This window comes from Schistocerca americana, chromosome 1, assembly GCF_021461395.2.
Source record: "Schistocerca americana isolate TAMUIC-IGC-003095 chromosome 1, iqSchAmer2.1, whole genome shotgun sequence".
Lineage (NCBI taxonomy): Eukaryota > Metazoa > Arthropoda > Insecta > Orthoptera > Acrididae > Schistocerca > Schistocerca americana.
In genome coordinates, this window is record NC_060119.1 from 83,974,158 (window position 1) to 84,262,515 (window position 288,358).

A 288,358-nucleotide genomic window follows, 5' to 3' on the forward strand; every position below is an offset into this window, starting at 1 on the left:
GCGCCTTGGCTTCACTGGACTTTAGCCAGGCTTTCGACCGTGTTGACCACTTCTATTTACGGACAGTTCTTCAGCATATGGGTTTTCCTGGCGGTATTGTAACAGTGGTTATGCGCCTGTTGAGTAGTGCAACCTCTAAAATCATGTACAATGGTCGTCTCACACCGTCCCTGGTCATCGCACGATCTGTACGGCAGGGATGCCCTCTTTCCACGATTTTGTATGCTTTCGCCTTGGAACCCCTGCTCCAGGGCATGCGCCAACGTTTGGAAGGCATGGCTGTGCAAGGCCACCGTTTTTGTTGTACAGCCTACGCAGACGACATAGTACTATATCTGCGCAGTGAAGATGAAGTACGAGCAGCACTGACATGGGTGGCGATTTACGGCGAAGCGTCGGGGAGCTGCCTCAACGTGTCAAAATCCAAGGTCCTGCTCATTGGTGAGGGCTTGCCGGAGAGATGCGCTGCCCCCCTTAGTGTCGCCGCCACCATACGGTGTCTTGGACTTGATTTCACAGCAGACCTGCGCCGCTCAGCGGCTATCAATGGTAGACGCTTGCTACAGACAATCAGAGCAAATCTCGCATATCACCGGCTACGAGCTCTCGACGTTATCCAACGCGCGCAATACGTGAACATGTATCATGCTTCCCGTATACCACACGTGGCTCAAGTACTACCAGTCCCAAATCTCCTGGCGCGACGACTGTTGATGGCTTTCGGCTCCTTCGTCAGCTCGGGGATGTTATTCAAGGTGCAGTATGAATCCCTTGCACTGCCACGAGATCGTGGCGGGGTGGGACTCATCCACGTGCCGACTCGTGTCAAGGCACTATACGTCAGCTCCCAACTCAAACTTTGGCATCGTTGCCCACAGAGCCTTACTAGCCTCCTGTTTCACAACTTTGCACCGGCCTCCTTGTCCGCCCCAGTACTGATATCGACCATTCCAACCCCCTTTTATTACATCCAACGATTTTTCCTGGAGTTCAGTTATATCTACCGGTCCTTACCACTTACACGTTTGTACCTCACGAAAACAGTCTCCGAATTGTTACAACAGTGCCGCCCGTCCAACCCCATCGAACGTAAGTATCCACAGTACGCGTGGCGACACATATGGAAGGCGATCCATGCGCGTTTTCTCGAATCAGACGTTCAATCAGCGTGGTACATCACCGCGAATGGCAAATAAGTTAACCGAGATCGTCTGCACCGCATCCATCTCGCCGATTCATCCCTCTGCACCCACTGTGGCGTGGATGACACGGATGTCCACCGGTTCCACTGTGGCACAGCGCTAGACGTCTGGACACTTGCGCGGCAAATTTTGGCGTTTCTTACTCGCCAGACACCGGCTCAGATCGACGTCCACATGCTTTTGTACCCCGATAAGACTTTCTACCCCTCCGCCAAAACTAACTCTGTGAATTAGATCTGTGGCCACACGATCCGCCATCTTTTTACTTCAGGCGACAAGTCTACGCTAGGATATTGGACTTATCTCAACGAACGACACTGCGTCCTGATGCGCAACCCACGCTACAAACAATATTTTTCTAATTTCTTACGGAGCACTTTCGATGACCCACCTAGTAGCTGGAACGTCCAAGCCCTGAGAAGCTGAAAACTGTATAAAACGAACCGAACTGAATAGATCTGCTACCCAGAACTCACGCCTACGCCAAGAGAAGACACGTTTGGACGAGCTGGCATGCTGTAGGCGGATACACTTCAGGAGCTCCTGTAAGAACTGGACTTTAACTACAAGTCGCATGACGACTTAAAAAGCTTTTCCTTATTTCTTCCTCATAGTTTGTTCTTAAAGGAAAAAGAAATTTGATTTTGACTTTGAGAAACTTTTTTTGTTCCAAAGGATTGCTTCTTCGCCAACAAGACGAAGGAGACTCATTTTTGTTTACTGGAAGGAGAAACCAGTATAATCGGAGTCTTTGTTTTCTCTCGAAAAAAAAAAAAACTTTTCCTTATTATTCCTCACAATTTGTTCTTAAAGGAAAAAGAAATTTGAGTTTGGCTTCGAAAAAAAAAAAAAGAAAAAAAAAGAAAAAAGATGTTTAGGTCTCGGAGACTTATGGCAGAGGTCTCGGGTTCGATTCCGCCTCTGGCACTTTTTTTTCATTTGCTTTTGTTATTCCACCAATTATTCAGAAAGTTATACAAACCTAATAAAAAAATGGATAGAGCGTCTGCCATGTAAAAAACATAAAATAAAGAAAAATAAAATAAAAAAAAGCAAAAAAAAATGGTCAGCGCAACAGAATGTCAATCCTAAGGGCCCGGAAAAAAAAAGCGGTAGCCTGCGCTGTTTCTGTTCGTAATGTCAGTGGATCGAGAGCAGCTGGCATAAATTTTTTTTATAGCCTCTTCTGTCTGAATGCTGAAGACGGGAATGTAATGGTAGCGCAGATTCAATCTATTTCGCTTTCTGACACACCGATACCAAAATTTTATCCAGTAACGATTTTGCGGCAGATTTCCTGCAGACTGTCCTCCTCTGGACGCCGTATGCGGCAAAGCTCCGGGATCCATTTGCTGGCTACCGGCAGCGGCCGTGGCGACAGCAGCGGCGCTGCACTCCCCCGTTCTTTATCGAAAGCGCCTGCTCCCGCTCATCGCTTTTGAAGATTTAAAACGCTTTATTATTAAATGTTGCTCCACAGAAAATTTCTACGATTTCCATTCACGCTCAAAAGCAACGGAGACAGACGCCCTGATTAGTAGGCGGGTATTATATTACATTAATCGGCAAGAGCTGAGTATGGCCCGAAATTAATTTTATAGACTGGGACGAAATTAAACCACTTCGCTACATTCGATGAATTTATAAATGCTTCATACCTCGTTTCTTTTCCTTTCAAACTCAATTATTTGTGCAACTTTTGGTCAATGTTCGGATGTTTTCGTCAAGCCGGGGTGAGCGTCTGTGGTGTAAAGTGTATTACAGTTCTTGTTTCATTCCTTATGGTAACTCTATGCGATAAACTGTGTGAATACCTTGCAATGCATCTTATGGTAACTCTATGCGATAAACTGTGTGAATACCTTGCAATGCATGCTCTGTAGCAGTGCAGGGACACTGCACATTTGGAGTTCCATGTATGCGTTCATGAAGTATTTAATGTTGATCGGAAGTGATAGTTAAGGTCATCAGATTTAGACCAGAACAATTTGTCGTTTTGGAGGTTTCAGAGAACGGAAAGGAATTGCTAACGCCGGTGTTAGGAAACGTCTACAGTTAAATGCTATTGCAAAAATTTAGAAGAGGGGTACTATATTAATCAACATGTGCACTTCATAAACAACCTTCTGACATGTTAGGCCTATATGACGAACAAAACTCAAATTTATATCGTTGACAGTCGCTTTGAATCTTTTCAGGATCTATTTTACAGTGAAGCACCTTGGCATTTGCAAAGCAGACATCCATGATATTAACTTAATTTACTAAGTCGAATCGGACGAAGATTGATGTTTAAAGGCATTCTTCAGATTTCGTATAAAGAATTTTTACTAGCCGTTTGCAACTCCATTAATTAAAATGGAAGATAAAAGGTTGTAGCCAGCGGCTTCCACCGAGATTGGAACTGCTATGTCATACAGTACGACCACCGCAATGCACAAGGGAACCTCTTTTTTTTAATTTTGCTTTTTTTCTTTTACTTTTTTTGATGATTACCCCTTTTTTTCTCTCTTATTTTAAAGCCCCTTAGGAAAATGCCAATAAAAAAAGAAACTAAGTGCCACCGCCACTTTTCATCCTATAACAAAAAAAAAACAAAAAAAAACTGGTCCACTTCAGGCGTTGGCTCCTGACTAAACCTACCCCAAGAGCTGCCTATATACCAGGGGAAATATGGGAATTCAAGGTTAGGGCTATCATTACAAACAAAACAAAATCTTCCTTTTTCTGAATTTTACTTTTATTTTGATTTTTGTTTTGTTTATTTTTGTTGTGTAATTGATCAGACGCCTTCTGCGCCCCGCTGGTAATATGTTGAGTCACGTCTTCTCGAAATTGGTGTGTTCCGTTCGGTAGTTCAGAAATGTTCATTGGTTCAAACTGGAAACCTTCTTCACTCTTGGCTTAACACATTCCAGCTGCGAGGCGGGTCGTGGAAAGCACTCCCAAGGAAGTTCGAGAATAATTGTCTGTATTTTGGGTGGCGGACAACGACATAATGACGGTCGTTGAGGTATGTCCAAAAATCGAGTACAGAGTCTACAGTTTGTCCAACTAGGTAGTGAATGGCATGTCCGCGAATCCAATTCACAGCATTGGTCTTTGTCCGAGGAAAATAGTCACGTCCCGGAACTAATAATGAAAGGGGAGTATTCCGATTCAGAATGTCCCGCGTTAGAAAAGCCACAATATGACGAATAACCTCTGAGCTAACGACACACTGGCGACCACAGACGGACTATAGTCACTGCGATGTTGCCTGAGCCTCAAAACGCAACCTTAAAACACACAAACAGGTGTTACTTATGTGAAGAACGCCGTTCTTGGAGTCCAGAAATTAATTATACTTTCTAAGTGTCTCATTTTACAGTGGATTCCATCGTACGAGTCTTCGATGTGGAAAACGAATGTCAAGTGAATTTAGCGAGGTAACGCCGGCCTACACCCGGAAGTAAATGCACCATCAGAGTGTTGACAAATACTTGCTACGACGCTGCAATTTCTCGGTTCTCTTACGAGGCAGCTCTTCAGCGAAATGCTTGCCGTGATTCTCCGATACGGTCCTTCAGAGTGGAGGCGCGCGCGGCCGTTTTGTTTTTATGCGGCGTTCTCCCCTGATGGTTTCTGACGTCGCCTTGTGGGCTATGTCTACATTTGAGACATTCAATTATCATTAATCCAGAATGATACAAGTTTCAGCTTCCGGCGTGGAAGAAGGCTGTTGACGCCGACATTATATCATTTCAACGTAGGGAAAGCAAAACGGGTCATTCAATGTTTCTCATTCAACATAAAGCATGTGATATAATTTTCCGTAACGTTCATAATCATCTAAAAATACAAACGAAGTAAAAATACATCTGAAGCTTATTCGAATTGAATATAATGTAAGATACCAAACGCTTTGCACCTCGATGTCGAATTTGCCCACGTGAAATCTTTTGCAGCATACAAAAAGAATGTCATGATTACCACGAGAATGAAGAAATATGTTGGTACGGATGGAAGCAATGTCGCGAGTTCGAATACATTCAGTGTTACATTTTTTAAAACGCAATTCTGCTGAAGTTGTCAATCTAATGGAACTTTGAACATACTTCCCTTCACTTCTCAACCCAAAGTAGTCGCATGTGGAAAAAGGGCTAACTACTGTGACATTTTGTTCTGTTCAGGTTTAATAGACAGCAGGCAGCAGATGCATCTCGAAGATGTGTAGGGAGAGCGCATCGTGCCATAATATGTCAGAAAAGTATTTTCTACATTAGCTGTCGTGTGGTAGTGATATTTTATTCTTCTTCAAACTTTGTTTGACAGCTTTAACTCAGAACAAGTTTTCTACATGCATGTAATCAATAAACTGCACGTGCATTGTTATACTGTCATAGATAACAGAGAATTCGCATATATCGTTGATGATTAATTTCTCTCTCATGTTTACTATTGTTTTAACAACACTAAAGGAAACCTTACGAAAATTGTGCACTGTATTATAAGAAATGAAATAAAACTAACCACGATAACCTTACGACGAAAGTATGTTTTAATAAAACCGAGTATCTGTACACAAATGTGCCTCTATCGACACGAATTAGTAAAATACTACTCACTTAGATTTTGATTGGGTCTGTGTTTCATTGGTATGCTGTGTCGTACTCAAGAGGTATGCAAATGTGGCATTTCATAAATATAGTTACGTATTCTTAAAAACCCAAAATTCGCTTGTCAGCAGCGGAAAGAGGGGTTACCTGTTGTGCAGCATTGTAAGTTTTTCAACATTGCTCTATGAGCCGAAAGTATTTTCTTGCGATTTCCTTATTGATGTTTGATCCGACTCCTTGTAGCTCTTTCACAGAAGAGATAAAAACGTTGCAGTCAGTGAGACTGGAACTGCAAACCATAACAGACGCTTTTCTACAGGTCACCATGTTACCACAGAGCTGGCGAAGAGGTATGGGTCTGAGCGTCCTCTTACGACGGCAATAGTGCCTAGAACTCGTAAACCGCTATTTAAAGGTCGAGATTAGTTGCGGTTTCCACCTGCAACGACTTTCCTGGGCTGAAAACCGTAAATTTACAATCTTTTGTTACCCTTCAAGCGATAATAACTCAGATTATTCAATGGAAATGACAGGTAAAATCAAGTGAACTTTGAGGCTTAATTCCGTGCACACCAGGAAGTAATCGTCGATCACAGAGTTGCCAAACATACGTTGCCTTGTTGCCAAATCTCAGTTACAGTACCAGCAGGAAGAAGACGAACCGATGTGATCCTACAGCGGGCTGGGAAGTGACCATAACTGGTGTCTCCCAGTCGCGGCTGCTACGGCCTGGAATACGTAATGCGTCTGACTCGCTTACTGTAACTAGGTTTGGGGACTGGAGCGTAGTTACTAATAATACTCAGAACTGACTGCAAACTAAGCATCATAAATCAGTAACTCTCATTGTTGTTTTTATATTTCTTTAGTAAGTGTACTCAAAACTAAGAAACTCATTCACAGGCGTTTTCGTGCCTCGCCGATAGTCGAGCACAACAAACAAATAAAAATAAAAAAGAATGTTTATATGTGTGTGTGTGTGTGTGTGTGTGTGTGTGTGTATGTGTGTGTGTGTGTGAGAGAGAGAGAGAGAGAGAGAGAGAGAGAGAGAGGGAGAGAGATAAAAAAGAATGAGAGTGTAAAAAATTGTTGTAAAGAAATTGAATCATGGTATTTAAAGAAATCTTTCATTGTAATGACACGTTCCACACCATTACGAAATGTCGTATTCATGATCTACGGAACAAGAAGTAATCTAATGTAATGTAATCTAATCTAAATACATCATTCGATGACAAGCCATAAAGAGTCATGAATTACCGAAATTTTTGCCAATACCAGTAACCAAATCTAAACTTGAAAATAAAAGACGACAAGTTTTGTAATAAACCGTGACTCCTATCAAGACCCTTTCGTCCCTGTTATCTAACCACGAAAGATGTCTGATATATCTCCATTCTGATGTAACAAAGTGTCATGCATTTAAAGATGAAGTGCATGATGTGAAGTTCTGTGACGGAGATACAAACCCAACACGTAATCGGATTGTTAACTAAGAAAAATCTAATGTTACGTAGCGGTTTTTCTTACGAGCCGCTAGGTGTCTGAATCTAAAATAAGGATACAAACTTTTGTGCCTAAGAGACAATCGAACTGCACACCTACCGTGCATCCACGAACGTAGCTTAAGTATCAGTTTCTTACTCACGAACAGTAAGATGTGTGCGTGTTTGACCAGAAATAACGACACCTATTGCGATTGTTGGCAACACATGAACAGACATTAAAAATGCGCGTTAATTTTCACTAGCAGGTGGGTGTGCACTTGATAGAGCTGGAAATGAAATTATGAATATTTTTGTACTGGATCAGGATTCGGACCCATATATTTACCTTTGGAAGAGACCTAGAGAAGACTGCAGTCTTGGGAAAAGGAACGAAATGATTGAACTATACTGTTCGGAGAGATTCAGATCCTCGAAAGAGGAGATACGAATGCGAATCACAGTCCAGCACCAAATTTTTCAACGTCTCTAGTTCAATCAAGTACAAGTAAACTAAAAGCCCTGTCCCTTTAAATGGCTATCGGTTCATCAAATAAAATAAAATTTGCTAATGTAAGTAAGCTTACTGGCGACTGTATTTCTGTTTACAATGACTTCCGCTATGTCATTTCCCAACGTAAACTGGCTCTGCCCAGTTGGTAATGAAGGAACGTGATGCTTAATGCTGATTCTGGATTATAACGTCTTTCTCTTGAGGTTACCAGAGGTAAAATAAATCTGTTTGTGCCTCTTAAAAGCAAATGCCTGAACCCACGAATTGCACCTGTGATAGTTCGTTCCACCAGACCATTGTGGCCACATTTCCCAGCCGCTAGAGTGTGCTGTAACGGATGATGTGCTTAGCTTACAAAATTAATCACGGTGGAAAAAATGCGAGTCTATTAAATGGTTAAGTAGAAGCATGCTTCTGACGCAGAGATTATGCTATTCTCATGTCAGCAGAATGTAAAGACTCTTCTAGGCATGATAGGCTGGATGTGAAGCCCTTTTTGATTTTTCACAAATTCACCAAATTTCTTAGTTCGAGGAAATCCACTGTGAAGTGTGAAGTTGCCGGATAATTAGATTATTACTGTTATTATTACTATCATTTTATTCATACCGCTGCTGGAACACAAGTGCTTGAAGATCATTTAATGCCTTTTGGCTACTATAGAAGTAGTTTCCCAAGAACAGGTTCTTTCCCTGTCTACGGAATCCTTTTCATTTATGAAATGCCACATTTGCATACCTCTTGAATACGACACAGCATACCAATGAAACACAGACCCAATCAAAATCTAAGTGAGTAGTATTTTACTAATTCGTGTCGATAGAGGCACATTTGTGTACAGATACTCGGTTTTATTAAAACATACTTTCGTCGTAAGGTTATCGTGGTTAGTTTTATTTCATTTCTTATAATACAGTGCACAATTTTCGTAAGGTTTCCTTTAGTGTTGTTAAAACAATAGTAAACATGAGAGAGAAATTAATCATCAACGATATATGCGAATTCTCTGTTATCTATGACAGTATAACAATGCACGTGCAGTTTATTGATTACATGCATGTAGAAAACTTGTTCTGAGTTAAAGCTGTCAAACAAAGTTTGAAGAAGAATAAAATATCACTACCACACGACAGCTAATGTAGAAAATACTTTTCTGACATATTATGGCACGATGCGCTCTCCCTACACATCTTCGAGATGCATCTGCTGCCTGCTGTCTATTAAACCTGAACAGAACAAAATGTCACAGTAGTTAGCCCTTTTTCCACATGCGACTACTTTGGGTTGAGAAGTGAAGGGAAGTATGTTCAAAGTTCCATTAGATTGACAACTTCAGCAGAATTGCGTTTTAAAAAATGTAACACTGAATGTATTCGAACTCGCGACATTGCTTCCATCCGTACCAACATATTTCTTCATTCTCGTGGTAATCATGACATTCTTTTTGTATGCTGCAAAAGATTTCACGTGGGCAAATTCGACATCGAGGTGCAAAGCGTTTGGTATCTTACATTATATTCAGTTCGAATAAGCTTCAGATGTATTTTTACTTCGTTTGTATTTTTAGATGATTATGAACGTTACGGAAAATTATATCACATGCTTTATGTTGAATGAGAAACATTGAATGACCCGTTTTGCTTTCCCTACGTTGAAATGATATAATGTCGGCGTCAACAGCCTTCTTCCACGCCGGAAGCTGAAACTTGTATCATTCTGGATTAATGATAATTGAATGTCTCAAATGTAGACATAGCCCACAAGGCGACGTCAGAAACCATCAGGGGAGAACGCCGCATAAAAACAAAACGGCCGCGCGCGCCTCCACTCTGAAGGACCGTATCGGAGAATCACGGCAAGCATTTCGCTGAAGAGCTGCCTCGTAAGAGAACCGAGAAATGGCAGCGTCGTAGCAAGTATTTGTCAACACTCTGATGGTGCATTTACTTCCGGGTGTAGGCCGGCGTTACCTCGCTAAATTCACTTGACATTCGTTTTCCACATCGAAGACTCGTACGATAGAATCCACTGTAAAATGAGACACTTAGAAAGTATAATTAATTTCTGGACTCCAAGAACGGCGTTCTTCACATAAGTAACACCTGTTTGTGTGTTTTAAGGTTGCGTTTTGAGGCTCAGGCAACATCGCAGTGACTATAGTCCGTCTGTGGTCGCCAGTGTGTCGTTAGCTCAGAGGTTATTCGTCATATTGTGGCTTTTCTAACGCGGGACATTCTGAATCGGAGTACTCCCCTTTCATTATTAGTTCCGGGACGTGACTATTTTCCTCGGACAAAGACCAATGCTGTGAATTGGATTCGCGGACATGCCATTCACTACCTAGTTGGACAAACTGTAGACTCTGTACTCGATTTTTGGACATACCTCAACGACCGTCATTATGTCGTTGTCCGCCACCCAAAATACAGACAATTATTCTCGAACTTCCTTGGGAGTGCTTTCCACGACCCGCCTCGCAGCTGGAATGTGTTAAGCCAAGAGTGAAGAAGGTTTCCAGTTTGAACCAATGAACATTTCTGAACTACCGAACGGAACACACCAATTTCGAGAAGACGTGACTCAACATATTACCAGCGGGGCGCAGAAGGCGTCTGATCAATTACACAACAAAAATAAACAAAACAAAAATCAAAATAAAAGTAAAATTCAGAAAAAGGAAGATTTTGTTTTGTTTGTAATGATAGCCCTAACCTTGAATTCCCATATTTCCCCTGGTATATAGGCAGCTCTTGGGGTAGGTTTAGTCAGGAGCCAACGCCTGAAGTGGACCAGTTTTTTTTTGTTTTTTTTTTTGTTATAGGATGAAAAGTGGCGGTGGCACTTAGTTTCTTTTTTTATTGGCATTTTCCTAAGGGGCTTTAAAATAAGAGAGAAAAAAAGGGGTAATCATCAAAAAAAGTAAAAGAAAAAAAGCAAAATTAAAAAAAAGAGGTTCCCTTGTGCATTGCGGTGGTCGTACTGTATGACATAGCAGTTCCAATCTCGGTGGAAGCCGCTGGCTACAACCTTTTATCTTCCATTTTAATTAATGGAGTTGCAAACGGCTAGTAAAAATTCTTTATACGAAATCTGAAGAATGCCTTTAAACATCAATCTTCGTCCGATTCGACTTAGTAAATTAAGTTAATATCATGGATGTCTGCTTTGCAAATGCCAAGGTGCTTCACTGTAAAATAGATCCTGAAAAGATTCAAAGCGACTGTCAACGATATAAATTTGAGTTTTGTTCGTCATATAGGTCTAACATGTCAGAAGGTTGTTTATGAAGTGCACATGTTGATTAATATAGTACCCCTCTTCTAAATTTTTGCAATAGCATTTAACTGTAGACGTTTCCTAACACCGGCGTTAGCAATTCCTTTCCGTTCTCTGAAACCTCCAAAACGACAAATTGTTCTGGTCTAAATCTGATGACCTTAACTATCACTTCCGATCAACATTAAATACTTCATGAACGCATACATGGAACTCCAAATGTGCAGTGTTCCTGCACTGCTACAGAGCATGCATTGCAAGGTATTCACACAGTTTATCGCATAGAGTTGCCATAAGGAATGAAACAAGAACTGTAATACACTTTACACCACAGACGCTCACCCCGGCTTGACGAAAACATCCGAACATTGACCAAAAGTTGCACAAATAATTGAGTTTGAAAGGAAAAGAAACGAGGTATGAAGCATTTATAAATTCATCGAATGTAGCGAGGTGGTTTAATTTCGTCCCAGTCTATAAAATTAATTTCGGGCCATACTCAGCTCTTGCCGATTAATGTAATATAATACCCGCCTACTAATCAGGGCGTCTGTCTCCGTTGCTTTTGAGCGTGAATGGAAATCGTAGAAATTTTCTGTGGAGCAACATTTAATAATAAAGCGTTTTAAATCTTCAAAAGCGATGAGCGGGAGCAGGCGCTTTCGATAAAGAACGGGGGAGTGCAGCGCCGCTGCTGTCGCCACGGCCGCTGCCGGTAGCCAGCAAATGGATCCCGGAGCTTTGCCGCATACGGCGTCCAGAGGAGGACAGTCTGCAGGAAATCTGCCGCAAAATCGTTACTGGATAAAATTTTGGTATCGGTGTGTCAGAAAGCGAAATAGATTGAATCTGCGCTACCATTACATTCACGTCTTCATCATTCAGACAGAAGAGGCTATGAAAAAATTTTATGCCAGCTGCTCTTGATCCACTGACATTACGAAAAGAAACAACGCACGCTACCGCTAGACCACAGGCGTAATCAGCCTAGTGTTTCTCTATTATGGGACAAGTTTTCCTCCAGGAAGTGTCGCAGTCTACAGTGTTGCCAGATTGTGCAGATAACCGGACTTAGAGAATTAGCGAGTTGGCCAGTTTTATTGTCCCATGTCGCGATCGGCGCGGACTTAGCCTCTGAAGCGGCCGGCCGCCGGTCGAGTTTTATGTCAAAGAGTGTACATGGTGGGCCGAATAAAAGTGCCCCGGAGAACAGAGATCATCTGCTAAATTGGAAGATATATCAGGCGACAGCTGTAGACGGACGCGTAACGAAGTAAAATAGGGGCACTCAAGTAAAAGGTGTCTCACCGTCCACAGTTGAGAGCAGTGGCGACAGAGTGAGGGAGGATCGCCGCTTAAAAGATGTCGATGGCTAAAAAGACAGTGCCTTATCCGGAGTCTGGTTAAAATTACCTCCTCCCGACGACGAGTTCGGGAGGATGAGGTCCAAGCACAGGGAAGAGCTTTCACGTCCCGCAGTTGTTGAAGACTATGAGGGTTGCTGCGATACACTTTACACTTGAGAGTTACCTAAAAAAGCAATCGCACACTCACAGATCAGGTGACCTGGGTGGCCAGCAAGGGCCGCGACAACTCTGTCAGGCTTGAAGACTTCGTAAATGTGCTCCAAGGTTCGGCAGGCTGTATGGGTGGTTGCTCCAATCTGTTGGAATTAATTGTAGATCTGTTATTCCTCTGTTAATGCTGCCACATATGGTTTCAAAATGTCGGCAATGTAGCGTGCGGAAGTTAGATCTGATGAAAGAAGATGGGACCAATAATGCGACGTATAGACACTGCACTCCAAATCCCTACTTTCTGACCATGCAGCTGTGTTTCGTGGAAGTTATGCAGATTCTCCGCTGCCCAGAACCTGTGATTCTGTTGGATGGCATAATCACTCAATTGAAAGCGGGCTTCAACAGACATAAAGAATAGATACATGGCCATGTCTTTCATTGTTGTCTCACAGAACAACCACTCACGAAACTGGAGGACTGGGTAGCGTTTGCTGATTTTATTGCGTGAACGACAGACACCCGGTAGGGATACATTTGCAGGTCTAGGTGGAGTATTCGTTCGCATTATCGACGTGATATTCCTGTCTCTTGCTGCTGAAATACAGCCACATTTTTCGCAGTGCCGCCACGTTGCGTTTTCTGACTTATTCAAAACAGAACATGTTTGACATTATTTTTGGACTAAGCGTTGCATGTCACCATTAAACTTCTCAGCAAGCAACTGACCATGCCGTTTCCACGACCCTGTTTCACTTAACACAACAGACACCCGCTACTCCGCTGTGAGTAACGTCATCCCCTTTGCACCGCTTCATTCACACCCTGAACCGGTGTGGATCACGTGACGGCCATACGCGTCACGGTGTGTGATTAAATACATACATTCATGTCCAGTCGTATCCAGTCGTCCGGGCCACTTCTATTTGCCCCAGCCTGTATCTGTTCATGCTTTTCCGAGGCCTTTTTTAAATTCATTAACTTTTTCCGCAAACATTGCTCATCTTCGCCATAGGGTTTTATATAGTTTCTCTCAAGTGTCCATCTATCTGTGCCAATGCTATAGTACATAATTGCAATCCGTTCTTCGTTTGATAATTGATTGTACTCTTGATTCAACGGCTAAAGCATTTTTGATGTCTTTTAGCAGTCAGTCAGGTTGTTATAGTGATCCTTAGTTTCCTTTCGTAGTTTGGTGGATCCTGTTATCAATACGTCCATGTGAGGTGCGGTATCCAAACTTTCATGTTTAATTGGGTCACCCCTGGTAATTTCATTAGATGAGCCGTTATCCGTTTGCGTGACTTTGCTTTACTTTAATTCGCATGGTCTTATGGGGACTTTTCTGCCACGGTATGTCACCAGTGACAGAAACTGTAGCATCTAAGGGGTATGCTAATCTGCTTAACTGGCACCTCACAATTCGTCATTTCTCTCGTTATTATATTTCCTATACACCTTCCATACAAATGTAATATGAAAATTGAAAGGTTTATTTATGAGCAACCCTCGTAGAGAAATATCACAGGAAATTTTAGATTGAAATTTGTATCAATATAAAAGTCGTGATGTTTTTAAGATAAGTGCCATTGTTAGGAGTGAAAGATGGTTGTATCAAATATCCACATTTCCGTGATTTGTGAGAGTCAATCCAGAGAACTGATAATTCTAGGAAGGACTGACTCACTAAATAATACTGTATAGATTATGAGTAGCAACTGACATATGTACATACGTCTCTCTCTCTCTCTGTCTCTCTCTCTCTCTCTCTCTCTCTCTCTCTCTCTCTCTCTCTCTGTGTGTGTGTGTGTGTGTGTGTGTGTGTGTGTGTGTGTGTGTGTGAGAGAGAGAGAGAGAGAGAGAGAGAGAGAGAGAGAGAGAGATGTTGAAGTACACCTCCAGTAATTTCCTCCAGTTTGTGCCACATCTTCGCCTCTTCTCTGACAGCCAAGTCCAATAGCTTTCCATATCTTGTCTCATCAGTTCAGCAGCCCCACCCCCTCCTACCCCTTAGGCTCACTGCTAATTTTTGGACCACAATATAGTGCCAGGTTTGCTTCTGGTATCAGAATCAGTTCACTGTCGTCTCAGAGAAACTGCCTACTCCAGAAACTCACTCAGCAACAAATTCTTAAAGCCTGGTATAGTCTTTTTCGCCGCTCTTTGCGCTGTTCAGAGTTGTTCTTTGGTGAATTTTTTGAGTATCGAGATCATAACTCAGTGCTGGTAGATTACATTGTCTGTAACTTCTTGTCTTCCCTTGATTTTCATCTTTAGTCAGACCACTAAATGATTCTCAAAAACTAGACAAATACTTTACATGTCGCATGCATATGTGAATGTTAATAAACCGTTGATGATAAATGTTTGTGCCAAATGACAATGCAGAAGAGCTGTATAACATAAGAACGTAGCTTTGCAATACCTTAAAAGATTTCAAGATACCACAAACAGAACAGAATTCTAGACAAATAACACAAAAATTTCATGAAATGTTCTAATGGCTCTAAGCACTATGGGACTTAACTACTGTGGTCATCAGTCCCCTAGAACTTAGAACTACTTAAACCTAACTAACCTAAGGACATCATACACATCCACGCCCGAGGCAGGATTCGAACCTGCGAATGTAGCAGCAGCGTGGTTCCGGACTGAAGCGCTTAGAACCGCTTGGCCACAGCGGCCGGCCTTCACGTTTCAAGATACCACAAACAGAACAGAATCCTAGACAAATAACACAAAAATTTCACGAAATGTTCTAATGGCTTTAAGCACTATGGGACTTAACATATATGAGGTCATCAGTTCCCTAGACTTAGAACTACTTAAATCTAACTAACCTAAGGACATCACACACATCCATGCCCGAGGCAGGATTCGAACCTGCGAATGTAGCAGCAGCGTGGTTCCGGACTGAAACGCTTAGAACCGCTTGGCCACAGCGGCCGGCCTTCACGAGATGTAATACATTTGTCTAAGCTGCTGCAAAGACTTAATATATTGTAGCGATGTCATCTCATGTGGCTCCTGTAGGATTATGTGTAGGAAAAGAAAGTGCCAATGACTGGAATTACGACTAGCAGGAGAAAAGGCCACAAAAAACAATGTTGTATTCCTTTTTGTTGCATATAATACATATCGGAAAAAGTTTGCAACACAATTTTATTTGTACTTCCTGAAAATAACTTCCACTAATGCCCATAAAATTCTTCAGGAATGTAGAGCCCATCATATTGTTAAATGAACTGTTGCTTCAGCCACTGCTGTGTACTTCCTATGCTATAAGGTCCTCAGCAGTGAACTTCATATACTACTGGTTCAATGCTGCTTGAACTCTAACATACTTCCAATTATCACATGACAATGATGTAACAAAGTCATCATGTGACTGAACATTGGGAAGATGGAGAAGTTTTATGATCGCTTACTGATTTTATTTTTGTTTGCGTCTTTTTGATCAACATTAACAAATAAGAAATAGACTGGCTAGTTTGTTAGTGTTCAACGTATGCCTGGTGGGGACTAAAGTGGTCAGTTCGTTCAATGTTGCTATTTTCTTTGGATCCAAGCGGGAGAACTTTTGTTTTGAAAAAGTGGTTTAATCTCTTTCAATAATCCTTTTTGCTAGTGACAAAGAACAAAATTATTTCGGTATAATGTTCTCTTGCAGAATGGTGTGAAATATTCAAGCAAATAACCTCTATTCTGTTGCCTAGCCATCTTGCATTTAGAAGAGTGTTACCTCATACCAGAACGAAAGTTTCTGAAACACTGGTAGCACTACAGGAGAACTCTGCTCAGAACAGAGCTAATGTTTCATTCGAACACTGACAAGCTATCTCGTACACCTGGTCCCTACTCATGTTTCTTCCATTTCAACATCTCTTCTATTTTACAACAACATTCCGCAAACCACTGAAGTGCATGGCAGAGGGTGCTCCTCATTGCACTATGTATTTTTGTTTAATTCCGTTCGGTTGGCGTGCGGAATGACTAAGTGGTCCATTGTGTGCTGTAATTAGTCCAGTTTTGTCTCTGCAGTCTCTACCGGGAAGAAACACAGGGTGCTCTAATGTACTCCCAGTGTCTTCACTCAGTACCAGTTCTTCAAACTTTGAAAGTGGACTTTCACGGCGTGGTTGGTGTCTACCATCAAGATTCACGTGTTTCAGCATTTCTGTGGCACTTTCCGTGAGTCTAATAAATATGTGACCAGGCGTGTTTTCCTTCTTTGGATACTTTCCGTGACCCATGTCATTTCTGTTTGGTAGTTTGCTGAACACTTGGACAACGTTCTAGGGTGGGGTACAGGAGTGTTTTGAAAGCTATCTCCCTTGCAAATTGATAATTTTTCCTGTATCTTACCAATGAACCAAATCCATCCACGTGCTTTACCTATAATTCAACCTATGCAATCATATGTCCACAATTTTTACTCTCAGATAGTAGAATGAATTAAGCAGTTCTAGTTGTCAGTGATGGATGTTTTAGTCATAGGATACTACTGTTCTACTGTTCTGCATTTTGTGAAATGCTCCTTTTCTTTAAATTTCTGAACCATTAAAGCAAGTTACCATTCTATTAAAATTCTGAATTCTTATCAGAATTAGACTGGATGTTTGCGGAGACTTTGTCAAATGTAGGCGTACTGCATGATAGTAAATGGGCCATCTATGAAAAATCTGCCGTTGCTACTGACATAAGTTGACAGACCATTAGTGATCAGACTCTTGAGTACAATGCATGCTTAGACAGATTTAAAAATAGGTGCAAGAAGTTTGTAACTTATTCGTCTGAAGACTCATACTGTAAATGTTTCGTGTTATCCATTTCATAACTGCGCATCTACAGTTGTCTCAAAGCGAACATCAAGAAAACTCAGTCATAGTTTTCCCATTTACGAGCCAAGAATGTGTAACGGTACTATCGTAGTATGTGCATAGTCGGAGTACTTGTTGAGCTGCGTGATCGGGATCAGAACCTTCCCAATTTCTTCTGCTCTCTTACTGTCTTAACGTTAAGATGCGTCCATACGATGCCTTTTTTCTGTTCAACATGAGCTTCTATTTCCAACAATGCAAGCACGCATGCGTATTTGTGCGTGTGTAATGTGCTGGTACTGGAGGGCGTGCGCTGTAGCGCATTGCTTCCCGTATTAGGTGAGAATCACTTTCGTTGTTTAGCAGACGACAGGCAGCTGGTTTCCAATGTGTATTTCGCTGTGTACCGCGTTGTGGTTATGCTCTAATGCGACTTACTTGCATTGATGACTGTTGACTGCAAAGGAAGCACACTGACATTTATAGATAACTGGTTGACAAACCCGGCGTTGCCCGAGTATTCATTTTACCAGTTTCCTGTTGGGAACGAAAACAAATGTGAACTCTGTTTGTAGTATTACATACCGGACAGTTTCTGCACGCTGGGATCAGCTGCTTCGCTTGTCTACAACACGATTCTGTCTCTGTGGCAACGTTTCTTCATAGCTGTATAAATGACGACTGTTCCCGCCTACAGCCGTTTACGTTTCGCAGTTGAAAGCTGTCAAAAGCGCTGTCAAGTGTCAGGAATTTCCTTACGCTGCCTCGACTGCAGGAGTGTCTTATCAGTAAACTATAAACGTATTAAAACTTCATACATGATGTGGCATTTTTTACGCATCTCAGTGACCATGACATCACACCTCTTGAGCTATGTGTCGTTGAATGATATATTTGTGCAGATACATGGAGCGACATTTGTGGATACTTTCTGCAAAACGTGTTGCGAATATGGTAGGAAAGAGGTAATAAATTTAAATGTCGTGCATCATGAGGTAATTTTGAAGGTTAGTTAGGTTTAAGTAGTTCTAAGTTCTAGGGGACTGAAGACCACAGATGTTAAGTCCCACAGTGCTCAGAGCCATTTGAACCATTTTTTTGTACCCTCCGCCACACATCACACGGTGGATGTGCGGAGTATGTATGTAGATGTAGATGAACAAAAGTAGGGACGGGATACGTGGAGCTCATCAACAAATTACTAAAAATTGAAATGAAGGCCATTGATGACATAAAAAATACTAAACGAAAAAACGCAACCCCCATTCTAGTGTGAACTCCGTGATCTACGCTATTCCAGAATTAGTCTAGTTTGAGAATATTGTAAGTGGGCTACTTCTGTGTTGGCAGCGCTGTGTAACGCTTTGCATTGGATCTCTGACTGCGCTTTCTTTGTAAGAGACTCTGTGGCTGGCTGGACTCGTTGTTGGAAGTTAATCACCAGTACTGTTGGGCAGTTGGAGGTGAACAGCCAGCAGTGATGGATGTTAGATGTGAGAAGTTAGCATTGATGGAGGGTAGAGGCCTGAAGTGTTAGCGTAGGCTAACGATCTGTGCATGATCGACCTGGAGATTGAATATTATTCATGATTATATACCTTTGTACTAGATGTCAATGACGATTTATACTCGTGTTTGAACTGGATGTCACATTATTAAGGTAAAAAATACATTATTTGGTTTGCAACAAAACCTTTTCTTTGCTAACAACATGCCTATTAGTAGTTAGTGGCTTTAGTAGTTAGAATCTTTCATTTATCTGGTAGTATTGACGCTCATTGTATTGCAGTAATTCGCGTAATGAAGATTTTTGTGAGGTAGTGTGCTTAATGAAATGTATAGGTTATTGTTAAGATTTCTTTTTAGTCAGGGCCATTCTTTTGAATTAATTATTTGAGGTGAGGTTGTAATTTTTTTGGCAGTCAGATTTTGTTGCACTTGAATATTGTGGGTCAGTGTTGACATGATAAGAAAAAGTAAAGAGAAAATAGGCTCAGTACGTTCAGTTTTACTCAGCTGTTTCAGAATCAAATAACGTAGAAGTTTCATCTTCTCAGTCATTCTGCAATGTAAGTACAGACACACGCATTTAAAGAAAAAAGTTTCAATATTAATGTATGTATAATCTTTTGTGATTGAAGTATACAAAAAACTTTGTTGTAAAATAAAATACAAATGACGGATAGAAAGTCAGTTAACCTTCACATAAAGGCTAAGAACACCAATCACATATTACTCATTTTCACGAATAATCACTGAAATCCTTTGTTCTGAAATACGAAATAAATAGCTCAAAATGTTTTATAAGTGGCCGGTTCCCAGCAGCTTTATCGCTGCAGTTTCCCAAGCATAAAATCTAGAACATTAATGTGACCTCCTCCTGAAATCTGCACAGAAGGCTTCGGCGTCATTTGGTATCTCTCTTCTTTTATTTAGATACAGCTTTACCAGTAGTGCCCCTCGCGTTTTCTTTGTCTGACACCTTTAGCCACAATAAACGCGGCACAGATTGTCCAGTAGGGAAATGGATGCATAACAGTATCCCTGAACAATGAGGCAGCTTGTGTACACGATAGGTCGCTTGCGTTTGATTACATTCGGTACTCTAGTTTCTGTACAAGCTTTTCTTCGTGTGCGTCTGAACTACCGAAAGAGCGAAGAGGCATCGTGAGCACATACCTTTTCACCGTCCGTAGTGTGCAATTTCCTTTCAGTTTGTGCTCTCGCTCTCTATCTATATGATCCCTTCTTTCTCCACCCACTGTACACACACACACACACACACACACACACACACACACACACACACTGCATTGCACTGCACTGAATTTGCGAAGTAATATGCCTGTGTCATACCTATGACCTCTACCTAAACAAGATGTCGAACTATAGCTGCCTGCTTCTGCCCAAGATCCTCCAATTGCTTTGCGTCCATGTGGCCAATTAGATGCATGAATAAATACAAAACGAGCTGTTTAAAAATTGATGCAGTGGTGACATTCGAATGGCTATTGTGATAAGGACATGGACAATCTAATCAGAAAATTAATGATGTTTCATTTAACTTATGCTTCACTGGTACAGTCTGTTGTTATGCACAACAACGTCATGAAATGATACAGAAATCTATAAACTAAGAATCCTATTCGCCAAAAAGTTTTAGTTTTTGTAATTCATATACGGGAATGAAGTACCGTAAAAAAAGCAGGTGTCTCTTGAACAGCTGACGTCATTTGCTGAGACTTTACACAATTAATTATAAAAATTACAAACTGTGACGTATGGGCCACTCACCGGCCAGACCTGCATCCCCTCTGATACCTTTGCTACGTGAGTGGCTTAACGTGAAAGAGCTTACATCAGCAGACGACAGAACTGCATTCACACGCGCTCGCTTGGCTAGCAAGCGGCAGCAGACCTCTGCTAGATGTCGTCAGCCCTGCGGACCTGTTGGCCTCCATGGGTTACATCATCGCAGATAATTCCTGTAGGATCTCTGCTTGGCTTGGGTATTCACGGCGGTGCAATACCGCTCCAAGCTAGTCTTCTGCCAAGCTCTGGCCAGGCGCCGAGTGCACCAGCACGTTTTCAGTCAGAGTCCCTGTCGGGACCTTTGCTACGTACAAAGCCGTGCTGCATCAGCAATTGCCCACCGAGAGAGCCACGCTTGTCTGCCTTCACAATCATCTGAATTTGGCCTCTGCGTTGGAGACGACCAGGAACTTCATACCGACTGCCGATCTTCACAACCTTAATCTGTTCTTCTTCCGAGTGAATATTAAACTTCGACCATTTTCATCATTACGGCCCTCGGGTTATGTTCGACTTCCGCAAGTATAGTGTTAATTGTACTGTAACAGTTAAATTTTCTCCGAAAGAGGAGCTGTTGGTCGATGAATTTATTAATAAAACTATTCTACGTTGTTTCCTGGCCTTTGTTCTCATTGCGCCTCAAATGGCGAAAGACTTATCAGTTTTCAACAAGTATTTCTCGAGCCCCATTGCCTCCGTTGACTGCAGTGCTACCTCTAAGTGCCGTCTCATATCAGTTAGCAATGAGGGTTTTTTGGGTCCCTTCATCTCCATCGGCTCCATTGCAAAGTTTCGCCCCATAGCAAGAAACAACGTGCTACTTTTCTGTCAATTAAAACTTTCACGCGTATTCTTCACCCATATACACAGTGTGTGTGTGTGTGTGTGTGTGTGTGTGTGAGTGAGTGAGTGAGAGAGAGAGAGAGAGAGAGAGAGAGAGTGTGTGTGTGTGTGTGTGTGTGTGTGTGTGTGTGTGTGAGACCCACACCATGAAGATGTTGATAGTGAGTTTTTTCTCCAACAAGCGAAATGCCCCGTTCGTCCTCAACATGGAAGAGGCACCTCAAGTCCTGTGTTTGCTCTCCGACTTACCACAGATACAGAGAGCCTTACGGAACAGCTGGAGGCACCCAGCCACCATCCCAGACGCTCCTCCTCTGGACACGTCCGGCACAGCTTTCTTTTTGTAGATCCACAATGGAATCCCTCGCCAGTATCATCAAGGCTCTGGACGATCACAGGCACTATCCTAGACGCTCCTCCGTTGTCAAGCACCACCAGACTGAACCGCAGCTATTCCCTTCTTTCCCGGGTCCTTAATCTGCATCCCAATCTGTCCTCATGTATAGATCTTACGAAATCTCTTACCAGCAAACTTTCGTAGTTGCTCCAATTTTCTCGTGCCTGTCCCATCATGTTCCTTATCTACACGTGAGATGTCAATTCCAGTCGTCGGTGTCTATCCTCAGAAAACTTTTATTTTTCCCCCCCTTTACAGGCACGATCACTGCACTCGTTTCCTTCTTCTTCCGATACATCGACAGCCAAATATGTCCTCCAGACACAATCATTTTCTCACCCAAGAGTTCCCACACTTATCTATGCCTTCCAGCACACTACAGTTTCAAATCCTTCCGCTCTCTCTGCACTCCCATCACACTCTTCTGCCCTCTGCGAATAAAGATTTTACTTTGAAGAGCTACCGCACCCATCTCAACCCTCACAGCACAATCATTTTCCACTACCCATGCTTCCACACTCATTTATGTCCCCCAAGCCCAACAGGTTAACTTTTAATGTGCTCGCACACTCACGTCCGCCCTCTCAGTTGCGCAGTTTCCCTTTCCAAGCACTCCAGCCCTCACACCCGCCCTCTGGGTACAGTTTGTCCATATCCTTTTCAGAGTGCTTTCGCATCACATTGAACCACATATGTCCCATATGTGGGTCCGCCCACACCGTTCCGCGTCTCCACACTCCAGCCTCGTGGGGGGCCAGTTTCCAAGCCTAGCAACATTGGCGCGGGACATCTCGGATGGTTCCGTTCCTCGACACTGCCCCCACTGGACGCCAGCCTTCGTCATCCTCCTCTTGGGCCTGTCTGTGTGAGAAGTGACACTACACACTAGATCCACATGCCTCCAGCAGAATCAACATGGTGTACCCCCAACAAACACTGACATCTTTCCAAAGGATTTTCATGATCTTTGGTTCCACACTCAGACATCCTCGCTTCCAGCGCAAGCGACAGCATCAACATGCCACCTCTTCAACAGGATTGCAGCCCCCCGCTTTCATGGACATCAAACTGTCTCCACTCCCGGATCCCACACTGACGGACGTCGCCCAGTCTCCTGGGTCACCAGTTCCATGGGGGGGGGGGGGGGGGGGGAGCATGTTTCCTGACCTTCTGAGATGGTGGCGTGGCGGGTGGGGGGGGGGGGGGGGAGGGAAGGCGTGGTGTATGGGCTAATCGCCAGGCTTATCTGCAACCCCAGTCACATCGTGCTATGTCAGTGAAGGAGGTACGTCAACAGATGACACAACATCAATTACGCGCGCGACTTGAGGTCGTCGTCTATGTGGACCTGTTTACCTCTGCGGCCACGTGATCACATATAGATCCTTTGGTATCCCTATACGGCTTAGATCGCTCCAAGCTAGTCTTACATCGAGCTCTGGTACAGGCTCTGAGAGCACCCGCAGTTCTACATGCAGTCTCGATTGGAGCCTTCGCCACGAACCATTCCATACTGTACTGGCCACCACCGGCTGAGGGACCTTTCATTGACCACCTCTGCCGTCACCAGAAATTAGTCTCTGCATCAGAAACAACCAGGAACTTGGTATCACCCACCGACCTTCACTACTTTACTCTGTTCTTCTTCCACGTGAATATTAAACTTTGTCTGTTTTCATCATTACGGCCGTCGCCTAAGTTCGGACATGTGTAAATTCAGTGGTAACCACCAGCTTTCACAAGCTCTTGTAGTGAGTAACTTTTCTCCGAAGTAGGGGCATTTATTAATAAAACTGTCCTGCATTTTTTGCTTGGGCTGTGGTCCCATTGCATCTCGACAGATGTAACACATGCTACTAATGACCTAAACAAATATTAAGATGTGAAAGAGTCGCTGCTTCTCTGTCTAAAGCTAAATTAGTTCTTACACACGTATCGAAACTTGTACATCTTGAGTTCAAAAATGGCTCTGAGCACTATGGGACTCAACTTCTAAGGTCGTAAGTCCCCTAGAACTTAGAACTACTTAAACCTCACTAACCTAAGGACACCACACACGTCCATGCCCGAGGCAGGATTCGAACCTGCGACCGTAGCCGTCGCGCAGTTCCAGACTGTAGCGCCTAGAACCGCTCGGCCACCCCGGCAGGCACATCTTGAGTGATGTATTTCTTGCCAGCATTTATATCGCAACTAAGTGTCATTGAAACAATTACTGCAAATGCGACAGAACATTAAATAGCTAGTTATCAGGAACCTTATCTGCACTTCAGGGGACTGCATGTGGTCTGTTTCGACGAGAAAGATACTTGTGCAAGCTTACCGACAATGAATTTAGGGAATAGTGTCGCAAATGCTTGTCGATTTCCTAGAAGATTTACAATCATAGAAAAGAAAGAAAGCATACAAAATATTTCAAAAGCATTAAATTCTTTGTTACCATTCTCAGGAGCAAAACTACAAGAGAGGTTGTAAATTATATTCCTTAAGCGAATAGAGGTAGTGTTATGGTTATGTGGGCATTTGCAATTTTGTGTTGACCTCAAAGTTCCCTCCGTCACACAGTAACAATAAATTGCATAAGCTTCACAACCAGAAATAAGTAAATAATTGTTAATCACGTACAAACCGATCGAAACCTTTTGCCTAAAGTATACATAGCGTGAGATACATGCAGCTGTCTGCAGGCATGCCTAATTTCTTTGTTCCAAAGCCAGAATTCTCCACCCATGTGTTACAGGAATCCTTGCTGAAAATTGTGGAATGGCTGTAAATAAAACACACAAGATTTTTTCAAAAATTAACTTTATAGTTTATTTTGAAGAAAACTTTTAAAGACTACAAGGATAAAGATTTGAGATTTCAGAATTTAGTCTTAAGTACTTCAGCGTACAGTACAACACTTACTAAAGTACACATATTTACACAAGCAGTTAGAAAGCACATTGAAAGAGCTCTGTTAGGAGAGAAGGTGGAAAAATGTGAGTGCTGAGGGACGAACACAGGAAGCGCATACGAAGAGTCTGAGAAAGGCGACAGGTGGAGAGACAACAAAGACGGAGAGCCGGCGAGCGAGACAGCTGCCGACAGGGGGGATGGAGGGAGGGATGGAGGAGCCGGGGACGCGCCAGAAACATTGTGTTCCGTGCTGTCTGTCACCGCGCCAGCACCTCGACGGGTATGCTGTCTTAAATTTAACGGCTATTTTAAGTGTTGTCGCGACTACGTGCTAATTTACTAAACTCCCCACTTAGTTTTGTTACAATTTTGCAGACTTCTCTCTTCTTCAGTTCAGTTCTGGTTGAATAACTGCACCATTTTTTTAATACTGCAAAATTCCTTTCAGTTGTATTCAGTTAGTGATATTACTCTTTAGTTTTTCTCTGTGTAGTGGCTGACGATAATGCTAGTTTTGGTGTAACTTACTGAAGTCCTCCTTCATTAATGTGAACTTTTTTTTTGTCTTTGTGGACACATCTGATATGAAAAAACAAGGGACCTGCAAAGCTAAAGTGATGTAACGCAGACATGTGAAAGAGAGATACAGCAGACCTATTTCTGCCTGCACTATGTAAATTACTGGGCCGTGGAATTTATAACATAAAAATCTCCGTACATGAATGCAGGAGACCGAGAGAAAGAAATTTAAAAATCTGCATCTGCGTTGTTCAAAAATTTGGAGTAGCTGACTCATGTATGTGGACGAAAGCAAAAGAAAAATTTGAATGAAAAGAGGAGGCGGCTACAGTATGGTTATGGGCTGAAGACAGTGAGTAAAGACTGGAATGTTAGATCTGTTAGCCAAACCCCATGCGACATCGAAGTATTAGATAATTTTTACTTACACACAGTTCGTTAAAATGGCTAATGCGAGACGAGAAAGCAGAGAGAGAGAGATGCTAGGTAAGGGTGACGATTAGAAGATACGGATAAATGATACTTGTTGACTCAGATGCGTGATTGACAAAGGCAGGCTGCGTTCAATTTTGCTTCGTTCTAGACACAAAGGTATCAATGAAGAACTGAAACCACCGATGCAATGAAAATCTTTTGCTGTCCGTAACTACTAGGCTTCGCTACTACTGCTAATATCAGTTTCGAAAATACATGTTTTGACATAACTGTTTCCAGCAAAACGAAGTAGTCTCATTAAGACAAAAAAGAACGAAATGAAATATTTGAATATAGGGCTGTGAATATTTTCTTCGGCGTTGCCCCACGATGTGTTTATGCCTGAATAAGCTCACTTGCGATATTTCTTGTGATGGAGAGAGTACGTAATGTAACAATCATTGTTGTCACAAGAATTACTTATGAATGTTCATTGTGAAAGGCATAATCTCTCTTCCTCAACTAAAATGGGTGCCTTTTATCAACAGTGGTAAAATAATACAGTAAATTTGTAGCAGTCTCTTTTAGTTCACACGCAGAAGCGAAAAATTTGTACCCTATGTTAGAGCTCCTTTTTACAAGGCGTTATTCCGTACAGTACTTCTCTTTGCTGTCGTTTCACGTTTCTTACTCTTAAGGTATATTACACGCAAAGCGGCATCGAGGTGGCAGTCTACAAAATCCTCCTTGTTTATAATGTGTTAGTTTATACTTACCATGAAGATGACGCGATAATGCATTTCATTCATTGCTCTCATTATCATTTTCCCTACAATACACTGTTTTGTTAACGCTCTGAATTCACCAATTCTAGATTAACTGCGAGAAAATGCTCGATGCTCTTAGATGCTGCTTCACACGTAATCGTTTCTAATATTTCGTGTCCCAGATACTTTGCAGCTGCAGGAGAAGAAATAGAAAATTATAGGGTACTAGAGGTCATCAACTGTTGTTGGAAACAAGATAACCATATAAATATCCTCCTCGAAAGAGCGCACCAGAACTAGAATGCAGCATTCTTAATACCTTCATAGTCGGACAACACCTTGTTATTTCTACGTTTGTTACGTTCTACACTAAAAAAAAAAAAAAAAAAAAAAAAAAAAAGTGAGACCTTGAGATTTTAATACCCACAGCTGTTTGAAGAACATCTCTGTATATATCAGCGGCTCCGTAGGGCGATTTTTTCCCTTTCTACCAGGTATAGGGTTCCTGTCGTGTTCTCTTAGAAAGGAATTCCCCAGAATTTGAAGTGGCTGCAGATGTTTCCATCAAGAACTCCAATCGGAAGTACATTAGCTTTAATTAATAGGTACCTGCAGAAGAGGAGGGAAGTCTGGTTTTATTTCTGTTTAGTGATACTTTCTCGGACAGAAGGGCTTGATTTTACTGATGTCGGGCGAACTCAACAAGTTTTGGGCAAATTTCGGTCGACCCTATTACAGCCAACAGATAAAACAGCTCATACGCGAAGAGCAGCTAATCTATCTCGTGTAGTAGTCAGGCAGTCCAAAGTCCCTCAGTTTTGTCTGGAGGGAAATCAATATGTAGCGGAAGTAAATGTTGCCTGCTTGCCTCTTGTAGATAACGAATGTGTGAGCCTATGGCATCTAGCGTGGAGAACGGCAGTACTGCGGTGAGAGGCGACATTTGGTCAAGGGACACGGATTGGGATAGGTCAGGAAACCAATTTAATTCACAGAGTAAAGTCCCTATAAGCAGTTGCTTGCATTCTAGTCTTCTAAGACAATCTGAAGAATGTCTATCGCTGAATCTTTTGTTATAAACCACTACATGTATCTGCCTCTCCAAAAATATGAATTCAAATACATTTACAAACTAAATCTAACTTTATATTTCTCAATTGCCTATGTACTTTACCAATTAACACATTGAGGACTGAAATGTAAACTAAATATCAATATATCCAACAGTTCAAATAAATCGGTGTCTTTAAACATCAGAAAATTTTTGTGATGGTATCCGAAAAGAGAAACATGATATTTTGTGCTGGTATCGCCCCCAATGCGTTAATCACCTCTAGCTGAAGTATTCTAATTCAGGTATAGTAGGCCCAACAAATACTATTTTTCTGGACCAATATGCGGTGAAAATAATAATAAATTCTGCTTAACTTTTACAAAAGATATACATATTTATAAAATTAGTAAACATTTTTTTTCTTGCACAGCGATTACGCTTAGCCATTGACGATATTTATACAAAATTTGAAATTTGATCCTTCGCTACTAATAAACTCATTTTTTGATGTCTCTCTTGACGTCAAAAAATGAGATTTCCTCGAGAATATCTGTACATCGTTAATCAAACCGTGTTCCATTTCAGTGCCAGACAACGCCGCCGGGGCTTTGTAAGAATAAGCGGGTCTTAAGCAAAGGTGCCGGCCTGTGTCGTCTGTCATCATCAGAGAAGATAAGCCATGATTTTGTGAAGGATCAAACTCCAGATTTTTTTTTTTTTATTTGTGGCAAAATGTTGCTACCCTCAAATTACTTTTGAAAATAGAACTCATCTCTAAAATTAATACGGCTAGGTTGCTGAAAACAGTAATTTAAAACTCTGTGTAGCATCAGAGAAGATAACTGCTTTTGTTCTACAATTTCATCCTATGTCTTAATTTTAGAAACAGCTGTCTCCCTCGTCAGCCTTTCATTATATCAAAACAGTAGAGCTTTTAACAAAAATAAAATATCACAGTAACTACATTAAATATTCGCGTCTAATGACAGAAAATGACGTGAGATAATAAAGATCTGACATCAAAAGTTTCTATAATACAGAATATGTTAAATGTTGAATGGATATGTCTATCATGATATGTACGGGTTTTCTTTTCTGATCATTCTCGTAGGTGAATGTATTTTATAATTTTTAGTTCCTGAGACCACAAATTGAAAGTACAATAAACATCTGAACTCTTGTACCCTTAATAATATTTGTGGTAATAATTTTATTCCCACTTTGCTTAATAGTATTGCTTCTTAATCTCTCTGTACTTCCTACATACAATATATTTAACTCTATACACTTTGACAGTCAATAATGATATGTTTCGTATTAATTACAGCATATTGCTCTTTAGTCTTAATAATGATATGCATAGTTTCATTTTTGTTTTATTTCTGATAAGTAACTTCTTAATTATAGATAGTTAAATACATAAAATTGATATAAACATGTCAGGGAGGTGCCTCTTCAGGGATATCAAAGGGTAAATGCGGTATTGCTTTTCCAGTTACTTGATTATATATTTAATGATGTTACATGAAAACAATAGTATATATTTTTATCATATAAAACACTGTTAACGGAATTAAATCTATCAAAAATAACATAGTTTTCACTGCACATCTCTTAATCAATCATCTTGGCACACTCGCCGCTGACGCGGCTTCTCACTCACACACAACATGCGCAATCTCTCGCAACACTCAGGCACGTTGTTGGTGTTCCTTAAGCTAAGTACTGGGTCGAGGAAATTGTGCGGGAAAATCAGTTACCTCTGTGGTCAGCGCCGGAACTTACGTTCTAGGTTAAGGAGGTAAATGGTCGGAACAATAATTTAAAGCTCTCGTCAAGATTAATCGTGTTTCAACGACAGAATAGATTTAGGATATAAATTTACGCTAAACTGGCGCCAATCGTGCCAGCATTCTCTCAGGATATCATCACAACCTGCGTTTCACGTGTAGATTTATAACTGTCATTCACATTTCTTTTAGTTTAATATCCCACATCTGCTCAAAACTACTAAGCCGTAAAGTGCTCATGGCGATAACTAGATGAATATGAAGTTCAGGCTCCAGGAACATTTAGGAATACGTAAAGATTTGCTAGCAATACCGGCATGGAACTTATGCGTAAATAATTATCTGACAGTTACATTCTTTTCGTATTTTCGGTGAAAAAGTCTATTAACATTTTAACTGGCAAACATAATTGTAAAAATGGCTGAAGCCAGAGAGCTTGCGTGCAGAGGGGCCATAACGTAGATGCGTCGTGCAAATGTTTCATTTAGAATTAAACACTTTTGGTTGTAGGAGAAGAAGTGGTTGTAATATGCGATACGATTCGTCTCGGTGAGCAAACGATTTTGAGAATTGTGCATCACGGTTAAAACGACTTGCTGTAATACAACTGAACCTATTGCATGCTTCCCTTAATTACTGGTAGTTGATGTATTTGCGACAGGCTAAAGTAAACAAGGAATTATACTTAAAATACAAAAGCGTCATTTATTGAGGCTACAGCCAAAGCGATTGTAGGCGATTGTATGTAACTGCCATGTTCAAAGTGAAGAGACTTATGATTTTCTGCCAGACAGAATATTTTGGCTTCATTGGACAAGCGTACAAGGAATTATCAGGCGGCAATCTACCATTGTTTTCACTGACTGCAGAATACATCATTATCAACCTGAAACTTACTGTTGCGGTAGGACGTGTAGCCAGTGAAATGTCCAACGAAATGCGAAGTACATGTAGATAATCTAGCTAAATAAATTGAATGGCTACCGAATCTTATCTTACAAATAGTTACGAAAGCGTAGCCACGCTAGAGAAACAATGCCGCGACAGCTGAGATGCACTCATGTAGATCACCTGCTCAGCCCATTCGGTTTGCATAGTGGCGTCAAGACGCTCTGTGAAGACATATATGTATGTATATATATATTTAAATAAAAGAGTGATATGTATGTGTATCAGAACGACAACCATCTGGCAGAGGGTCATCTCCGCTTCTTTCGTTTGTCTCCTGCACAGCACGAGCGCGTCTCTAACTCATCGTACTTGACGTAATATCGGGGCTCTAGCGTCAACAATGGAGAGCAACTACATACACTCACGCGCGCGCGCACACACACATACTGTACTATAGTCTACGGCGAACCGAACAGCAGCGGCGGGAAACTCGCAGCCGCCGTGCGGTCAGCTCTGTCGTTAACACCGTGAAACTGGTGGAAGGATTTTGCGCGGTCAGGCTACGTGGCGGCGCATCGGAGCCTCGAGGCCCACCCAGAGACACCTCCCTTGCAGGCGTGGCACGGGACGGGGGCCCAGGCGAACGCCTCAGGTAGCCCGGGCTGGAAGCACGCTTACCCTACTGCCACAGCCGTGGTCTCTCGCCTCAACCATCTGTAATCAGCCTAGGGGAGAAAGGGTGGATCATTACATTACTGCGTCCCTCAGATTCTGCTTCTAGGTCTTCAGAAACCTGACATTCGAGGAAACTGACGCAGTGTACAAAACTGTTGGGAAACACAGAACACCTTTTCACAACAAATACAGTCGACTTTAACCAGTATGGTGCAACTCTCGGAGTAGAATTTGAAGCACGATTGGGAGAGAAAAAAAATCAATGAAAGCTTTGGGATGTGACGTCCTGAATGTGAAACGTGTCAGATATTGAACCTAGAAACGAACAGTATTGTTGTTACAGATAAAATACGTATGAAACTCTGGGAAGACCACAGAGAGAGATGAAAAGAAGGAAAGATAATCAACACACAGAAGACAGATGACAAAAAACGTTCGAAGTAGTTACAGAGGAAACCCATGGCTGAACCCCGCACATAAGATATACCTCACAATAATTGAAAAAAAAATGCATTATTTAGCTGAAATGATACTGCTGAAGCCCCAGAGCAACTGTATAAAAGACGAATGTGTATAGATGCAATGTGTGCAGCTAAAACTGATGGTAGACAACCAGAGGATGCAACCTTTTTCCTGTAGGCTATGTTCATATTACGAAAACGTTCACGACCCAATAAGGCAAAATACGGTGGTATATAATAGAAAAAGCCTATGTAATACTATTTATTTCAATTTATTACATCCCAGTAAGATAAAACAAGTAGAGTATTTAGAAACATAAGTTGCAGAAAGTCCCTAGTAGTCAGTCAAGTAATACGACAAGGCTGTGGACTGTCACTTTTATTATTTGACATGAAAATAGCAAATGTTCTACAGAAGTGGCAAGAGCCGAATCCAAATTGAATGTACTTGGGGCATTGGAATGGTATTATGACAAACTTACTCGCAGGGGATCATGTGCTAATAGTGGTTTTAAAAGGCGGAATGAATAAAATTCTAAGGATATATTACGTGAACATGTCGACTACAATGATCATGTAAAGAAAATATGTGAAAAGGGCTAGTATAATAGAAAATAGGTACGTTATATAGCACACAAATTCATTTAAATATTTGGGTTGCAATGTGTTTGTCAATAGGTGAAACGCTCGCGTAGAAGATAATACACAGAAAAGCAACGAACTAAATATATCCATTAATAGGCACTGTGAGAAATATTTTATAAACGTAATGCGCATTATATCCAAACTTACTCTGTTTTATGGAAGCAAGGTTAGGAAAACATTAAGAAACGTGATAACACAGGGCAAGGAATATTAGAACTGAAGTTTTTATCAGGTACCATTGTAAGTGAAGAGATCCATATATTAATAAAATTAGCGATGAAATACGAACCTACCAAAGGCACCATGTGACCCAAGATCGTCTCCTGCGGCAACACATAGAGGAATGAGCTATTAGCTGACCGCATTCAAGGTGGAGCGTGCAGTTCCGTTTTGAAACGCTCTCTTTTCAACCCAAGGTTGTTTAAAATAAGACGATATTGCTATAATTTCCCGATGAATATCGGGAAGGATGTGTTCTTCCTGAATGAATACGTGAGATTGGGAGACTGATAAATCGTTCAAGTACAGCACGCCTGATCTTGATGAAGGCAAATTTCAAAAACAAACCACAGGAAGGAGACCAGAAGGTCACGAAATAAGAACAATTCACAAAGAGGATCAGAACCAACACGCTACTGTGAAGAAACCCTAGTCGCGCTATAGAATGCACTCCCTAAAGCGACTGTCAAATTTTTTCCAAGTTATCTTCGCTGTGTCTTATTTCCATTACGATGAACACAAGAATGTAGCGTAACCTGTCAAAATTGTAAACATCAATATGGAACGTGGAACATCTTCACCGGTCCAACATTCATCTAATAGGTTCTAATGAGGAAAAGACAGCTGTATTTTGGGCTATATAATAAAGGGAGGAAAATCCACGTCCAAATCAATGCTGAATACTGTACTTGCACGTACTTGTACGAAACTTGGAATGATTCACAGCACCTGCTCAAAAAAAATTGTGATGAAGGGCGATCCGAAGGTAGAAAAGGGTGAACTGGCCTTAAACAGTCACGGTTTCATTGTTTCGTAACTATATTCCAAGCAATTTAAATATCAGGCAGTGACGGAAGCCAAACTGAAATTCAGAACAGTAGAGAAACCATAAGTGGAAACAGATATCAGTATTAACGTTTGCAAATGAAATTCTCCTCCGGCACAAAGTCAGTAAATAGTAATAATTAGTTTTGAATTGAACGACAGCTTGCTTAGCACTGAGTTTAAGTGCACAAAACGAAGGCATAAGCATTGAAGAGAAGTACAACTGTAGTAACGAGTTATCATTCTTGGGTGCAATACAGCAGTATTTATCTGCCATAGAAGTACGAACACTAAAGCGACCAGAAGAACAACGACAGAAAGTAGCATAGGCGAGGAGGACTGCTTTCTTCAAGAGAAACCTGATTCTGACAGCACGTTGGTCTAGTAATAAAGATGATTTTCTGACGTATGCGGTAGGAAGGAGAGGGAAATGAACTGAAAATTTTTCAAATGCCTTGCTAAAGAATGGGTATTCGTTACCATATGGTGGGGAATAAATGTTAAGTGGACCACAGTCACTTACCTGGGCAGTAGAAGAAGCACTAGAGAGGAGAAATCGTGGGGGACTAGAATACATGTTACAAACTGTTGAGGAGAGTTGCAATTCCATAACAAAATGGAAAGGAAGTAACTCTTCTGTAATAAGTGACTTCTGGTTATTCGGGTCTCTTGCCCGTACTGCTGTGTTCATTGGGAATTATATTAACGCAAGTACAATCGTTTTCGGAAGAATTAAACCCAATCTTGCGCACCTTCCAGATAGGATGGGATGTAAGTTTTGCGAAATCGATTGCATATTATGTGATAAAGCTCCAAAAGAACAGAACTGTACGAGCAAGCTAACTGAATGAACGGAAGTCAGTTGTCGGGGGGAGTTGGATCCGAGAGGTATTGAGATATGAGGAAGTGGAATGAACCAGAAGCAGTGTTGCTCAACGTAATTGAGGACTTTCGTGACCTGGTTTGTTCCGCGGTGCTGCGGAAATTGTAGACTTGGGGGAGCGTCACTTGCTACGCCCTTCCTGCGGTGACAATTTCCGGCGGCAGGGGAAACGCGAGCTTCCACCAAAGGCTGAGAATTCGGCGGAGCCTGCTGGGCCATTGCTAACCACGACCCGTGCCAGCGCACCCTATACTTATCAACAGCTTCCAATATGGACTATAAAAAATATGGTATCTTATATTAACAGCCGTACTTCATCATGGACCAATATGATCCACACGTTGGGACCAGGTTCTGCTGCGCCGAGCTGTCGTGCTGCGTTCCCGGCCACGTGGGCCCCTACCTCGCATGTCGGCCTGTCACGTGACACTCCTGACGCCGTTCCTGCCTATGGGAGTTGTCGTCTCCAAACAAATGACACTCTGGTACTCGCATCGGGGGCAGCGAGTGGGTCTGTCGTCGTTTGGTATCTCCAACAGCTACCTGCGCTCTGTGCTGCGAACGTGTCATGAGGAAACGTAAACAAACTCGTGCTCTGAAATAGTAATTGACTGCTGCATCCCGATGTACTTTGAGGTCGGACACTCGCTTTAAAAACTGTTGGGCTGTAGTAGGGTAGGCTTCTTACTGTCACTATCACTAGTTCGAATACATCCATTAGTACTCTGTTGTCTGAATTAAGCAGCAGATCTGTAGGTTACAAAATACTGTACATTCACGTTGAGTAATGGCCAATATAGTCCTAATTTGGGAGAATTAGGATTTCTGCTGCTATTTTCCAACGAATATAATTCAGAAACAACTGTATCGAGTGTTACTTTTGAGCTGTATGGCAGTGCTCCAGATAGGTTGCTGAGTCTTGCAAAATAATCTGTTTTCCCCAATGTCCTGTCTCGAGGTACTGTTTGACTGCTATTTTTACTAAAGCATCGAGAGCGGAAACGGAAGGTCCAGTGCTTTGACGTCGTCACAGCCGTTTGTCGTTTCAGATTGCCGTGCGTCTCGGCGGGTGTAAACTTTTGTGATAGTTTACCTCAGCAAGGCGTGCGTCTTTGGTGTCGATCGCATCTCGTGGTGGGATAACCGTGACAGCTACTGTATTAGAAGCGATAAAATCTCCTCGCATACACGTATTATGTGGTTTCTTTGTTTTAAGTTTTGCTTCGTGTGAGCGAAACATTCCTTTTGCGGAGAAAACTGCAATTGGCTGCATTCTGCAGCAGTGGCTTCAGCCAGAGGAATTTAGTCAGGATTTCCTTCTTCAGCAAAACCGAGCACACTTTTTTTTTTACTCGCCGTTGAACTGATAACCGATTCACTTAGACACCTTTTTGCACTTCGACGCCGCCCTCGCTGCCAACTCTCAACTTCAAACAATGTTACGGTATTGCCAATGTTACAACAAACAACGTTTGATTACGAGTATCATTTGATTGCGATTAAGATTTCTATTACGTGCCGTCATCATCCCATGCTTCCCACTCTTGTGTAATTGCTAGCGCGTAGGGTTTACCGTGTTCGGCGTGAGAATGAGTACGGAGGGTTTTATTTGCGTGCTGTTCCCCGTAAATTTCGTCAGCAACTCCTTTGTCACAACTCTTAACAAGTTATTTAGCGGCAGACGTCAGCAATTATCTGGACCAAACATCCATCTACGAAGGTGGTACAAGTACAAGCACTCTCAGCTGAAGGACTCGATATGTTTTGTGATGTTCAAAGCAACACTAGCGATATGCGAAACATTTTGTACTAACTTCAAGGGCCGTGCTGTTCATGGGGTGGTGTGCGGTGTAGCTTTCACTTTCTGCGCGAAATGGTGCACGGAATTTGTGTTGACGAGTGACATCGTCGGTGCTTCGTTCCTCTAGTGTGCCACGGCAAGCGCATACATTTAAGAAATGCAGAATTCGTGACAAAAGTCTGTGTAAGAGCGACAGCTTTTCGTTAAGAGGATTAGAGCGTCGGACGACCTTTGTTTTGGAACTGTAACAGTTTTCACGCCAGTTGTCTGAAAAACTAGATGTGAACATGAAGTGGTAACAGCTGCCGACCGACAGACGGAAGAACTTGTTGCGTGAGGTTCATGAGGTTTTTGTGCAATGTTGTCATCTTCAGAGCCACGGCGTTTTATCTCCAGCTTCGTTTTGGCGCTCAGGGCAGCAGATTTAGAATCGCCAACAGTTCCTTGTGCACGTAGTGGCATACTAATGTTTCATTTCCTCTCGTGATGCTCCGCAAACATATTTTTTTTCCAGAGGTACGTGTGACTATAGCAATTTGAATGGAACGGTGCGGGAGTGGCTCAGACTGTTTAGAGGTCTGAGCGAGTGTCTCCGCCAGCTGGGACACGCCCCAGACCGTCTGTCTCTATAGTAGTCACGCGCAGTCTTCAGAGGCGAACGACGCCAGGGCGGCGGCAGAACCTGGTACCACGCCCACGCACGCCGGGCACCTCCCCCACAGCCCCCTCGGCGGAGGCAGCCGGGGCGCCGGCGGGGGTGCATCCCGGCTGCATCCGCCCTTGCCTCCTACTTACTACCTACCCACCCAACTCACATCGTCTTCCTTCCCATAGTTCCGGCGACCATCACCAGGCAACCAAATACGCGCTTCTGGTCGCAGTCGGAAACGAGCTACCTTTACGCGAGAAACAAACGCCAAGAAGTGAAAAATTTTGAAGGGGGAGAAACGGGGCCGCTTTTCCCCGGCAGTTTCTTCCCCTTCGTCTCTGACACTCTTAGAAACAGTACAACATTCCTAGAATAATCCAGCAGCACGTTCAAAGTCAATGCGTACGACAGAAAGCTCAAGTACTCGTAAGACTTCACCGTCTCATTTGTGCCGTGCCTGATGTTACCTAAAGTTTTAATTTTAGCTATAAACGCGGGAATTAAATTCGCATTACAATTTCCAGCGGCAGTCTGCACGTATTATTGCTTTGGTATTGCATCACAGAACATGGGAAACCTAATAATCGCGTATTCCGTGGTGCCATTTGGTGAAACGAATCAACGCGCTAATTGGTGACTACCGTAGGAAAGAAAGCAACTTTACAATTAATTTTTTTTTCCTTAAAAACAGTGAGCACATGAACCTGAGGGCTCAAAACTATAATAGTTATTACACTTTTTTTTTAGCAGTGTTCTTTTTCCACCTGTTCCGCAGTCACATAAAGCATCGGTGGCGAATTGTTCGGCTCTTTCTTGTTGTACAGTCTGTGGTAACTGAAGGTTAAAGAGTGTGGAGGAATGTACAAAACGAAAAACGACGTCTCCCTTACGACTGGTAGCATAGACTCTGCTGTCGCCTGAACACTGAGCTCTCGGTTGCTCAGTATCTGACCGTCAGTACTGTGCTGTGTGTTTGCAGAGTCTGCGGGTCCAGCAGTGGTAGATTCTACGCGCGACTGCCAGATGGCGACAACCTCGTCCACGGCCCGGGGCGCCGTCCGTTCTTTTCTCGCGGCCGTCTCCGGAACGCTCGGTGACTGCCGTCGCGCAGGGCCGCCTCAGCTCGAGAGCGCCGCAGGTGCCTCCGCGGGCCGCTGGCGCGTGCGCAGTGCCGGGTGCTGGCGGCGGGCGGGCGCTCACTCCTCGGGCCAGCCCAGGTCTTCGCCCACGAGCTCGTAGAAGCGCTGGTTGTGCTCGCTGAAGAAGCGCCTCAGCTTGGCGACGACCCGCGGGTCGACTCGCGGGTGGCGGCGCCCCTTGCTGTCGCGCAGGCACTTGTCGGCCGTCTCGTTGCGCAGGCAGTAGAAGCCCTTGGTGCGGTTGAAGTAGAAGTTGTGGTGGCCGATGCGCGGCTCCAGGCCCAGGAAGCGCTCGATGCGCCGCAGCTGCGACACCGGGTCCTCTATCAGCTGGTCGCCGTTCACCACCAGGATCTGGCCGCGGTCGAACACCTGCGGAACCAAAAAAAAGCCGTGTCTTACTCAGTACCTCCCAGAATAGAATTAGCCATCATTTTGATTTGCAGCTCCTTGTATTGGCCGTGTTTGCAGTTAAAATTGTTGGACGTGAGGTCCGCCAGTTGTGCACTCACAGATGTTCTTTTGGCGACTCCCACAAATTCAGAATCAGAAGAAAAAGCTATTTAGGTGGAGACTGGTCCACTTGTATGTGTGAAGCAAGAGATCGAGTATGTATGCGTTAAGCGAGAATCGCCGGATGTGCCCGACGATCGGAATGATGCGCAGGATCCACTAAGCGACGACAAAGAGGGTTATTCGTCAGGGAACTTCATCGGATGTAGCACATTCTATATTGAGAAGACTGAGGACGAGGAAAATAAGCAGTGAGAGAGGACCAAGTGGAGGACCTCAACCATGCAGTAGACTCGACAAGTAGTGGCAGTGAACCCAAAAGAATAAATAAAAACGAAAACCCACTGATGATGGCACAGTGGTGCCGAAACATGTTTGGGTACTGAGAAAAACGGTGTTATGCATAAATGACGGACCTCACATCCAACATAATAGAATTACTCATTAATGAATGATGGCGCAGTTTAGAATAGCCCGCCTCACCCACAGTCTAATAAATACAGTCACAACACTGGTTCGAAAATTGTTACAGTTTGACAGCTGGAGCGACACTAGCGCTCCAAGCGGTCAGAAAGCGGTCATAAATCGTAAGGATTATCTTTGGTTTTAACTACTTTCTACTTATTATTTATTCCAAGTTTCTGCTACCAGTCACTTTTTATTTTATGCTTAATCTAACATAATGCAACGCGTTTCGAACATGTTCTGTTCATCTTCAGCCGTTTATACATACATACATACGTATAGAGAAATGTTACTTAAAAATAAACCGTCTTAAACTAGATTAATCTAGAACTCTTCGTCCATTGTTTTTTACTGTAGTGCTGGTGTGGCATTTGGGGGAAAGGAAGGAGGCAGTGTATGGCTAGAACTCGAAATCAGTGATGTCTTCTGCTAGTTTTCTTCCTTGTGGTTGACTATGTATATCACAGCATGTATAGGATGCAGACAGATTTGCATCTGTTATAGAAACCATAACATATTGATTGGCGACTCCATGGAGTGCTGTGTGCACAACGACCATATATGTTAAATTAAAGCTAAGGTCAGCGTTGGCCGTAATATTGATGTTTTATTGATGGCAGAATCGATTTTCGATCACATAGTGATCATCTTCAGTGCTGATATGTACAAATTAAACTCATACACTGATTATCAAGTTATCAATAACCAAAACTGAGAAGTGATCACAGTTGTGATTTGTACATATCAGCACTGAAGATGATCACTATGTGATCGAAAATCGATTCTGTCATCAATAAAACATCTATATTACGGCCAACGCTGACTTTCCTATTAATTAAACCATAACATATAACGCAATAAAAAATGAACATGACCCTTCTCTAACTAATACCATGTCACAACAGATAAAAAATAAACTGCACAAACAACATCAAACTACACTCACAACTGACAGTGCCCCAGCAGTCAAATATGTAAAAATGCCATATCTTGGAATAGTATCTGACAAATTAGCAAAGACTATTCAAAAACACAGAAGTAAAAATTAGCTTCAGCACCAACAACAACCTAAGTAGGAAGCTTACTCACAATATAAAACCACCAGATACAAGTCTTGATGCATCTGGCATTTACAAAATTACCTGCAGCCAATGTAATAAATATTATATCGTCCAAACAGGCAGAAATTTCAGAACCCGATTCAAACAACATTTACACTGCTACAGGCTTGATAAATGTAACATATCAGCAGTAACAACTCACATTAAAGACACAGGCCACCCTTTGAAAATCGAAGACAACCTCGAAATTTTACACAAAATAGGAAAAAGTAAAAGAATGGATATCATGGAAGAAATGGAAATTTTCATACATAACACAAAGCATGGAGATAACATTCTTAATGAAATAACCGAATTCAAAAACTCAGAATTCTTCAACAGTCTTAAGCCAGTTCTAGCTCAATACATTCAAGATAGTCAATGTAAATAATTGACTACAAATCTGTCAGTACCAAGAAAGTCGATACAAAACCTTGATAATCGATACAGACTCAAATGCTACAGTCCGCCATCTTGTGTTGTGTGTATAACATCGAAGCAATTTGTGCAATGAATTACGTTGTCAATCAGTAACAAAATATAATGTGGAATACTGTAATGTCAATCTACACCTCCGCCATTACACCAGTGATGCAAGTGAAACAGCAAGACGATGAAATTGTAAGTGATCAACTGTCATATAAAAGCCTTTCACACTATTTTCGTAACACATAACAGATGGAAATCTATCTGCATCATATACAGGCTGTAATATACATAGTCAACCACAAGGAAGAAAACCAGCAGAAGACATCACTGATTTCGATTTCTAGCCATACACTGCCCCCCCCTCCTTCCCCCCCCCCAAATGCCACACCAGTAGCTACAGTAAAAAACAATGGATATAGAGTTCTATATTAATTTAGTTTAAGACGGTTTATTTTTAAGTAACGTTTCTCTATATGTATGTATGTATGTATAAACGGCTGCATTGCATTATGTTAGATTAAACATACAGTAAAATGTGACTGGTAGCAGAAACTTGAAGTACATAATTATCCCACACAGTCATGGGGCACAAAAATAGCCATTATGGCTGAAAATAATTACTTTCTACTTAATTAACAGAATAGCTGTTATATTTTTGCGTTCCCGTGCATTAGTAAGTTATCGAGAGACATGAATTATCGTAAAATACATGTAAAAATAGCCGAATCACACTTATTCAATGACATAAGCTACAACTCATTCATGAAGAAGTGCAGGGTCACATTTATTGACCTATATGAAATAAAATAGTCGTAACTTCTGAATGGTTTGCATTAGGACGCTGAAACTGCACGGCTGCCCGCCAAGCATGATGGGAATGATAAGACGCGTTGATGACATTACGTGAGGATGACAGTCAGATTACTGTACGTGGCTACTGCGTAACGTCAACGATGGTTTGTTGGCTCCTTTCCATTACATCATGAGTGATGAAGCATGGTTTCATCTTTCCGTTGATGTGAATTCACAGAACACGAGGTACTGGGCAACGTAGAACGCTAACACTGTGTGTCAGCAACCACTCCATGATGAAAAAAAATCTGCGTCTGGTGCGGTATAACAGTTGTCCATTCGCTCCAGTACCACTTCACATATTAGTGTAGTCCATGTCGCGTCGTGTTGCGGCACTTCTGCGTGCTCACGGGGGCCCTACACAATATTAGGCAGGTGTACCAGTTTCTTTTGCTCTGCATCTCACATGCATCCGACGTCTTTTTAAGAGCTAAAGCCACTGATCCGTGGTAAAATTTGCTGTTTTGAAGAGCGCGCCGCAGCGCGTAGTGTAAAGCAGTCGTCCTCCGTTTCTGGCGGTGACGCCGCTGTGGCAATCGCAGCTTTGGTGTCTCCCTCGGGTGGGAAAAGGGGAAAAGTTGCCTGTTCACGTGCGTTTAAGGGGAGCTATGAGCTCGGCAGTTGGTCAACGGTGGCGAGTCTGGTCAGCTGGTCAGCCGGGTCAGTGTGTGTCTGTCGTCCGGAGTGCTAGTATGTGTTAGGTTCAAATGGCTCTGAGCACTATGGGGCTTAACATCTGAGGTCATGAGTCCCCTAGAACTTAGAACTACTTAAACCTAACCAACCTAAGGACATCACACACATCCATGCCCGAGGCAGGATTCGAACCTGCGACCGTAGCTGTCGCGCGGTTTCAGACTGAAGCGCCTAGAACCGCTCGGCCACACCGGCCGGCAGTATGTGTTAGGCCGCCAGTCTGCTCGAGTTTGCTCAGGCAATGGTCATTGGCGGTTGGATCGATCGGTTGGTCGGTCGCGCACTGAGACACAAGAGGACTTGTCCGTCTTGAACGTCGGCGCGTGTGAGGTCGACACGTCGGTCCAGTGGGCCGCGCCGTATAGCGAGGGGTAGTGGCTTCGCGGTCGACTCGAGAGCAACAGGAGCCAACCCACAACATCGGTCTGGCCGGTGCGAGCTGCGACGCCGTGAGACGGGAGATCGGCGCGCCTTCCTGCGTCCGTTGAAGCGGCTGGCAGCGGACGGTTCGGGAGAGCGTTTTGGGGGTGCCGCGCCAGGTCTTCGCCTGAAATCGCAGTTTATTAGAAGTTAAGTGATTCGTGATATGTTGTTTCATTTACTTGTTAAATTCTACTTGTTTTCTTGGTCAATCTCTCGTCCCCAGCTTGCTCGTCTGTCTCTCGTCCGCATTTGTTAGGCAGTTAGTGTCTGTCTGTCTGTCGGTCTGCCAAACGTTAATAGCTGCCTCTTTCATGTTTGTCGGATTCGATGTTAACGAATTTATTGCTTAAGGTGTAAAGGCCGAATTCCTGAAATATGTTTTTATCTTGCCTATCATCTTGCGAGGTGCTATATGTGTAATGTAGAGCATGTTGGTACAAAAAATGGCTCTGAGCACTATGGGACTTAACAGCTGTGGTCATCAGTCCCCTAGAACTGAGAACTACTCAAACCTGACTAACCTAAGGACATCACACACATCCATGACCGAGGCAGGATTCGAACCTGCGACCGTAGCAGTCGCGCGGTTCCGGACTGCGCGCCTAGAACCGCGAGACCACCGCGGCCGGCCATGTTGGTACATTTTATGTAAAACTGCGTTTCATGGATTTTTATTTAAATGGTAATTTTAGTATATAAACTTGCCACCCTTCCACCGTAAGAGTTCTTTTAAAAACAAGTTGCACTTTCGGTGGCAAATTATTTTAATGTGAGTGTTTTGTACCAGTTCCATCCCTTTCAAGGGGTGCATAGTTTATGTGTTTATGTGAGTTGTTAAAATTTTTAGTTTAAAGTAATCTGGTGTGTTGCAGATTTGCACCAGTGTAGTCTTTCAGAGGTTGTTGTGAACGGTCGTGACTACGGCCGTGTTAAAAGGGACCGGCAAGGTTCTCAGCCCGAAAGCTCATACTACAAAAAAAAAAAAAATTGTTATTTCTTCCTCTGAATAAATTGTAACTTGGTATTTACAGGGTGCTTTCTGATTATAATTTTAAATCTGTTTTTTAAAAAAAGGGCTTTTAGGAATAAAATTTCCATTTATTGAAAAAGTTTTTTTTATTTGGTTCATCACTTACCAATTGGCAACTACTTCCACGCTCACACAGTGTGATTAAATGTGTTAATGATCGTGATGAATCGCTAGTGAATAAAGTAAATTCTTAAGAAAAGGTTCTGAAAGTAAATTCACGGTTCAGCCACATTGCAGCGCTGTTCACCAAGGACAAAAGTCGGTCGTGGTGGCCGAGCGGTTCTAGGCACTTCAGTCCGAAACCGCGCGACTGCTACGGTCGCAGGTTCGAATCCTGCCACGGGAATGGAGGAGACTGATGGCCTCAAATGTTAAGTCTCATAGTGCTCAGAGCCATTTATTCCAAGGACAGAAGTGTTGTAGTACCCGGTCCATTCCTGTAGGTCAAAATGTAATCTACTTCATACAAAGAATTGACTGTAACCTAACCAAACATAACCTCTTTGAACCCGCCAAAACGTGACGAAGGAGGTGGGGCGCACCGTCACCAAACTGTGGGGCCATGTTGTCGGGCTACTGGCGACGGTGTCTGTCGGTGCCACTGTGAACGCAGTCTGTATCGCGCCCAGAGCAGCGGTGAAAATACTGCATCGTAATACATTTATGCTTGACCCTGTATATTGCTTAAATTAAGTGCTTTCCGTAATGCATCCTGCTCCTGGAAGGGAAGTTACCGAATCTGAATTTTAGTCATTACCGTGTAAGAAGGCTATTTACAATTTGTACAGAAAGCAGATGGCAGTTATAAGAGTCGAGGGACATGAAAGGGAAGCAGTGGTTGGGAAGGGAATGAGACAGGGTTGTAGCCTATCCCCGATGTTATTCAATCTGTATATTGAGCAAGCAGTAAAGAAAACAAAAGGAAAATTGGGAGTAGGTATTAAAATCCATGGAGAAGAAATAAAAAGTTTGAGGTTCGCCGATGACATTGTAATTCTGTCAGAGACAGCAAAGGACTTGAAAGAGCAATTGAACGGAATGGACATTGTCTTGAAAGGAGGATATAAGATGAACATCAACAAAACCAAAATGAGGATAACGGAATGTAGTCGAATTAAGTCGGGTGATGCTGAGGGAATTAGATTAGGAAATGAGACATTTAAAGTAGTAAAGGAGTTTTGCTATTTGGGGAGCAAAATAACTGATGATGATCGAAGTAGAGACGATATAAAATGTAGACAGGCAATGGCAAGGAAAGCGTTTCTGAAGAAGAGAAATTTGTTAACATCGAGTATAGATTTAAGTGTCAGGAAGTCGTTTCTGAAAGTATTTGAATGGAGTGTAGCCATGTATGGAAGTAAAACATGGACGATAAATAGTTTGGACAAGAAGAGAAGCTTTCGAAATGTGGTGCTATAGAAGAATGCTGAAGATTAGATGGGTAGGTCACATAACTAATGAGGGGGTATTGAATAGAACTGGGGAGGAGTTTGTGGCACAACTTAACCAGAAGAAGGGATCGGTTGGTAGGACATGTTCTGAGGCATCAAGGGATCACCAGTTTAGTATTGGAGGGCGGCGTGGAGAGTAAAAATCGTAGAGGGAGACCAGGAGATGAATACACTAAGCAGATTCAAAAGGGTGTAGGTTGCAGTAGGTACTGGGAGATGAAGAAGCTTGCACAGGATAGAGTGGCATGGAGAGCTGCATCAAACCAGTCTCAGGACTGAAGACCACAACATCAACAAATATGTAAGACTTCCGTCGCTGCGCGGGTCTATTACGTGTTGGATTTGTGGTGGAAGACAGGATGAGGCGGTTGGTGAGTGCTGGAAGAGCAGAAGGCGAACTCACCTCGAGCCAGCGCGGCACGAACGTGTGGTAGAGCGAGATGGCGAGCGGCCGGTAGGCGACGTTGACGGAGCCGTCGGGCCGCAGCGCCAGCTGCTCGAAGGAGCGCGCGGGCGGCGGCGGCTGTCCCGCCGTGGCGGCCGTGGCGGCCGCGTGGCTGCGCAGCTGCGTGTAGTCCGAGATGGCGCGCGTCACCGGCTCGCGCACGATCACCAGCAGCTTGACGCTCGCGTTCATCGCCCGGATGCGCTCCGGCACCTGCCGGCACGCGAACACCCGTCACCCTGGAAACCTCTCCGCGCAACGGGCGTTACACACTGCACAACCGAGTACACCGTCCTCGAGGGACAGCACAGTGAAGGCTGCGACTGTTAATAAATACAAACGTTCAAGTGTGTGTGAAATCTAATGGGACTTAACTGCTAAGGTCATCAGTCCCTAAGCTTACACACTACTTAATCTAAATTATACTAAGGACAAACACACACACACATGCCCGAGGGAGGACTCGAACTTCCCCTGGGACCAGAGGCACAGTCCATGACTGCAGCGCCTTATCCCGCGAGGCTAAATACAAATAAAACAGTTCTTGCGTCAGCCACTCGTTTATTTTGCCACTATGCGATTAGATGCTTCATACCATCATATTCAGGTGGTGAGCTGTTTGTTTTTTGTTTTTTTTTTTTTTTTTTTTTTTACATAGATGGTGTTGGTGAAGAGTACAGACGTCACTTCACATGAGCAGCTGTGTAGTTATTTTGCGTCTTTTGCTGATGATAAAAATTGTTCAATTGTCTAACTACAATAATACAAGAAATGTATGTGGATACATATCTCAAGTGAAAATTGGTAGTACACTTTCACAGAAATTTAGAACAAGCAAGGGTCTGTTACCACGTTGCCCCATGTCACCAACATTATTTAAAATCTATTGTTGTGGTCTTCAGCCCTGAGACTGGTTTGATGCAGCTCTCCATGCTACTCTATCCTGTGCAAGCTTCTTCATCTCACAGTACCTACTGTAACCTACATCCTTCTGAATCTGTTTAGTGTATTCATCTCCTGGTCCACGATTTTTACCCTCCACGCTGCCCTCCAATACTAAATTGGAGATCGCTTGATGCCTCAGAATATGCCCTACCAACCGATCCCTTCTTCTAGTCATGTTGTGCCACAAATTTCTCTTCTCTCCAATTCTATTCAGTACGTCCTCATTAGTTATGTGTTCTACCCATCTAATCTTCAGCATTCTTCTGTAGCACCACATTTCGAAAGCTTCTATTCTCCTTTTGTCTAAACTATTTATCGTCCACGTTTCACTTCCATACATGGCTACACTCCACACAAATACTTTCAGAAAAGGCTTCCTGACACTTAAATCTATATTCGATTTTAACAAATTTCTCTTCTTCAGAAACGCTTTCCTGTATAGATATTAGTCTTAAGACATGGTCTCGTAAATGAGATGTGACTGGGCTAGAAATTAAAGATGGAGGTTATTTACATCACCTACTTTTGCCGATGATCGAGTAGTTATAGCATAAAACGTGGAGGATGCAGACTGTATATGTGTAACCAATTAGCAATGGAATGCAAAAACTGCGGACTCGGGATTAATTTCCAAAAAAAAAAAGAGTACCTCCCTAATGATCCGGATCACTCATACATACAGGGGAAGAAAATTAAGAAGGTCAATTCCTTCTATTATTTGGGATCCATTTTGAAGTTGCAGGGAAAATCAGAGGTAGAAATTAATGAAAGCATCAGCAGTGAAAAGAAGGTCATTGGGATGCTCAATTAAATCTTATGGAGGAGAAATGTAATAAATCGAACCAAAAAAATCATATATAAATCGACACTAGGGAGCGTAGTTATGTATGGAGTGGACACTTTGACTAAAAATCTGAAACACCTAAAAAAACTGAAAACGACAGAAATGGGCTTCTGGAGAAGACCAGCAAGAATTTCTAGAAAAGAAAAAGAAAGGAACGACGAAATAATGAAGAGAATGGAAATAAGAGAAAGACTACATGACGTGATGGATAGAAGGAAGTTACAGTGGTACGCGCATGTAAGAAGAATGGAGGAAGCCAGAATTCCGAAAATGATCCTGGAACGGGAACCAGAGGGAAAGAAGAGAAGAGGACGCCCTATGCCAACCTGACACCAAAATGTAAGATTAACAGTGAGAAGACCTGGCGCAGAGGAAGAAAGTACATAAGATCGAAACACCTTGAGGGACATCCAGACGAGATTAAGATCTTACGTATAAGATGTAATAATTTCCTGCTATTTGTTATGTTGGAGAAATACCTTTGTATAGAGGAAAATCTCAATAAACAAATAAAAAAATAACAGAAATTGTTTATTAAGAAAGGGCACTTTAGACATTAAAGAAATTGAATTTCTGACCGTGAATTGCACTTACAGGCACGGTAACGCTGTTTATAGTCTGCGTACTGTTGCCAGATGTGTGTCCCCTCCAACGCACATTATCCGGGGTGAAGAAAAATTCGCGTGCTCGTACTTCGCAGTGCGATTGCTCACATGCTGGAACTTCAAAAATGGCTCTCACATACAATTGGGGGAGGGTACACAGAAAACAAGTTTGGGATCCAGTAGATGCAGTGGTGTGAAGTAATTCGCGTCCACTACATGCAAAATGTTTCTTCAAAAGTTAACCAGTGAAACTTCCATTTCTGTGTTCGTAGTACGTAACTGTAAATGTTTTGTAGGAGATCCACTGTAATCGCTGTATGAGGCCCGTACCACGCGGGCTACTTTTAGCAAATAGAACCAAATAAGCCTCGACGCAGATTCGAACCCTCGACCTCCTGCATGCTGACTTAAAACGCTATCCACTGTAGTAACTGCACACCGCTAGTGAGGTATCGTGACAGATGTAGTTACTGTACACGTGATTACAGTGTTCTCAGACTGCCAATCTTTAATGTCCATTTAATGCCCGAAATATGGCCAGGACGAAATTTTGTGATGGATATTTTTATATCGCCAGTATGTGAGGAATCTCACTACTAAGTCAGAGTGCGCAAATTTTTCTTTACCTTGTACAATACACTGTCACTTCAGAGACGCGTAAATATAATGTGCAGAGGAGCAGATATACATCTGCCAAAAACATGCAGACTTTTAATAGCACTACCGTGCCTGTTAGAAATTCATGTTTTTTAACCTCTAAAGTGCATTTTCTAAATAAACAATTTTTATCATTAGCAAAAAATGCAAAATGACCTACACAGCCCGTGGTCTGCTCCTGCGAAAATCCGTGTGTACTCTTCACCAGCACCAGCCAAGTAAATAAGTAGTTCTCCACCGGCAGGTTATGGTATGCACCACCGGATCGTATATCGGCAAAATAAACAAGTGACTTACACAGAAACTGTTTGTACTGCATAAGTTGTTGAAGTGACTTAACACCACCAGAAACTGATATAAATCATATTCTGTCTTCGTGTGAGTCACATAGCGCTCAGCAAGCAAGCTTGTGCAAAAAACTGAGCAAACTGCAACACCAGCTTACTCTTAACAATGCCACTACCCCACATTTTTAACGAAGAAAATGTCCCACACAGTTGATGTAAACGCATTATTAAAGATATACGGGGCTATGAATCAATTCATCAAAATATACCTTCAATAATTTATCTACTTTACTGGTCGTTGAGCTCCATGCCGTGTATTACGAGGGTTATTCCAAAAGTAAGGTCCGATCGGTCGCGAAATGGAAACGACTATGAAAATCCGATAAAGCTTTGCACAGATGTGTTGGGTAGTGTCTCTAGTGTAACCCCAGTTAGCATCACGTCGCTCTTCTCATTTCTGAGCTCGCAGTGAGTGCGTAAAGATGTCTAGAAAATAGTGTCTGCCGCCAAGTACGAGGGCCTGGTGAGAAATTTCGCCTGAAGCTATGCAGCCAACATTACATAACTGTCGTGCTGTTTCGTCTTCACGACAATTCTCAGCCGCATTCTGCAGGGGCAATGAAGATGCTCCTGCATCGTTTTCAAATGGAAATGTGAGATTACCCACAATATAGTCCGCAATTGTCTCCCCCTGAGTTTCATCTCTGGTCACATGAACCGCTGTCTTTGAAGACAACATTTTGACACAGACAACGAGGTGTAGGCCAGCGTGGAGAATTGGCGGAAAGCACTGGCGGCTGCCTTCTATGATGAGGCTATTGAAAAGTTGGTACAACGCTATGACAAAAGTCTAAGTCAGAACGGCGACTACGTAGAGAAGTAGCTGAAATGTGTAGCTAATTGTTACAAGTAAAACATTTCTGATGTTCACTGTGGTTTCAATTTGGCAATCAATCGGACCTTACTTTTGGAATAACCCTCGTATATTGCTTTAAGAAGTACAGCAACCAGCCACTTTTTTATGTATTTTTATTTAATCTAATACGCGTTTCGGGCTTTCATCTAACTTCAGTTAGCGTAATACATATCTGAATCTTCAGTTTTATCGATGTAGTTGCTGATGTTTCAAATATGTATTACGCTAACTGAAGACTGGTGAAAGTCCGAACGCGTATTATATAAGATACAAATACGTAATAAATGTCTGGTTGCTGTATTTCTTAAAATGACATTTACTGTGCTGTGTAATAATATAGAGTAGGACAGCAGAATAAACAAACTGCTGAACCTGCAATAAAAAAAAAGCCAATCAGATGTATTGGAAGGCTGGCGCCAAGAGGCAAGAAAGAAATTTATGACACAACCTGGCTGAATGTAGGGGCCGGTCGGTAACGTACATCCTAAGACTTCGAGAGATCGTCAGTTTCGCAATGGGGGGAAATGTGGGTCGTAAAAATTGTGGAGGGAGATTCGCCTCGAATACGGTAGGCAGCCTAAAGTGGATGTACGTTGGTGCGGTTCAGCAGAGACAAGAGTCTTGCACGAGATAGAGCAGCGTGGAAATATTCATCAAACCAGCCGTCGAACTGAAAACAACGACAGGAAAAGCAAGACAGCGCTGCAAAATCAAACAATTTGAAATACTGAAACAGTCATGTACATCAAAATAAATTATGCGCCATTGCTATGTAGACAACTGTACAATTTCAGTATAAGAATCAAAGATGATTATTAAATCAACAATAAGTAACAAAAACTGGCTGATAAATATTCAGCTGAAGCCGAATCCTTGTTATACAACAGACTCCCTGGCAGGTTTTTTATTTAAAAAAAAGTGAAGCAACACCAATCTTCGAAGTATAAAAATAAATAAAAATAAAACTATAAGAGAGTACTTGAAAGCGTCAAGTTTGTATTGTTTCAAGTAATATTTTGAAGTTAGTCCAAAAGAACTTGAAAAAAGTTGTGGTACGCTACTAGAGCAATATGCTGAGATATACTGTATACACTGTGCCAGTGAGAACAGTGAGAAACGGACATGGCGCTTTTCATATTTGACTAATATCCAGGAAAGGTAGCGGAAAATAAAATTTAGCGCTTATATCTACACTACTAGCCATTAAAATTGCTACATCACGAAAATGACGTGCTACAGACGCGAAATTTAACCGACAGGAAGAAGATGCTGTGATATGCAAATGATTAGCTTTTCAGAGCATTCACACAAGGTTGGAGCCGGTGGCGACACCTGACATGAGGAAAGTTTCCAACCGATTTCTCATACACAAACAGCAGTTGACCGGCGTTGCCTTACCATCACGTTTCCATCAAGGATTGTAGCCTATCGCCATTGTGGTTTATCGTATCGCGACATTGCTGCTCGTGTTGGTCGAGATCCAATGACTGTTAGCAGAATATGGAATCGGTGGGTTCAGGAGGGTAATACGGAACGCCGTGCTGGATCCCAACGGCCTCGTATCACTAGCAGTCGACATGACAGGCATCTTATCCGCATGGCTGTAACGGATCGTGCAGCCACGTCTCGATCCCTGAGTCAACAGATGGGGACGTCTGCAAGACAACAACCATTTGCACGAACAGTTCGACGACGTTTGCAGCAGCATGGACTATCAGCTCGGAGACCATGGCTGCGGTTACCCTTGACGCTGCATCACAGACAGGAGCGTCTGCGATGGTGTACTCAACGACGAACCTGTGTGCACGAATGGCAAAACGTCATTTCTTCGGATGAATCCAGGTTCTGTTTACAGCATCATGATGGTCGCATCCGTGTTTGGCGACATCGCGGTGAACGCACATTGGAAGCGTGTATTCGTCGTCGCCATACTGGCGTATCACCCGGCGTGATGGTGTCGGGTGCCATTGGTTACACGTCTCGGTCACCTCTTGTTCGCATTGACGGCACTTTGAACAGTGGACGTTACATTTCAGATGTGTTACAACCCGTGGCTCTATCCTCCATTCAATCCCTCCGAAACCCGAAACCCTACATTTCAGCAGGATAATGGACGACCGCATGTTGCAGGTCCTGTACAGGCCTTTTTGGATACGGAAATTGTTCGACTGCTGTCCTGGCCAGCACATTCTCTAGATCTCTCACTAATTGAAAACGTCTGGTCAATGGTGGCCGAGCAACTGGCTCGTCATAATACGTCAATCACTACTCTTGATGAACTGTGGTATCGTGTGAAGTGCATGAGCAGCTGTACCTGTACACGCCATCTCTGTTTGACTTAAATCCTAGGCGTATCAAGGCCGTTATTACGGCCAGAGGTGGTTGTTCTGGGTACTGATTTCTCAGGATCTATGCACCCAAATTGCGTGAAAATGTGATCAAAAAATGGTTCAAATGGCTCTGAGTACTATGGGACTTAACTACTGTGGTCATCAGTTCCCTAAAGCTTAGAACTACTTAAACCTAACTAACCTAAGGACATCACACACATCCATGCCCGAGGCAGGATTCGAACCTGCAACCGTAGCGGTCACGCGGTTCCAGACTGTAGCGCCTACAACCGCACGGCCACTCCGGCCAGCCGAAAATGTGATCACATGTCAGTTTTAGTATAATATATTAGTCCAATGAATACCGTTTATCATATGAATTTGAAGTTAAACTTGATCACATGCCTGAAATTATATCGGGTTTTGTTGAAACCAAATACCGTTTGCAAAAACCGTCCAACACATCACACTGGACAGCAACACGTCAGTGACACCGTATGAGCATTGCATATACGAGGGCTATTCGGAAAGTAAGCTACGATCGGTCGCAGAAATGGAAACCACCGAGAAATTAAAAAAATGTTTTATTTGCAACTGTTAGCTACACATTACAGCTACTTCTCTACATAGTCGTCACTCCGACTTAGACAACTGTTGCAGCGTTGTGCCAACTTTCCAATAGTCTCGTCATAGACGGCAGCCGTCTTTCCTTTCCGCCAATACTCTACTCTGCTCTACAGGTCGTTGGCTGCGCCAAAATGTTGGCCTCAAAGGCAGCAATTCATTGCAGCAGAGATGAAACTCAAGGACAGCCAGTTACGGGCTGTGTTGTGGGTGATCAAATACTTCCCATCGAAATCGCTGCAGAGCGCCTTCATTGCCCCTGCACAGTGCCGCCGAAAATTGTCATGGAGGAGGAACTGCATGACAGTTGTGTTATGTGGGCTGCATGACATCAGGCGCCATCTGTCCCCAGGCCCCCATACTTGACGATAGATGCTATTCCCTAGACATCTTGACGTGCTCACTGTGCTCTCATAAATGAAAAGATAGACGTGCCGCGATCGATGGGCGTACTACAGACACTGCCCAACCCAGCTGGTTTCCATCTCGCTACTGATCGGAACTTACTTTCCGAATAGACCTCGTAGAATGAACTGAAGTGGGAGAGCGATTCAGATGAGCCAGCAATCGCGTCATGTTGACTTTACCAGAAAAAGCACTGTTAGTGAAGCTTTAGTGTCAGAATGGAGAACCCGCTAGTGCTGCTTCACGATCCTATCGCCATAAGAAGGGTACTCGAACGTATAAAGGCCGAGTGACAAGTGTCGCTATGAAGAAAATGATCACGAAGTTCGAAGCCACGGGTCGTTTAGACGATCGGATCCGTAGTGGGCGAATAGACGTAACTGTGCTACTGCTGCTCGGCCAGTTCAGGAAGCAATGGAGACTTTAGCGGCTTCGCCTCTGCATGGTGAGGTCAGGGCTCGTGAAGTCGCACCGGCATTTCACGGACCACTGTTTGGAGAGCACCACTGTTTACCCTCTAGTGCTACCCATCGTGAACTGCTGAGCTGTTCCATTTAATAGGGTTGTTACATTTAATAGGGTAGTAAGCCAGTTGTGACTGGTACTCTAGACTGATCGCCGATAGAACGATATTAGGTATTAATATTTTACCATCTTCAACAACTGTAGTTGCATATACCAAAATAATCAGCAACCAGTTGCATGAAAGTAATTTAATTCCTTAATAGGCTCCAGGCACTTAGGTGATCGTGTGAGCTACTTAGTATGGGTAGAAGTTATACTTGACAACTTAAATAAATTAATAATTGGTTTCTTTTAACGACCTCCCCATACTCTCCCCACTCCCCCCCCCCCCCCCGCCCCCCACTCCCCCCGCCCTCGACCCCGGCTGATATAACTGCTGAAAGGGTCAAGGAAAATTTGAGTCTCTTTTTGAATGGATACCCGACTCATAGATATTATAGTTTGCGGTGACTTCAATCCACTCCAGATAGGTTGGCGAAAATACGTTTAAAGTCGATGGATAGTAGACATAAAACTTCATTCGGGACTGTATTAAATGTTCTCTCCCAAAATTATTTTGATCCTTTGATTCCAAAGTCCACACAGGTATGATTGCGACAATATACTATACCTCTTAGCGAGAAACAGTCCTGAACAAATAGAGAGCGTCATGACGGATACAAGGATTAGCGATCAAATGGTCGCTATAATTAGACAATACCGTAACGCCCAAATCCACCAAAAATAAACGGGAAATATTCGTATATCTATTTTAAAAAGCAGATCAAAATTCGCTTCACGGCTTCCTAAGAGACAGTCTCCATTCCTTCTATACTAAATATGTAAATATGCAAGCGTCGACCAAATATGGCTCAAATTCGAAGAAATTGAGAGGTTTATATCCACTTCATTAATAATGCACGAAAAAAAGCCCGCATTGTACATAAAACAAGACAGGACGCTGCCAAAGAAGGAACAAAACAGAATTTCAGATTTAAAATAATGCAAAATTTCAAGGACTGGCGGCAGTCTGCAAATGATCGAAACTTATTGTGGACTTAAATGCAAGATGCTTCTAACAGTTTCCACAACGAAACTATGTCTCGAAATCTGACAGAAAATCCAAAGAGTCTTCGGTCCTACGTAAGTTCTCTTAGCAGCAAGACACTATCAATATCTTCACTGCACTATAGCAATGGTTATGACACTGGTGACAGCGCCGCTAAAGTGGGGTTACTGAGTACATTTTGCGGAATTTTTTTCAACAAAGATGGTGCAATAAATACGCCAAAAGTCGAATTAAGAAAAACTTTCAACACTAGTAATTTATAAGTATATACCTCAGGTCACTGAATAATGGTCAGCTTTCCAGCTCATGTTTTATACCAGTTAGGTTCCTTTCGGAGTACATTGATGAAATGACACTGTTTTTAGCAGTCATACTAAACCGCTCGTTGGACGAAAGATCCGTACCTGAAAACTGCAAATTGTACAGGTCACAGCAATGTACGCGTACAAGAAAGAAATCTGCTGAATTATAGGCTGATGTCATTGAAATAGATTTCTAGTAGGATTTCCTAACACGTACTGTGTTCAACATCGTGAAATATCTCGAAGAAAACGATGTATCGAAACATAACCACCACGGATTCAGAAAGTGTCCTTCTGTGAAACGCAACTAGTTCTTTATACAAACTAAGCAATGAGTTCTGTCGACAGAGGATCTCAAGTTGATTCCGTATTTATAGATTTACAGAAGGATTTTGACACAATTCTTCACAAACGGCTTGTGATCAAATTTAGTGCCATCGTCTCAGCTGTGCGACTGTATTCCTGATTTCCTGCCGTAAGGATCACAATTCACAGTAACTGACAGTTATTCAGTGAAGGTTCAGGTCCTCCATTGGAGTACTAAAAGTGTTTCGTTAACTTTCGGTTACACGATAAATCACACAAATTTAAAAGTTCTCTATTCACCTAACCATCTCGGAATTACAGTCACAAACAATTTAAATTATAACCATTACATAAAGAATGTTGTGGGGAAGGCGAAACAAATAGTTCGTTTTATTGACCGAACATTTAGAAGAAGCAACAAATCTACTAAAGAGACTGCCTAAATTACGCCTGTCCATCGTCTTTTCTAGTACTGCTGCACGGTATGGAATCTTTCCCAGATGGAGGACATCGGAAACGTTTATTAGTGTCATGAAATAGAGGAGAGTGTGTCTTGGATACGATAAGGGAGTGCGAGTGGCAATCATTAAAACAAAAGCGTTATTAATTTCGGTGAGACCTTTTCACGAAATTTCAATAAACAACTTTCTCCTCCGAATTCCAGAAGATTATCTTGACTCCCACTTACATAGGGAGAAATGACCACGGTCAGTGATTGATTTGTGAGGATGGGCGCTGGTACGCCGTACATCCTACAAAAAACCGTTAAAACGACGTTCTAAGACGTCTAAATTAAAAAAACTTCCCCTGGAAGGTCACAGTTTTGCAACCTCCTTTTTTTTTTTTTTTTTTTTTTTTTTTTTTTTTTTTTTTTTTTTTTTTTTTTTTTTTTTTTTACAAATCAAGCAGTGCTCATAGTGACGTAGTAAGAAAACCGGTGCGCACACGACGGAAAGATTTGGGTATTGAATTTCCCTGAGTGCTATTCGAGAGTCGAGCAGTCGACAAATATTTTAAAATTGCCTCATGAAGCATCTATCAAACACTCAAGTGTTCTATAAAAAATAAGCCATCTGCGAACAGTCCTAGAAAGCTAAAAACTATGGCCTAACACTTTATTGAGATCTGTTTAAACAGAGATAACCTAGAGTATTTCATAAAAACCGTTCATGTGTAACCCTTTTAGGTGAGTAGGGAAGTCAACGTGAAAAGTCCATCAGCCAGTGTGGCATGTGAGTACCATCTCGTGACTGACCTGTGTTTCTAATAAAATCACTGCTCGAGTTTAATGAGTGACGCAAACCGAACCATCGTGATAAAATACGCCGGGTTTACAATAAATACAGTGAAGTAACTGCGGCTGTTTGGTACTGCTTGCTGGGTAAACCCTTTTGGATTAATTTTCATATGTATGGCGAAGTGTACATGTAGGTCTCGAATTACCAATGCAGGAGACGTGTTAAAAAACGGAGGAGGGGATGACACGCGAAACTGGCCCGTGACACGAACTCCCGAAGCAGAGTCGGCAAGTCTTCGCCTGGAAGGCAGTGGTGTAATCTTCAGTAGGCTACAAAATTTTGACGAACAACATCTCTCACAACCGTGTTCCAAAATAATCAAAACCGGTCGAAGCAGACATGCAAATGGAACATAAGAAATTGCGATCGTCAGCCGTTCTGCATAATGGCATTCCTTTATCGAATCTCGTTATCCGTCTAGTAGCGTGCCTAAAGTACTTAAAGGACGTTCTGTCGAAAGGTTTCGTGCCGGCGATACGGCGGGCACTTGTAAAGGAGTCATTTCGAGTAATATCGGAAATAATTTAGGCTCGTAATATGTTCGCCGGTGCAGCTCCCTCCCCAAAAAGTCCGGATTCATCGGTAGCCGCGGCAAACGGGGACACGGAGCTGTGATTACCTTGAAAGGGCACGGACTGCGCGCGCCCTACAGTAGCCATTGGTTAGCTGATTAATCTGGACAGAAGTTGAAAAACTCTGTTAAATATTTTGTGTGGCACAAATATAGAATGTGCTACTTACATTGTCGCCTTTTCATTAGCACAGTTTGAGTTTCACTATAACCTATAAAGCACATGGCGTATGACGTACAACGTAAACACTGTCTGCAACATTATGCAGAAACCAGTTCCGAAACAGGGAAAGCAATAAACAACTTGTCTCTGTATGTCCATCTTTTCAGAGATGGTTGCGGGACTCGGCTGTTCGCTGCAGGATGTCAAATCAAACACTTTTCAGCCGTCTAATTTCCAAACTTATTTTATTTGGCATCCGGTTTCGGCGATTTACTAAGCCATCTCCAGGCCCCTGACCGGGGTGTAGGAAGATTCCAATCTCGGTTCCGGTCGGCAGATCATGATTGAAGTGATCGCTGTAGAGAGCAGAAATCAACAGATACCAGTATTTAAATACTGGCCCCTATTTTGAAGCCGGCCGGGGTGGCCGAGCGGTTCTAGGCGCTACAGTCTGGAACCGCGCGACCGCTACGGTCGCAGGTTCGAATCCTGCCTCGGGCATGGATGTGTGTCCTTATATTAGTTAGGTTTAAGTAGTTCTAAGTTCTAGGGGACTGATGACCAAAGAAGTTGAGTCCCCTAGTGCTCAGAGCCCCTATTTTGAAGAACCGAGGTTGGAATCTTCCTACACGTCAGTCAGCGGCCTGAAGACGGCGTAATAAATGGCCGAAACTGGTAAACAAATAAAATAAGTTTGGAAATTAGACGGTTGAAAGGTGTTTGATTTGACATCCAATAAACAATTTGAATCATATTGAATTATATCACTGCAGTCAGTTATATAAAAAAAAATTCGAAACCGAAGAGAACAAGAGAATCAAAAAATGTGTAGAAACCAACAAAATTTTGCACACAGTTTAAGCAAGATTTCGAAAGAATGATTCAGCAATTTATCTAATAAACAGAATTGCAACTAGCATAACAGAAGAAATAAACAGAACTCACTGGGTGGTTACTCCATTTTTATACGTACGGTCAGTGTTGTACAAGAATGGAATAGCTGTATTAATATATTAGCTTTACCAACAATGATTCCCACCTACGGTTCGAAACACAGTGCACAACCTACTGAAAAACAGAAGAAAATTAAAGTTCTAGTAATTGTGCCCTGTCTGACGCAGTTTAACCAAAGGCAGGAGTGGCTTAAGGCACCCTACTATCACAGATGAGTGGAACGAAGGTTTGGCACTGGACACGCACGATGTTGATAACAACAAGAGAAGCAAAACGGACAATGCTGCGGTACCATGCAAAACTACAAAAGGGATACACCAGGAGCCGAAAGACAATCAGTGAGGTATCTGCAGACTAAGGTATCGGACGCACTGTGCAAGCAGTAAATGAAGCGATATATTTGGTGTGTAAACTTTACTACTCGCTACACTGAAAAAAAAGTCCATCAGATAATAGGGGAAACTATCAAGACAATCTTGCTGTTTAAGATACTTATGGAATACGTATTGTTTCACAGTCTGGATGGGCAGCAATACACAAATGGCGAAAATAGCGTTTGCTTACTGTAGGCAGACTCAATCACTCCACAGACAATACGCTAGTACAGGAATTAACTCCAAGTCAGGATGACGAAGGAGAAACTGGCAGCAAATTGCGGACTAATCGGGCTGCAGACCAAGAGGCTCACAAAGGACATACTAAAGCAACACTTAATAACGCCGAACTTCCATCGATCCCAATACCTGCATCCAAAGACCACTATACTGAGACCAATAGTATTTACGTGAGGACCTCGAGCAAGTACGACTGGAAGAGGAAGAAAAATCAGAACCGTCGAAAGAGTACAGAAAGTATAGTTTTAGACAAACAATTCGAGATAAAGCATATACATTTGAACAACAGAGAATACTGGGACCAAACGGAATAAAACAACCACTTCTGACTTGGGTTTTGGTAGTTTCTTCAGTTGTAACGTGAATGTCAGAGCATGGCACTCCAACTAATACAAAAAAAAAAGAAAAAACACAAAATAAAATAAATAAAGGACCAACAATTCCATCCCCAATCGTAAATAAGTGGTGACCCATCGGACCTAACACAAGCACTATCCTAAGTATGAAGAGGATGCTACACATGTGCAGTGTATTAATTTTTTCTGATGAAGCCTCGTTGTACTCGTATTTTCATGAACTTGCTAAACAATAGACTTTGCACTTCTGAAAAGTCCCATCAGTTACATCAAGAAAACTGAGGTGGGCAAGTGGTGCAACAAAAATTATTTGCCCGGTTTTTGTCCACCACGCCATAATCTCTGACGGGTAAACGAACAACATGTGACGTTTCTTTTTGAGAGAACTAACAACTAATGAAAAGGTATACGCGTATTCCATGCAGAACAATGCAGGGTCGGGCACCATCAATGTGTCTATAACGGTATCAAGAACTGTATTTATTGTGAGGGTCTGTAATATTCTCGTCAGATACAGTATCTGAGCTGGTCAGTCGATATAACACCGATACTTTATAAGGTTTCAGTTTCAGTTTGTTCACAGGTCTACGAACAGATGATTCAGACGGACACCTTAGTCTAAGGAGCTAAATGGCGCACTATTTTCTTGGATGTATTGGCAAGCTCATTCACAACTTTTCTACGTACGCCATCTGCCACACTGTCAGAGCAACGCGCTGAAGCGTTATACAGTGATAGACATTCATCTGCGGAGGTACAGTATTGGAAACCGCGCAATGCCAGAGACAGTGCTTATGTCACGTGTGAAGCATCCTGAATGGCACAGTGGGAAATGCCCAGAAGATTTCCTTACAAGCAGAAATCCCAATATTAAGGAAAGAGATTAAGGATCATAAACATAAGAATTGAAAGAAAACAGAAAGAAAATCTGGCATAGGAGCAATTTCGATTTAGAAGAAATGCTGGGACCCTTGATACAATAAAACTCTTGCGTGTTCTCCAAGAGAGATTTATTAAAAAAGGAAAGAGTTTGCATGTGTTTTTACTGGCTTAGAGAAACTTTTTGACAATGTGAATTGCGAAAATCGAAGGGGAAAAGGCTTCGGTAAGACTGAAAAAATTAGTGAAGGATGCAAGATGCAAGACAACGCCATTGTCTGTATCTTACGTTTTTAAATTTATAAGCATTATTTACCAACTGACAAGAGTGTAAAAGTCAGACACGCAGAATGTGGGTTTTAAATGTAGTACTTCTAGCCAGGGATACAAAGAGCTCTACATCTATATCTACATTTATACTCCGCAAGCCACCCAACGGTGTGTGGCGGAGGGCACTTTACGTACCGCTGTCATTACCTCACTTTCCTGTTCCAGTCGCGTATGGTTCACGGGAAGAACGACTGCCGGAAAGCCTCCGTGCGCTCTCGAATGTCTTTAATTTTACATTTGTGATCTCCTCGGGAGGTATAAGTGGGGGGAAGCAATATATTCGATACCTCATCCAGAAACGCACCCTCTCGAAACCTGGACAGCAAGCTACACCGCGATGCAGAGCGCCTCTCTTGCAGAGTCTGCCACTTGAGTTTGCTAAACATCTCCGTAACGCTATCACGCTTACCAAATAATCCTGTGACGAAACGCGCCGCTCTTCTTTGGATCTTCTCTATCTCCTATGTCAACCCGACCTGGTACGGATCCCACACTGATGAGCAATACTCAAGTATAGGTCGAACGAGTGTTTTGTAAGCCACCTCCTTTGTTGATGGACTACATTTTCTAAGGACTCTCCAATGAATCTCAACCTTGCACCCGCCTTACCAACAATTAATTTTATATGATCATTCGACTTCAAATCGTTCCGTACGCATGCTCCCAGATAGATTACAGAAGTAACTGCTACCAGTGGTTGTTCCGCTATCATATAATCATACAATAAAGGATCCTTCTTTCTACGTATTCGCAATACATTACATTTGTCTGTGTTAAGGGTCAGTTGCCACTCCCTGCACCAAGTTCCTATCCGGTGCAGATCTTCCTGCATTACGCTGCAATTTTCTAATGCTGCAACTTCTCTGTATACTACAGCATCATCCGCGAAAAGCCGCATGGAACTTCCGAAACTATCAACTAGGTCATTTATGTATAATGTGAAAAGCAATGGTCCCATAACACTCCCCTGTGGCACGCCAGAGGTTACTTTAACGTCTGTAGACGTCTCTCCATTGAAAACACCATGCTGTGTTCTGTTTGCTAAAAACTCTTCAATCCAGCCTCACAGCTGGTCTGATATTCCGTAGGCTCTTACTTTGTTTATCAGGCGTCAGTGCGGAACTGTATCAAACGCCTTCCGGAAGTCAAGGAAAATGGCATCTACTTGGGAGCCTGTATCTAATATTTTATGGGTCTCATGAACAAATGAAGCGAGTTGTGTCTCACACGATCGCTGTTTCCGGAATCAAAAATGGTTGGTTCAAATGGCTCTGAGCACTGTGGGACTTAACTACTGAGGTCATCAGTCCCCTAGAACTTAGAACTACTTAAACCTAACTAACCTAAGGACATCACACACACCCATGCCCGAGGCAGGATTCGAACCTGCGACCGTATCGGTCACGCGGTTCCAAACTGACGCGCTTAGAACCGCACGGCCACACTGGCCGGCTTTCCGGAATCCATGTTGATTCCTACAGAGTAGATTGTGGGTTTCCAGAAATGACATGATACGCTAGCAAGAAATTATGGAGTAGGTGGAAAACTCTGAAAATATTACGAAATGACAATAAATGCAAAAAAATGTTAGTGATGAATAGGACGAGCGCCGGACGTTTGCCACGCCGGACTTTTGCCACACTTCCCCTTTCGCCAGGTAGCGACCCCTCAGGTAAGGGACGCCCTTCCTCGTACTACTTGTGTCCGCTTTCAAACCGCCGTCTCCACATCCTACTCGATACAACCAGTACGTAATGGACCTTCGTCTTCGACGTCTTGGCCAAATACAGAGCTTCTTTTCCGAAATTCGAGTGTTTGTAACTTTTGGGAAACGAAAGCAATACCGACGATTATGTCAGTATGTAATTAGTTCTGGAAGTATGAATATAGATTCCTCTGTCTGTACGGTAGCTTCCTTTCACGCTTACTGATGCGATAGAAACAGTCCATCATTATGGGAGCAAAAAGAAAGGAACGATGTAAACAGAATGCGAATGTTCGCTAATCATTTCTTTTTGATCACTGCATTTGTGCCTACTTTAATTACTACAACTGCATGCCCAAAAGATAACAAGGAAAGAAGAAATGGGTATGTGAATGTTTGAAAAGAAGAACGACATACTCCATATTAATGTATTCTCTAAAATGCGATATCCCTTGCGGCGAAACATTAGTTAATAAAGTGTAGTGGGACAATGTTCAATACATAACAGAAAATACGTTCACTAAATAGAGATGAGAACATCTCTGATTGACATTTCATCCAAAGTCGACGTACAATTATAAAATGTTAGAAATAAGGAAATGAAGTAATACAGAATGCTATGCTTGTAACGTACGTTGTTGTTCTACATTGTTTAGCTCTGGTATTTACAGGGTCACAGAGAGAGCATCCTAGGTTTTGGAGGGAAAAGCCGTAATTGTAATGATCTGCACTACAACAGAAACAAGAAACACAACTTAAGGAAAAATAATGTAATGTGTGTTCCAGCTCACAAGCGACATTGAAGCAGATAGTTCCTGTGACTTAGTATGGGCAGAGGTTATATTCGACAACCGGAATAAATTAATAACTGGCTCCTTTTACCGACCCCCGGTCTCAGAAGAAACAGTTGCTGAACAGTTCAAAGGAAACTTATGTCTCATAATTTAAGTCTCATCACAAATAGGTACCCTACTCATACAATTATAGTTGGCAGCGACTTCAATCTACCTTCCGAATGTTGACAAAAATACATTTTCAGACCATATTGTAGATAGAAAACAACTTCCGTAATTGTTCTAAATGCTTTTTTAAAAATTATTTTGAAGAATTAGTTCACGAGGCCATTCAAATTGTAAATGGTTACCAAAACACACTTGACCTCTTAGCCACAAATAATCCTGAGCATCACGACGGATACAGGGATTAGTGAACACACAGTCGTAGCGAGGCTCAATTCTGTAACAAAGAAGTTCACCAAAACTAAACGCGAAATATATCTATTTATAAAAGTGACTAAAAATTCGGTTGACGTCTTTCCAAGAGATAGTCTCCAATCGTTCCAAACTATGTAAGTGAAGACAATATGTGGCTTAAGTTCAAAGAAATAGTATCAACAGCACTCGGTAGATTCATACCAAATAAATTAATAAGAGCCGGAACTGATCCCCCATGGTACACAAAACACGACAGAAAGATGCTGCAGGAACACCGAAAAGGGAACGTATAATTTAGACCAGAGATCCCCAAACTATTTTGGACAAGTGACCCCTTTTCCAAAATGAACTGTTACCTCAGACCCCCATGGCCAAATTACCTGCTTTTAAGATCAACCACCTTATTCATAATGGTCAAAACGCGCCTGAAAGACGTACGCTGGAACTCATTATCTTGCACAAACTTGTCCACACAGACTTGCCGAGTTTTTCATTTGGTACGAACTTGAGACTTTACATTACTACAACAGTGCTATTTCCTACAAAAATATTAATTATTCTTAGTACACGTAACACAACATAAACACTACAGTACCTACCTATCTTGAAAGTTTTAAACAAGAACTTGTGTTAATTTAATAGTGGGGGCGATTTTTAGATCTCGTCGACCCCCAAAGTCAGTTTTCGTTTATGTCGACCCCTAGGAAACCTATTTCGACCGCAAGGGGTCGATATCGACCACTTTGGGAATCCCTGATTTAGACGAACGCAAAGTCTCCAAGATTGGCGAAGTTTAACTGAGGCTCGAAATTTGGTGCGGATTTCAATGATAGATGCATTTAATACTTTCCAAAACGAAACTCTCTTTAGACATCTGGCGGAAAATCCAAAGAGATTCTGGCTCTATGTTAAGTAAACCAGTGGAAAGGCTCAGTAAGCGATGGGGAGGAAGAGGAGGAGGAGGAGGAGGAGGAGGAGGAGGGAGGGACAAGGGACCCAACCCTTCGGAGCAGGTAAAATCGTGGCAAATGTCCGGCGTGGCAAATTTACGGACACCGAGTAGGACAATGTTTGGGATTAAAGCTGCTGTGGCAAGAAACAGTTTACTGAGGGCGGGTGGCACAATGAGAAGTTGTGGCGCTCAGGGTCGCGACAGTTGGCTTCTGATGCTGTGAAATGAACTCTTCTCGTAGACAGACGCAAGCCTGTGGAGCCGTGTGCAGCGATGGCGCGGAATTTGTCTGGCGGACGATGACGCGTGAGCGACAACGCTCCTGCGGTGCGGGGGCAGGGCCCAGAGCAGGGCCAGACTGCGACATGCGGCGACCCTGAGCGGCCAGAGGCGGTGTCCCAGTTTGGCGGTCCGGCCGGCGGATCGATCAAGGCGAGGAGGAAAACAGCCGCGGCCGGCACGGGCCCCGCTGCAGCAGCAGACGCAGCCGCCGACCTACCTGCTACCTGCTGCACTCCCGCCCCCGGCCCAGGCAGCGGGACGCAGCGGCGTGCGGTCAGGCGACAGCGCGCCGGGCACCACTGTGCTAATCCCCTTCACACTGGGGGGGGGGGGGGGGGGGGGGGGAAATTATTTAAACCGACAGACTCTGGGAGGTTGTACGGGACACAAAAACAAATATCTTTCTCCAGTGTCATAATTTGCTGCGAGCGTTATTTAATCCGGTGGAAGACGTATTCGCCCTTCAGCTGTAATGACTGATCTGTCGCTGTTTCCTTTCCTGTTGTATCGGTAAAGACATACTTCGCTCTGCAGCTGTTTCACATTCACATTTAGCTGTTCGTCTTGACCCAGTACAGTACTCATTTACTACGAGAGAGGTGTACCTGGAACGAGTCCACTGACATGCTTGGTGCTTACTACGCAACGAGCTACAACGGACGAGGAGCACAGCAGGTTTATCAGCGGCAGTATCCCAACTGTTCTACCTCGCATCATTCGAAATTTGCAGACAAAAAAATGGTTCAAATGGCTCCGAGCACTATGGGACTCAACTGCTGAGGTCATTAGTCCCCTAGAACTTAGAACTAGTTAAACCTAACTAACCTAAGGACATCACAAACATCCATGCCCGAGCCAGGATTCGAACCTGCGACCGTAGCGGTCCTGCGGTTCCAGACTGCAGTGCCTTTAACCGCACGGCCACTTCGGCCGGCTATTTGCAGACAAATTTGTAGGCAGGGCAAACACAGCAATGAATAGCCACCTTGGTAATTAATAACCGCTTCAGCCGTATTTAGTTCTTTATTATTGGATCACTACCGGTTTCGTGGCACTAAAAGCCACATTTTCAGGTGAACATACGACACCTGAAGATGTGGTTTTTAGTGCAACGAAACCGGTTCAAATGATCAAATGGCTCTGAGCACTATGTGACCTAACATCGGAGGTCATCAGTCCCCTAGAACTTAGAACTACTTAAACCTGACCAACCTAAGGGCATCACACACACCCATGCCCGAGACAGGATTCGAACCTGCGACCGTAGCAGCCGCGCGGTTCCAGACTGAAGCGCCTAGAACCGCTCGGCGACACCGGCCGGCCACGAAACCGGTAGTGATCCAATAATAAAGAGCTAAATACATCTGAAGCGGTTATTAATACCCAATATGACACTCTAAGTTTACTTCTGCGTATCAACGTCTGCGTCAGACCGGGTCATTTAGCAGATTATCCGGACAGGGACGAAGTGGCATAGTACGAAGTCTGCCTATTGAGAAAGCTGTCCTGCCCATTTGGTGCAAGTTCTTCCACCGGCACTCGTGCAGTTTTGCTTAACACTGGGTCGAGTCAGACGAACGTAAGAAATGTCCTCCACGAGGAATTGTTACATCCATTTCACTTAGACGGCTATGGAACTAAATAATTATCCACTCAGAGCACAATTCTGTCGGTGGTAGCTGCAACAGTGTCAGATGCAGCCCATATTTTCATTCTCAGTGCTGATCACAGGTGAAGCAACGCTCGGGCTTGATGGAGTTTTCAAAATGCGCAAATTGTATGTTTGGAGTGAGTTTAATGGACATGCCACCTCTGCTCATAATACGCAGTTGTACGTGAGTAGCCGGCTATTGTGACCGAGCGGCTCTAGGCGCTTCAGTCCGGAACCGTTCTGCTGCTACGGTCACAGGTTCGAATCCTGCCTCGGGCATGGATGTGTGTGATGTCCTTAGGTTGGTTAAATTTAAGTAGTTTTAAGTCTAGGGGACTGATGACCACAGATGTTAAGTCCCATAGTGCTTAGAGCCATTTGTACGTGAGTAGGTGAGCTGATGCTGTTAATTGTTTAAATGAGCCACATCTCCTACCTAGGCCACTAAATAAGACTATTTCTTAGAATACCCTACCCAGAGCGTTGCCAGAATTGTTGGATGACGTGCCACTCGCTGCAAGATAGCCCATGTGGTTCCTGCAGGACAGAGCGACAGCACATTTCAGTCATCCTGTGCGTCGCTTCTCGAACCGACTGTTTCCATAAAAGTGGATTGCTAGAGGTGCTCCACTACCATGGTCTACTTGATTCCCTGATTTGACCCCCTTGGACATTTTTGTCTCGGAAGGGATGCGCAAAATCGTTTACAAAATATCTGTTGAATCGGAAGAGGATCTTGATGCCCTGATGGCAGCAGCAGGAGAAATTAAGAACATTCCTGCAGCGTTTGATCGCGTTAAAGGGACCATGACCCGCCCGTGTTACCTTAGATCTATCTACGAACCTGTACTGTAACTAAAATAACTGCGTTGTGTTAATGTTGTCTCTTGGTAATAAAGAATTAAAAATTACTTTATTACTTTTTGTCTACTGTAAGTAAGATTCGATCTCCAAGTAAAAGGGTGCCTCATAGAAAAACACACTAGGAAAAAGTATTTTGCAAGTCCCACGCAACTTAATTTTGGTTCAAATGGCTCCGAGCACTATGGGACTCAACTGCTGAGGTCATCAGTCCCCTAGAACTTAGAACTACTTAAACCTAACTAACCTAAGGACATCACAAACATCCATGCCCGAGCCAGGATTCGAACCTGCGACCGTAGCGGTCCTGCGGTTCCAGACTGCAGTGCCTTTAACCGCACGGCCACTTCGGCCGGCTATTTGCAGACAAATTTGTAGGCAGGGCAAAAACAGCAATGAATAGCCACCTTGGTAATTAATAACCGCTTCAGCCGTATTTAGTTCTTTATTATTGGATCACTACCGATTTCGTGGCACTAAAAGCCGCATTTTCAGGTGAACATACGACACCTGAAGATGTGGTTTTTAGTGCAACGAAACCGGTTCAAATGATCAAATGGCTCTGAGCACTATGTGACCTAACATCGGAGGTCATCAGTCCCCTAGAACTTAGAACTACTTAAACCTGACCAACCTAAGGGCATCACACACACCCATGCCCGAGGCAGGATTCGAACCTGCGACCGTAGCAGCCGCGCGGTTCCAGACTGAAGCGCCTAGAACCGCTCGGCAACACCTGCCGGCCACGAAACCGGTAGTGATCCAATAATAAAGGGCTAAATACATCTGAAGCGGTTATTAATACCCAATATGACATTCTAAGTTTACTTCTGCGTATCAACGTCTGCGTCAGACCGGGTCATTTAGCAGATTATCCGGACAGGGACGAAGTGGCATAGTACGAAGTCTGCCTATTGAGAAAGCTGTCCTGCCCATTTGGTGCAAGTTACTTCCACCGGCACTCGTGCAGTTTTGCTTAACACTGGGTCGAGTCAGACGAACGTAAGAAATGTCCTCCACGAGGAATTGTTACATCCATTTCACTTAGACGGCTATGGAACTAAATAATTATCCACTCAGAGCACAATTCTGTCGGTGGTAGCTGCAACAGTGTCAGATGCAGACCACATTTTCATTCTCAGTGCTGATCACAGGTGAAGCAACGCTCGGGCTTGATGGAGTTTTCAAAATGCACAAATTGTATGTTTGGAGTGAGTTTAATGGACATGCCACCTCTGCTCATAATACGCAGTTGTACGTGAGTAGCCGGCTATTGTGGCCGAGCGGCTCTAGGCGCTTCAGTCCGGAACCGTTCTGCTGCTACGGTCACAGGTTCGAATCCTGCCTCGGGCATGGATGTGTGTGATGTCCTTAGGTTGGTTAAATTTAAGTAGTTTTAAGTCTAGGGGACTGATGACCACAGATGTTAAGTCCCATAGTGCTTAGAGCCATTTGTACGTGAGTAGGTGAGCTGATGCTGTTAATTGTTTAAATGAGCCACATCTCCTACCTAGGCCACTAAATAAGACTATTTCTTAGAATACCCTACCCAGAGCGTTGCCAGAATTGTTGGATGACGTGCCACTCGCTGCAAGATAGCCCATGTGGTTCCTGCAGGACAGAGCGACAGCACATTTCAGTCATCCTGTGCGTCGCTTCTCGAACCGACTGTTTCCATAAAAGTGGATTGCTAGAGGTGCTCCACTACCATGGTCTACTTGATTCCCTGATTTGACCCCCTTGGACATTTTTGTCTCGGAAGGGATGCGCAAAATCGTTTACAAAATATCTGTTGAATCGGAAGAGGATCTTGATGCCCTGATGGCAGCAGCAGGAGAAATTAAGAACATTCCTGCAGCGTTTGATCGCGTTAAAGGGGCCATGACCCGCCCGTGTTACCTTAGATCTATCTACGAACCTGAACTGTAACTAAAATAACTGCGTTGTGTTAATGTTGTCTCTTGGTAATAAAGAATTAAAAATTACTTTATTACTTTTTGTCTACTGTTAGTAAGATTCGATCTCCAAGTAAAAGGGTGCCTCATAGGAAAACACACTAGGAAAAAGTATTTTGCAAGTCCCACGCAACTTAATTTTGGTTCAAATGGCTCTGAGCACTATGGGACTTAACATCTGAGGTCATCAGTCCCCTAGAACTTAGAACTACTTAAACCTAACTAACCTAAGGACATCACACACATCCATGCCCGAGGCAGGATTCGAACCTGCGACCGTAGCGGTCGCTCGGCTCCGGACTGTAGCGCCTAGAACCGCACGGCCACTCCGGCCACGTTTGATATTTTAGGAGACACCGTATCCAAGTTCTATACCGCACACAGGGAGAGTGGAAAAACATGATCAGCTAAGTCGCAACGTGAACAAAAGTGTGCGTTGAATGACTGTGACAGACGGGCTCTGAGGATGGTTGTGAGAAAAATAAGAGAACGACAGCTGCAAAAGTCACTGCAGAAATGAATGTCACACTCGTGCACCCCGTCAGCACCAAAACAATACGAAGGAAGTTCCGTAAGCAGAAAATTAGAGGGTGAGCTGGAATTCCGAATCCACCCATCACTGATCCAAATGCCCGTAAAAGAAAAACTTGGCGCCGAAGCCATGAAACGTCGACTAGCGAGCAGAGGAAGGAAGTCATTAGATTCGATGAATCTTGTTTTACACTGTTTCCAACTTCTGGTCGAGATTAAGTCAGGACAGTGAAGCATCGCGGCGGTTTGGTGATGATTTGGACAGACCCGTCACGGTATTCCACAGGCCTTACGAGTACTCTGCAAGATCGTATTACTGCCGACGGTTATGTGATATATTGGCTGTTCAGTTCCATCCCACGGAACAGCGTTTGTTCCGCAATGATGATGCTTTGTTCCAAGACGACAGGGCGCCAGTTTACGCAGGTCGCATTGGCCAAGACTGAGTGTGTGAGCACAAGAATGAATTGTCGCTTTTCCTCTAGCCACGACAGTCGCCAGATGTCAATATGATTGAGCCTTTATGGTCCACCTTGGAGAGAAGGGTACGCGAACGCTGTCCTCCTCCATTGTCATAACCTGAATTTTACACTGTTTTACAGGAGTAATGGTATAATATTTCACTGACAACCATACATTACCTGTGCTTATCCATTCCGACGCGACTGGAAGATGTTTTAAATGCCGACCGTTTCCCAACACCATATTAGGAAAGATAATATGTTGTCTATTCGGTGAGCGACATTTTTGTTTACCTCCTGTGTCTCTCTATTGTTCCCCTCTGTAATAGCTCATGAGAAAATGAAGATCAAAATATGTCCGGGTGAGCCCTGATTTCTCTTACTTTATCAGGATGGTCGCTTCTCTTTATACAAAAGGTACAAAATAATTTGGTAAATTGTTGGCTGGAATTTCGTGAAAAGTTTTCGCAGCACGCTTGCACTTTATTGCATCCCAGTCTGCTTATCATTCACGTGACACACTTCTGCTTCGTAAAAAAAGAAAGCGAAACGCTGCTCTCCTCTGAACTTTTTCAATGTCCTCTGTCGGTCCTCTTTGATCAAAAAGTGGTACGCAACAACAGAATGCAAGAGGAAGGAGTATAAGGAGTTTCGCAGTAGATTTGTTGCACCTGCACCTTCTAAGTGTTCTGCCAATTACACGCAGTCTTTCTTTCGCTTTCCCTGCTATTGTTGTGTGTCGTGCCAATTAAAACTACGCTTTACTGTAATACCTAGATATTATAAATATAGACAACATCTATATTTATGTTATTTAGAGATTATAGGGACTCAACAGAATCCAGTTTTAAGTGCTTGTATGGTGGACCGCTCCCTTTCTGTTGCACAAGGTAAAATGGCACTTTTCAATCCATACACGTATCAAGTATAAAGCATTTTGTGATTTGACATAAAAGTTTTCTGTACCGTGTCATAATGTACAAAAGCTATAGAAATCAACGTTTCAGCCGCGGTTACAGTAGCCTTCGTTTGGGTCTACTGGTGTGTTTAATTGTGCAGGCTCAGTTATAATTTGCCGTTGCTTAGAATGACATTACGTCACAAGTTTAAAGACGATATTTTTAAAATTGTGCTCAATGAGCAGTGATGACAAAAGATAAGTGATTCTGCGCAGCATAACACACAAGAAGACCAAGAAGAGGGCCACTGTAACCGCGGTCGACACGCCGTTTTCTCCGGTACAGCTTTCTACGTTACGACGTGTTTGGACGCTCAGAAATCCTTTATGACAACGACTCTGGCTAAGGAACCCTGTTGTTGTTGTTATGGTCTTCAGTCCTGAGACTGGTTTAATGCAGCTCTCCATGCTACTCTATCCTGTGCAAGCTTTTTCATCTCCCAGTACCTACTGCAACCTACATCCTTCTGAATCTGCTTAGTGTATTCATCTCTTGGTCTCCCTCTACGATTTTTACCCTCCACGGTGCCCTCCAATACTAAATTGGTGATCCCTTGATGCCTCAGAACATGTCCTACCAACCGATCCCTTCTTCTGGTCAAGTTGTGCCACAAACTTCTCTTCTCCCCAATCCTATTCAATACTTCCTCATTAGTTATGTGATCTACCCATCTAATCTTCAGCATTCTTCTGTAGCACCACATTTCGAAAGCTTCTATTCTCTTCTTGTCCAAACTATTTATCGTCCATGTTTCACTTCCGTACATGGCTAACGTAGCAAAATTTTATGATTTGTTTTGATCTGCTTTTTGACGCGGTAAATGACGATATAACCGGCAAATAATTTACAGCGTTGCCCAGATTTCTCCTGAAACAGGCGTATTAAGAACAGCTGTATATTGGAATACTTAATTCCACAGCTTCAGCCTGATGATGGATTTTTGAAATGCGTAATGCTTAATAAAGGAATGTGCGATCAAGACCTTACTGTGCTTCAAAGTTGTGCCAAATCTGAAATGCCGCCTGGCTCTACCATGAAAGCGTTTCTACATGAAGTTGTAAGTAGGCAGTTTAGGTTTTTATGTTGGTAACGCCATGTAGCGCTCTATATGAAAATCACTGACTGTGCTGTGTGCAGTCTGTGGCTAAGCAGGCTGTTTAGGTTTTTATGTTGGTAACGCCATGTAGCGCTCTATATGAAAATCACTGACTGTGCTGTGTGCAGTCTGTGGCTGGTTTGCATTGTTGGAATTCGCTATTGTAGTGTTGGGCTGTTGGATGTGAACAGCGCGTAGCGTTGCGCAGTTGGAGGTGAGCCGCCAGCAGTGGTGGATGTGGGGAGAGAGATGGCGGAGTTTTGAGAGCGAATGATCTGGACGTGTGTCCATCAGAGACAGTAAATTTGTAAGACTGGATGTCATGAACTCATATATATATATATATATATATATATATATATATATATATATATATATATATATATATAATGACTTTTGAACACTATTAAGGTAAATACATTGTTTGTTCTGTATCAAAATCTTTCATTTGCTAACTATGCCTATCAGTAGTTAGTGAGTTCAGTAGTTGGAATCTTTTATTTAGCTGGCAGTATGGGCGCTCGCTGTATTGCAGTAGTTCGAGTAACGAAGGTTTTTGTGAGGTAAGTGATTCATGAAAGGTATAGGCTATTGTTAGTCAAGGCCATTCTTTTGTAGGGATTATTGAAAGTCATATTGCGTTACACTAAAAAATATTGTGTGTCAGTTTAGTGATGATCAGAATAAGTAAAGATAAAACTGTTTGAGTACGTTGAGTTTTGCTCAGCTGTTTGAAAATCAAATAACGTAAGGGGTTTACCAGCACAATCATTCATAAATTTTTCTAAGGGGACGTTTCAAAGTAATGGAATGTTTCTTTCGAAATTATTCTGGAAATTGACAACAAAGGGCAGCAACTGTTGAGTGACATGTAGCGAGATGTCCGTACATTGTTCTCATACGACATGAGTCCAGTTTTCGAGCGAAAGGTGGCTTGAGTGTCGAGAAAACCGCAGCCCGACCTGTAGTCTGACACGGTCTTTTGAACGATAATATAGGCCGAGCTGTCCTCGGGCTCGGACTCCACAAGTGCTAGCAGCGCCGAAAATATGGCACCGATTCCTTGCAGTCTCTTTCTCTCTCTCGCTCTCTTTCTCTCTCTCTCTCTGTCTGTCTGTCTGTGTGTGTGTGTGTGTGTGTGTGTGTGTGTGTGTGTCTGCATCCATCGGAGGGGAGGGGGGGGGCAGGAGGGAGGCAGAGCTCAGGCAAAGAGTGTGTGCTAGAGGACACAGCAGATAAGGCTAGCGGTGCGCGGCTCCCTCGCCGCCGTCCCGTCTTTCGCCCTGGCAGCGTGCCTTAGGTCTGCAGATTGCGAAGTAGATTTCATACCGTGTCGGCGCCACAGTGGAGCCTCGCAGCATTCCACAGCACGTACGTGGACTTTCAACTGCTCCTTAAATGTGGACGCGTCCCTGCTTCAGATCGAAACAGTGATGCGCACAAGCTGGCGCTCCTTCCTCCAGCGAATTCCCGGCACGGATCGGAAAACTCTCTGTTCTGCATTTCACTGCTGAACATATCCTATGTTTAACAGGTCTTTCCAGTACCATTTCGTGTTTCAGACTGGCAATCAACAGATCTCATAAAAAGACCTTGCACAGCTGACAGCGAGCGACTAGTTCTGGATAATAAACGAGTGTTTCGAAAGCAAAGCGGCTCGCTGCAAAGATACCTCTTTCGGTATCGCCGTAAGGTGTAGTTGTGGTAGACGAGGGGTTGCTCGCAGTCGAGAGTCGCAGTGACCTGCGACTCCGTGCTGTGTCTCTGGAATCGTAACTTTCTTGGTCCAGACGCGGTAAATTCAGAGTCAGACTAGATACACTGAGGTGACAACAGCGTAGGGATAGCGATATGCGCATATACAGATGGAGGTAGTATCGAGTACACGGGGAGTAAAAGATCAATGAATTGCTGGAGCTATCATCTGTGCTCAGTTGTTTCATGTGAAAGGGTTTCCGACGTCATTAGGACCGCACGACGGGAGTTAACTGAACGCGGAACGGTAGTCGCAGCTAGACGCATGGGACATTCCATTTCGGATACCGTTAGGGAACTCATTATTCTGCGATGCACAGTGTCAGGAGTGTGCCGAGAATAGCAAGTTTCGGGCATGACGTCTCGACAAGGACAACACAGCACTTAACGACCGAGAGCAGCGGCGTCTGCATAGGCACTTGGTGCAGGGAGTGGCAACTGACCCTTAACATAGACAAATGTAATGTATTTCGAATACATAGAAAGAAGGATCCTTTATTGTATGATTATATGACAGCGGAACAAACACTGGTAGCAGTTACTTCTGTAAAATATCTGGGAGTATGCGTACGGAAGGATTTTAAGTGTAATGATCATATAAAATTAATTGTTGGTAAGGCGGGTGCCAGGTTGAGATTCATTGGGAGAGTCCTTAGAAAATGTAGCCCATCAACAAAGGAGGTGTCTTACAAAACACTTGTTCGACCTATTAGTATTGCTCAACAGTGTGGGATCCGAACCAGGTCGAGTTGACATAGGAGATAGAGAAGATCCAAAGAAGAGCGGCGCGTTTCGTCACAGGGTTATTTGGTAATCGTGATAGCGTTACGGAGATGTATAGCAAACTCAAGTGGCAGACTCTGCAAGAGAGGCGCTCTGCATCGCGGTGTAGCTTGCTGTCCAGGTTTCGAGAGGGTGCGTTTCTGTATGAGGTATCGAGTATATTGCTTTCCCCACTTATACCTCCCGAGGAGATCACGAATGTAAAATTAGAGAGATTCGAGAGCGCACGGAGGCTTTCCGGCAGTCGTTCTTTCCGCGAACCATACGCGACTGGAACAGGAAAGGGAGGTAATGACAGTGGCACGTTAAACGCCCTGCACCACACACCGTTGGGTGGCTTGCGGAGTATAAATGTAGATGCAGATGTAGAGTTGTCAATGCTGAGAGACAAGCGGCACTGCGTGAAATAACCCCAGAAATCAACGTGGGACGTACGACGAACGCATCCGTTAGGAGAGTGCTGCTAAATTTGGCGTTAATGGACTATGGCAGCAGGCGACAGAAGCGAATGCTTTTGCTAACAGCACGACAACGCCTGCAGCGCCTCGTCTGGGCTCGTGATCAGATCGGTTGGACCATAATCGACTGGAAAATGGTGACCTTGTCGGATGAGTTCCAGTTTCAGTTGGTAAGAGCTGATGGTAAGTTTCGATTGTGGTACAGACCCCACGAAGCCATGGTCCATCTTGTCATCAAGGCACTGTGCAGGCTGGTGGTGGTACCGTAATGGTCCCGGCTGTGTTTGCGGGGAATGGATTTGGACGTTGTTACATCCGGCCACTTCCAGACTTTTTTTTTCCCCAACGACGGTGTAATTTTTGTGGATGACAGTATATCATGTCACCGAGCCATAGTTGTTCGCGATTGGTCTGAAGAACTTTCTGGACAATTCGAACGAATGATTTCGGCACCCAGATCGCCCGACATGAATCCCATAGACCATTTATAGGACATAATCTAGAGGTCAGTTCGTGCACAAAATCGTGCATCGGCATCAATTACGCAATTACGGATCGCCATATAGGCAGCTTTGCTCTAGATTTCCGCAGGGAACTTGCAACGAATTGTTGAGACCATGCCACGTCGAGCTGCCGCACTGCGCCTGGAAATAGGAGGTACGACACGGTGCTTGGAGATACCACATGACTTGTCACCTCATTGTTGCTTCAGCTTGTATTCTTGGTTTATGCTCGCTGTCTTTTCGTGAGTCAGTTCTTCGAGCTGTAACGCGCTCTTACATTTGTGTTTGTCCCTGGTTGCGCTTTCGGACATCCTTCTGGCGTGTTACGCTAATACTCGCTGTTTGTTCGTGGGCGCCACTCCTGGTGGTAACCGGCGTTTATGTTCGAGCGTTTACGAAACACTACCGCCTCATTACGCGAGATATATCATACACTATATGATCAAAAGTATCCAGACACCCCCAAGAACATACATTTTTCATATTAAGTGCATCGTGCTGCCACCTACTGCCAGGTACTCCATAGCAGCTACCGTAGTACTCATTAAACATAGAGCAGAATGCGGCGCTCCGCGGAACTCACGGACTTCAAATGTGGTCAGGTCATTCGGTGTCACTCATGTCATACGTCTGTACGCGAGATTTCCGCGATTCTAAACATCCCTAGGTACAGTGTTACCGACGTGACAGTGAAGTGGAAAGCGCACAGACCGACCTCGTCTGTTGACTGACAGAGACCGCCGATAGTTGAAGAGGGTCCTAATATGTAATAGGCAGGCATCTATCTGGACCATCACACAGGTATTTCAAACTGCATCAGGATCCACTGCAAGTAGTATGACAGTTAGGCGGGAGGTGAGGAAACTTGGATTTGATGGTCGAGCAGCTGCTCATAAGACACACATCACGCCGGTAAATGCCAAACGACGCCTCGTTTGGTGTAAGGAGCATAAACAGTGGACGACTGAACAGTGGAAAAACGTTGTGTGGCGCGACGAATCACGGTACACAATGTGGCGATCCGATGGCAGGATGTGGGTATGGCAAATGCCCGGTGAACGTCATCTGCCAGCGTGTGCAGTACCAAAAGTAAAATTCGGAGGCGGTGGTGTTATGGTGTGGTCGTGGTTTTCATGGAGAGGCTTGCAGCCCTTGTTGTTTTGCGTAACACTATCACAGCACAGGCGTACATTGGTGTTTTAAGTACCTTCTTTCTTCCCACTGTTGCAGAGCAATTCGGGGATGGCGATTGCATCTTTCAACACGATTGAGCACTTGTTCATAACACACGGCCTGTGGCGGAATGGTTGCACGACATTAACATCCCTGTAATGGACCGGCCTGCACAGTGTCCTGACCTGAATCCAATAGAACTCCTTTGGGATATTTTGGAAAGCCAACTTCGTGCCAGGCCTCACCGACCGACATCGATACCTCTGCTCACTGCAGCACTCCATGAAGAATAGGCTGTCATTCGCCAAGAAACATTCCAGCACCTGATTGAAAGTATGCCTGCGAGAGTGGAATGTGTCATCAAGGCTAAGGGTGGGCCAACACCATATTGAATTCCAGCATTACCGATGGAGGGCGCCACGGACTTGTAAGTCATTTTCAGTTAGGTGTCCGGATACTTTTGATCACATAGTGTATCTTATAAAGATGTGAATTACAAGCAAACGAGTTAATTAATAATAGCGCTCCTGTAACCACGACCAATGGTACGGTTTCGTTGCCACTCCTCTTGATCGTGTTGTGGCCGTCAGCGTGAAAGCGGGCTACTCGCGCTATTGGATAACTGCATCGAAATGAACTGCTCAAGCGTGGAAGATAGGAAAGCATCGCTTAAGTTAACCAACTCCAAGGGAGCATGGTTCAAAATCCCTCTGGCCATCTTGATCCAGGTTTTCCGTTGTTTTCCATAACCAATCTACGCTAACGCTGTTGACATTTGTAATCAATTTACAATTTGTATTAGCAGTGTGCATAATTACATACGCCCAGAAAAATACTCGCGCAGTAAAACGTGATAGGAATATCACAGTCGTTTTACAGACTTGGTTGTGATGAGAGTGCACTTCTCTAACCTTCCTCCTACGTTTGAACCTACTCATCTACGTAACAACCACCGTAATTTAGATTTAGTGTTGAATCTTTGGTATCCATTTAACTGATAAATAAATTTACAGGCATTTTTGTTTCGTAACAGTAATTTAGATTTGTGATCCCTAAAGAATAATGATAAACATCTGTTGGATCTGTAGCATCTCAGAAAAGGCAAGTTGTGATGTGTAGCGTTCCACAGAGCTGAATACTTGAGAATGTCAACGGCGATCCCAGTGGTATACAAGTGAAATTAATCAGAGTACTGCGACTGTTGAAATTAGCAGCAGGGTGGTCGTAGCACTAGTGTCGTGGCAAAGTAAACAGACGTGACCATCGTAATAGTTTCAGGCACAACGCAACAAACGACGTTGCACATTTAAGTGGTTTATTCTGTCGCTTTTGGTGAATTTTTGAACACATCTAGTGAAAATCGTCGCTGCAGTTTTCAGTCTTGGTAGTGGTTTGATGTGACACTCGACACTGGTCTATATTCTGCAAGTCTCGTCATCTCTGGCTACTTACTGTAATTCACATCCACTGGAAGTAGCTCACTAGATCACATCCTTCGCCTCCCTTTACCATTTTTATTACCCACTCGTTCGTACACTGTCTAATTAATTCTTCGTTAGTTATCCAATTTACCCCAATAACATCCTTCTACAGTACCGACATTCAGAATATATTTTATTCTTGTTTTTATTAATTATCATATATGTTTCCTTCTGTATAACACTACGCTTCAAATCTGCCAGAAAAACTAGTTTGGCTGTTTCCAATCCGAATTTTACATTCTCTTTACTTTTGCTGTTGCGAGCAATATTTCTGCGTAAACAGCGAAACTCGTCTGTTACTTTCGACACCTCGTTTCCTAATACGACTTCTCAAGCATGACAATACTTCATTCATTTGCACTAAATTATCCTTATCTTACTTTTGTTGATGTTCATCTTTAACATCATTTCAATAAACTGACGTTTCCATTCAAATGACCTCCCAACCCTTTGCCATCTTTGACTGAATTATAGTATCACCGATCAACGTTTTTTTTATTTTTTCTCTGAGAATTGTAATTCATTTTCCAAATTTCTCCTTGGTTTTCTTTTCCGCTTGCTCACTGTATAGATTGAATAAGACCCTATCTCACTCCCTTTTGCAGTACTGCTTCTCTTTTATGTCAGTCTCTCATGTAACTACAGGCTAGTTTATGTTTAAATTCTAGATAATCTTTCGTTCCCTGTATTTTATCCCTAATAAATTCGGAATTATAAAGGGCGTGTTCCAGCCAGCTTTGTAAATATTGTGGTTTCTTGCGAGCTCCTAATTAGAACCAGATTGCCACTAGCTTACAGGATGTTCATCCTTTCATAACCTCATTCTCACCACTAATGCCGGCCGCGGTGGTCTAGCGGTTCTAGGCGCTCAGTCCGGAACCGCGAGACTGCTACGGTCGCAGGTTCGAATCCTGCCTCGGGCATGGATGTGTGTAATGTCCTTAGGTTAGTTAGGTTTAAGTAGTTCTAAGTTCTAGGGGACTGATGACCACAGATGTTAAGTCCCATAGTGCTCAGAGCCATTTGAACCACTAATGGTCGTCCACGTCATCATTCTGTACAGTGGCACGTATTTGGCGATCACTGGATTGTTCACATGTTCTCCTCAACTAACTGTTACCTGCGACTGTGCTCACATATCAGTAAGTTCGTTATGATGAATGATGGTGAGTAAGCAATTATGTCAACTGCTCCCACGTGTCTGCCTGTTCCAGTAAGTTACGTGTGCCCCCTCCCCCGTCCCCACCCCTTCGCTCCACTGGCCCAACGCACGAGGCGGCCACATGGGCAACGTCACTGCCGAACAATGCGGGTAGAAAGGAGAGGGCTGGAGTGCGAAACCATGCAGCTTGCTAATAAAATAACTAAAAATGATACTACACGGACATTATGCAACAAACTTAATAATTCTTTAACATAGTTTGCATTTCCAAATGTAAACAAAAAAGTTCCATCCTCTACTTTACACTCTTACAGGCCGATTTTCTTTTCTTTCTTCCTTTCTTTCTATCGGATTATCAGTTTAGGCGTGAAAACGTAATAGGTGGTGTTACTTACTCATTTAATAACGATGTTATTGAAGTACGGATTGAACACGTTGAGGATTGTATGAGCGCTGCATTCATTACATTGAATCATTTTATGTAGAGCCTATCAATCAATAATGATATTTTCATAAATATTATATACAGTGGAAATGTCGAAGAGTAAACAGCCTATTCAAAGAATAAATATGATTCCCTACGTCGCTTTAAAATTTTAAATTACCATATTTGTTTTTCTGTGACCCGATTTCGATGAAATAAAGCCTATATGCTGCCCCAAGCTACGCGCAACTTACCTTCGAAAACCCCATGCAAATTCATCCAGTAGTTCTGGCGACAAGGTTATTTGAACAATCAGACACGACGGTTTTACGCTTCTGTTATTAGTGTAGAAAAGAAATGGACAATTTTGATATTGCAAACAAAATAGCTGTGATACGAGCTGCCACAGTGGAGTTTTTTAATTTGCATTGCTTCCTTCCCCCGCCCATCCCCCCCCCCCTCTCTCTCTCTCTTGTTCTCTGCCTGTCTTTCCATTTAGAACGATTTCTTTAGACCTGCAATGAAGACATAGAGCAGTATCTGGCTACTCGAAGCCCCCAACCCCCACCAAGTTTGTCCTACATAAAACTTCCGCAAGCTGGCGTGCGGCGCGCTGTACGGTCTGAGCTTCGTCTGGCCATGACCTAGAATAAGAACTTGCTGGCAGATTCCAAACAATGTTTACACGGTAACGTGAACAAATGAGTCGGCACGCACCTGCCGTCACTAAGCAAGGCATGCAATAGTAGGCTGGGTCTGGTCCGTAGTGGAACCCCGAGTCACGTACATTAGAACATGAAATTCGTGTTGATCCGCGAGTTCTCATATAAAGTAAGTTGCTTCTAGACTCATCACGCAAGATATACTAAATTCCAACAGCGTTTTCTATGTAAATTTGCGCCGTCATGATCATTCTCCAAACTTAATCGATTTGTAGAGGATGCGAGACGCCACTGTCAAACTACTTCGATAAACCAAAGAAACTGGTACACCAGCCTATTATCGTGTAGGGAGCAACACGATGTTTCATGGAAACGACTAATATCTGAAGCAGGGCTTGAGGGAACTGACACTATGAATCCTGTTAAGGCTGTCCACAAATCCGTAAGAGTACGAGGGGATGGAGATCTCTTCTGAACAGCACTTTGCAAGGCATCCCAGATATGCTCAATAATGTTCATGTCTGGGGAGTTTGGTGGCCAGCGGAAGAATGCTTGCGTACGTGTCGCCTGTCATAATCGTATCTAGACATACGACAAGTCCCATATCACTCCAACTACACATGTCGCACACCATTAGAGGCCCTCCACTAGCTTGAACAGTCCCTTGCTGACATGCAGGGTCCATGGATTCATGGGGTTGTCTCCATACACGCACACGTCCATCCCCTCGATACAATTTCAAACGATACTCGTCCGACCAGGCAATATGTTTCCAGTCATGAATAGTCCAATGTCGGTGTTGACGGGACAAGGTGAGGCAAGGGTACACGAGTGGGCCATCGTCTCCGAAAGCCTGTATTGATGATGTTCCGTTGAATGGTTCGCACGCTCACACTTGCTGATGGCGTTAAAATGTGCAGCAATCTGCGCAAGGGTTTCACTTCTGTCACGTTGAACGATTCTCTTCAGTCGTCGTTGGTCCTGTTCTTGCAGGATCTTTCTCGAGCCGGACCTATGTCGGAGATTTGACGTTTTATCGAATTCCCGATATTCACGGTACACTCGTGAAATGGTCGTACGGGAAAATCCTCAGTTCATCGCTGCCTCGGAGATGCTGTGTCATATCGCTCGTGCGCCGACTATAACAACACGTTCAAGCTCACTTGACAACCTGCCATTGTGGCAGCAGTAACCGATCAAACAACTGCGCTAGATGCTTTTTGTCGTATATAGGCGTTGCCGACCGCAGCGCCGTATTCTGCCTGTTTACATATCTCTGTATTTGAATACGCATGCCTGTACCAGTTTCTTTGGCGCTTCAGTGTACTTATCTACTGTTCCACTCTCCAACAGCACGTTTGAAAAATTAACACTTACATCTTCCTGTGCGATTGATTACTCTTATTTCACTTTAATGCTCATTCTTCCCTATGTAAGTGAGGCGCAATTAATTAATTTGGCATTCGGAAAAGAATTTCAGTGTTCGAAATTTCACGAAAAGTTCTCTCTGAAACGAAGAACACCTTGTTTTAATGAATGCTGTATAATTCGATTTTCATATCCGCAACATCCGCTCACCCTTTCCGTGATAATACAAAAACGACGTCCCCTTCTCCGAACTTTTTAGATGTATTCCGTCAATCCCATCTGGTAACGATCTGATACTAAGCAGCAGTGCTCTAGAAGAGGCCGGTTAAGCACAGTGCAAGCAGTTTATTTTGTGGATTTGTTACACCTACTAAATGTTGCCTTTATAAAAAGTAGTCTTTCATTATCCTTTCCTACATTTCTTTCGAATCTTTTCTATTGATATGGCTCCTAACTGAACTAATAAATATTTAGATGAAACCACCGAGCGGGATAGCGCAGTAGTCAGCACAATGGACTCACATTCGGGAGTAAGACGGTTCAAACACGCATCCGGCCATCCTGATTTAGAATTTCCGTGATTTCCTTGAATCGCTTAAGGCAAATGCCGGGATGGTTCCTTCGAAATTGTACGGTTGCTTTCCTTCTTCATCCTTCCCCGATCCCACCTTATAGTCCATCTCTAATGACCTCTTTGTCAATCGGACGTTAAACACTAATGTCCTCCTCCTCTAAATTTAAGTTATTTATCATATACCGAAAACAAAATTTCAACTTAATTCTCTTAACACTGATGTTCGTGACCTCACACTTTTTATTATTCATTGTTAATTGTCACCTTTCGCACTATATATAATCCTCGACTAAATAATTTTGTAATGTGTTTAGATCTTTTGTTGACGTCACTGGACTGTACACGGTGGAATCATCTACAAGCAATCTTAGAGGGCTGCCCAGACTGCATCATTTATGTTGATGAAGAACAGTAAAAGACCCATCATATTCCTTCGGGAAACGGCAGGTATGACCGCAGTTCCACTGGATGAGATTCCAAAATACTACTATGAACATGAGATTCCGAATATTACTATGGACTATGACGTCTCTGAAGGCGGGGTTCAGTTCGGACTATATTCCGTAGCAACACAATTTGAGTAGAAGCCGATTGTGAGGAATGGTGTCGAATTCGCTCTGGCCTTTTCTTTTGCTAGAAATGACCTACGTTTCAAACAGGCGGAACAGCATCAGAATTACACTTGGAAACAACTTCCGTAAGTACCGTCCACTGGAAAACACCTAGAAGACTGATATAACAAATACTCTCTCTAAATTTAAAGAAAAGATTTTCCACTCTGTACGTTAATTTCTGAAATTCACGGTAATATTTGAAATGTTGTAATTTAGATTCTCGCTTGATGCTAACTTCTCTCAATAACATGTTACGAAAAATGCCAAGAAGCACCATAGTTTGAATTCACGTTGAATCTTGGGTATCTCAATGACTAAAATACAGGGCTATTACAAATGATTGAAGCGATTTCATAAATTCACTGTAGCTCCATTCATTGACATATGGTCACGACACACTACAGATACGTAGAAAAACTCATAAAGTTTTGTTCGGCTGAAGCCGCACTTCAGGTTTCTGCCGCCAGAGCGCTCGAGAGCGCAGTGAGACAAAATGGCGACAGGAGCCGAGAAAGCGTATGTCAGTCAGTCATAACAGTGCAACGACACTTCTGGACGAAGATCCACCAACTGTTAACTCCATTCGGCGATGGTATGCGCAGTTTAAAGCTTCTGGATGCCTCTGTAAGGGGAAATCAACGGGTCGGCCTGCAGTGAGCGAAGAAACGGTTGAACGCGTGCGGTCAAGTTTCACGCGTAGCCCGCGGAAGTCGACGAATAAAGCAAGCAGGGAGCTAAACGTACCACAGCCGACGGTTTGGAAAATCTTACGGAAAAGGCTAAAGCAGAAGCCTTACCGTTTACAATTGCTACAAGCCCTGACACCCGATGACAAAGTCAAACGCTTTGAATTTTCGGCGCGGTTGCAACAGCTCATGGAAGAGGATGCGTTCAGTGCGAAACTAGTTTTCAGTGATAAAGCAACATTTTTTCTTAATGGTGAAGTGAACAGACACAATGTGCGAATCTGGGCGGTAGAGAATCCTCACGCATTCGTGCAGCAAATTTGCAATTCACCAAAAGTTAACGTGTTTTGTGCAATTTCACGGTTTAAAGTTTACGTTCCCTTTTTCTTCTGCGAAAAAAACGTTACAGGACACGTGTATCTGGACATGCTGGAAAATTGGCTCATGCCACAACTGGAGACCGACAGCGCTGACTTCATCTTTCAACAGGATGGTGCTCCACCGCACTTCCATCATGATGTTCGGCATTTCTTAAATAGGAGATTGGAAAACCGATGGATCGGTCGTGGTGGAGATCATGATCAGCAATTCATGTCATGGCCTCCACGCTCTCCCGACTTAACCCCATGCGATTTCTTTCTGTGGGGTTATGTGAAAGATTCAGTGTTTAAACCTCCTCTACCAAGAAACGTGCCAGAACTGCGAGCTCGTATCAACGATGCTTTCGAACTCATTGATGGGGACATGCTGCGCCGAGTGTGGGAGGAACTTGATTATCGGCTTGATGTCTGCCGAATCACTAAAGGGGCACATATCGAACATTTGTGAATGGCTAAAAAAACTTTTTGAGTTTTTGTATGTGTGTGCAAAGCATTGTGAAAATATCTCAAATAATAAAGTTATTGTAGAGCTGTGAAATCGCTTCAATCATTTGTAATAACCCTGTACAGTAGCACTGTCGATACTTTTAAAAACATCAGGAATCCACTACATCGGTATTTTAAAAAATATCATTATCGGCTCCAGAAAATTCGAAAAAGGTATCGATATATCGGCGGAAAAAATATCAACATGTTGGCCTCTAAAAACATCGGCTGCAGCTTTAAATATACTGCCGGTTTTAGAGTTGTATGTTTAAGTATAAATTTATCATTAGATATTCTGTACGTCAACAAGCTAGCAGCTCACCTATCCCTGTTAGAGCAAGAACTGAAAGGGAAGCGATGTACTTTCACACTTGGCGATAACCACGTTGCTAACAATGCTAACTGCATGTAAGTGGCACAATTTAAAAAAGATGTCCGATGGGTCCGTCGTTCGGTTTCGTCACATACCGGATTCGTCCGAAACACCTCATGTCGACTTCCTTGTTTTTTGTTTGCTGCGGACATCAGCGACCTGGCAGTTGTAGCGTCAAAGTTGTGTGATGAAGTGAAACGTTGCGGCTTCAGTTAGTAGCGCAGAGCGCCGATTGCGTCAGATTTTACCCTCACACGTCTCTGCCCACAGCAAATACCAATCTTTTTATTTAGATTTTGGTTCATCATGTTTTTGAAGAATGCCGATGTGAAGAAATAGCACACTAGTTACGTTAAAAATTGATTTTTAACCCATGGTGTGCTGTTTCTTCACATCGGAAATCTTGTTATTCCACTAACCTCCCCCCACACCCCTTTAGTGCAATCGGACTTCTTCTTTGTGCCACCTATACTTGCTTCGCACAGTGAAAGAGAAAGACTGGACGTGATGAAAGCTCAAAAAATAGTACGATTTCTTCACACAATGAAAATAAAGTTATGTTCTATTACAATTTCAAAAGAACAATTTCGAATATTTACCGAAATTCGTGAAAAAATATAATACATCAAAAAAGTTTTGCATCACCCGGGTTCCCAGAACTCCTGTAGATAGACGTTTAATGTAGATATTGCATCACAGACACTGTCCCTTTGACTGTTCAGAGATGTCAGTAAACCCGCGCAAAACCCATGTCACTAACACCATGAGCAGCGTCTATTAGACGGAGGGGGTCCGGCAGCAGATCAGTTCCAGTCATTCCACCAGGAAGGAGGTACACGGCTCGTGTTGCCTGTAGTTCAACCATGCCTAAACGATCAATATCTCAGTTCGATCGCATCCGCATTGTTACTTTGTACCAGGAAGGGCACTCAACAAGGGAGGTTTCCAGGCGTCTTGGAATGAACCAAAACGGTGTTGTTCGGACGTACAGGAGATACAGAGAGACAGGGTCGATGATAAGCCTCACTCAGGCCGCCCAAGAGCTACTACAGCGGTGAATGATAGCGAGTGATAGCTACGTACGGATTATGGTTCAGAGGAAACCTGACAGCAAGTCCACCAAGTTGAATTATGCTTTTCCTGCAGCCACGGGACGTCATGTTACGATTCAAACAGTGCGTAATAGGATGCATGATGCGCAACTTCACTCCCAACATGTTCTCTTCACCCATCAGTGTCGCATATGCCTTCAACCAGACAATTATCGGAGACGTGTTTGGAGGTAACACGGTCAGGCTGAACGGCAACCGTATCGGCAGCATATTGGCGAGGAATTCGTCTTGATGGACGACAATTCGTGCTCCTACCGCGCACATCTTGTGAATGACATCCTTCAGGGTAACGACTCTGCTCGATTAGAGTGTCCACAATGTTCTCCAAACATCAACCCTATCGAACAACAAGAGGTGAAGCCCTCTCCATGAAAAACGCGACCACACGATAACACCACCCCCACTTAATTTTGCTGTTGGCACTACACACGCTGGCAGATGATGTTCACTGGGGATTCGCCATACACATACCCTGTCATCGGATCGCCGCATTGTGTACCGTGATTCGTCACTCCACACAACGTTTTTCCACTGTTCAATCGCCCAATGTTTACGCTCCTTACACGAAGAGAGGCATCGTTTGACATTTACCGGCGTGATGTGTTGCTTATGAGCAGCCGCTCGACCATGAAATCCAAGTTTTCTCACCTCCCGCCTAACTGTCATAGTACTTGCAGTATATCCTGATGCAGTTTGGAATTCCTGTGTGGTGGTCTGGGTAGATGTCTGCCTATTACATATTACGACCCTCTTCAACTGTCAGCGGTCTCTGTCAGTCAGCCTACACGCTTTTGTGCTGTACGTGTCCTTTCACGTTTCCACTTCACTATCACATCGGAAACAGTGAACCCAGCGATGTTTAAGAGTGTGGGAATCTCGCGTACAGACGTATGACACAAGTGACATCCAATCACCTGATCACGTTCGAAGTCCGTGAGTTCCGCGGAGCGTTCCATTCTGCTCTCTCACGCTGTCTAATGACTACTGAGGTCGCTGATATTGAGCACATGGCAGTAGGTGGCAGCAAAATGGATGTATGCTTTGCAGGTGTCTGGATACTTTTGATCACAGTGTATTTCACGGAATTACCACATTTCTGTATTGTCACTCCCGGTAGTTGGTAGTTTCTTGCGTATCCCTTGCGCTGAATCCGCGCAAATGTGATGTGACTGTTCGAGCTCTGGAACATTTTGGGAAATCTCGATTCCGTTCGTACACGAGTATTGTTTGTCCAGAGCTAATACGTGGGCGATCTTTATCACGTTGGCACTTCACTGTCCCACGATTTCATAATGACAATGTCCGCTCTCATTAATGGGACCTCCTCTCGGAAGCTTGGATAACTACCTTTTGCAGCGTTGACCGCTACGAGATGTGCAGAAAGAGCATAAAGGAGGTTCTGGAAGGTACCGACAGAGATGTGGAGCTACGCCGACTCCCCGACTCCACTGCCACGGCCAGCTGCGCTACGTTTCTCGGTTGGGGATACATGGCACCAACAGTCCGATCGTGGTGGTTCTTTCGATTCTCGTCTGGATTTAAATGTGCGGAGTGTGGTGGCCATGGAAGTGCGGTAAACTCATCCTGATACTTTTCGAAACGTACACGTATACTAAGAGCTATGTGATTTGTTGCATTGTCCTGCTGGTAGATGCCATCGTGTCGCTTCGTGCATAAGCGAAAATAAACTGCATGTAGGGGTGTAGACGGTCCCCAATGACAGCTGTATACTTGTGTTGATGCATTGTGCCTTTCAGAACGACGAGGTCACACAAGCATTGAGTTCTGGCCTGGACTCTTCCAAAGACTGTTGCAGGGTGTTCGCTATCAGACACTTCACACCGCACACGCCAACGGCCGTCTGTTCGATGGGGCATAAAACGTGATTCATCTGAATAGGCCAGGTGTCAGCACTCAGTAGACCTCCATTTGCGGTACTGGTGTGCAAATTCCAGTCTTTGTCGCCGATGAATGTCGGTCAGCATGAGTGCATTAACAGGGCGCTCTTACGGAGGCCCATACGCAGCAGCGATCACTGAACGGTTGTTGAGGAGACACCGCTGCAAGCCCCTCGGTTCATCTGGGCTGTCAGTTGCTGAACAGCTGCACGTCTATTCGCCTCTACCCATCTCTGCAGCCGTCATTCATTCCTGACACATGTGGCCCGTGGTGCATCACAGTTGCCTCAGCGGCGGATTTGGATAACACCATTCTGCCATGCACGCTATACTTTTACCAAGGCGGCATGCGAACAGTTTACAAACTAGGCCATTCCTGAAATGCTTCAACCCCTGACCCAAAAGCCAATGATCCTGCCCATTTGGGCCTCAGATGAATAGCCCACTTCCGCATTACGACAACCGACTGCACTGTTTTCTACGCCCCCCAACAAGCTTTCTATATCATTCACTACTAGCACTGTTACCTACCGTCTGTATGTAGACTACTGGCCATTAAAATTGCTACACCACGAAGAAATGCAGGTGATAAACGGGTATTCCTTGGACAAATATATTATACTAGAACTGACATGTGATAGATTTTCACGCAATTTGGGTGCATAGATCCTGAGAAATCAGTACCCAGAACAACCACCTCTGGCCATAAAACGGCCTTGATACGCCTGGGCATTGAGTCAGAGTTTGGATGGCGTGTACAGGTACAGCAGCTCATGCAGCTTCAACACGATATCACAGTTCATCAAGAGTAGTGACTGGCGTATTGCGACGAGCCAGTTGCTCGGCCACCATTGACCAGATGTTTTCAGTTGGTGAGAGATCTGGAGAATGTGCTGGCCAGGGCAGCAGCCGAACATTTTCTGTATCCAGAAAGGCCCATACAGGACCTGCAGTATGCGACCGTGCATTATCCTTCCGAAATGTAGGGTTTCACAGGGATCGAATGAAGGGTAGAGCCAAGGGTGGTAACACATCTGAAATGTAACGTCCACTGTTCAAAGTGCCGTCAATGCGAACAAGAGGCGATGGACACGTGTAACCAATGGCACCCCACACCATCACGCCGGGTGATACGCCAGTAATGCGGTGACGAACACACGCTTCGAATGTGCGTGCACCGCGATGTCACCAAACACGGATACGACCATCATGATGCTGTAAACAGAACATGGATTCATCTGAAAAAATAACGTTTTGCCATTCGTGCACCGAGGTTCGTCGTTGAGTACACCATCGCAATCGCACCTGTCTGTGATGCAGCGTCAAGGGTAACCGCAGCCGTAGTCTCCGAGCTGATAGTCCATGCTGCTGAAAGCGTCGTTGAACTGTTCGTGCAGATGGTTGTTGTCACGCAAACGTCCCCATCTGTTGACTCAGGGATCGAGACGTTGCTGCACGATGCGTTACAGCCATGCGGATAAGATGCCTGTCATCTCGACTGCTAGTGATACGATGGCGTTGGAATCCAGCACGGCGTTCCGTATTACCCTCCTGAACCCACCGATTCCATAGTCTGCTAACAGTCATTGGATCTCGACCAACGCGAGCAGCAATGTCGCGATACGATAAACCGCAATCGCGATAGGCTACAATCCGACCTTTATCAAAGTCGGAAACGTCATGGTACGCAATTCTCCTCCTTGCACGATGCACCACAACAACCAGGCAACGCCGGTCAACTGCTGTTTGTGTATGAGAAATCGGTTGGAAACTTTCCTCACGTCAGCACGTTGTAGGTGTCGGCAGCGGCGCCAACCTCGTGTGAATGCTCTGAAAAGCTAATCATTTGCACAGCGTAGTCCGCTTCTCTCATTGCGAGTCTGTCAGGCGTCTGCCCGTGTGCGTAAGCACGCTCGCGCACGCTTGCGCGCGCGTGTGTGTGTGCGTGTGTGTGTGTGTTTGTGTGTGTGTGTGTGTGTGTGTTTTGAAGGAGAAAGCAGAGACTGAAGAGGGCGGAAGAGGGAGAGCAGGACAGTAAAGACGGTGGAAGTGGATGCCGATGGCTGGAAACAGGTAAAAAGCTCGGCCCAGGAGACGGCACGCGGCTGTGGTTGACCCGGCCCGCCGCCGCTCGCGTTTTTTTCCCCTTTTACTTCCGCGACGTCACCCCGGGCAGCCACGGCATGCGCCAGCCAGCTGTTGCGTGCTCGGCTCTCGGCTCTCGTGACGGCGGGCGTCACGGAAGTCGGCTGCGCATATCGAGCAGCTTCCGGCGCGCTCTGCCCGCTTCGTCAGTAATTACCGGCGGCTGCCCGCGAGGAGGCCGGCCTGCGCGGCCGTTCCCACCTGACGCATCGGCACAGGCACGCCCACTCTGGCCCACGAGACCACGCCACGCCGTCGAGCGACCACGTGCGCGAAACGAGACAGCACGCAGCCGCGCGATGGGGAGCCGCAGTTTCGATCTTAACGATTGCGAGGGCTCACAAATCCGTGGCAGCTACCTAAAAATATCAACATGTCGCTCGTGAGTCTCGTCCTCAGAGATTCTTTGGTGTCACGAGATTCCTCACATGCTGAAACTTAAGTGATATCAGGTGTTCCCCAGGGAAGCGTTCTGGGACCTCTGCTGTTCCTAAAAATGGTCCAAATGGCTCTGAGCACTACGGGACTTAACTTCTGAGGTCATCAGTCCCCTAGAACTTAGAACTACTTAAACCTAACTAACCTAAGGACATCACACACATCCATGCCCGAGGCAGGATTCGAACCTGCGACCGTAGGAGTTGCGCGGTTCCAGACTGTAGCGCCTAGAACCGCTCGGCCACCCCGGCCGGCCTCTGCTGTTCCTGATCTATATAAATGACCTGGGTGACAATCTGAGCAGTACTCTTAGGTTGTTCGCAGATGATGCTGCAATTTACCGTCTAGCAAGGTCATCCGAAGACCAGTATCAGTTGCAAAGCGATTTAGAAAAGATTGCTGTATGGTGTGGCAGGTGGCAGTTGACGCTAAATAACGAAAATGTGAGGTGATCCACATGAGTTCCAAAAGAAATCCGTTGGAATTCGATTACTCGATAAATAGTACAATTCTCAAAGCTGTCAATTCAACTAAGTACCTGGGTATTAAAATTACGAACAACTTCAGTCGGAAAGACCACATAGATAATATTGTGGGGAAGGCGAGCCAAAGATTGCGTTTCATTGGCAGGACACTTAGAAGATGCAACAAGTCCACTAGAGAGACAGCTTACACTACACTCGTTCGTCCTCTGTTAGAATATTGCTGCGCGGTGTGGGATCCTTACCAGGTGGGATTGACGGAGGACATCGAAAGGGTGCAAAAAAGGGCAGCTCGTTTTGTATTATCACGTAATAGGGGAGAGAGTGTGGCAGATATGATACGCGAGTTGGGATGGAAGTCATTAAAGCAAAGACGTTTTTCGTCGCAGCGAGATCTATTTACGAAATTTCAGTCACCAACTTTCTCTTCCGAATGCGAAACTATTTTGTTGAGCCCAACCTACATAGTTAGGAATGATCATCAAAATAAAATAAGAGAAATCAGAGCTCCAACAGAAAGGTTTAGGTGTTCGTTTTTCCCGCGCGCTGTTCGGGAGTGGAATGGTAGGGAGATAGCATGATTGTGGTTCGATGAACCCTCTGCCAAGTAGTTAAATGTGAATTGCAGAGTAATCATGTAGATGTAGATGCGTTGTCCGCCGCGTTGTACCAACACCGACTCAAAGGAAGGCCTCGGCGCTTGTTCGTGACGTCATGTCAGCTAGGCACGGCGAACGCCAGGTCTGTTGCAGGCGTACTCATAATGGTGGTGTCTCCCTCTCTGGCACAGGAAAATGTGAAACTATTGGCGGTAGTTGACCAACACACGTTGTTCTGAGAGATTTCTGCAATCCATTAATTGTCCAATTCATTACACTTCTTAACAAATAGTGTACTCCTGAACTTAAATTTCCACCTGTTTTAAGGACTGACATACAAAAACAACTTCATGGTCCAGCAGCAACAGAATTCGTTCTTCTTTACCTTATTTTTAAATCTGAGGAAGTTACGTTTGTACTGGGTTGCTTTTACAAGAAACTGTGAACATATTGGTGCTCTTGTTTAGGTACCTTGGTTGACTATGGGGTGAGGAGCACTGAATATTAATGAAATATCTTGCGATTGTACACGTTATGAAACGTCCCCTTTAAACAATTTATACACGACTGTGCTTAAACTGACACACAATATTTTGTTAGCGCAACGCAATCTGACTTTCAAAATTCCCTACAAAAGAATGGCCCTGACTAACAGTAAACTATACCTTTCACAAATCACTTACCTCACAAAAATCTTCTCTACTCAAGCTACTGCAATACAGCGAGCGCCACTACTGCCAGCTAAATAAAAGATTCAAACTACTGAAGGCACTAACTACTGATAGGGATAGTTAGCAAATGAAAGATATTAATAGAGAACAAACAATGTATTTACCTTGATACCATCATACATAAATATAGCAGTTCATGACAAATTTCAAAACTCCGCCATCTCTCTCCCCACATCCACCACTGCTGGCGGCTCACCTCCAACTGCGCAACGCTACGCGCTGTTCACATCCAGCTGCCGCTGCCCAGCACTACAATGGCAGACAACAATGCAAACTAGCCACAGACTGCACACAGCACAGCCAGTGATTTTCATACAGAGGTGGCGTTACCAATAAAAAAAACCTAAACAGCCTACTTACAACGTTGGGTGAGGGGGTGGGGACAGAAGAAGAGGCAAAAGAGAGATACTTGTTTTACCAAATAAAATTTTTTTATCTTATAAAGTTTCCCCTTTCAGTTGCAAGAGAGAAATATTTATCTTTTCTAATATGCATGTTTAAAAAAGTTTAAGCTCAGTAGTATTTTCGATGTATGAAGCTATTTTGTTTCCTGTTTACAATTCCTTTCGTTGAAAATGACTGTAATCTAATGACTGGCAACAGTTGGACATTTACACATGTAAATTAGTTCACATTTCCAGTGACGATGTCCAACGAAAATAAATAAAAGAAACGAGTTAATTGCAAGGGGGTTGCGGTAAGTTTCGATAACAAAATGGATCAAGTAAATATAGTTACTTGAATGTAGAATTTCGGAAACTTGCAAGGGGCAAAGCATCTTCTCATACTAATCTACGTTTGTTTCGACAGGATTCAATAATACAGAACTATGATCCTCGTTTGTAGCTTTACGATACTAAGAAAATCTTTCATCTAAATAAAACTGCAGAATCCAAAACAATACCAAACATTTTGTCCAAAAATAAGAGATTTGTAGTGATAAGCACGCCCAGGCGTTTCTGCCTGCAACAGGCCGGCCGAAGTGGCCGTGCGGTTAAAGGCGCTGCAGTCTGGAACCGCAAGACCGCTACGGTCGCAGGTTCGAATCCTGCCTCGGGCATGGATGTTTGTGATGTCCTTAGGTTAGTTAGGTTTAACTAGTTCTAAGTTCTAGGGGACTAATGACCGCAGCAGTTGAGTCCCATAGTGCTCAGAGCCATTTGAACCATTTTTGAGCCTGCAACAGAACTGGCGTTCGCCGTGCCTAGCTGACGTGACGTCACGAACAAGCGCCGACGCCTTCCTTTGAGTCGGTGTTGGTTATACAGATTACGCGACGTATGGCGAGCCAATTGAGCCATGGCGCTCGTTACTGGCGCGCCAGTCTCTTGGATGTTCATTATCGATCCTTCTATGCTTCTTGTCTTTGCTTGCCTTGTTGTTTTCCGCATTCGCGGGACGAATGGCAGTTGACGTTTTCTCGGGGTACCTGCTGAGACGCCACGAGGTACGAGGTGGGAAGCAACCACGTATATGTGGAGTTGGTTGTACGCGGTCTGCCGGTTCAGGATGGAGGATATGTGTTGGCTGCCTGCCTGTCTGCTCTCCTGATTTTGCTCGCCGTGCCTTGCGACCGCCTAGCTTGGGATGCTGCCTGGCGTTTACTACACGAGCCATTACCGGACGTCCAGCAGAAGTTAAGCGGCCTTGTGTTTCTTTTAAAGAAAAGGAGTAAATGTATAAGACCTTCTGTAACCAATTTTAGTGGCCTCTTAAGTGCGGCCTTAGTGTTTAGACTGCCTTTGGGGAGAGCTAATTCTTTTACATTTAAATAGTTGGGGTTCCCTGTCCTTTATAATCTTTTGGGGGTATTTTCTCTTTGGGTTCCTTCCTAGTGTTTGGTTAAATGTTTACTTGTATAGTGGGAAGTGACTCCTGGTTAAAACTCGGAGAAGGTGTTTGTGTTACTGCCGCCTCCGGCATTCGTCGTTTCAATTAAGTGTTGTCACCCCTTCGAGCGACCTGGTGTCACTCCTCGTTGATTAATGCTGGTTTATGTGTACTTAATTTTGAATTGGCCATTTGAATTAATATTTTGGAGCGCAGTATAGCACTAAGGCAACCTCATTGTGTACCACCTTGTGCCCCGGTCTAGTACCTTAATTTTCAGTGGCACGAGTTAGCTCCACTACCGGTTTTACTGATGTGCTCCCTTCAAAATCTTGTTTAAGTTTGCGCCATGTGTGTCTGGGAACACAGAGATGAGCTTTAGTGTGACTTCAGTGCTAGTCAGTTAATGGAATCTTCATTTTGGCTTGGCTTCCACTGAAGAGTTTGTGTGGAGCATAGTGTGTTTGATTTGTTATTCATTTAATTACTCTAAGTTTGTTTATTCAATGGGGAGCAAGACATTTGAAGACTGTTGGTATTAACTCCCATAGTTGCTAGGTGCTGATAATTCGTTCGAAATGGCCTACTACTTATTCAATGGCAAGGCTGTTGATCAGTTGGTTACTGTAAGTACAAATTCACGCTATTTATTTTTTGCCGAAATTGTTAAAGTGTCTGTATCGTGATTCAATCACTATCTACGTGTTTGAGCTAAATTGATATAAACCTTACATTGCCTCCTTAAAATTTGTTGCTAGCAGAAACCCTTAAGAGAACTTTGTCACTGCTAATGTTAACCTTTACTGGGAGCAATATTGCATGTAGTCAAATTTTGTCTTAAATGTGTATTTCTCTCATATAATAAACAAGTGATAAAAGAAAAAAGCAAAGGGGCCTGGTCCTTCCTATTGTGTCCGGTTTGTAACACGTATCACCGATATTACTAGAATGATTGCGAAGGATCCAAAATACCTAAACTGTTGTTCGGCAGCTATCTAGAAAGAAACAAAGTCGCTCTTTGCTCGAAGTCATCACGGGAGCGTCGAAACGTTCCATCGTCCCGTCCTCAAGAATTCCTTGGCGTCCCACACGCGCTGCGCACCGCGCCCTACAAATTACGGGACGTACTGTTCCAAAGAGCTACTAGAAAACGTCTGCTGCATCAATTTATTACAAGTCGCTAGTTAGCGATGAAATGTTCTATTGTCTGACGAATGACATCGAAAAAGTACAAAGAAGGACAGCTCGTTTTGTACTATCGCGAAATAGGGGGGATAGTGCCACAGACATGATTCGTGAATTGGAGTGGCGTCTTTGCGACGGGATCTTTTCATGAAATGTCAATCAGCAGTTTTCTCCTCCGATTGCGAAAACATTCTGTTGGCACCCACCTACATAGGGATCATCAAGATAAAATAAGAGAAATCAGGGCTCGCACAGAAAAGTTTAAGTGCTCGTTTTCCCGGCGCGCCATTCGAGATTGGAACGGTAGAGAGGCAGCTTGAAGGTGATTCATTGAACCCTCTGCCAGGCACTTTATTGTGAATAGGAGAATAATGAAGTAGGTGTAGATGTCTCTTCCTCAGAGCTTCTTTGGTGTTGCTGGATTCCTTACATGCGCTGTGCGCCATATCGTGTAAATTACGCGACGTATGGGGAACCACTATTACTACAATGATTCCGAGGGCTCCCAAATTCCAAAACACTAGTTCGGCAGCTGCCCAAAAAAAGTCAACAAGTCGCTCGTCGGTCGAAGTCAGCCCTGGAGCATTGAAACTTTCCATCGTCCGATTTCTCACACGCGTTGTGTGCCGCGCCATACAAATTACGCTACATATTGCTACGAAAACCAACTGGAAAACGTCTGCTGAATGAGTTTAATGCAGTGCTAAAATCTGCCAAAAGCTGTCTTAAAAGGAGTCGCCAGCCTCACTTTGGCCTACGAGACGGGGTGAAACATGTTCCAAAAATAATGATTAATGCTCTGTAGCTATCTATCAGCATTCAGAAACATTCAGTTATGCGATCAATGGACTGCAAAATGTTTATCCCTAACAGTCAATATATTGCCTACCACTTGCTTGCAGCAACTTGTAAGCCCCCGAGGCTTATCTAACATATAGCGTGTGTATGTGTGGTTGCCTGCCGGCCAGGGTGGCCGAGCGGTTCTATGCGCTACAGTCCGGAACCGCGCCACCGCTACGGTCGAAGGTTCGAATCCTGCCTCGGGCATGGATGTGTGTGATGTCCTTAGGTTAGTTAGGTTTAAGTAGTTCTAAGTTCTAGGGGACTGATGAGCTCAGAAGTTAAGTCCCATAGTGTTCAGAGCCATTTTTGTGGTTGCCTAATGTTTTCTCCGCTGTGGAATTTTCTCGCTTGCAAACTACTACACTGACAGTGCCACTGACAACCGACACCTACGGATCTCCATAAAATGAAGTATCGTGTTGTTGTTTTACTTCACTTCAATGTAGCACATCAAACCAGTTATCCCTATCAGGATGTTACTGGAATGGATCACAACTTGATAACGTAACACTCAGAAAACGTGTGAAGAGCAAAAAATTGTGTAAATGTGAAGTACACAATGTTGGATTCCACCCTACATATAATTTCGAGACTGGCAGAACCTATGTTTGACTTCCTATCGACTGCAATCCCCATTATTAGACGGACACAAGTTCGTTGATACTGATGAGCAGTGAAAAACAGAAGACATACACCCTGATTGGCACTTTAAAAAAATCAGTGGGCAAGCAAACGGAACTCAATAAATCTGCTCCAGGAGTTTCCCTATCCGCCGAACCACAGTGCACAGATCACCCACTGAGGTACGGACGGCAGTTTTACTGCACTGACGATCTGCTCGTTGTGCCATTGGCGACAGTGCAGACGATATACATGGCGTACCTGCAATTCTCTGTCTACACTGTGGACGCAATATACCATTCCCTAAATCCTAGGTCTAAATGACCTCAGCACAAGATAGAAAATGAGCCAATACAGCTGTCTACTCGCCAGCCAGGAATAGAAATTCGTCCGTAGTGTTCTCCGCTACAGAAGCATTTTAATGTGTGCCAGACTCCACAGAGAGGAAAAGAATCGTCTCTTGAATAAACAGAATAACAACTCTGTTCACAGAGAAACGATTTTATGCCCTGCTTGTGTGACAGGTGACAGTTCTCAAAATCTAGGTGCCATATTATCTGCTGTGGCTCTCGGCAGCCAAGTCTCTAGTTTGATCCCTGGCGAGAAGTGTCTTTGACTCCCTTAGGTAAATGCCTCTTCACGCCATACCCAGCTGGACACGTGGCCTCTACATTTGTGCTCAGGCAACAAGTCCCAGCGGCTGTTACAAAAACATTATTGCCCACTATATGGGTCATGAATCTGACAGCAAATCACCTGAAGCTCATACTCTTTTCAGAAGGTTTTCTAAAAATTTCCATTTCCCCCCCTACATCCTTAGCGAGCTGTATCTGCTTCTCAGTGGGAAGCGTACCTCAGCCCTTCCCGTGAAAAGATTCCTCAGGGATCTGCTTACGACCATCGTTAGAGAAGCGAAGTGTTCCTGATGATTGGAAAAAAGCGCAACTTCGTTTCCAAGAATGGTCGTCCAGCAGACGCACAATACTGCAGGCCTGCATCTCTGACGTCGGTCTATTGTAGAATTCTGGAACATATTTTATACTTTTCTAAGCAAAATTGCACTGAAATACTAAATGAGCTAAGTCCACCAAACAAATTTTGTAATACACTCCTGGAAATGGAAAAAAGAACACATTGACACCGGTGTGTCAGACCCACCATACTTGCTCCGGACACTGCGAAAGGGCTGTACAAGCAATGATCACACGCACGGCACAGCGGACACACCAGGAACCGCGGTGTTGGCCGTCGAATGGCGCTAGCTGCGCAGCATTTGTGCACCGCCGCCGTCAGTGTCAGCCAGTTTGCCGTGGCATACGGAGCTCCATCGCAGCCTTTAACACTGGTAGCATGCCGCGACAGCGTGGACGTGAACCGTATGTGCAGTTGACGGACTTTGAGCGAGGGCGTATAGTGGGCATGCGGGAGGCCGGGTGGACGTACCGCCGAATTGCTCAACACGTGGGGCGTGAGGTCTCCACAGTACATCGATGTTGTCGCCAGTGGTCGGCGGAAGGTGCACGTGCCCGTCGACCTGGGACTGGACCGCAGCGACGCACGGATGCACGCCAAGACCGTAGGATCCTACGCAGTGCCGTAGGGGACCGCACCGCCACTTCCCAGCAAATTAGGGACACTGTTGCTCCTGGGGTATCGGCGAGGACCATTCGCAACCGTCTCCATGAAGCTGGGCTACGGTCCCGCACACCGTTAGGCCGTCTTCCGCTCACGCCCCAACATCGTGCAGCCCGCCTCCAGTGGTGTCGCGAGAGGCGTGAATGGAGGGACGAATGGAGACGTGTCGTCTTCAGCGATGAGAGTCGCTTCTGCCTTGGTGCCAATGATGGTCGTATGCGTGTTTGGCGCCGTGCAGGTGAGCGCCACAATCAGGACTGCATACGACCGAGGCACACAGGGCCAACACCCGGCATCATGGTGTGGGGAGCGATCTCCTACACTGGCCGTACACCACTGGTGATCGTCGAGGGGACACTGAATAGTGCACGGTACATCCAAACCGTCATCGAACCCATCGTTCTACCATTCCTACACCGGCAAGGGAACTTGCTGTTCCAACAGGACAATGCACGTCCGCATGTATCCCGTGCCACCCAATGTGCTCTAGAAGGTGTAAGTCAACTACCCTGGCCAGCAAGATCTCCGGATCTGTCCCCCATTGAGCATGTTTGGGACTGGATGAAGCGTCGTCTCACGCGGTCTGTACGTCCAGCACGAACGCTGGTCCAACTGAGGCGCCAGGTGGAAATGACATGGCAAGCCGTTCCACAGGACTACATCCAGCATCTCTACGATCGTCTCCATGGGAGAATAGCAGCCTGCATTGCTGCGAAAGGTGGATATACACTGTACTAGTGCCGACATTGTGCATGCTCTGTTGCCTGTGTCTATGTGCCTGTGGTTCTGTCAGTGTGATCATGTGATGTATCTGACCCCAGGAATGTGTCAATAAAGTTTCCCCTTCCTGGGACAATGAATTCACGGTGTTCTTATTTCAATTTCCAGGAGTGTATTTCGACCTCCAGTAATCATTTTGCTACTTAGTGTTGGCAAAATTCACTGTAAACCTGTTTGTGCACCTTTTGAGATCTCTTCTCTTCTCTGTAGACAATCTATTTCCACCATTGACCTCACTGAATGTGATCGTTTTGAAGTCTTCACTTCATCAAGCTTTTTTCAGTATTCTTATCATTTCCTACCCCGTTATTTCACCAATTATGTTTTTATCTGCATTACCCCATCTTTGTGATTTTAATCCATCAGGCAGAACGTATGTTAACGTTATTGTCATAATGAACATATCATCTGCTTGCTGAAAATCCGTAAAATAACCTCTTTCATCTAAATTTCAAACTGCTGCTTATTGAGAGCTGTTCGTATGGTCTTCATTACATCATCAGGAACGAAATCCTTTCTCACTTTTGCTTGTTTTTAAAATTACGAATTACTCATATTGTTTCCATTATCGATTGTACGGCCAGTGAAGACACTTGAGGCTACAAAACGGCAGGAGCAAGCGTAAGTGTATAATATCTAAGTCCAGTATAGCCAGTTCGTGTTATGCATTCTGCAATTATCACATTTAGCATTAAGAAGTCACAGAAGTTAACTCTCAATCCATCTACTGACCTTTGTAGCACCTACATCAGTGCCAGTTGGAGATAGCTGTTTTAGTACGTAAAAGCTCTGTTCACATACCACCTAACCAAATAGAAAACACAGTTATTGCAAAACTGGCGCTTAGCCGCCTTGGCATGGTATCCCTTCAATTGCTATGGCTATCCTAACAAAATGTTCAAATGTGTGTGAAATCTTGTGAGACTTACCTGCTAAGGTCATCAGTCCCTAAGCTTACACACTACTTAACCTAAATTATCCTAAGGACAAACACACCCATGCCCGAGAGAGGTCTCGAACCTCCGCCGGGACCAGCCGCACAGTCCATGACTGCAGCGCCTAGACCACTCGGCTAATCCCGCGCAGCTTATCCTAACACAACGCGTAGAAGTAGACTTGTAAAACTACCCTAGGCTGTCATAAGTAAGCATAGATCGCTTTGCCTGCGTATGAGGTAAGTGTTTTATAGATGCCCCTACAAGCTAGAAGAGGTGAATTGTCTGCAAAATGAGTGAGGATATATGAAGAGCAACATAAGCCACGTCACATTTTTGTTCTACGTAGTTATCCTCGTGTCTCGTACTTAGAAGTAAACAGTATTTATAGCAAAATTGAAACAGTCAGTGTTTAATTCTGCTTGTATTCGGATTGATTTATAGCAAGAAAGAGAAAGACGAGATAGCAAAAATAATAAAAAAATGCAGAATTATTGTACACTGCTATGCTTCAACATTTTGTGTCGAACTAATATAAAACATGTTTCTGTTATTCATATACAACTTCACACTTGCAGATAATAACAGGAAACTCTTGCCCTTGATCGTGATGAACGTTATATTGAGTTCAAAATAACAGCAATAATTGTGTACATTTTTATATTTTTGCACGTAAACTGTACTTGCATCAAAGGTAACTGCTTTGATTACGTAAAAGTGCAGAAGTTACGGGATCAACTAATGTGTATCACTTGTAAAATGCAATTTATATTTTGCTGTTGTTGTTGTTGTTGTTGTGGTCTTCAGTCCTGAGACTGGTTTGATGCAGCTCTCCATGCTACTCTATCCTGTGCAAGCTTCTTCATCTCCCAGTACCCACTGCAACCTACATCCTTCTGAATCTGCTTAGTGTATTGATCTCTTGGTCTCCCTCTACGATTTTTACCCTCCACGCTGCCCTCCAATGCTAAATTTGTGATCCCTTGATGCCTCAAAATATGTCCTACCAACCGATCCCTTCTTCTAGTCAAGTTGTGCCACAAACTTCTCTTCTCCCCAATCCTATTCAATACCTCCTCATTAGTTACGTGATCTACCCACCTTATCTTCAGCATTCTTCTGTAGCACCACATTTCGAAAGCTTCTATTCTCTTCTTGTCCAAGCTGGTTATCGTCCATGTTTCACTTCCATACATGGCTACACTCCAAACAAATACTTTCAGAAATAACTTCCTGACACTTAAATCTATACTCGATGTTAACAAATTTCTCTTCTTCAGAAACGATTTCTTTGCCATTGCCAGTCTACATTTTATATCCTCTCTACTTCGACCATCATCAGTTATTTTGCTCCCTAAATAGCAAAACTCCTTTACTACTTTAAGTGTCTCATTTCCTAATCTAATCCCCTCAGCATCACCCGATTTAATTTGACTACATTCCATTATCCTCGTTTTGCTTTTGTTGATGTTCATCTTATATCCTCCTTTCAAGACACTGTCCATTCCGTTCAACTGCTCTTCCAAGTCCTTTGCTGTCTCTGACAGAATTACCATATCATCGGCGAACCTCAAAGTTTTTACTTCTTCTCCATGAATTTTAATGCCTACTCCGAATTTTTCTTTTGTTTCCTTTACTGCTTGCTCACTAACACTGAATGACGTACGATTGTAATTATGTGTAGAATAGCCAAACAAAGAACAAGGAGAAGTCGTCGTCTCCCGGTTTCTTTTTCACATATTCACCAATTCCACAGATACTCCTACCGATTTCTCTGTTATAAATGATGACTAACTGAAAACTCCAGCTGCCGACAGGTGTTGTTGATATACTTCGATGTGGATAGCTGAAAATCTGTGTCCCGACCGGGACTCGAACCCGGGATCTCCTGCTTACATGGCAGACGCTCTATCCATCTTCTTTTTTTTTTTAAGTTGGGAATGTGAGTCCCACGGGAAGCGTGCAAGGGATAAGTCGTTGATGATCGATTAACTCAGTTTTTTTTATTACAGAGGGTACGTAACCCTCTGACCGAAATTCAGATGAATAGCGCGACTGCAGGGACTTATCCCTTGCACACTTCCCGTGGGACTCACATTCCCAACTGTCCACAATTCTACACATGTATTGTACCTTATAGACATTTGCCCACCCACTCATTACACGGTCATCAGCAGTAACTGTTCTTCCAAGAACAAGTTACTGTCTTCGTATATATAGTTAAAGGCTACCCAGCCATTGACCTTCGCCTGTGCGAATGCGCACAGGTTGCCCAAACTCGTACGGGAATCGCCAAAGCGTGCGCGAGTAATGAGTGGGTGGGCAAATGTCTATAAGGTACAATACATACGTAGAATTGTGGACAGTTGGGAATGTGAGTCTCACGGGAAGCGTGCAAGGGATAAGTCCCTGCAGTCGCGCTGTTCATCTGTGTCGTCGGTGGCTCAGATGGATAGAGCGTCTGCCATGTAAGCAGGAGATCCCGGGTTCGAGTCCCGGTCGGGGCACACATTTTCAGCTGTCCACATCGAGGTATATCAATAACACCTGTCGGCAGCTGAGGTTTTCAGTTAGTCATCATTTATTCCAGGGAAAAAGCTCCACGGTCATCAACAGTAACTGTTCTTTCGAGAACAAGTTACTGTCTTCGTATATATAGATTTCTATGTTGTTTGTGCACCGAACCGGAGTTTTGGTTGAGCGCAACGCTATTCGGAAGACGATCCGCCGATCAGTTCTGCACACCATCAGCGTGACGAGGGAAAGAGGGGGGGGGGGGGAGGGGGGCTGGACAGTGCGGTGCGGTGCTCCAGCAGGTGGCCTGGGACCACTTTTGCGTCCCAGAAATGCGACCTCGCAAGCGGCGACCTAATTCGATGCGAAGGCCGCGCCCGATGATAAATTATTTACGCCGGAGAAAATACTGTGGTATCCGTCGGTTGCTATCTACCGTGCTCTGAATGATTTATTGTCCGGAATACCTGCCGCGCCGAATTTATTGTATTGTAGCGGCGTTTTGCTCGGCGTTCGCAGACACCCGCCTATTCCTCCAACTTTCCTCCCACACGCGCTCGGCGACGAGAGGCTTGTGCTGGCTCGTTTGGAGATAGTATAACTAGGAGAAGAAACGCAAGTTATGGACTAACGGACGGTAACTTTACGAATCTATATCTACAGCTTTGTTCGTGTAGTGAAAGATTAAGGAATGCTAATTTCTTTAGATTTTGCTTCTGTTACGTGCTGACAGAGCAGGTTGAACACACGTGATAAAAGTGCACGTGTTTCGTCTGAGAATTGTTCCGTTATTCCGTGTTGCACGTTTTGGATATTATAGATTACAGGCGTTTACACTATTGTAAAGATATTTTCACAGAAGCAAGGTAACATACCGAATAAATGATAATTACGTTTTTTCTCTATAACGAACTGCCGTAGACCGTGTGTCTCTCACAACAAAATACTCAGAAGGTATCACTGAAAAACCTCTGGAGTTCTGATCCTCGCTGTAGTTTGTCACACAACGAAAAAAGATAATTTTAAATTCTGTTGTAATTAACTTCATGCTTGCCCGCAGTTCAGTACGTTTACTTTCCTATGTGTCAAAAAGTTAACAACGTCTTGAATTTTCTCCTATTGTTATTGTAATTTACTTTTTACTTTAAATAATATCTGCATATTATGAATCTGTGAATTGAAGACTATCATGTGACAAGGTGAAGAAACGAAATGAAGCATAGTGAGTGTTAAATGTTACTAGGGGACTGTTGTGTGATAGGGTAATTGTTAGACTAGCGATCACTGATTTGAAATTTAAGACATTTTGTTGTGCTTGGGTGACATTAAAAGTGTAAAACCAGTGCTGTATACTGTTTCATTGTGTAATGGTACTTGAATTACGTAACCATTACGGCACCTCAACTCAACCTCTCCATACCAGCAATATTCTACTGTGTTTCTGTAAAGTAGTTGACATATTTTTGAGACAACATTCAGATTTGATTTCATTAATGTAGAAGTACTTTGATACATCGATATGTTTATGTTGCAATGATATTATTCTTATGTGTATTCTTTATTTTGTCACTATGATATTTGAGGTACTTGTAACTCTTGATTTTTGGGGCGCGTAAGCAGTTAGTTGTTAGAGAGTCGGACCTTGAGAAGGTCAAGTTTGGACGTCATGTTGGTAAGACGCATATTGTAGTCAGCTTATAAAATGTGAACTTTAACAGTGAGGAAGATGTTTTCAAGTAGGTTTTGTATTGTGAAGTGATGTTATGTGTGTTACGCGATAAAGCAATAAAAAGGAAGTGTAACTTAAATTCGGAGTGCTGATTATTTTTTACATCACCATTGTGCTAACTTTCAAAGGTTTAATCTTCAAGAATGGTTTGTGAAACACATCTATAAAACTTTTGAATATAGCAGAATAAAGCCTAGGCCTCCTTGCATCCGAGCTTGGAATCATCACCACCTAGATTTTCGACGATTGACCCATGATTTTACAACGAGACCAGCGTGGGAAACACGAAAAGATGAGCGCCTAGTTTGTTGATTATTACGTGAAATGACTTTATTAACTGTGCTCTAATGACACCTGCCACATAATAACTTTGTTGTTGCCCGAAAATGCAGTATTTAGCAGTGTGAGCAACACCACAATCATTATTAAATTTTGACCTTTGTTGTGGTAGGATTGTTAGAATTGTCAACCCATTAGCAGCTGAGAGTCGTTCAACTGTTAAACCGTCTTATTTATGATTCATACGCCACGTAGCTCTGAATACTGAGGCCGGAATCTGCCAAAGTGTTTTCAGTGGACGTTTATCAATGTGATGGAAAGGTAAACGTATGTAGAAAGGTATCTTTTGTGTGTGTGTCGTTTTTAATCCAGTTCTTTATCATTTGTTAGTTTCTTTTATGGTTATTAGGAGTGTATTGTTACAGACTGTTGCGTGTTTATTTACTACGTTTCTGCATTCAGTTAGAACGCTTTTTACATAAGAGTTATCTTCTGGCGTTTATTTACTGTGAAGATTATTCCTGTGTTTCAGAAAGTGAAGATCCGTTTCAGTATTTGCTTGGTGATGGTTCTCTTTTGTTAAACTTTTTGCTTTAATATGTCGTGAGTACCTTGTTTTATAGACAAAATACGTTGATACGAGGTAGAATATACATATTTTTGTATTTTAAAATAATTTTTATTCAGTTTGGAAACGTTCCTTGTGAGCAGTATAATTCCGCGGAAGCTTCTGTTTTTCAGAAATGCCCTTACTTCCGGGTCATACAGCCGGCCGAAGTGGCCGTGCGGTTAAAGGTGCTGCAGTCTGGAACCGCAAGACCGCTACGGTCGCAGGTTCGAATCCTGCCTCGGGCATGGATGTTTGTGATGTCCTTAGGTTAGTTAGGTTTAACTAGTTCTAAGTTCTAGGGGACTAATAACCTCAGCAGTTGAGTCCCATAGTGCTCAGAGCCATTTATTTGAACCGGGTCATACGATTCTCGCGCATTCCTCTAACAATTTTACCTTCTGTATCTTTTCATCTCGGTTGCCTTCTACCCTCATCGCCCCCCCCCCCCCCTGCACCCCCGCCCCCCTTACGCGTCGATGGCCAATGAAATGGCAGTCTGATCCGTGGAAAACATCACTTCAGGCATGGTGCCTGGGTTCCTTCGCTCGCGACGAGAAATTACATAAGATATTAATCCGGGGTTCCTGCGCGCTGTGGTGAATACTTCACGAACTGCCGAGCTTTTTCTTCTGTTCCTCCTCCCCCTCCCCCACTCTTCCTCCTCTCCACCGCCTCCTTTCGGCGCTCGTTGAGAAGTAATCGCCCGCTGCAGCGAGGCCTCGTTCGCATCGAGAAGCGTCTCCCAGCTCCCTGTTCTTTTCCTCAGAGATATTGCTTATTTTAAGCGGGGATGAAACGTAACAGCGCTACGACTGACACTTCAACGCAAAGCCCTGCATGCGGCACTGGCGGCATTCGAAGTAAGCGCCGAAATAACTTCCGCCAATTTGTCTGTAATTGTGTACTGCTTTGTGTATGTCCTCGAGCACTTGGCAACCTTCCATCACCTGTCAGTTCTGTGCGAACTGAATGTCGTACTCGCTGCCTGAAATTGAACTGTGCAAAGCAGAAAAAATAACTCGTGTCAAACAAAGCTTGCTTCTTGCTTTATTGACACGCGACATCTTACAATAGCGGATTTCCGAAAAGAGTAAGACAATGCAGTATTTCGCTGACTAAAAACGAAGGTACAATCACACGCACTGTCTATCCAGTTATGTGAATGATTCGACGAATCTGTGTTACCATGCGACTAGGCTGAAAAAAATTTGACTTTCAGTATTCCATATAATCATTGACCGAATAGAAAAATTTAATCTACTCATCAAGAAGTACAATTTTATGATAAAGGTTTAACACAGTAGGAGAAGTATTAGAGACAGAAACTATTTGTATATCTAATGGTAGCATAACTAACAGCCATCAAATACGAAGTGTATATTCATCCAATATACACTGAAGTGGCATGCATATTCAAATACAGAGATATGTGAACAGGCAGAATACGGCACAGTGGTCGGCAATGCCTATATAAGACAAGTGTCTGGCACAGTTGCTAGATCGGTTTCTGCTGCTACACAGAGAGGTAATCAAGATTTTAGTGAGTTTCAACGTGGCGTTATAGTCGCCTTGCGAACGACGGGATACAGCATCGCCGAGATAGCGATGAAGTGGGTTTTTTTCCGTACGACCATTTCACGGCCGAACCCTGACAATTGCTGCAGATTTCAATGCTGGGTCATCACCAAGTGTCAGCGTGCAAACCATTGAACATCATCGATATGGGCTTTCCGAGCCTAAGGCCCCTCGCGTACCCTTGACATATTGCTTTACGCCTCGCCTAGGCCCGTCAACACTGACATTGGACTGTTGATAACTGGAAATACGTTGCCTGGTCGGACGAGTCTCCTTTCAAACTGTATCGATCGGATGGACGTGTACGGGTATGGAGACAACCTCGTGAATCCATGGACCCTCTATGTCAGTAGGGGACCGTTCAAGCTGGTGGATGCTCTTGAATGATGTGGGGCTTGTGCAGCTGGAGTGATATTGGGCCCCTGATACGTATAGGTACGACTGTGGCAGGTGACACGTACGTAAGCATCCTGTCTGATCACCTGCAGCCATTCAGGTCCATTGTGCATTCAGATGGACTTGGGCAATTCCAACAGGACAATTCGACACCCACACGTGCAGAATTGCTACACAGTGGACGCAGAAACATTGTGTGTCCAAACACTTCCGCTGGCTACCAAACTCTACAGACATGAACATTATTGAGCACATGTGGGATGGCTTGCAACGTGCTGTTCAGAAGAGATCTCCTTCTTGCTCTTACGGATTCATACACAGCCCTGCAGGATTCATGGTGTCATTTCCCTTCAGCACTACTTCAGACATTGTATTGCATGTTAACCGGGGGCCTAGAAATGACGGAGAGGCTCTGTCCCCGCCGCAGCCGCAGTGGTCCACAACCCCACGACGACTACCCCACACCTAACCCAGGGTTATTGTGCGGTTCGGCCCCCGGTGGACCCCCCCCCCCCCCCCCCCCCAGGGAACGTCTCACACCAGACCAGCAGACGTTTGAGTGGTAGAGCAATGGTGGTACGCGTACGTGGAGATGTTGTTTGCGCAGCAATTGCCGACATAGTGTAGCTGAGGCGGAATAAGGGGAACCAGCCCGCATTCGCCGAGGCAGTGGAAAACCGCCTAAAAACCATCCACAGACTGGTCGGCTCACCGGACCGCGACACAAGTCCCCCGGGCGGATTCGTGCCGGGGACCAGGCGTTCCTTCCCGCCCGGAAAGCGGTGCGTTAGACCGGTCGGGCACTTCAGACATTAGTCGAGTGTATGCTACGTCGTGTTGTGGCACTTCTGCTTGCTCGCGAGGCCCCAACACGATATCAGGCAGGTGTACCAATTTCTTTGGCTCTTCAGTGTATGAGAATGACGAAAGGAAAACAAACGGTTTTTTTTTCCAAAATGGATGTAGTTCAACTCTGCGATTGTTCCTTTATAGAGCGTGCAATAATAATCGCTACCAGTCACAACAAAAGCTGATTTTATTTAATGTACCAACGGTTTCGGGCTTGTGCCATTGTTCAGGCGTTTGTCCATTTGGAGCACGGTAGCAACGCCAACAGATGTAGTCTCTCTATTTTGCGGAAGAGCAGTGGTACGTTATAAATGTAACGCGGAAAGCGCTGGGACGCGTATGTTCCAAGTAAAAAAGTAAGTAATGGTGGTCAGCACAAGACGGGTTACTTACAGTAACAGAGTCGAGAGATGAGAGAGAGAGAGGGGGGGGGAGAGAGAGAGAGAGAGAGAGAGAGAGAGAGAGAGAGAGAGACAGAGAGAGAGAGAGAGAGAGAGAGAGAGAAGGTCGGGTGGCGGAGGGGGTATGTGAGTGTGAGCCGTGAATCTGCGGCTGCCCGGCCAGTTTGCAGCCAACTTTGTTTCGCGTGTGCCCGAGCTGCGTGGCTGTGTGGGGTCTGTGAAGGGGGGTTGGGGGAGGGGGGGGGGGAGGCTGACGTAGTGTAATGGGGGCGGCCGGTGTTTGCGACGCCCCTGGGGCGCCCGGCGCCCCACGACGTCGCAAGTCACCGGGCCGGCCAGTGCTCCACTGTGCTGGTTCCTCCGCAGTGGCCGCTGGCCGCCTGTGCTGAACATCAACGGATCGGCGTGGGAAGTCACACTAGGTGGGAAGTCAAAGTAACGTTCCGTGGCTGAGCGCGGCACTGGACGGCGAAAGCGAGGTTATTAGATGCCGTCCGTCCGTCTTGTGGAACTCTGAATGTAACATAACTAACAGCGGGAGTTTGTTAATCACCAAATGCAAATTTGTAACAGTTGTTATTGACAAAAGGCCGTGTGTTAAAAAAGTACACACCTATCGAACACTAAACAAAACGTCAAAATTGTTGTCCACACGTTTCAAAATATCAACATTCATTATTCATGATAATCAATTGAAACCTTCAGCTGCCGACAGGTGTTGTTGCTATACCTCGATGGAGACAGCTGAAAGTGCGTGCCCCGACCGGGACTCGAACCCGGAATCTGCTGCTTACATGGTAGACGCTCTATCCATCTTTGTTTTAATCTCATTTTGTTCTATAATGTTCGTTCAATTTGTTCGTGGCGGAAGTCCGCTAACACTCTCTCAGGTTGTTCGTTGATCCGTTTACTCAGTTTTTTTGTTACAGAGGGTAGCTAAACCCTCTGACCGAACACGCTGAGCTACTGTGCCGGCTATCAGAGCCACCGACGACACAGATGAATAGCGCGAATGCACACTTCCCGTGAGACCTACATTCCCAACTATCCACAATCTACATACGTAATGTTCCTAATAGATATTTGCCCATCCACTCATTACTCGCGCCATCTAAGGTGGCTCACATGGACAGAGCTACTGCCATGTAAGCAGGAGATCTCGGGTTCGAGTCCCAGTCGGGGCACACATTTTCAGCTGTCCCCATCGAGGTATATCAACAACACCTGTCGGCAGCTGAGGGTTTCAATTAATTATCGTTTATTCTAGAGAAGCTGCACGGTCATCAATGGTATCTGTTCTTTCGAGAACAGTTACTATCTTCATACATTCACTTTTCATCCTCTTCACTATTTTTGTTTCTGTATGACATTTAGCCCAACTTTGGCTTCCACTCCTTAACAGCCTACGTATGACCAAAACTGTGTTCTCCACAAACTGTAATCCAACTTAAACTCGTACGCTAATCTTTGACTAAACAGAACCTAATGGCTCTGAGAACTGTGGGACAACATCTGAGGTCATCAGTCCGCTAGAACTTAGAACTACTTAAACCTAACTAACCTAAGGACATCACACACGTCCATGCCCGAGGCAGGAATCGAACCTCCGACCGTAGTAGTCGCGCGGTTCCAGACTGAAGCGTCTAGAACCGCTCAGCCACTCCAGCCGGCAGAACCTAATCTGAACTGATGTGTAACAGATCTGAATGCAACTTGTCTATGTTGAATGCACAATTGAAATACAACAATTACTGGCCCTATGTAAATTTCCATTTACCCCGCGTCTTGACAACACTGTTGCAGATTTCTCGAAAATACAACAGCAGACAGCAAGTAGACAGCGGCGAAACTAGATTTCTATTTCTAAATAACATTTCCAAACTATATTCAAACTGTGAATGTTGATAATATGTAATGACAAACAGTGGGATGGGGAGGGTAACTATTCCTCCGAAACGATATTCCAAGACACGATTTCAGAATGAGGTATATATTGAACAAGACACAGTAAAATTTCGCATGATCATCACACATAACATACGTCTGAACAATACTATGCTTAACAAAATGAACAGTGATTTAAAAAGAGTACAATGTTAACAGAGAATTTCTATAAAAATCAAACAGATTAATCAATTAATATGTTAATGCCCGATTCAGGGAAGTGGGGCGGTCTTTCTTACAGCTCTGAGCAAGTTAACTAGCTGACAATAACCATTCCGACAAACTAGCTGCGAAGCGCTGCATTCTTACCTCAAACATCTTCTCTTCAAAAAATAATAACATTATTCGAAATGTATATTCTCTCCACGTTCTAATATATACATCTTATTCATCCGTGATGTCCTTTACAATAAATCTTTCTTCATGTAACAGATACAATCCCAAGTCAACACAGTACTGAAGAATACGTCCATCACCTATCAAACTTCAACTAATAAATGTATCAGATTGTGCAGAGGCAAAGACTGTGCCACGACAAGACCAGAGATTGTTTAATAGCAAACTAACTTGCTCTCTCTCTGACATGCATATCAGTAACATAGAAATATCAAAATGATATGACCACATTACAGTTTATCCGAGAAAATGTATGTATATATATGTAAACAGATCAAACAATATCCCGAAGTTGGTGCATATCATGTTTTGGGTTCGTCCTTTGTACGTTGAATTCCTTCTCAATCAACGAAAAATTCTTATATAAAAAAACTTCATACGATTTTGTTGTTATTGAACAATGAAGACTTTCTTTATGTCCAGTTTTCGTAAAATCTGAACAGTTTTTGGCTCCGAAATAGTGACTCTTTTGTGGGAAGGAAGAATATTAAGTACTGCGCAGTATACAACGAAAATAAAGTAACAAAAGAGGGCTTAAGCAAGTGCAGCAGCACACAATCCGCTGCTACAACATGACTGGATGCAGCGAGAACAACGTAACTTCCAATGTTAGCAGCCGACGTCAACGTCAAAAGTTTCTTCCTGAGGAATTTTTATTGTGACGTTCTGTTCCGCTTCGCTGCATGATGTCCAATGTGAGTCGATCTGAACAGTCCGCAGATAACGAGAGAGAGATAACAAGATACACATTGACTTTTAAGAAGACTCGGCGGGGTGGCTCATGGAAGTAACAGAATCGATAGAAAACTAATAGAGTTGTCGGTATTGGCAGCTTTACGTTTGCTACCAACTCAGGCTAGGTGCCAGTCTAATCAATACCGGCATATAGGGTGTTTCCGTAAGAGCGTGCAAAAATTTAACAGTATATAGAGGAAGCTCCACTGAACAATTTGAGGTGGGAACAGTGTGAGGAAGGGAACCTGGGGTCGCAGAAGCCAGCTTAGGGAGATAATAGGAATGAAATCATATTACTACGTACTTTCTATTTACATTAGTTAACTGCAAATACCATCATTGACACAATGAACGTACCATTTGTACTGTATCTTACAAAATGTACTCAAACTGACAGCCATCAACCTCAATGCAAGCATGACATCGACGAACAAGATTCTGGCGCAACCTGACTAATATCCCTGGTGTGTTTCGAATCACATCACGGGCAACTACAATTCTGACAATTAATTCCGTCTCCGCAACCATTGGAGTCTCATACACAAGTGACTTTAGATATCCCCATTGGAAATAATCAGGGAGATTCTGGTCAGGTGACCTCGCAGGCCATGGAATAGGAACTCTCCTTCCAATCCAGTGACCAGGAAGTACTGTACCGTTACTGCTCCATCGTAATCTACTGTATGCCTCCGAGTAATGAATGGGTCTGTCGTTGATTCGTAGGACGTTCTATCACGAGACAATGTAAATACGATACAACAGAGCCACCTTATGGACACGTAAAGTAAGCAAAACCTGCATCATGACTTTCTGGTAATCAGACTCGGCCTTGTTTCCTTGCAGGAAATAAAGAATGTACATGTAAATAAATAGCACAGTACGCGTAAACTTATACGCAAGTTAGTTGCAAATAAGCTGAAAACTGTAATACCAGACAAACCAGTAAGCAAATCTACTTCCATATGTCCTTAAAGTGGCTTCTCCGATTCCAGATTGCGCATCTCAAATTGGTCAGTGTAGCATTCTCTATTTCCTGTTATACTTTTGCACGCTCTAACGGAAACACCCTGTATAACACAGCATGCCCATAAAACATTGACAGCTTTTAGTGTGATGTGAGGGAAGGCAAACCGGTTGGGTTTCAAGAATTAGTCCACATCCGGAAATGCACAGCATGGGCACCGGAGAGCATCGAAGTGTGAGATGGGTGTGAGTTCCACATTACGTCATTAAACCCAACATGTGTAGCACAAAGTGCAGTCTACATTACAAACGGGCTTCGAACAGCGTACCACCTACGTAAATGCAGAGTCTACTTCGACGGTGTTAAGCTCCATGCACGTGAGCCAACATAGTGCTGTTGTCTTCTAAGTATTTTAATTGATCTGTGGATCGACAATAAGGTCATCCACTGACGTTACAGGTGTGCCATACTCCTTACTCTTTATACTAACCCATAGAAAACACTAGAGAGGTGTCAGATGTAGCGAACATGCTGGCCATGGAACTGGTCCACTCTTGCCGATTCATCTATTGGGGTAAGCGACGTTGGGGTGCTTTCGCAAATCGACATCAAAGTGAGAAGAAGCTTCGGCGTGTTGCAGCCACATGCCCATTCGAGCATTTAGTAGCACTGCATCCAGTAGGGTAGGCAAAACATATCTAACAGAAGTGAGGTAGATCTGTCCTGTTAGTCTGTTTGGCAGTAGATATGGCCCAGTGACACGGTCACCAATCATGCCGGTCCAGATGTTAATACAGACCCTCAGTTGGTGATTTTGAACCACCTACGCACGCGGATTTTCGTCCGCCCAAACATGCATGTTGTGCAAGTTTAATATGCCGCCTCTAGTAAACGTGCGTTCATTCGTGAATGGTTCTAAGCTCGGGAACTGTGGCTGGAGTACGCATTGTTGCACTGCGCAAACTGTATCCGTCGTGGGTAGTCCTGCCCCCGTAATGCCTGGACTTTCTGCAGATGGTATGGATGAAGCCGGTGTTCATGGACAACGCGCCACACGGCACTTTTACTCGTGTGCAGCGCCTAGAAATTTGCGCATAGGTGTGTTCTGCCCGTGGTCTGAGCATTGGGCAGCAAAGCCATAGCGCCTTGTTCTTGGTACTTGCGAACACTTCCCTCAGTCTACTGGGCACCCACTGGTAGCTGCCGAAACATTGCACATTGCCGAGTGCTGGTGGCTGGGTCCTCTTCGAACAGTGTAGGCACGTCCTCCTCCAACTATATAGTGTTTGAGCCGAAATTGGACCAGTCTAATCACGTTTCGGCAACTACCAGTGGGAGCAAAGTAGACTGAGTAAAGTGTTCGCAAGTACCAAGAACAAGGTGCTATGGCTTTGCTGTCCAATGCTCAGACCTCGGGCAGAACATACCTATGCGCAAATTTCCAGCTTTTCTGAGACGTGGGATACGTCTGTTTGGAAAACGTTCTGCATACAATCTTGCAGCAGCTCTCCCACTGCAATCCACTTTGCTGAATGGAAACACCATGTCGGTCATTTCCGCAGGTACACGTCGCACTGTCGTCAACTACGTTACTGCACTGGCAGACAAAACGGGCCGCGCTAGGACGTGCACAAGGGTTGCACGGAGAAGTGTAGCGCATGCGCAGAAATGTTTTAGCCTCAAGTCTCCATCCGCACTACACAAATGGGTAAAGTGTTGCACACATTCCGATTCAGACACGAAACCGAATCGGAACAAACCGTCGCAACCCTTTCTTCTCAGACTTTGACGCTCTCCATAGCCCAAGCCGTGCGTTTCCGGATATGGGTTCCATCTTCAAAACGGATCAGTTTGTCCTCCCGCACAACATACTAAGTCGGTGTTTTTGGGGCACCCTATATATGTAAGCGTGGTTTGCACGTGCATACCGCTGTAGCCCCGCTACCCATCCCAGCAGCCCCGTGGGAGCTATACTACATGGTAGCCATCCAACCTCCGTCCAGGAGTAAAGTCTCGTTTTGGAACTGCAAGTGTTGGGTTCGAAGATAGTGGTATCAGAAGAGGGCATCGCACCAATCGACCTCTTGTGGAAAGTTGGTTAAGCAGCTGGGAGTCTAGTACCTCTGTGACCGAGACTAGCTAAAATGTTACTTCTAGGATGTTGTAGAGTGAAAATAAAGTAGAATTTTTGTTTCGCTAAAATAAATATAGGTGTACTGAGAATGTGGTGAATTAGGTTAGCATTACAGTTTCTGTTTTATAAGATTCATTCTTTTTAAATTCACGTTTGATAGGAACTGGCTGACATTATCAAACTGTTTGTGGGAAAAGCTTACGTTACCTCCAAACCTACTCACCACCAATCACTGGTTTTTGTGTTTGGCGGTACCCGTGGTTCCCCAGTTGTGGTGGAGATAGTGATGTTGTTACGACGATATGAATGTTTTAAGTGGTCGCCGTCACGTTGTGATTGTCACCAGACATCTTCCGTCTCTTTCGCTTCAGTTTGTACATCAAGGGACAAAAATTGGACCGAGCGAGGTGGCGCAGTGGTTAGACACTGGACTCGCATTCGGGAGGACGACGGTTCAATCCCGTGTCCGGCCATCCTGATTTAGGTTTTCCGTGATTTCCCTAAATCGCTCCAGGCAAATGCCGGGATGGTTCCTTTCAAAGGGCACGGCCGACTTCCTTCCCCGTCCTTCCCTAATCCGATGAGACCGATGACTTCGCTGTCTGGTCTCCTTCCCCCAAAAACCACCACCACCACCACAAAAATTCGAGATTGATCTACAATATTTTCGAGCTTTTGCAAATATCATCAACGTTAACGAATGTTTTCGAATGTTCCAAAATATTCTCCAATATTCTAGAATACTCCAGTGTGACATAGATTATCCTGAAGTGTTCTTTAACATTTCCGAATGTTCTGGAACGTCTTACAATATTCTGTAATGTTCTAGATATTCCAGACTTCTTTAATATTCTCCAATATTTATGAATTTGTTAGAATGCCCTCGACTGTTTCGGAATGTTCTCGGCGTTCTACAAAGAAATTATTAAGAAAGTGATAGACCTTTACGCAAAATTAAGTAATTTTTGAATACTTAAGTGGATTTAACGGTACTTTATTTCTGAGCATTCGAGAGTATTTCTGAGCGTGATATACTAATATTTCTAAGATTTTTTTAAGTGCTGGTCTTCACAATTTCGCATGTTATCTGGAATGTTCTCAAAAAACAGATAAATAGAGGTTTTGAAAGAATAAACCGCCAATGACTGTGTTAATGCATTTATCTTCTGTAACATCTAGTTTTCGGCTTTTATGCCATTATCGAGTGCAATGCTAAAAGTTCTTAGTCCGTTAACATGTCGTACCTGTTAAGGCAGTCCAGAGCAGGTAAACAACAGTAACACGTGCCTTCAAGATGTAACTGTCAAGTAATGTATACTCTAGAAAATAAATAAGGGACAAGCGAAGCGGGTCGTTTTCAGATAGTAGGTCAGTAAATAATATAGTTCGGGACTCTTATACAAACAATGTATCGTTGTCACCAACATGCCGCTCCCTCTCTCCCTCCCCACTCTACAAAAATCACGACAGCAAGACCTGTGTTGTACTATAAACTTTCGGACAAAAGGCTGTGTTCAGTCAGTCGTGAAATACAATAAGAAATAGAAGATAATGACAGAAAAAACTACAAAAGTAGGCATATGCACAAATAAATAAAAAGCACCAGTGACTGAAAACTTGCTTGATAAAATGAATGTAGTAGAACACGCAATAGCTTGCTCACCCATCCCTCCAAAACGTGAATTTTATAGTCACATACTGGACGGCACAAGTAATTGCCATCATTTTTGCCCCTAATTTTACACTTGACATGAAAGGCTGGGGATGAGCTTTTGAACATACGTTGAATAAGCATAAATACAGCATCTTACGTAAGATATTAGTCAAAGTAAATAAACGTATAGAAAAAAGGGCAGGATTCAAGGTAACACTGAAGCAAAACGTGAATGGCATTAAGTTGTATATCTTTAATGCTGTAACTGGAATGTAACTTTTCCTTGCCAGTAAAATTGCAAACAAAAGTAACGCTTCGTCACTTTAAAACATAAAGAAATTGTGATTGTTAATTTATGAATGATTTTGTTTGCTTTAAGTTATTACTTGTTTTTTGTTTACCTTAATAAAAGCTCAAAATGCTTTCCACCTTGTTCCTGTTTCGTGTACATCGTGTACATACAGGCGGCGCTGATCAGCGTGCCTACCGAATCCGATCAATAACGTATTCTACCCGAAGAAATTCGGACGCCCTACTCGCGAGGTAATTCTGGCACTGTGGATGTGAGACACACAGCATATTCATTTACTGTGCCTTCATGTAACTATTTTGCCTACACGAAGCGATAAGGAAAAAAGTCATTATTATAGAAGGATTAATAAATAGCTTAACTATGGAGGGGTCAGGGGCATCAGAAAAGGCTAGATGAGCTGCAACATCTAAGAAAACTTACGTGCTTCCGCATTCACAATATATTGTAGAGAAATCTCTGCTTGTTGGGAACAATTCATTCGATAAATGAGAGGGGAGCTATAAAATATTGCGACCTCGGAACTGAAGTGCTTAGAACGAAATTGCGTCCCCTTTCCTTCACAAAGCTTTGAGCATTTCTGTTCCATTCATGCTTCAGAAAAGGCCTCTTTGATCCGTCACCCAGGAAGAGTTTCTTTGTTACTAGGTGTGCCCATTCAGGTTCTTTGCAAGGAAACGATTCAAGTTTACAGGCTGGCCTCGTCGGAAGAAATGCGTCCTTGAGTAGGGCGAACTAAGGGAAATGAACATTCGCTCTTCCTACTCGGGCGAGATAGTTAGTTCTAACACAGAAAAGGGACTTGCAGAACTTCACAAGCAGTCTATTTCGAAAATATATATACGTCCAAACACAGACAGTCACAGTGAGCAAAAGTATTGTGAGAAGCCCGCCCAGAGGCACCATTACATCTAGAAAAAACTAATTTCTGTAGAATGGTGTTAGCTCAACACGTGGAAAAGTGGCTAAAAAGTTTCAGACGTTCAAGAGACTGCTATATTGTTGTATACTATGAAGGATGCTAATTCTGGAAGAGGAGAAGAGGAGAAATAAATTTACGTGATTACTTAAATAGATCGTAATAACTAATTAGTGACAAATTGGCAACCAATAATGAAACTCTTCTGAATTGTACTCCTTGTACGCTTACAATTAACTCAGGAGTGACAGATTTTAAGGAAGGCTATACTTCTATTCAGAGATTTAATTACTCTGTTATGCGTCGAGTATAGCGTACGCAAAATTGCTCGTTCCAAAACGTTTCTTTGATGAGGACGACACAACAGATGCTTTCAGCGACAGAATATGTGTAGTGTTACCAGGTATCGTACGTCAAAATATTAGAGTGTAATCATCTGCTTTGATATGGATGCAAATCATGTCACACGTCGAAAGCGTCAAGCTCACTGTCTACCTTGTAATGTCTACCGCTAGAATGTCGTCAGCTTTTATGTGATCTTCCTGTGCTTCAATAAAAATATGTGATGAATCTGGCAATTGTGTTTTGAAATTTCCTTCCAGGTGCGGTCACTTCTTTTTTCCGACTATTTCTGAGGGGCGAACATTACGGTTTTGTAATCAATTTGATCTGTGAGCTATCTGCATCTAATCAGAATACTGAAAAGACAGGGGAAAGGAAACACTACCCGGCGTTTGCCGTATGCGCCAAACTATTCATGATATCCACCCATCTCTCGTCGTTTCGGACGGCCAACAAGGCGAGGTGGCGCATGTTTTGTACACTGGACACGCATTTGGGAGGACGACAGTTCAAATCCGCGTCCAAGCATCCTGATTTGCGGTTTCCGTGATCTCTCTAAGTAACTCCAGGTGTATGCCGGGATGCATTTGAAAGGGCGCAGCTAATGTCTTTCCCAATCCTTGAAATATTCCGAGCTTGTGCTCCGTCTCTAATGACATCGATGTCGATGGGACGTTGAATCGTAATTTTTCTTCCTTCGGAAGCCGACTCTCACGTCCTTTGACACTGCCGAAATTTCTCTAATAAGGCCATACTTTTCATATCATTCGTTTTCATTAAGACTGAAATGGTTAATACAGCTATAATGTATTAACGAGCTTATATTCAGCTGTATGTTTATCAGTTGGATTCATAGTATCATTTTTATTTTACTGCTTGAAAGCCCATAAGCTATGGAAAAGCATTTTAGCTGTGATTGCACTTTGTTTAAAGTTATCTACGGCAAGTATTAAATTAAAGTTAATTTTTCTTGTTTTTCGCTTTTCGTCTAGGGGTAGTGTCTTTGATTCATAATCAAATCCCGGGTTCGATCCCCGCCACTGCCTAAATTTTGATAAATAATCAGCATTGGCGGCCGAACACTTATGGCATAAGAAGTCAGCCTCATTCTGCCAACGGCCTTGTCAAAAGAGGGCGGAGAAGCGGATAGAGGTTCAGGGGTGAGAAATTGCCCCTAAAGGCGGAAGAATCAGCAATGATCAACGACATGAGGATGCAGAAGGAAATGGAAACCACTACATTAAAGACACGTAACGTGTATCCACAGGACATGTGCCCTGTAATTGAAGAAGTGTCATGATGATCTCTCCATTGGCAAAAGATTCCGGAATAGTCCCCCATTCGGATCTCCGGGAGGGGACTGCCAAGGGGGAGGTTACCATGAGAAAAAGATTGAATAATCAACGAAAGGATAACGTTCTGCGAGTCGGGGCGTGGAATGTCAGAAGCTTGAACGTGGTAGGGAAACTAGAAAATCTGAAAAGGGAAATGCAAAGGCTCAATCTAGATATAATAGGGGTCAGTGAAGTGAAGTGGAAGGAAAACAAGGATTTCTGGTCAGATGAGTATCGGGTAATATCAACAGCAGCAGAAAATGGTATAACAGGTGTAGGATTCGTTATGAATAGGATGGTAGGGCAGAGGGTGTGTTACTGTGAACAGTTCAGTGACCGGGTTGTTCTAATCAGAATCGACAGCAGACCAACACCGACAGCGATAGTTCAGGTATACATGCCGACGTCGCAAGCTGAGCATGAACAGATAGAGAAAGTGTATGAGGATATTGAAAGGGTAATGCAGTATGTAAAGGGGGACGAAAATGTGGTGTCACCGCCAGACACCACACTTGCTAGGTGGTAGCTTTAAATCGGCCGCGGTCCATTAGTACATGTCGGACCCGCGTGTCGCCACTGTCAGTGATCGCAGACCGAGCGCCACCACACGGCAGGTCTCGAGAGACTTACTAGCACCCGCCCCAGTTGTACGGACGACTTAGCTAGCGATACAACACTGACGAAGCCTCGCTTATTTGCAGAGAAGATAGTTAGAATAGCCTTCAGCTAAGTTAATGGCTACGACCTAGCAAGGCGCCATAGCAATTGATAGTTATCGTATGAAGCATGTTTCATCAAGAACGATGTATACAAATGATGGATTAAAGTTAAGTATTCCAGAAGCTACGTACTTTTCTTTATAGCATTCATTACGTATCCTGTTTCAGACCTCACGCCAGCCTGCGTGAGTTTAAGCGCGTGCCTTTCGGTTACCCGTCACTGTGGACTGGGTGTCATGTCAGTCCACAACAGAAAATCTAATAGTCATGGGCGACTGGAATGCAGTTGTCGGGGAAGGAGTAGAAGAAAAGGTTACAGGAGAATATGGGCTTGGGACGAGGAATGAAAGAGGAGACAGACTAATTGAGTTCTGTAACAAGTTTCAGCTAGTGATAGCGAATACCCTGTTCAAGAATCACAAGAGGAGGAGGTATACTTGGAAAAGGCCGGGAGATACGGGAATATTTCAATTAGATTACATCATGGTCAGACAGAGATTCCGAAATCAGATACTGGAATGTAAGGCGTACCCAGGACCAGATATAGACTCAGATCACAATATAGTAGTGATGAAGAGTAGGCTGAAGTTCAAGACATTAGTCAGGAAGAATCAATACGCAAAGAAGTGGGATACGGAAGTACTAAGGAATGACGAGATACGTTTGAAGTTCTCTAACGCTGAAGTTCAAGATATTAGTCAGGAAGAATCAATAAGCAAAGAAGTGGGATACGGAAGTACTAAGGAATGACGAGATACGTTTGAAGTTCTCTAACGCTATAGATACAGCAATAAGGAATAGCGCAGTAGGCAGTACAGTTGAAGAGGAATGGACATCTCTAAAAAGGGCCATCACAGAAGTTGGGAAGGAAAACATAGGTACAAAGAAGGTAGCTGCGAAGAAACCATGGGTAACAGAAGAAATACTTCAGTTGATTGATGAAAGGAGGAAGTACAAACATGTTCCGGGAAAATCAGGAATACAGAAATTCAAGTCGCTGATGAATGAAATAAATAGGAAGTGCAGGGAAGCTAAGACGAAATGGCTGCAGGAAAAATGTGAAGACATCGAAAAAAGTATGATTGTCGGAAGGACAGACTCAGCATACAGGAAAGTCAAAACAACCTTTGCAACGGTGGTAACATTAAGAGTGCAACGAGAATTCCACTGTTAAATGCAGAGGAGAGAGCAGATAGGTGGAAAGAATACATTGAAAGCCTCTATGAGGGTGAAGATTTGTCTGATGTGACAGTAGAAAAAACAGGAGTCGATTTAGAAGAGATAGGGGATCCAGTATTAGAATCGGAATTTAAAAGAGCTTTGGAGGACTTACGGTCAAATGAGGCAGAAGGGATAGATAACATTCCATCAGAAATCATTGGGGGAAGTGGCAACAAAACGACTATTCACGTTGGTGTGTAGAATATATGAGTCTGGCGACATACCATCAAACTTTCGGAAAAGCGTCATCCACACAATTCCGAAGACGGCAAGAGCTGACAAGTGCGTGAATTATCGCACAATCAGCTTAACAGCTCATGCATCGAAGCTGCTTACAAGAATAATATACAGAAGAATGGAAAAGAAAATTGAGAATGCGCTAGGCTTTTAGGAAAAGTAAAGGGACGAGAGAGGCAATTCTGACGTTACGGCTAATAATGGAAGCAAGGCTAAAGAAAAATCAAGACACTTTCATAGGATTTGTCGACCTGGAAAAAGCGTTCGACAACATAAAATGTAGCGAGTTGTTCGAGATTCTGAAAAACGTAGGGGTAAGCTATAGGGAGAGACGGGTCATATACAATATGTACATCAACCAAGAGGGAATAATAAGAGTGGACGATCAAGAACGAAGTGCTCGTATTAAGAAGGGTGTAAGACAAGGCTGTAGCCTTTCGCCCCTACTCTTCAATCTGTACATCGAGGAAGCAATGATGGAAATAAAAGAAAGGTTCAGGAGTGGAATTAAAATACAAGGTGAAAGGATATCAATGATACGATTCGCTGATGACATTGCTATCCTGAGTGAAAGTGAAGAAGAATTAAATGATCTGCTGAACGGAATGAACAGTCTAATGAGTACACAGTATGGTTTGAGAGTAAATCGGTGAAAGACGAAGGTAATGAGAAGTAGTAGAAATGAGAACAGCGAGAAACTTAACATCAGGATTGATGGTCATGAAGTCAATGAAGTTAAGGAATTATGTTACCTAGGTAGTAAAATAACCAATGACGGACGGAGCAAGGACATCAAAAGCAGACTCGCTATGGCAAAGAAGGCATTTCTGGCCAAGAGAAGTCAACTAATATCAAATACCGGCCTTAATTTGAGGAAGAAATTTCTGAGGATGTACGTCTGGAGTACAGCATTGTATGGTAGTGAAACATGAACTGTGGAAAAAGCGGAACAGAAGAGAATCGAAGCATTTGAGATGTGGTGCTATAGACGAATGTTGAAAATTAGGTGGACTGATATGGTAAGGAATGAAGAGGTTCTATGCAGAATCGGAGAGGAAAGGAATATGTGGAAACACTGATAAGAAGAAGGGACAGGATGATAGGACATCTGCTAAGACATGAGGGAATGACTTCCATGGTACTAGAGGGAGCTGTAGAGGGCAAAAACTGTACAGAGATTGGAATACGTCAAGCAAATAATTGAGGACGTAGGCTGCAAGTGCTACTCTGAGATGAAGAGTATAGCACAGGAAAGGAATTCGTGGCGGGCCGCATCAAACCAGTTAGTAGACTGATGACAAAAAAAAAAAAAATTACGTTCCCTAAATTACTATCACGTCTTGCGTCTCCGTACGCATTCCGCAAGCCCCTAGAGAGAGAGAGAGAGAGAGAGAGAGAGAGAGAGTGTGTGTGTGTGTGTGTGTGTATGTGTTAACGAATTTTTTGTCCAATTCCAACGCGGGGAAAAACTAAATGTCTGTGTGCGCCATAATACACTGTATCTTGTCTTATTTTCATGACCCCCTACGAGAGAAATGTGATGGTGGTAGGAGCGTTGTCTCAGAGTCTTCCTTATATTGTAAGACGTCAAATTTAACAATTTGTAGTGTTTTGGATCCACTGCGTCATATATGTAACTACGGTTCCATAAACGCTGGTAAATAAAGTCGTTTTATTCGTTACAATACGCCTATTTCGGCAAATTGCCACCGTCAGGTCAGGTAAATATTAATTAGAAAATGTTATCATAAAATTTACCAATTTACTAGAGCCTAGGGCACATACAAATTTCAATGCAAAGACAGCGATAAATTCTACACGGGTCAGACGAGTAGAAACTTCAGTAAGATACAGCGAGAACACTCCATCTTTCCACCAGTTAAAAACCGAACAACACACAACAGACAATTTAGAACAATCTACAAGTAACATTCGAAGGACCACTAATAAACATTTTGGAGGAGATGGAAATCTATTTGCCTATACACAATTGCCCACTAAGAATACTTAATGAGCAAATTGACCTAAAAAACAAAAAATAGATCGGTAACTTTATTGAAACTTCAGTCAAGAAAACGTATAGAAACACAAAATATTATGAAATAACCAGAGATTAGACAAGACCGCCAGCGATACCACTAGCTAAGATGATGAACAAAACATTTTAACTACAGTGTACAATATCGCTGGTACGCCTGTCAAATAAGTTGTCACATACGTATTGCTCTAAAGGAAAGCAAGACAATCTGAAATTTTATCTGTTAAGTCATACCTTAGAATAACCAAGCTTAGTACTCCAACAACACTAATTAAAACAAGCAGGCAGCGATAGAACAGGGTTAACGTATGGATGTCAAACCAATCCAACGTATGTAACACACTTTATAACAGTCCTTGGTAATTAATATTTACCTCTAAATGGTAGAAATATTGTTCCAGATTTATGTACCATTTACTTACAAGTAACTTAGCGACGGCATTGAGCCGAAATAGGCCTATTTTAACGAATAAAACGATCAGACTTGGCAGCGTTTCACGAATCGTAATTACATATTGTCCTCGAAAGACACGTAGAAGGCAGCAGGTCCAAGGAACTATACATGTTTGACTCTTAAGTCTTATAATATAATGGAAATATCTTCGTTTTACACGCCTAAAAATAAAAATGGTAAAATTAGTTGAAAGCATCGCCCTTGTTCCAAAGATTATTTATTTACACTCCGCTATCATCTCTGTTACACTTTGCCGGCCGGTGTGGCCGAGCGAGGACTGTGAATTCTTTCGGTATCTGCTGTCATATCTAATGGATAAGGACTCCAAATGCTGGAGTAGCATTCATTATGTGCTCGCACTGGAAATCTTAAGTCATTTCCTACACAGATGTACCGCAGTTTTCCAATACCCTTGCAACTAATCTAGTCTTTTTCCCCCTTCTCCAGTGCTTCTTTTAACGTCGTCGTCCTATTTCATTCAGCTACTACCCGTAAATACTTATACAATGAAACGTGCCACAGGTGATCATAACTCTCCATTACTAACGCTTAAATCATTTGGTCTCTTTCATATTTTGTACTACGGTTTTACTATTTTTATTTCTTGCTAATTTCGTTAGACATGTTATTATTTTTAGTTCTTAACAGTTGCATTATACATTGTATGTTTTGTTTTTATTTCTTGCTTTGTACTTGCCTCTCTTAGTTGATGCCATCCATACAGTAACAAGGTTTCTGCGCTATTAGTAGCAGGTGGCGTTAGGGAGAAATCGTGGGAGTGCGGCCGTGTTCTTGGCTGTTTTTTTTTTCGGTGGTCCCTCCCACCCACGGTGTTAGTTGTGGCGGTGGCCACTCTATGACGAGTATGTATGTGTACTGAGGCGTTTCGCTGTATGTAGTTTGCGCGGCAGTCTGTTGTTCGGTCTGACTGGGCATCGACCACATGCGGCAGGCTGGGCACTTCTGGGCAAGCTACTTTCACAAAGTAGCATTCTACGTCATTTATGCCTTCATTACTTCCTTCGTCCCATCCACATATCTGGTCGTTCGCAGTTCGTGGGTTACATTAGCCTGGCAATGAGCCCGTATTTCTTAATTCGTTCGTGGGTTTTTCGTTGAGGTCCTGTTCAGCCAATGTGATTTGGTTTACTCAAAGAACATTTTCAAGCCTCACTCGCACGGGATGTCGCATGGTACTTGATAAATTTGTTGGAATTTTTGCATGACTCGTACAATTTTGTCATATACAGTCAAGATACGACCTAATATTCACATTTTACGGTCTCTTTCAATGCTAGTTAATTTAGTATATTATTTCTCTTGGTTTCCTTTGTTTTTTGTAGCGCCTGAAAATGGGTTTTACATCTTGGAACCCAGGCCGTGTATAAGATTTTATCCAAATAAACGACTTGTCAAATACAACTGTAGCGGATTTATTCATCATGAAAAGTAATTTATGTTTATTCATAGCATTGGGGGTCCTATTACCATTCCGTGGAGGCAAACTCATATTATTTTGTTTTCTCCTGAACGTTCATCCGCTCAGCAATCACATGAAGCGACATCCATCATGGTACCTTCAACAAAATTGTGTCGAATTTCCTTTCTCAACCGTCTACAAATAAAGCATGTTCTTCATTTCCAAACCGACAGTATATTTAAATCAGAGATTCTTTTTATGACATTCTTAGCCGAGCAACGTGGTTATCACACTTTCTTCTCGGCAGAGTGGTAGCATTATAGGTGCCACAAACGCGCCCTGGGGCTTGGTGCCTCCAAAGACCCTGAAGGAAAGCAAACACAAGTAACTGTGGAATGGTTCCTCGACTGCCGCAACGTTACACAGAGAGCACGCGCCCCAGTCCGCTTCCAGCGCTGTTCGAAGCCGGAGAGACAGCGCCGGGGTTGGTTAAAGGTCCATAAAGGAGAGCGGAGCGCCTCTATAGGCCGGCAGGATGCGGACCATCACATCTGCTTGGCCACATCCTCCGGCTGATTACGACGTGCAAACCGCGTCACTGCCTCGTCAATACCTACGAACGGAGCAAGAGCGACGTCACTGAGGTACAAAGTGATGCGGCCTGGACTTTCAGAGTAAAAATTACTGCCCGTCTGCATCGCAGTTTTACATTTCTTCATAATGAATTACAGTGCCGCATTACCAAAATGATAGACGATATCTTGATTTTAAGATGAAGTACCTAAACGAGAGCTACACCATACTTTGGAGAAAATAGGTTAAATAATTTGATGAACATTGTAGGATATACAGGGTGTTACAAAAAGGTACGGCCAAACTTTCAGGAAACATTCCTCACACACAAAGAAAGAAAATATGTTATGTGGACATGTGTCCGGAAACGCTTACTTTCCATGTTAGAGCTCATTTTATTACTTCTCTTCAAATCACATTAATCATGGAATGGAAACACACAGCAACAGTACGTACCAGCGTGACTTTAAACACTTTGTTACAGGAAATGTTCAAAATGTCCTCCGTTAGCGAGGATACATGCATCCACCCTCCGTCGCATGGAATCCCTGATGCGCTGATACAGCCCTGGAGAATGGCGTATTGTATCACAGCCGTCCACAATACGAGCACGAAGAGTCTCTACATTTGGTACCGGGGTTGCGTAGACAGGAGCTTTCAAATGGCCCCATAAATGAAAGTCAAGAGGGTTGAGGTCAGGAGAGCGTGGAGGCCATGGAATTGATCCGCCTCTATCAATCCATCGGTCACCGAATCTGTTGTGGAGAAGCGTACGAACACTTCGACTGAAATGTGCAGGAGCTCCATCGTGCATGAACCACATGTTGTGTCGTACTTGTACAGGCACATGTCTAGCAGCACAGGTAGAGTATCCCGTATGAAATCATGATAACGTGCTCCATTGAATGCATACTGACGAAACTAAAATGAGCTGTAACATGGAAATTAAGCGTTTCCGGACACATGGCCACATCTTTTCTTTATTTGTGTGTGAGGAATGTTTCCTGAAAGTTTGGCCGTACCTTTTTGTAACATCCTGTAGAAGTGGAGTGGATGTTTCGTATGGAGGACTTTATGGGAAGGTAAGGCAGTACCTTAATTGGATCTTGAACCAAGATTTGAAACATGAAAGAGTGACGTCAGCGCTGGTTTGGGGAAGGAAAGAGAGAGTGTGGTATGTCTAGACGGTAAAGCGGATGTGAGGACAGGTTTCGTGCTCCGTTAGTGAGAGTCGCTTCATTTTTCGTTGGAAAAGGATGTGGATGTAGGCATGAAGGTAGACGAGATACAGTGTTTTTATTAGAGATTCGGTGAAATATCATTGGAGTCTGTATAACGTTTACCGTATTTACAGGGCAATTATAATTAAACCCTCGCTCTTTGCGAAGCCCTTATTCAAAATCTACATCTACAAGGATACTGTGCAAATCACATTTAAGTGCCTGGCAGAGGGTTCATCGAACCAACTTCACAATTCTCTATTATTCCAATCTCGTATAGCGCGCGGAAAGAATGACACCTATATATTTCCGTACGAGCTCTGATTTCCCTTATTTTATTGTGGTGATCGTTCCGCCCTATGTAGGTCGGTCTCAACAAAATATTTTCGCATTCGGAGGAGAAAGCTGGTGATTGGAATTTCGTGAGAAGACCCCGTCTCAACAAAAAACGCTTTTCTTTTAATGATTTCCAGCTCAAATCCTGTATCATTTCTGTGACACCCACTCCCATATTTCGCGATAATACAAAACGTGAGGACAATGAAATTTTTTGTAACCATTTGTAAGGACACGTGGAAGAGAAACAACGGACAGACAGTTGAAAGAAGCACATTTTAATTTCGAAATGAGAGGGTAAAATTTGTTAATTGTGTACCGTATTTACCTTCCAGGCTACAAACGTTGCTCAATGTGACGACCATCCGCAACCGCGACAGCCTGGAACCGCACTAGCGATTGCTCTAATGCTGCCCGACACAGTGGTTGCTCATGGCATGTTCAGCTGTCGTGACACAATTCGTGCAGTGCTCGAAGATGACACATTGCTATCTCCAATCTCAACCATGGCAAAGATAACTTCTTCAAAATTTTGTGGCGAAGTTGGTCGTTGGCATCTCCCAGAAACAAGTTCAAAATCGCCGTTAATTCGAACTTTCGAATCATGTTCTTCAACCCTGGAGGAAAGAGGACTTCTCAGTATTCATTTACTGCAACGATAGTCGCGAAGAGCTATAGCAGTATTACTGTTCTTTTGATGAAACAGCTATACGTGTAGATCCCTGCTCACCTTTTCCAGACCCATGTTGACTGTCTGCAGTTGTAATGCGCAATGATGCTTATGTTTCAGCCCTACGTCACCGTAACAATATTGGCACCTAAGTGCAAGTCATGAGACTAACACTGCTAATAAAGAAGGTACTGCAGCGCACAGCCTGTTCATCACTCTTATAAAGTTGGGTGCCCATATGGTAATTAGTTTTCCGTCTACACTGGCTCAAGCAATGAAAGGTTATTATAACCATCAAGTGAGTTCGACTGAAGAGAGAAGGTGAGGTGGTAAATGATTCGCACTGGAAAGAATATCTGGCTGGTGAAAGCGGAGAGTTGGTTGCTCTTAAAGCTTTCCTTACTCGGTACTATTTTTGTTTTCACAGTCAATTATCATCAAACTGTCAAAGGACAGAACAGAGGGTAGAATTTAAGGTACTGTCGACGAAGAGCACGGTCTCGTCGGGAAACCGAAAAGAGCCGTATCTTGTTCAGATGAGTCGCCCTGGTGTTCGCTTGTGGTGCTACTCTTAGCATCCACCGACCCCTAACAGCGCGCGAAATCAGTTCCTTACATCTGCCTTAGCTACTTGATTACGAGTATTACGCGATTTAAGGGAAACACCATTAAAACGTAGACTTGAGAGGCTGGGTGGGGGATATGAACGCCTCTACCTCCGAATGAACTGCAGTTTCTCACCACCCGCTTCGGGTACGATGGTACTGCGTCGTCATTTTCTTTCGTGCTGACAGCGTACTTGGATAGGCAACATGCGCAGTGCGTTTCGCGCTTAGCCTTCCCGACGTCAAGCAGAACTGGTTTAATCAGCCGCATTCACCAGTCAGTTGTAGCGGCTCCACTTCATAAAATGAAATGAAGTTTACCGGTGTCTCCTGATGGAAAACATCGGTACAGGGAATAATCCTGCCACGATACATTACTGCACCTAAATATGGTAACACCGTAAACCTTTGCTTACGAGAAGTTACCTACGGGGGGGTACTGCAAAAGTAAATCCTTGCAGATCGCTCTCAGTGTCTCACTAGACACGCTTACCTCGTATCTTCTACAACTGCGTTATCGCCATTGGAATACCCCTCCACAGATCGCGCCTTCGAACGTGCTATTTTGAAAATAAATAGGATGCCTCTTGACTCTTCCAAATAAAACAAGGAAACCGTTGTCAATGTATCACGATCAAGCCAGTCTAAACTCATAAATCACTGTGACGATCGCAGAGTCTAATCATAATACTTCGAGAACCACAAATATTAAACATAATTTCACTACATTTATTTCCGTTTTTTTTAGTTCAAACCAACGTTCCCCGAGGAAATGTTTTAACCTGAATCATTTTCACTTAAATGAAATTCCCACTTATAAGTAATATTTGTTGACTACTAGACTATGTCTAATTGTATCGTGATAATTCGGCCATTTCCGCCCGTATTACTAAACGTGATCTAATTCTTCTTCTCGAGTTCATTGTGACTAAATGAAATCGTCTTTTAAGGTTCAGCTGTTGCCAGCAAGTTATCTACAGTTGCCAACCAGTTCCAGTCATTGGACAGTTAATGCTAAGTGTTGAAGTATTACTCAAAGTGGTAGCCAAAGTGTCTATCTATCGAGAGGCAGAACTTAGAAACTCTCTAACTGCAGCCCAAACTGCGTTTCAGTTATATCAGTTTGTCATCATCAACTGTGTCAGATAATATAGGTTCAAAAGTCTTACATCAGCGGCACTCCATCTCAACAAAGCAAAAGCTGAGAGTATAATTTAGTGTGTATTACTTTAATAAATAATTATTCTTGTTTCTCGTGTGTTGCCTTATTTGTTTTAAATGTATGCAGTGTCCTAAGAGGAATGCTCGCTAATGAGGAATATCACTGGAATGCTCATTTGAAGCAAGAAACTTTATATCGACGTATTCCCTGTTCCAAATGATTTCCGAGGTAGAACACATTTAATGAACATTTGTTATTGGATTACTGGTGTGCATTTACGTGTCTTACACTAACTGCTGGATTGGTCGTGGTGGTAAAAGCAACCAAAATCGCCAAGCCTTACGAAATTTGTTGTTTGTTTATGGCATCGGACGAAGTGTGAGGTGTAGAAACAAAAAATGAATACGTGAAATGAACTGCTGGGTCACGTCATAGACGCTGCTGCCCTCATTAGAAAACGTGCAGTGGCACTCGAAGAAGAAGCATCACAGCACGTTCTCCCACGAATGCATAGGTGGACTGAAGGAACCAGCGAGACGCTCGAACATTTCTTACTAACTGTACAGCGGGGGTGTGACGTGTGCGGTAACGCTTAGATGTAAATGTGTTAAAACATAGGAATTTTCAGTTGATACTTTGCAATGTTTACTAACTGTTGTATACGTGCATACACGTAAGCCTGGGATTGCACTGAACAATACAGAAAATAAATAACAATGTATATTAAAAATGTTCTATCTCAGAAACCATTAAGAACAAGGCATATATCCATTTGAAGTTTTTTGCTTTAAAGGAGCGTTCTTGTCCTATCTCCATACACAGACCATTCCTACTGGGACAGCCCGTATTATCCTGTGACATAACTGTGGTTAGCGTACAAGCAGGCCACTTTCCTACAATCACGAAGTTCTGTGGCTGGGCGTCGCTTCCTGCAATCCCAATGCTGACCATCTAAAGTTAGAGGTGAATACAGCATAAATTGGTGATGAGGAAAACACGCCATACATTGGCGACCAGGAAAAGTGCAGCAATCCGCCATTAACACACTCATGACGAGGAAAAGCTTAGCCAATTACATAAATTGGCAACGAGGAAACATTCTGCAACCGTACAATTACATAATTTGGCGGCAAATTCAGAACAGAAGTGGCACTGCCAATTTTACACTAACTGTCGAAAGAGGAAGCCCGTCATAAACTGGTGACGAATTTTCAAGAGGGTGTAAGACAGGGTCTCTGCCATTACAACACAACTGGCAAACACAAATTCTGGTCGAGTGAATGTGCAGATTTATGCGGTGACACTTTCTTACTGCGTGGCCTTTACTTTTCTGATTGTTTAAAACTGTATATGGTCTATTAATTCCGTTTCTTTTTCAAGAAGATTTCAAAGTATTTTGTGTACTTTCTTGTGTTGTATTTTTCAGACGTGGCTCAGCTGGAACTGCTGCAGCCGATCATGTTCCTTTTACAACAACTCTCGACAATATAAGAGCTGCATGTTACACAGGCGGCCAAACTAGAAGCTAAGAAGCAGCATGGCCAGAAACCGGAAAACTTGAAGAGTGGCTGTATTATATATCCCGAATGGAACGACATTTCATCACACGTTAAGTACTAGGTGATGTAGACAACACAGATTTCCTTATTGCTAATCCTGGTCTTGACGTGTTCAATTTCGTTCAAAAGCTATATTGAGTGACTCTGTCCTACTCAAAAAGTACAGATAAATTACAGTCATATCTGGAGGACCAAATACATGTTGCACGCACCAGGTATAAATTGTTTTAATGTTTCCAGAAACCGGATCAACGTTGTAAAGAGTGGATAACACTATTACAGGGCGTAACTAGAGAGTGTATTTTTCAGTGGGAGAACGACAAGTGTAGTAAGTCGTATACAGATTTCTCATCGGATATATGTTAATCACGCTGTGGCTAGACAGTAAATTAAAGTAAGACCTACATAGTTTAATGAATCCTTCTTTGAAATACGGGATACGGTTAATTTGGACATGTGAATACACGGAGGTATCAGCAGACGCGATACAATGCGACGATGATAACATGTTTACGACACATTAGCAACAGGCGCAGATGGAGCTCAGTACAGCCACATCATGAAATTACAGAGCGTGTGAAGACCACAACGGAATCAAAATTCTGTGAACACCGTCACTAATGTTGAATGAAATTCTTGTACACGCTGTGGGATTTATTATAAGCGATACCAAAGTGATTCAGAATAAAATTGCAAATGCTGTTCACAACGGACATGTACAAAATAATAAACTTTCACTGTACAAGCATAATGTGAATGCAACATTTTCAGTGAATGACAAGGTGCTATCTGTAACTCTCCGAGTTACCAAAGTACCATTACAAGTTCAGATTGGTACGTGCGTACAGGAAAACAGAGGTAAGGAATAGTCAATGAGAAACAGTTACTGAATGTAAAATATGGTACGTCATGGGATTTATTCGTATTATTCATATTGACGAAAAAGTTGCAGCAACTGTTGCAAACATATGTTAGCAATATTTTCAAGCAAAAGTAGCATTCAAGATCAAAGGGCACACAACATGTTTAAGCTGACTGCTGTGCCCCAACTTTACAAAGCGCGGAACATTCCCTTTCATTTAAAAAAAATGGTTCAAATGGCTCTGAGCACTATGGGACTTAACATCTGAGGTCGTCAGTCCCCTAGAACTTAGAACTACTTAAACCCAACTAACCTAAGGACATCACACACATCCATGCCCGAGGCACGATTCGAACCTGCGACCGTAGCTGTCGCGCGGCTCCAGAATGAAGCGCCTTTCCGTTAAAGAACAGTCACACAGGAACCTCACCGCCTAGGAGAAATGGTATTACAGAATCCATAAGCAGAAGTCAGTGGGCAATGCCACATTACGGATCTGCGGAGATTTCAAAGTGACAGTAAATGCGCAGTCCATTATAGATTCTCATCCAATTTCAAAACCGGAAGAACTAATGTAAAAATTGTCCGCCCGGCTAGCCGCGCGATCTAACGCGCTGCTTCCCGAACGGGAAGGCGTGCCGGTCCCCGGCACGAATCCACCCAACGGATTAGTGTCGATTCCCGGTGTGCCGGCCAGTATTTGGATGGCTTTTAAGGGGGTGTTCTATCTGCCTCGACGAATGCTGGCTGGTTCCCCTTATTCCACGTCAGTTTCACTAAGTCGGCGATTGCTGTGCAAACAGTGTCTCCACATACGCGTACACCGTAATTACTCTACGAAGCAAACATTTGGGGTTATACTCGTCTGGTGTGAGACGTTCGCAGGGGGATCCACTGGGGCCCGAAACGCACAATAACCCTGGGTTCGGTGCGGGGCGGCAGGGGGTGGGTGGACTGCTATGGCTTGTGTGGGATTGGGAACCACTTGGGCTACGGCCGGGCGAAGCCTCTCCGTCGTTTCTAGGTTCCCGGTTCAGTACACAATACACGCACAAACACAGTGTCAAAATGGGCAAAGCCTGGTCTTAAGAAAGCCTGTTTACAAAGATACTGATATCCAAAACTTGAGGTAGAACGTAAGTTACGCATGATGTGTCACTGCAAAGTAACATAGCTTGCTGAAACGGACCATACAAAGAAGTGATACAGTACAGAACGGTACAGTAGATAACTGAAAGTGAAGCCACCGTGACTCATGGTGGTTCTCTGGAGAGTACTAACAGCGGTACATCATGCTTACCAGCAATGAATTACAAACATCAGCTGAGTACGGGACGTTGATAGAGTCAAAGGGGAGAGTTGAAAATGTGTGCCCAACCGCGATTCGAACTCGGGATCTCGTGCTTATTAGGCAGGCGCTCTAACCCGGAGGAGACAGAAATTAGCGCGGCTGCGCGGATTTATCCCAAGCACGCCCCCCGCCCCCTTTCGCCAGCAGACACACATTCTCAACTTACTCTCCATACTAAGAAAGTAGTGCTCGTTGCCCATTAATCTCAATGGTCGTGGCAAGGCCTATTCCCGCATGAGTTCGAGCGTATGTGTGCATCCGCACAGAAATGATCATTCGCTTGTGACCGCCGTAATTATACGTTTTCGGTGTCCGTTTTCTCGGACATGTCCGGGAAGGGGGGGCGCGCTAATGCCTGTTTCCTCGGTGGCTTAGGGGTCAGAGCGCCTGCCTAGTAATCAGGAGATGTCTGGTTCGAATCCCGGTCGGGCACACATTTTCAACTCTCCTCGCTGATTCTATGAACGTCGCGTACACAGCTGATGTTTGTAATTCATTGAAATTCACGGCTGTCACGCTCCACCATGGTGTCTGTTAGCATTAATAATCACCATGCTTGCCACAACGTTGGTAACGAGTTCCTGTGATAGGGCGTTCCATTTCTCTACCAGAGCAGTTGACAGCTGCTGGCTGGTAGTTGGTGCATGTTGGCGTGCTGGAATATGTCCACTACACGCACCCCACACGTGCTCGATGGGATTTAAGTAGGGGGAACTGGCAGGAAAGTCTGTTCGCCGAATATACTCCCGTTCCAAGATGTCCTCCACCCGCGGTGCCTGACGCTTTCGACCATTGTCATCCATTAAAATGGGGTAGCGTCTTTGATTCATAATCAAAACGTCTTCGGTCCCGGGTTCGATCCCCGCCACTGCCTAAATTTTGATAAATAATCAGCATTGGCGGCCGAAGACTTCCGGCATAAGAAGTCAGCCTCATTCTGCCAACGGCCTTGTCAAAGAGGGCGGAGGAGCGGATAGAGGTTCAGGGCACTCTCGTGTCCTAGGGGTGGGAAATTGCCCCTAAAGGCGGAAGAATCAGCAATGATCAACGACATGAGGATGAAGAAGGCAATGGAAACCACTACATTAAAGACACGTAAGGTGTATCCACAGAACATGTGGCCTGTAACTGAAGAAGTGTCATGATGATCTCTCCATTGGCAAAAGATTCCGGAATAGTCCCCCATTCGGATCTCCGGGAGGGGACTGCCAAGGGGGAGGTTACCATGAGAAAAAGATTGAATAATCAACGAAAGGATAACGTTCTACGAGTCGGGGCGTGGAATGTCAGACGCGTGAACGCGGTAGGGAAACTAGAAAATCTGAAAAGGGAAATGCAAAGGCTCAATCTAGATATAGTGGGGATCAGTGAAGTGAAGTGGAAGGAAAACAAGGATTTCTGGTCAGATGAGCATCGGGTAATATCAACAGCAGCAGAAAATGGTATAACAGGTGTAGGATTCGTTATGAATAGGATGGTAGGGCAGAGGGTGTGTTACTGTGAACAGTTCAGTGACCGGGTTGTTCTAATCAGAATCGACAGCAGACCAACACCGACAACGATAGTTCAGGTGTACATGCCGACGTCGCAAGCTGAAGATGAACAGATAGAGAAAGTGTATGAGGATATTGGAAGGGTAATGCAGTATGTAAAGGGGGACGAAAATCTAATAGTCATGGGCGACTGGAATGCAGTTGTAGGGGAAGGAGTAGAAGAAAAGGTTAAGGGAGAATATGGGCTTGGGACAAGGAATGAAAGAGGAGAAAGACTAATTGAGTTCTGTAACAAGTTTCAGCTAGTAATAACGAATACCCTGTTCAAGAATCACAAGAGGAGGAGGTATACTTGGAAAAGGCCGGGAGATACGGTAAGATTTCAATTAGATTACATCATGGTCATACAAAGATTCCGAAATCAGATACTGGATTGTAAGGCGTACCCAGGAGCAGATATAGACTCAGATTACAATATAGTAGTGACGAAGAGTAGGCTGAAGTTCAAGACATTAGTCAGGAAGAATCAATACGCAAAGAAGTGGGATACGGAAGTACTAAGGAATGACGAGATACGTTTGAAGTTCTCTAACGCTATAGATACAGCAATAAGGAATAGCGCAGTAGGCAGTACAGTTGAAGAGGAATGGACATCTCTAAAAAGGGCCATCACAGAAGTTGGGAAGGAAAACATAGGTACAAAGAAGGTAGCCGCGAAGAAACCATGGGTAACAGAAGAAATACTTCAGTTGATTGATGAAAGGAGGAAGTACAAACATGTTCCGGGAAAATCAGGAATACAGAAATACAAGTAGCTGAGGAATGAAATAAATAGGAAGTGCAGGGAAGCTAAGACGAAATGGCTGCAGGAAAAATGTGAAGACATCGAAAAAGGTATGATTGTCGGAAGAACAGACTCAGCATACAGGAAAGTCAAAACGACCTTTGCAACGGTGGTAACATTAAGAGTGCAACGGGAATTCCACTGTTAAATGAAGAGGAGAGAGCAGATAGGTGGAAAGAATACATTGAAAGCCTCTATGAGGGTGAAGATTTGTCTGATGTGACAGAAGAAGAAACAGGAGTCGATTTAGAAGAGATAGGGGATCCAGTATTAGACTCGGAATTTAAAAGAGCTTTGGAGGACTTACGGTCAAATAAGACAGAAGGGATGGATAACATTCCATCAGAATTTCTAAAATCATTGGGGGAAGTGGCAACAAAACGACTATTCACGTTGGTGTGTAGAATATATGAGTCTGGCGACATACCATCTGACTTTCGGAAAAGCATCATCCACACAATTCCGAAGACGGCAAGAGCTGACAAGTGCGAGAATTATCGCACAATCAGCTTAACAGCTCATGCATCGAAGCTGCTTACAAGAATAATATACAGAAGAATGGAAAAGAAAATTGATAATGCGCTAGGTGACGATCAATTTGGCTTTAGGAAAAGTAAAGGGACGAGAGAGGCAATTCTGACGTTACAGCTAATAATGGAAGCAAGGCTAAAGAAAAATCAAGACACTTTCATAGGATTTGTCGACCTGGAAAAAGCGTTCGACAATATAAAATGATGCAAGCTGTTCGAGATTCTGAAAAAAGTAGGGGTAAGCTATAAGGAGAGACGGGTCATATACAATATGTACAACAACCAAGAGGGAATAATAAGAGTGGACGATCAGGAACGAAGTGCTCGTATTAAGAAGGGTGTAAGACAAGGCTGTAGCCTTTCGCTCCTACTCTTCAATCTGTACATCGAGGAAGCAATGATGGAAATAAAAGAAAGGTTCAGGAGTGGAATTAAAATACAAGGTGAAAGGATATCAATGATACGATTCGCTGATGACATTACTATCCTGAGTGAAAGTGAAGAAGAATTAAATGATCTGCTGAACGGAATGAACAGTCTAATGAGTACACAGTATGGTTTGAGAGTAAATCGGAGAAAGACGAAGGTAATGAGAAGTAGTAGAAATGAGAACAGCGAGAAACTTAACATCAGGATTGATGGTCACGAAGTCAATGAAGTTAAGGAATTATGTTACCTAGACAGTAAAATAACCAATGACGGACGGAGCAAGGAGGACGTCAAAAGCAGACTCGCTATGGCAAAAGAGGCATTTCTGGCCAAGAGAAGTCTACTAATATCAAATACCGGCCTTAATTTGAGGAAGAAATTTCTGAGGATGTACGTCTGGAGTACAGCATTGTACGGTAGTGAAACATGGACTGTGGGAAAACCGGAACAGAAGAGAATCGAAGCATTTGAGATGTGGTGCTATAGACGAATGTTGAAAATTAGGTGGACTGATAAAGTAAGGAATGAGGCGGTTCTACGCAGAGTCGGAGAGGAAAGGAATATGTGGAAAACACTGATAAGGACAAGGGACAGGATGATAGGACATCTGCTAAGACATGAGGGAATGACTTCCATGGTACTAGAGGGAGCTGTAGAGGGCAAAAACTGTAGAGGAAGACAGAGATTGGAATACGTCAAGCAAATAACTGAGGACGTAGGTTGCAAGTGCTACTCTGAGATGAAGAGGTTAGCACAAGAAAGGAATTCGTGGCGGGCCGCATCAAACCAGTCAGTAGACTGATGGCCAAAAAAAAAAAAAAAAAAATGAAATCAGGGCGTAATGCATCCTCAAAAAGCAGCGCATGGGGAAAGACCACAGTGTCATGACAACGATGACAGGTGACTGTACCGTATTCAAAGATATGAGGATCGGTATACGCACACCGTAACACCTGAATCACAAAAACTATGTCACCAGGTTTAAAAAATATTTGTTAAGGGACAGACGGAAGTGGCCGGAGACTTTGATAGGAGTGCTGTAGTGCAAGTCATCGGCCGGCCGATGTCCGTGCCGCAAGCGGCGCGTCTGAATGGATGCAGGAGTCGGCTGGCAGCATGTCCCGGTGACCGCATGGAGGCGGCGGGCCGTGGCCAGAGATGAACATCTGCTGCTTAGAAGCCAAGTCTCACCAGGGCCACAATCGATGTTCCTGCTCGGCATCTCCAAGTGAAGCAGTCTCTTCTATCGAGCCCCCCGGAAAGTCAGCTCTCTTTGTTAGCGTTCTGCAGAGCTATCTTCCTAGACATGGCCTAGCACCCCATTGGCAGGCTTGTGTCGTTATTCTGGCCAATCAAATTATTCATCAACATCCTTTTTAACGGCCTTGCACAGTGGTAACAGCGGTCCCCGTCAGATCACCGAAGTTAAGCGCTTTCGGGCATGTTTAGCACTTCGATGGGTGACCGTCAAGGTCTGCCGAGCGCTGTTGGCGAATGGAGTGCACTCAGCCTTTGTGAGGGCAACTGAGGAGCTACTCGATTGAGAAGTGGCGGCTACAGTCACATCTGGAGGAGTGCCAGCATACCGCTGACCACATACCCCTCCATATCCCCATGAAGTGACGGCTATCAGCTGAGGATGACAAAACGGTTAGGCTGCACCGTTGGGCCTTCCGAGGCCTGTTCGGACGAAGTTATCAACTACACTACTGGCCATTAAAATTGCTACACCACGAAGATGACGTGCTACAGTCGCGAAATTTAACTGACAGGAAGAAGATGCTGTGATATGCAAATGATTAGCTTTTCAGAGCGTTCACACAAGGTTGGCGTAGGTGGTGACACCTACAACGTGCTGACATGAGGAAACTTTCCAACCGATTTCTCATACACAAACACCAGTTGACCGGCCTTGCCTGATGAAACGTTGTTGTGATGCCTCATGTAAGGTGGAGAAATGCGTACCATCACGTTTCCGATTTTGATAAAGGTCGGATTGTAGCCTATCGCGATTGCGGTTTATTGTATCGCGACACTGCTGCTCGCGTTGGTCCAGATCCAGTGACTGTTAACAGAATATGGAATCGGTGGGTTCACGAAGGTAATACGGAATTGCCTCGTATCACTAGCAGTCGAAATGACAGGCACCCTATACGCATGGCTGTAACGGATCGTGCAGCCACGTCTCGACCACTGAGTCAACAGATGGGGACGTTTGCAAGACAACAATCATCTGCATGAACAGCTCGACGACGTTTGCAGCAGCATGGACAATCAGCTCGGTGACCATGGCTGCGGTTACCCTTGACGCTGAATCACAGACAGACCTGGGTGCACGAATGGCAAAACGTCATTTTTTCGGATGAATCCAGGTTCTGTTTACAGCATCATGATGGTCGCATCCGTGTTTGGCGACGTCGCGCAGAACGCACATTGGAAACGTGTATTCGTCACCGCCATACTGGCGTATCACCCGGCGAGATGGTATGGGGTGCCATTCGTAAAATGTCTCGATCACCTCTTGTTCGCATTGGCGGCACTTTGAACACTGGACATTACATTTCACATTTGTTACGACCCATGGCTCTACCCTTCATTCGATCCCTGCTAAACCCTACATTTCAGCAGGATAATGCACGACCGCATGTTGAAGGTCCTGTACAGGCCTTTCTAGATACAGAAAATGTTCGACTGCCGCCCTGGCCAGCACATTCTCCAGATCTCTCACCAATTGAAAACGTCTGGTCAATGGTGGCCGAGCAACTGGCTCATCACAACACGCCAGTCACTACTCTTGATGAACTGTGGTATCGTGTTGAAGCTGCATTGGCAGCTGTACCTGTACACGCCATCTAAGCTCTGTTTGACTCAATGCCCAGGCGTATCAAGGCCGTTATTGCGGCGAGAGGTGGTTGTTCTGGGTACTGATTTCTCATGGTCTATGCACCCAAATTGCTTGAAAATGTAATCACATGTCAGTTCTAGTATAATATATTTGTTCAATGAATACCCGTTTATCATCTGCATTTCTTCTTGGTGTAGCAATTTCAATGGCCGGTAGTGTGTTTCGTGTCGTCCATAATTCTCCCGGCAAAAGGACCACACACAAGCACCAATATAGTTGTCCGCAAGCAGCGTATCGCCCATTAAGAAATTGCCGTCCAGTGATCTGTGGTCGTATCCATTTGTCATCTCCGCTTCTTATTCGCAAACATCTGATTTTCTCTAGCTTGACAGTAGGTGTTTGGGTGCGTCAACGCCCCGATAGCTCTCCTGACGTACCGTGTGTTATAACCCTGGGGCATCTCTCGGCGTGCGCCTCCACAGGGTGCAGGTTGTTACCCGGCCCGGTCTCAGGCGGCTATTGTGTCTGGGCGGCAGGCTGACGGTTTCGTCTGGCCAATAAGTTACAAGATTCGTAAAAAGCTCGGTGGAGGTGCGAAATGTCAATAGTGGTGTAGATACAAGTAAAACTGTTAGAAGCCCGTAAAATTTTGTTTTTGCAGGAGACTGTTTAAGGTCAGATAGATTAATGTGGCAACAAAGAAGCGTTGCTGCAACGAACAAGAAAGTCTAATAAGGAAGGTAATGTAACAGAAGGACAGAGTGGTCGGCCAAATATTACGTCATGAATAGTTGCAGGTACATGTGGTCTAGTTATGGGAGAAGGGAAGATTCGTAGAGGCAGGACTAGATGTGAGTACGTAAGGCAGATAGTTCACTATGTAGGAGGCAGCAGTCGTGTTGAAATGAAAGGGGTGGTTAGTGAATGATAGCAGTTACGCACAGATTCAAACGAATCCTAGAGCTGTTGAGTGAAACACCAACCCCCGGCTCTAGACACTGCAGGAATCGCCGGACATCTGTCACGAAGGCAGGGGTGCCCTGTTGACCTGCAACACATCCTTTGTTTGCTATGTTTTGCATCTGTATCAAGTAGAAGAAGTAAACGTCACAGAGTCTGTAAAACAAGAAGGGGAAACACGAATGAATGCTGCCGCAGTTTACGGGCTGCTACTGAAGCGCACAAAACAAATCCGCTTTGTCCAATTTGCCAAAGGGTCTTGCGTGTTGAATATTTCCATTTTTGAATATTATTCGAGTTAAGATACTGGTCCATTTCAATACCTGTCATCATGTCTGACTTCAATATCAATGGCACCGCCTACAGATAGATGAAGGAGCACAAAACTATATATATATATATATATATATTTTTTGTGGGATGTGTTAAGAAGAGTGAAAGAAATTTATGCATGCGCTTCAGATTTATTTATTTACACGCGTGATTTCATGGGCTCGTGGAAGTGGAAGGGGCATCTCACGTAACGAATCGATACGTACCTTTCACAATTCAACGGATGCGTAGCGCCGTGAAAATGTGTCACAGCATACAACAGCTCCTGCAGGTTCGTATCTGTTTGGACGTGCTCAGTTGGCGCCGTCTTACTCCTATTATGACTGATCAAATAATAAAGTCTTTTAATAAGTTCGTCGTCATCGTCTAAGAGGTGTTAGGTAATTAACCGCTGCGTCTCCACAAAGTTTATACCCATGTCCTCCGTTTTGAGTTGCCGTTCAGGAATTTCTATAATAGTTATTCAATTCAAACGCTGTTTCCATCCATTCTGTACTGAGCTGCTTCCTTATTAACAGTATGATTTTTTCAACGCATTATGAACTCTTTAATTTTTCATTAAACCTCGTTTGGTTTATTTATCCAATTCTTGCTTCCATACAATAGTAAAGGTATCCCCATAGTTTTTATAAAACATGATTTTTTGAAATCTTTTCCAGTTTTATAGTTTATTGTTCTACTTATTGTTCTACGCATTGCTCGATATTTGTGCAACTTTTCATCTACATTATTTTTATAAACAGTCCAGATATTCAGAACGTGTCATCTGTTCAAACATTTGGTTGTTAATTGCCATCTTCAATGACAACAGATATTTACGTTGAACGGCCATAACCTTTTGCGTAATGAGATTTTAGGATAGTATTCTGTTCAACAAAGAAATTCGCCAAACAGCCGTGCAAATTGACAAATTATTTTATTTTCGCTTCCGGTTTCGGCAATTCAGTATGCTATCTTCAGGCCCCTGCATATTAAAAATAGTGTACATGTAGTGTACTGTATCTCAAGTTGCACCACAGCAGACTTAACAGAAAGTCACGGGTAATAATAAAAGTACTTAAAACCTAGAAAATGCAAGTAGCAGTATTAAGACAAGTACCTGTGCACATACAGGACAATAAAATAAAATGGAATATGTGCACATGCTGGTTAGAATTGAAACTTTTAACATCACATAGTTATAAGAGAAAATTCTAACCCGCCAGGGTAGGCGAGAGACCTAAAGCGCTGGAATCGGGTAGGCACGCCGGCTCCGGATTGAATCTGCCCGGCGGATTAACGACGAGGGCCGGTCTGTCGGCCAGCCTGGATGTGGCTTTTAGGCTGTTTTCCACATCCCGCTAGGTGACTACCGGGCTTGCCCCCACGTTCCGCCTCAGCTACGTTACTCGCAGACATTTGACAAACGTTCGCACTATTTCACGATTTACACTAGCCGCAGACAGCTGGGGTACACTACTTCCGTCCCGGGGGCTTGGGATGGCGGCAGGAAGGGCATCCGGCCACCCTCTGCAACTAACACTGCCAAATGAGTAGTAACACAGCCGACCCCGCATTGGCGCGGAATAAAGGCCCCAAGAAAGAAAGAAAGTTATAAGAGAAAATTATCTTTGTCCAAGTGTTAAGTTCATTGCATTGAGAGGATATGGTCTATGAGCTTGAAACATTAAAAGTTACTGAATACAGCAGGAAGCAATTTTTGCTATCATTAATACAATCAACAGTGCTGCTTTTTGCAATACTCGAAGTAGGGTAGTCCATACTGAGCGCATGGGAAAGAGGCGGAGATTAGTCATGAATTAAAATAAATCTTAAATTACAGTTACCGTGAAATGCGCGACCGTGCTGATCATTGACTTCCGAGGGACTGTAGCGAACACCATGCAACACAACATCACATCACATCACATCACATCACAAAGCTTGCTGCGACTCTCATGTGTAATCGTTCATGTTCAGATGTTGTCTACAACTTTCTGTCCTCCTGTACACAACTGGCTGTTGTGAAAAGACTTTAGTGCGTACAGAATCTAGAAATCGATTAGGGTATAACTAATTTAATTCGAAGGTCTAAGACCTTTGATTACTGCAAACCTTCGTTGTGAAGTTTGTTTGGATCACATCCAACAGTTTGTTCTGAAACATAAAAAATCTTTCCAATTTAGTTTTTTTCTGTGCGTATCTTACGAATCTAAGGAGATGGGACCTGGATAAACTGACTAAACCAGAGGTTGTACAGAGTTTCAGGGAGAGCATAAGGGAACAATTGACAGGAATGGGGGAAAGAAATACAGTAGAAGAAGAATGGGTAGCTCTGAGGGATGAAGTAGTGAAGGCAGCAGAGGATCAAGTAGGTAAAAGGACGAGGGCTAGTAGAAATCCTTGGGTAACAGAAGAAATATTGAATTTAATTGATGAAAGGAGAAAATATAAAAATGCAGTAAATGAAGCAGGCACAAAGGAATATAAACGTCTCAAAAATGAGATCGTCAGGAAGTGCAAAATGGCTAAGCAGGGATGGCTAGAAGACAAATGTAAGGATGTAGACGCTTATCTCACTAGGCGTAAGATAGATACTGCCTACAGGAAACTTAGAGACCTGTTTCGCGTTTTCGGTCGATTAGTATTTTCCGTGAAATACCAAACAAAATAACAGCAACTGAGCTATGTTACAAGAAGAGCACTTACAAAATGTGAGTTACATTAAGTGTAACCTAAGCACAACATAAATACCGAATAATTAGTATTACAAAAAAATTTCCGTGGTCATGAAAGTGGACGCTAAAATCAGTGTGATACTGCAACTGGCGTACTACTATTTCCGTCGCCAAGAATACCATTTAATGTTATTCGTCATGTGGTAGGTAAGTGGGACTGGAACACTAAGGTTGTCTTCGACCCTGGTATTCGTACCACAGGAAGTGATGCCTACCCGATCATACTTTTCACGTAATAACCAGTTCCCTCAGTTTTCTGCGTCTGGGCGCGGTGGAGTGTGTGCATACACAGATCGGATGGAGGGAGGGGGAAGGGGATTGTTCCACAGATGAAACTCACAGAAAGTGCGCTATCAGTTGCTATCTTGTGGGTCTTCAATAAGTGAATAATAAGTGCCACAGCGAATGTAGTTCTGAGACACATCCATAAGTAAAAAAGTGTACGAGATACGAAGAGCAAAGAAACTGTAAAATCTATATTTTCACAGTTGTTATTCGTGAGAAACAATGCGCCAAGGAGCTTAGTCCTGAAATAGCAGTGATTTCTGAAAATTTTCTTGCTTAATAACCAGAGATGTTGTAATATTTCAGTCGATTTTAGTTATTATGCTGCTTTGTCTTCCGACGAGGTAGCCAAAATATATGAGGGGGACATGCGTGTTAAAGCGTCATGTGTTCGAATGTTACATTGGAAGCGAACCCATTAAAGCTACTGCTCCGTAGCAGTTCTCTATTTCTATTCCTAAAGAACTGTCCTCGCGTGCATATTGCCTCGGACGGTGCACAAGAGGCGCCAAGGCTATTCCGAAGTTCGACTTGGATGCAGGTGGTCGATCGCCGTCGCCGCAGGCAACCGTATACACAGTTCGGCAGCGCGGGTAGTAGATGCATCAGGCGGCACTTCAGCCTGTGATGTCCGTTTCGTCGCACTTAACGCGTTAAGCTTCCTACATTCCTTTGGGAGCAAACGTAAACGTAAACGTAAAATGTTCCGAGTGCATGAAATGAATTTTAGAACATCACGACGAAACTGCTAATTAAATGAGTATCACACTTCAAGATGGCAATAAAGTGGCGAAACTAGTAATGTGAATATCGTAATAATTAGTTGATTTTGACGTTATAAATTACTGTGTAAACATTTGTAAGGTCGCATGATTCCGTTCAACAACTGATCATGACTTATTAACACTGGAAACTTAAATTGACCGAGATAAGGAAATAATGGAAAGTCCTAAATTTAGAGATATTGTGATGTGAACGAGAGAACTATATCGCGTCCACTCATTGCGGTTTCACCACGGAACACATTTATAAGTGATCACCTAAATAGTACTACATCAAATTCTTGTAGAATATAATTCGTATAAAATAATTTTAATATCTAAGCACGCAGTAGTTCACAACTGCAAATTATTCCACTCTATGAAATGGTTGGAAATCTCCTTACGTCTGCCTAGCACCTGGATTCCCACGTTTGTTCAGGAGACATTATTAACGTGCGTTCACGATACGTTATGAACTCGTAGGTATATTCCAGTGCAGAAATAGTGGGGGGAAAGTGGCGGTGAGTGTGATGTGTTGAAGGAGGTAACGTTGTGTTAGTGCTGTACGACACTGCAGTATTTCTTTTTCAAAACCCCAACGTTTGAAATATGAACAATTCCTTGTTTAACTGATCGTGTAGGCAATAGAACGGTATCCTTTTTCAGATAATGGTCTTGTAACTTCAGAATTAGAAGTTATCTAGAGACGGAAGGATTTCCGAATCGTCAGTAGCTCCATCTGTTCCTTTCAGTTCATAATTGTAAATGGCCTGAAAACATCGGTTTCAGAAACATGCAGACTCTTAACAACTGTCAGCACGCTACCTATGACTAACTACCTCTGAGGCTGCGAGGTGCTTCTCAAGACTAAAAACTTTATAAAGACGTTTTTAAGGGGCATTGTGATTTAGACTGGGTTGAGTTCATTAGCGATGATCTTGATAGAAAATAATGTGATTCAAACCGTGTCTAATTTCATTGAAAATGTTGTTTGCTTCAAATAGAGATAGATGAATGGACTTAGTGCCAAAGAACTGCGCACAGATGTGTATCTTCGGCGTTTAAAGATGATAGTGACCGAATTCCGTTTAATTCATTCGATTAGTATTTGGTATTATATGGCTGTGTATTTCGTAAGGAGATTTTCAAAACTATTCGTGAGTTCCTATTTTCCTTTTCAGTGTACTGCCTGAGACAAAAGACCAATTATTGGATGGTTTTTATTAACGAAGACCAACCTCTGCAACCGGGGTTGCAGTCGAGCTCAATCCAGAGGTAGTCGGTTCGAGTTCTGGTGGTGGAAGAAATATTTTACTGCTAGTGTTTAGCCGGCAAGGGAAGTAAAGATGATGGCATTAACGTCCTAGTCACCAGACTTTGCTCCAATATCCTGAGTAAGATTACAAACCTCTCTGCGATCAGTTGGGAATTTATTATCGCTAGTGGTTGGCCAGCAAGGGGAGAAAGGATGTTGGCGTAACCTTCCTAGTCAGCAGACTTAGTTCTGATATCCTGGGTTACAATATACTCCTCTCCGCTATCAGTTGAGAATGCGAGTGTTCAGCCATCAAGGGGAATAAAGGTAGTGGCTTAAACTTCCTAGTCATCAGACGTTGGATCACTATTCTAGGTTACAATAAAAACTTCTCTGCAATGACTGAGAAATTTTATGGCTTGTGTTTGGTTGCCAAGGAGAGTAACGGTGGTGTGTAAACGTATTAGTAACCAGACTTCGCTCCAATATCCAGTGTTATGTTACAAACCTCTCCGCAATGACGCGAGAATTTTTTATCGCTAGTGTTTGGCTGGCAGTGGAAGTAAAGATGACGGCGCATACTTCTTAGTGGCCAGACTTTGCTCCAATATCCTGTGTTACATTACAAACCTCTCCACAAACAGATGAAGATTTCTTATAGCTTGTGTTTGACTACCTTTGGGAGTGAAAATGGTGGCGTAAACTTCCAAGTCACGAGACTTCACCCCAATATCCTGGTTTACATTACATACCTCTCAGCAATGAGTTGAGAAATTTTATTGCTAGTGTTTGGCTGGCAATGGAGCAAACGAGTTGGCGTAACGTTCCTACTCACCTGACTTTGGTGCACTGTCCTCGGTTACATTACAAACCTTTTCGCAAGGAGATGAGTGATATGAGATAGCTAACAGTGATCAGTCCGTCAGCTGGGGACGTTATGTCAGACCGTCTCCTACGTGCAGTTAAACGGGTGTAGGCTATGTGACAACACCGTCTTTCCTACATCCATAACACCGTAGCACCTACTTGAACAAGCACTATATACAGTCATTCACATGGCAGTAGTTCACACCCGTTGCTCGATGACGCGTCTGAGGATGCCAGCAGAAAACCCTGCCCAGGACGGCAATGCGAGGTTCTGCCCCCAACGCTCGTTTTCTTGAGTGTGGGAGTGACATTTACAAGAGCAAAATTCTTCAGTAACTTCTGGTAAACAGCATGATAAACGACGAAAAATACAGGTTGTGAACACAGGCGAGGTCCTTGATATAGTTTCACAGTCGATCGGACACACAACAACAAAGTCTCTGAACTAACGAAAATTAGTATCATGTAAATTCCATTTTTGTATACATTAAACCTACTTACGAGAACAGTATTGCTGATTGCCTGCTGATTCCATTGATACTATACAATCGTTCAGTTTAATTAATTACCTCAAATTTCCCTAACATGAACTGGAACTAAAGACCATGGTAGGAGATTAGGTTTTGTTGCGACCAGTCCATTTACTTCTTTAAAAAATTACATCACATATGAACAAGGGAGGCCGTTGCACAGCATTCATATTCAATTAAAACCCTATTTTTTCAAAATAACATTTATTCAGCAGATACCGAAAGACAAAAGACCATGTTTTACACCCACAACTGTAATCCAAACGCATCAGATGAATTAATGTTACTAAGATATAAATCAGAAAATTAAATACTACGTAACTTTATGAATTTTACGCACTCGAAAAATATAATGGTAGTTTTGGTATCAGTGCGAATATTCCTTTAAGATGAGAAATTTTATACATAAATTCTCAATCCTTTTAAAGTTCTTAAAAATTTCACTTATTTTCGAAGATAGGAGACAGGTTTCAGAATATTATAGTGGACTCAAGTCTGGTTGCTACGTCACTAATATGCGTTCAACCCAATTTAATATGCAGCTGATAACCTCTTTTAAATTAATACTGTGATAAATGAAAGTAAATCTAAACAGCTTAATCCTATCATTAATTACTATTTTATACTTCGTTTTGTGACGTGATATCCCTCCAACTGGTGCATAGTGCGATGTCTTTCGATACATTTTGGATAGATACAGACTGAACTAATGTTGTTGCAAGTCATATTTTAATACATGTTCCCATTTATCAATATTTACATCGAACACAAGTAGGAACCTCGACAGCACAAGTGAGCTTCGAGACTAGAGACATGAAATTGACCTCAGACATCAAATTCACCACATTCCATTATCCTCTCCTGTGGCAACCTCTTCATCTCACACTTACACAAAGTGTTGAATGTTGGTTCGATATAGTCCAATCTCTGTTCTACCCTACAGTTTTTCTCCTATACCGCTTTCTTCTGTACCACGAAAGCTAGTCCTTCATGTTTTAACACAAGTTCTATCTTTCTGTCCCTTTTTTTCGTGTTTCCCATATATTCCTTTCTTTGACAGTTCCACGGACTACTTCCACATTTCGTATTTTCTCAGTCCATCTAATTTTAAACATTCTTCTATAGCAGCACATCTCGAACGCTTCGATTCTCTTCTTTTCCGGTTTTCTCACCGTGATAATTCAACTCCATAAATGCTCTGCTGGAGACGTACATTCTCAGAGATATCTTTCTTAAAAAAGGCCAATGTTTGATACTAGTAGTATTCTCTTGGCCAGGAATGCCCTCTACGCCTGCGCTATTTTACTTTCATGTCCTCCTTGCGTTGTCCGTCATACATAATGTTTCTTCCAAGGTAGCAGAATTACTTTATTGCGTTTACCTCATAGTCCTCAGTTTTGACGTCAAAGTTCTGCCACTCCTCATTCATTTCTTCTTTCTTCTGTTTACTGGCAATGCATATACTGTACTCAGTAGACTGTTCATTGTGTTCAGTAAGTCTTCTAATTCTTCCTTGCTTTCACTGAGAATGACAGTGTCATCAGGAAATATTATCATCTATCCCTTCACCCTGAATAATAATCACACTCCTGAACCTCCTTTTTATTTTCGTCATTGCTTTTTCGATGTACAAATTGAACGGCAGTGGGAGACTGAATCAGTGCGTCACACCATTTCTAGCCCGAGAACTTCGTTGTTGGTCTTCCACTCTACTTGTTCTTTCTTGGTTCTCACACATGTTGTGTATTACCCAACTTATAGCTTACACCTACGTTCTTGAGAATTTCGAGCGCCTTGCTTCACTTTACACTATGAAACGTTTTCTCTTGGGGGCAAAGCAAATCAACATGTCCTGAGTTTTCTTAAACCTTGCTTCTACCGAGCGAGGTGGCGCAGTGGCTAGCACACTGGACTCGCATTCGAGAGGACGAAGGTTCAATCCCGCGTCCGGCCATCCTGATTCAAGTTTCCCGTTATTTCCCTAAATCGCTCCAGGCAAATGCCGGAATGGTTCCTTTGAAATGGCACGGCCGACTTCCTTCCCCTTCGTTCCCTAATCCGATGAGGCTGATGACCTCGCTGTCTGGTCTCCTCCCACAAAACAACCCAACCGTGCCTCTATTATCAAGCGCTACGTCATCACTGCCTCTCTGTGGTGCCATTACCTTTTCTAAAGTCAAACTGATCGTCATCAAACATATCTTTTCCATTGCCAGCAGCTTGGATGCACATGATGTTAGGCTGATTGTGCTATAAATCTTGCAATTATCTGTCGGGATTATGGGGATGATATTTTTTCCCAACGTCTGATGTTACGTCCCCAGTCTCATTGATTCTACCCGCCAGCTAGAAGTGTCGTTTGTTTACCACTTTCCGCAATAACCTCGGAAATTCTGAAGGTATGTAATCTATCCCTTCCGCCCTATCAGATGGCACGCCTTCCAAAACTCTGACACCAGTACTGGATCCCCTATGTCTTCTGTATCAACTCCCATTTCTTCTTCAGTCACTTCATCGGACGTTTCCTCCTCCTCAAAGAGACCTTCGACGTACTGCCCCTACCCGTCTGCGGTCTCCCTCGCGTTTAGTAGCGGAATTCCCGTTGAACTGTACAGTACTGTTGCTATATTTAACGCGGGTTCAGATTTTCTTTCTGTCCCTCGCAAGCACAGGTAAGGCCACAGGGCACCATATGGACCCTGGTACCTGACACGAACATGCAGAATGGCTCGCGCGCTGCAAGGCGACTGGGAGAGGCGACGGACGGAGACTCACCTCGGGCGTGACGAAGTAGCTGGGGCTCTTCTCGATGGTGATCTGGCCGCGGAACGAGTGCGGCATCTTGCGGCGGTACCAGTCCAGGCCGCGCCGGTAGTTGTCGTCGCGGTCGAAGAAGTGCACCTCGCCGGCCGCCTTCTGCACGCGCGGGTGCAGCGCCAGCATCTCGAGCAGCGCGCGCGTCCCGCACTTGCGCACGCCTGCGGGCAGACGTAGGAGGGCCGAGCTGTAGCACTCATCCACTGCTCCCACACACTGTAGCGCTTCCACTTCATAAAAGTGAATGAGATGAAAGTTACCGTTCCATTTTATTTGAAAACATCGATGTAGATAATCTTTCTGCTGCGATTCATTACTACGCGGCTCACTCCCAAAGAAGTGCGCATTGAAACTTCCTGGCAGATTAAAACTGTGTGCGAGACCGAGACTCGAACTCGGGACCTTTGCCTTTCGCGGGCAAGTGCTCTGCCAACTGAGCTACCGATGCACGACTCACGCCCGGTACTCACAGCTTTACTTCTCATTCTGGCAACCTTCCCCAGGCTGTGGCTAAGCCATGTCTCCGCAATATCCTTTCTTTCAGGAGTGCTAGTTCTGCAAGGTTCGCAGGAGAGCTTCTGTAAAGTTTGGAAGGTAGGAGACGAGGTACTGGCAGAAGTAAAGCTGTGAGTACCGGGCGTGAGTCGTGCTTCGGTAGCTCAGTTGATAGCCGGCACGGTAGCTCAGCGTGTTCGGTCAGGGGGTTACGTGCCCTCTGTAATAAAAAAACTGAGTTAACCGATCAACAAGGAACTAAAACGGATGTCTTACGACGTCCGCCCTGAGCAGATGCAACGAACAAAAGCGAACAAAATGAGATTTAAAAGAAAAAAATAAAAAAAAAAAAGTTGGTAGAGCACTTGCCCGCGAAAGGCAAAGGTCCCGAGTTCGAGTCTCGGTCGGGCACACAGTTTTAATCTGCCAGGAAGTTTCATATCAGCGCACACTCCGCTGCAGAGTGAAAATCTCATTCTGGAAGTGCACATTATTTTTGTAAAAATACAGTTTCCATTCTGCATGTGTGAAAGTTTTACCGTGTGTAGATACATCTTTCCCGCTTGTTTTCAAACTTAGTTCAACCTGTCCCCGTGAGTGGAGCCGTCACAGCATGTCTTCAAGATGGCTGCTACACTTGACGTTCGTCAGAAGCAACGTGCTGTCATAGAATTCCTGTGCTGTGAAAACGAGACAGTGAGAAACATCCACAAGAGGTTGAAAAAGGTGTATGGAGATGCTGCTGTCGATCGCAGTACAGTTAGTCGGTGGGCAAGCATGTTACGTGATGAAAGCCGGCACGGCAATATTGAGGATTGTCCTCGCAGCGGCAGGCCTCGTACCGCACACATTCCAGACAATGTGCAGAGAGTTGGTGACTGCTGACAGACGCATCACAGTGAACGAATTGCCTCGCTACATTGGGATAGGGGAAGGAAATGTTCGCAGAATGCTGAAAGTGTTGGCGTTAAATAAGGTTTGTGCCAGGTGGGTTGCCATGATGTTGACAGTGGCTCACAAAGAAACAAGAAAAACGGATGCAGCGAACTGTTGGAACAGTACGAGAATGGTGGGAGGGCTCCAGGTGACTATCATCTCTTTGGGAAACTGAAAGACTCTCTTCGTGGAACAAGGTTTGAAGATGATGACTCCCTTGTGCACGCTGCCAAACAGTGGCTCCAACAGGTTGGTCTAGAATTTTACCGTGCGGGTATACAGGCGCTGGTTCCAAGATGGCGTAAGGCAGTTGAGAGGGATGGAAATTATGTGGAGAAATGAAAATATTGTTCCTAAAGGATGTGTCTACACACATGGATTTAAAAAAAAAATAGTGTGCATTTCTTTTGGAGTGACTGTCGTATATGCAAATACGCTAACACTGTAAGTTATCCCTTACGTGAAGTTCAATGTGGAGGGCTCTGTTGAAAAAAATTACCAAGAGTAAATGCTAGCAGTCTGCAACTGAAGAGTGTAAACCAAAAACCTGCTAAGTGTCACAAATGTAGCACAGGAGTTATCCTTTTGAATTTTAATATTGAATGTAGTACACACTAAATAGAAGGAGAGTTGTGTGTAGATTGTTGTACACTGCCGGAAAAAAATTAGTACACCCTTTTAGAGATTTTTAACCCATTTAACATTTATGTGTCAATAGTGGATATGGAATGCATGAAATGAATACATTTACAGCCGGCCACTGTAGCCGAGCGGTTCTAGGCGCTTCAGTCTGGAACCACGCTACCGCTACGGTCGCGGGTTCGAATCCTGCCTCGGGCATGGATGTGTGTGATGTCCTTAGGTTAGTTAGCTTTAAGTAATTCTAAGTTCTGGGGGGAATGATGACCTCAGATGTTAAGTCCCCTAGTGCTCAGAGCCATTTCAACCATTTGAAATACATTTATACAATAGCACTTGCGGTTCGGAGATACCAGGTATCGACCAGTGCTTAAACACCCATATTAGTACATAGTGTATCCCCCCACGGGCGGCAATGCCGAAGCTGACTCTAGCATCCAGCCAATCGTACACATCGCGAATACTGTCCTGGGATGCGTTATTCCACGCCTGCTCGACCTGCTCACGTAGTTCTGTAAGAATTGTTGTTTGACGAGTCGCATGAGTCACTTCTCGCACCATCATATTCCACAGGTGCTCTATTAGAGACAAGTCTATATACTTATATGGATATGGTGGCTGCTGTTTCGGACATGTCCGAAGGAACACACACCATTGATAACCTGAAGCCGTCTAGAACGAAATTAGAATTATATATTAATACCTTCAGCTGCTGACGGACGTTGATATATCAACGGGGACAGGTGAAAATGTGGGCCCCGATCGGGACTCGAACCCGGGATCTCCTGCTTGTATGGCAGACGCTGTATCCAGCTGAGCCACCAAAAGAACCAACACAACATAAATATAAGTATATAGTTCTGGCAATACTGGTCATGACCTCCTTCTTCTGTGCTAATGCACACATATTACCCGAACTCTTACAGGACTTGGTAAGAATGTCTTCCACGAGTAACGAGTGTGTTGGGTAGGGACACTACGAATGTAATGTGTGGACATACAAGGCGAGAATGCGGGTCTCGCAGGAGTCGTGCGCGGAGTATTCCCCACAGTCGCACTATCCTCTATGCCCTCGGCGAAACAGATGGATAGAGCGTCTGATATGTATACAAGAGGACGCGGGTTCGAGTCCCGGTCGGGGCACACATTTTCACCTGTCCCTGTTGATTTACACTACTGGCTATTAAAAATGCTACAACACGAAGATGACGTGCTACAGACGCGATATTTAACCGACAGGAAGAAGATGCTGTGATAGGCAAATGATTAGCTTTTCAGAGCGTTCACACAAGCTTGGCGCCGGTGGCGACACCTACAACGTGCCCACATGAGGAAAGTTTCCAACCGATTTCTCATACACAAACAGCAGTTGACCGGCGTCGCCTGGTGAAACGTTGTTGAGATGCCTTGTGTAAGGAGGAGAAATGCGTACCATCACGTTTCCGACTTTGAAAATGGTCGGATTATAGCCTATCGTCATTGCGGCTTATCGTATCGCGACAATGCTGCTCGCGTTGGTCGAGATCCAATGACTGTTAGCAGAATATGGAATCGGTGGGTTCAGGAGAGTAATACGGAACGTCTTGCTGGATCCCAACGGCCTCGAGCAGTCGAGATGACAGACATCTTATCCGCATGGCTGTAACGGATCGTGCAGCCACGTCTCGATCCCTGAGTCAACAGATGGGGACGTTTGCAAGACAACAGCCATCTGCACGAACAGTTCAACGACGTTTGCAGCAGCATGGACTATTAGCTCGGAGGACATGGGTTGCGGTTACCCTTGACGCTGCATCACAGACAGAAGCGCCTGCGATGGTGTACTGAACGAAGAACCTGGGTGCACCAATGGCAAAACGTCATATTTTCGGATGAATGCAGGTTATGTTTACAGCATCATGATGGCCGCGTCCTTGTTTGGTGACATCGCGGTGTACGCACATTGGAAGCGTGTATTCGTCACCGCCATACTGGCGTATCACGCAGCGCGATGGTATGGGGTGCCATTGGTTACACGTCCTGGTCACCTCTTGTTCGCATTGACGGCACTTTGAACAGTGGACGTTATATTTCAGATGTGTTACGGCCCGTGGCTCTACCCTTCATTCGGTCCCTGTTAAACCCTACATTTTAGCAGGATAATGCACGACCGCATGTAGCAGGTCCTGTACGGGCCTTTCTGGATGCAGAAAATGTTGTACTTCTGCCCTGGCCAGCACATTCTCTAGATTTCTCACCAACTGAAAACGTTTGGTCAATGGTGCCCGAGCAACTGACTCTTCACAATACGCCACTCACTACTCTTGACGAACCGTGGCATCGTGTTGCAGCTGCATGGGCAGCTGTACCTGTATACGCCATCCAAGCTCTGACTCAATGCCCAGGCGTATCAAGGCCGTTATTACGGCCAGAGGTGGTTGTTCTGGGTACTGATTTCTCAGGATCTATGCACCCAAACTGCGTGAAAGTGTAATCACATGTGAGTTCTAGTATAATACATTTGTCCAATGAATACCCGTTTATCATCTGCATTTCTTCTTGGTGTAGCAATTTTACTGGACAGCAGTGTATATCAACGCCCTTCAGCAGCTGAAGGCATTAATACATAATTCTGAAGTTCAGCTATCGTGCTGGTCTTGCAGAGCGCGTTGAGTTTCAGGGGCAGTATGTGGGCGAGGATTATCCTCCGGGAAAACACACCTTTCTGTTGCAAGGACGGAAAAGGAACGGGTCTAAAAACAAGCTGCATCTAGCAACCGATGATTAGAGTCCCCTTCAGAAGCACCAAAGCTGAACGGTAGTTGTAGCTTATCGCACCCCAGCCCATAAGGCATGCAGCGAGGTCAGTGCTTCGTGGAGGAATGCGCTCTGCGAGACAGCGCTCCTCAGGTCTGTGTCGTAAGCGCAAATGACCATCACATTCGTACAGGCTGAATACGTTTTTCTGCTATCATCGTTGAAGACTACGGCGTCATTCCATTCATCAAGTGATCCTATGACGGCACCAGTCGAGCCGTGCGCGTCGAAGCAGTGGGCTAAGTGGAAGCTGAGCAAGAGGCTTGCGTGCCCGCAGTCCCACTGATAATAAGCGGTTCGCAACAGTTGGTGCTGACACGTCTGGGCTCACAAGCCCTCTTATCTGTGCTGCTGTAGCTGTACCATCTGCCACTGCTGTCCTTAACAATACTCGTTCCTGGCGGGCATGCGTTGACGTCCAGAACATTGCCTGCGAGTGCGAGAATGTTCCCGTAACCGCTGATAACAGCATCTACTCTACACCGATACTCTGCAAATCACACATAAGTGCCTGGCGGAGGGTTCATCGAACTACCTTCACAGTAACTCTCTATTCTTCCACTCTCAACAGCGCGCGCAAGAAGCGAACACCTATATCGTTCCATGTAAGCTCTGATTTCCCTTATTTAGTTTTGATGGTCGTTTCTATCTATGTAGGTCGGCGTCAGCAAAATACTTTCGCATTCGGAGGAGAAATTCGTGATTGAAATTTCGGGAGAAGATCCCGCCGCAACGAGAAACGCCTTTGTTTTAATGATGTCCAGCTCAAATCCTGTATCATGTCCTTGACATTCTCTCCCCTATTTCCCGATAATACAAAAAGTGCTGTTCTTCTCCGAACTTTCTCGAAGTACTCCATAAACCTGCAGCAGTACTCCAAAAAGAAGGGACGAAGTAGTGTAGAAAAGTAGTGTAGACAGTCTCTTTAGTAGATCTGTTGCATCTTCTAAACGTTCTGCCAATAAACTGCAGTCTTTGGTTCGCCTTCCCGACAACATTTTCCTGTGTTATTTCCAATTTAAGTCGTTCGTAACTGTAATTCAGATATATTTCGTCAGATTTACAGGATTTAGATTTGATTAATTTATCGTATAACTAAAGTTTAACCGATTCCTTTTAACACTCATGTGGATGACTTCATGCGTTTCATTATTTATGGTCAATTGCCAATTTTCGCACAATACATATATCTTTGCTAAACGGTTTTGCAATTTATTTTGATCATCTGACGCTCCAGTAGGCGATAAACGACAGCATCAACTGCAAACAACCTGAGACGGCTGCTCAGATTGTCTCCTAAATCGTTTATATAGATAAGGAACAGCAGAGGGCCTACAACACTACCTTCGGCACTGCCAGAAATCACTTCTGTTCTACTCGATGACTTTCTGCAATTTATTACGAGCTGCAACCTGTCTGACAAGAAGTCAGATTGAAATCCTATGTCAATACCACACAGCACTTCGTGTGAGTAAAAAGCTAGTTGTGCTACACAAGAACGATGTTGTCTAAATCCGTGTTCACTGTTTGTCAAAATATGGTCCCAATGGCTCTAAGCACTATGGGGCTTAACACCTGAGGTCATCAATCCCCTAGACTTAGAACTACTTAAACCTAACTAACCTAAGGACATCACACACATCCATGCCCGAGGCAGGATTCGAAGCTGCTACTTTAGCAGCAGCGCGGTTCCGCACTGAAGCGCCAAGAAGCGCTCGGAAACAGCGGTCGGCCACTGTTTGTCAAAATACCGTTCTGTTGAAGGTAACTGATAATGTCCGAACACATTATGTGCTCCAGAATCCTGCTGCACATCGACGTTAATGATATGAGCCTGTCAGTCGATTACTCATATTTCCTTTCTTAAATACTGGTGTGACCTGTTCACCTTCCAGACTTTGGGTACGGATCTTTCGTCGAGCAAGCGGCTGTATATGATTGTTCAGTATGGAGCTATTGCATCAGCATATTCTGAAAGGAACATCGGTATACGGTCTGGATCGGATGACTTATTTTTATTGATTTAATTTGCTTCACTACTCCGAGAATATCTACTTCTAAGTTACTCAAGTTGCCAGCTCTTCCTGATTCGAATATTGTAATATTTTCCACGTCTCCTTTGGTGAAGGAACTTCAGCAGGCTGTGTTTAGTAATTCTGCTTTAGCAGCACTTGCTATCTGGCAGAAAAGGCATTGATTGTGCTTTGCCGTAGCATACTTTACATACGACCAGAATCTCTTTAGGTTTTCTGCCAGGTTGCACAACTGAGGCAGCATGTCCAAATTCTGTTGCAGTTCTCCGAATGGACCATCCCGCCACTCGCAAGGCCACAATTTGACCATTTTCAAACTCAAACAGTTGGCGGTAGGAAGCATGTGTACGTCTCTGTGGCATGATTGTGTGCTTGCTTCGCACTTTCGAGCCACACTAAGCCTTCTGGCTGTGAGCATTCCCTATTAGAGGCTAGACATAGATGGCGCTGTAATAACTATGCTACTACGCACTCTGTTCGCGGACGACGCTGCAGCCATTATCAGCACATCTACTGCCCCCACGTGGCGTATGTCAGTATCGGGTCAAAATGGACGGCACTTTTCAAGGTGTACTAATTTTTTGCCGGCAGTGAATTAAGTAATGATATTGCGTGTCAGATTAGTAGTATGAATTGTTAAAGTCAGAAATATCCATTTACTGAAAATCAACTAAGTGCCAAGGTAGTTTCAGTTCTATTACCAGTAGTCTGTTTGAATGAATCTCGAAATACAAATCAGTCCACGTATGTATGACGCAAATGCACATAAAAAGATTTTTCTTCTTTGCTAAGTACTCTTTGCCCTTCAGTTCTGTTGAATATTACATTTATGATTTCAGAATCCTCCGCTCCAGTTTTTAGAATATTAACATTTTTCCAAGTTTCCAATTCGCTGATGATATATATCACTCCTACTACTCTGTGATTCCTTGCTTTTATGCGTACCATAGTTACCTTCGAGATCTGAAAACTTTTCTTGTTAGTCAAGAATCTACAGCACAGTGAATATTAATGACATTCAGTTAAGCCAACGACTTCAAATTTGTTAGCGTATGTAGCAGATCTTACAATGTCTTGCAGGACTTCAGGTGCAAATGCACGCGCACGCTCTGCCTCTTCTCACTCAGCGCAATGTCCCTATTGCACAGCAAGTAGCTGTGGCCGGATACTAAGATCTTATGTTCAGTGATGTCAGGACTCCAAGTGATTCAAGATAAAAAATCATCCTGTTTTTATTCAAGTCAGCTATTGATACTTAGCAGACCTCTGGGTAAACAGGTGGGCAACGTAGCAAAGCTTCCACCTTGCGATGAATGAATTAAAATAAACTAATCACTGTGGCACATAGTCTTGGGTGCACTGGCAATTTTACGTAGATGCGCTGTAACGCATCAACTAATTCATTTAAAACGGCACATACCAGGTTTTTGCGTTACACTCTTCAGTTGGTGTTTCACTGACCGTTAGAGCAGATGCCTGTTTACCTCCTGTCTTCTGTATCTATCTAACTAACCCCACCGGAATTATTTTCCGCTGGGTCGATGTTTCTAACACGCTGTTATAATCAGTGACATTCAGTGTGGCTTTATGCATTGCTGCTACGTCGCTACGATGATTTCCATGTCCTTAAATACATGGAATCCATTTTATGTATTGTTCCAATTAATGTAAGAAATAACAAGTTGACCGTTACCAATCAGTTTTCATTTATTTCACAATACATTTCAAAGTTTTAAACCTCCATCAACAGGTGGATTTGTATGTTTTCCTCGTGATGGCTGGGTGTTGTGTGCTGTCCTTAGGTTAGTTAGGTTTAAGTAGTTCTAAGTTCTAGGGGACTGATGACCATAGATGTTAAGTCCCATAGTGCTCAGAGCCATTTGAACCATTTTTGTATGTTTTAATACGACATGTGTGTGTTATGTTACGACTTTGGGATAATCTGTGGCACCCTCTCCAATAGTCACAGGCTCCTTTCTCTATCGTAATACATCACGTATAAACGGTCACACTTTGTAAACAAAAATTTTGTCTAGAAATAAAAGTAAGAAGAACCTTGTCCATATAACACAATCAGTTCTACGTGATATCCAGTCTAAACTTATAAATCACTGTAATGATCGCGGAGTCTGATCAGAAAATCTCGAGCGCCACAAATATTAAACATTAATTCACTATACTTACTTTCATGTCCTTTATGTTCAAATTAATATATTCCAAAGCAAAATTATACTTAAAATAACTTTCCTGAATGAAAGTAACCAATCATAATTGACCAGCGGAAAAATGCTCCATCCGAGAACAAAAGATGCAGGTGTGTTCCTGTTTATTTAAAAGACCCTGATTAAAAAGTGGGATACCAACTGCCTCATTCTACCTTCATCAGCACCTTTAAATTTTAGCATGCAAACGTTCCCACTTGTCTTAACATGAAACTCACCTCAAACTGACACAAGCTCCCCTAACTGCAACTCACTCACACACACTAGACCATCGCTGTAAGTCGCTCACACCGTCTACACCCAGTTGCCCTTTCTTGTTCACTCATTCAGTCCAACTCATTGTCACTATCTCTTCGTGTCGCTCTGTCGTTGTCTCCTGTCTCACAGTAACATTCACCTTCGTTCTATCCTACTGCTACAGTCTCCCCTCACTGTCACCGTGCCCCTCTTGCTCTCTCTTACTATTTGTATGTCATTGGACATACAGGGTTATTACAAATGATTGAAGCGATTTCACAGCTCTACAATAACTTTATTACTTGAGATATTTTCACAATGCTTTGCACACACATACAAAAACTCAAAAAGTTTTTGTAGGCGTTCACAAATGTTCGATTTGTGCCCCTTTAGTGATTCAGCAGACATCAAGCCGATAATCAAGTTGCTCCCACACTCGGCGCAGCATGTCCCCATCAATGAGTTCGAAAGCATCGTTGATGCGAGCTCGCAGTTCTGGCACGTTTCTTGGTAGAGGAGGTTTAAACACTGAATCTTTCACATAAGCCCACAGAAAGAAATCGCATGGGGTTAAGTCGGGAGAGCGTGGAGGCCATGACATGAATTGCTGATCATGATATCCACCACGACCGATCCATCGGTTTTCCAATCTCCTGTTTAGGAAATGCCGAACATCATGATGGAAGTGGAGTGGAGCACCATCCTGTTGAAAGATGAAGTCGGCGCTGTCGGTCTCCAGTTGTGGCATGAGCCAATTTTCCAGCATGTCCAGATACACGTGTCCTGTAACGTTTTTTTCGCAGAAGAAAAAGGGGCCGTAAACTTTAAACCGTGAGATTGCACAAAACACGTTAACTTTTGGTGAATTGCGAATTTGCTGCACGAATGCGTGAGGATTCTCTACCGCCCAGATTCGCACATTGTGTCTGTTCACTTCACCATTAAGAAAAAATGTTGCTTCATCACTGAAAACAAGTTTCGCACTGAACGCATCCTCTTCCATGAGCTGTTGCAACCGCGCCGAAAATTCAAAGCGTTTGACTTTGTCATCGGGTGTCAGGGCTTGTAGCAATTGTAAACGGTAAGGCTTCTGCTTTAGCCTTTTCCGTAAGATTTTCCAAACCATCGGCTGTGGTACGTTTAGCTCCCTGCTTGCTTTATTCGTCGACTTCCGCGGGCTACGCGTGAAACTTGCCCGCACGCGTTCAACCGTTTCTTCGCTCACTGCAGGCCGACCCGTTGATTTCCCCTTACAGAGGCATCCAGAAGCTTTAAACTGCGCATCCCATCGCCGAATGGAGCTAGCAGTTGGTGGATCTTTGTTGAACTTCGTCCTGAAGTGTCGTTGCACTGTTATGACTGACTGATGTGAGTGCATTTCAAGCACGACATACGCTTTCTCGGCTCCTGTCGCCATTTTGTCTCACTGCGCTCTCGAGCAGAAACCTGAAGTGCGGCTTCAGCCGAACAAAACTTTATGAGTTTTTCTACGTATCTGTAGTGTGTCGTGACCATATGTCAATGAATGGAGCTACAGTGAATTTATGAAATCGCTTCAATCATTTGTAATAGCCCTGTATAAATGGATACACTGCGCTCTGCAAAGACTCGCCATTTTACACACAAAAGGAACACCATGTATAAGAGAATACAAACAGCTAAGAAGCATACAGAAAACACACACAAAGATAAAATGTAAACAAAATTCAAATTTGGTGCCGAACTGACTGGTGAACAAATGAACACACACTGGGCTGGGACACACAACAACCACAATTACACTGTGTTTTGGTGAAGTGCAAAGTGCTTTTCCGACCTTATTTGTGAAAATACATGCTATATTTACGTGTGCATCACAGTACCTGACCATGATGCTGAGAATAAATGGGCTTGCCACACGCAATCGTAAGTAAAAACGAATATAGGTGGGAAATATCGAGTCAAACTAAATTACGTTTAGATGATAGGTTAACTCCCAACAAAATTTCTCATCCACTTCTTTTGGTTGCAGATGACAAGCTACCTGTTATAAATAATACACAAGTGGTCCAGAAAAATCGTGCATACCAAGTATAAAGGTATTAACGAAAGGAAATGAATTATTGTATGAACTAAATATCCACATAATTTTGTAATAATTTAGTAGATATGTTCACAATACACATTAAATAAAACGGAAACCCATTGATGATGACACAGTGGTGCTGAAACATGTTTGGAAACTTGGAAGAAACGGTGTTTCGCATAACTGGCGGACCTTACATCCTACGTTCTTTCCTTCATATTGCTGCTGTCTCTTCTCACCATTTCTAGCTTGCTCTCCCTCGTTGTCATTGTCATATACTCTGTCCATCACTATCACTGGCTCTCACCCACTTCCGCTTTCTGTTTCTCTCTCGAGTCCTCCCCGCCTGGCACTGTCTCCCTCACTCTTTTCCTGGCACTGTTCTAGCACTGTCAGCTATGTTCCACTGGCGCTGTGTGTCTCTCTTTGTATCACACTGGCAATGTCTCCTTTGATCTTTCTATAACACAACCAATGGGTACTACCTTCCAGTATTTATTACTTTTCCGTCTCTTTTCCACTGCCATTTTCTTCCTCCCTTTCAGTTCAAAAAAGTGCGAGTACATTCGGATGCCAAAATTTTGGGGAGAATTTTAAAGGTGCTGAGGAAGGTAGAATGAAGCAGCTTTCAGAGTCTTTTAAATAAACAAGAACATAATCGCATTTTTGAGCTCCTATAGGAGCATATTTCCGCTGGTTCCCTTCTTTTCTCTGCTGCAAGTAGGGCAGGCAAGTCATTTGAAAAGACATGTATCGGTCAGTAAAATTTAGAACATTTTCCTTTGTGAAATTGAAATAACGCAAAGCTAATTTTAGGCGTCACACCGGATTTTAGTTGCAAAAAATTTTGCATGTCCTTCTTTACTCTAACATGGAGTTCCCAGATGATAACGGAGACACTTTACAGCATATTTCTCCGTGGTACGTTTCTCTATAAACTAGGTTTTCGCCTCACGCCGGGCATTACGTGCGTATTTACGTGCACAGGTAGGGTAAATTTTGACCACTCTAGCTCGGAAGCGATAAAGAGGGCAAAGAAATTCTCACGGCTGTTGCAGATGGGGTGGGATCTTAGAAATATATCGTAATAATTTCAGCCATTTCCTGTGCATAACTGTCTTGAAATCTTTAGCAGGGTTTTGGTCCACTGGTGATGGTGAAAATGTAGTAAAACCACCACTTTTGTGGAGTTTTCTGGGGAACCGCTCATGAACTAATGGTACCTTCATAAGTCCTATCAAGTACACCGTAGACCACATCAAATTCAAAAAGAACTAACCGATTTACTCCATTTGCCTAAGTAGGAAGAAGTGAGCAATATTAATAAGTAGCAGTACTTTATGATAGTGACGCTAATACCGTCCTTCTGTTAGGCATATAAATGGTCCCTAGCCTAATATCCAAAACACTTTTACCTACCTTCTTATCATCAATTGAACCCGGAACATCCCATTTTCGTGTGCAGCGTAATGGAACATAATAGATACGGTAGATACGGTTGCTGTAGCATGCATACCGATACGTGCTCAAATAATGAAGATTGACTGATGACATTTCCAAAGCCAGTCGTAACAATAGCCGTCCTGTTTCCCGTCTGCCTGAGAAGGGAGCATTTTCGTGATTTTCCGCCAATATTCATAACAGCGTTCCTATTTTTGTTAACTTTTATGCATTAAAATGTAATAAATGAAATTGTACTTAGAAATTAATAGGCAAGTCCCTCAGTATTCTGAATTTGATCACTCGAGCACTTAAATATGCATCATGGCGCCAAATCTGATACCGGACTTGCTTCAGTGTGCCGTCGCTCAAGGACAGAAGTAGCCTACATGTCAGAGCTCTCCCACGCTCCGGGTCCACGTGACGTATCCATCTGTCACTAGTGGACCGTCTGTCACTCGTGGAGTGGGAAACCCGTCACTCTACCGGCTCGCACAGCTACCGCTGCGAATATATCTCTATATGAAGCGATAAACCGTGCCCCATTACGTGGCATAGTACAGGACGGCGGATTGTATCGTCTTTAAATTCTAGCGCTGGTGGCAACAACTGTCGCGCCACTGCTTATGCGAATTTGAGTCGAAACAGCAATGTGTTTCGGACTGGCAACGTGTTATATGTTTAATTTTTGTGTCATTCATACCACTGTTGACAAACTGCATGTTGCGGGCCAGACCTGAGAATACTCTGCACGGCAGGACAAGCCAGTACTCCATACAAAGTATAAAAATGGCTGTGTATATATATATATATATATATATATATATATATATATATATATATATATATATATATATATGTGTGTGTGTGTGTGTGTGTGTGTGTGTACGTAGGTTTCACGTCTCCTACTAAACCATCGATTTCAACCGAACTTGGTACACATATAATTTACTGTCTGAAACCTATCAAAGGGGAGGCAGTGGAGGTGGTAAAGCAGTGTAGCCCGCGACGAGAGAATACTTATACTTTAGTGATCCAGCATTTTAGAATGAGAACACTTAGAGGCTTGCAACACATAATTTCAAATCTTTACGAAATTTTTTTCTCTTTTACAACCCCCAGAAAATGATGAAAGGAAAAACAAATTGTTGTTTACTACATAATCGTTGCTCCTGCAGTAAAACTGCCACATGAAGAATGACGTTTTAGTTTATTATTTCTTTATTGGTAACTGTATTCGTGACACATATACCAGTAAATGTAACAGAAGAACTACATCAGTGTATGACACTTGGTTCAGGAGATACGACGTGATAAACAACGTTTACCTGAAAACTTACCATATTGTGTTAGACGTGTAAATTTATTACATCATTGCTACTAAATCTGTTAGCAACACTTTTTGCAGACAATATCCGCATTTGACTCTGGATGTGCCTACAAAACTGTATCATTGTACGACACATAGTTCAGGAGATAAGACGCCATAAATATTAAGCTGCGTGAAATGAAACAGCAGGCCGAAACTCGTTACACATGCAGGTGAAATATGTGTAAAACTATGCGTTAAATATGTTAAATATGTGTGAAATAAGTCTGACGTGCACGTATGTGAGCAAATTTCATTGTAAACAGCTGCAACAGTTTCGGTCAAACTAGGTACACATGTTAGTTACAATGTGGAAAAAAATGCAGTAGAGATGAGAGTGATAAAGTGGAGAGAGAAGGCAGGACGTGGAGGCAGGCACAGACAGGAGGACGAGGAGGAGGAGAGGGTGAAGAGAGACAGGAGAGGTGAAATATGGATAGAAAGGGGGAGCGGAGGAATGGACACACAGGCAGCGGCATGGGGAAGGAGGAGATCCGGACAGTGCAGAGCACTTTTTCCTCTGTAGTCCTTTGTTTCATACAATTTCTATGCAGTGTACAGGGTGGTCCATTGATAGTGACCGAGCCAAATATCTAGCGAAATAAGCATCAAACGAAAAAACTACAAAGAACGAAACTCGTCTAGCTTCAAGAGGAAAAACAGATGGCGCTATTGTTGGCCCTCTAGATGGCGCTGCCATAGGTCAAACGAATATCAACTGCGTTTTTTTTAAAAATAGGAACCCCCATTTTTATTACATATTCGAGTAGTACGTAAAGAAATATGAATGTTTTAGTTGGACCACTTTTTTCGCTTCGTGATAGATGGCACAAACGTATAAGCACGTGGTATCACGTAACATTCCTCCAGTGCGGACGGTATTTGCTTCGTGATACATTACCCGTGTTAAAATGGACCGTTTACCAATTGCGGAAAAGGTCGATATCGTGTTGATGTATGGCTATTGTGATCAAAATGCCAAACGGGCGTGTGCTATGTATGCTGCTCGGTATCCTGGACGACATCATCCAAGTGTCCGGACCGTTCGCCGGATAGTTACGTTGTTTAAGGAATCAGGAAGTGTTCAGCCACATGTGAAACGTCAACAACGACCCGCAACAAATGAGGATGCCCAAGAAGGTGTTTTAGCTGCTGTCGCGACTAATCCGCACACCAGTAGCTGACAAATTGCTCGAGAATCGGGAATCTCAAAAACGTCGGTGTTGAAAATGCTACATCAACATCGATTGCACCCGTACCATATTTCTATGCAACAGGAATTGCATGGCGCCGCGCGGGATTAGCCGAGCGGTCTTAGGCGCTGCAGTCATGGGCTGTGCGGCTGCTCCCGGCGGAGGTTCGAGTCCTCCCTCGGGCATGGGTGTGTGTGTTTGTCCTTAGGATAATTTTGGTAAAGTAGTGTGTAAGCTTAGGGACTGATGACCTTAATAGTTAAGTCCCATAAGATTTCACACACATTTGAACATTTTTGAACAATTGCATGGCGACGACTTTGAACTTCGTGTACAGTTCTGCCACTGGCACAAAAGAAATTACGGGACGATGACAGATTTTTTTCACACATTCTATTTAGTGACGAAGCGTCATTCACCAACAGCGGCAACGTAAACCGGCATAATATGCACTATTGGGCAACCGAAAATCCACGATGGCTGCGACAAACGGAACACCTGCGACTTTGGCAGGTTAATGCGGCTTTATGGGAGGAAGGATAATTGGCCCCCATTTTATCGATGGCAATCTAAATGGTGCAATGTATGCTGATTTCTTACGTAGTGTTCTACCGATGTTTCACTGCACAACAGAATGGCGGTGTACTTACAACATGGATGTCCGGCACATAGCTCGCATGCGGTTAAAGCGTTATTGAATAACATATTTCATGACAGGTGGTTTGGTCGTCGAAGCAGCATACCATGACCCGCACGTTCACCGGATCTTACGTCCCCGGATTTCTTTCTGTTGAGAAAGTTGAATGATCTTTGCTATCGTGATCCACCGACAACGCCTGACAATATGCGTCAGCGCATTGTCAATGCATGTGCGAACATTACGGAAGGCGAACTACTTGCTGTTGAGAGGAACGTCGGTACACGTGTCGCCAAATGAACTGAGGTTGACGGACGTCATTTTGAGCATTTATTGCTTAATGTGGTTTCTACAGGTAATCACGCTGTAACAGCATGCGTTCTCAGAAATGATAAGTTCACAAAGGTACATGCATCACATTGGAACAACCGAAATAAAATGTTCAAACGTACCTACGTTCTGTATTTTAATTTAAAAAACATACCTGTTACCAGCTGTTCGTCTAAAATTGTGAGCCATATGTTTGTGACTATTACAGCGCCATCTATCACAAAGCGAAAAAAGTGGCCCAACTAAAACATTCATATTTCTTTACGTACTACGCGAACATGTAGTAAAAAATAGGGGTTCCTGTTTAAAGAAACGCAGTTGATATCCGTTTGACCTAAGGCAGCGGCATCTAGCGGGCCAACCATAACGCCATCTGCTTTCCTCCTTCAAGCCAGACGAGTTTTGTTCTTTGTAGTTTTTTCGTTTGACGCTTATTTCGTGAGATATTTGGCCCGGTCACGATCAATGGATCACCCTGTATATCCTAGACTTTTTCCTCTCTCTGATCACTTCCAACAATCTTCTTTCTTCGCCTGTTTTCTTCATTACTTATTCATTCTTAAACCTGTAAGTTCACTTCCACACTTGAAACTACTGCCATTACTATATCTACCATGCATAGTTCAGAGTGGCTCAGAAAAAAACACATCTGCACATAAAATGTACTGCTATGAAACGATTGCATTAAGCATAGGACAGTATTCCTAAATATTGACGTTTGGAAAGTAAGTCGAGGAATAAGTCAAAATAGGTACCCAGCAAATACAAGACTTAACAAAGGAAATGAAGCTCCTGCATGATTCCGTGACCATTGTGGATATTTTGTGAATGAAACCGTCCAGATCGCTTATTAAAATTTCTTTATTCACTGCGTCGTTTCGGTTACTGCCATCATCAGCTATCAGGAAGTTTAGAGCTTACAAAAGAAAGTTCTGTATCAGTACTGCAAGATGACGACGTCGAGAAATTTGATAGGATAACCAGCAAATAGAAGTCGCCCAAACAGTTGATCAGTGATCCATACTAGAGCCGAAACGGAAGCTACGCAGAGATGTCAGAAATACTGAACTCTGTGTTCCGGAATTTTATCATTGCGAAATGTGACTAAGTGAGATCCTTTACTGTCCGATTACACAATAGGTAAAGTAATGCACGTAGACAGTCCTTCTGTGGAGAGCTAGCACTAGCATTCGCATTCGCAAGCGTAGCCAGGTCTCCCTGCTGGCGAAGGCGATATGCCATGAAGTGACCGGATTCCATTCATTACGCCGACCGCGACTCACACGCTCAAAGGAAGATATTTTTAGGGCGGGCGCTGAGTTCGGCTCGGTCACGCTTTACTGCATTCGCGCACACTTTCGAGTCAACAGTATTGGAAGACATGCAGAGAGCGACGAACTGCCGCCTAGAGAATTCGTTGCAGCAGCGACAAGAGAAACTGGGAAGGAAAGTTAATTTTGAAGTGCTCGGAATGTGAGGCGTCCCCGCAACACTATGGTGATGAAAATAAAGAGAAAAATTGATTAAGAGAAAGAGAAAGGACAGGGAGAATGCTCTTGGTACTGGCGGGCAGAAATCGTGCACGCAGCCAATGCTGACGGTGCTAACAAAAGCCCTGGAGTTCAGCGGACAATGGAATTGGAAAATGAGATTGGAGGACATTCTACGATATGTTTTTCATCTGAGGCTGAGGGAGACGCCTAGGAGCCAAGCCACGGGGATTAGCCGATATTCGTCTTCGGAGCATAACTGCCACACGCCAGAAGTTGTCTTACCCAATCGGTCGAGCGCGAGTATAATAAACTAACGGAAAAAACCGGAACAGGAAGAAACAAGTCATGTAGAGTAATGAAATTTGGAGAATACACGTGTCGAGGTAACATATTTAAATCATTAACGTTGCAGGATCACAGTTTAATGTAAGTCTGAGAAAGCCTATTGCAAATGTGAAATGCTAGTACATTAATAACCGAAGTAACCGTCAGAATGTTTAATGCAAGCATGAAAGCGTCCATGCATTGCGCTGAACAGGTGCCCGACGTCAGTCTAAGAGTTGGAGTTCCATGCCTTTTGCACTGATGATGACGATGACGATGAAGTCCCATACTCCGTGACAGAGCACAGGGTAACGTTGTGGGAGCCCCCGCCGCCGTACTAGGCAAAGTCCTAGTGGAGGTGACTTGCCATTGCCTTCCACCGACCGTAATGGGGATCAATGATGATTAAGAAGACAAAAAAAAATGGCTCTGAGCACTATGGGACTTAACATCTAAGGTCATCAGTCCCCTAGAACTTAGAACTACTTAAACCTAACTAACCTAAGGACATCACACACATCCATGCCCGAGGCAGGATTCGAACCTGCGACCGTAGCAGTCGCGCGGTTCCGGACTGAGCGCCTAGAACCGCTAGACCACCGCGGCCGGCAAGAAGACAACACCACCCAGTCATCTCGAGGCAGGGAAAATCCCTGACCCCCGCCGGGAATTGAACCCGGCACCCCGTGCTCGGGAACCGAGAACGCTACTGCGAGACCACGAGCAGCGGACGGTCTGTCAATACAGGGAGGTTCATGCTGGTTGCGGATGACGATGGAGTTACCTCCCAGTGATGTCGTTATGTTCTCGTTTGGAGACATATCTGATTAGGAAACAGTCAGTGCAACATCACGACACTCTGTAGGCCATGTTGTGTTAAAACACCAGTACGTGGGTGAGCGTTATCCTGTTGGAAAATACCCCTTGGAATGCTGTTCGTGAGTGGGAGCAAAACAGGTCAAATCACCACACTGACGTGCAAATTTGTTTTTGCACGGGAGTGCTCCTGCTGTAATATCCCCAGGTGTAGACCGAATGTGTCTAGGCCGCAGACAGGTTGGTTGCAGGTACTCACCTGACCTCCTGCTAATCAACACACGGCCACAAAGTAGAACCGACTTTGTTCATAAAATACAGGAGACCTCCACGCCACCCTCCAATCAGCTCTCGCTTAAAACCGCTGAGATCGGCAAACTGAGGTGGTATGGGTTCAGTGGAATACACTCTGAAGGGAGTCTATCTCGGTGTTGTCCTTGAAGTAACCGATTTCTAACAGTTCGTTGTGTCACTGTGATGTCAATTGCTGGTCGAATTGCTTTTGCAGATGTAGCGCGACGCGCCACAGCCAAATGCTGAACACAGTGGCCTTCCCTCTAGGTCATGGCCATGCAACGTGGCCGTCCGGATTCCGATCTTCTTGCTGTTGCACCTTCATGTGACCACCGTTGCCAGCAATCATGTACAGGGCTTACAACCCCGCCGAATTTTTCTGTAATGTCACGGAAGGAACATCCAGCTTCTCGAAACCCATTTACACGACCTCATTCAAACTTGGTGAGCTGTTGATAAATTGCTTCGTCGTTGTCTTAAAGGCATTCTTGAGTAACAATTCACTATGTCCAGTCTGCAAGGTAACTGTGGCCCTCGACTGTTACGGCGCGAATTTAAAGACAAGCTGATATGCATCCTCATAGTGGCGCCACAAGGGCTAGTGTTATCCAACTGGTGCCAAATCTCAAAAGCTGTCACCTTTTGGATGTGGAGACACGCCTACCAGCTTTCGTTTCTCTCACAACTCCTTCTTCGTGTTGCGATTTCTTTTCGTTTACTGTGTATACTTATTGAGAAAGACCTGGGCCAAGTATCCGCAGCAGTCTTCTTCACGCACGCCAAACAGTGCAGTGAACTGCCAACGAAGATCAAGCTCTGGTGTTTCATTCAATTGCGTAATTAACTGTTTATGGAGTTATGCAGCGTAAGTGTTTTCTACCGGTAGTAAGAATATGTAGTGCTTAAACTACGTCTGGTGTCTACGGCAGGAGGCGATACGTAACGGCGGAGAGCTTGTGATACACTTAAGGAGGAACAACAGGTTGAAGGGCGAAAGTATTGCTCAAACTCAGGATTTTTTTTCTCCGTACTGGAATGTAGTAGACCAATGGGGTTTACTGCAATGAGTAAAGCATACATTGAAGTTTTTATTGGTACTTTTTGCTGATAAATATTAACATCTTCATTGTGTAATTGGGATTTTTCCGAGGCAGATCTAACTCCGGTTGTGGCCATCGGAATCAAGAAATTAATATAGCACCCTCATCCTTGCTGTAATTTTAGTTCATCGTAGGGATTTGAAAAAAAATGGCGAAATTATAGATATTTGAAAAATGACCACTTCTCGGGCCCCTCATTTTTGCCGAAAAAAACAACATTAAAAAAAATCGGCTACGATGAACTAAAGAGAATTCAATTTGCTACAAGGGAGACAAAAAATCATTGAAACCGGATGGAAATTTTAGCATGCGCGACGACGATGCCGAAAGACATGGTTTTGAGAAGAACGCGTTTAAAGTTTGACAAGTATTTATGACATTATTTAAAAAAAGGACAAAGCTTAAGCTTAGGGGGTATCATTGATGCCTGGTCCATAATAACTATAGCCCCGGCTAGTGGATGGCCGCTTTCTGCTACTTTGACCTGATAAGCACTCATTTTTGTCCTCAAAGGCCTTTTCGTTGTTGAGCGCATCGCCGCTGGCGCCTCTACCTTCAAAGAATCGACGCGTTTTGTTACGGAGTGAAGTCATGCGCCGGCACGCGAGTTGGGAACGATAGAGAAGAGATGGTTGTGAGAAGACTTCAGCCCTTCGCACGCAGGTCGACCCGTCTGCAGGACGACAACGTGACAGCAACGGCTCCTAAGTGAAGAGGATATAAGCGCCGCGACTGACTGGCCACGCCCCAGTTCAACAGCAGCTTCAAGACTACCGACCTGGATAGAAGCGTCAACGCTCGTTACTTCGCTTGTACACTCTATAACACAGACTTACGAATTGTTATACTGAAGAGATTGCTTACCAACGGCCTTGCTGCAGTGGTAACACCTCGTCAGATCACCAAAGTTAAGCGCTGTCGGGCTTGGCTAGTACTTGGATGGGTGACCATCCGAGCGCTGTTGGCAAGCCGGGTGCACTCAGCCCTTTTGAGGCAAACTGACCACATTCCCCTCCATATCCGGATCCAGTGACAGTGCCTGTGAGCTGAGGATGATACGATGGCCAGTCAGTACCCTTGGGCCTTCCTGACCTGTTCAGGGTGGAGTTTATTTTTTTAGTTAGAAGAGAGTGCCTATTTTGTATGTCGCCCTTTGCCTGCGATCTTCTGTATAACTGTCAAAGTTAAGCATTATCATTTACTTTTCTGTAGTAAAACTCTTTAACACGATCTGTTTGAACTGTCTTCTAGTGAACCGAACACGTAGGATTCCTAGACTCCACTTATTTGACGACGTGCATGGAGACATAATATATTTCATTGCCGATTTTGATCTGAAGGGCATGTGCCACGTGCATTAATCCAGCATGGCCCACACTGAATAGACATACGGCCAAATTTGAAGCAATTTTGACAATTTCGTTTCGGCTGGACGTTATTTTGGAGCGTATCTCCAGATGAGGCTATTGACACTTTCATTCACATTTTGAGTACAACCGCCCAAACAATGCTCCAGCATGAAATTTTCACTCTACAGCGGAGTGTGCGCTGATATGAAACTTTCTGGGGGATTAAAACTGTGTGCTGGACCGAGACTCGAACTCGGGACCTTTGGCTGGGGCGTGAGTCGTGCTTGGGTAGCTCAGTTGATAGAGGCAAAGGTCCGGCACACAGTTTCAATCTGCCAGGAAGTTTCAATGCTCCAGCAAATCAGATTTACTCATATCGGTATAAATAGTGGTGACGGCATCGATAACGACTTGTGGCAACCAGTTTCTTAACACCGAGGCGTACCGTGCAAACTCTGCTTCAGTCGCTCACAGAATCGTTATTTTTTCGAGTTCACGCATAATATTGTGTAATAATTCTTCGACGTCCATACATTCCAATTCTGTAACAAAAAATATAAAATCTTTATCGGCCGCCACCCTGTCATTCCCCCTTAAGGCTGTCTCGAGGTCATTGCTATTGTCTTTAGACAGCCAGGAAACGTTACAGTAAGTTCTGTAGCGAGATTCGGAGCGGGCCTGCACTATGCGGGGACGCACCTATGATGAGCGCCTGCGGCAGGCGGCGCGACGTCCTGGCGAAGTGGACCCTGCCGGCGGCCGCCGCCCCCGGGCCGTCGGTGCCCGCCGCCTGAAGCTGCAGCTGCAGCTGCTCCTCGCTGGCTGCGGCGGCCGCGGCGGCGGCGGCGGCGGCCGCGGCGGCCAGCTCGGCCTTGAGCTGCGCCGCGGCGGCCGCCCCCGAGGACTCGAGCACCGAGTGCAGCGCGCCGTCGTACAGCAGGTGCAGCGCCAGCAGCAGCGACACCAACGCCACGCCCGCCAGCGCAGCCGCCACGCGAGGCCGCGACACGCACTCCGCGCACGCACCACTGCCGCCCCCGCCACTGCCGCCCCCGCACCCTTCCGGTGCTGCCCCCGAGCCCGCCGCCGGCCCCAGCAGCGGCTCAGGCGTCGAAGATCCGGACGTCGTCGCCGCTGCCGTCGTCGTCAGGGGCCTCATCGCACCCCACCATCTGAAACACAGCAACACGCACACACTGACATAAGCGAAGGGGAACCGTGCGGCGCGCTTTGATATAGAAGAATGTCGGACAATGCGTTACACTAAGAACGCAAGGGAGCCATTTTGACTGGCATGATTCAGGACGTCGGTAATTGTGACAAGGCGACAGAAGCTAGTAAACATGGATTGCTACATGATACAATAGCGCTTTTTCGTAGTTAAACATCTATCAAAATGGCGTGACTTAACTATTACAACACGTAAAGAGTGTCCAATTTTCGGTAGAAATAATATTCCAAATTCGTCAACTGTGATAAGAATAATCGAAAAATTCGGAAGTACTGCTTCAAATTTTCATGGAGGGAAAACACGACACGACCTCCTATCGATCCTTCATAAGCAAACATCGCCTCATTTCTTCAGATTGTACCTGAGAGTCCAACAACATTGATTACTTATCGTGCACAAGAAATGGGCATTCAGACAGTCACTCTGCGCCATATTCCCACTAAAGATTTGTATCTCTCTGCTTACTAAAATGACTCAACAACTTCTACTGGCATAGCGAAAAAGAGTTCAAAAATTCCATTACTAAATAAGAAGGGAATTCCGATTTTGTGGGCTAAACCATCTTCAACGACGACTCCCATTTTAAGCTGGATGGCTTCGTTGACAGTTTCCGCATTTAGGACTGAGAAAATCCACCAATAGTTGAGAGAAAGAAAAGAATTCCCATCGAGTGAACTGAACTCCGGAGGAATCACTGGATCATTTTTTTTCTGTTAAAACAAGGCAGGTACAGCATCAACAGTAAATGGTGGACAATGTTCCAACGCTGAGGAGGAAGACAATTACTTCGTCTGAGATTTCTGACCATAATAACGAGTGTTTTTGTTCTTTATTGGGACCAATTATTTAGATTTTTCTTATATTTCTGCAGTATTTTGACAATCTGACGCTCGTTCTGAAAAACCAGTTTTGGCACTTAAAATAGATTTATGGTACCCTTTCGTAGTATTTTTAAGGATTACACTATTTTTCACATTTTTTAAAGCTAGAATCGAACTGTTTTCTTTTTTCCATTCGTTTAAATAGGTACTCCATTTTACCACACGGATGGGCAGAACTGCGTGTTGTGCCCCTGACGACTTTACCATTTTTTATTCCAAGATGGTATATTTTAAGGTGAAACCGGTTAGTATCGTGTTGCTGTGTTGCTGAATTTACAAGATCTGAGTAGCCTTAATTTGTAAACGTTGTGGTCGATGAAGCTAATTTATACGGGGTGTTTGCGTAAAAGCGTGCAAAAATGTAAGAAGACATAGAGAATGCTCCACAGAACAATTTAAGGTAGGAAACTGGGGTCGGAGAAACCAGCTTAAGGAGGTATGGAAGTAAACGCGTCTACCATTTTGCCTAGCGTTACTATTTTCCAGCTTATTTACAACTGGCATGCGTAAAAGTTTACACGTACTGTGCTGTTTATTTACATATACGTTTTTTATTTCCTGCAAGGAAATAAGCTGGAGGAGCCTAACAACTAGGAAGTCAAGATGCAAGTTATGTTTACTTTACTTGTTTATAAAGTCGCTCTGTTGTATGGTATTTACAGTGTCCCATGACAGACGCCTTACTACACTGTAGATGTCCGCAACCGTCTGTGCTGTGTTTCTTGGTCACTGGATTGGAAGGGGAGATCCTATTCCATGGCTTACGAGGTCACCTCACCTGAATCCCCTTGACTAATTTATATGGGGATATCCAAAGTCACTTGTGTACGAGACCCGAGTGGATAAGGAGATGGAATTAGTTGCCAGAATTGTAGCTGCATGTGGTGTGATTCGAAATACATCAGAGATATTTGTCAAGGTGTGTCAGAATCTTGTTCGCCGATGTCACGCTTGGATTGAGGCCGATGGCCGTCAGTTTCAGCACTTGTTGTAGGATACAGTACAAACTGTACGTTCATTATGTCTGTAGTGACGTAACAAGACTGTTACGCCACTGGAGGTAGCCGAAGGAAAGGCACGCGTACACACACGCCGACGGGCGTCAAGTCTGCAACAGGCTACGTAATTAATGCTATGAAGAAAAGTACGTAGCTGGATTAATACTTATCTTTAATCAATCATTGTGGTACATCGCTCTTGACTATACACAGGCGACTTTAATTACAATCACTGTAAGGCTAATGGCGCCTTGCTAGTTCGTAGCCATTAACTTAGCTGAAGGCTATTCTGTCTCTCGGCTAATGAGAGAGAAAGGCTTCGTACATCTAGTCGCTAGCTAGGTCGTCCGTACAACTGGGGCGAGTGCTTGCTCGTATCACGAGACCTGCCTTGTGGTGGCGCTAGGTCTGCGATTACACAGTGGCGACACGCGGGTCCAACATGTACTAAATGGACCGCGGCCGATTTAATCTACCACCTAGCAAGTGTGGTGTCTGGCGGTGACACCACAATGTCAATGTAGTTAAGTGTAACTAATGTAAATAAAAAGTACACAGTAATATGATTTTATTCTTAATAACTCCTTAAGATGCCGACTCCAGGTTCCCTACCTCAAATTGTTCAGTGGAGCATCCTCTATGTCCTCTTAAATTTTTCCACGCTCTTACGGAAACTCCCCGTATGAATTAACATTTAAGGTACAGCGTTCTGCCCCACTTTTCCCACGAATAGCCCTGTATTTGTGAGCCGGATTCCAGTGCGAGCACCGAGTAGTAACGAGCACAGTGGTATCTGGAAACAGTAGTGAAACAGAATCTTCGACGCGCTGCCACAGAGCCTCGTGGACCGACAGGTGTGAAGCAACGCACAGGGGGAGCGCCGTGGACCGGCCAGCTCCCCCTGCGCAGCGCGTTCCCGGCATGCCACGGGCGGACGCGACCTGAGTGCGTCGCCGCCGACCCGCCACCTTCCAACGTCTGGCAGCTTCCGGCCGCCCGGAAAAGCCCCTACGTGCCCGCCGGCTGTCACCTCGCCTCACCGCAGCGTGGCTCCTCTCACGAACGCAGGCGACAGGCTCAATTTCACTGCCACAAGGCAGCGTATATTTTACAAGAGAAGCCGGTTAAAATAAAGGTACTTGTATTGGCACACATGTGTTTAGTTTCTCCATCCGTGGGTTCACAACCTCCGAATGCTTCAACCAATTCTTATGGTCACCGTAGGTCGACAATTTTCTTTTATAAATACGAAGCTTATGCACCATTACTGGCCAGTTTCGCCTTGTGATCATTTAAAATTCCTGCAATATTAATACCAAAAGATCTAAAAGGTGGAAAGTCTTGAACATAACATAATGCATTCAGGAAAGTACTGTGTAGCTCGTCATGTACACTACTGGCCATTAAAATTGCTACACCAAGAAGAAATGCAGATGATAAACGGGTATTCATTGCACAAATATATTATATTAGAACTGACATGTGAATACATTTTAACGCAATTTGGGTGCATAGATCTTGAGAAATCAGTACCCAGAACAACCACCTCTGGCCGTAATAACGGCCTTGATACGCCTGGGCATTGAGTCAAACAGAGCTTGGATGGCGTGTACAGGTACAGCTGTCCATGCAACTTCAACACGATACCACAGTTCATCAAGAGGAGTGACTGGCGTAATGTGACGAGCCAGTTGCTCGGCCACCATTGTCCAGACGTTTTCAATTGGTGAGAGATCTGGAGAACGTGCTGGCCAGGGCAGCAGTAAACATTTTCTGTATCCAGGAAGGCCCGTACAGGACCTGCAACATGCGGTCGTGCATTATCCTGCTGAAATGTAGGGTTTCGCAAGGATCGAATGAAGGGTAGAGCCACGGGTCGTAACACATCTGAACTGTAACGTCCACTGTTCAAAGTGCCGTCAGTGCGAACAAGAGGTTGTAATGGTACTTGAATTACGTAACCATTACGGCACCTCACCTGAACCCCTCGATACCAGTAATATTCTCTTGTCCGCAGTTCGTGGTCGTGTGGTAGCGTTCTCGCTTCCCGCGCCCGGGTTCCCAGGTTCGATTCCCGGCGGGGTCAGGGATTTTCTCTGCCTCGTGATGACTGGGTGTTGTGTGATGTCCTTAGGTTAGTTAGGTTTAAGTAGTTCTGTTCTAGAGGACTGATGACCATAGATGTTAAGTCCCATAGTGCTCGGAGCCATTTGAGCCATCTGAACCATTTGAATATTCTGTTGTGTTTCTGTGAAGTAGTTGACATGTTTCTGAGACAGTATTCGGATTTGATTTCATTGATGTGGAGGTGCTTTGATGCATCGATATGTTTATGTTACAATGATATTATTCTTGTGTGTATTCTTTCTTTTGTCACTATGATCTCTGACGTACTTGTAACTCTGATTTTTGGGCGCTTAAGCAGTTATTAGTTCGTTAGAGAGTCGGACATTGGGAAGGTCAAGTCTTGGACGTCATGTTGGAAAGACGCATATTGTAGTCAGCTTATAAAATGTGAACTTAACAGTGAGGAAGATGTTTTCAAGTATGTTTTGTATTTTGTTGTTTTGTGTGTTACGTGATATTGCAACAAAAGCAATAAAAAGGAAGTGTAACTTAAATTCGGAGTGCTGATTATTTTTTTACATCACCATTGTGCTAACTTTGAAACGTTTGATCTTCAAGAATGGTTTGTGAATCGCATCTGCAAAACTTTTGAATATAGCAGAATAAAACCTAGGCCTCTTTGCATCCGAGCGTGGAATCAGCACCACCTAGATTTTCGACGATTGAGCCAGATTTTACAACGAGACCAGCGTGGGAAACACAAAACGATGAGTGCCTAGTTTATTCATTATTACATGAAATGACTTTATTAACTGTGCTCTAATGACACCTGCCACATAATAACTATGTTGTTGCCCGAAAATGCAGTATTTAGCAGCGTGAGCAACACCACAATCATTATTAAATTTTGACCTTCCTTGTGGTAGGGTTGTTAGAAGGTGACCGACACGTGTAACCAATGGCACCCCATACCATCACGCCAGGTGATACGCCAGTATGGCGATGACGAATACACGCTTCCAATATGTGACGACCGCGATGTCACCAAACACGGATGCGACCATCATGATGCTGTAAACAGAACCTGGATTCATCCGAAAAAATGACGTTTTGCCATTCGTGCACCCAGGTTCGGCGTTGAGTACACCATCGCAGGCTCTCCTGTCTGTGATGCAGCTTCCAGGGTAATCGCAGCCATGTTCTCCGAGGTGATAGTCCATGCTGCCGCAAACGTCGTCGAACTGTTCGTGCAGATAGTTGTTGTCTTGCAAACGTCCCCATCTGTTAACTCAGGGATCGAGACGTGGCTGCACGATCCGTTACAGCCACGCGAATGAGATGCCTGTCATCTCGACTGCTAGTGATACGAGACCGTTGGGATCCAGCACGATAAACCGCAATCGCGATAGGCTACAATCCGACCTTTATCAAAGTCGGAAACGAGATGGTACGCGTTTCTCCTCCTTACACGTGGCATGACAACATCGTTTCACCAGGCAACGCCGGTCGACTGCTGTTTGTGTATAAGAAATCGGTTGGAAACTTTCCTCAGGTCAGCACGTTGTAGGCCAACCTTGTGTGGATGCTCTGAAAAGCTAATCATTTGCATATCACAGTATCTTCTTCCTGTCGGTTAAATTTCGCGTCTGTACCACGTCATCTTCGTGGTGTAGCAATTTTAATGGCCAGTAGTGTAATAGAATAGCTGTTGACAAACGACTTCCAAGTCCTTGCTTACGACATCTAACAGCACAACGTGGCCTTTCACTTCCAAAGAAGTAAACACAGTCGTTATAAAACTGCGGGAACAGGCAATGCTCAAAGAACATGTTTTTACCATGAAGTTTTACAGACTCGATATATACGAGCAGAGAGGTAACTCGTCTGGCCCCAGTGTTGCATTCAATTATTGCCTTGTCACTGTTCTAAGTTTAAAAGACTTACATCCTGTATTTAAGTACCATTTTTTTTACTCATCAATATTCTCGCTGGTTGGACGCTGCCCGCCACTAATTCCTCTCCTCTGCTAACGTCACCACTTCAGAGCAGCACGTGCTACCTGTGTGCTCGGATACCTACTGGGCGTATTCTAATCTCTGTCTTGCTCTAAGGTTTTTACCCTCTGCAGTTCCGTCTAGGACCGTAGAGGTTGTTCGCGGATGCCTCAACACACGTCCTACCATCCTTTCCCTTCTTCTTGTCAGTGTTTTCCTATGTACCTTTCTTCACGGATCCCACGGAGAACCTTATCATTGCTTATCAGTCCACCTGAATTCTGTAGCAGAACATTTGAAACACTTCGATTCTCTTCTGTTTCGGCTTTCCGACAGTCCATGTTTCACTTCCATACAATGCTGCGCTCCACAGTTACATTCTCAGAAATTTATTCTTCAAATTATGATCTGTGTTTGATACTATTAGACTTCACTTGGCCGATAATGCACTTTTGCTAGTCTGCTTTATATCTCCTCCTTGCTTCGTTTGCCATTCGATATTTTACTTCCAAAGTAGCAGAATTCCTTAACTTCATCTACTTCGTAACGACCAATGTTGATGTCAAGTTTCTTTCTATTCTCTTTTCTATTCCTTTTCATTACTCTTGTCTTTTTTCGGTTTACTCTCAGTCCATATTTTTTACTCATCAGACTCTTCTTTTGATTCAGCATTTCCTGCAGTTCTTCTTCACTCTCACTGAGAGTAGCAATGTAATCAGCGTATATAAACTCTGATATCCTTCTACCCTACATTTTAATCCTGCTCTTGAACCTTTGTTTTATTTCCCTCATTACTCCTTCGATGTAGAGATTGAATAGCAGGGGCAAAAGACTACATCCCTGTATTTCACACTTTTTAGTAAGAGCATTTCGTTCTTGGTTTTCCCATCTTACACCATTTCACACTGTCGAATGTTTTTTGTTTCTTTTTTTTTTTTTTTTTTTTTTTTTTTTTGACAGATCATTCGAGCATATCTCGATTTTTCTGCGGATCGTCATCTAGCAGATCTTCAGTTTTCTTTTCCATTCTTCTGTATATTATTTCGCACTTCTCTGCTTTTCCTATCTTCAGAATTGTGTGAGCGATATTTTACCGAAAACTTGAAGGTACGTCGCAGTCTCATAGGTTCTAAACACCAACTTGAATAGTCGTTTGGTTGTCATTTTCCCCAATGATTTCCAGTGGAATGTTCACTATCCCTTCGAGAGTTCTTTTAAAGTATGACTTTACGACCAGATACCCTCTGTCTTCTTTATCAACTCCAGTTTCTTCTTCTATCGTCAGACAAGTCCCTCCCCCTCATAGAATACCATGGATACTAATTAACACAAGAGATCACTTTTACCACAGACAAATTATTTTAGTAAAAACACAATGTTTTCTACGGAGCAGTAACGAGTATAACTCATGTGCATGCACATACATACGCCGCAAGCCGCTGTATCGAGTATGGTGGAGGATAGTTTGCACGACTAGTTTCCTTTCCTGTCCCACTCGCAAATACGATTAGAGCGAGGGGAAACGAATGTCGATATACCTTCGTTCGAGTCCTAATTTCTCTTATCTTGCCTTCGTCGTCCTAAGGCTCAATATACGTTGGTGGCAGTAGAATCGTGCTGCAGTCAGATTCAAATGCCGGTTCTGTAAATTTTTCAATAATGTTTCACGAAAAGAAATTCGTCCTGCCTCCAGGGACTCACATTTGAGTTCGGGCAACATCTCCGTAACTCCTGTCTGCTGATAAAGCTACCAGTAACAGATGCCGTAACTGATTCGATGTCTTCGTTTAATCCGATCTGGATTGTAAGCCAAACAAATGAGCACTACTCTTTTGAATGATGGAATTAGTGTTCTATACGCCGTCTCAATAGTGGATGAGCTAGATGAGGCTCATATTTACATTTAGAATGACGACTTTTACGTTTCCTACGTTTTATCGGTTCTTCAGTAAGCACTTGTGAACTGCATTAAGCTTTTCGTTAAATGCAAGTCACAATCCTTCCATTTAGTGCACTGTAGGCACACGGTCTGCCATGGTCCCAGATAACTTGTTCCATGCCCGATGGCCTATAAGGCGTGAATCGGGTCCTGTGGTATAGCCATTCATGCTGCGTTCATCTGTGGTGTTCGGCATTGGGTCACAGCGCTACACCCGTCGTTTCACCATATTGCACACATTTTCGATTGTGACAAGTCCGGTGATCTGGTGGGCCACGACAAAAGGCTGACATCCTGTGACAGCAAGGAGGTACGTGTTCGTGCATTGGCTCGCTGGAAAATGGCGTCTAGCCGGCCGCGGTGGCCGTGCGGTTCTAGGCGCGTCAGTCCGGAACCGCGTGATTGCTACGGTCGCAGGATGTGTGTGATGTGCTTAGGTTAGTTAGGTTTAAGTAGTTCTAAGTTCTAGGGGACTGATGACCTCAGATGTTAAGTCCCATAGTGCTCAGAGCCATTTTTTGAAAATGGCGTCTGTGGCGTTGCGCAGAAAGGGTACGGCTACGGGTCACAGGATGTCACAATGCTCTGGACAAGCACCATCTATGATTTGTGGCTGTATCCAGATGCACCCCAGACCACAAGACCTCGAGCTGGCGCTGTGTATCCTGTGCGAATGCAGTCAATCTGATGTCTGCGGCGAACCAAAATGCAGCCATCATTTTCAAACAAACAGAATCTGGATTCGTCCGGAAACACTGTCTGATGACATTCCTGTCCCCAGTCACGTCGTTCCATACACCATTGCTGTCTAGCGTGTTTCTGCACATTCGTCAAAGGTAGACGGAGAAGTGGGTCGACACACACGTAACCCAAGCCGTAATTAACGGCGACGGAGTGTCACCCATGATAGTGTACGATACGTTGCACTGTTCCATTGTTGCGCTAGAGCCGAGGAGGAAGCAGATCTGTCCTGCAATACCATTAGGATGAGGTGTTGATCTTATCGGGTGGGGAGGGGGGGGTGGGGGGGTTGAGAGGGGTGAGAGGGGGGTTGTGTGGGTGCTGCGACCTGACTCATCTCGTCGTGTTCTACGGCCTTCAGTGAACCATTCTGCACATACCTGCTGCACTGCAGAAACACTTGGTCCAACACGATCATCAATTTCCTGGATGGATGCACCGCATTCTCTCATGCCAATAATACACCCTCTTTCAAACTCACTGTTTTGACGGTACTCTGCGAGGCATCCTGCACGTCTGCTCAAGTCATACCGATCCATTACCTTCCGTTTATAGCAACAACGAGAGCCACAGGCACATTTTACCGGTGGGTGGTGTTTGCGGCGCGATACAGAAGATGACCTCGAACCCGGGGGCTGACATGGTTCAAATGCTAATCACTTCTGCAGAACATGCTAATTTACATGTCCTATGAATATGAACGTCCTATTCCTAGTTCTTCAATATGTTCTCGTTTTTTCTGAACATGTGTGTAAAACTACCATCAGGTATTCGCTTTCACTACGGTTCACAGAGTATGGTTGTAGCTGAAGGGAAAGTGCGAGTCCGCTGCTCGACCTCGTCCTGGTTCCAAACGAAGAAGCTTAGGAAGCAACCTCTCATTTTTTCACCTAATCACTTCCGTGAAAACTTTATCTACACTACTGGCCATTAAAATTGTATGGTATGGGGTGCCACTGGTTACACGTCTCGGTCACCTCTTGTTCGTATTGAAGGCACTTTGAACAGTAGACGTTACATTTCAGATGTGTTACGACCCGTGGCTCTACCCTTCATTCGATCCCTGCGAAACCCTACATTTCAGCAGGATAATGCAAGACCGTATGTTGCAGATCCTGTATGGGCCTTTCTGGATACAGAAAATGTTCGACTGCTGCCCTGGCTAGCACATTCTCCAGATCTCTTGCCGATTGAAAACGTCTGGTCAACGGTGGCCGAGCAACTGGCTCGTCACAATACGCCAGTCACTACTCTTGATGAACTGTGGTATCCAGTTGAAGCTGCATGGGCAGCTGTACCTGTAGATGGCATCCAAGCTCTGTTTGACTCAATGTCCAGGATTATCTAGGCCGTTATTGCAACCAGAGGTGGTTGTTCTGGGTACTGATTTCTCAAGATGTACGCACCCAAACTGCGTGAAAATGTAATCACATGTCATTTCTAGAATGATATATTTGTCCAATGAATACCCGTTTATCATCTGCATTTCTTCTTGGTGTAGCAATTTTAATGGCAAGTAGTGTAGCTTTCAGGCTGGCCTAGAGTGTAGTAGGGCAGTGACTGTAAATTAATGTCTTTACAGCGGGAGATGTGTGACGGATTTAAACCAGACAATGTACTAATAGCGGAGGGGATAGCGCAGAGCCAGTTTAGCAGTTCCTCTCGACTATAAATTCCGTAATGCAGTTTCCGGCGGCAATGAATGCCCACGATCGTCCCCTCGTGCTGCTCGGCCATTTCGCTCCTGGGAAGGAGGCGGTTACGAATGTCAACGGGCGTGTCTAGCATTCCTAGCCTTCCATTATGTGCTCGCCGCATAACTCTACGTAGAGTAGTTTGATTTGCGTAAAAGTCGGAATGCCGTGGCCGTAAGCTGCGCCTTTTGGGAAAGTGACGCGGGCAACCGAGCGGGATACTGCGGTATATAAATAGCAGTGGCACGAGGCACAACCTGTTCCGCTGCCGCTCTGTCGTTAACAGGCGGCAGGCCGCTGGCCGCTCGGCCGCCCACCAGCGCGGGGCGCTGCGCAGGTGCCGGCAGGGCTGCTCCAGGCGCGCCCGTGGAACGCCAAAGCCTCTCACCAGCAGAGTATGACAGTACGGCTACCGTCAGCTTCGACAGTTCTCCACGCCGTACAGTAGTCACGTACTTACTGGAAACTGTCGTCATTACGCACACAATTAGAGAGCACACACGTGCTGCGGAGACTTGCTGCTAACGGCACCACCACGTACATTATTCTTGTTTCCAGAATGAGATTTTTACTCTACAGACTCGAACTCGGTACCTTTGCCTTTCGCGGAGTGAAAATCTCATTCTGGAAACATCGCCCAGGCTGTGACTAAGCCATGTCTCCGCAATATCCTTTCTTTCAGGAGTGCTAGTTCTGCAAGCGTCGCAGGAGAGCTTCTGTAAAGTTTGGAAGGTAGGAGACGAGGTACTGGCAGAAGTAAAGCTGTGAGGATTGGGCGTGAGTCGTGCCTGGGTAGCTCAGTTGGTAGAGCACTTGCCCGCAAAAGGTGAAGGTCCCGAGTTCGAGTCTCGGTCTCGCACACAGTTTTAATCTGCCAGGAAGTTTCATTATTATTGTTGTTGCAATCGCTAATTCGAAGACTGGTCTCTCCGCGGTTCTCTATCCTGCACAGGCCTCTTCATCTCTGCATAACTACTGCCATTTTCATCCATTTAAACGTCCTTACCGCAATCGAGCCTCGGTCTCCCTCCATTGCCAATGGACCGCCCCTTGATGTGTCCTATCACCTAGGGCTGTTGATAAAATACCAAATGTTCAAAAGTGCGTGAAATCTTATGGGACTCAACTACTAAGGCCATCATTCCCTAAGCTTACACACTACTTAACCTAAATTATCCTAAGGACAAACACACACACCCATCCCCGAGGGACGACTCGAACCTCCGCCGGGACCGATAAAACAATGATGTCGCTATTTCTTCCAAACACATAGCTATTTATAGGTGACCCCTTTTCGCTAAATGTATCGATGTCGAAATGGCAATATCGAGTGCCGGCTTTTTTTACATTTTTTTGGTAATTTTCGGTAAATATTTCAAACTGTTCTCTCGAAACTGTATGTTGTTGTTGTGGTCTTCAGTCCTGAGACTGGTTTGATGCAGCTCTCCATGCTACTCTATCCTGTGCAAGCTTCTGCATCTCCCAGTACCTACTGCAACCTACATCCTTCTGAATCTCTTTAGTGTATTCATCTCTTGGTCTCCCTCTACGATTTTTACCCTCCACGCTGCCCTCCAATACTAAATTGGTGATCCCTCGATGTCTCAGAACATGTCCTACCAACCGATCCCTTCTTCTAGTCAAGTTGTGCCACAAGCTCCTCTTCTCCCCAATTCTATTCAATGCCTCCTCATTAGTTATGTGATCAACCCATCTAATCTTCAGCATTCTTCTGTAGCACCACATTTCGAAAGCTTCTATTCTCTTCTTGTCTAAGCTATTTATCGTCCACGTTTCACTTCCATACATGGCTACACTCCATACAAATACTTTCAGAAACAACTTCCTGACACTTAAATCAATACTCGATGTTAACAAATTTCTCTTCTTAAGAAACGCTTTCCTTCGCATTTCCAGTCTACGTTTTATATCCGCTCTACTTCGACCATCATCAGTTATTTTGCTCCCCAAATAGCAAAACTCCTTTACTACTTTAAGTGTGTCATTTCCTAATCTAATTCCCTCAGCATCACCCGACTTAATTCGAGTACATTCCATTATCCTCGAAACTGTACTCGGACATAATTTTACTTTCACTTTGTGAAGGAGTCTTACTGCTCTCTCAGCTTTCACCACGTCCAGTCTTTCTCTTTGACTATGTGAAGCAAGTATAGGTGGCACAAAGAAGAAGTCTGATTGCACTGGAGGTGGCGGTGTAAATGGAACAACAAGATTTACGATGTAAAGAATAGCACAACAGTTGTGTTAAAAAACAAATTTTAACGCAACTAGTGTGCTATTTCTTCCCAGAGGCATTCTTCAAAACTAGCTGCTGAACATTGTGAACAAAAATCTAAATGGCAAGATTGATTTTTGCGGTGTATGGAGAGGCGTAAGGGGAAATTCTGACGTAATCGGCGTGCGGCGCTACCGAGAGAAACTGCAACTTTTATGTTCACGCAAGTTTGGCACTACAACTGCTATGTCGCGGCGTTTGTAGAAATGAAAAAAACAGGGAATCGACGTGAAGCGTTCCGGACAAATCCGACATGTGACGATACCGAGCGACGGATCCATTGGTCACCTCCAATTGTGCCGCATCGCCGGCCGATGTGGCCGAGCGGTTCTAGGCGCTTCAGTGCGGAGCCACGCGCCTGCTGCGGTCGCAGGTTCGAATCCCGCCTCGGGCATGGATGTGTGTGATGTCCTTAGGTTAATTAGGTTTAAGTAGTTCTAAGTCAAGGGGACTGATGAGCTCAGATGTTAAGTCCCATAGTGCTTAGAGCCATTTGAACCATTTTTTGTGCCGCATCCATGCAGTTACAATTGTCAACAAAGTGGTTATCGCCAAAGGTGAACCTGCATCGTTTTCCTTTCAATTCTTGCTCTAGGAACTGCTAGCTTGTTGATGCACAGCATATCTAATAATAAATCGATACTTAAATATACGGCTCTAAAACAGGCAATATATTTATTTCGATATATCGACGACCGATAAAGATAAATTTTCAAATATCGATATATCGGACACCCGATGTTTTCAAAAATACCAACAGTCATACTATCAACCGAGCCTTCCTTTTACTTAAGTTGCTCTATAATAAGATCACCGGACCAAAAAAATTCTTTTTGTATGTCCATCCTTTTAGCAGGCCGTCTCTGGCACAACGGCCGTTTACTATCTTGACAAAAAATAAAGACACCTACAACCGTCCTTATGATTTTATTTTATTTCTTCGCTACCAATTTCGACGCTTCATTGCGTCATCTTCAGGCTGATTTGATCCGGCACAGGTGGATACGATCCCCATGCATAAACCATCAGTTGACAGCCTTACTGGATTCGCAGATAATCTGAAACGTGTCAGCACTCCAACCATCATATGTCAACTGACACGAGAACCATTCAATTCCAAACACAAACGAGTGGCTGCTCGCTACTGCTAGTGTAGAGACAGTGCGCGCCATTGAGTGCGTCACTCGACCGCTCCGCCACCTGTGGATGTTTAAGAAACATCAGCGTGTTTCAACCGGACATTGTACGTAAACATGGGTAACTCTAAGGACGTGACAGTGTGGCAAAAAGAGGCAGCCGTGTTTGACCGAGTCCATGGTCATGCGGTGTTACTGCGTATGTTGGTTTTTCGTGGCGAACTGTTTACCGTGTCAACAAGCAGAGTTGTAATACAAGTGGTCACGAAAAAAGTCAGAATTATGGCCGGCAAAAGATACTGACTGAGAGGGATCGGAGACGCATTTCACGGTTTGTGAATCAAAATCGCTCCCAAACCGCACAGGAATTGCTGCAGACAGTGAATAGAGGTCCATCCCAAACTGGTAGCGAGAGAACTCTACGACGGGAACTGTATGCCGTGAACAATTGGAGTCGGTCACGCCGCAAGAGGCCATTGCTCCCATAGGCACGAAAAGGCGACAGTAGCGAAGTTCATCGGGCTGGAAGAATATGCGACTGATTTTCTGAATACTCCCCCACACTATTACATACTGATTGGCTTGTAAAATCATCTGACGTGAACCTCATACAAAATCTGTCGGACATTTTGGAGCAGCGACTAACGCGCTGACATCAGCTTCCTCGTAGTTGGTGGAACTGCGCGACCGAAGTCTCAGCGAGTGGCTTAAGCTGGACACAACGTACCAGCACAGCTTTGTAGACGCACTTCCTAACCGAATCCAGGCGATTATCAAGTCCAGAGATGGAATCACATGCCATTAAATGAAGCTTCTAATGATTTCTCTTTTGTTCGGTAAGCTTAGCCTTTCGATTCAGTACCTCTTCGTTGGTTTTCCGATCCACCCAACCAATCTTCAGCGTTTTTCCCGAGTTCCCCATTTCCAAAGCCTCTCTTTTTATGTGTGCGTTTCACTTCCATATTCAACGGCTTGCCGCAGTGATAATGGTTCCCGTCAGATCATCGAAGTTATCACTGCCGGGCTGGTCTTGGATCGTTGATCTGCCGAACGCTGTTGGCGAGCGGTGTGCACTCAGCCTTTGCGAGGCAAATTGAGGAGACACTTGACTAGAAGAAGCGACTCCGATCACGAAAACTGAAACGGGCGGGAGAGCGGTGTATTGACCACATACCCCTCCATATCCGCATCCAGTTTCACCTGTAGGCGAGGATGACACGGCGGTCGGTTTGTACCGTTAGGATCTCCGAGATCTGTTGGGACGGAGTTCAAACGAGGTCTGTAAACAAAGTACTGGCAACAATGACAGAACGTAATATTTAATGAACTAACAAGTACAGTCGGAATACATTCCTTTAATGCACTCACCCAGAATGCAGTCAACTCTTTTGCCAGACGTCGGGAAGCAGTTGGGGATCGTTGGCAACGTTTCACCGTTGACGACAACGACGGAGCGCCTTACCGCATGGAGTGCAGATGCTTGTTCAGAAAACTGGAGGGGGATGGGGGTGGGAGGGGTAGTCGCGGAGGTTTTCTTCGACTTCGGAAACAGGTTGAAGTCGCATGCATTCAGTGAGAACGGAGAGTGTTCCAATACCTCCAAATGCCAGTTAACCCCATTTATTGGCTAGTGCTTCCCATTCCCTTTAGAACTGCACAGGTTTAGTCATCCGGGAAGCACTCGTGATGTTTTCGAAGCACTCTGCAATTACGATGGTTGCGACTGCATTAGTGCTACGTCTGTACCGCAAGACAACGCTGCAGACCGGCATTTAGTATGTGTAGCAAACTGTTTCGGCAGACCCCTGTTGCTGTTAGAGTCACGCATGGTTAGTTTCCATGGTTTTAGTGATATCCGATATTTTGTTTCTGTGTTATCTCTAGGGACTGGTCTTCATACTGAAGGCGGGTTTGTGAGTGATTTGGCGCACTTTCAACTTGTCCTACAGCAAGTATGCTCGCTCAGCGGCTACATTCTGTGTGTAAGAATTTTTGAATACTTGTGAGAGGGCTACCTCTGAATTTATTTGTTCATTCCTGAATATTTGTTTCACCAGATTACCCCGACTTTCATTGCCTGTGGCTTCCTTACTGTCCCTTTTGTTCAAAAATGTTTCAAATGGCTCTGAGCACTATGGGACTTAACATCTGAGGTCATCAGTCCCCTAGAACTTAGAACTACTCAAACCTAACTAACCTAAGGACATCACACATATCCATGGCCGAGGCAGGATTCGAGCCTGCGACCGTAGCAGCAGCGCGGTTCCGGACTGAAGCGCCTAGAACCGCTCGGCACAGAATATCCTCAGGTTAGTGATTGACATTGTCAGCCGAAGCTCCACTCCTAATCTGCTACGTTACTTCCACCAAAAACCCAAATGCTATACTAGTTCTAATACCTCAAACATCATCGATGAAAGGCAGTTCTTGATGGCCTTCGTATCTGATCGCAAACGAGTGTGTTTGATATCTTAGCCGTAGTTACAGCACTTGTAACTGCAGGCAGATTGACTTTGTAACGAGACACTGTCGGACTACGCTTTCTTAACTTAGGACACGTAATGAACTGTCAGACATACAAGCCAACTTTACATTTCCTTACTTATAAACAATTGCAGGGCATTTTCGGTAGGTTGTTAGTTTCCGTATACACTATAACTTGGTGATACCTCAACGACATTTCTTTTGGAGTACTGCAGCGCGCTCTGAGATCGTTACCAGATAACGGAGTACATCGCGAAAGTTCAGAAAAGAGCACAGCGTGACTTTCTCATAAGAGGTTACATTTCCTCTGCTAGGACGTATATTACATGTTCAATCCAAAAAATAACAACAAAAATCCACGAAGCCCACAAGGATGCTGGAGAAAAAGCGTGGCTGCTGTAAGCCCGTACAGACTCCGACGCACAGTGAGTAAACTTCGCCACTGCTGGCTCAAGGCACGCGGGTCGCGACCGGGGCAGTTTCTCGCTCCTGATTGGCTCCTTATCACCAGGCGACTTCCTTCTGGGCTCGTTATAGCAGCTCGAGGGGAAAGTGCAGTCGCCTAATACGGGCAGAAATTTCACTATGAAGAAATCAGCGGCATCTGTGTGGCTGTCTGATCATATTTGTATCTCTAGACCAAACACTGCATAAAGCGCTCTCGCTACCCTAAAAGGGATTGAGTTAGTTCCTGATAACTCTCTGCGACTTTTCAATACGAAATAAAAGTTGTGAGATGAGATGATGTTACGTGTGTGTTAACTTTGGCACAAGAGTTTCATATACGTCTACATCTACATGGATACTCTGCAAATCACACGTACGTACCTGACAGAGGGTTCATCGAAGCACCTTCACAATGATTCTCTATTGTCCCAATCTCTAACAGTGCGGGGAAAAAACGATCACTTTGTAATGTCTCTTGCAGCGGTCTCTCCACGATATTTTCAGAAATTTTATAAATTATATAACTCAGTACATATCTCGAAATATCTCTTCTTATCTTACCGATTATCAATGCAAAGTAGTTTCAATCCCAATTATTCCTTGGAGCGTCCATTTACTCCTGGAATAGCTTCTCTGCTATCTATGTTTTCTCTTAGGAAAAAGAATAGGGGACTTCTTGCCGATTAGTCGTGAAAGAAGGATTATATGTATGTATTGTTGAGCTAGTCGCCATCTTGATGAGATTCTGTATGAGAAGGAATTTAATACATGAACTAAACTAAAGTAAGTGTGTTCGCGTATTATTTAACGGATTATTATTATTGACAGTGTCTGCTTACTACGATGTGTTGCACGGGATCAGTGGGGAACGTCTGATTTACACTGGACGAACCTGCCGTTTTGTATGCTCAAGATATCCAGTTACTTCAAATAAATAGGCTACCACGGTCTTACCAGCAGATCTCCGGTCTTCCCCATGTGATCACCGAAAGTTAATAATTATTACAAATGTTTCCAGGAGATCGGCTGACAATTTTCGTCGCACCGAGACTTCGAAATTGCTTCACTGCCTTGTGGAATTTAAGTTAAGCTCAATTTAATCAGGATAGAACAGTATTGAACTGTGTGATTGTGATAAGCCTGCTTTGTCAATGAAAATTCCCTTAATATACGCATGTTTTTTACTATCCTGATCAGTGAAGCTAAATCAGGCCGGTGTGAGAGAGGTTCTTTAAATTTTAGAAATATTAAAACTTGTACCTTTCCATGCATGGTCAGCTTTCACTTGTTTCATAACGATGATCGTTTCTCGCTATGTAGGTCGGCGTCATGAAAATATTTTCGCATTCGGAGGAGAAAGTCGTTGATTGAAATTTGCTGAGAAGATTCCGCTGCAACGAAAGACACTTTGTTTTAATGATGTCTATCCCAAATCCGGTATCATGTCAGTGATAGAATTTCCGCTATTTCCCGATAATGCAAAATGTGCTGCTCTTCTCTGAACTTTCTCGATATACTCCGTTAATCCTATCTGGTAACGATCCCAGACCGCGTCACAGTACTCCTAAAGAGGACGGACAATCGCAGTGTACGCAGTCTGTTTAGTAGTAAAACTATTGAGAAATATGCCAGAGGTAATACAATTCACCTGCTTAATATTCGTTGTTCTGTACTGACAATAAATTACGGTATACAGTCTATAAGAATCGCCACTATGTTCTATGAATTTCACAGAAGCCGGCATGTACAGCCAAATGTAGAAGCTTGAGACCTTCCTATCTGTGATTAGGCTAAACCACGTACAAGTATTTCCTTTAGGTGCTGGAGAAAATAGAGCCATATGAAATAAATAAACACTTCGTAATCAGTTTATGTTTCTTCAAGCCTGCGAATCGATAGCTGGGAACAAGTGCCTATGTAGCAGACATTTTGTGAGACATGGAGAGAAATGATTACACGTAAAAGTAATTTCCGGCGTACCCCAAGGACGTGTTACAGGGCTATTGCTTTTCACAGTATGTAGTAGTTTGGGTCAGCAACTTCTGTTAACCAATTGAACGAAAAACTACTCCAAGTTGCAAATTTTTACTTTTTATTTATTCAATGACTAGTTCCGGGCCGAGACCCATTTTCAGATCGTTATAACATAGTCGAAAATGGCATTTCCGAAGCATTCAAAAATGTGCACTGAACATTTATAGTGCATACAGATAACTGTTTCGGAAATGCCACTTTTGACTATGTTATTATGATCTGAAAATGGTTTCGGTGCGGAACTAGTCATCGAATGAATAAAGGGAAAAATTTGCAACTTGGACTAGGTTTTCGTTTTACTGATACGTATATACGACCTAATCGATGTCAAACTATTCATTGAAGCTTTTCGCGGATGATACTGTAATACATACAGGAGTCAAAACTCAAGGAAACTGCAGTGAAATGCAGGAAGACCTGCTGGGGATCGACCCCTTGTGCAGAAATTGACAGTTGACTCTCAATATAAACAAATTTATTATAGTGCTCGTAAACAGCCGGAGGATCTATTCTTTTATGATTACATGATTCCGAAGCAGTCACTAGAAGCCGTCATATCTATTAAACATCTGGGAATATGCGCGCTGAGTCCACAGCCGTAGCACAGTGGTTAGGGGAAGCTGGCTGTCTTGCCAAGGACCCGGGTTCGATTTCTGGTAGCGCCAGTGATTTTTCTTTCCTTTGTGAGAGGACTGGAACGGGGTGCACTCAGCCTGGTGACGCCGAGCCAGCAGCTGCTTGACCGAGTACTAGCGGCTCCAGTTCTTCTAACCCGACAACGGCCGGGAATGGGATGTGCTGGAAAACCCACCTCTACATTTGGCATCCACATACCGCTAGTGGGTGATGGATGATATGGCGGTTGGTCGGAAGCGACTGGCCTGCCAATGGCCAGAGGAGCTCTGCTTACGTCTATGGAGGGATCTGAAGTGAAACGACCACATAAAAGTAATCGCAGTAACACATAGGCCAAGTAAAGTCATTGGTAGAATCCTCAGGTGACGTAGTCCACCCACGAAGTTGGTAAATTACAAAACTCTTCTTTGATCAGTTCTTGAATATCGCTCATCAGTATGGAATTCGTATCAGGTAGAATTCTTAGAGGCGACAGAGGACATCCAAAGAAGAGCATCGTGGTCACCACAGGATCATTTAGTAAGCGTAAAGACCTGAAGCAGATGCTTATCAACACGTGGCTGACGCCACAAAGGAGGCGTTGTGTATTACGGACTGTTACTAGAAAAGTCAATGAATATATTTTTTCCCTATGTATACTCGAGAAAAGGCCTCAAATATAAAATTAGAGAGATTCGAGCGCATATGGAGGCTTACCAGCAATCTTCCTCGCGCGAAACGTTCGCGACTGGGACAGGAAAAGGGTGAAGTGACAGTGGTATAAAAAGTACCCTCCACCACACACATAATCCGGCTCGCGGAGTACATATGTAGATGTGCTTATAATGAAACCAGTTTCCAGGAATATGGGGTGTAACAGCTCCTTTCAACAGATGACAAGGTTGCCACTGCATACTAGTTTAATGTTGCCACCTTCGGCAGTGTTCTTTAAGTGTGTTAGTAGTCTAATAGTACTAATATTGGGGCATTAACGAGAGGGCGGGTAGAAGATGCAAGTTTACCGTTTGCATACGCACCGTACCCCTTAAGTGTTGCGACGAACTTCGAGGTGTTGTAGATGGTGTGTTCAGGAACAAATCGAGTAGCATGTCCAGAAACGTTATCCAATGACAGTACCGAGCGTCGAAGTTATAATTGCGGCCGCCTGCTATCAGGCCACCCCTTCGGCAGCAAACGTGACTTTGTATGCTGACGGATTCGCAGTGTTGTTTGATATCCAGCGATCGCGACTCATTGCCACGATCGTCAGTGGTGAAGATGGAACTAGCTGATGCTTAGAAAAAGGTCTTCTATGGATGCGATTCTCTGTTGCCTCAGTGGTTTCGGACACAGGTTTGTATCTGCAGTTTATCAGAGGGTTTCAGGAGACAAACTGCAGTTCCTATCAGCTTCGTCCCGTCGCAGGACCTAGTGACGTTACATAGCGTGAGCGGCCAGCGCCACAATTTAAACTGCTGCTCCCGCGTCCCTGCCAGCGTCAAGAGTACGTCTCTGCATTCGCTCTTCGTTCAAAGCCTGCCCCCCTGCTCTACTAAGTTGAGAGAACGCAGACACCTACGCTTGACGCTTACAGGGACGCGGGAGCGGCAGTTTCAAAAGTGGTTCCGGCAGCTCGCCCCATATGACGTCACTCGGTTCCGCGGCGGGACGGGGCCGCTAGGAGCTCTCCAACTTGCCTTCTGCGCATGCGTCACTTCGGTCCTCTCCAGAAGTTTCCAGACGCTGCCATTATATCTGTATAAGCAGAACACCGTGCCAGCCCCAGCATTCAGTGATTTCAACTCCTGGTAACGATGGCGGAGACAGCTATCGACAGCTCGAGTGTTTTATTCGAAATGACGCGGCTGGTTAACCGAGAAGATTTCGTTGAAGCATGCTAATGCGAAAGACTCCGAGCACGAATGTTCTGTGCAGTGACGAGACACATTTTACGCTATAGGGTGCAGTGACTACACAGAACTGCTGAATTTAGGTTACTATTAAACCGCGTATTGTACAAGAAGAGCCATTGCACTCGCCGTAGGGTGACTGCGTGGTGTAGATTCACACGCGCCCTTATTCTCGAGGCTTTCTCCCTTGAAGAGAATGCACGTAGAGGCCACGTCAGTTGTATCGTGTCGTCTGCACGTTATCGAGACCTCCTTGAACAGTATGTGATTCTTGCTTTCCATCATTCATGATGGGACAACGCCTGATGTCGCTCGCCCAGTGAAAGATCTGCTCGATCCAACCTTCCACGAAAGTGTTATATCCAGAGGTGCTGCAGATGCATGGTCTGCAAGATTACCTCATCTGAAACCTTGTGACTTTTGGGGCAGGGGATATCTAAAAGAAGGCTTTTATCAGCGGCACGTTGGTTCTGTACCTGATATGGAAGACCAGGAACACGTAGCTCAGATTCCACCGGAACTGCTGCGAGAAACTGTTAAACGCGTCGTTTTAGGGATGCAGCATTCCGTTGACGTGTCAGTGCTCATATTGATCAAATTATCAAAACGGCTATTAATAATAAAATCAGGATTATGCCTTTCTCATTAGTCTGACCTTTCCTGATAGCGTATGGTTCCTAATCCATTACATATGGAGTCATTTCTATTGTCTTCCTTGAATTCAGGGCGCCAGATTTACACCTTTTGGCTAAAATTGGACCTAATTTTTTCCAGGGTAAATCGGTTCCGCATTCATGAATTATAACACCTACCAAGTTTCACTGCCATACCATAATAACAGCCTACACTGAACCCCCTTGAGTAGCTGCACTACAATTATAAGCACCTGGAATTACATTCGAAGGTGTGCAGAAGACGATAAGATCACTGGTCACAGTTTCTCATTGTCTCGTTCTCACTGGTGTGAGAATCCAGAGTAGTGCTGAGAATATCAAGTCTTGAGTGTAGGGGTCTATGGTATGTAGATATAGACAGCGTGACATATGAAAGTTTGGACTGGTCCGGGAGGCGAGCACAGATGGCCAAGGTAGCTAAGGGGACCGTTCGCCATGAGCGAAAAATCCAGGTTCGAGTCCTGCTAGCTAGTACATAACCACCTACGGCGAGCTAATATATACCCACAAGCGAGAACATCGGCAAGCCTCTGCACATCAGCAATACTGACTGTCTATGCCAGCTGCTACCACTGCCGACCAAGAGGCAACAGCAGGGAAGCCGACAGGCTCGCACACTAACGCACAGACAAACCGCCAACACTACCTACAGTGTGAATCCGATATATGACCTACCAGACACTAACCGATGATGAACCCAACTGTTACAGGAATGCTGATGCTAGTCGAGAAGCCAACGCCGGTAATCAGCTGCAGCCGCCGAGTAACAACGCTTCACATCGTCAAAGGTATCCGCGTGCCGGCCGCGGTGGTCTCGCGGTTCTAGGCGCCCAGTCCGGAACCGCTCGACTACTACGGTCGCAGGTTCGAATCCTGCCTCGGGCATGGATGTGTGTGTTGTCCTTAGGTTGGTTAGGTTTAAGTAGTTCTAAGTTCTAGGGGACTGATGACCACAGATGTTAAGTCCCATAGTGCTCAGAGCCGTTTGAACCATTTTGAAAGGTATCCGCCCGTGTGATACCCAGTACTAACAAAACCTACCCTTCCATGACCTGTCGCAGACAGCAAGACCAAACTATCGTAGAGGTTTTTTCCCCTTGGCTCTTGTGTTGACACTATTTTTTCTCTACCCTTCAAACCGCTACTCGTCATTCAACTTGCGACTCAGTCTATCTCCATATGAGCGCGTATTAATGGGTAACCATAACCAGACGTACGCAAACATCGCAGTTCCCACATACTGCGAAACCTTACTTAATGAAAACTAACCAATAAGCAGAGATGGCAGTAGTCGTCTTATGTTGACCGTTATATATTAGTTCTGGTCCGGCAAAAATTTTCGTATATCAATAACTCGGCGAGAATATTTCTAATTAAATAAAACTTTATTCAAAATACTACAGCTATGATAAAAATGAATTAAACATCGTTGCTTCCAAAGGGATGCCGCCACTTGATCAAAATATTAGCTTCAGTCGAGGCCCACGACAGAGAAAGGTGTGGCGCGTACGTCACAGCAGTGACACTGCAGGTCTTACGAGTGCCAGCAGCCGTCTCAGGTGGGGAGCCAGTAACTAATTCAGACGATTTTAATAATTCTTGATTGCGTGCTTCAATGCATGCAAATTCCCTAAAGCACATAAGAAAATTAAGACCTTTAGTGGGTATCTTTTGCATTAAATATTGATTTCCTATTGGCCATGCACGGAGCCGAGCGTTCGCGAAGTGTGTCGCACAAGCCGATTAGTGTGACGTCACAAGTTCGTTGCAGGGCCCGTAATCTCATTGGCCCCACCTTCAGTGTAATGACGCCATGCGCGGTCTGTATCGTGTATGGTCTGACGCCGGGCGATGCCAGGTCTGGGTGCCCCTTGGCTCACACCCGCTGTTGCACAAGCGGCGGCCACGCGCGGCTATTGTCCTCCCCCCCCCCTCCCTCCCCCCACACACAGTGGTGGAGACTCCTCTCGTCCGGCCGCTAATAACTCACTGGCGCCGTCTTATCTTGTCGCGCCGCATTGCGGCCACCGACGGCCTGAGTTATGGCAGCAGAGCTGAGCCGAGATGCCGCTCGCCCCTTTTAAATAACGCCGTCGTCTGCCGCGACCGAGCCAACATTCTCTGCACCTCCATTGCTAAGGGCCTAGTGTTACGATATGGCCAGTTCTGGCTGCAGAGCTGAGAATGCTTACTCGACAGGAACTATACTGTCTGATGCCTTCCTACAAAGATAGAAGCCCCGAGTCTGCTCGTTGCTGGTAGCCAGTGAGTGACGTCCTCAATGGAATACTGAGGATTCACGACAGCAGGTGGCGGGAATGGCGCAATCGCTGACACAACAGTCAGTTCCGCTGGGTCTCGAGACCAGCGGCTGGAGTCTTGCTTCCTGCGGCCCGTGGTGGCTAACAGGAACTTGCAGGCACCCGGGGTGGCGTCCCGATGTTTAGAGATTTATTAAGGATTCCGTCCTCAGTCGATAAAAACGAAACCCTTACAGGGCCACTTTCTTGTCCGTCCGTCTGTCTGTCTGTCCGGCTATTAAAAACCCTTTTTTCAGGAAATTGTAGACGTATCAAATTGAAATTTATGTCACAAACTGAAGTCTATAGTGCCTTGGCAGTTTAAAACTTTGAAGCTACTAAATCAGTGCAGTAAGAAGATCGACCATTTATACCACATATTTTGACGCTAGCAAACTCAGTCATCAAAACCGATAGGGTGCTTCCCGTTGACCTCGAAACACCAAATTTGACAAGAAGCAAGGTTCCACAGTACAACTAAGCGAAAAAAATCTGAAAACGGTTAATTTGTAATTACACTACACGAAAAAAATGATTTCTTTTGTCATTTGTATTCCGAGGTCAAACTTGAAATTAAAAAAAAAAGAAAAAGAAGAAGTCGGTAGTTCTGCATTCATTTCTTGCCTGATGTGTGACTTTTACCATTGCGAACCTCTCAGCCTGAACGTAGAACTACTGATTATTCTAATAATAGTCACCTGCCTGCTGTATGACTTCGTGTCACATTGACGAGTGTATTACAGAAATTAAAACATTCTCGAAAATCTTGGAATCCCTGGGACAGCTATTTTCACAGTATCAACGTCGATAAGAGGCATAGCCGGTCGAGATTTTCGGTTTCTGGAGTGCATGAACTGTCTACGTACAGAATCAAGCTTGTACGGAACACTGGGTGCTCGAGTCCTCATTGCGCTTTTTCTTTTTTTTTCCTTGCATTATCACGTCTTCTAAAATCTTGTGCAAGTTTCTTGTTCAATTAATGGAAAATAATTTACGTTAAATTTATGTTATGTAAATAGAAGAATGCTGTCTGTCAGGAGTGAGTTTTTTCGATTTTATGAACTTTTGTAGGCCGATGTTCTATCTAACTGGACATGTATCTTTCCTTTTTGTCTTATTACATGTTCATGGATATTCAAGTATTTATTTATGTATACTGCAGACGGAACAAAACGACTAGCGTATTTTTTTATTGCACTATGGGATTTAAGATCTGAGGTCATCAGTCCCCTAGACTTAGAACTACTTAAAGCTAACTAGCCTAAGGACATCACACACATCCATGTCCGAGGCAGGTTTCGAACCTGCGACCGTAGCAGCCGCGCGGTTCCGGACTGAAGCGCCTAGAACCGCTCGGCCACACGGCCGGTGACTAGCATATTGACAAGGGAGGAAATGTGCTTCTTAATAGAGCTGCCGTAAGAATTTTATGCGCATAAATTTTCGTAAACAAACTGTGTGGTTTGCGAGACAAATAAAGCCGGCAACTGCCGCTACGGAGTATAATTTGCATTTCATAAGTAATAAAGCTTAGATGAGGGCGTAAGTTCTGCGCTTTCATTTAACGAAGGCAGCTACTTCTAATGCAAGTAAAGTTTACTTGTAGAAACGTAAAAAAATGCATGTTATTATTATTATCATTATTTCGTACTCAGTAGAAAGTTATTCATCTTGATAAAAGGCAAGAGTTACCTTTTATTAATGATAATCTCGAATGTTACAAAAACATATTCCATACATGTTCGACAAAGTACAGAAGCGAGTTTGATGTATTTTGGTTTTGCGTTTTTTTTTTACCCTATTGTTGAGGGAATTGCGTTTTGTAGCGCTGTATGATTAATTTGTATTGTTCTGTTTATTTTTACTACAAGAGCCCTCGGTTTCACGTTTCAGTTAACGATTTCAGAAAAAAAACCTGAATTAAACATTGAGAATTTTAGGTTTGCTACATACTTTTTGCTGCATACTGTATACTTTTAAGTAACAGGCAGAAGGTTACCTACGTAGAGCAAGTATGCTCTGTAGGTTACCTGGCCCTTTAAAAATCCTCTGTCATTTTCTAGACGGTTCACTGCTTCCAGTTTTTGGAGGAATCTAGTTGGACACTGGTAGCATTCGTGAAGTAAACGATCGTTATCAGGTATGCAGCACACCTAACGTACAAAAAGTCTGTAAACTGATCAAAGCTAGTAGGTTGAAATGGCTCTGAGCACTATGGGACTTAACTTCTAAGGTCATCAGTCACCTAGAACTTAGAACTACTTAAACCTAACTAACCTAAAGAGATCACACACATCCATGCCCGAGGCAGGATTCGAACCTGTTCGAGAATGAAGCGCCTAGAACCGCTCGGTCACGCCGGCCGGGAGGCTAGTAGGAAAACTACCGAAGTTACGTTTGCTTATGATAGTCTACGGTAGGCTACGGTAGTTCTACATCTGTGGTCTCGTGGTGCTGGATTTTCTGCCCGCGTCCACACGAACGTTAGCTGCCATGTTCCGTGTGACGACGGCTTCGCTGCTGATATGACACGCACAACGGCCAGTTTGGTCACAAGGTCTGCAAGATCCGCCACATCTGTATCCGCCCGCTAGTGCTGGCGCCGCGCCGTGACGTCACCGCGTAGGGAGCACTCCTCGGTGACCTTGCGAGGTTTACAGTTTCCCCGCCTCACTCAGCAGGCCGTGCGGCGCCTTTGAAGTGGAGGCGCTCTAGCTCTCCAGGAAGTGGCAATTACGTTGGCCAGCACTGCAGAGAGCCGCTCTTCTACTCGCCTCGTACACAATCTCGCGAGAAACAACACAGCTTGTTAATGTCACAGGCGCACACACACACACACACACACACACACACACACACACACACACAGGGGGGAGGGGGAAAGAGAGAGAGAGAGAGAGAGAGAGAGAGAGAGAGAGAGAGAGAGAAAGGGGAGGGGGGGGGGGGGAACTTCAGATTCCGATCACGCCACTCTCCTCCAGTTTTCAAGGAACGAGGTGGCGCAGTGGTCACCTCACTGGACTCAAATTCGCGAGGACGACGGTTCAAACCCTCATCTGCCCATCCTAATTTAGGTTTTCCGTGATTTCCCTAAATCATTTCAGGCAAGTGCCGGGATGGTTCCTTTGAAAGGGCACCGCCGACTTGCTTCTCCATCTTACCCTAATCCGATGGGACCGATGACCTCGTTCTTTGGTCCCCTCCCCCAAATCAACCAACCAATCCTCCAGTTTTCCAAGTTTATTGCAGCAGAATTAGTGGTCTTGTGCCGTCAATGAGTAGAACGTATGATTTTTTGAGTCTGTTGAGAAAAAGTTTCGGAGGGACAATTAACAGGGTCGGGTTTGTTATCAAGGTGGGGGCTTTTACTTGTTTTTTGAGATAACCCGATCACCGACCGCCCAGTTGTGACGTCACCTTACCTGTGAGCGACGCAAGCACTGATCTACGATGCAAATATCTGCCGTTGGTATGGTCTCATCCGCCGAATTGCGGCTGGTGCACTGGCTTTCCTTAATCTACTCAAGTGCGCACAAGAAGAGACACACAATTCGTTCTGAACGTTGTGATGCTCGTCTGCTACGCAATTGGTCGACTACAACATTATTGCACCTTGCAGTGAGGGCGGTTCGGTTGACTTATCGTGAGGTTTTGTCGTGATATTTCATAAAGACATGCTCATTCGACGGTATATAATACACAACTGTCCTGAAGGCGTTCACAGTGGGATGCGTTTTCCTTAGTCACAACTGTGCTTGTTTAGCGTCAACGCCTGTTTCCGACAGTGGCGTAAATGCAATAATATCGTGAACAAGTAGTACAGACCTCCCTAGGATATCTCCGTGTTGCGGCACGTGTATTCCCCTGGAAGATGACGGATTCTCGCCCTTCCATCAGCATGATGAAGAAGGTATCGGGATTCATGAGACCATACGTGCCCATTTCAGTCTTAGTTGACGATGTCATGGCGTTAACATTGACGCATGCTTGGGTCGTCAGCCGTGGAGGCCCAACGTTAGGAGTATTCGGTGCAGTATGCGTTCACATACATTTGTGCTCAGCCCAGCATTAAATGAGATGTTAGTTCTGCCACATTTTGTCGCCTGTCCTGTTTTAACAGTCTATCCACCTTTCGACATCGTCTGTAATGATACCACGACGCCCGGTAGTGGTTTCACCTTGGTTTCGCCACGTTTTAAAGACACTCACCACAGGATTCTTCGTACATCCGACGGAATTTTGTAGACACCTGGTGCAGCTATAGGATGTCATTTATCTTTTGCGGATCTATATAGGCACAAAATTCAGTGCAGTTGTGGAAAAGTTTATATACGCACAACAAAAAGAAGCGTCAACACCCGTCTGGGTGAACATAAAAGGAACTGCCTCCTCGGACATATTGATAAACCGGCTGTAGCGGAACATGTGTTTCAGGAAGGTGATCATGAAATAAAGTTTAGTGAGACGACCGTCATAGCAAACACTTCGCATTATTATGTGCGAATGTACAGAGAGGCCGTTGAGATTGCGAAACACTGCAATAATTTTAATAGAAAAGATGAAGGCATTAAGCTGGATAAGATATGGATATCAACACTGCAGCAACAGCGTGACAATCAGAGATCATAGCACAGCCGACGTCACGCGATAGACAGCGGCGCCCTCCGGATGGCTTATATATACGGCGCTCACTCGTGCTCTCATTGCAGGTCGCCGATTGTCCTCGGAGGATGCCTTCCACAATCGAAGGCGAAACATCAGGGGAGAGTCTTATGTGTGACCCACAGCATCTCATTCCCGAATTGTTAAGTGACGAGAATTAACCCACAATTCTGAGCAAGCGTTCTTCCTTCTCTCTTCAAACTTTCTATTAATATCTGTCTTTATGTTGTGTACATAGTTCCGCGTAGTCAGCGCGTACACAACTTTCCCACTAGAGCGCGCCCCGCTAAGCACAACAGCGCAGGCGCAGCGCTCGTCCGTCTCCGCACTACGAGATGGCGCTGCCATAGAGACGGACCAAATTCTGCTTTCGCCGATCCGCGTATTAATATGTAACGCAGCCAATGAGATTGCTGCGAACGTAGAACCTTTTCTCCTCGCGGATCACACTCGCACAATGATACATGAACGCGCAGGGTATTATAACGAGTGTACAGACCTCCGATTAGTCAGTCTGCATTTGTCTGCACCAGTCTGTACCAGTCTGCATTTGTCTGCACCAGTCTGTACGAGTTCTACATTTGCCTGTACCAGTCTATAATCAAGTTTCAAAAAATGGTTCAAATGGCTCTGAGCACTCTGGGACTTAACTTCTGAGGTCATCAGTCCCCTAGAACTTAGAACTACTTAAACCTAACTAACCTAAGAACAACACACACATCCATGCCCGAGGCAGGATTCGAACCTGCGACTGTAGCGGTCTCGCAGGTCCAGACTGCAGCGCTCAGAACCGCTCAGCCACTCCGGCCGGCGTCAAGTTTCAGTCTGCGCCTAATAATATTACCATATTCCTGTACATAGCCATGAAGACAAATGTACAGACACTTTTGTCAAGTATCAGAGATATATGTGAGAATAAGATTAACGTACCAATACCAAAGGAACTCCAGATTGTCAATTGTAAATAGCATCCAGAACCAAGTTAAGTGATTTTTATGTTTGTTATTATTTTAATAAATGTGTGTGAAAATTAATCAAGTTCTGTTTAAAGTTGGTCACGAGCAATCTGCTACTCTAAGCGTGCAAGTGGCATTTCTACCGTCTGACCTAAGGGCAGAAGATAAACACGCCACGATAAGACCACGAGACATATTGCTGACACTCGCCTACTTCGTTAGAGCGACAAGTCAAATAATCTGATGGTGTGTGTACCCACACCACACTTTATTAGAAGGAATGAATCCCTCTCATCTTCGCCTGATATCCAACGACGAGCGACAAACCCCTTGCCTTTCAAGTCCCTGATATTAATAATGAGGCGTATGGAAGTCCGTGCACCGGGCAGAGGGCCAAGGCGAGTAAAACAATCACCCTATTCAGCTGTTTCATTTTCTTCGTTAAAAAAATATATAGGTGGGGAGAACCGCAACAATTCTGCGAAACAACAGAATCTAGAGCTAACATGTATAGTCATTCGTATGCAAGACACGTACGGCGCCTGCTCGTCAGCGAAACAGCCGTTCACGAATTCTAGCAGCATTCCAGCGACGCCTATACTGCTGAGGATGCCGAATGTACCCAGCCCACGCGTCAGTCTCGCGCTTTACAGAATCCAGAGTGCTTCCAGGAACCGGCGCACTCATACGGGATGAAGTTCGGGCCTCGTCTTGACCTCGGCGTGTCGGACAGCACCGGCCTTAATTTGCACGCCGAGGCGGTCCAGGGTCTGCTGGGTAGCATCAGGGCTGACGCCTGCCTCGTGCATAGCGCCGGGGAAGGGAAGTGCCCGGCGGTCACAGGCGCGCACACGGCCGCCGAGCGCTAACCGCCTCACGTCTCGCTCAGCATCACTCTGTTTCTCGTAATTATCCTTTCGAGCGCTGTTAAGTACAAAACATTTCACAGTAATTCCACTGAGTGCATACGAGGTCTGTTCCAAAAAATTCCGGAACTACGCCCACGGAATTTTTCTACGCTTACCTTTTGCTTATCTCCTTTGGAATAATCTCCTCTACGATTGACATACCGCTCCGAAAACCGTTTTCATTTACGGAAGCAGTGTTGCTGGACCGCATTATTATTACTATTATGATAGATTATTATGATCTCTGATAGATGACGGATAAGAATTGAAGTGTTGGCAGAAGAACCAACACTGTGTTGCTAGAGGAGGCCGAAATGCAAGCTTTTAAGCTCACGTAGATTGGCGTGAGGTCTGGAACACGGTAAAGTAATTATCCTATAAAGAAAAGAACGTAGTTCTTGGAATACTTAACTTTAATCCACAATTGCAGAACATCTCTCGTTACTGTACATGCTTCACAATATTATTTATCAAATGCTATGGCGCCTTGCTAGGTCGTAGCAAATGACGTAGCTGAAGGCTATGCTAACTATCGTCTCGGCAAATGAGAGCGTAATTGTCAGTGAACCATTGCTATGAACGTCGGCTGTACAACTGGGGCGAGTGCCAGGACGTCTCTCTAGACCTGCCGTGTGGCGGCGCTCGGTCTGCAATCACTGACAGTGGCGACACGCGGGTCCGACATATACTAATGGACCGCGGCCGATTTAAAGGCTGTGCGGTGACACCACAAGAATTGTGCTATATTTGTAGCACAGTCAACATAAAATCTTACAGGGATACCGTCTGGGCCAGATGCCTTTCTGGCGTCTAAGGATCTTAACTGTTTTACAATCTCAGATACACTAAACACCATGTCAGCCATCCTTTCGTTTGTTCGAGAACTGAAAGGGGGAATGGTGCTGCAGTCCACTATCGCAACCGAAGACAAAAGCTAGGTTTAGAATTTCGGCCTTCTGTTTATCATAATCAGTTACATTACCCGTACTGTCAGCAAAAGAAGGTATTGAATTATTTGTAGCGTTCATAGATTTTACGTATGACCAAAATTTTTTGGGGTTATTTTTAGAATCTGCAGATAAGATATTGCTTTCAAATTCGTTAAAAGAGTCTCCCATTGTCCTTCTGACAGCTGCTTTCATTTCGCATAATTTCTGTTTGTGTTGCCTTTTTCCATACTCCGGTCGTTTTTCACGTAATGCTCGATTTAAATCTGTCATTTGCTATTGGTAACAATGAGTGTTAAGGTTTCACTAGGTTTTAGCAGCTCATAATACATGGCACTCTTCTGACCCACTAAACACTCCAAAGCGATTTGGTCTTGCAGTGGTCTACTTAGATTCAACCATGATTTACTACGCTTAGGATCTCAAAATATATCCATTTTTCATCACGTGTCACTATTCGATGGAGAAACGACTTTCTTCTGTATGTGGTGCGCAGCATTTGACAAGTCGTCGTTCGGTTTGCTTCCTGTCTTTCATTCAGTTCATGCGGAACCCATTTTCGCAGTTTCTGCACCTTTCCCATTGCTTTCAACCGGAGAGAAAAGTCTTTCAGCGTCACATTCAATTGTTCCGCAAGCTCCTGTTGAGCATCATATTCATCGAATAAGGCCTGAAATTCGTTGTCTTCGAACATTTCCGGTGGTTTCCCGCGCTCCTCGCTCCTCACGTCGAAATCACCACTTTTGAATTTTATGAACCACTCGAAACACAGTGTTTTTCCCAGCGCATGTTCGCCGAAAGCTTCGACAAGCATTCGATACCATTCTGCATCAGTTTTCTTCAAATGATAACAGAAATCCAATGCTGACCGCAACTCGTAGTTCGTAGGCACACAACTCATGTTTACGGTTTTAAACAAATGCCGATGTGTGGCACTTGGGTTACTGTGTATTGACATTGGTCATCAGCCGTTACAGGAAGCAGATGGCGCTGCAGACGCGGTCTCACGGGCCCTACATTACGGCTAGCACCACCTATAGGGGCCGGCCGGAGCGGCCGAGCGGTTAAAGGCGCTACAGTCTCGAACCGCACGACCGCTAAGGTCGCAGGTTCGAATCCTACCTCGGGCATGGATGTGTGTGATGTCCTTAGGTTAGTTAGGTTTAAGTAGTTCTAAGTTCTAGGGGACTTATGACCACAGCAGTTGAGTCCCATAGTGCTCAGAGCCATTTGAACCATTTGAACCACCTATAGGAAAATTCCGGCTTCATACTTCTACACCTGATATACTTTGTGTACGTGATACTACCGCCATCGGTACATGTGTATACCACTGTTGTGTACATAGTTCCGCATAGTCAGCGCGTACATAACTTTCCCACTAGAGCGCGCCCCGCTAAGCACAACAGCGCAGGCGCAGCGCTCGTCCGTCTCCGCACTACGAGATGGCGCTGTCTTAGAGACGGACCAAATTCTGCTTCCGCCGATCCGCGTGTTAATATTTAGCGCAGCCAATGAGATTGCTGCTAACGTAGGACCTTTCCTCCTCGCGGATCACACTCGCGCAGTGATACATGAACGCGCGAGATGTTATAACGAGTGTACAGACCTCCGATTAGTCAGTCTGCATTTGTCTACACCAGTCTGTACCAGTCTATAGTCAAGTTTCAGTCTGCGCTTAATAAGATTACCCTATTCCTGTACAAAGGCATTAAGATAAATGTATAGACACTTTTGTCAAATATCAGAGATATATGTGAGAATAAGATTAACGTACCAATACCAAATGAACTTCAGAATGTCAATTGTAAATAGCATCCAGAACCAAGTTAAGTTATTTAATGCTTGTTATTATTTTAATAAATGTGTGTGAAAATTAATCAAGTTCTGTTTAAAGTTGGTCACCAGCAATCTGCTACTCTAAGCGTGCAAGTGGCATTTCTATCGTCTGACCTAACGGCAGAAGATAAACACGCCTCGATAAGACCACGAGACATATTGCGGAAACTCGCCTACTTCGTTAGAGCGACAAGTCAAATAATCTGATGGTGTGTGTACTGAAGGTCTCACAGTACGCACACCACAACCGCTATATCATAACATCAGTATATAATGCCCTCCAAAGTGTAGTAGTTATTTCTGCAAAGTGTGCAGGTTACGTTGGCTGCGTCCTGTAGTGTACTCCACGAAACCTGGAGTGGTTTACCAGCAGTCAACGTTAAGCTCAGGCATTACGTCACGAGGCAGAGCGGCCGACACAGAGGAGTTGCGGCTTCTGGCCTGTTGTGTATCCAGGGGAACAGTGGGCCGCATTCTTGCGCCGGCTGCGCGTTTGTACTGTGGGGAACATTAGGGGGGGCAGCGTCGGCCCGTTTGTCGGCTTCTCTAATGACCCGCGCCGGCGGCTTTGTCACAGGCCGGGTGACGACGGAGCCGGTGTTTTCCTTGGGCCTCGCCCGCCCTTCTTCCTTTCTTTTCTTTTTGGGAGCTCACATGTGTGGTGTGGTGTGTGTGTGTGTGAGCGGGTCCGGAAACCCAGCGCGGCACGTCGATTCCGGGAAGGCGTGTAGCGCAGCTGGCCGCCTCCGCGCCTGCTCTGCGTTCCGGCGCGTGTCGTCCGAGCCGCCGCCGCAGCCCCCGCCGCCCCCCGCCGCCCCCGCGAGGTGGAGGCGAGCGCGGCGCGGCACGTGGCGTCCGGGCCGACGCGCCGGCACGCCACGGCCCAGGTCAGGCGCGCCGTGGGCGGCTGGCCGCGCACTCGCCGACACCCATCCTGTCGGGTCCACCCACTATTTGGTGACAACGGGGCAACTACGTGGAGCCAGAAGAGTAGTTTTCAACTTCGTTGTTGCATTAATGAAACATTCCTTCGTCCGTTCGGGAGCTTCGGGAGCGTCGCTCCAAGTCATTCATCCCCGCGGTCGGAGTCTACGCACTCACGACGAAGTCTTGTGGTCGAGACAAATTACGCGAGATACTGTCCCATATACACTGCCAATAAAGTTAAAGGATCACTTTTTCGAAGCCCCCGCAGTTATTTCACATTGCGAAGTTCGAAATTTAGCTCTAAGGTGCCTACAAACTTCGTCTTTAAGGCTGCAAAAGTGTGGCAACCTGCGTCATCGCCCTCGGTTTCGGAAACGCTTTAAACACGAAGGTGTCGACACGAGCGATAAAAAGGCCACGGCTCAGAAGTTCATGTGAGGCGTTAAGGGTGGTTAATGATGTCATCACACTGGCACCGGATTTCATCACAATTCTGCCCAACGCCCCTGTGGACGTATCAGACAATGGGAAGGTCGTCACTCGGCCTCTTATCCACATTTTATTACTTGTTTTGAGACCTCTGCGATGGAGCTTAGAACCGGGACTCCCATTGTTTGAATCAGGACGTTTTATTACGCGTGGACGAGGAAAACGTTCCAGACACACCGCCGCTAAGAATCGACACGTGTGGTATCGATAGCTACGATGCCACGGCGTAAAGTTGGCACTACTACGAGACACGGACGATAGCGCCGTCTAGCAGGCGCTGTTAAATCTACGAGCTCTGCTGCAGATTCACCCCATTTGATCAAGAGCAGACGGCCGGGACACGTCGCTTCAGCTTTGCTCTACGTACGACGGGTGTCAGCATCGCACCTCATTACAAGTTATGCAACCATGTATTAACTTGTTTCTTGCACCAGTAAACCACTTTTACTTACATGAAGTACCGACGTATTTTTCCTACTCCTGCTCCTACCCACGCACCGCCTTCCAGGCGGAGTACAAAGACACGGACGACAGGATGGACAGCTGTCAAGTGGTTGCCTGCCTGCAGGCGCCTATGACTGTCACGGATTTTCTCTGTACAGGCACAATTTTAAAGCGATCAACAAACGTGGGTAACTGGCACAGGGACTTGCCGAACAGAGGAATATTAGAGGGGCCCTTTGCCATTTTCTGCACGCATGTCTCAGTGTCACATCCCTCTGTGATCGTGCCAAGGAAGAACGCAACGCAAGAAGGCTGACAAAGTGTAAGCACCCTTTTGCTGCTGCTGTGATTCGCGTTTAGTATCCATCGAATGGTTTCGAATGGTCTCTTGTGGCACTATAGCAGAGCAAAACTACGCTCCAGTGTGATACGATTACATTCAATAGGGTTGCTAGCCCACGAGTCCTTAGACTAGGGCTGAAGCGTCTGTGGGATGTCAGCAGTGTCAAAGATTATGAAGAACCTTCCCATGATGCTCGTCGCACTGCAAATTTTTTTCGACTGCAGAACTCAAGGAAACGCATGGTTTCATTGAGGGCACTTATGCCTCCTCCTCATTTTGCAGTCGATTCCGAGAGGTGGTGTATCTGAAACGATTCCTTCGGCGGCATATAAGAAACGGCTTTCTATTAACGCTGTGTATCGCGGAGGCGTGAAAAAAGTGGTAATATTTAGGTAAGAAAGGGAAGCGACGACCTTCCCATCGCGTGACACGTCCAGGATCGCGTTCGGCAGAATTGTGGTGGAATTTGGTGTCATTGCAACGTCACTAACCCACCTTACACCTCACATGAGCCTCTGAGCTCTGGCCTTTTTTTTGCATGTGTTTACACCCTGCTGTCTGAAGCATCGTCGAACTGTTTTGCATCGCTGCAGAGGAAAGTTATATGCATCTTTGAGCCATACTTCGAATAATTACGGGCTTTCCGAAAGAGTGATTCTTCAGTTCTGTTGCGCAGTGCATTTAATCGGAAACGTTTATTCGCGGTTCAAACGTTTCAAATGGCTCCAAGCACTATGGGACTTAATATCTCAGGTCATCAGTCCTCTAGACTTAGAACTACTTAAACCTAACTAACCTAAGGACGTCACACACATCCATGCCCGAGGCAGGATAAGAACCTGCGACCGTAGCAGCCGCGTGGTTCCGGACTGAAGCGCCTAGAACCGCTCGACCACAGCTACCGGTGTTTATTCACGGACCCGTATTAATTCTCTGTACTGTTACACATGCAGAAGGAATTTAAACAATGGTTGTCAGCCTCGCTTTGATCCGGAGGCAAGGTTTAATATGCTCACTATCCGCAAGGCCATTAAATAAACGACCTGTAACTATCTGACTCCTTTCAGGAAGATTCCGAGATCCGACCACTGGACTGAAATACAGTTTAAACACCGCCTGCAGCTGACCACTAGCAACTCATTCCAATAATCACCACCACAAGTAAACAGAAATACAGTTCAAAATCAATGGGAAAACACTCAAATGACCATGGAAAAGTAATTTATAGTTTTCTATTACATCTTACCAACTTCGTCTCGTTCACTAAAAAGCGTCCTTCCAGCTAGCTACATGCTCCGCGATTTGGCTTTACTGGGTCCCTCTAGCGGGCACGTTTGCATTCGCTTAAAGGCAACTCTCGCTCAGAGAACAGGAAAGTGTCCCAGCAGAATTCCGCTCCAGAGCACAGGACCACCTTTTCGATTTTTGCAGATCTTTAGCACTACAAAACTAAGGCACCTGATCGCGAAGGATCACGTTCTCCTGACTTGTGAAATATTTATACACTACGAAAACACTTCCTCCTCGATTTCACGAGCTCCATCAATGCTCTACGAAATTATTTTACGCTTTGCTCTTTCAACCAATCCGAATCAGGAGCAGAGGGTAGACATTTTCATCGGCTATTTCCTACTCTCAATTAAAGCGCTTTCGTAAGACGCTACTTTCTGCTAGGACATTTACAAGTTCCTTTACGACAGATGTAGGAAGTATGGGCAAATTACTCGCCCTTAAACTGAACCTGGACGGCTCGAACTGCCACTCTTTGGGAGTATTAGGCGAAGACTGGCTATCTCCTTCAGGTTAAACAGAGACCCACTCCCCTGAAGCCAGAAACAGACCGAGAGGATTACCATAGCAAATTTTAGGTGGCCAGTAAAACATATGGTAGTGAGAAGCGAGATCGGTGATGTTATTTTTTATCTTTAGGCTATTTACTACTATACAAAGTGTAACGCAAAAATACCGACAAACTTCTAAGTATACGTAAATTGGAGGGGATCATTGCTGTCAGCTGCTGCGGGACATTAACCGGAATCAGATACGACGAGCGAAAATCAGACGGGGATTCGAACCCGGGATCTCCTGATTACTAGGCAGGTGCAGTAACCACTGCGCCATCCGGGACACAGCGTTAACAGAAGTGCACGGACCATCTCGGCGCGCCTCACGGCCGATCCATGCTTCCACCGAGCGCGACCTATGCGTAGTCGCTGTCCATTATACTCCCGTTAGCTACCCAGAGATTCCCATAGGAGGTCGGATGTGTTAGTGCATCTGAAATGAGGAAAAAAGATCCATTGCCCACCTATGCTTATCAATTATACAAATAATACACTACTGGCCATTAAAATTGCTACACCAAGAAGAAATGCAGATGATAAACGGGTATTCATTGGACAAATATATTATACTAGAACTGACATGTGATTACATTTTCACGCAAGTTGAGTGCATAGATCCTGAGAAATCAGTATCCAGAACAATCACCTCTGGCCGTAATAATGGCCTTGATAGCCTGGGCATTGAGTCAAACAGAGATTGGATGGCGTGTACAGGTACAGCTGCCACGGCAACAGTAACTTCTGTGACAATTTGTATCGCAACTAGCCGTTGGCATCACCCAGGAGCAATTCCCAAATTGCCAGTTAATTCGAACTTTCGATTCATGTTCTTCAGTTCCAGTGCGGAAAGAGGATCTCTACGCATCCGTTTAACGCGTTGATACTCGGGAAGAGCAGCAAGACAGCTGGTGTTGTTTTGATAAAACAGCTTCACGAGTAAAGTACTGCTCATCTTACCCAGCTCCACGTTGAGTGTCAGCAACTGTAACGCACACTGGTGCCCGTGTTTCAACCCTACGTTTACCGTACCAGTAAAGGCGTGTAACGGCAAGTCAGGAACCTACTAACGACGCAAATCCTGCAGCGTACCGCCTGAAAATCATTCCTGTACAGTTCGGCACGCATACGGAAATATTCGTAACAAGTTTTTTTCCGTGGCCATCCCCCGCAGCAAGCACAGAAATACTTGTTTTGTGAATGAAACTGCCTTTTCTTGCTGCAGCTTAATTTATTTTCCCCAGACGCGTTTACCTTTTCCTTGCTCTAAGGCAACATCAGTGAATGGGGTACGGACGCAGTTTTGTTATTTTTAGATTATCGAACAGTTCACGTCTCGATTTTGGTGTAAAAAAGTAATAAATATGTATTTAAATTTAATTTTTATGTAAAAAATTAATTTTTATGTAAAACTGCTTACGATTTGCTATGATCTACGTTTCCTCTCATCTGGTTTTTTATTTACGTTTTAAGTACATTTACGTTGTTCAAAGCATAGTCTCCGAAGAAACAGTTATATCGAGTGGCAAAAAAATAATAGTACACCGCAATAGAGAAGGAGAAACATGCTGAACAGTGTGAAAATGGTCGGAACTCAAAATTGTGCTTACATGTCGGTAATAAAGTGGTTGTGCGACCTCCACATCAGATGAAAGGAAACGCAGATCACATCATATCGTAAGCAATTATTTTTTATATAAAAAATCGCGACAAGAACTGTTTTATAACAAAACTGTATAGTTATTGAGCCCGCTGATGATGCTTTGTAGCAAGAAAAAGGCGAAACGCATCTGGGAAAAATTAATAAAGTTGCGCCAAGAAAAGGCGGTTTTATTTCCAAAACAAATATTCGTAAGTTTCCGTCTTCACTGACTCAAGTAGCGAAAATTTAATTATAACCGTCCTGTACGATGGAGGCACGAAAAACTGTCGCACTGGCTTCCTCGAATACAGGTTTTCTATATTTACACAACAGGTCCTCGCGATTACGCAACAGGTCTTCGCGAAAACTACGTCGTCTTTCTTCCAATGATTCCCATTTCAGGTCCCCGAGAATTTCTGTTACACTTTCGTATGGGCTGCATCGATGTGTTACGACCATGGCAGCGTCCCTCATAATGCGATCGACGTCTGTCGTCATATGTGCTCTATAGCGACTCGAAACACGGATTTAGTACCCTAGAGGTGGTCGGCCTGGCGTCTTGTATTCGACTTCGTATACAGACTTTTCCAATGAATCGAAGTGTCCGATTCGCTTTCCCTAACACTGATTTCATGTGATCCTCCCGTACGCTATCGCTAAATATAAGGGTCCATCAAAAAGGTTCCGTTTGAGAACGTCGCTGCAGTCTTCAAGTAAGGTAAAGCAATAGCGATGCGGGCATGTAAGCACCGACATTTAGGCAAGACACACTAGTCTTTCCGACGTGCGTGGGGTGAATGTAGAAACGTGAACCACGGCGACGTTATTACCAAACTCTTCGAAACAGTATACGTGTGCGGTTATTCTTTTATTGGCTGCTGAAGGACAAGCACCGGTAAACATCCATCGCAGAATGAAGAATGAGTATGGGGCAGATTGTCCGTTGGAAACCACCGATGTGAAATGGTGACAAGAGGGGCTGGTGCTTCATGATAACGCACGTCCCGATATCGCAAATGATGTAACGCAGAAGTTAGGCCGACTCAAGTGCGAGACAACAAGAAAGGAGAGAAGAACAACGGGAATAACAGTTGGTGGGGAACGATTGAGGAGAGTGGAGAGTTTCAAGTACCTAGGAAGCATGATACAGGAAGATCGAGAAAACGACAGAGAAATAAATGATTGGGGGGGGGGGGGGGGGGGGCAGCAGAAGCATTTCGGAAGTGTCAGAAGCCTGATATGGAGCAAGGATGTACCCCAAATCAGTAATAAGGTTATATACGAGTCATACTATGTCCCGATCCTGACATATGCATCATTAACCTGGGATATGAAAGGAAGAGAGAATAGCAAAGTACAAGCCAGTGAGATGAAGTTCTTGAGAAACAGTATTGGAGTGACAAAGATAGACAGGTTAAGAAATGAGAGGATCAAAGAAATAATGAAAGTGGAGCCATTACAGGATGAGATAGAGAAATCAAGGCTGAGATGGTATAGACACGTTAAGAGAATGGAGGAGAAGAGGACACCCAGGAGGATACACGAGATGAAACTGGAAAGAAAAAGAGACCAAGAGGAAGACCTAGAAACAGATGTCTGAAAGGAGTAGATGAATGCGTCCCGAAGAAAGGAAGAGAATGGACCAAGGTGAAGATGGAGAGATGGTGGCAAGACAGAAGACGATGGAGACGCCTATGTTCCATACAGACCAGGCCAGAGGCTGTCCAAGATGATGATGGTGATGTCATATCGAGTCTGGACTGTACGGCTTTCGAAAGAAAAATGTATGTTCCTCCCTTATATTTAAACTATGTAACGTGCTCAAGGTCCTCCTCACTAATCTCATAACAGGGTAGTATCGAGTTTTTTTTTTCTCTCCGTTGTCGACATAATTTTCTGTTTATCCACATTTAACGAAAGGTGCCAGCTATCGCGCTAAGTTGATATTTTGTGCACATATTAATGCACTGCCTTAAGATCTTTCAATGACGATACTTTCGGGTGCTATCACTTCTCTTGAAAAGGACTACAGCAGTAAATGGTCTTTGGTCCTATACGTGTTCAAAAAGAGAAAAGTCTCTACCACAACGGTATGCGCCTGGGAATGTTTCAACAACGGTAACGCCATGAGTCACACCGTCACGAACACGCCTCCACGACCTCACACCACTGTGGCAGTCACCGCCTGGCTGCGATATCAGAGATATCAGAACATAACGTAAGAGTAGGTAGTACGTCACGTTTGTGAAGGGCTGGAAATAGCAAAGGCCGCACAGAGGCACGGCCGGAAGCGTGTCCAAAGTCGTCCGCAGTGCAGGTCACAGTCCGAGTATGAGGCGCTGTCCCGACAGACCATTAATCAAAGTTTAAATTATCACCCCAAAAATAAAGTTATATAATTAATGTTACAGAACAAAAATGGTCTAGTTTGCGAAATTACTTAATGGTTTAAATGGCTCTGAGCACTATGGGACTCAACTGCTGAGGTCATTAGTCCCCTAGAACTTAGAACTAGTTAAACCTAAGGACAACACAAGCATCCATGCCCGAGGCAGGATTCGAACCGCTACGGTCTTGCGGTTCCAGACTGCAGCGCCTTTAATCGCACGGCCACTTCGGCCGGCAATTACTTAATGTCAATGATGCGTTTCACTCTTTTGGGGCATCATGAGATTGTATAAAAGTAGCTTTATACATAACCTATCAGCCACAAAACCACATATAATGTAAAATGGTTTAGATGTTTCGTGACAGACGGTTATCCGGTTACCTTGGTGTCTATTTTATTTTATATGTGGTTTTATGACTGCTGGGTCACGTATCCAGCTACTTTTGCACAAGCTGTTGATGCCTTAAAAGGGTGAACCGCGTCTTTGACATTAAATCTTTGGCAACCGACACTGTTTTGGTTCTGAAACACTTTGAGAAACCGGTTGCTGTAACAGCCTGCCAAGATGGAATGGGAAAATTTTTGCGTAATTATTGTTCGTTTGCAGAAGCTTCACTGCAACGTTCCTGATGAGCCGGAACATTATGACCACCCGCAGCTCAATTGAGCAGCAATTTTGCGTGGACAGGACTCGCAAGTCTCTTTGTAGGCGTCCGGAGCGTTCTGGCACCAGGCCACAGACCACGCAATGCCGATAAATTATGAACTGGCGGTTTGTGGAAGAGAAGCTGGCTCCCAGCGTACCACATCCATCCTGTTGGGTTCATGTCAGGCGAATTTGGTAGCCAAGACATGAACGACAGTTCAGTAACATGCGCCTCAGATCACTGTAGCGCCGTTCTTACCTTGCGACAAGAATCAAGAATGAATGGATGCTTGTGACCCTCAAAAATGTTCACGCGACGCACAGCTGTCGTCTTGCATTGTATTGTATTGTACTGTATGGAACTGGGAACCTAGAGACAACGGGGAGGCATCCTCCCCGCCGACGCTCACAGTGGTTCACAACCCCACAACAGGCTACAGCAGTCCACTCACCCCACCGCCGCCCGACACCGAACCCAGGGTTATTATGCGTTCAGCCTCCAGTGGACAATTTGAGGTGGGGAACATGGAGTCGGAGAAACCAGCCTAAGGAGATATGGAAGTAAACTTGTCTACCGCTCTGTGCAGCATTATCGTTAAAAAAAATGGTTCAAATGGCTCTGGGCACTACGGGACTTAACATCTTAGGTCATCAGTCCCCTAGAACTTAGAACTACTTAAACCTAACTAACCTAAGGACATCACACACATCCGTGCCCGAGGCAGGATTCGATACTGCGACCGTAGTAGTCCCGCGGTTCCGGACTGCAGCGCCTAGAACCGCACTGCCACCGCGGCCGGCAGCATTATCGTTATCCAGCTTATTTACAACTAACAGGCATACAAGGTTGCATGTACTGTGTTGTTTACTTACATGTATATCATTAATTTCCTGCAAGGTAACAAAGAGGACTAGCCTGATTACTAGGAAGTCATGATGCAGGTTTTGTTTACTTTTTTGTCCTTAAGGTGGATCTATTGTATCGTATTTACATTGTCGCATGACAGAACGTGCTATGATTCCCCGACAGACCGATGCACTACTAATAATGTCGTGTGACTACGGCCTCCCGTCAGATAGACCGCCGGGTGCAAGTCTTTCGATTTGACGCCACTTCGGCGACTTGCGTGTCGATGGGGATGAAATGATGATGATTAGGACAACACAACATCTAGTCCCTGAGCGGAGAAAATCTCTGACCCAACCGGGAGTCGAAATCGGGCCCTTAGGATTGACATCCTGTCGCGCTGACCACTTAGCTACCGGGGGCAGACGATGCACAACTCAGTGCTGCTCAGACACATGCTGTACAATACGATGGAGCAGTACTAGTACAGTTTCACAGAACTCACTGACATTCACCTTGTGAAGGGGAAGTATGTTGCTCACGCTGCCGAAAGGCTGTACAGGGAACGATTTCCTAACAAGCATCATCCGTCACGATGAGTAAAGCTGTGAGTACCGGGCGTGAGTCGTGCTTCGGTAGCTCAGATGGTAGAGCACCTGCCCGCGAAAGGCAAAGGTCCCGAGTTCGAGTCTCGGTCGGGCACACAGTTTTAATCTGCCAGGAAGTTTCATATCAGCGCACAGTCCGCTGCAGAGTGAAAATCTCATTCTGGAAACCTCCCCCAGGCTGTGGCTAAGCCATGTCTCCGCAATATCCTTTCTTTCAGGAGTGTTAGTTCTGCACGGTTCGCAGGAGAGCTTCTGTAAAGTTTGGAAGGGAGGAGACGATATACTGGCAGAAGTAAAGCTGTGAGTACCGGGCGTGAACTTTGGCACGCTCAACGTTCGACAGCACGGTTCGTGTGCCGACGGCTTTACCGTACGACGCGCCCGCAACGCCACCAGGTGGCGGGCAGTGGCCTAGTATTATCGCTAATTAGTGTGCGACCCTTTGACGTCGTATGCTACGTCAGTGGTGCGGCAGGTTGGCGGACTGCCCCGTGCGGGCCAGCCGGGCCGCGCACCGCTGCTGTGACTCGTCTGGAAGCAGCAGACTAGGTGCGTGACTCCAGGTGAAAGCACGCCTCGGTCCGGAGTTGGTGCGTGGCGGCGGCAGCAGATGGGAGGCGAGAGATGAGCGGCGCGGAGCGGAGCGGAGGGTCTGTTTTTAACCGCCGGCCGGCCTCTATAATTATCCGTGGCGCCGCGGCGGCGCTGGCGCCGCTACCTGCCCACCCGCCTCGACAGTCGTTCCACTGCGCGGCTCGGCCGGAGCCCCGCAGGGGACGTGAGGCAAGTAGCCAGCCTTCGAAATGGACACAGCGAGCGGGAACCGCGAATAGTGGGAAAGGAAATGCACCGATCAGACTCCTGTACCACTCGGTGCACAAGAACTCGCTCCCTTTCCTGCGGCAATTTATCGTGTGTCGATGGAGAACGGAAACGTCCAAGCTGATGGAAAAAAGGCGCTTGTCACTCACGTTTTCAAGAAGGGTCGTAGGCTTATAACACAGGCGCCAGAATGGTTTAAATGTTGCACCCAGTGTAAGATGTCGTGGTCTCCTGACCTTCATTGCTTACATATTCCGCCCTCACAATCATTTTCGGCACATCAAGACGCTCCATTCGAACCTAAACTCGATAAGATAAAGTCAATGTTGTATGAATTAATGTAAATAACAAGTGCGCACCGGGGTTGAAATACTCGAGGCTGGCATACACACACACATGCAAGACACTACCGTCACGAGAGCTTTTAGTTCGGGAGAGGCGGACCGCTCGCCGAGAAGCCAGTCCCTTCAGAGGACGATTCAGCCTATCTACGTCGGACGGCGACCACCAATGGAGCGGACAGCGTTTGCCCGAGTGAAATGGGAGAGCGGCTCCGTGTTCAGCTTAAAAGCAAATTCCGCTACATTGTGTGGGAGCGCCCAGCCTACACATTCTTTACAAATGTAGCACGCAGTTTCAGAGGTTTTCACAGGGAGACAGCAAACGCCAAACGCCGATGCTACAGATTTCCTGATTGGTCGCCTTAAACGAAACGTCATTCTCCCGTTTCAGAAGAGCAATGCTGATTGGCAGACGATATCCCTGTCGCCTTAAGCTGAAGGAGTAATGGAAGAGACCGAAAGATATAGCCCTTCACGTCTGGCGTGGAGAGATGCCGTTCCGTTGTCGCTCTTGGAGCGAGAACATGCAACGAGAGCGTGTGCGCTCGTACGTGTACTCAAAAAGCGAGGAACAAGTCTCTCCTCAGTACTTCACTGGGAGAGCACCTCTGTCCACAGTGAATCGGAGTGCGACTCTATACTGAGTCCTTGCGATTAAGCGTTGTTCACTGTGTTGGCTGCCACACTTATTGTGCAGTGTGAATGGACAGAGTTATAGTTAAACGCCTGCAAGCGAACTTTTGAGTAGCATCACGGTGGACTGGTTGTCTGACCGGTGTACCACGCCAATAGTTAGACTAGGGGCGAATAGGAGTCCTCGACTTCATCAAGGCGTAGGTAGAGCTTGATTGTCATAGGTCAATCCAGATAGAATGAGAGTTATCTTATTTGTCAGCAGCTAGCGGCGCAGACAGCAGTCATCGCAGCTTACAGTATTGTGCGTTACAGCTCTTGAGAGCCCCGTATTTCTTCCAGAAAAGTACACTTCACTGCATTTCACACGCGACTGCCTCGACTGTACCTAGCAACATTCTAACGGATAATTGTTCAAGTTGATGAGGCGTGGCTCTCAGCCATTCTGCCAAGCCAATAACAATCTTAAACTTTCTATAGAAATTTCATTAGCGAATTCTATCCTTTAGAGGTAACTTCAAATTCCGAAAAGAAAACGGAAATAACTTGTTCAGTTCATAACTAAAAGTGCCATTGTGATTTCTTAGAATTTTTGCAAAATAAATAATAATTTTCGTTAGTTTCATGTTTTTCTTATACTAACTAGCACTACTCCACTACCCAAGTATCTCACTAGTTACGTAAGAAATTTTGTGAATTTTTGTGTCATTTCCTTACAGCGGACAACTCCAGAAGATATTTATTGCTGAAAGTTTTTCAGGCATTTCTCTTTCTCCTTGGTATTATTCGGACACCACTGTAATTCAGTCTCTTCCATCTCCCTTCTCTTAATCCATAACAAAGACTGGAATCTAATTGTCTGTCTGACTTCTGTTGTAGTGTGGGGGTGGAAATTGCATCTTGCAGGAGCCATAGGGTAAAGGGTACATCTCAGATTAATCTGTTGCGCAGAATGACAGAATAGCACCCACATGCTCACACCAGTTTCATCTACATCTACATGGATACTCTGCAAATCACATTTAAGTGCCTGGCAGAGGGTTCATCGAACCACCTTCACAATTCTCTATTATTCCAATCTCGTAAAGCGCGCAGAAAGAATGAACACCTATATCTTTCCGTACGAGCTCTGATTTCCCTTATTTTATCGTGGTGATCGTTCCTCCCTATGTAGGTCGGTGTCAACAAAATATTTTCGCATTCGGAGGAGAAAGATGGTGATTGGAAATTCGTGAGAAAATTCCGTCGCAACGAAAAACGCCTTTCCTTTAATGATTTCCAGCACAAATCCTGTATCATTTCTTTGACACTCTCTCCCATATTTCGCGATAATACAAAACGTGATGCCTTTCTTTGAACTTTTTCGATGTACTCCGTCAGTCCTATCTGGTAGGGATCCCACACCGCGCGGCAGTATTCTAAACGAGGACGGACAAGCGTATTGTAACAATCTCTTAGACCTGTTACATTTTCTAAGTTTCCTGCCAATAAAACGCAGTCTTTGTTTAACCTTCTCCACAACATTTTATGTGTGTTCCAATTTAAGTTGTTCGTAATACCTAGGTATTTAGTTGAATTTATGGCTTTTAGATTAGACCGATTTATCGTGTAACCGAAGTTTAACGAGTTCCTTTTAGCACTCATGTGGATGACCTCACACTTTTCGTTATTTAGGGTCATCTTCCACTTTTCGCATATTTTTTCTAAATCGTTTTGCAGTTTGTTTTAATCTTCTGATGACTTTATTAGTCGATATGCGACAGTGTCATCTGCAAACAACCGAAGACGGCTGCTCAGATTGTCTCCCAAATCGTTTATATAGATAAGGAACAGCAAAAGGCCTATAACACTACCTTGGGGAATGTCAGAAATCACTTGTGTTCTAGTCGATGACTTTCCGTCAATTACTACGAACTGTGACCTCTCTGACAGGAAATCACAAATCCAGTCACATAAACGAGACGATATTCCATAAGCACGCAATTTCACTACGAGCCGCTTCTGTGGTACAGTGTCAAAAGCCTTCCGGAAATCCATAAATACGGAATCGATCTAAAATCCCTTGTCAGTAGCTCTCAACACTTCATGTGAATAAAGAGCTTGTTGTGTTTGACAGGAACGATGGTTTCTAAACCCATGTTGACTGTGTGTCAATAGACCATTTTCGTCGAGGTAATTCATAACGTTCGAACACATTATATGTTCCAAAATCCTGCTGCATATCTACGTTAGTGACATCGCCCTGTAATTTAGTGGATTACTCCTACTACCTTTCTTGAATACTGGTGAGTCCTGTGCTACTTTCCAGTCTTTGGGTACGGATCTTTCGTCGAGCGAACGGTTGTATATGATTCTTAAGTATGGAGCTACTGCATCACCATACTCCGAAAGGAATCTAATTGTTATTGTGCTCGCGTATCATGATCCAAAGCAAAAAACGTAACTCGTCTCAGTAGCCGAAACTGCTAATGCGTCCCCTATGCAGTGGCACTCGGCTCGTAGGTGGCCGGTACGCGGAAGAAAATTTCGTCGGTAATATTTGGCGTCGTAAGAACGAGGAATTGGTGGCGTACAGTTCCTAACTACAAGTCTTTGCGCCAGTGTCCTGGATTAAAGTCCAAATCTCCCCGCAGAGTCCCACGAAGTGACGTCATGTGACACTGTCGCGGTGATCCGTCCATCGGATGGGGACGTTAAGCCCAGCAGTCTCCTACATCTACATCTACATCTACATTGATACTCCGCAAGCCACCCAACGGTGTGTGGCGGAGGGCACTTTACGTGCCACTGTCATTACCTCCCCTTCCTGTTCCAGTCGCGTATGGTTCGCGGGAAGAACGACTGTCTGAAAGCCTCCGTGCGCGCTCTAATCTCTCTAATTTTACATTCGTGATCTCCTCGGGAAGTATAAGTAGGGGGAAGCAATATATTCGATACCTCATCCAGAAACGCACCCTCTCGAAACCTGGCGAGCAAGCTACACCGCGATGCAGAGCGCCTCTCTTGCAGAGTCTGCCACTTGAGTTTATTAAACATCTCCGTAACGCTATCACGGTTACCAAATAACCCAGTGACGAAACGCGCCGCTCTTCTTTGGATCTTCTCTATCTCCTCCGTCAACCCGACCTGGTACGGATCCCACACTGATGAGCAATACTCAAGTATAGGTCGAACGAGTGTTTTGTAAGCCACCTCCTTTGTTGATGGATTACATTTTCTAAGCACTCTCCCAATGAATCTCAACCTGGTACCCGCCTTACCAACAATTAGTTTTATATGATCATTCCACTTCAAATCGTTCCGTACGCATACTCCCAGATATTTTACAGAAGTAACTGCTACCAGTGTTTGTTCCGCTATCATATAATCATACAATAAAGGATCCTTCTTTCTATGTATTCGCAATACATTACATTTGTCTATGTTAAGGGTCAGTTGCCACTCCCTGCACCAAGTGCCTATCCGCTGCAGATCTTCCTGTATTTCGCTACAATTTTCTAACGCAGCAACTTCTCTGTATACTACAGCATCATCCGCGAAAAGCCGCATGGAACTTCCGACACTATCTACTAAGTCATTTATATATATTGTGAAAAGCAATGGTCCCATAACACTCCCCTGTGGCACGCCAGAGGTTACTTTAACGTCTGTAGACGTCTCTCCATTGATAACAACATGCTGTGTTCTGTTTGCTAAAAACTCTTCAATCCAGCCACACAGCTGGTCTGATATTCCGTAGGCTCTTACTTTGTTTATCAGGCGACAGTGCGGAACTGTATCGAACGCCTTCCGGAAGTCAAGAAAAATAGCATCTACCTGGGAGCCTGTATCTAATATTTTCTGGGTCTCATGAACAAATAAGGCGAGTTGGGTCTCACACGATCGCTGTTTCCGGAATCCATGTTGATTCCTACATAGTAGATTCTGGGTTTCCAGAAATGACATGATACGCGAGCAAAAAACATGTTCTAAAATTCTACAAGAGATCGACGTAAGAGATATAGGTCTATAGTTTTGCGCATCTGCTCGACGACCCTTCTTGAAGACTGGGACTATCTGTGCTCTTTTCCAATCATTTGGAACCCTCCGTTCCTCTAGAGACTTGCGGTACACGGCTGTTAGAAGGGGGGCAAGTTCTTTCGCGTACTCTGTGTAGAATCGAATTGGTATCCCGTCAGGTCCAGTGGACTTTCCTCTGTTGAGTGATTCCAGTTGCTTTTCTATTCCTTGGACACTTATATCGATGTCAGCCATTTTTTCGTTTGTGCGAGGATTTAGAGAAGGAACTGCAGTGCGGTCTTCCTCTGTGAAACAGCTTTGGAAAAAGGTGTTTAGTATTTCAGCTTTACGCGTGTCATCCTCTGTTTCAATGCCATCATCATCCCGTAGTGTCTGGATATGCTGTTTCGAGCCACTTACTGATTTAACGTAAGACCAGAACTTCCTAGGATTTTCTGTCAAGTCGGTACATAGAATTTTACTTTCGAATTCAATGAACGCTTCACGCATAGCCCTCCTTACGCTAACTTTGACATCGTTTAGCTTCTGTTTGTCTGAGAGGTTTTGGCTGCGTTTAAACTTGGAGTGGAGCTCTCTTTGCTTTCGCAGTAGTTTCCTAACTTTGTTGTTGTACCACGGTGGGTTTTTCCCGTCCCTCACAGTTTTACTCGGCACGTACCTGTCTAAAACGCATTTTACGATTGCCTTGAACTTTTTCCCATAAACACTCAACATTGTCAGTGTCGGAACAGAAATTTTCGTTTTGATCTGTTAGGTGTTATTCGGACAGCACTGTAATTCAGTCTCTCCCATCTCCCTTCTCTTAATCCATAACAAACAAACACGTCACCACACTGTACAGACACTCATCACAGATACATTCTTGACACATCATAAGTCTGAGGAAGACAGTGTCAAACCAGAGCCTTGCCCTGGCGGCAATGCAGGATTTCTGCATCCGACCCTAACTCTCGTTCTCCGTGTGAGACTGACTACTGATATAAAATTTAACTCGTAGTTCGTAAAGAAACGTAAAAGGCGTAACAGTAATCCCATGAATACCCCAAGTTAGTTCTGTAGGACCTTTAGTCTTCACCACGTACAGAGTGTAAAGAGCTACGTACATAAAATTTTAGAAAGTTTAGAGGAGGTAAAAACTAATTCTTCTTTATCTGACAAAAATGTCAGACTTGCACTGATCCCCCGCTAGGGGTCCATAGACACAGACAGTGTTCAAACTGCCGTGTGATGAATACTGTTTTAAAGATGTTGCTGAAAAAATCTTCCGCTTACATCAATGCACAACCGGCACCTGCGTGCTAATGCTTGTTCTAACACGCTCAAAACAAACTGGCGTTTCACGAATAATGGTTGCCGCTTCAGCCGAACGTGCAACCATTTTTTCAGGAGTGTATCTCGGGGTCTCGTACACCAAACAGTTAATCTCCTCCACAAAAAGAAATAAACCGGAGTGATCCCGGGAAACCGTGGTGGTCATGGTACTGCCACACCTGTCAAAATCCAACAATTGAGAAAAACATAGTCTATATGTTTTCTGACATCAACGGCGAAGTGTGATTATGGTGGAAGCATAGTCGTTACCTATCGGCTAGCGAGTCGTTCCACAACGTTTCCGGTAATAGTTCGCGAAGAAAGATAGCCTGATTTCATCCGTGGTGCGTGCTAAGTAGAAGACACAGTGCCATCAGATGGCTGTCAACAATACCAGTCTACACCGCGGCGGTCGGGGTCACAGCACGAACTAATCACACCTGAAGGGTGGCATCTAAGAGCCCGAAACCGGTGGTGTCCTAGATAACAGAACCTTACAACTGTAGCGGTACTTTCAGCCTCTACGTTTATGGTGCAACACACGAGCTGCCTTAGAGTTTTCCGACTCCCAGACATGATTGTTGTGGCCCTATGAACTCAGCCTCGACAGTAAAACGGAGCGAGGTGGTGCAGTGGTTAGCACACTGGACTCGCATTCGGGAGGACGACGGTTCAATCCCGCGTCCGGCCATCCTGATTTATGTTTTCCGGGATTTCCCTAAATCGCTTCAGGCAAATGCCGGGATAGTTCCTTTGACAGGGCACGGCCGACGTCCTTCCCCATCCTTCCTTAATCCGATCAGACCCCTGACCTCGCTGTCTGGTCTCTTCCCCAAATCAACCCCCCCCCCCCCCCCCCTCGACAGTAAACAACACGTTTAGAAAAGACAGCAGGGGTGTTTACACTTTGGTGTCGGCATCATTGGCTGAATTCTACAAACTGCGGAAAAGTATCAGCTAATATGTGTTGCGTGTTATGATACTTGAGTGGAAGCATGCCCATCTCGTGCAGGTCATTCCACACACTGACTCTATGAGCCGCGTGCTGGTGCTGGCTTTATCCTCAGTTCGCTGTATCACAGATGCCTCAAACTGAACAGTTCGTACACAGCGAGGTCTACCAGTTTCCCGTCGGTGTGGTCCAAAGGATCCTACTTCACGAAGAGCGCCAGCATGTCTTTGAAAAGTGACATGATTTGGCAAGCTCCTCCTTGGAAACGGTTTTGCATACAAGTGCCTGCTGCATCGTGCCTTCTCCTAAACGAAATGGATGTCGGTTATGTCGCTTAGACTGTAACCAGGCATCAAGAACCTTTAAATGTTAGTATAAATTCTCGTTTAAACGCAGCATAACGAACGATAACACTGCAATCGTTTATCCACGGACGTAAACAGTACTAGCAGTAATGAACACTTACCCTTCCTAGCGCCGGCCGCGGTGGCCGTGCGGTTCTCGGCGCTTCAGTCCGGAACCGTGTGACTGCTACGGTCGCAGGTTCGAATCCTGCCTCGGGCATGGATGTGTGTGATGTGCTTAGGTTAGTTCGGTTTAAGTAGTTCTAAGCTCTAGGGGACTGATGACCTAAGTTCCATAGTGCTCAGAGCCATTTGAACCCTTCCTAGCCGTAAGACGTAATTGCGTTGCACATCACATTCATCGTGAATCGTGCCTTCTCCTAAATGAAATGCATGTCGGTTATCTCGCTTAAACTGTAACCAGGCATCAAGAACCTTTAAATGTCAGTATAAATTCTCGTTTAAACGCAGCATAACGAACGATAACAAAAAATGGTTCAAATGGCTCTGAGCACTATGGGACTCAACTGCTGTGGTCATCAGTCCCCTAGAACTTAGAACTACTTAAACCTAACTAACCTAAGGACATCACACACATCCATGCCCGAGGCAGGATTCGTACGATAACACTGCAATCGTTTATCTAAGGACGTAAACAGTGCTAGAAGTAATGAACACTTACCCTTCCTAGCCGTAAGACGTAATTGCGTTGCACATCACATTCATATGTCAACATTTTGCATACGAAGCAGTCGGATGTGAAAGTTTGCCTAAGGGAAGTCCAGTGTCAAACAGTTCAAGGAACCGGAGCGGGGAAGCGGTTCACCTTTGACGTTTGTGTCTCATAACAAAATTATTTCTTTTGGTCTCCAATAATAATTCTTCAAATTTATATTCGTATTTTCTTTTCACCCTTTTCGTTACTGCTCTGTTTCGCATGTTCCGTGATGCCAGTCGTAGATTCGTTAAAGAATACTTGATAAATGTAATTAAGACACAAAAGAAGGACTAGAGATGTTGCGAAGAAGAGAGACGCTTTCGTCACGGATTCATTTAATAGATGTGAGAGACGTACATGTACGCACTTCAAACACCGGCGACAGACGCTGCAGGAGAGGTTTACCGTTAAAATTCCGAGAGCATACGTTCGAATAACATCCTTGCATAGGTTACTGGAAAAATGGTCACGATGGGAAAGTCAATGATGCATTATCAACAATTTTTACTGCAGAAAATAGGAAAAAAATGATTGTGTACACACCGCCACCCACCGAAAACTGGCTTGTGGAGTACAGAGTTAGACGTCAGGAGTTCGATAAATGTCCGCATCTTCCTCTGCTGCCATCATAACTGAACATAATTACAACGCAATTCGCTTTTTCGGTGATTCGCCGCTAAACTGGTGTGGATTTCACATCACCTACAACGCCTTCAGCGTTGATAAGCGAAACTAGCCAACAGCCACTGCAACGCGTTTAATCTGTGCGAAGTGGCAGACGCGCAGCCGCACGACCGTCACAGGTAGGCCAGCTGCACGGAACACCGGCCACTGGGGCAACACTGCGTGCGGCTTACCGCGAACTTGGGCTAATTAAGTTTACCCCTGTTACCGGCTGTCAATATTTCACCATCGAAGACAACGTTAAGCGCACGGCTGTGGTTTTATCCGCATGGCGTGCCTCTGTCCACCGCAACAGCTAACACAGTAAATCAGCCGAGAGTTTCTCTTCTTCTGTGGATTGGCTTTGCTAAATCACAGTGTAGCTCGACTAGATGGGAATCCTTTAGGGATTTTCACAGGGTAAAAGACTGCCATCGACAGAATTTCACCGTCAGCTAGAGGTGGGGTGACGATAAACAGGTGCTTACGAACAGAGGGCGTATCAATGTCATCGTGGTCAGTGCTCTTCCAGTTGTCGTACGAACTCGTCACAGGTTTCATTCCTTCAACTATCTGAAGACACAATAAAAGGAAGAAACGTAAGGTTTCAATGTCACATCGATGGCGTCGCAATTAGAGTGACTGCAATGTAGTAGAATTAGTGATGTTGAAGGAATTAGGTAAGAAAATAAGAAACGAAGGGCCGACTGTACAAAACTCGCTGGCTGGTGATCTCTGATCTTAGATCACTAAATGAACTCGGTTCACGAGCTCACTATGTTGTATAATACAAAAATTTTGAAAAACACATCCCTCAGTCGCGAACACAATTAATTTGTAACCCAGGTTTCAGTGTCACGAGGGACACCTTCTCCGGACAAAATTAAAACTAAATGTCACAGAATAACGTACCAAAAAATACGAAAGCTGCGGCCATACAAGTTTGTGTTGACTGTAGCAGAGGACACATGGCAGCCCCTAGTGACTTGCACCTCTGTTGCATTTTACTTTAATTCTGACTATCTGACGCTGTCAGCTATGACCGCAGCTTTCGTATTCTTTTGGTACGTTATGCTGTAACATTTAGTTTAATTTTGTCCGAAGAAAGTGTCCCTTGTGACACCGAAACCTAGGATACAAATTAATTGTGTGCGCGACTGAGGGCTATGTTTTTCAAAATTTTGTATTATACTACGGTCGCTGATTGACAGCCATGTTAAAAACCTTAGGTTGAATAACACTAAAATTGGGTCATCTGGGCGACGTTCAGTGCTGATCTGAATTAGTAAGATATACACTTGGCAGTACAGCTAAACGAGTTATCGACACGATAATCGTGCTTCCAGAGCAGATGCTAACAGTATAGCCGAGATATGTGATATTAATTATTGAAGGTTTCTTGTTGTAAAGAGGGAGGATAATAAGCAGAAGAAACCTCATCAGGATGATTCCCCACAGACTAAAAGCATCGAAATAAAAAAATGGTTCAAATGGCTCTGAGCACTATGGGACTTAACATCTGAGGTCATCAGTCCCCTAGAACTTAGAACTACTTAAACCTAACTAACCTAAGGACATCACACACACCCATGTCCGAAGCAGGATTCGAACCTGCAACCGTAGCGGTCTCGCGGTTCCAGACTGAAAGGCCTAGAACCGCTCGGCCACATCGGCCGGCCATCGAAATAAGTATCCATAAACAAAAAATATAATTTCCAGGCGTTGGACGCAAAACGCTGCCCACCGCAATGGTCCAAAATGAAATGAGAACAGTAAATGTTGTACTCAGGCTGTGAGGTTTCAAACGGCAGTATGATCATAATTATTTTTATAGCGAATATACTTACATCGTTCGGCAGCTGATGTTTCACGGCCGCAGGACACCGTCTTGTTAAGAAATTTTATTTAATTGGCACCGCACGAATACAAGCAGCAAACAGGTCAAGGTTTGCTCTGGGAAAGCTGTTTAAGTACCGGCTTCTATCGAGATCTTCAAACACCAAGATCTACAAGACAATAATACAACCTGTAGTCTTATATGTAGCAGAGACCTGCACCATCACCCAAAAGATGGAAAGAAAACTCCTGACATTTGAGAATGCCATCCTCGGACAGATTTTTGGGCCAGTGAAGGGTGGAGATGAATGGAGGAAAAGAAAGAACTGTGAATTGCAGGAGCTATACAAGTCGGTGGACAACGTGGCAGTGACGAAAGAAAGAAGATCGAAGTGGTATGGACACGTAATGCGACGAGAAGGTCATGTCATCAGGCAGATGGTACCGGAAGATATTAGAGGCAAAAAAGACCACGGGGAAGACCACGACCCCGGTGGATTGATCATATCAGAGAGGATATGAGTACGCTGGGGCTGTCTGAAGAAGAATACATTGTACCTAAGACGTGTAATGAACAGCTTTCTGTGTGCATATTCCTGACGTCCTCATATGAATAAAGGTAAATTATAATATGTAGGTCTGTAAGACGCTAATGGATAATGTCTGTGCCTCAGATGCTTTTACTTTGTAATTGACGTACTTTATAGTGATTGTAGTATGTACAAGAAATGTATGCGCAAATGTGGGCTTTGCATGGGTATGTGAAAAGCAGTTATAGTAAAGTTGTCTTTTAGTAGTAATGAGTGGTTATACCGTGGGACTGTGTATGTGCTGCTTGGACAGCGCTATCTGGTGACCGGTTGTGAACCGCTATAATCACAGCAGGTAAGCCTGCGCGGAATTGGGCAGTGATGATGCCGACCCGTGTTAAGCGAGCAGTGGTAGTTTCATCTGGTGACTTCAGTTTTATATTTTATGGAAAGAACGACCATGAGAGCAGTTTTTTATTATTTTTTATTGGTTGCGACAATGATTTTATCAGATGGTCTGTCTCATATGCCATGATGTCCATATGGTTTTATAAGTGTTAATCCACGTTTCAGGTATGTGGTTCTGTAATAATTGTAATGTATATAGCTAACTCATGTAAGCCCTCCGTCAAACTTGTTATGTTATACCTTCACAGATCTGATGATGGCTCATTCAGAGTGCTGAAACCGGTCATCTAGTAAACGATATTGAAGCGATCGTGGCTTTTCAATTATTTTAAAAACAGAGTGATCGCCCCACGACACACCATGTGTTCACTGCAAAAAAGAATACATGGACCGACGACACTGGAGGAGACTGACTGGTTAGACCAAAGACCAACTTCGGTTTGTGTGGCCAACACTGTAACTAAGTAAGAAATGTAATTGGCGTTGGCATTATGGTAGAGCAGCCGATTTCACTGAAAACAGAAACTGCAGACCGCTGTTGGCGCCAAGGTTACCAATGATGTACATTCCACGCAAATTTTCCCTTTCACACAGATTTTCTTGCCCATTATTTATCTGTAGCACCAGCGCCAAAAATTTAAAAAATGGTTCAGATGGCTCTGAGCACTATGGGATTTAACTTCTGAGGTCATCAGTCCCCTAGAACTTAGGACTACTTAAACCTAGCTAACCTAAGAACATCACACACATCCATGCCCGAGGCAGGATTCGAACCTGCGATTGTAATGGTCGTGTGGTTCCAGACTAAGCGCCTAGGACCGCTCGGTCACACCGGCCAGCGGCCAAAAATAAATTTTATGAAGCGAGCATACAGACATCTCATTGTCAGCTACAAACAGACGAAAAAGCGCACTGAATTAGATGACGAAATAACGTATTTTACCAATAAATGCGCACTGACAACTCAATAGACTATTTAAACAGCATATAACGTGCCCATAGCCAGATAATTATTCCGGAAGCATCAGTAAGTTGAAAAGGTGTGACCATTTAATATACGTACGCAGCTTGTATGTAAACAAGCCAGTGGCCTGCGGCCGCATTGCTGTCGCCCGTATCCTCGTCATCTGCAGCGTGCAGCGCTCAAGACGAGCGGCGCGACGCAGCGCCAGGCGAAACGTCAGCGACTGGATGCAGACCCGAAGGGCCGCATGCCGGCAGCGAGGCGGCCTCGCCGCGTTTTATTTGAAAGCCTACTTTAACGAAGTTGCTGGCCGCATGCAGGAGAAACCTCCTACAAGAATTCTGTCCCCTGCCAGTGCGTGGCATGCGCCACAAAGTTGGATAATCGCGACTAGCGAACGTGTCACGGCAAGAAATAGCCCTGTCGCTTTGCCATCGGGCTGCTATCGGCTTGGAGCAGTTCCAGTTGGTGCGGTAAGCGCCGCTTTCGAAAACTTATCACGGCGACTCGTGCCCCCGACATAATTGAATAAACTGGCGCCAGAGGTCAGCTTCAGAAGGCGGCAGTGCGACATATCACACTGGGCGCAGCTGGCAGCCCGATAACGCGACACACACACACACACACACACACACACACACACACACACACACACACACACACGCACGCACGCACGCACACGGAGAGAGAGACAATTTTCCTACGTCAGTACCACTATTTCTCCTTATTTTCCTCCCTCAGGGACATAAAAGATTTACTGCAATGGGCGATGCATCCGATTACGCACAGACAAGAATTTCTACAAAAGCAAGCTAATGAGACCGATTAAGATCTGAACTTTCGCTGCTTTACAAGAAAGCTGAACTTAGTAGCGCTTCATCTGAACTCTTAAGTTTCGAATAGATGTGTACCAGTGGAAAGTTACTCCTACCGGAGCACAAAAAGTGCGATTGAGTTCGTGTTCATTTAAAAGACTAACTGAAAAGCGGGGTACCAGTCACCTCATTCAACCTTCCTCAGCGCCTTTAAAAATTTCCCCAAAATTTTTGGAATGTGAACATATTTGCGTTTTTTTAAACATGAAACTCACCTGGAGCTCCAATAAGGTCCCCTAAATGTAACTCATTCCCACCCATTAGTCTATCTCTGCAAGACTCTCAAACTTTTCCTTTCACTCATTGTCTCTCCGTGTCTCTCTGTCATTGTCTCCTGTGTCACAGCCACAGTCCCCTTCGTTCTGTCGGACTACTGCAGTCTCCTGTCACTGTCACTGTTTTCCTTTATCTCTTTCTTACAGCTAATACCTCATTCCTTTCTTCCTACAACTGCTGTATTTTCTCACTGCGACTCTCTCTCTCTCTCTCTCTCTCTCTCTCTCTCTCTCTTCCTCTTTGTCACACATTCTGTCTCTCATTATCATTGGCTCTCACCCACTTCCATTGCCTCATTCTCTTTATTCCGCCCCCCCCCTCACCCCCTGGCACTATCTCCTTCACTCTTTTCATAGCACTGGTTTATCACTGTCAGCTATGTCCCACCACCAATGTATACTTCTCTGTTTCTCACACTGCCATTGTCTTCTTTGTTCGTTCTATAACATAACCACCCTCAATTATCATCCAATATTTATTACTTTTCCGTCTATTTGCACTGCCACTGTCTTCTTCTCATTCAGCATAAAAGAGCGCGATTATATTTGCATGGCAACATTGAGAATTTTTTTAACTGTCCTGCCGGCCGAAGTGGCCGTGCGGTTAAAGGCGCTGCAGTCTGGAACCGCAAGACCGCTACGGTCGCAGGTTCGAATCTTGCCTCGGGCATGGATGTTTGTGATGTCCTTAGGTTAGTTAGGTTTAACTAGTTCTAAGTTCTAGGGGACTAATGACCTCGGCAGTTGAGTCCCATAGTGCTCAGAGCCATTTTTTTTAACTGTCCTTAGGAAGGTATAATGAGGCAGTTGGTGTTTTACTTTTAAATAAACAGGAACTTATTCTCATTTAACGTGCTCCAATAGGAACATTTTTCCGGTGCTTCCCTTCTTTTCCCCGCTACAGCAGGGCGTGTAACTGATACTAAAAGAAATGTATTGGACAGTAAAATTTAGATAGTTTACTTACGTGAAATCGAAATAAAGCAAAATTAATTTTACACCCTAGACCAAAATTTACGTGGAAAAAAATTTTTGAATGTGTTTCATCGCTACAACACGGGGATCTCAGATGATAACAGGAACACTTTACAGCATGTTTCCCCGTTCTACGTCACCATAGTAAAAACCTTTTTTGTGGTGTTTTCAGAGAATCCGTTCATAAACTAATAGTGTCTTTATAATTCCCGTCAAGTCCACCATAAACCACATCATATTCAAAAAGAACCACCGATTTACTCCCTCTGCACAAGCTGGAGGAAGCAGGCAACATTCATACTTTGATTCCCTCCTGTAAGATAGTGACAATTAGATGGTCCTTCTGTTGGGTATCCAAACGGTCCCTAGCCCAAGGTCTACGGAGAACACTGTAAACCTACCTTTTAATCACCAATAAAAAAATGAATTCATCGTGTAGCCTTGATGGCCGGAAACACCCATCCGGGTTAGTTCGGTCACCGGGGTGCAAGTCTTATTTCAGGCGACGCTATATTGAGCGACTTGCGTGTCGGAGATGATAAGATGATGATAACACAACACCCAGTCCACGAGCAAAGAAAATCTCCAAACCTGCAGGGAATCGAACCCGCCCTGCTGCATGATAGACAAAATGTTACCACTTAGCTAAACAGGCGGACTATCATCAACAGAACCCAAGGAATGTGCAACGGAAAATCTCCTATTTATACGCAGCGTTTCGGAACATGTAAGGTAAGCATGATATCGCATACACGCCGATTGTGCAACTATGTTCTACCTACCAGCTTACCGTATTATAGCGTCCTTTATAACAACAGAAGTAATAATAATAATAATAATATCAGGGAAATTTGTCTAACACAATGTCTAAAGTAAAATGCGTGAGTGAAATATCGGCGACAGGATTCATCAGGCTGACGGATTCTCACCATTATTCTTTATCATCATCATCATCTGTGGGAAGATCGACACGATATGTGAATAAAGTTACAGCAATCCAAAAGATTTAAAGAATGGACTTGTGTTCAAGAGAGGTGTTACATCCCGCCCGACAATTGTGATTTACAGAGATGAGGTAAATCATTATGATCGTTGAACGAGGAATCATTCTAGGGGACGATACGGGCCACAGAGGGAGAAATCTACTGAGATAGGCGACTTTGACAAAGGGCAGATTGTTATTCTCCAGCGCCTGGAAACGCATATCTCGGCAAGTACGAAGCTGGTAGGCTACTCGCGTGCTACGTAAGGTTGTGTGACAAGAGACTGAAGAACGGTTAAGCCACGAGTAGGCGACATGTAGTTGGTAGTTCACGCCTCGTCAGAGTATGTAGAGGTCGGAAGCTTGATTACTCTGCAGAAAAGGGTAGGGAGCAATGTGTGGCAGATCCGATGAAAGGGTACGACACTGGTTCAAGCGCCAGTGTTTCAGACCACATCGTTCAACGCTCACCCTTGGTTATGGGGCCCCGCAGCAGACGGCGCCTCCCTGTTCCCATGCTGACCCAACGATATCGTCAGTCACGATTACAGTGGGCAAGTGATCGCGGAGACTGGACCGTGAATTGACGCAAACTATGTCTTGTGAGATGAATCACGTTTCTTGTTACACCAAGTCGACGGTCGTGTCTGCATGTTTCGTCATCCAGGCGAACATCTTGCTCGGAACATACAGCGCGCAACGAACGCCGGTCGATGCGGCCATTCTTATACTATGTGGGACAGTCGCCTGGACTTCAACAGGACCAACGGTGCAATTGTTATTTTATTTTCGCTACCAGTTTCGCTATTCATTGTGCCATCTTCAGGTCCCACAATCACCTCTCAAAAATAATCTTTACTGGCGTACTGGGGCTATAGGTTTCTGGATGTCGTGAATTCTCAGCTCAAACGCTTCCTTCGAAGACTTCACTACTGTTTCAGTCGAATTCACGACATCCAGAAACATATGACCCTAGTATGCCAACATTGATTATTTTTGAGTGGTGCATATGGGGCCTGAGGCTGACATAATGAATTGCCGAAACTACCGTCAAAAATAAAATAAAATACCACATCAATTTCACGGCTGTTTGGTGAACTTCATTGTTAAATAATTGACCAGCCGCAGTCCCATGTCCACAATGGATCAACAGAGACTGTTAATTAGGTGGTCGTAATGCTTTGGTTCCTTCGTCTTGTTGTTGTGGTCTTCAGTCCAGAGACTCGTTTGATGCAGCTCTCCATGCTACTCTATCCTGTACAAGCTTCTTCATCTCCCAGTACCCACTGCAACCTACATCCTTCTCGATCTGTTAAGTGTATTCATCTCTTGGTCTCCCTCTATGATTTTTACCCCCCACGCTGCCCTCCAATACTAAATTGGCCATCCCTTGGTGCCTCAGAATATGTCCTACCAACCGATCCCTTCTTCTAGTCAAGTTGTGCCACAAATTTTTCTTCTCCCCAGTACTATTCAATACGTCTTCATTAGTTATGTGATCTACCCGTTTAATCTTCAGCATTCTTCTGTAGCACCACATTTCGAAAGCCTCTATTCTCTCTTGTCTAAACTATTTGTCGTCCATGTTTCACTACCGTACATGGCTACACTCCGTACAAATACATTCAGTAACGAGTTCCTGACACTAAAATCTATACTCGATGTTAACAAATTTCTATTCTGCAGAAACGCTTTCCTTGCCATTGCCAGTCAACATTTCATATCCTCTCTACTTCGACCACCATCAGTTATTTTGTTCCCCAAATAGCAAAACTCATTTCCTAATCTAATTCCCTCAGCATCACCCGATTTAAATGGACTACATTCCATTATCTTCGTTTTTCTTTTGTTGAGCCGGCAGAGGGGGCCGAGCGATTCTAGGCGCTACAGTCTGGAACTGCACGACCGCTACGGTCGCAGGTTCGAATCCTGCCTCGGGCATGGATGTGTGTGATGTCCTTAGGTTAGTTAGGTTTAAGTAGTTCTACGTTCTAGGGGACCGATGGCCTCATAAATAAGTCGCAAAGTGCTCAGAGCCATTTGAACAATTTTTTTTCTTTTGTTCAAAAAATGGTTCAAATGGCTCTGAGCACTATGGGACTTAACTTCTGAGGTCATCATTCCCTAGAACTTAGAACTACTTAAACCTAACTAACCTAAGGACATCACACACATCCATGCCCGAGGCAGGATTCGAACCTGCGACCGTAGCGGTCGCACGGTTCCAGTCTGTAGCGCCTAGAACCGCTCGGCCACCCGGGCCTGCTTTCTTTTGTTGATGTTCATCTTATATCCTCCTTTGAAGACACTGTCCATTCCGTTCATCTGCTCTTCCAGGTCCCTTCGTATATGTGATCAATTGTTTCTTTAAACCACGGTTAGATATTGCTTCCATGAACAGGAAGTTCTAAGAATTACGCCCTTTACCTTGTACAGCTGATTCAGTGCTGTGTCTCCAGTAACTGTTGTCAACAGAGCGGTAAGTTCCCATATTCTTCAATGGAATGTCTCTCCTATAATATCTGAAGGGTGAGCTTGTCGCAATAATGAGACACCGCGAAAAGTCTTTCTCGCTGGTTGTGCGTTTGGCTGGACTCAGGCCGCTGTAAACACTTGCTGTGTCGCTGAAATCATGGCGTAGGGGAACTGGTCTTGGTTGCCCACTCTCTGGCTCGTAACCCATTAATCATTTACTTGTCAACTTTCCCCAAGATGTCTCTACAAAATTCGGCATCGTGACGATGAAATGAGCGCTTTAGTATGAAGTAGTGAGATGCAACTTCTACGAAGACGTCAGTCGGGGTACCATCAAATCTTGTTTACTGACACACTATCAACATTACTGTCGAACCGTAATTAACACTTTTATCTCTACTAAGAGCTACTGACCCGAAGCGCGGCTAGAAGTCATTGTAACTTACGATCGCTGCAAAGCTGACTGAGTGCTGTCGCCTGTCTTCGGTAATTACTCGGCATCGTCAGTGGATTTATTATGTTCACTGCATTTTGATAATTCTTGTTTATACACTGGTTTTCTCCGCAGACAATCATATCGACTGTTATCGTCTCCTGTTACAAAAAATTAATAAACCATATTATCATTCGCTCCTGAATCATGGGTCTTCCTCTTGCAGTAGCCGCATCTATGCTTGTCACGCAGAAAGATATCCCCCACCCTTCGATGCTTTTGAATGCGCTATACGTCATAGTCACGACACCTGCAGCTGTACCCACACTGACAGCCGCCTGATCGGGTTCACATGAGCGGGCGAATATCATGCTACAAATGTCATTTGCAAGGAAGTATAACACCATTCAATAAAAGACGCACTAGGAGAGCGCAGCGCATCTCTTCGGGAATCGCATACAAGACGTTAGTGCGATCAGTTCTGGAATATTGTTCCAGAGTTTGGAGTCATTGTCAAGTAGGCCTGACCACAGGTATTGAATGACTTCAGTGGCGCGCTGCTAGGATCTTAACAGGTTGGAATAACCCATACAAAAGTGTAACAGCTCCCGAACAGCTCTTGCGGATGTGGCTTTATGTTCATGGTTTCTTTTGAAAGAATACGACCTGTTTCTTTTCCCCTTCTTCTTCCTATCCGAAATTATGGTCTGGTTCTAGTGACCTCATCGTCGACGGGAATAATCGTTTCCCAAATCGTTTCCCAAATTGTTTTCTAAGTACCCCTATACACTGTAATCGATATTTCTTCAGGGTTTCCTCCCTCTTTCAGTCACAAGAGATAACACCATTTTCGAAGCAGGGCAACGTTATTTGTCAGGAACTACGAAACAAAGAGAGAAATAACGAAGAGGAGCTGTTCTACCGCACGCAGTTTGACCAGCGGCGTAAGCTACTGCTGAGAAGATGGAGATGCTGGATTGGAGGTGCTTTGCATCTAAGGCCGGTGTAACACTATCATATTTATTTGATGGATATGATCAAGATTCATTACATTTCTTTGACAAAGATCTTTGAGTGGCACTAAAGGGATATTACATTGTCATCTATTGTTCGTCAAAGTTCAGGATGGCGCACAACAAGAACTTATTATTATCCGCTTCAGTTTCTTGTGCCATAGTCGCATTGAGAGTGCATTTGGAAGAGTAGCGGTGGAAAAAAAAGGAAACCTACTTGGATGAAGTCGTGATCTTTACATCGAGATAATTCATTCATTCAGCATTCATGCATTCAGCAAAATTTGTTAAGAGAGCTCCAAGTGCGGGACGTCAAGTCTTCTATAAAGTACGTACGATTCGTACGAGAGTGCATTTCAATATTTGCTCAGTTAAGTGGCTTCTCATATCACGAAACATTATACTCACTTGAGAAATGCTGATGTGTAGAAGGCAGGCTCACCACAAAACTGCGATTTCTTGATACGGGAGAGACCTTCTCTACTTTACAATACAGCACTCAAATGACACAGTGCACGTTAACCAAAACAATTCCAGAAAAGTTTGAAGCGATTTATAAAGCATTGAAGGAGGAATATCTGAATAAATGTTTAGGTCACTAAGGGCAATAAGAACTATTTCTATTTTTGAATAATTTAATTAACAGAATTAGTGTTCCAACAATTACAAAATTAATAAAAAGTACGAAACAGATGAAGCACTTTTTGACTTGTGGCATCCAGAGTTTAAAAATAGACAAAGTAGAATGGAAAGCTAAGAAAACAATTTTTTATTTTATGGTGTAACCGTCTCCTCTATTCTGGCGTGCTGAAAAGCTGCCTGGATGTTCTCAAATGTAGAGCTGGATGGCTATGGCTGTGATTGTGGATACGAAGTCACCTACAGCATATTCCATCTGCCCATGAGCATGCGATTAATAGCAAGCATTGTGTCCCTTGCTCACCCCTCCTCATTCGGAGCAAGGTCATTGAAAAGAGTGGAAGGAGGACACGAGCTAAACTTTGAAACCACGTTTACAAACACAGTACACAGACGTCAAATAGTTCTAGCGATGCCAGCGCTCCATGCGGTTACATTTCTCATATACAGTGAACAGAAGACGAACAATTTTTATGATCACATCTACGGCGGGGGTCTAGATTTGATCATATTTCTTTGACGAAAGGCGAGATTTGGCAAAGTTCCCTCTTACGCTATCGAAGTTCTTTGACATAAACATTTGACATATCAACTTTGACAAAGAGATATGATAGTGTAATACCGGCCTGAGAGAGAAGCGGTGATCATGTCCGCAGCTAAGGGATAACGGCGGCGCTAAAAGCTGGCAGAGATGTGGCGATAACCTCGGCAGTACGGCGCGCGATGCCGTTTCAACAGAGGCTAATGGGGCTTTACGGCAGTGTGAGAAGCCCGGGTGAAAGGGTGTGCGGTGGGCGCGCGCGCCTTTCCGCGGTACCGACGCGCGCTCTTCGCAGCCTCATTATAGGCTACCACTTCCTTTTCGGGTTAAATGCGGGCAGCGACCTTCTTCCACTATCGTTGCAGCTCCCTGCGAGCAGTGTAGATGGCCGCATTCCTTCTTTCAACGCGCCAGGCCAATTGCAGGCGAGCGACTTGCTCGTCCATTGTGCGAGCAATGAAAATAAGCATTGAAAATTGATGGACAGAACTTTGCAGATAGTTCCGCAAGAGATTATGCAGCATATTTCCGAGAAGTACTATCAGAGGTGGCTGTACTCCTAGCGAAAGATGTGAATGACCGCAAACATCGCCATTAAGCCGTCATGTCGCCGTGATCGTCCGCGGCGAAATGATTTCAAAACAAGCCACAACGTGCAACACTTGAAAGGAAGATGAGCGTTTGTCTGTAATGGCCGTCATTTAGGCCTTTCCTAGAGCAATTCAAGAATACTTTGACAGCAGTAGAAGTCTTGTAGACAGCATGGGTGACGGGTTGGTCTATTCAGACGACAAGACCGGGGTGCCTTTGAGCAGTAGCGTTCTGAAGGGCTCTTTCGTCTCTCTCTCTCTCTCTATCTCTCTCTCTTTCTGTTCCATGGCATCGGACATCTGCCGGGTACAAGCACTCTTAGCAATTTGCGGCGCGCTGGGCAATTTTCGGGACGTATTGCTTCGCAAATGAGGTAGGCAAGCTCTACTGGTGGGCACGGATTGATTCCCCGCAGTGCTCACTATTAAAACGAATGTAAGACTCAACAATCTCACTTTGAGCCGTGACACAAGGTTAAAATTGTGACTTCCATTACACCGATAGGTAAAGGGTAAAAAGTTATCTGTTTGCTTAAGAGGGATAGGACGTCAAACAGGCCAACTTGGAGCAAGAGAGGCACCATAGGAAATTTTAATTTCCACTGTCTATACTTTTACAAATAAATTCATAAAACTTCCATCATAAAATGTTCTCATCAATGATCTCATTCATCCTCTTATGGGTTCAATTTCCATAAACATTGAAAGATGTATCTTTTTTTATTTGTAATGGAGAAGTCAAATAGCAATGTTCATAGTTGTAGCGGTAAAAATACTTTAGTAGTTCTTTAATAATGGTATATTTTTAAGAAAAACTTTCACCCACTATTTCACCCCAATAGTGTTAAATTTCCGAAAATGCTGAAACATCTATTTCTCTATTTCTAACCGAGAAACCAAATACATTTTTTCTCAGGTCTAGTTTCAAAATTGGCTTAATAACGACATCTTTCAAAATACCCTTCATCCCCTATTTCACCCCTTCTCAAACGACGCCTACAGTATAAGATCCACACATTCTCCAAGTTTCAAGTTTCTATCCTTAGCGGTTTTGACTGTACGATAATGAGTCAGTCAGTCAGGTTCAAATGGCTCTGAGCACTATGGGACTCAACTGCTGAGGTCATTAGTCCCCTAGAACTTAGAACTAGTTAAACCTAACTACCCTAAGGACATCACAAACATCCATGCCCGAGGCAGGATTCGAACCTGCGACCGTAGCGCTCTTGCGGTTCCAGACTGCAGCGCCTTTAACCACACGGCCACTTCGGCCTGCCAGTCAGTCAAGGCATTGCCTTTTACATATAGAGAAAAATTATGCTGTTCAATATCCTTGTCTGAGATAAGACTTTTCTATTTACTAACTATGAAGAGTTCATTATTCTCGTTTTAAATGGCTCCTATGTTGATTTGATATTGTGTATTGTGTTTTAATCAACAGTGTAAAGACGGCCGGGGTGGCCGAGCGGTTCTAGGCGCTACAGTCTGGAACCGCGCGACCGTTACGGTCGCAGGTTCGAATCCTGCCTCGGGCATGGATGTGTGTGATGTCCGTAGGTTAGTTAGATTTAAGTAGTTCTAAGTTCTAGGGGACTGGTGGCCTCAGAAGTTAAGTCCCATAGTGCTCAGAACCATATGAACCATTTGAACAGTGTAAAATATAGGCCACGTAAACAAACCAGTCCTACTATTCCCCTACCGCCCCGCAATACTAATTTATTTTGCAGACCTTCATGCGTTCGAGCGACAGCGCACTCAAGAATTTGCAACTAGCTGTCCTGCAATTACATTGTCGTCGATAACAAGTCCGATACACAATAAAATCAAATGATCGTTCTCAACGGAATGGGACAAAGAAAGACAGATGCAGATGTGAAAGATGCCTGCCGCCGCAAAGAAAGCGAAAGCGACCGTCAAAAATAAGCCGCGCGAGCGTTTGGCAAGCCAGAGCAACGAAGGACGTATAGCCCTCTCCTTGCCTCCTCCCTGTCTCTTTCTCTCTACACACACACACACACACACACACACACACACACAAATGAGCGCAGAGCAGCTCGTATCCGCTTGGTAATGAGGAAGTGGGGCGCATCTTTGTGCGGGCCATTGTGGAATACGGGCCAGCTAATTGGGGTTGGTCATACGTTAACGGGTCATCGGGCACGACGGCGCGGCGACAGGGGAGTCAAAGAAGGGCCGCCCGCTCCCCGCCCAATAAAGGCCGAACGCCATCTCGGCGGCTCCGCGTCCAGACGACGCTAAGCTCTCGACCGGCCGAAACGACGCCGCGTCCTCCCATCTCTATGTGGTTACCTTCTGCATCCTGCCAACTTTTGTGACGTCTCTCACTAAAAATCTTTCGTTGTCTTTCCCTATTATGGCGTTCGTGTTGGAGTGTGAAGAAAGTGGGAAAAGGAGGGTTAGGGTTGTACGTCGCTTTGGTGGCGAGGAGCGCGGAAACGAGTGACATGGTCGCACTGGGCAAGGGAATTCTCAAATTATCAGGGATAGAATTAAGGAGCAGAATGCTATGTACTCAGTGTACAGAAATATGATTACAGTTGTGACAATCGAAGGGGTTATTCAATCTGTACGCGGAGCAACGTAAAGCAAATCGAAGCGAAATTCAGAAGATGAGTTCAGATGCAAGAAGAAGACATAAAAACGCTTAACGTTCGTGTGAAGACACTTGAATGCAGTCAGGGAAGGCAAAGGTCTTCGAACAGTGGTTGAAAGGAATGGACAGTTTTTTAATAGGTCTTGGAAGATGAACAGAGTTAGAAAAAAAAAAAAAACATGGGTTATGGACTGCAGTACAGTTAAATCAGTTAATGCTGAGGGAATTAAATTAGGAAATGACACAATAAAGGTACCAGACGAGATTTGATGTTCGTGGAGCAAAATAACTGATGATGGAAAAGGTAGAGCTAATAACTAACGAATAGATACTGAGTCCAACTGAGGAGACATTTATGGCACAACTTGAGGGATAGGTTGTTAGAACTCATCTGAACCATCCACAAACAGTTAATCTGATCATGGAGAGAATAATGACGATTGGGGGGGGGGGGGGTAAAAATAGTAGAGGATGGCCGAGGATGGACTACTGTAAATAAGTGCATGTGTTCTGCAGTAGTCACGCAGAAATGAGGAGATCCACACAGGTTAGACGAGTGACAAGAGATGCATCAAAGCAGTCTTCAGACTCAAGGCCACAATAACGGGGAGAGAAATCGGCCATGTCCTTTCCAAAGGAACCATCCCGGAAAATTCCTGAAACGATCTAGAGAGATCACGGAAAATCTGAACACACGGGTGGAGATTTGTACCGCTGTCTCCCGCATGCTAGTCCAATGACTTACCAATGCACCAACTACCTCGGGCAAAGAAAATAAAGTTAAGCTCAGGTACTTATGTTTATCCATGCTATATCGAACTGAACGATGTCTGAGTTTTTCATGCGAAATTTATAAAGAAGACGCTTTTAGCTTTAATTACGGTTAATATCAATATTGGGTTGAACGCGGCGTGTTTCAACAGCTTGTTTCCATCACGCGTCTGTCTAGGGACTATACATTACTTTTTATAACTATATTTGATTAAGTGCGATGTTTTGTTATTGTTTTGTGTATCAATTATGTTAGATGCAGAAGATTTCGTGGCTGCGCGAGGAATTTAATTCGCTTAATGCATGATTGATCCTTGATTGGCGATCACCGGGAAGTCGACACCTAACGTCACTGTCAAACATCAGTAGAACAATAACACTTACGCCAAATGAGGTAGTACAAAATATCATGTGATTAGTAGGTGGGTTACTGGTGATCTCATCAGGGTCGTGTAACGCTTCGTGCCAAATTAAATATAGATATAAAAAACGTGGCTGGACTCAGAAAACCTTGGTGGTTATTACCATGATAACCTCTATGTTGAACGCGCTAATCCTTAAAAATAATATGACAACTAATCGTGGAAAAACAAAGAACTAAATGTTTACTGTGGTTCCTTCAGTTCTACGCTTAGAAGCACCCAACAGGGATAGCATTTACAGAACAGCGCCTCCAGCACGGATTTCACATGAGAACCCTGAACCATTTCCCACCGTCTTACCTATCAACCGAGAGGCACTGAGAAAGAGACGAACAAGGTGTGAATCCACTTGGTCACACATGTAAAGTTCTTTCCCGTGCAACATTGCTCTTCTCTTTTCTCGCAATTTCGTGACGTCGCGCCAGTTCTTACACACGTTCGCAGTTCGAAGCCACGCGTTCAAAACAATGTCTGATACGTGAACCAGATTATGCGACTGATTGATCGGTAAACTGGATCAATCCAATACTTCTAGAACAGTCTTGATAAATGCCACCAGGCTCCGTTTCAAAAGCAGGACGTGGTTAAAATTGTCAACTCTCCTGCATCAAACCACGTATTTACAGAACCACGCCCACAAGCTGTATAGTGCGTACTGAATGACTAAAACCGATTAGACACAATTTTAAAACACGATTATGTGTCTGTTATTCTATGCATCAATGTCGTTTATGTGCAAAACTGTGTAGCTACGTATAATCATCGATGTTTATGGCTTAAAGCTATAGTGCTGAATGAATGATACCTTGTAACGGGCAACACTTTTGACCAGAAGACTGCCAGGAGCCATAAATGAGGTATTATTTGCCAAAGAGCTGAACAGTTGCCTGAAACTATATCTGTTAGCGCAACAGCGCATACAGAGTCACACTTCTGAAATAGACGCTGCTTGATGTCGTACGGTCTTCTGTCATTCGTAATCGAAATGTAAATGCGGAATTTCAGTGAAAAGATTAAACCAGTAGGATGGGACAGTACACCCGCTTTAAAAGGGCTACATGGAGATGTGGAACATCATTTTAGGTATAATCGCATTTCTGCAATCCGGTATCGAAAGCCACAGTGACCGCGTGGTCGATATCCATGCCACAGGTTTGGACGTCCCATTCCGACCCGTTCAAAACACGGTAGTGGATTTCAAATCTCATGTACTCTGCATTTCTAATCCCTCTTAATCACCCACAAGCACTAGCAATTTTTGAACATTTTTATAACAAATGTATCAGACGGCAGCCTGTCCCATCAACCTAGCTGGTGTTCTCATGCTGCCTGTTGAGTGGAAAAAGTCGAAGATGAAATGGCATAAGATCTCCGGAACCAGAAAAATTGCTCTGTGACGACTGCTAATATTAGGTAACGATGTTTCACACAGGTCACACTCCAAGTCCTGCGCTCACTGTGCCGCTGCCCAGAGAAAAAAGTGATTGGTTGGTTGAAGGGAGGGGACCAAAGAACGAATTCATTGGTCCCATCGGGTAAGGGAAAGATAGGGAAGGAAGTCGGCCGTGCCCTTTCAAAGGAACCATCCCGGCATTTGCCCGACGCGATTTGGGGAAACCACGGAGGACCTAAATTAGGAAGACCGGACGCGGATTCGAACCGTAGTCCTCCCGAATACGAGTCCAGTGTGCTAACTACCGAGCCACCTCGCTCCATCACAAAAAGGTGACTGAAATGGCCTACCCATTTCACAAAGTCGATGGATTTAATGGTTCAAATGGCTCTGAGCACTATGCGACTCAACTTCTGAGGTCATCAGTCGCCTAGAACTTAGAACTAATTAAACCTAACTAACCTAAGGACATCACACACATCCATGCCCGAGGCAGGATTCGAACCTGCGACCGCAGCGGTCACGCGGTTCCAGACTGAAGCGCCTTTAACCGCACGGCCACACTGGCCGGCTCGATGGATTTATATCCGTATGTGTTACACAACTGTATTTTCATTCGTAATTTTGTTAATTTGTGGCTAGTCATTAAATGAAAAGACTACGGATGTGGCAAACACCCAAAAGTGATTCAAATGTGCACTTCAACGAGCTGATGATGCTCGCAGCTGATAGGGATTACAGTACTCCTTGACGGTGGCGGGCTAATGCGGTTGTGTCTGGCTGTACGGCATGCTACCATTAACGTCTAAATAGCTCGGTTCGTTATTGCGGAGAATTGCCTATTTATGTTCATTGGGTCAAGTACTGCATTCTCTACAATGATAGTGTGCATACAGACTGCTTTTAAAAAATTCAGCTGACCTGCGAGAACTTGCTCAACAGAAACATAGCAGGAAAGTAATTTGCACTCTGCTGCACTTTAGACGATTACGTATTTATTCACGTTACGACGTAATGGCGTAGAAAGGGGTTGTTAAGGCGAGCTGTGGCAGGCAGCTCCTTCCCTAGTCCCGCTGTTTGCGATATTAGCGCACGAGCTTCGTAATTGGCAGAGAGCTCCGGAACACTTCACGGAACGATATAGGGACGAGACCTTGGGTGTGTAGTTTCTGTTGGTCCTGGTGATACTGTCTGGCGTCTGTCGAATCGGTTATCTCTGGCAGCGCAGGAAATCCGTACGCAAGGCAAGACCACCACCTGAGGCATAGCTGTGCTTTCGAAAGTTGTGATCTCTTTGTGGCCCGTAGTTGTCAGCAGTTCGTTTGCGGCATTGTGTTTAATGATAAGATCGGGCTTCTCTTGGTATTCTCTTCTTGTACTAAATCGTGTTTATGGTTATTTTTAAATGACTACAGACCTTGGGCCACAGACAGCGCTCAGAATGATTGAAAATGGGCGTGGTCGAGTTGGCGACGCTTCCGTGTCTCTCTCTCGTCTTCTTCATGCATGGTAAATTCCTTTTCTAACAAGCTGCAGATGCTGACGAACTGCTATAGTTTCCGTCCAGGTCAATGGACTACTTTCTCGAGCATCCCAAAGGATCGAAAGGTGCTCGGGAAGAGGTTCCATCTGAATCTCACCCAGCGATAGACAGCTATCTTGTGTGAACATTCTGCCGTAAAAAAAAAGGACAGATACACATACTGTTTCCACGACAGGTTTTCTGTTTTCTTTTTGTGGTGTCACCGCCAGACACCACACTTGCTAGGTGGTTGCCTTTAAATCGGCCGCGGTCCGTTAGTATACGTCGGACCCGCGTGTCGCCACTATCAGTGATTGCAGTCCGAGCGCCGCCACACGGCAGGTCTAGAGAGACTTCCTAGCACTCGCCCCAGTTGTACAGCCGACTTTGCTAGCGATGGTTCACTGACAAAATACGCTCTCATTTGCCGAGACGATAGTTAGCATAGCCTTCAGCTACGTCATTTGCTACGACCTAGCAAGGCGCCATTACCAGTTACTATTGATGCTGTAATACATGTACCGTCAAGAGCGACGTTCACCATTTATGGATTAAAGTTAAGTATTCCACCAGCTACGTCAGTTTTTTCTACAGTCTCATTTCCTTGTCCTGTTCCAGACCTCACGCCAGCCTGCGTGAACTAAAACGCGTGCCTTTCGGCTTCCTCTCAAAACCGGTGTTGGCTCTCCTGCCAACCCACAACACTTTTTACTCTATTGCGGAGCACAGCATTTCATCAGCAGGTCACTATCTGCTGCGATAAAAATTTATCGACGTGGTTTTTGTGTGGAACTGTACTGATTTCTGTATCTAACAGCAAAGTTATGGACACAAAAAATTCACAGCGACTATTATTTTAAAAATTTATCTGCTAAATGTAACGTCAGACTCAAGTTGTTTACCAACAACGCGCCTCTGTCAAGGCATATGCTACGCTCAAAATGACTTACGTTCATTTACGTGCATAACTTCTTCTCACACGTAGGTGTTTACTAGCATATGACTTAAAACTTTATGTCGTCGAGATCCAAGGCAGAGGTAAAGCAGATATGGGATGTCTTACTGCGCAAAGATATTATCCTGATGTAACATAAAACGAATGTCCCTGAATACTGGATGGAAAACACGGCTTTTTATACCATTTATACGCGTGATCTGTTGCTTGTTGCTGGTGAATTACTATGTTTATAGAGATTGGCTTCTGGATTGTGTGTTATTGTAAACGTCCCGTAATACATGGAGTTCCTAACACTTTGTGATGACATGAAACTAAATTTTCCACTATCAGTTTTCTTACGTGGCAGCAAACAAGATAACAAGTAAGGGCAGTCTATTCGCGTTTCGTTGTACATCTGTTTCCATTGATTCTGTCATCTTATGAGTTCGATATTTTCAGTCATCATACAGAGTTTGTGGTCAGAAGTGTTAGTGGCATTGAGAACCACCATTACTATTCAGTTGCACACATCAATAACACGGCATTTTAACGCAAAACTATCTTATATCACCTACGGAAATATAGAAGCTTTTAATATCTATCCACCTTACGCTATATAATAAAATGAATGTAAATTCTACACTCAGCTGGTATCAGACAATCAGAAGAGCGTCACAGAAACATTTAGAAACATCAATATCGAGAAAATATATACGTAAACACACAAGAAAACACATTTATAAAGCAGCACATGTCGTCTGTTTGGTTCATCGTTTGCACCTTGTTTTCTTTCTAATTATCGGACAGAGAAAAAATAAATGTTTGTATTTTTCCTTCGATGGAATTGACCGTTTAAGGGTGGAACCAATTTTCAATTAAAAATACTATATCTATGTATGTTTTTATTTTATGAACAGTGTCCGCTTTTTCTTTCCCCAGCTCGTATATAACCTACATAATTTTTCACGCTCATACTGTGGGATAACAGTCGAAGGAAAAATGTCAAGTCATCGAGCAACTTTCGCAATGTGTCACGAGAAGAATAACATCAATAAAATGAAGAACAAGGCAAAACAAAGGAAAGCACAAAATCCACAACCCTAACCCGAGAGAACGCCCCGATAATATAACTTCCGATGCGAGCAGACGACTCCAAGAAAGAACTGAAGTCACGGTTGTGAACTGCAATCAAATAGTGAACGCAGCCGTACCGCATGTCTTGGCGAACTTCCGTTCGAAGTTCGTTGATGATGACCATCATCCATCAGGTAAACTCCAAAGATGGCAGCACTCTCCTGTGATTCGGTGGTATGTATCGGATGAACATCTTGCGCGAGACATTAAGACGCGAAGGAAGTGAAATATCTTCCCAGATTCATTAATGTTCCCACTGAGAACCGTAGACAGCTCTGCTACAAAGCCCTTACCATCGTAGATTCTCTGCTCTAGGATAGCGGAATCGAAAAGTTTTGGCCTGCTTGTAATTTAAGGCGTTCCGCTGACGATTCGGTTCTATGATTAACTGCTCAAGGTAACTTTCAGATGCCTTTTAGAACATGAAATTCGATCTCCATCACCTACCGTAATTGCTTGCATCACCCAGTCTTATCGAGCGTAGTGGCGAAGTGGGTAGCACACTGGACTCGCATTCTGGAGGACGACGGGCAAACCGACGTCCAGCCATCCAAATTTAGTTTTTCGTCATTTTCCTAAACCGCTCCAGCCTAATGCCCGGGTGGTTCCTTTGAAAACATGCGGCCGATTTCCTTCCTTCTCCTTGCCACAATGCGAGCTCGCTCTCCGTCTCTAATGACCTCAAGTCGACGGGACGTTAAACCCAATATTCAGGGGCGATTCAAGAAGTCGGTCAAGGGGGGGGGGGGGGGGATGGGGGGATGGGCTTGGGCTTGGGGGAGTGGAATATTGCTTTATTCGTTTGTTGAAATGTGTTTGAAATACATTACAACCTATATTGATACATAATTATACAAAAAATGATTGAATCTGTAGAAGTAATATATTCGCTCTTTTCTGAAACTGTGTGCTGGACCGAGACTCGAACTCGGGACCTTTTCCTTTCGCGGGCAAGTGCTCTACCAAGGTCCCGAGTTCGAGTCTCGGTCCGGCACACAGATTTAATCTGCCAGGAAGTTTCATATCAGCGCACACTCCGCTGCAGAGTGAAAATCTCATTCTAGAAGCACGCGGACAGTTCACAGAGAAACACGTGCTATGTGTGGCCGAGCACTGTCCTGTTGGAAAAGGGCACCACGGTACTGTCGCTTGAGACATCACACGAGAAAGGAGAATGTCCGTGACGTACCGGTCCCACTGCTCCATTAGAGTTCTCTCTATCACTACCTTCCATGACCTGAGAGCATCGCCGATGTCACTCCACACCATGCCGCCAGAAGTAACACCACATGTGTCTGAAAAACGTCTGAAGAGTGGGACCTCTTTTCAGATCGCCGCGGTACTCGTCGACAATGGTCATGCGGGAGGATGCAGAATCTCGATTCATCGCTGAACACAATGCTACGCCAACTATGCAGTCCAAAGTTTAGGCACCATCACATGTGAATGACCCCAAAAATCTGGGTATTGCAAGGCGCGACCAATGGACCAAATGGAGACACATTCTTGCGTTAGGTACTGATAACGGTGCCTCACAGGAGTATTCAGTATCTCCGCGTAGTTTACAGTGATTGCTGAACATGTAATGCGAGCTGGACAGATGAGGTACTTCCATTTTTTCTTCTTTCAGACTTTCTAATGATTTCAGTCTAATTCTCACATACTGAACTACAGTTTTCATGTTAATATTCAACATTTTTAAGAGTAACATTGCAACAAGATTTCATGTTGGAGATTTTAAAAATTGACCGAAAGTTTTTCAGTTTTAAACTCGACTTACATTCGACAACCAAGTTTCCTACTGTTTCTCCCATCGACAGACAACCCCCATAAATGAGGAGTACTCTTAAGTTGATGGAGTCTCCTTTGTGCTACAGTCTGGAGCCGCGCGACCGCTACGGTCGCAGGTTCGAATCCTGCCTCGGGTATGGATGTGCGTGCTGTCCTTAGGTTAGTTAGATTTAAGTAGTTCTAAGTTCTAGGGGACTGATGACCTCAGAAGTTAAGTCCCATAGTGCTCAGAGCCATTTGAACCATTTTTTTTTCCTTTGTGCGTAGGGGCCAAACAACAACAAAATGTTGTGTCAAGTGCCAAGCACTCACATGCATTGAGGCACAGTTAAATATCAGTTTAGTTGTTAATCCTAAGTTAACTTCAGTACAAATCTTACAAGATTAAATAAATGTTTTCGGAGCTGGAAAATCAATACTAGGTTTGCATATAAACGGATATTAATTTTAACTGAAAAAATATTACGATTATAAATTTCTGTTGTAGAGTGGAGCTTGGAGGGGTATTATTGAGTGTTACGACAGAAAGGTTAGTGATTACTTAGACATTCGAAGACAACTTTGAAACAGACGGAACCGATCTATCATTTCTGAACAGTACGTAAAAGTTCTATGTCATTCTGCGGCGACTTTAATGACTGCTATAGATGAAACATCGCCTAGAGGTTTATCACAGTCGTCTTCCCTGCTTTACGTATTCTGTTACCTTTTCCTTCTCACTCCGTAGCCGATATTGCACATCTAAAAATGGAAATTAATGTTACCGTATAGTTAAGCATCTTAGTACACAGAAGAGAACACTGAACTTGGACAGAGATTCTTTGCCGTCTGAATTGTTATCCGATAGTTGATAATCTAGCAGGAGGTAAAATATAAGAAGAAAAATTTTACTAGGACTACTATGCACCAGAGATTTTAAAACCGAAAAATAAAGAAATAGTAAAATTTGGAATTTTACTCGCGACCTTCCTCAAGTTTTCCCCGATATGTTAGAAGCGTCTCCCCCCCCCCCCTCCCCTCCCTCCTACGTCCGCGCAAAAGTTTGGTGTCGATAGTTCGACGATCCCTGGCTAGTACGCTCCTAAGCGATGAAAACGGCGCTATGTCGTCGCGCCCGTCAGTAGATGCAAAAATGTTCCGAGCAGCGCCTCTCCGTGGACGTGGTAAAGAGTCCCGCTTAGCCGTTTGTTAACATCTGCCAGGCGATCAAAGGCGGCGTCCCACCTGTGGGCCAATAGATCGCGCCTGACGTTTACAGCCGGAGAGGGAAGCGCAAAGTAGCGACGAAAGCTGTGCGGGCGGCACTAGCCTCTCGTTTCATTTTGCTCTTCAGAGCGCCCCGAGCTCAAAGCGGGCAGGCTAAACAAACATGTCCCGCCGCCTTGCCGCAACAGATCCGCAACCCGCCTGACAGAGGCGCGCGGCCGCCCCGTGGCCGACAAGTGCTGCTGCCCCCTCCCCCCCCAATGCCATGCTTGTTTTTCATTCCTTCGCGCGCCGTTTCCGCCGCTGGCGCTAGGCCGCTTCGCTCGCGCCGCATTAAAAACCACTTAACAGATTTCGTCGCCCCCCTCCCCCTACCCGTTCCTCACCCACGCGCATTCCACGCGCACGCGGAGCCTCTCTGTCCGCCCCCTCCCCCTCTCCTTGAGCCACGCGCGTATTTCCAGCGCCGCGTATTTGTCCACGCGCCGGCGGCCGGCGGTCAACACGGCACGTTGCCGCTGCTGCCTCGCACCCTGGCTGCCGCCTGTACGAGGTTCGTGGCGCGGTAAATAGTTAACGAGTTACCGTAGAGGACACGTGGTCACCAGGTCACAGGGGTTCCAAAGGTGAGGACTGTGGAGGTAGCTGAAACCAGAGAGATGCAATACGATAAAGGGGCAACATCACGAGGACAGACGAACTGAACAACTCTGTCACATTTTTATGCTGTCAAAACAGATGAGTCGACAGTTTCCAAAATCCTTATCTCCATGTAACAATAATTTTCAGAACGAAACGAAACTGACACGCAATTGTTATGTGGTTTTTATTGTTATTCTTTATTTGTTACAATCGCCTTTTTTATTCTGAATTTATATTTATACTTCCCATAAATGAGACCACAATATTTTTATTTAAAACTAATATTTTACTTTGAAAATGAGGAGTTTTGGCACTGTAACTGGACATAATGGTTTCTCGAAATGTTTGGTTTTAAAACGATGGGAACAAATAAAAAATAACATAGACATTTCATAACATTTATTTCTGTCACAAAATTATTAGTGACCATTATAAAGAATAACATAGTACATATCTACTAATTACATTTTTTGTACTGTTGCCGTCAACTTTGTATTGAAACAGCGTATCATTATGAGATCAATATTTGAACCTTATCATGTAGCTCTCAGACATCAGATTGTTCATTCAATTCAGCTCCAGACTACTGTTTGAAGACATTCTGGTGGAATAAAAGTTCATTAATGTCCATCCGACACCGCCCGCTATGACCGAGCGGCTCTATTCGCTTCAGGCTGGAACCGCGCGAAGATAAGCATCTTGTTGATTTTTGAAAGAAACGCGGTTTGCCAAATATAATGGTCTACGCCCATGAAGAGCTTTCTAATGACCTCTGACGCAAGGCTAGCTGCTATGCACCAAAATGCGCTATAGGGAAATTTGCCACTGGAGAAGGAGTCGAAACGGCAGTTTTGTAGATGCAGGCGTGTACAGTTCGGCGGGAAGAAACAGCCAGACGTAAGATTCTGTAAAAATAGTTTAACGTCTGTGGCTAGATCCGAAAGAAGAGTGTGCAGCCAGACTTGCTAGTGAGAGCATTTTTAGAATTCGTTCGTTCCGAGGTATGGAACTGTTTGCATCCAATACATATCAGCCACGTATATTGGAGATGAACAGTAGCGCACATCTTAGGAGACGGATGGGGTTCAGAGTTGTCGCGACGACTTTGCAATCCTCCGGCTCTACCACGGAACCATTCAGACGGCTGTGGCGTTCTACACTGCTGTTCTTGACTAATTATAGTGAGCATAATTACCAGCACCAACGTGAGAGGTCATTTTCTTACTTCGCACTTACAGACATCATTATGTTCGATTGTCTCAATTCGAGCTTTGCTGTGGTGAACGTATGAATTTTTCATTTACTATCCGATCAACAGCCACTGTTTTTCGATTGGGGCTATCGAAATTTCGGAGTAATTTTCAGATCGTCATTAGCGTCAGAGCGGAATTTTCCTGTTCGTTCAAGTAACACCCAAAATCAACATATCCATTAGAGTCTGCATAAAGAATTTGTAAAGCATCTTACATTCGATTCATGAACTCTATGAATAATTATATTTTTATTGAATAAATTACTGTGTTAACCGAGTGATTGTTTCTGTTAAACAGCTACCACTCATATTAAACAATTTATGTGTGCAAATCTCCAATTTAGGATCCACAGCTACTGCATTTAATAATTTGAATTATCCATTAAAATAGTGCATACTCACTTGTAGATTAGATTATAAAGGCGTGTCTGGCAATTAATTAGTTGTCTGGGTTGGGGTTACTTTACAAACGCTGGGAGTTTCAGGATGTCAAGTCGAACACCTAATGCCGTCTAGTTTCCAAAATTTATTTTATTTGGCGATTTACTACGCCATCTTCAGGTCCCTGACCGACGAGCAGGAAGAGTCCAATCTCGGTTCCGATCAAAATAGGAGCCAGGATTCAAATACTTGAATCTGTGGATTTCTGATTGATACAGCGATCACTTCATCCATCATTTTCCGTCCATCTGGTCGGAACTTTGTCGGCAGGTAATGGTTGAAGTGATCGCTGTATCAATCAGAAATCTACAGATACCAATGTTTGAATGCTGGCCCCTATTTTGACCAGTAGTTGCCGAAATTATGATAAAAGAAAATAGGGTAGATTGAAATTTGAATCTTCTGAACAATGAAGATTAGTGAAAAACGAAGACTGAATATGTTACTGGGTGGAAAATGGTTCAAATGGCTCTGAGCACTATGGGACTTAACATCTATGGTCATCAGTCCCCTAGAGCTTAGAACTATTTAAACCTAACTAAACTAAAGACAGCACAAAACACCCAGTCATCACAAGGCAGAGAAAACCCTTGACCCCGTCGGGAACCGAACCCGGGAACCCGGGCGTGGGAAGCGAGAACGCTACCGCACGACCACGAGCTGCGGACTACTGGGAGGAAAATCTGGTTTTATGTCACACTGCAGTCAAAGAGGATCAAGAAATGAAGTCACTTGAAGCTTTGGAGAAGACCGATAACTTTCATATTAAATAAATTGAAGATTTCTAATCAAAAGACTTTTCGGAGACGTTTAGAGCACATGACGAAGTCTAAACAGCCGTTCAGCTGTCCCTTTACCAAGAGATAGAGTAAAACGAAATTACGACTGCGTTTCCGATCATACTTTGGGGGCTGGTTATGCAGTTACGAGTGGAATGGTAGGAAGCACGAGACTACTCCAAATGATTAAAAAGTCGACGATTTTAATCTGATTATTTATACGTTAAACGTAATTTTCCCACCCACCTAAATCCGTCGATAGTTTGCCTAAATAGAGAACTTTCGAATGGCGGGAGAGGAGCAGATTTCGTGATAACCGATCATTTAATCCATAAGGAACACGAGATGTAAATCTGCGGAATTTCCAGTGGCCTTAATTTCAGGTATGGCCACAAGGTCCAGGGAGCGGAAGATTATCAGTTGAGATCAAATTAATCTGGCGGCATGGGAAGCAGTGACAGTCACAGTTACTTACATCTTGCAACTGAAGTTCACCAAGGTCTCCAACATCTACGACTTCACTGTGTTTCTTATATTTTGGTTTCTTTTATATGTTCAAATACACTAAGGTGACAAAACCCATGGGATAACGATAAGCACATTTACAGATGGTTGTATTATCTCGTACACAAAGTTATAGGGGCAGTGCATTGTCAGAGCAGTCATTTGTACTCACCTGATCCATGTGAAAAGGTTTCAGAAGTTACTATGGCCGCACGACGGGGATTAACAGACTTTGAAAGCAGATTGGTACTTGGAGCTAAACGCATGAGACATTCCGTTTCGGAGATCGTTAGGGAATTCAGTATTCCGAGATACACAGTGTCAAGAGTGTGTCGAGAATACCAAATGTCAGGCATTACATCTCCCCACCGACAATGCAGTGGCCGACGGTTTTCACTTAAGGACCGATAGCAGCTGCGTTTGCGTAGAGGTGTCATTGCTGACAGACAATCAACACCATGCGAAATAACCGTACAAATCAATGGCGGACGTACGATGAACGCATTCAGAAGGACAGTATGGCGAAATTTGCATTTAATGGGCTATGGCAGCAGGTGACCGGCAGGAGTGCCTCTGCAAACAGCACATCACCTGCAGTGCCTCTCCTGTGCTCCTGATCATATCAGTCGGACCATAGATGACTGGAAAGCAATGACCAATTTCGCAGCTATGGTCGGCCATACAGGCTGCATGGTTCAATGTTGTTGTAGTGGACTTTGAACTACTTGTTGAGTCCATGCCACGTCGAGATGCAGCCTATGCCGGGCAAAAGGAAGACCAGCGCGGTATTAGGAGATACCCCAAGACTTTCGTCACCTTACTGTAAATTCAAAATGGTTCAAATGGCTCTAAACACTATGGGACTAAGCATCTGAGGTCATAAGTCCCCTAGACGTAGAGCTACTTAAACCTAACTAACCTAAGGACATCACACACATCCATGCCCGAGGCAGGATTCGAACCTGCGACCGTAGCACCGACACGGTTCCGGACTGAAGCGCCTAGATCGGCTCGGTCACAGCGGCCGGCCCAACTAATTTTTTTTTTTAATTTGAATAATGACGAACTTGTGGCTATAAGTAACTCTGAAAATGGAAAGCTGTAACTCAAAATGTAGAGCTTGTTGGTGGATCTGAATTTCTACCCACTTTCATTCTTTAACGAAAGCGGGAAATAGTTGCTAGAGTCATGTGTAGCGTTCGCTGTTTGGTTGGAGTCCAAAGAGCAAGCAACGAACTCTGCTGTCAACACCAGATGAAAGCGCCGAGAATGACAACTCCGCATGAAAACCGAAGTCTTGTAAACTATCGAGAGATAGTTGTCAAACGGTAAGCTCTTATCTGACAGGGTAAATAGTTCGGCGAGGGTTTTTTGTATATTAAAGAGCAATTTCATTTCATTGTCACCTTTCAATGTGCATTGTTTCGTGTAGCAGCTTACGATACCTGTGTTGTATCACTAACCTGACGACTTACACAAACATATGGCAGGGAATGTAAGACGCGTACCACGGGAATAGCTAGAGACGTTGTGTTAGTTAGCTTGTGACGGTGCCAGCCTTAGAGTTCCTCGCCTTTACGAGCCCTCATGTGGCACTGGAGACTTCTGTTGCCACGACACGGCCGGCCTTAGCAGTGCGAAATATTGCACTCCGGAGAGGCGGGACCGTGTCGTTAGCAGCTGACGATTCTCCCGTCGGGTACCAGATGTGCTGCTCACGTGTCACAATGCTCGCATTACAGTCTGGTCACACATGTCCGGGCCGTGTCAGGACGGAGCGTCGGACGAGTCACGCGCTTGCTACGGCTCGTAACCGAGGCTCGTCCACGTTTCTGTCGTTCCTTGTAGTGACTCGGAAGTGGTGGTCTGTGTTTCTGTTTGTGAAAGTTCTAAATACGTTCTCTAATTTTTGTAATGGTGAATTAGGACTTGCAACATTCGCTTGTGAGGAAGAAGAAAAAGAAGCAAGACAAAAAAAGAAGAAAAATGTGGATCCTGTAGTGTCTAGAAAACGAGAACGCAAGATCAATACAGGGAGAGTTTTGTACATCATTACTTCCTCATCTCATGGACGACGAGACAAAGTTTTATGAGTATTTTAAGGTGACACAGCACTGCTTCTATCAACTTTTAAACGTATCAGAACCGAAATGAACAAAAACAACAATTTCTGTAGACTATTAACTTTACCCAATGAACACCTGCATGTTTCTTTAAGGCAGGTTCAAAAAGAGTAAACACAATATAAACACAAAAGAAATTTTAAGGTTAGCATTTCTATTAAAAGATAAATACATAATTTATTAACAAATATACTTAAATTTCTACAAGATTTGCACTCGGCATCGCGGTATTTTTCATTTGTCTGGTCGTGAAGCTCAGGAAACTTACGAACTTCTTCTTTTAGTCTTTCCACATCCATTTCTTGCACGCAAAACAGTATTTTCCAGTTGCACAGCCGACGAAAGTATTCTAGTGGCACGCTCTAGGCTCACTGAAGTTCCTCGCGCATGGGGACCCTTATAATCACCTAACACTTTCACAAGAGAAATGTGGGCCCTTGTAGATTTATTCCTATTATATGATTAAATTATATGTACTCCTATTATGAGTACAGGACTTTTACTGGCTGCATGCTGCCCTTAGCGTTCGCCAATCTCTTCTCATCTTCGTACACTTTTTGTGTTGTACTGGTCTTCAGTCCGAAGAGTAGTCTGATGTATCTCTCCAGGCCGGTCTAGTCTGTACTACCCTCCTCCTCTCTGCATAGCCATCGCAACCAACGTCAGTCTGAACCTGCTTACTGTAATCAGGCTTCCTCTAAAATATTTACCCTATTAAGAACGATGAACCGACGTTTGCAATGTCCAGGGGACATCATCAGTCACGGTGACTTCAGTGTCATTATTGTCTTCGAGTGTATTTTCTGTTCATCCCATTGCGTATTTCTTTCAGTTGTCTTGTGCACTATACTGTAGAAGGTCTTCCTATGTATGGACTAGGACTGTTGATATTTTTCACATATCGGGAATCCAATACACCAGTATTTCAAAAAATATAATTATCGGTTCTCATTAATCGAAGGAAAGTGTCGATACATCGGCAGCGAAAATATCGATGTGTCTGCCTATAAAAATATCGGCTGCATATCGTAAATAAGCTGCCAGTTTTAGAGCTTCATATTTAAGTATCGATTTATTATTAGCTATTCTGTACATCAACAAGCTAGCAGCCTGCCTATCCCCCTTAGAGCAAGAATTGAAAGGGAAACGGTGCACGTTAACGCTTGGCGATAACCACTTTTCTAAAAATGGTAACTGCATGTAAATGGCACAATAAAATGTGTCCGATGGGTCTGTCTTTTGGTTTCGTCACACATCGGATTCGTCCAGAACACTTCATGTCGACTTCGCTGTTTTTTTCATTTCTGCAAGCGACAGCAGCTGTTGTGTTAAAATTTCGTGGTGAAGTTAAACGTTGCACTTTCTGTCGGTACCACCGAGCGCCGGTTACGTCAGCATTTCCCCCTCACACGTCACCGCCAACCGTAAAGATCAGGCTTGTTATTTAGATTTTTGTTCATAATTTTCGGCAACTGTTTTTGAAGAGTGGCAATGTGAAGAAATGGCACAGTAGTTATATTAAAATTTGTTTTTTATCGCAACTTGTGTGCTGATTCTTCGTATCGGAAATCTTGTTATTCCATTCACACTACCACCTTCCAGTGAAGTTGGACTTCCTCTTTGGTACCACATATACTTGCTTCACAGTCAGAGAGAAAAATTGGAATTGATGAAAGCTCAAAAAGTAGTAAGAATCCTTTATACAGTGAAATAAAATTATGTTCTACTACAGTTTCAAAAGGAGAAAGTCAAATATTAACCGAAAGTTGTGAAGGAAATATAATATACAATTAAAGTATCAGCATTCGATATTAGCATTTTGATATCGATATGTCGTTGGACAAATATGCTGGTGTATCGATATTTCTGGGAGAAATGTCGATGTATAAAAAAATGGTTCAAATTGCTCTGAGCACTATGGGACTTAACTTATGAGGTCATCAGTCCTCTAAAACTTAGAACTACTTAAACCTAACTAACCTAAGGACATCACACACATCCATGCCCGAGGCAGGATTCGAACCTGCGATTGTAGCGGGCGCTCGGCTCCAGACTGTAGCGCCTAGAACCGCTCGGCCACTACGGCCGGCTGTCGATGTATAGATACAGGGTGTTTATAAATGAATATCGGGGTTTTAACGCTTTATAATATTTATTACATTAAACTTACAGTTATGAATGATATGTCAAATGAAAGAGCAACTCAAACAGTTTTACCAAGAACCTTTTAAATGCATATAAATGCGTAGTGAGGTACGCGATTGGTTGAACTTCACTGTACTCGAGCGCTGGACAGGCCGCAAGGGGCACAATGACAGTGCTTGCTTCACCCGACCTAACGCCATGCGATTTTTTTCTTTGGGGCTTCATCAAGGATAGTATGTACGTGCCTCCGCTACCAGCAGACCTCCCTGAATTAAGAAACCGGATTGAAGCAGCTGTTGCTACAATCACTGAAGTCACACTTATCAACGTTTGGGAACAACTCGGCTATAGGCTTGATGTGTGCCGTGTGACACATGGTGCTGACATTGAACATTTATAAAGTTCTTGGTAAAACTGTTTGAGTTGCTCTTTCACTTGACATTTCATTTACAACTGTAAGTTTAGTATAATAAATATTATGAAGTGTTAAAACCCCTATATTCATTTAAAAGCACCCTGTATTTTGTCAACAGCCCTAGTATCGACCAAGATTCATCGAGCTATGTTACCTGGCACTGACGCATCACGCGAAAGTTACTTTTGTCCATAATTTTGTACTCCAGTGTATAAAATCACTGAGTAAAGTATTATCGAATGATTACCCAATGAAAATTCAGATTCTACAGAATATTTGTCTGTAGGTATACGTTGTGTCAGAAGCAGTCTGAAATATCCCATGTCAAATGTCGCCCTTCCAAGACGGCAGGCGGCCGAGTAGCGTGCATTATAGGTCAACGTATCTGGAGTTCTCTCGATAGAGTTACTCCCATGAGCCACCAGGGCGGGTAGAGTGCGCGCACAGTAGTGCTGACTGACCCCGCATCTCCACCTGCCGCCCGCCGCGTCCAGTGCTTGCGGGGGTTGGGGGGGGGGGGGGAAGTGCCGGCGGACAGGACGCGCGCCACAGTCGCGGGACGGCACGGCACGCACTAATTAGGGGGGCGGCGCAATTAGAGCCGGCCGGGATTTATTTCCGCCGCCTTATGAAAGGCGCGCCGCCCTGCCGGCCTGCCGGGCACAATTAGCCCTGCCGGCAGAGCCACCTGCTGCCGTCACCTCGGAGTCGGCCAGCCACTGTTAACATCAAATCTGCGTCTACATCTACACTCCGCCACCCAAGATACGGGGCGTGGCGCAGGGCACTGCCGGCTCCACTATCACTTCCCTCTTCCCGCTTTGAACTTGCGAATGGCGCGCGGGGAGATCTGACACTATTCGACAGCTTTTTCCTTGACAAAGTATTGCTCGGTTTAAGTGAGGAGAGGATCGGGTGCGTGTCTCCACCTCGTACCCTGTCCGCAGGAAAATTAGTTATGGTTCGCAGGCTGAGTCTTGAGCGTAGGGGCGGCCAAGAAGTCCGATCGTCAGCCACGAGTGCCATAGCGCACAGTCTCGTTGCACACTTACCCCACCACCATCCCACGCTGTCTCAGTGCTAAGAATGGGAAGACGGAAGCTGCAAACGCACTGTATTTAAATGGCACTGATGTCGCACTGCATAAACTTGGTTTTATACTGGGTGGGGCAAATAAAGAAGGCCCAGACGAGTGGATACGATTGGAAATGAGTATACGCATATGACCACACCACTTGATGCGCACACCACGTGATGTGCACACCACGTGTACGCCCGCCACGTGATCCACACCGGTTCAGAGCATAGTGCGGACTGTGTGTTAGTGGAACAGTGCAAAGAGAACGGTGGTACTCACAGTGAAGCATTGGGTTTTCGTTGTGGAAAGTGACGTAACAACAAAGTTGTGGAAACGGTGTGGTAAGTTGTTTTCTGAGAAGTGACATAAAAAAAAAAAAATGGGTCAAATGGCTCTGAGCACTATGGGACTTAACATCTATGGTCATGAGTCCCCTAGAACTTAGAACTACTTAAACCTAACTAACCTAAGGACAGCACACAACACCCAGCCATCACGAGGCAGAGAAAATCCCTGACCCCGCCGAGAATCGAACCCGGGAACCCGGGCGTGGGAAGCGAGAACGCTACCGCACGAAAGAGTGTCATCCAACGCCTAGTCCGAAAAGGGCATCAGACAGGATCTGTTTCCAACAAGTCAAAAAACGTTCAAGAACATGCCCGCACACCAGAAAATGTGGCTGCAGTGCTTCAAAGCCCTACCAAATCAACCCGATGCCTCTTGCAAGAGACCAGCATATCACGTCAATCATGCGGACTAATACTCCACCTGGACCTACCCATGCATCCCAGCCGAGTGTTGTTCATGCATTAAAACCACCAGATGCTCCTCAGCGCCTCCAGTTTTGTGAGTGGCTGTTCACTGAGATATCAATGAATAGCTTGAACATGGGTCTGGTTTCACCTCCGTGGTTACGTCAGTCCACAGGATCACAAGTTCTGGGCAGCAGAGAAGCTGCATAACCTTCGAAACACCGTTGCATTATCAGAAGGTCGGGGTCTGGTGCGCAGTGTCGGCACTGCACATTATTGGTCCCATCTTTTTTCATTAGACGCTGACTTCGAATCGTTACATCGCCAAACTTTGAAACTATTTGTGGCAGAATTAACGGAGGAGGGACAGACCTGTTGTTACTCCCAAGAGGATGGAGCAACCACCCATACAGCCGGCCAGATCTTGGAATTCATTTACAAAATCTTCACGCCTGACATAGTTGTTAGCAGAGGTCAGTCTGGTCACGACCCCAGCTGGCCGTCCAGGTCACCTGATCAGTCAGTGTGCAATTCCTTTGTGTGGGCAGCTCTCAAGTCTAAGGCATATCGCAACATCTCTCATAGTCTTTAAGAACTACAGCAGAATATTTGAAATCAGACCGCAGCAATTCCAGCAGTTCAGCTTCGGTCCACCTTCTGCAACTTGATGACTAGGGCCCAAAAGTGCCGAGAGATGAATTGTGGTCACTTTCAACATATGCTATAGGCAGGTTAGCATTGCATTCCATTTCCTCTGCAGCGTTTCTTTGTACCCTGGAATTCTGCCCCACCCTGTATTTCACAGTTCTCAACAACATAGGTCATGAACAATGCAAATTTTCAATATTATTTGATTCTTTTTGGCTCGCTGAAGTCATAACTGTTATCTGGTATACAATGTCGGCATACAGATAGACGCAGACAGTTTCACTCAAGTTGACAAGTAATCGTGATTTATTTGGTCTCATGACTTAGAAAACAAATATTCCAATGAAGTAATGTAGAACATTTCAACTTAATTATGTAGAAGTGGTGAAAGGGTACAGTACCGCCCGACGCTGAAAATATGTACAACATACTTCATTATTTTTGTCAGAACAACACTTTTTTTTTGTAAAATAACTCAATTTCAATTAATACAGCGAAGCCGGATACCAGTGTGGGAAAGAATGACAATTTATTTATTTAATTGATCACATGTGCACTCCCACAAAGTAAATCCCTACATCCAGTTTGGTGAGATCTGTGAAATGAATGAATGTATGGTCGTCTGCTAACTGCAGATAGTGAATGTGAATATATGATCATCTTTGAGACGATCCTTTGGCCACCTTTGGTGGGACCAAAGAGATGAAATTTACCTTAGCTTTGAGCGCCTGAAATGTGGCTGACCAATACGGTAGCAAGGTGCTCCCCTACTTCGACAGAGGTGTGAGAGGACCTGGAGAACGGCCATGTTTCAGCACTCTGCCGCTGGATCTTGTGCTGTTAAGACCTGTTTTAGTTGTGCTCCGTAATGACAAAAGAGTGGAGACATGGTATGCATGTGGAATATTTAAGAGTAGTTTGAAATAATAATTTCTCTGTTTAAGGAACTTTTGTGGGGAGAATTAAGTGTCAGGCAGGTAATATTAATGAGATTGTAGTAATCTTCGGAAGTGACCAACGGTCACAATGAAATCACGTGTAGCAATAAGTTGAAATACTTCCGTGTGCTTAAGTTAAGCTGAATTACTAGCGTGTGTACAATAAGTTGAAATATTTAAGAAATAGCGTGTGTACCATGAGTTGAAATATTTAAGAAATGGCGTGTGCAGGACTTGAAATTAGAGACGAATACTTCCACGTGGTGAGTACTGTGTGAGTCTCAAACTGTGTATGAGACAAAAGATAAAGAGAAGTACTCGTCCATGGTATCATTTGAGGACTCGCGTGTGTGATGAATACGTTCTTAATATTACTTTGCGTGATATGATTCCGTGTGACGCTAGATTCAAACTCTGAGAGAGAAGCAAGGTGAGTCGGCCGTCTATCCAGCAACGCCATTTGGCTTGCATTGCACAGGAAGACGTGCATATATCTCCAGAGTTCATAGTAGGAAAGTAGAATTACGAAGCGGGGCAGTGTCGTGTGAAACTGGGATAAATATTAATTGAAGTGGGAAAGCTGAAAGTGATAGTGTTGTGACTATTTAGTGTTTTGTATTTCATATTGTAGTGTGATGTATGTCATGTAATTTGGGTATGTGTGGTTTGCATGGGAGAGTAGCAAGATAGTTTCAAAAGATTAGTGGGTTATGCTTGTTCCTTCTGTACCGCTCGATCTGGAGGAAAGTTTCGTGATGATGATTGTGAGAGTCGAAGTGTGAGATATAATAAAAGATCCACCATCCTATCCAGAAAGTGCACTGTAGCGTTAAATAATTACGAGACCATAATATAGAGATTCACCAATGTAAAGCCATGCCCACTGGGCGGAATTTCTCATGTGTTATTGTTGTAGGTTATAGAATTTGTGTGTTTAGGTTAGATAATTTATCGGAATAAATACGATAGTGAAAAGAAAAAGATTGGTGGACTTTTCCTTCGAATTGTATGTTGTCATGATGTCCCGAATTTATAATGTGTGCGCCATTCATATTCAGTGCGGTGGCCACGTGTTGACAAAAGCCGTTAAATAAAAAACAAAAAGAAAAATGTAGTATTGCCAGTGCATAGTGTACAGTGAGAGTTCTGTAAATTACTGATAGTCAGATGCGTGTTTCCGTTGCGTATTAACCATATAGGAGGATAACTTGTAACTTAAGTGTGAGTACTACAGTTCATGTTACTCGATAAATAAGAATGAATCCACTCGCTTGGCAGACCACTCATCTTGCAGGCCTGACTGCTTGATGCCACAGTATGAGCAAGACATGTGGGTGCCTCTCAGTGGAAACTACTTGAGGAAAGCAATGAAGACTTCCTCGAGAGTTTTAACGTAACAGGATTTGCCACTAAAACAGGAATTACCTTGCAGGTCAGTCAGTTACATCTACACATGCACAGGGGCACTCAACTGAAACGGCAAACAGTCTCGAAAACAACTCAAAAGAAATATACGATTGGCGGAGTCCTCAAAACATTTGTGAAACGATCCTTGTAATTCTTTCAAGGCCACAATGAATTCTTTGAACCTCACGTTTCCTTTAACGGCAGTGATGGCTGGTACAAATGGCTCTGAGCACTATGCGACTTAACTTCTGAGGTCATCAGTCGCCTAGAACTTAGAACTAATTAAACCTAACCAACCTAAGGACATCACACACATCCATGCCAGAGGCAGGATTCGAACCTGCGACCGTTGCGGTCGCTCGGCTCCAGACTGTAGCTCCTAGAACTGCACGGCCACTCCGGCCGGGTAACGGCAGTGAGTTTAGGGACATGGACTACGTATGTCAGAATGTGTCCCTTCTATAACGTGAATTTCCTTTTAAGTACATCCCAGTGAAATTAGAAATAATTTATTTCACACTTTTAAATGTCTTACTGTGGCAGTGTGTAGTCAAGTCCACTTGAAACTCGAGGTCTGCAGTTCATACTGCATATTCTAATTTCCATTCCTGCAGTCCTTTCTCCTTAACACATCCGACAACAGCGAGACTTAAATCGAAAAATCGTTCCAGGCTTGCCCTTTGACTCAACCAACGCACTTCGCAGTATTGTACGAAGTTTCCACACTCTTTCATTCAATTTCATCGAAAACTGTTGCAAGCTGTCGGCGCAAAAATGCATGCGACTTTAGAAATTTTGTTATTCGTATCACTAATTTCTTTGCGTGCTGCATGACTATAAATTTAGCACAAAGTGCCTCTTGATGTTTAGAACAATGAATCCTGTCTGTCGATGATTGTAATTTTTTCCTAAATGGCTAATTGCTCTGAGCACTATGGGACTCAACATCTTAGGTCATAAGTCCCCTAGAACTTAGAACTACTTAAACCTAACTAACCTAAGGACATCACACACACCCATGCCCGAGGCAGGATTCGAACCTGCGACCGTAGCAGTCCCGCGGTTCCGGACTGCAGCGCCAGAACCGCTAGACCACCGCGTATTTTTTTCCTCTTTCAGTGTCAATTAAATCTTTAAATTCTTTCTGCATGGTACTGTAGTATCGTTCCAGAGCAAATTTGCACTATGCGACTGCATAATGTATACGTTGAGAATTCTATTCATTTACAAAGGCTTGTGACGATAGATCGCTAGACTAACTCTTTTTGTGCAAACAGCCACGGGAGCGAAAACATCCTTTATGCCACGAAGAAATAGTGAAAGGTAAACAGCGCTGAAACTATGATTCATCCGAACTGAAGATAGTTGTGCCGACCGCAAAATGTCACACCGCAATACTACACGAAATGTCACGCTGTATCGAGTACTTCCGGGAAGGAACGGGCAAAGTGGAGACAGGCTAAACCTTGACCCGCGTGCGGTCCACACACTCGGCCCGCACGGAGTTTGGCACGCCGTGGCTGGTCCTGGCATAAAGCGCAATCGAATTTGTCCCTACTTGCAGGGGCTGTAACCGATTAGTTGAGACGCTGAGGCTGTGTACTGGGATTACACCCACAAAGAAGAAGGTTTTCATTTAAGTATTTATATATTAGGACCAGGAAACTTCACAAAAGTGCAGTTGCAGCAAAGAATTCACTACAAAGAACGACAGGCAAAGCAGTGGCATTTAAAAGGAAACAAGTAAGGTTAATAAATTTGCTGAACAGTTAGTGGTTACAGAATGGGAGACAAGGTGTGATTTAGAAGCTAAATTTAACCTCTACAACTGCATACTGCTGTGGGGCCGGAGGGGGGGGGCTGGGGGGGGGGGAGCTATACTAGTGACACCACAGAGGTCTCCGCACCCACGTGAATTTGCTCGAGACGACAAAGAGAGTGGCTACGACGTCTTCTTGTCATATGACGCTGACGTAGGTGGCTTTCAGCATTCAGCAGGTTGCTACAGTGTTTTTTTCCGAGACAGTTGTTCTCGTTCCGTTAAAATGGCGACGCTTTATCGCGGACGTCATTACGCGTATGTGTCCAAAGTAATAAACAGGCTAACTTTAACGAGACTAGAATTTATTAACCATTTGCGTCTTCCGAACGTGGCATATAACTGCAAGCGCTGATGTCCAAAAAAGAATTTTATGACCTCGGAGTGATTGGTACTCTGAGAGCTTCCAACCTCAAAAAGTAGTAGTCCTATCATCTGCTGAGAAAGGCATCGGACAAGTTCTATCTGCAGGAACACGGAAAGCTTGTGGTTCCTTCATTCCTCTGATGTCTGCCGCCCTGCTTCGTTGCCAACCGAAGCAAAGGAGGGCGTTTTATGTCTCGTGGGGCCGCATTGAAGAAGAAGGAGTCTTTCAAATATTCAGCGGATTTTAAGGATTGTGGCGATGGTCCTGGATATTGTTACGCAGTATGCAAGGAATCTGGCTTCGGCAGTATCTTACTCTCTGGTCTTTCTTTGAGAGGGAAATTGCTTGTGCAGCCATACAGATATCGAAATGTAATTAATGTTAAAGTTGCAACTAGGGGATCAACATTCTGCAGAAACGTAAATCTGATTTTAATTAATTAAGGCCTCTGTCTTCATTACTTCACCTCGCGTGAGGCGGGCTTGCGCTGTAATGTTGCAGAACGACCCTCCGTTCAGCTGCCGCTGTGTGGCTGTTTTACCAGTCGCAGAGATACCCTTCCACAGAGATTTGCAACTCTGATCATTCACACAACCGCCGATCTTAGCTCTGCTCAATAACGTATTCGCTGAACGAAGTATTACACTCCTGTAAATTGAAATAAGAACACCGTGAATTCATTGTCCCAGGAAGGGGAAACTTTATTGACACATTCCTGGGGTCAGATACATCACATGATCACACTGACAGAACCACAGGCACATAGTCACAGGCAACAGAGCATGCACAATGTCGGCACTAGTACAGTGTATATCCACCTTTCGCAGCAATGCAGGCTGCTATTCTCCCATGGAGACGATCGTAGAGATGCTGGATGTAGTCCTGTGGAACAGCTTGCCATGCCATTTCCACCTGGCGCCTCAGTTGGACCAGCGTTCGTGCTGGACGTGCAGACCGCGTGAGACGACGCTTCATCCAGTCCCAAACATGCTCAATGGGGGACAGATCCGGATATCTCGCTGGCCAGGGTAGTTGACTTACACCTTCTAGAGCACGTTGGGTGGCACGGGATACATGCGGACGTGCATTGTCCTGTCGGAACAGCAAGTTCCCTTGCCGGTCTAGGAATGGTAGAACGATGGGTTCGATGACGGTTTGGATGTACCGTGCACTATTCAGTGTCCCCTCGACGATCACCAGTGGTGTACGGCCAGTGTAGGAGATCGCTCCCCACACCATGATGCCGGGTGTTGGCCCTGTGTGCCTCGGTCGTATGCAGTCCTGATTGTGGCGCTCACCTGCACGGCGCCAAACACGCATACGACCATCATTGGCACCAAGGCAGAAGCGACTCTCATCGCTGAAGACGACACGTCTCCATTCGTCCCTCCATTCACGCCTGTCGCGACACCACTGGAGGCGGGCTGCACGATGTTGGGACGTGAGCGGAAGACGGCCTAACGGTGTGCGGGACTGTAGCCCAGCTTCATGGAGACGGTTGCGAATGGTCCTCGCCGATACCCCAGGAGCAACAGTGTCCCTAATTTGCTGGGAAGTGGCGGTGCGGTCCCCTACGGCACTGCGTAGGATCCTACGGTCTTGGCGTGCATCCGTGCGTCGCTGCGGTCCAGTCCCAGGTCGACGGGCACGTGCACCTTCCGCCGACCACTGGCGACAACATCGATGTACTGTGAAGACCTCACGCCCCACGTGTTGAGCAATTCGGCGGTATGTCCACCCGGCCTCCCGCATGCCCACTATACGCCCTCGCTCAAAGTCCGTCAACTGCACATACGGTTCACGTCCACGCTGTCGCGGCATGCTACCAGTGTTAAAGACTGCGATGGAGCTCCGTATGCCACGGCAAACTGGCTGACACTGACGGCGGCGGTGCACAAATGCTGCGCAGCTAGCGCCATTCGACGGCCAACACCGCGGTTCCTGGTGTGTCCGCTGTGCCGTGCGTGTGATCATTGCTTGTACAGCCCTCTCGCAGTGTCCGGAGCAAGTATGGTGGGTCTGACACACCGGTGTCAATGTGTTCTTTTTTTCCATTTCCAGGAGTGTACATTCCACTTCAATTAAGCGTCCTCATAATTATATTAACACCTGCCAATCTTTCGATGTTACAAGTTCTTCCGTAAAGTCTTAGACAAAAATGATGGTCATATAATGCCCTTACAGTTTTTGCAACAGACGTTTATACCGACAGGAATGACGTCACAGAGGCACGCTTGCTCGACGGGTCTCAAAGTGACCTCGTGAGTGGGACGTAAGGCCCTGGACACAAAAACCGTTCCTTCGTCCATCAAGTGGCCCCCTGCTCATTTACGGAAAGGCTTCATTTATCCTCCGGCCCCGTGACATATTTATTAGCAGCGCGGCCCGGTCGGTAATGTCTTACTTAACGACCGCAGCCAACAACCGTATTTAGTACTAAGTAGCGGCGATCACAGCAGCTTCGTCTCCGCTTTTTTGCTGGTCATAAGATAACTCCGGCGCCTGCAAGCAAAAGAGGCCAATTGTTGCAGTTCGGCTACGGAATAACGAGGTGCTTCGCGAACAACCAGTGGAGGAAACGGTTTGCACTTGGTACGCAAATTGTCGGTCTCAAACAGCACGGGCATCGCAGCCTAGGTTATGGCGCACATTATGTGTTACGTATTGCAGATTCAGAATCACTGAAGATCAATGGATGAGTGATAAGAGATCGGACAGTATTTCAACTGAGAGGAAATGTTTTGGCGTTCGAGAAGTCACAAAAATAGCTGAAACGGACAAACAGGAAATAATGGTGGGAGAGACTGTTTGATTGCATGTTTTCCGCACTGTACGTGACGCTGAGATGATTCCACTTTGCAACGTAATAGTGGTACTCAAAGCACCTGCAGAAGACGGCTAGATCAGTCGCCGAAACATTGGGTGAAAAATGGAATCCTTAATCCTGCTACAAGGCCAAAATATACCATCAATCGATCACACCGAGAAAAACCCAGAAATAGCAAACAGCTTAAGAAGAAATCAATCCAAAATGATATCTCGGAGAGGTAGCTTGTGTATGTTACTTCATACTGAACAAATTACATAACTAATTTCTTTTCAAGCTCATGTTTATCGAGAATGTGTTGCGCGGAGAACAGTCCAACGTGATTGGAAAAACAGTGCAGGTTACTTTGTAACATGTCATATGTGGACCACGCTTGTTTGTTAGCTTCGCTCACTTTTTGTACACCGGGGAAAGAGGTTTTCTCCAGCCTGAATATAACAGGCTGTTTTTCCCCTTGCTTTCGTAAGTAGATGGTGGTCGGAACTTAGAAGGCCGGCTCCAGGGAGAGTTCAATACGCAGTAGAGCTGCGTATTTCAATCAGTGACAGCTTTAACAACGGGTAATTGAAATCATTGTCTCCTGAAGTGCTGTAGGTGGTGACATCACTATTCTTCTCAAATGGATATGGATTACTTAATGACGAATTTTATTACTGAATACATGTATTGTGACGGTATAGTTAAACTACATAACTTCTTGGAATGGTACTCGCATGACGACCGTGGCTGAACACCATATATTATTCTTAGTGCATCCCTTTGGGCCATCAATAATGTCGTTATAAGTGGTGAGTTATCTCAGAAAATAGTCCCATAAGCCATCACTGAGTGGAAATTCGCAAAATGTGTCAGGTGGTTAATTCGTACAGCAAATATAGCTCAACATAATTGTTAGAGAAGCTCGGCAATAAGCTTTTCATCAATATTTTCACCCAAATATTTGGAGCGTTCTCGGCCATTCACTGACTCTTGCTCATGTGCTATGTCACTTGTTGGCATGTGGAATGATTCCGTTTCTCGTACAGAACTTATGATAGTGCGTTTTATTAAAATTTAGGGTGAATACATTTTCCTTGGAAAACATAATATACAATGTCTTCTATTGCTTTCTGTCTAGTGGGATTTGATATACAACTAGTATCGGCTGCAAAAAGTACAATTGCTGCTTTTTGGATGTTTAATGGGAGGTCATTCGCATATACAAGGAATAAGAGTGGACTAACAATTGAACCCTGTGGGACTCCATTTGTTATTTCTCGGAAGCCATTAAAACTTTTAAACTTTCCAACTTTTTTTGAATTATTCAGCACAAATTTTTGCATTCTCTCCGCTAAGTATGACGCCTGGTGTGTAGTCCGGGTATGTCAATAAGGAAGTGTTCACGTAAGCTAGCACGTTGTAAAGAGTGAGCTAATGTGTAAACTGTAACATTCGGATGCATAGTTTCGCGGCGATATATATTGATAAAATTTTCTCGGGCTCCCAGCCGCCTCCAGTGGTTTAAAATCGACGAATTTTCGGCCGAGTCTTGCTCGGACATTGTCAAATGGTCACCACTTGTCAATGGCCGAGGAGAACTCGGCCGAAAGCTCGTGGATTTTCAACCACTGGACGCGGATGGAAGCCCGAGAAAATTTTATCATACCTTAACATGGTACGAAAAATCTGACCGACCATTTTAATTTGAGTAGGCTACCGTACTGTACGTGGACACAAGAGAATCACATGTGCTGCCTTTGCACAACCGCGCGGTCGCAGGTGGCTCCCCTTCGTTGCTCACTCGGGGCAATTGGCGGCCGCATTCTTGCCGCGGCCGCGGTCGACAGAACCGGTGCGGCGGGTGTACTGCGAAACCCGCAGCCTTGGGGGAAATGAGGCGGCCATCTGGCAGGGCCTAACTGCCGGCTACCGGCCGCACCAGAAATATCGGCCGGCCGCAGCGCCGTGACTGGGCAATCGCTAATATAAATTCCACACCTGCACCGGCCCAGTGCGAAGGCTGGCACGCGATGGCGCCCGGCAGGTAGCTGGGAGCCCACTGACGCGAGAGCGATTGCGTTACCGAGGGCGCCGGCGGCGGCAAAGGCGAGCTGATAGGCGGCGTCCCGCGTGAGCCAACTATTGGCGGACACGGCACGGCGCCGCGACACTGCGATAGCATCTGACCGATGCCGGCGGCTGGATTGTCCTACGTGCTCGCACACCCGCAGGGCATCGCGTGGCGCGCGATGCGACGAAGCGGACGCGATCAGCCAGTTTGATATTTTCGTGCCAGGGGGACGCAGTTTGAGGTTTGCGTTTCAAGAAACAATGTCTGATATTTGGATTGGTACTGTTAAATAATCTAGTGCAGATCTACAGAATGGTAATTGAAGTGTCGGCAGAAGTGCCAACACCGTGTTGTTTGAGGAAGCCAGGCTGGCGTGAGGTCTGAAACAGGATACGTAATGAATGCTATAAAGAATCCATCATTTGAATACATCGTTCTGGACGGTACGTTCAAGACTATAAACTGTTAATGGCGCCTTGCTAGGTCGTAGCCATTGACTTAGCTGAAGGCTATTCTAACTATATTCTCTGCAAATGAGAAAGGCTTCGTCAGTGTAGTCGCTAGCAAGTCGTCCGTACAACTGGGGCGAGTGCTAGTAAGTCTCTCGAGACCTGCCGTTAGGTGGCGCTCGGTCTACGATCACTGACAGTGGCGACACGCGGGTCCGACATGTACTAATGGACCGCGGCCGATTTAAAGCTACCACCTACCAAGTGTGGTGTCTGGCGGTGACACCACAGTCATAATTAAACTTTCTCTACTGGAGCCACTGTGGACGGAAAACTGTTTAGCGTGTAGGTACCAAGGTTTGTAGGAAAGATGTTCAGACAGTGCGCTGTAGGTTTCACGTTGGTGCTGGTGTTAGTGTCGTGACTTGCCACCAGGCTCCGGTACTGGTACGACGACTTAAAAAAAAAATGGTCCAAATGGCTCTCAGCACTATGGAACTTAACTTCTGAGGTCATCAGTCGCCTAGAACTTAGAACTACTTAAACCTAGCTAACCTAAGGACATCACACACATCCATGCCCGAGGCAGGATTCGAACCTGCGACCGTAGCGGTCGCACGGTTCCAGACTGTAGCGCCTAGAACCACTGGGCCACTCTGGCCGGCACGGCGACTTAGAGTAGGAACACAAGCATCAGTGCGCATTGCAGTTGCAGACGGACAACATGGTTCTGGACAATGTGAGCAGGGCTTTACTAGTAAAGCTATTAAAACTACAGCAACAGTGCTTCTGCTCTTTGCGAGTACCGTCACATTGAAAGAAAATGGAGAGGTCCTCCCTCCACATCGTGTTTCAATTAAATGCCTATCTGGGAACTGTTCCTTGGACGGCCGTGGTTGAGAATACTGGACGCAGTGCGCAATCTTCAACCAGTGCGCGAAGTGTGCCACGACAGCTGAACATTCCATGGACCAACGACCGAGAAGCGCTGCGAAAAATTGTGAAATGGTATCCCCAGTGAGCCGTGGCCGGCTTGCGTTGATGCCGTTTGTTCTTTGGCAGTTTCTCGCAATCGAGTGGCGTCTTATTTCTCCCTGAGTTACTACCATAATGAATGGCTGACTTGCCTCCGTCAGTCGCAGCAGCAGCAGCGCTTATCGATACTAGTACTGCTGTACCATCTTTGGTGTGACCGCTATATTTCCGTGTGGTGGTGTGTGTGGCAGTCGGTCGGTTGGGTCAGAGCAGCGAGGAAGTCTCCGTGTCGCAAGGTCAGGCTGGGACTGCTGGTGGCGTGCACACGCGGTCGGATTGTGAGGCGCTAGCTGCGAGAGCTACAAAGTTCATTGCCCACCGAACCTGGACACTGAAGTTGAGTGATCAGTTAACCGGTTATGAAACCCCAACTGCTGTAACATCCCTTTGTCTCTGCTGTAACATCTCGTTCTTTGTCGGTTGTTGCTTCTTGGGACGTTCCAGCTAGCAGCAACGTATGGTGTGTTGGAGTCGACAAAACTTTGCAGCTGTCTTCATGCGTGGTCTTTAACTATTAAATTTGTTGTTACTTATCAGTAGAGTGTACCAGCGGTATTTTCTGCCTTGTGGCCGTTAACGGCTCAGTTATCTGCCCTGGTAGTTAGCGTAGTTTTCTGGCAGTGTGTTTTTCCTCGCCGTGTTGATGTTGTACGGCACAGCGTATAGTTCGACAGCCTTTTAGTTGTTTTTTCATATTTTTTTCTTGAGAGTGGTTCAAAATGGCTCTGAGCACTATGGGACTCAACTGCTGTGGTCATCAGTCCCCTAGAACTTAGAACTACTTAAACCTAACTAACCTAAGGACATCACACAACACCCAGTCATCACGAGGCAGAGAAAATCCCTGACCCCGCCGGGAATCGAACCCGGGAACCCGGGCGTGGGAAGCGAGAACGCTACCGCACGACCACGAGCTGTGGACCTCAAGAGTGGTTATTGTGTCTTGGCTGTTTTTAGACGCCAGTTTTGAAGACGTAGTGAGGCTGGTATCTTCGTCCTTTGTCGTACTGTTGGTCGGGGGGAAGGGAACTGATTAGGTGTAGCTGGGTCGGGTTGCCATCCGATTATTTAACCTTACTCCTGGCTGCCTGTCTCACCTCAAGTTATGTTAGAGCTACCTCCTCAGGCCGACCCTTGGAATACTTTTGAGCACCACTGTTCTGTTGGTTTTAGATTGTGATTTTCATTTTAGTCTGATGTACTCTGCGAGGGCTTCAGCTGTCTATTAATTTAGTTTGTTTTATTTTTAATATAAGGCCTTAGGCGACTTAAATTAAAGTTTGAAGATAGATTTGTTTAATAACTAAAATTTTGAAAGTTTGTTCTATCTGAAATTCTTGTTATCCAAGCCCTAAGTCCTAAGTTGTCCAGTGTGTGGCCTTCAGCCGAGCTTTTACGTGAAATATTTTTAAGATAAGGCCTTCAGCCGTCTTAAATTGAAATTTTGAAAATTGTTTGTTTAAAACGATTTTTTTTAATTTGCTCTATCCGAAATTCTTGATATCCAGGCCCTAAGGCCTGAGATGTTCAATGTCTTGTGTGTGACCTCCAGTCGAGTATTTACGTGAAATATTTTTTTTAAGTAAATCCATCAGCTGTGTGTATTCTTTAAAGCAATTTTTATAACTTGCGTTCAGGCCTTCAGCCGTTCTTGTTTCTGGTGTGGTTTTGGGCCTTCAGCCTAGGAGGTATCGCAAGTTTTCTTAACTAGGCCCTCAGGCATATTGTTTTAATTTGATCCTATTAAGGCAATGTGTAATAAGTCGTTCTTAGGAAAATAAAAGTTTGTGTGTTTTGTGCAACTGACAGCAACTGATTACGGTCCCCTCCACAACCATAACTTGATCCGCCCTGTCCTGCGGAACCAGATTTCACCTAGTGCAGTTCCAGGCTGTCGTGGAAGCAAGTGGTCGCCACATTGAGCAGCTGTTTGTAACCTCGAAAATAAACATGGTACGCAATTGACAAATGTCACCCAATTATCTGGAACTTCAATAAAGAATAGACCATTCGTTATTTCTCTACGCATGTTCCCTACAAGTGGTTCCACAAAGTTTCACTGTCCTACGATCACTCGTTTTTCATGGGGATCCCTCTCAAGTAGGGTAAGTTTGATTATAACCACCTTCTACTTCTATATCCTGCAAACCACTGTGAAGTGTAGGACTCGTGGTATGTTCCATTGTATCAGTTATTCTACTTGCTTCACTTCTACTTGGTTCACTCACGTATTTTGTGCAAGAGAGCTTTTTATGCTGACTGCAAATGTCATGCAAACATACGCAGGCCCCAATCCGGGCGGGGGGAGGGGGGGGGGGGAGGGAGGGAGGGGGGGAGGGGGGAGAGGGGGCGATAATTTCATATGAAACCATTTTTAAATTTTACCTGTTCTGGGTATGGACGTTAATCAAAAGAACACGCACACACAAAAAAAAGACACGACATACCACGAAATAATTATCCGGGTGGGGCGGAAATCGGTGGATGTGACGCATACGTACGGACACTTAACGACCGACAGCAGAGGCGTTTGTATAGGGTTGTCAGTGCTAACAGACAAGCAACGCTGCGTGAAATAACTGGAGAAATCAATGTGGGACGTACGAACGTATCCGTTTCAACTCTAATGGGCTCTCCTGGGCTTGTGCCTACGTCCGTTGGAGCCTAGACTACTGGAAAACTGTGGAATACACCTCCGGAGATGGTCCAAACTCCATAGCCCGACGAATCTGCTTCTCGGTGTATCCATTTTCCTTAAAAACAGCCATCAAATGCTCAAGTTCTTGGGTTAAGCTGTCTGCGTCGGAAATGGCATATCCTATCCGTACCAAAGTCCTAAGGACGCCACTGCGTTGGTGTGGTGGATGACAACTCTTAGGATGCAGATACCAATCTGTGTGTGTTGGCTTTCGGCGAACACTGTGTCCCAAAGTACCATCTGTTTTTTTTATAAACCATAACGTCCAAAAATGGAAAGCATCCCATCATTTTCAACCTCCACAGTAAATTTGATACTAGGATGAAGACAGTTGAAGTGGTCCAAAAATCTGTTAAGAGCATCACGCCCATGCGGCCAGACGAAGAAGGTATCGTCCACGTATCTCCAGAAGCACGTTGGTTGCAAAGCTGAAGTCGTACGCTCCAACTGAACCGCCCGTTGACTGGAAATAGTTCTGGTCGGCTACTTGGAAACCATTTGAAACCTTTCATGGACTTAATGTTCGTAAACAACGATCTGGCCACTGTTGTTCGCGACTGGTTTGAAGATCACTCTGGACATTTCGAGCGAATGATTTGTCCACCCAGATCGCCCGATATGAATCCTATCGAATATTTGTGGGACGTAATCGAGGCGTCAGTCCGTGCACGAAGGCCTGCATCCGCAACGCTTTCCTGATTATGGACGGCTATAGAGGCAGCCAAGGCTCAGTATTTCTGCAGGGGAGTTCCAACAACTTGTTTAGTCCATGTCACATAGAGTTGCTTCATTATGCCAAGGAGGTCCGACACAATATTGGGAAGTATCCCATGACTTTTGGTATCTCAGTGTAATACTGCAGTGTTCCACAGTAGCAGCGTCTCACCGCCTTGCGCCAGGGGCTGGAATACCGCGAGGTCCCGCTTATGTAGAACGAGCTGATACGCCGGTCGCGGCCGTGCGAATGCGTCCTGTACAGGAAGATGGCGTCTCAGGGGGGCCATCGCAGAGTGGCGGCGCTCTGTGTACACGAGACATCGGAAGCTACAACAGCGCCCTCGGACGGGGCCGGCAGGCTGCACGCGGAGAGCCGGCGGCGCTTAAAAATATATCCAGAGAGCGCGCATCGACCACTGTGCGCTGTCCGACCCCACCCTCCTCGCGGCGGCCTTGCCTCGGCTCGCTTTAACTCGCGTCTCGCATAAATATGCGTAGAGGGATCTGCTCTGGACGTCTGCCAGCGCGGTGCCGTCCTTGTAGCGCCGAAGCGTGTCTCTCCCCGTCCCTGTGCGACGGTACACAGGCGCCGGCCGTCAAACGATCGGCCGCGCCGTATGTTACTCGCCGTCCGCCTACGAGAGCGATGTGCGGGTACGGCTGTAGCTCTCTGTCTCAAGGTAATGCTTTCTCACGCGCTGGTAGAACATACTTTCGTGACAACGGTTCAGGACAATAGCGTACTGTGATAGCAGATCCAGCGGTTGGATAAAAATATGGAAAGACCACGAGAAATTCACGCTTGACGATGAAGGCTCGTGCCAGCCAAACCTGCAGGTGGTGCTGTTGTATTTGACCACAATCGGCACCTGTGCGATGGCCTCAATTCATTGAACGCCAGTCAAGGTTAGAACGGTGTTCTGTATAGTTGTGCGTCAATTGTATAGCAGAAGTGAATTCGAACGTAGCCAAATTGTTGGTACTCGTACGGTGGTAGCTTCAGTAACCTACTAAGGCGTAGCGCCGTATACCGATCCTGCCTTGGAGGCGGTTAAGTGGGAGATGTGTCTCAGAGCTAGATAGTGACATATGGTGACGTGAGACTGGACGCGCACGTAGTTTATGTATCAGCCGATACAGGACAGTACTGATTTAGTTTCGATTGTGCCCACTAGAGTGCACTAAAGTGATAGAATGTTTTTCATCAACTGTTCTAGTATTTTCATAAAGTGTTATGTCTTTTTGTGTATGTAAAATGTTACAAATGTGTTTTAGCAGTACGAATGATGCGTGTGGTTTAAGGTTAATATGAAAATAATTGTTTAACGAGTTATGCAGTCGGATTTAGTGTGGGAACATTTCGAAGAAGTATGGATGTGGACAAAGGGCATTTTTGTGGAATAGATTTGTAAAGTAAGCTTATGGTAAAAGGAAAGTTAATTCAGGTATAAATAACAATAGCAAATAACTTTATGCATAAACAAAACTTCAGCATATTAGATAATTACGTCGGTAAATAGTGCAGTCGTTAGGTTAACTATTTTGCGATTGGTTATTGATGAAAAGCGCGGACTGACGCGGGAGAGTGTTGTTTTGCTATTGGCTGTTGAGTAAACTGACCAATGGTAAAGCAATATTCTTCTCGCGCGTTTCTGTGCTGGTAGAGAAGACTTAGAGAATTCTAGAGAGGAGTGTGAGCCTAGTCACGGAACAGTTCGGACGTGTGTAGTAGTAGTTCCGATGGAAATAATAAGTTGCCGGATCTAGCAGTGTTTCATACATCAAAAGTGTTGTAAAGTGACGGCATAATTATTCCGATGGGTGTGTAGAAATTTCGGAATTTTTAAGTGAATTTTGTGACGAGAAAAGACATAAATTCCGCGTGGCGTATTGAGCAGGTCGGTGGCTAAAAACTGTGACTGTATTAGGTACCGACAGACTTAATACACTCCTGGAAATTGAAATAAGAACACCGTGAATTCATTGTCCCAGGAAGGGGAAACTTTATTGACGCATTCCTGGGGTCAGATACATCACATGATCACACTGACAGAACCACAGGCACATAAATACAGGCAACAGAGCATGCACAATGTCGGCACTAGTACAGTGTATATCCACCTTTCGCAGCAATGCAGGCTGCTATTCTCCCATGGAGACGATCGTAGAGATGCTGGATGTAGTCCTGCGGAACGGCTTGCCATGCCATTTCCACCTGGCGCCTCAGTTGGACCAGCGTTCGTGCTGGACGTGCAGACCGCGTGAGACGACGCTTCATCCAGTCCCAAACATGCTCAATGGGGGACAGATCCGGAGATCTTGCTGGCCAGGGTAGTTGACTTACACCTTCTAGAGCGCGTTGGGTGGCACGGGATACATGCGGACGTGCATTGTCCTGTTGGAACAGCAAGTTCCCTTGCCGGTCTAGGAATGGTAGAACGATGGGTTCGATGACGGTTTGGATGTACCGTGCACTATTCAGTGTCCCCTCGACGATCACCAGTGGTGTACGGCCAGTGTAGGAGATCGCTCCCCACACCATGATGCCGGGTGTTGGCCCTGTGTGCCTCGGTCGTATGCAGTCCTGATTGTGGCGCTCACCTGCACGGCGCCAAACACGCATACGACCATCATTGGCACCAAGGCAGAAGCGACTCTCATCGCTGAAGACGACACGTCTCCATTCGTCCCTCCATTCACGCCTGTCGCGACACCACTGGAGGCGGGCTGCACGATGTTGGGGCGTGAGCAGAAGACGGCCTATCGGTGTGCGGGACCGTAGCCCAGCTTCATGGAGACGGTTGCGAATGGTCTTCGCCGATACCCCAGGAGCAACACTGTCCCTAATTTGCTGGGAAGTGGCGGTGCGGTCCCCTACGGCACTGCGTAGGATCCTACGGTCTTGGCGTGCATCCGTGCGTCGCTGCGGTCCGGTCCCAGGTCGACGGGCAGGTCCACCTTCCGCCGACCACTGGCGACAACATCGATGTGCTGTGGAGACCTCACGCCCCACGTGTTGAGCAATTCGGCGGTACGTCCACCCGGCCTCCCGCATGCCCACTATACGCCCTCGCTCAAAGTCCGTCAACTGCACATACGGTTCACGTCCACGCTGTCGCGGCATGCTACCAGTGTTAAAGACTGCGATGGAGCTCCGTATGCCACGGCAAACTGGCTGACACTGACGGCGGCGGTGCACAAATGCTGCGCAGCTAGCGCCATTCGACGGCCAACACCGCGGTTCCTGGTGTGTCCGCTGTGCCGTGCGTGTGATCATTGCTTGTACAGCCCTCTCGCAGTGTCCGGAGCAAGTATGGTGGGTCTGACACACCGGTGTCAATGTGTTCTTTTTTCCATTTCCAGGAGTGTATTTGGCGAGCATTCGCAATAAAAAAATCCGTTTTTTTTGTAGCTATTACGTTTTCGGGAAATGCAACACCATAAACTTGCTAACGTGAGGGAAAGGGATGGTGAGTGACTGTGTTCAGACTAGCACGGGCTTGGCAGTGATACTTGTTCACCTGAGTTTCAAAATATATTAATTAAGAACAAAATTTCCAACCTTTATTTCATGTGAAAACTTTCTCCCGAAATTTAGATTAGTGTCTTTAATTGCAACCTGGTTCACGTCGAAGTACAGTAGGTTTCGCTCGGCTTCCCAACTGATGATCTACTAGCTGCAGGTTCGTCGCAAAGGGACGGCAGGAACTGCGCCGCCGCACTACATAGCCGAATATTTTGGTGTTTCAATATGAACCGTATGCAAGATTTATGCTGCATACAGCAAAACAGAAAGACATCATCCGCTAAGTCAAAACACTAACGGAAGTGCCTGTTCCGCTAACGTGACATATGGTCACTGAAAAGGATTGTGACAAAAAAATAAGACGACAACATCTGCAAAAGTCACCTTTCACATTTGCGAGCCATATTCAACGCGAAGGGAACACTATAAGCTGAGAACTGCATTGCGAGGTTGAATTCCAAAATGACTGGTCAGTGATACATCCGCCTATAACAGGGAAACATCGTAAGCTATAAAGCCTGGACTATGGAGCAATGGCAGAAATGAAGTCGTTCGGACGAGTCTCGTTTCACACTGTTTTCAACTTCTGTTTACATCTGGCGTACGCTGTCCCAAACGTACGACGCAGACTGCTTGCTACACAGCGGGCTGTATTCCGTGTCATTCCATGGACCCTGTGGTTCTCTGCAACGTAACATCGATTCCAAAGGTGTGTGATCATTTTTCTTGATTAAGTCCATGCAACGTTATAATATTTTGTTCCCCGACGGTGATGGTATGGTCCAACACGACAGCTCGCATCGCCCGGAACTGATTTTGTGAGCACGAGGATGAATTGATGCTTCAATCCTGTTCACCACCGTCACCAGATCTCAATATTATGGAGGTTTCGTTGTGTACTTCGGAGAGAAGGGGACGTGATCGCTATCTACCTCCATCATCGTAGCCTGTGTTTGTCACTATATTTCAGGAAGTTTCCCATGAAAACCATACAGGACCCGCATTTATCCATTCCGAAACGACTGGAAGTTGCTTTGAATGCCAACGGTTCTTCTGCTCCGTGTTAGGCACGGTAATGCGTAGCGGTTTTTGTATTTCCATATTTTTCTCCACACTCTCTACTACAGTTGGTGGCTCAGTTGTGTAGTGATCCACGTCGCTAAAAAGGATAACCACTGAAGTTTGATGCACAGATGTAAATAACAGTAACAGAAATATTGTATAACAGAAGGAATACCTCGACTGAAAGCGGGAAATGCAAAATGATTCAGGAAAGAAGGAAATACGTAAATAAAGGTAACTTAGCAGTAAATGCAAGAAAACTAATGCGAAATGGATGCCGGTTGAAAATTAGGCGGAATGATAAGGAAAGGAGTTTTCCGCAGGATCGGCGAAGAGAAGAACATGTGTGAATAAAACATCTACAAGAAGGAAGACGAACAGGATGATACATGCGTTAAGACATCAAGGAATAAATTCAGTGGTACTCCAGGGAGCTATAGACGGTGGTAGAACGATATCCAAGAAATAACTGAGAATTCCAGCTGTAAGTGAATGTCTTGGATGAAGAGATGCGGACCATAGAAGAAACTAAAGGCGCGTCACATCGACCCATCCAAAAAGTTCAAAGAATGTCAGCTCGTTTTGTATTATCGGTGAGAGTGTGTCACGGATATGACAAGCGAGTTGGGTCGGCAGTCATTAAAACAAAGGCGTTTTTCGTCACAGCGAGATATTTTCACGATATTTCAATCACCAACTTTTGTTCTCTGAATGCGAAAATATTTTGCTGTTGTTGTCGTACGTAGGGAGAAGTGACAATCGTAATAAAGTAAATCGCAGCTCATACAAAAATGTGTAAGTGTTTATTTTCCCCACGCGCTGTTAGAGAATGGAACGGTACAGAAATAGTCTGAAGCTGGTTAGAAGAACCCTCTTCGAGGCACGTAAGTCTGAAATGCAGAGTCATGTGGATGTAGATGTAGATGCAGAAGTGCTGCCTAAAAGATATATGCGAACAGCGATGAGAGGTAAAGATATTCAATCCCTGCTAACCAGGTCATGTGTCAAGTTAAATGGAAGTTCCCCCCTTTCTAAACGTATCAAAATAAGTTGTATTGGAAGTTAACCACAAGTTACTGTAGTGTCACATGGGGCAAAATAGTAGGGAAAATTAGAGTGATATTAGTCTTCTGTGGCAGATGTGTAACATGACCACCCTGTCTCATAGTTTTAGAACAATATTCAAGTACAGCTGCGAAACCAACAGTAACTAGGGTTATGCCACTGGAGCCTTCTTTTCAAGAGCTTTCTGATGCCGTTATATTACATACAGTTCCATTAACAAAAGCGTTATCGTCTCTCTTAATGCAAGATTTAACAACATTAATCTTGTTACAGATTTACGGGCACTTATGCTTACTGACATTTGCCATAAACGCCATGAATATATCTTGAACTGGTCAGGAAGTAAGAGTCAAGCCTTAAGAGATTCCCACAGTATGTATCGGTGAAAAACGTTAACGCAGAGATGTCCACTGCAAACTGTAAATGTCCCTCCAACTATCTGCGATCAGGTTCAGAGCCACGAATTGCCGACCGGCCACCTTGTCACCCTCAGCCATGTGGAATCCTGTAGACTCCGTACGGAGGCAGCTGTGCACACCTTGTAGCCGCTGCTTATCATTCAAGTAACTCCTCCACCGGCCTCATGGATCCGACTGCACACCGTTCCGGCTCTCTTGCCAAGGAAAAGATCCCCGAACATAGCGGGATTTGAATCCAGTTGCACCCTCGGAAAACATAAAGACGTACATCAGTTGGTTTCCCTCTCCTTCTGACGCTTCAAATCTCGGTGGAACTTGTAATAGCATGGGTCTACATTACTGGTGCGCGTGATCTGGCGGCAGACTGAAGACGCGGCGCGTGACACAGCAATCTGAACAAAAGCCAGCTGAGGTCAGCTCTTTTGCTACGTGATATTTGAAGACTCGTACCCTGACAAGAAACAGTCGACTTGCTAAAGTAGAACAACCTTTTTGTAACCCAGGTGACTGCGTCTCTCCCAAGGAAGGAAGAAACGAAGAACGAAATAAGATAAGCGTTTAACATCCCACCGACGAGGTTAGTAGAGGCGAAGCTGGAAGAAGGAGATGGACTGTTCGCAGTGAAGGGAACCATCCTGACATTCGGCGTTAAGTGATTTTGGAAAATCGCGATAGACTTCAGTACGGACGGCCAACGAGGATATGAACTGTCACTCTCCCGAATACGAGTCCCGCGCCTTGCCACTGTGCCGCATGTTCTGAAGCAAATACGGGTTCTGTGATGTTAGCCCAACATTATCTGGCGATTTATTGCAATCAGTTTCACCTCAGGGGAGTGTCCGTGAGCTGGAGGGCGGTATTCTACTCAGCAAGGTTTCGTTTTAACGGAAAATCTCACATTACCGTTACCTTTCAACCGGTTCTATTACCTACCCGGTTGTAGGGGACCTACAGTGTAAAGTGGGGCGCCGAAGAACGCTGCAGCGTCGTATTCAGTCTTTAGCTTATCTTTTCTTTGGATATACAGGGCGTCTCTCCTAGAAGTCGTTGGACGCATTTTCCCAGGTGTTTCGGTAGATATTAGTGGTTTCGTTTTTGCGAAGTGTAACTGGGATCAGCGCAAACAAATATTGCTCTTCACGTCTTTCACGTGACGGCAGAGTCGATGCAAAGCGTCGGTTGGTTTCCCGTTACAAAGAAAATGACTTTTAATTCAGAATTTTGCGTGCCCATTTGACAGAGCGGTCCGAAATTAGTCTAGAGTGACATTCAGTTTAGCGATTTCTATTAACGGGGACAGTAAAAGGCGAAGAATAACCAGTACTCTAGCAGTGACAGCACACCCTGGCCGGTGCTGACTACTACCGCCGTGCAGGAGCGCTGCTCAGTAGCTACTGGAGTACCGACCATTCTTCGCGTTTTACTTTCCCTTTTAACACACATCGCTAGACCGAATATCACACTGGACTAACCTGGGACCGCTCTGTCAAATGGACAGGTAAAATTCCGTTTTAAAAATCGGTTTGTTTGTAGCGGGAAACAAACCGACGTTTTCTGGCGACGTTGGTCGTAGCGTGAAAGACGTGACGTACAGTATTTGAAGATTTTTTTAACATGGCTGAAATCACAACTGTTGAAATTCTTCACGGTAAATGATGACAGCCAAAGCAGTTGCAGAATAAAGATTTATTAAAATTATTGACCACGGTTTCGGTATATATAAATAAAAAGAGATTTTCAAGCATCTGTCTCAAAAATATGGTTTTGTTCTTAATGAACGGGTGCAGCTTAGAAACAAAAATTTTTTAGACAGTTTCAAACCCCTCGTTGCTTTAATGTAATATAGTCTGGCTGACTAGAAGCTAGTTTTCTTGCCTGTTGATGCCAGTGAGATGCGCTTTTCCTGTCTTGTTGGGATTTTACGTATGTTTGATGTTTTCTGTTTGTGGTTTTCAGTGTGTATGTGTGGTTAATTGACTGTTATGTTTTTATTCACAACGACAGATGGTTCGTTTTACTTTAACATTTTGGTTGTTTTCGCTAGTATGTATTTTACCGTTTAAGTTACGCGAGATTCTCGCTCATAACACTAGTGCCCTCTCTCGTTAGACGTGTTCCATAGCGCAAGATTCATCTGCTTGACACTAGAACGCAGGTAAATTAGTTTCATATTTCCTATTTTACGTAGATGTTTCTAAACGGTTCTGATATGTTTTATTTATTAAGACAGAAGTTTTGAATTAGCACAACTCTTAATAATTTTGATGCGCATGTGTATGTATCCATGGATTTTAATGTGCGCGAGTGTCTGGCACATACGACAAGTGCCCTCTCTCGGCGAAACTATCTGCCCTAGGGCTTTCACACTCTCGTCTCGATAGTTCATAGGCGAAGTACTGATGCTAAGCTGTGTTCGCATCGACCCTCCGTCCATAATCATGTTGTATAAATGGAGATGATGTTTTAACTACTGACGACGCCTTTGGCACAATTGTTTTATTAATCTCCATTGCGGGATGTAATTTTAGTAAGTGACTAAAACTTTTTGTGCCTGCAATACTCTGGTAATTTTACGGTTACTTAAGCTATAGTGTTTCTTTCTTTCTGACCCCCTTCCATCCTCTTTCTACCCCACCTCCCCTCTCTTTGCCCCCTTCTCTCCCCCACATCCTTTTCCATTTTCCTCCTCTCATTCCCTCTCGCGTCTGCCCTTCTCCCCCTTTATTAGTCCTCTCCCTCCTTGGTTCCCCCCCTTTTAGTTTTTTCCTCTCCTCCCTCCTTGTTTTTCCCCCTCCTGTAGGTCCCCCCCATCTGCCTTTGGCTCGGGAGTGTCGTCTTTGTGCTGCCATTTTCGTGCAGTGTTCTACAGTGAGTGTTCTCCAGTGCGTGTTTTACAGTGAGTGTTCCGTGTTGTGTTTTTTGGGACTTGTTGCGAACGGCCATCATACTGCCGCTGGGTGTGCCTTTTATCTCTTGCGAACAGAAACCAGACTGTCGCCATGTATTTTAATTGTGTGTCTACTGTGTTACTTGTCTGATTCCTGTGTATTTTATCTACATTGCCAACCCCTTTTGCTTTCTGTTTTAACTTTCCGCAATTTTACGCCATTTTACACTTTAAATCACCATTTTATCGCCCGTTTTTCCTTGTTTCTTTCTTTTTCCTTTATTTAAAAAAAGTCTGTAGGCTGTAGAGCAGCGTAGTAAGCTGCTGCCAGCCCGCCCCCTTCGGGGGGAATTGAAAATCAATAAAGAAAAAAAAAATTTCTTTCTGATTTCCGATGCTAAGTTTTTCTAATGAAAGTGTCTTCCTGTTCACAGTATTTTACTTCTGATGAAGGTATATTTATATATACCGAAACCGAGGTCAAGAATTTTAATAAATCTTTATCCTGCAACTGTTTTGGCTCTCATCATTTACCGTGAAGTACAGTATTTGCTTAGGCTGACTGCAGCTACATGCTGCAGGAACACTTATCGAGTACTTTTGCGAAAAGTTTTAACGTCAACATCAACAAGCGTTATGTCGCTGTATTCGTATTTTCAAGAGCTTTCCAGTATCCTTGAGAAAACAACAAACGCATCAATATGTCGGTTCATACTAAGGTTAATAGCACTAACAATTAAAAAAACTGTGTGCCCCTTTGTGTACTGTTATTAGCCGAGAGTGTCGTTTCGGTATCTGGAACCGTGCACAAAATGAAAGGGATGTTAGGCGTTACCCGACTAACATTGCATATTCGGGAGCACGTCCACGCCGAATGTCTCAGACTGCTCACACCCGCGTGTGCGTGTCAGACGCGGCCCGATGTGAGGGAAAGGCGAGCGGTCTCAATCCGGGCTAATTAAGAGGCGGCAGCCGCGTGTTGCCCAACGGCCGAGCCGCGAGCGTGCGCCAGTAAACATGGCGTCCCGTGTCAAGGCGGCCATCCGTCAGCGCTGTTTACTGGCGCCGGCGCTGCTGGCGACTCGGCAGCGCCAGCGCTGACCCACGTCAACCAGGCGGAAGAGTGGTGTGGGGGGTACTGCACCTGCTGGAGCAAGACACGGCGCTGCCGACGAGATAAGGTCAGCCTGCTACCGCGGTTGCAGATTGCAGTAGCACCGACATCGTGGCATTCCGCCGATGTCGGCCGATATTTTCAAATCAGTGCCCCAGAATGTGCGTGGTCTCGGCTCAACCAATCTCAAAAGCCGAACTACCAGAGTTTGCTCGACAGTCGGCAGAATTCAAATCAGTTTTTCTTTTTTTTTTCGGTCGAATCGGTCGTCGTTGCCACACACAAACCTTAGGTTTTGAGAAATTTTGAGTTTAGTACAACAACGACGGAGTTCGTGGCATCCTGAGGGTGAGAAATGTATTAAAAGGGACATGTCGCGGAATCGATGGTCTCAAATCGTTACTTTATTGGAACAAATTATAAATTTCTAACAAATTATAAATTTAATAACGTATTATTTTGTTCACATAATCTCCTCTTGATGACACGATCAGACCGGTTTCGCACTTCAAAGGTCATCTTCAGATGCTATAGTAGAGATCAGAAAAGCTTAAATCAAGATCTGAAACAAGTTCACTTATGTTCACTAGATCTACTTGTGACCTTAGTAAAGCACTGTTACAATGTATATGGTTCGTACCTATAGGCACCATTTGATGAATGAGTGTTCGTGCTTTGTCAACTAACCACAAATCCTGAAAACAAGGAATTTATAGATAAAGCCAAGCGTACTTTTCCTTCCCTAGTCTTTGCGCTGGATGAGCGCGTACTCTGTCAGACAATCTTCAATCGTAAAAAGCACTTCTAAAAATTTAAGATTGTTCATGTTCTGTGGCTGTCTACCCATTTCAGCTGCATGTCTATAGTTATGGAGCATGTCATCTGCAACTCAAGCTAAATCTGTATCGCAAATTTCTGGCCTAATTTATACACTCAATACATTTTACACGGTCCAGTCCCCGATGTTGAACGTCAACCAACAATGACTACTCACAGACGGCAGGTGGGCAACAGTGGGTTGATTGGTTGGTTGGTTTTTTGGGTTTGATGGGGGCTAAACTTCGAGGTCATCAGTCTCCTGTTCCAAATAGACATACTTGTAGAAGGCCTATACAGTAAAAGCAGAACCTCTGCACCCAGAGGGAGGGAACACCAAGGGGTACAGAGCTAAAATGAACACCGCAGTAACACAAAATAGAGGACACTTAAAAGCAGCAGAGCAAATAGTTGACTAGAGTAAAACGACTACAGTGATTGATGGGTCAGGTAAAAAGTCAACCTCCCAACTGCAAACAAAGAACCTCCAGCTGGAAAGCGTTGATAGAGGTACCAAAACAACTTGTTACCATAAAAGACACTATTTTGGTATCCACGTCACAATTAAAAGTCGCTGGAGCGGGGGTAGCCTGAGAAATCATGCGAGAGCGCCCACACTAGAGTGAGTGATAAAACTCAGCTGCATGGATATAACGTAAAACTAACTATAGATGCATCGTCACCTAGAATTAAAGAAAGTGCAGCTGGTAAATTAAAGGAGTGCCGCAAGAGGGCTAAAAGAGGGCAGTCCATGAGAAGATGGACCACTGTCAGCCCTGCATCACAGCGACACTTGGGCGGGTTCTCACGGCGAAGGAGATAGCTGTGGGTCAACCGCGTATTTCCACTTCGGAGACGGCAGAGAACAACTGAGTCCCTACGCGTGCTCCTCAAGGATGAGTTCCATACGGCCGTGGACGACTTTACCATGCGGAGCGTATTTGGCGTGTTCAAGACAGACCATTCAGAGCTCCAGACATCGCGGATCTTGCGATGTAGGGCTGACCGGAGGTTTCTTTCCACGAGACCAAGCTCCAGGGGCAACAGTGGGGACGCGGAAAACAGTACAGATGCAGTCGTTGTAACACTGTGGAAAGAGAGCGATTTATCTGACGTCAAAAAGTGCATGATCATTGGCTTGCGGGCCAAGGATGGAGGCATTTCCGAAATGGTTAAGTTTATAAACTGTACGAGTGCCGCCGTGGTTAAAGTATGCCGCGTGTGGCAAAATGGTGCTATCTAAAACCGGCGCCGAGACATCTGTGGTGCACCACGGTCCACAGATGACATGAGCGAACGACGGTTGCCGAGTTTTGTACGGGAGATTACACGTCCAACTGTTGAGCAACAGACCGCCGACATGAACCAAGAGGTTACCAACAGTGTGTCCTGAACGAGCGGTCATCAAACATTGTTGTGTATGGACCTCCGCAGCACACACCTGTTTCATGCACCCATAGCGACTGCTGTTCATCGGTGAAGAAGACTGGAGTTCGCACGCCAGTGACGCAACTCGTCGTTCACTGAGTGGCGACAGGTGGCCTATCCGGATGAATCACGTCGTATGCTCCATCGAACAGCCGTCAGCGTGTACGGCGTTCAAACGTTTCAAAGTAAAGTGTTCCAGGCCGATCTATTG

The 288,358-nt window shown here is 44.5% G+C and overlaps 2 protein-coding genes and 1 non-coding gene across 3 annotated transcripts; 1 reads left to right on the forward strand and 2 right to left on the reverse strand.

Annotated features, from left to right (window-relative positions):
* Nucleotides 1-29,098: 29,098 nt before the first annotated feature.
* Nucleotides 29,099-172,457, reverse strand: LOC124548326 (heparan sulfate glucosamine 3-O-sulfotransferase 5-like). Its single transcript, XM_047125167.1, has 4 exons — nucleotides 172,385-172,457; nucleotides 149,876-150,078; nucleotides 44,956-45,210; nucleotides 29,099-37,965 (listed from the first exon to the last, which is right to left on the reverse strand). Exons 2-4 carry the CDS (start codon nucleotides 150,041-150,043, stop codon nucleotides 37,651-37,653), a joined length of 738 nt encoding a protein of 245 aa, XP_046981123.1. The 5' UTR covers nucleotides 150,044-150,078; nucleotides 172,385-172,457; the 3' UTR covers nucleotides 29,099-37,650.
* Trnat-ugu lies at nucleotides 102,172-102,246 on the forward strand. The gene has a single exon. It is a non-coding gene; the product is annotated as a tRNA-Thr (tRNA).
* LOC124597888 (homeobox protein Nkx-6.1-like) lies at nucleotides 172,329-172,844 on the reverse strand. The gene has a single exon (XM_047135969.1). The coding sequence runs from the start codon at nucleotides 172,842-172,844 to the stop codon at nucleotides 172,329-172,331; it is 516 nt and encodes a 171-aa protein (XP_046991925.1).
* Between the last annotated feature and the right edge of the window lie 115,514 nt (nucleotides 172,845-288,358).

Excerpts from the sequence above, each read along its gene's own strand:
- LOC124597888 (XM_047135969.1), bottom strand. The coding sequence starts at position 172,844 with ATGAGGCCCCTGACGACGACGGCAGCGGCGACGACGTCCGGATCTTCG.
- LOC124548326 (XM_047125167.1), bottom strand. The coding sequence starts at position 150,043 with ATGCTGGCGCTGCACCCGCGCGTGCAGAAGGCGGCCGGCGAGGTGCAC. Across the intron at positions 45,211-149,875 it reads GCTACTTCGTCACGCCCGAG|GTGCCGGAGCGCATCCGGGC; the intron begins GTGAGTCTCCGT and ends GCGTGCCGGCAG. Across the intron at positions 37,966-44,955 it reads TCGTGCCGCGCTGGCTCGAG|GTGTTCGACCGCGGCCAGAT; the intron begins GTGAGTTCGCCT and ends TTGGTTCCGCAG.